General features: G+C 36.9%; 9 protein-coding genes and 1 non-coding gene across 10 annotated transcripts; 6 read left to right on the top strand and 4 right to left on the bottom strand.

Annotated features, from left to right (window-relative positions):
* The first annotated feature begins 10,169 nt into the window (after positions 1-10,169).
* Smp_103330 (hypothetical protein) lies at positions 10,170-10,785 on the top strand. The gene is made up of 3 exons (XM_018789475.1): positions 10,170-10,271; positions 10,307-10,359; positions 10,391-10,785. The coding sequence occupies exon 3, from the start codon at positions 10,399-10,401 to the stop codon at positions 10,753-10,755; it is 357 nt and encodes a 118-aa protein (XP_018646429.1). The 5' UTR covers positions 10,170-10,271; positions 10,307-10,359; positions 10,391-10,398; the 3' UTR covers positions 10,756-10,785.
* Positions 10,786-10,835: 50 nt separating this feature from the next.
* On the top strand, positions 10,836-17,720 carry Smp_103320 (nuclear movement protein nudc, putative). The gene is made up of 5 exons (XM_018789486.1): positions 10,836-11,027; positions 12,491-12,626; positions 13,527-13,768; positions 15,150-15,266; positions 17,325-17,720. The coding sequence occupies exons 1-5, from the start codon at positions 10,860-10,862 to the stop codon at positions 17,637-17,639; spliced, it is 978 nt and encodes a 325-aa protein (XP_018646430.1). The 5' UTR covers positions 10,836-10,859; the 3' UTR covers positions 17,640-17,720.
* Positions 17,721-25,880: 8,160 nt separating this feature from the next.
* On the bottom strand, positions 25,881-26,814 carry Smp_103310 (signal recognition particle 9 kD protein,putative). The gene is made up of 3 exons (XM_018789497.1): positions 26,302-26,814; positions 26,201-26,269; positions 25,881-26,168 (listed from the first exon to the last, which is right to left on the bottom strand). Exons 1-3 carry the CDS (start codon positions 26,497-26,499, stop codon positions 26,073-26,075), a joined length of 363 nt encoding a protein of 120 aa, XP_018646431.1. The 5' UTR covers positions 26,500-26,814; the 3' UTR covers positions 25,881-26,072.
* A 5,000-nt stretch (positions 26,815-31,814) lies between these two features.
* Positions 31,815-35,230, top strand: Smp_164660 (ADP-ribosylation factor-like 2, arl2; the record flags this gene model as incomplete). The annotated part of the gene is made up of 3 exons (XM_018789508.1): positions 31,815-31,924; positions 31,970-32,174; positions 35,057-35,230. Coding segments are annotated over 3 exons (489 nt in total), but the record flags the coding sequence as incomplete, so codon positions are not given.
* A 4,269-nt stretch (positions 35,231-39,499) lies between these two features.
* Positions 39,500-40,525, top strand: Smp_078910 (hypothetical protein; the record flags this gene model as incomplete). Its single annotated transcript, XM_018789519.1, has 1 exon — positions 39,500-40,525. One exon carries the CDS (start codon positions 39,500-39,502, stop codon positions 40,523-40,525), a length of 1,026 nt encoding a protein of 341 aa, XP_018646433.1.
* Positions 40,526-51,613: 11,088 nt separating this feature from the next.
* On the bottom strand, positions 51,614-86,069 carry Smp_078920 (hypothetical protein; the record flags this gene model as incomplete). The annotated part of the gene is made up of 18 exons (XM_018789530.1): positions 51,614-52,038; positions 53,114-53,465; positions 55,923-56,093; positions 58,591-59,076; positions 60,750-60,904; positions 62,865-63,051; positions 64,458-64,565; positions 65,391-65,515; positions 65,588-65,682; positions 68,336-68,499; positions 70,479-70,670; positions 72,148-72,382; positions 74,616-74,843; positions 75,500-75,704; positions 76,700-77,009; positions 79,669-79,818; positions 81,620-81,817; positions 85,953-86,069. 18 exons carry the CDS (start codon positions 86,067-86,069, stop codon positions 51,614-51,616), a joined length of 3,903 nt encoding a protein of 1,300 aa, XP_018646434.1.
* A 6,757-nt stretch (positions 86,070-92,826) lies between these two features.
* Smp_078930 (sodium/chloride dependent neurotransmitter transporter, putative) lies at positions 92,827-115,471 on the bottom strand (the record flags this gene model as incomplete). The annotated part of the gene is made up of 12 exons (XM_018789541.1): positions 92,827-92,879; positions 94,424-94,484; positions 96,525-96,710; positions 98,998-99,098; positions 100,332-100,431; positions 101,472-101,609; positions 103,293-103,530; positions 106,350-106,453; positions 108,244-108,378; positions 112,882-112,966; positions 114,460-114,712; positions 115,342-115,471. Coding segments are annotated over 12 exons (1,584 nt in total), but the record flags the coding sequence as incomplete, so codon positions are not given.
* An 8,836-nt stretch (positions 115,472-124,307) lies between these two features.
* On the top strand, positions 124,308-136,209 carry Smp_164670 (hypothetical protein; the record flags this gene model as incomplete). Its single annotated transcript, XM_018789552.1, has 5 exons — positions 124,308-124,498; positions 124,585-124,681; positions 130,011-130,360; positions 134,568-134,923; positions 136,130-136,209. Exons 2-5 carry the CDS (start codon positions 124,646-124,648, stop codon positions 136,207-136,209), a joined length of 822 nt encoding a protein of 273 aa, XP_018646436.1. The 5' UTR covers positions 124,308-124,498; positions 124,585-124,645.
* Positions 136,210-139,698: 3,489 nt separating this feature from the next.
* Smp_164680 (synaptic ras gtpase activating protein, syngap,putative) lies at positions 139,699-198,132 on the bottom strand (the record flags this gene model as incomplete). Its single annotated transcript, XM_018789565.1, has 16 exons — positions 139,699-140,195; positions 141,124-141,629; positions 144,213-145,451; positions 149,699-150,202; positions 151,036-151,239; positions 152,229-152,714; positions 155,819-156,086; positions 158,031-158,328; positions 160,894-161,430; positions 163,022-163,362; positions 165,946-166,044; positions 167,523-167,624; positions 173,294-173,541; positions 175,659-175,908; positions 186,646-186,722; positions 198,127-198,132. 16 exons carry the CDS (start codon positions 198,130-198,132, stop codon positions 139,793-139,795), a joined length of 5,568 nt encoding a protein of 1,855 aa, XP_018646437.1. The 3' UTR covers positions 139,699-139,792.
* A 31,754-nt stretch (positions 198,133-229,886) lies between these two features.
* Smp_tRNA_01416_Glu_TTC.1.1 lies at positions 229,887-229,956 on the top strand. The gene has a single exon. It is a non-coding gene (tRNA).
* Positions 229,957-269,069: the final 39,113 nt, after the last annotated feature.

Below are 269,069 nucleotides of genomic sequence, written 5' to 3' on the forward strand. Positions count from 1 at the left end.
TTTTGCTCCGGGAACCTACAAAATTGAAGGTTTGTTTTGTAATTGTTATGATTATTGTTGTTAGAACGACTTTGGTCGATTATTTGTGAATTGCGAATAAACTTGGTATCTTATTTGGAGTTTTGGTTCTCTTGCCTACTTGGGTTCGTAATTTGCGAATATCGACGGCCAGTACTTCAATAGTTGGAACGGGCAAAAACTCATAATTGGACGTAACACATATTATTATTCTTTTGATGCCAATTGAGATTGTAACGTTTAATTTCATAATAGTTTTCTCAGTCTTCCTATTGCTTTCATTGAGTTTCTATGTTTCTTCTTGAACTGTATATAATTTGTTTTAACTGATATTATTCTTGCGGCTGCCATATTGAGTGTTCGCCCTCTGATTGGGCTGTTTGATTTTGACTGGGATCGTGCATTTTGGTTGTAAATTGGAGCACTTTATCAGAATTTGAAACACGTGTTATAGAATAGCCGCCCAAACTGAATTTTTCTTGATCTATCCAGAAAGGATAGAATAAGAGTTACTTTTTGGTGAATTTCGGTAAATCTCTTATATTTCTTATCAACTTCCTATTTATTGTAATTTGGATTGATTATTTCGGGATCAATTGTTGGTTGAATAACTGGGTGGTAATGTTTGTTTAGGTAAATTTGTACATTAGTATATATGATGAATTTTAGAACCGTTGTTACCTAAAACACTTTGTTCTGATTTCGATTGGGAAACGCGTTACTAAACTTTTACCCTAGTTATTCAGCCAAAGCCAGACCTATTGGAATTTAGGTTTGGATCTTACAAAGGGAATATGAAACAACTATATGATACAACGAAGAAACTAGCAGGGAGATATAGTAAACCGGAGAGACCAGTCGAGGACAAAGAAGGAAAGGCAATCACAAAGGTTCAAGAACAGAGGAAAAGATGGGCAGGATACTTCGAGGAACTGCTGAATATACCAGCCCCAGTGAATCCACCAGACATCGAAGCAGCACACACTGACCTCCCTATAGATGTCACTCTACCAACGATCGAAGAAGTCAAGATGGCCATCAGGCAAATCAAAAGTGGGAAGGCGGCAGGACCTGACAATATACCAGCTGGGGCATTGAAGTAACTGCAAACATGCTTCACCTTCTATTCAAGAAGATTTGGGAAGAGGAACAAGTGCCAACGGACTGGAAAGAAGGATATCTCATCAAGATACCAAAGAAAGGAGATCTGAGCAAATGTGAGAATTACAGAGGTATCAGTCTGTTATCAGTACCAGGAAAAGTTTTCAACAGTATGCTGCTGAATCGGATGAAAGATGCCGCAGACGCCCAACTTTGAGATCAACAGGCTGGATTTCGTAAGGACAGGTCGTGCATAGACCAGATTGCGACACTACGGATCATCATGGAACAATCCGTTGAGTGGAACTCATCACTCTACATTAAATTCATTGACTATTAGAAGGCGTTTGACGGCGTGGACAGGAGAACTTCATGGAAACTTCTTTGACGCTATGGAGTTCCTGAAAAGATTGTCAACATTATCCAAAACTCATACGATGGACTACAGTGCAAAGTCGTGCATGGAGGACAGCTGACAGATGCATTTCCAGTAAGGACCGGAGTCAGACAAGGCTGTCTACTCTCCTCATTTCTCTTTCTTCTAGTGATTGACTGGATTATGAAGATTTCGACATCTGATGGGAAATATGGAATACAATGGATAGCTCAGAGTCAATTAGATGATTTGGACTTCGCAGATGACCTAGCCCTCCTCTCTCATACACACGAACAAATGCAGATGAAGACTGCAAATGTAGCAGCAGCCTCCGCATCGATAGGCCTCCACATTCACAAAGGAAAAAGCAAGATTCTCAAATGCAACATGGAGAACACCAACCCAATCACACTTGATGGCGAAACTCTGGAAGAGGTGGAAACATTCAAGTACCTGGGGAGTATCGTTGATAAACAAGGAGGATCGGATGCAGATGTAAAGGCGAGGATTGGCAAAGCAAGGGCAGCATTTCTACAATTGAAGAATATATGGAACTCGAAACAACTCTCAACTAATTTCAAGGTCAGAATCTTTAATACGAACATCAAGACAGTTCTACTGTATGGAGCTGAAACGTGGAGAACTACTACGACCATCATCAGGAAGGTACGAGTATTTATAAACAGTTGTCTTCGCAAAATACTCAACATCCATTGGCCGGATACTATCAGCAACAGCGTTCTATGGGAGAGGACAAACCAGCTTCCAGCTGAAGAGGAAATTAGGAAAAGACGTTGGAGGTGGATAGTACATACATTAAGGAAATCACCAATGTGCATTACAAGGCAATCCCTAACTTGGAATGGTGAAGTAAAGCGGAAAAGTGGAAAGCCAAAGAACACATTACGCCGGGAAATAGAAGTAGATATGAAATGGATGAATGTTAACTGAAGAGAAATGGAAAGGAAGGCTCAGGGCAGAGTTGGATGGAGAATGCTGGTGAACGGCCCATGCTCCTCAACGAGGGGTAACAGGCGTAAGTAAGTAAGTAAGCTGTTGTTATCAGCTCATTTGTATGCCGCTCAGTAGGGCCTTTTGGGGCTTAGCAAACGAAGAATACGATTTTTGGTGACTGTAGGTTACTTGTAGCTCTCGAGGACAGTTTGCGGAACAGACTGCTTTGTAGGATATAAGGTCCTGTTCACTGAGAAATCCAAATGAGCATCTACATCAAGCTGTGGGTGAACTTCCCAGTTCACCTGCTGTAGACTGTCCAGTAAATCTGGCACATTCAACTGTTTGGAACTACAACACCTTTTGTTGGTGGGAGGTTATCAACTAAGAATTCGTTATTTGTAATCACCCAGTCTAAGCGCGACGGTATCTGACTATTTCTTCCACGAGTTACCAACTTCACATTTTCAAATAATCCCAGATCCTCAATGAGGTTGAAGAAACGAGGTTCAGTTGAGTTTTCACCTCCAATACATGTATGTTCCACGAAATTGACTTTAGGAAGAATACCATTGTATCCGAGATGAGTAGAGCGGGATAATCTATCCAGCATGTGATTACCAAACTCGATGTCAGCAGTGAGTGTTTTGTAGATGACCCCAACTAGACACCTCGAGGTGTTAGACAATCATACTGAGCACCATACGGATTCATCAAGATTGAGAAACTCTTGGTTGTGCACTTAGTGTACCTCCAGGCGTGATTGTATGCTTGATGCTACTCCACCCCCAATTCCTGTTTTTCTGTCATTGCGAAACAAAGACATCCCAGGTATTGCTAGCTCCTGGTCCGTAAACTGAGAAGATATCCATGTTTCAGATAGTCCTATCAGATGTTTATTATTGGCATTGCTAAGATCATGTGGCTCATCCATTTCATCCGGTAAACTCATGGTGTTCATGTATCAGCAGTTCGTGCCTTCAATTTGAAAGGCGTGAGCTTCTTTCTGTTTGTCTGTATGAGCCTTACGTGAATGATCAGGTAGCCTACCTATATGAGGTTTTCCGAGTTGGTAGTCCTTTACACGTCCACAAGTTGAGTGGTCAGCTCCAACCTACCTTTGTGCTTGATCCTGCCGTAATGTGGCCTATCCGAATGCATATGGATTCCAGTTGGCAACCGACGTCTGTTGACACGAAATGCCTCCAGAGTTGCAGCCTCCATATGGGAGGGTGAGAAAGTTATCTTCATTACACAGAGTCTAGAATCTCAGTTCTTCTTGTCTAGTCTTGTCACATGTTGAGTCAGTATGTTTTTCAGCTTCAAGAATTACCTGATGAACTACTATTCCCTAATATCAGAGCTTGTGTGACCAGGGTCCGTCTTTCCCGATACACCTTGCACAATATTTCTCCTGCGGAAAAATTTCTCGCAAAATTCTTTGGAGATGTTCCGGATGAGATTGCTCTCAGAATACAGTATGTCAGGCAGTATTCCTACATTCCCATCGGGATTCAGTAAGTGACTAGATAGCAGGACGTCCTCTTCGTCGGAAGCATTCTTGAGTGTCTCACGAAGTAGTCTCGGGTAAGTTTGATGCTTAGAGTTCTTTCCACAAGTGAGCTGTGTGACTGTCAAAGACTCCACTCTGAAAGTTCAAGTTTCTTGTTTAACTCTTCTCAGAGCATCCTGTCATTTTTGTCCTGCAAACTGAGAGGAAGATCAGGACTGTCTTTTAGGTTCGTGATTATGAGAGAATCGTCACGAACCGTTATTTTTTTCCAAGGTTTTCCGGTGCGTTCAGGTTGAAGAGCTAGTTGTTTGGAGGTCGAATCACGTTTCCGATTCCAAGTCTCTTTGATGACCGAACGGACATTCTTTGAGGTAGACAGTGAGATCAAATCACCAGTTGATTTCCCTACAATGTTCAGCTTAGACGGTGACACCTGGTCCTTTTTAACTTAGGTAACGTAGGTCCAATCACCTACAGAGTTTTTGGGAACCACCGTTGCATTTAGGGACCCTGTGTTGGGAGACCCAAGTATTCTGAAGGAGTCTATTGCTGTTCATGTTATGATGGTGCTCAGTTTCAGCACGTCATCACTAGTACTATCGTATACTCCATCGACAGTAGACCTGTCAAAATCCCTCTTTTGCTCTCATTGCGAGTCCTTGTTTGTCTACCCGTTTTATGACTGTCTTGAATTTTGCTGACAACTTGTTCCACAGACCTGTCAATAGGACAATGATGTTACTCAGCAAAGCTTCAGCATCCGTGTTGCACATTGTACATACACACATGTGATCCAAATTTCTGAGCCTGTTGTAAACACTTTCTGTGAGGTCTGTGCACGCGTCATGGAACCAGCCTTTGCAGTTGTCGCACTGCATGCCAGATGTAACGGGAAAACGGCATCCAGGTTGTTTGCATGAAGTTTTCATGAATATATTGATGTAAACTGTTTCATAAATGCAAGCAAAAGCCTAAGACTGTAAAAGAATAGTAATCTAAAAACGGACAAAATGGATAAAAACGGGCTACGACAAACTGAAAAAAGTCGAATAGTAAGCTGAGGCAAAACCACAGTTAACTATTAAGTTGTGTGAAACTCAAAAAAGTAATCTACCGGACGTATAGCTCAGAATACTATATTTCGATATAAAGAAAGCCCTTGGTAAAGTATCTCATAATCTTCTAATAAACAGACTCCAGTCAGTTGGAATTATAAACCCCATATTGCAATGGATTAAGTCTTTCCTCACAAACAGATACTGAATAACCAAGATTAACTCTACAACATCTACACCTTTCACCTACTTACACCAACAAGCAGTTGACGATTGAGTGACATTCATTTATGCGATACGAGTCGTATTGTCAAGTACCAGGCCAGCCTTCAGTGATCAGGTTTCTTCGTGTGTTGTAAAATAGTGATGTTGGATTGGTCAGTTTGAATTGCCAAACCTAAGCCTAAATCATAAGAATTAGTTAAATAAAAGTCCATTTCCAGTTCATCCCTACTGAGTTGCTAAATTATCAACAGTGGGGAGGTTTAAAACCATCCTCTCAGGATTCTGTTAATTTATCTTACGAGCCTTGGTGTACCTCCGCAAATATTAATGCCCATGGAGATGTGAGATTTATAATATCATGATTGAAGAGCAGCTGTCTTCATATAAAGAGATTCCACAGCAGATGAGAATGGGTGGTTATGAATCAACCAACAACCTGCAGTTGGAGTCGAAACATTACATCTAGGGGTCAGTGTTCTTTACTTCTTCGTTTTGCGTAGCCTGTAGTGGTATTGGTTCCTAGCCGCAAGATCTCTGAAACCGAACATATAATTACTAGGAAGGTATATATTTAGCATGTAGCACCTAAGGAAGATCCAAGATGGTGAACGCGGGAATACTCAGTCGGTATGGAATGGCTCATTCATACAGGTGTGGTCATCCGTGTACCCAATCCCTATTCGTATTAAAATACGTTGCTTTATCCCCAGCCAAAATGTGTTCTTCCTAAGCGTTAAACATCTTACTGCTGGTTGTTAGGTACGACGAGTCAATATAGACAATGGTGTGACTTCCATGTAATAACTTACAGGTAAGGTAATCAAAGAGGCTTTTCCAACAACAAAAAAACTAGTATTTGAGACATTCTACATATTGCTTAATCCTGCTACCCTCATCAGAAAAGAAGGCCCCACTATTTTTTTATTTAATCTCTGATGAACTAGCCTACATTGAGTCACGAAACGTCGGGGAATTTAAATGTTTGGTTTTTCTACTCACTGGGATGTTACAAACGTTTTTTGTTAGCAAAAATCTACGCAATGCTCATTTTGTCTGAGATTACCGAATGGAAACTTAGTACAGTTACCTATGAACGTCAAGACGGCTCTATTGTACAGAGCTAGAACTTGGAGGACTACCACAAGTATCGTCAGAAATGTATAGGTATTTATAAACAGTTGTCTACACAAGCTACTCAACGTCCATTGTCCAGATACTTTCAGCAATAATCTGCTGTAGGCGAGAAGAGGAGGTAATTAGGAAACGACGCCGGCGATGGTTGTGACATACATTGCGGAAACCGTCAAATTGCACCACACGGCAAGAGCCAACTTGGAATCTAGAAGAGAAAAGACAAAGAGACAGATCAAAAAGCCTATAGTGTTAGGAGATCGGTACAGTCACCGAAAAGATGAATAGCGACAAGAAACAAGTGGAAAGGATAGCATAGGATGGAGTTGGTTGTAGTTCGATTATTGGTGGCCTACTTTCTAACGAGGGTTCACGGGTGTAGATTAGTATTCACGATTGATGCAAATAAATAATAGACGTTGAATATCATTGTGAATACATGTAGAACGTCATAAGAGAAAACGATGTGGTTTTTTATTGTGGTTATAAAAACTATTAAATTTAAGTATCGTTAAGGACAAGTAATAATACTTCAGTCTTCAGTAATAAGGACAATAGGTTGATGAACCTGTGTTAATCCTGACAGATTTCCTTCCAGTGAAGGTCCAGCTTCTTTTTAAAAATGTTCACTGATGGTTCTGATACCACTTGTTCTGGTAATGCGTTCTAGTCATTGACCACTCGATGAGAAAAACGGGACCCCACCATTAGTTTATTAGATCGCGGTTTCAGAACCTTCTTGCTATGACCTCGGAGATTATTAGCGCTGGAGGGAGCAAAAAGATAAGACATATTAACACCCAGATCATAATTAAAGATACGAAATGCCAGTATAAGGTCACCTCGTGTCCTACGATAAGATAAGGGAAAAAGGTTTAGACGTTTCAAACGCTCATCGTAAGGGAGTTTAGAAAGACCCTTCACTCATTTCGTCCTTACACGCTGGACACGCTCAAGCGATTTAGTATCCTTTATCAGACATGGGTCAGCTGCTTGGATACAGTACTCTAAGTGTGGCCTTACATAGGTGGGATATAAAGTTCGAAACATCTCCTCATCAAAGCATTTAAATGCTCGGCGAAGTGACCATAGCGCACGATAACCTTTGGAAGCAGCCGCATTCCAGTGCGTAGTAGTTTTTAGGTCGTGACTTATTATTACTTCTAAATCTTTATGTTCTTGAACGCGTGGAAGAGATGTACCATTAATGGTATAATGGTAACTATTACCGTGTCCGATGTGCATGAGCACGCCCTCCCTGGAATTAACTTCCAAGCCTCAATCATAAGCCCATCTAACTAATTCGTGTAAATCAGCTTAATCCATGGAGGGCAATGTGATAGCTTACGTGCTGACCATGGGGTAAACGGTTGAGTTGCGGATTCGAACGTAGACTTAAACCTATTCCATGCATGTTCGACCGATCCATCAGCATCTCTCGACCAGTCAATCGAGATAGCACAGTCTCTGATTGCAGGAATATTAGCTCTCCAGATATTAGGATGGGGTGGAGCAGATGCAAATTCTATACCATGTATCCGGAACTTAAAGGAAAGTACGACATGGTCACTATTCACCAGTGGGGGAAGGTGTTGAATGTCGACGATATCTTCACAGTGGTGTGTGAGGACAAGGTCTATCAATGACGGATTATGTTCCAAATCAATATGTGTCGGCTTTACGATACATTGTACATTGTACTGTATATTTAAATATTAAAAATAAATTACTACTACTCAGATTTTGGTTTGAAGGAAGGGTTAGGCTGTTATTACTACCTGATGTGCTTTGAAGTTTAAATAATTTGTTTAGAAAACCCAGTATTTGTTTGGCGCTTATTAAACAGACTAAATACATGTGTTGACTGTAGGTGAGGTAGCTTGCCGACATCGCTTCACTTCAAATATAGGATCGCTACACAGGATTTTAAAAGCAAATTACAGCGGAATTACCTTTTTCGTAGTTTTTGCATGCTAATAGTTATACACATTGTAGTGAGTCGATATGGTACGACAGGGACCAATAAGTTTCTTTACGTAGAAGTTCAAACAAACTATAGCAAGTAATAATAAGTGATCGTAGCCTTCTAGGAATAGTAGAAAAGCGAATTGTTGTTACTTTTTCTCTACTCACTGATTTCGATTGCGCATTGTCTAACCAGTTCAAACAACATAGAAGTCCTCATCAGTGTTTCATGGGTGTTACTAGAAACCACATTGGCACTAATCTTTTATTTGATGGTGTTATGCCACAATAGGCCATCTAGCCGCTCAGTTTGCCTGCTGTTCTTTTTGCAACATTTACAATATACATTCAACAGGATGCGTCAGATGCTACCTTCAGGCTTAACGACGTGACTATCGGGTCATCATATTGCCAAGTGTTTATGCCTCACAGCATGCTGAGTCTCGCGTGTTTTATTTCGTCGTCTCCATCGAATTTGGATTGGGAAATCCCGTTAAGGAGATTAAAGTGCACTCAATTTTTCCCATTTTGAATCACTTATACAGTAAAGGTTCCCATATAATCTTTGGCTAATTATGTTACAAAGTGACTCATGGTAATCCCTTACTTCTAGTTCCAGTCCATGTCGGGTAGACACAGTTATCCACTTCAAACAATGGGTGAAGGGTTGCGCAAGATCATGGGTCGGCTGAAGTTAGACATTAGCACCGTTTGATGTCTGCCCAATGATCTGGATGTCAAACGTTCGTGCGAGTGAACGGAAGTCCTGGGTTTGAATCCTGCGTAAGGGATCGAGGATGAGCACTGCTGAGGAATCCCATACTTGGACGAAACAGCCGTCTAGTGCTTCTAGGTTTTCAGTTGTGGTTTAGCTTAGACCGACCAATGAATGCAGTCATTAAAATCTCATATGTCCCTCCCAAATTTTACTCCTTTGGTTTCACTTCAACTGCTAATGGGCTGGTGTCTTGAGACAACCAAGCTATATCGTCACTCAAGGTCTTACTGTGCAAAATCATCTCAAATATAAAGTATGTCCTGAAGCGTGAGTACTATTCCTCTGACTTCCAGGCCTCTAAAGCCGTTGTTATATCGTTTGACTAGCACCCAGAAGTTCAGTCTTGCTAAATACAAAACAGGTTCTACAGGTCGAACCCCGCCACTTCGCATTTAGAATTTTGTGGTAATTTCCAAAAATACATGATTACGTGATTAGCTTTAGACTGTCCCGCGTTGACCTTTGCAGTTCCTCTGCCAAGTCGACTCAACCCCTAATAACCGACTGACACCATGTTAATCACTCTTACAGTCAGCAACACTGGTATACACTGTTTGCCTACCTAAAACAAACCAGTGGTCGAATATTGACCTAAATTACTTTAGCACACCCAAAGTCGTTCATAGTATGTTAATCGTTATTAATGACATTGTTACTTGATGTTTTATACATCTGCGTTACATTTTAATTAGTTTTGTTTCTTCCTGGCTGCCAAATCCGCATATAGACAGGTTGTTGTCTCATATATGACAGTTAAATAAATAATCATGCTCATTCACTAATGAATGCGCAGTTAAACGTATTTGGATTGTCGGTAGCAAGGTACATTATCCAACTTAACATAAGTGAGGCAAGGTTATTCATGTTCATTTAAAAACTATTATATTAGGATCCTTAAGAAGCATTGGAACAAAATTTCACATTACTCGAAAATTTCCACTTCTAGGTCACTAAATTACAATCATTATGTCAGCATCACGAGGATTTTATTTCATATGTTCCTATGTGAATATCTGAATCTATATAACGCAACACTGTTAAATTACTTTTTTAAGGTTCATGTCAACTGCTTCCAAAATCACTCTAGGAGTTTCGTGTCTCTTTGCATTCTCAACATTCGTAGGTGTACATATTTCTCAAGCTCTTGAACGTGAGGTAGTTTGCTCAAATTACTAAACTCAAGTTTGTAGAAGCTTGGTGAAAACGTGCGCCGTGAAATCCAAGAAGCAAAAAACTCCGTATTGTATGTTTCTTTGCATAGCTATATCTTTTAGATCTATCAATGACAAAGAACTCGATGGCTCTAAGTGATACAAAACTATTATCTGATGAACATCAACTTTCTGTTAGCGTTTCATTTGACAATCCAAGCTTCGCAGAAGTTGCTATGCGTTCACTTTCGGTGGATCCTTCTCCTCCAAGATCTACAGTTAAAGAACAATTAGATCAAAAGGGGTCCGACCTCATCTGTACATTTTCCGCCCCTGTCACTGTTAGCAATAGAAACCAACAGTTACGAAAATTGCGTATTGCTGTTAACAGCTGGCTTGATCATGTCATATTGGTTTCGGAAACAATCAGTGCGTTTGGGACAATAGACTCCAGTTTTACATCTGAGCGAGCTATTAATGGCTTTTAATTAGTTTTACACAATATAATCTAGTGATGCATTTCTAGTTTTTGATTTGTACTCATAAGGCATATAATTAAACAATCTCTTTCTTTTCAAGCTTTTTTTCTATCATGGAGTATGATAACGTTTTCCTGAGTGTTGCACAAAGCTGTGACAATGGAGTACAGGGATTGTTGGACGCCTTTTTTGGTTTCCTTTCCAGACGAACAGATTTTTATTATGGAGCTACTGAAAAAGACGCGAAACGTTTAGTTCTTGAGAATTTTACAAAACACCACGTAAGTTTCCATTTTTAGGAATTCAGTTCTCTAGAAAGTTCATATTTTCTTTAATTTCACCTTTGATACCCAGTATTTTTTTCATTACTACGCATACTATTACTAACTTTGTCACTGAGATTTCTCCAAGCAATTTTATTTATGATTAACTAATAAGTTCAGTGCAAAGTGTATATAGACTAAAGTCAAACTAGAAGAATGTTATGATAAATGTACAATAAACAACTGGCTGGAAATGGACATAAACATACTCAAAGGTTGTTAAACACGAATTTGTTTAATTATGTATAAATACTCACAAAGGATGACTTTGCGGAGAAAATATCAACCAGTCGTAATCAGCATAGATCTCACATGAGCCTTCTTTAGTTAGTTGCCATACCATAATACAACGATAAATTCAGCTAGATGAATAGTAGCAAAGGGGTCGAGATAGTTGTAATTTCAGCAACAATTAAAAAGATTGAACCTCGAAAATACGGTTCGGAGAAACACGAATTCATAAAATACCAGGTAATATTGGAATTAATCTGAAAGAAAATTAAATGGACATGTGCTACTAGGCGGATTTGGGGCCACAGCTATTAAGTGATCGGAATTAATGTGTTCATTCTTAGATAAACTTAGTTGTTATGATTTTACAATTTGCGCAAGAGCCCGACTTATTATAGTTAAAACAATTAAAGGTGTTAATCAAGTCATTTATCTAAATAGTTACACTACTCCTTAAGATGTTAGATGACATGGCTTGTAATCATCCTAAGTGGCGTGAATGCATTTACTCTTTGTCTTTCAGATCATAAGCTTCAAAATTACCTAATTATTATCGGGCGAATTCATTTTTTCCACTCTAATTGTCTGTGCCTAATGTTTTATACTACTACTACTACTCACACTGTTACTACCCCTACTACTTTGTGATTTGTGTTGACATTTTCTTCTCGTGTTAATGTGATGTGACAACTTGAACCCATGCACATATATGCCAGGTCCCACGTTGCATGTGACGGACTGTCTTCGATTGTATATTGAGAATTGTTGCCGATAACTACTGACTCATCTGTTTCACCCTACCAGCATTTCATCACGTTACAATAGTTCTTGGTTTACAACATTCATTCAAAAGGGCTACGTATATCGAACTGCTACTTTATGACTCATGCAATATTAAATTGTGAGTGAGTTTGGGCACGGAGTTGACCAATGTAGATAAAAGGCAACTTTAAGTGGGACATTATTATTCGCTTGTCAAGTCCCAGTTATTTTTCGTTGCACAGTTCTATTCAGCTGGCCTATCTTAACAGTCCAATTTCTCTTAACAACTGTGAATCAACAATGTGTGAAGTACCATTTATAGCACCCCTCACTGTACGGAGATTTTAGTCATATGTATTGCTTTGATTGTTAGACTGTTCATCATTGCTATTCAAAGGCATTTGATATTTTTTTCTGGAAATAAATAGGATGCTGCCTTAGCACGTCGTGAAGAAGAGAAGAAAGAATTACATGAGCGAGAGGAACGCGAACGTAAACGAAGAGAAGAAAAAAAGAAAGAAGCCATTATGGCGAATCTTGCCCCTCCAAAGGACTTAAGCAAAAGTTAGTGATATTTTTTTGTCAACTGTGAGCAGTACAATAAATATGAGTAATGCAATTTACTAAATTTGTAAGTACGTGCATTAAAACCCTAAGTCATTTTCACCATTATTTAGAATAACAATACCAATCAGTTTGTCAAAGAAAACCTAATAGGTTGGAGTTTGTATACTTTTTTGTGATACTAATCAGGTGCTCAAACTGAAGCAGGTGATTTTCTTAAGGGGCCACACCCCGAGCCTCCGACCTAAAGGTCTGATCCACAAGGCAGTGGAGCATCGTGAGGCGATGCAGTCCCATGGTAGCCGGTGACCAACAATTGGTTCATACGCCATTCGTTCCTTCAGGATACTGGAGCCCATGTTCACCATTGGTTTGGAATCAGGGTTTGCCAGCTCCCCTAGGTGGACTATCCGTGTCCACCAACCCGGTTAAAGCGCCGGACATTCGCTTTTTGTCCTCTCAATTTCGTAAACAACACCCCCGCCACTTCATGTAATGTTAGGAAACCAGTAAACCATAGTTACAGTTGTGTATACTGGATGTATAATAGAATGATTGGTGCTATTAACCTCCTACTGCTTAGTGTAAACTTCTTGCCAAATTCTTTTAAAAAATAATGGTAGTTGAAGACATTAGGTTGTACTTCTCAAAATCGATCACAATATCACCAAACGTTAAGCATTTTCTGCATTAAATCTAGCATTTAAATAATCCTATTGACACGCATCAGAACACTGAGCAGTGAGACTTTATAATCTAACTATCTAGTAAAATATCTATTATTTTTCCTGTCGCTTTTTTTATAGGAAAATCAAGTGTTATTATTCGTTTTGTGTAATACCTAGCTATCTGTTCATGGGCTCTCTCTGTCTAATTCCTCTTCATTTTCTTTACCAAAAGCTGATAATTTAAATGGCACAAGTGAGGAACTGTCAGATACGTCCACACTACCACAAACAGAAACAAAACCACTTGAGAAAAGTGACCTGCCTAAACCAATCAAAGTTGGTTCTTCTCCTGATGATGAGGAAGAAGAGGAAGACAAGGGAAAATTGAAACCGAATGAAGGAAATGGTGCAGATCTGCCAAATTATAGCTGGACCCAGACACTGAGCGATGTTGATATAAAAATACCGACACGCGTAAGTTTTGTAATAAAATCGATACTTTGTTATATTTTTATTTTTTGCTCACTTGACTTAATCCAAAAAATTATCTTCAAGATAAAACTAGCGAATGCATGTGCAATAAACTATTGTGGTCATTTTAAAGTAAACTGGATCATGGTTCTCCCCAGCCCCCAAATGCCCTGGTGCGGCTGAGAGTGGGGAGGACCCCCCCTCACTCGAGATGCTCTCACATAGCCACGCGTATAAGGCCTCTGTCAGGGAAGTCCTACTCACTGCCTTCTCGTGGCGGGGGTTTGTTCACAAAATTGAGAGAACGGTAAGCGAATGTCCGGAGCTTTAACCGGGTTGGTGGACACGGAAAGTCCATCTAGGGGAGTTGGAAAACCTTGTTTATTTATTTATTTAAACACATAAATATTGGTACAAGGAAGCACCAAATACATATGCGCCTCACAAATCTCATTTGATTTGTGTGAGGGCTGTGATACTGCTGAGGTGCCCAGACTGAAGCAGGTGGTTTTCTTAGGGGGCCACACCCGGAGCCTTTGACATGAAGGTCTAGTCCACAAGGCAATGGAGCATCGTAAGGAGATGCAGTCCCATGGTAGCCGGTGACCAACAATTGGTTCATACGCCATTCGTTCCTTCAGGATCCTGGAGCCCATGTGCACCATTGGTTTGGAATCAGGGTTTGCCAACTCCACTAGGTGGACTATCCGTGTCCACCAACCCGGTTAAAGCGCCGGACATTCGCTTTTCGTCCTCTCAATTTCGTAAACAACACCGGTGCCACGAGAAGGCAATGAGTAGGACTTCCCTGGCAGAGGCTATATATTCGCGTGGCCATATGAGAGCATTTCGAGAGGGAGAGCAGACTCTCCGCACTCTCGGCCGTACCAGGGCATTTGGGGGCCCTTGATTCCAAACCAATGGTGCATATGGACTCCAGAATCAAATGGCGTATAAACCAATCGTTGGTCACCGGCTACCATGGGAATGCATCTCCTTACGATGCTTCACTGCCTTGTGGATCAGAAGTTTAGGTCAAAGGCTCGGGGTGTGGGCTGTTAAGGAAACCAGCTGTTTCGATCTGGACAGTATCATAGCCGTCACACAATTTTGTGGAGCATATGTATCTGGTGCCTCTTTGTACTAATATTTATATGTTCAAATAAATAATTCTCCGCAAGAATTATCTATCCTATGCTTGGAGAAGTAATTTTTTTCACTATCGGCTTATACAATTTTTATTAATTTTACTATTCTGTAACATTTGGATGCAAAGAAGTTGTAAAGATTATTGCAGTTTAGTTTCATAAAATAAGAAGTGCCTTTGGCGAATCGTCTTTTCCAACATAATTAGTTTTACAGTTTATTTCATTTTCATAATTAGTTACCCCATACCATCAAATCCCGCGATGTCTATGTTGAAATTGCCAAAAAGCATATCAAAATTGGCTTAAAGAATCGTGAACCAATTTTATCAGGGAATTTGTATAATGAAGTTAAGGTAAGCAATCATTATTCATTGAACATTTTCTTTAGGATTTTTCTTTTCTTTTAAACTATGAATAGGAACGATTCATTTGGTCTCGAAATCATGTTTAGATTCGTTAAACAGATGAGTTAAGGTTCACTTTTTTTTTATCACTTTCACTTTGATCACACTAAACAGAATGCTATTAATTTTCTAATATTCTAATAGCGAATTAAAGACAAAGACCACTGATCTTCAACCCATCTTTTACATGCATAAGTCGAATAGAATCAGTTCAATCAATGAGACTATAATAATGAGGCTGCATATACTGTTGAAAATTAACTCCGTTAAATGACTTTAGAAAGAAACAGTTCTTGTTAACCCTTTCGTAGCACAATTTGTCTTTTGTTCCCCATGTGTGGTGTAATCATATTACTTTTGCCAATAGCTCTCATACGAGGCATATAATCATAATCTAGATTTGACAAACAGCTAGCATAGCCCGGACTTTATCAACACAAAAAGAAACATAGATTATGCCGCTCATAAAACAAGCCATTTTATCCACTTCGTGGGTCTATTCGATAGTCTACTTAAGTTGTTTATGTTGCTATTTACTGACAAAAGTGAAATGCCACCTTTCTCGGACAACGACAGTCAGCTTGACCTTCTATGTATTTTGGTAGAACAATGGAAAGACGGGGTTGATCTGAAAAATGTGATATGTTTCCGCCATGCATTTTGAACAATATGATCACAAATATCTTTAAAGGTATTTGTATATGAAAACTAATAACAGTCCATTAAAAGGCCGAATAAATATTAAGTAATTACTGGAAATCATGAGAAAAGAAATGACGTAATGATAAGGAAAGAATAGGGATTTGTAACACCAAATTGGGCCGCAGAATGGATTATCAAAAACGCTTCAAAGTTACGAAAAATTGTTTTGTACACATAAAGGCGGTTTGAATTTCTTACTAGCTGAAACTCCTATAAATCTAAAAAATATGTCCTTAATAATTCATACACAACGTTCTAAAAGCTTCATTAAAGTTGGTTTCACGACCCATTTCAAATGTTTTCCTACCAATGAACATAGTTTCTTATTCCCTACGTTTTTGGGAGCATTTGACATTAATCCTGAAGCCAGCCATTTAGGCACATGTTCCATAACCTTTGATTGGATCATTCGACTACTCTTGATGTATGTGAATTGTTAAATACTGTGAGATGTAACGCCATCGCTTGTGCGATGTCTGAACCTGTATAGAATCATGTGCGTAGGTTTTTCCATAACATTCTATTCAGTTTCCTAGTATTTTTTTCTCGATGGTTGATTTTATTCTGTCTCAAAATTATGTTATCTGACCCCAAAATAAAATTAACAAAAGTTTAAATAGTACCATATAGCACTATGCAAACTAGTGTTAATTTAATGTCGGTTATTTATTTACTCTGTAGAAGTGGTTTACATTAAGTCACGAAACAGAAATACAATTTATTAATAAATAGTTGAATTTATTATCCAAAAATCAACTCAGACTGTTGCAGCACTCGCTTACTTACTTCCGCCTGTTACTCCCAATGGAGCATAAGCCGTCAACCAGCATTCCCCAACCCAGCACTTGCTTAGGAGCAGTTTAAATCATATAGTAGGATAGGTGTGTTTGTATAAACCATGAAAGTATCGTTATAAAGATGAAAATTTATTCGGTAAAACATTGAAAGCTTGATGTAATTTAATAATTCAAATTAAAGATTTAAACACTATCAAAATAGAAGGTATCACTATCACTAAAAGACCTCATTTAACATGAATGACAAATCTTTATGTTTCACTGTACAGAAAGTAAATATATTTCAAGGATTCCAATAGTAATCGCTTCTAACTACAATCTTTATTGACTACATGTAATTTGTGGTAAGTAGTACGTATATTATTTCGCCTATGCTTATAGCTACGTAACGAACAAAAGTCGGTCACCTTCCATTCATTGCGTTTAGCATAATTTAATTTTATTTCAATGAGGGTTGTAGACTTTTTTGTTTTAAATGAGAGAAATACATTGGAAATGTTTTTACTAGACTGAAGAATGTGTATGGAGTCTTGTGGATGGTATCACGATACTCGTCCACTTAGAGAAAACCAACAAAATGGAATGGTGGAGTCGTATCTGTGATGGTGAACCGGAAATGAATACACGTAAAGTTCAACCGGAAAATTCCAAACTCTCTGATTTAGACGGTGAAACTCGATCTATGGTTGAAAAAATGATGTATGACCAACGTCAAAAAGAGCTTGGTCTGCCAACATCCGAAGATCAGAAGAAACAAGAAATGTTGAAAAAGTTTATGGCTGCTCATCCAGAAATGGATTTTTCCAAATGTAAATTTTCTTAAGTTTATGTTAATTTGAACTGCTGAAGAAACACAATCTTTTTGGTATTATTATATGATCAAAAAAGAAACTTTCACATCAAATATGGGTATTTTGATGTTCACAATTCTCATTTTATTCGAGGGAAGTAAGGAAAGACAACTTGTTAATAGTTTTGGTATGCTTACTACTCTAATTGATTCGTCGTTAGAATTTTTTGATGCATTAAGTTTGTTTGTGTAGTCTGAATTTTCACTGCATACTGAAAGTTTGAACTTAACGAGAAATTTGTTATGATCAGTTTTCCTGACTCAGCCAACTACAAAATAAGACCAGGTACATATATGCATCACCAAATTCATAGAAGTAGTTACTTCAGTGGTGTTAATATATAAAAGAAATACTGCATAATAGGATCCGGACTGTTGCTGCTACCTTGACGTGGTGGTCAGGCTTGCATATCGTAATGAACCGATCGAGCTATACTGACTGGAACAATCGTCTCTCAAAGTCGTACCAGGCCAGACAGGTCGGTCGAAGAGCGGTAAGACTAAAAGCAGCAAACCCAAGGTCTGAGGGCGAAGTCGTACTACCGACTGTACAGAGGTGTGACAATAGTAAGGCGTTTCCTTCAGACAACCGGCGTAACAACGATGCGGCCTTCCCACAAGGATATGCGCCACATAAATCATTCGATTTGTGGGAGGGCTGGGATACTGCCCGGATGCCCAGGCCTAAACAGGTGATTTTCTTTCAGGGTCACACCCAGAGCCTTTGACCTGAAGGTCCACAAGGCAGTAAAGCGACTTAGGGAGATGTAGTTCCATGGTAGCCAGTAACCAACTATAGGTTTATATGCCATTTGTCTCAGGATCCTGGAGCCCATGTGCACCATTGGTTTGGAATCAGGGTTTTCCAACTCCCCTAGATAAACTTTCCGTGTCCACCGAACCGGTAAAAGCGCCAGTCATCAGCTTTTCGCTCTCTCAATTCCGTCAACAACACCGGTGTCACGAGGAGGCAGTGAGTAGGACTTCCCTGGCAGTGGTTGTATCCATGTGAAACATTTTGAGAGATGACTCTCCCCACTCTTGGCCGTACCAGGGTATTTGAGGGCCTCGGGTGGCCCATAACCCAGATTCCTTTCCAGGTACCTTTAGAAGAATCCTTCCACGGTGTGGACCACCGGGAATTGGTAACTGCCCTCATACCTTTAACAGAACTCAAGACTAATGTATTCATAATCAACTTCTCTCTTCAATTCCTATTATTCCCCTTACCTAAGCTTCCTGGTCAAGTGTCGCCATGACCAATGATTCTAATACGCGAAATACTGTTCCAAGCCTACTAAAACCTCGCTCCAAACTGCACATTGGAGCCTTCAACGTACGCACCCTGTGTCAAGTCAGTCAGCAGGTCACCTCGGTTAAGACCCTAGAATCTCGTTCCATCGATGTATGCTGTGTCTCCGAAGCACGCATGCAGGATTCTAGTGTAGTCATCATTAACTTGACCTCACGTCGCCGAAAAGGGGACACGACGAGATACACCCTCCGTGTATCCGGCGACCTGATAGCTAATACTCAAGGACTGGTGGGTGTAGGTATAGCACTAAATACGAGAGCAGAACAAGCACTTTAAGAATGGATCTCTGTTAACAATCACCTATGTGCTACTTGGCTAAACGACTCTGTAAGAACTCGAAAGGATAGGAACACACGTCGTTTCCTTCTCGTCATTTCTGCCTACGCTCACACTGACTACAGCCTGGATGGAATGAAATATGACTTTTACAGAAAACTTTCCGAACATCTTAAAGCTAAACGCTCAGACATAGTACTCGTAGCAGTGATTTTAATGCCCAAGTAGGTAGCCTAAACCAAACAGAAAGACACTTCAGTGGGTGTTTTAGTACTAATTATTGTTAGCTTTATTCAATATTATATTTTTGGTACAAAATAAAATTCCCGGTTCAGCGAACGGATAATGGTGATCGTCTGCTACAACTGTTCTCAGACAATCGTTTATTTTTAGCAAGCACTAATTTGAGGCATAAGGAAAGGCACCGTCTAACATAGCGACCCCCTGAACCAAGCCAACAACGGATTCAAATAAACCATATGTTAGGATATAACACAGGGAGAAAGAATTAGTTCGTAGGAAGAAATGTATAAAGTAATATTAATCTCACGGTTTAAGGGAAGATAAAGAGTGTATACACCTACGCCATTGTGGTCGATTCTCAGCGATATCACCCAGAGTTTCCGCCAACCACTGGTTACAATAGTCGCAAAGACCCCAACCAAGTAGTCTGCATCTACCAACATGGCTCAGACTAGAAGTTAGTGACTTTGAGGACTCATGTCACATTTTGATTTGGCTGCCCTTGAATTTCTTCCAACAACCTTCAACACTAGTCAGCATTGCGCGTCGTGGTGATCGGTGTTCAGACATACGTAACACGTGGCCCAACGACCTCATCAACTGATTTACCATCATTGTCTGATACCCTGAATCTGATTCCACTGATACATATCCGGTGATCTCAGCAGATACGATCAATATTTTTAAGAAATCTGACCAGTAACTTGTGAGTATCTTCTACTCTTACTGGCCATGTTTCGCAGCCGTAAAGTATGACAGAGAGAACTGCTGCGCAGTATACTCGCCCCTTAGTCGATGGATATCTTGCCTTCACCATAGGTGATGTAAGTTGGCAAAAGCCAAACGAGCTGATCAGACTTCCAAGACAAGTGAAGTTGTCCACGCGTTCGACTACTTCACTCCCTATCCTTAGTTCAGGTGTTGACGCACGCCAGTTCTAGAGTAACAATTTACATTTAGAGGGGGAGAAACGCATTCCAAATATCCTGGCGGTTACTCAGTGCTACCAAAAGACTGCATTTTGTCAGCGTCTTCACCAAACAGGACTATGTCGTCTGCGTATTCTAAGTCGATAAGTGGACCTCCTGGTAGGAGATCAATTCCTGAGAATCCAGTTGAAGAGTGTTATTTCCAGCAATAGGTCTATAATGAATTTAAACAAAAATGGGGATAGTGGACAGCCTTGACGGACACCACTTAAGGTTTTAAAATCAGATGAAAGTTCGTCATAAGCTCTCACTCGACTAGCAGTGTTCGAGTAAAGAGCTTTCACAAGGTTTATGTACTTCTGAGGTACACCTTTCAATGACACCGCCACAGAGCCTCTCGGTCAACAGAGTTAAATGCTGCTCTTAAATCAGCAAAAACTATCATTGTTCTAAAACCTGACGGATAGTGAATATGTGGTCGATGCAGCCACGACCAGGTCTAAAGCCAGCCTGATTTTCTCGTGTTTGCAGCTCACAAGTCTTTGTTAGGCGTCCGATAACTACCGAGGCTAGTATTTTAGATGCTATATTAGTCAACCTAATCTCTCTATGGTTACCACAGGATGATTTTGACCCTCTTTTCCTGACTGTCAAGGGTCATTTCTTCACACCTAAAGAACTCGGTTGTTTCTACCTAAAAGCGTCTGATGGTTTTATAGTAGTTGGGTCACAAATGTTTCCTAACATAATGGTATTACTAAATGAATCTTAAGAACTGCTAAATGATAACTCTTTACAGTATACCGCAAGGTAAGACTTAATTGTTGTTAAATCGTACTACCTTGTAAACTTTCAGTTTGTAGTTGTTCATGAATTCGAGAAACTAGTATACCACTGAATACTGCTATCTGCCTAGCCCAGCCAGTTAAGTCAAGAACACAAATCTCAGCTTCTGCGGTACCAATCATTTATTTTAAATATACTGGGTTTATATACCAATCAAACAGACCATATCGTACCATGAAATAAGAAACAACATCTGTACAGACTTAGCTAAATGTGACTGCGAATAAGGGAGATAGTAATTGATAGACAGGGCATAACTCAAGAATGGTAAATCGTATAATAATAGCTCATAGGTCAAAATAAAACTTATAATAAGAGGGACATGAATATGAATAGTTTAGTTATTTAATAATTATACGATAAAAAATATACACATACTACTGGTCTATAAGTGGATCCCAAAGTTACCATTCATTATTCTTATCGGGACATAACACCAGAGTAGCTATATATACAAGTCAGAATATATATATGCTAAAATCAATCTTTCCGGCTATTTCACCATTGTCTTCGGACGACAGGCTTTTCCAACCATGAGGTGCTCTATTTTCTTCGTATCAATTTTCCTATACTTAGCTGAGCCGGTGGCCTAATGGTTGGGGTGTTCGACTGCTAGTCACCAAGTTCTTGGTTCGAGACCCGCTCCACCTATTAGCCACTTATTATCACTGACCCTCACACTCAGAAGCTGTTGAAGTTCAAAGATAGTCCCCTCCGTACATTTTTCTGACAAAACGTACCTTCCCAATCAGCCATTTGTACTACATTAAATCCTAAGGTTTAGAAAACGAAGCATATCATGTTCTATCGCAAATCTAGTATAATATTCAAATGTGCTACATTGAGAAGTTTCAATGTACGAGAAGCATGTTGATAATCATTACAGGCAACACATTTATCATCAACGTTGTACATTTGATTACTGTTCTCATCACCGTTTATTTTCCATAAATATATCAACCAAGTTTGGACTCGCCGGAGCTACCAAAAGCCACTACATCAATTTGACGACATAGAACCTGGTACGTATGTACATCGGCTAGGGTTGTCATACCCCATTAGCCCAGAGACAAAGTCATCAGACCAAATCCTAGAATAGTAGAGGTAGTAACAGTATCAGTAGTAATTGTGAGTAGGTAAGAAAGAAAATAGTGAAATAAAAAGGGTTTTCAGGAATTTAGAATTTGGGGAAGATAAAGGATGCAATTGCGCCATTGCAAACAACTTCAAGACATGCCATTCAAGCCTCTAACCACTGGTAACAACAATCACACGGATCTCAACCATGTAGTCTATATCTATTAACTCAATCCAATGGTCAGTGACCTCATTGACAGATGCCATGTCCTGGTTTGGCTGTCTCTAGCTTTTAGCCTACTTCTACACTAAACAACGCCATCATACACAAGCAATATGATTCAAAGACGAATACGTAGATTTTTACTTCGAAAATGAGTTGCACAGAAGAGTGCGAATTTCCAATGCCTTTGTCACACATGTTAGTGTTTTTCTTATACATGCACTGAACGGTTAGTGTTAAAGATTGCTGTGTATTTTTCTTGCGTTAAATGAATCTTACCTTACTTTGTCACTGAAAATAAATTCATAAGTAGTCACGATTGTTGCAAACCAACACATGGCATGAGTCCTTGAAGTCAATAACTTCTGATCTGAGTCATTTTAGTAGATGCAGACTACTTGGTTGGGGTCCTCGCGACTATCGTAACCAGTGGTTGGTAGAGACTGTGGATCGATCACCATGGCGTAGGTGTATACACTCATTGTATTCCCTTAAATCGTAAGAATAAAATTACTTTGTACCTTTCTTCTTACAAACCAATTCTTGCTCCCTGTATTATACGCTTATATACAATTTTCTATACATTGCTACCATTGAAGTAACCACTTCTATGAGTTTGGTGTTGATCTTGTTGTGCTAATGAGGTGTGGCAACTTGGACTGATGCATAATATGTACCTGATCTTACGTTGTAGTTGACTGACTAATGATGAATATTTATATGGTCACTAATCAGTTTCACTACATTAACAAGATCTTATTTTTCTTCCTTTTGATTACTGTTGACTGATACACCAACCCTCTAATCCCTGAAATTATTTTCGACATGTAGATACGCGTCAATTTTATCCATGTTTTGACTATATTTTATGTTGTGTCTTATTATGATATTCGTTTCTGTTTCCAACACCTACCTCAAGTTTGCCAACTAAATTGTTAAACCCTTGTTTATAGCTACATTACTCCCAATATTAGGCCGTTTGACAAGAAGCCATAAAACAGAAGGAACTCATTTCATACTACAAATTTTATTGCTGCTCTGGTTACATTTATCATGAGATTAAGTTGTATCAAATATTGAGCACCTAATTAGTTCCCTTTGGTTTTCAAAATTAGTAATGTATAAATGCTCAGTTAAGTGACATCCGGTTGCAGAATCCTTATTTTCAACTAGGGATCATGAAACCGTTTCAAATTATATACGAAAATACCAAAGTCTGGAGATCCTGCCAATTGTTATTTGGGGCCTTTCACATTGGTAGCTGTTAATCTCCGCAGAGGAAGACCGTTTATTGTAGTAAGAAATTCCACAGGGATAATAAGAGAATGACCTTAACACATTCAAACTAGAAAACTACATAGTAAATAAAGTCAATCATAAATTGAACTGTTTCTTAGTGGTCAAAACTTTCAGTTGGTAGGTTTCAGGTTCTAAACTCTCTCCGTCTACTTCGTTTTTGACACTCAATAATTATAGCTAGGTGTTCAATAAAGTGCTGCTCCAACCTGAATAAACAAATCCACATGTGGTATGTAATTTACACTGGAATGAGTCATATTAACGCAACTATTCCAACTAAAGAGTACGCTGAAATCCACCTTTAGTTAACGGGCTATTTTTATTGGGAAGTAATAGAACGCAGCGACAGCTTGTACGTCCATTGCCAGTAGGGCTGTTTGTAGTTGTTTGAACCACAGTAAACGAAAGTGGGTTAATAAAGCCCTTATACCAATAAGCCATAAATTGTCAAATGGTAGCAAATATTTAACATATTTCTGATTCTTAAGGATGATGGTACCACCAAACGATTAGTTTACAGGAGACCCACTTACGATAGTCAAAACTTAAACTTCCAATTTTTATTAGTTGAAATACAAATGAGACTTGTTAGGATACCTTTCCGTTGGGGATGTGAAATCAGCAAAACTACTTATGAAGACAAAAATCAATATCAACTTATGGTGAACGTAAGGTCAACTTTCAACACATTTTTATCAGACTACTTGGTGAACATGGCGCACGAAAGTTTTACTTCAACGGCATTTAACAAATCTGCACTATAGATACAATTAAAGATACCAAACTTATCATTGAAATATCGATAATAAAGGGATATTTATTAATGCTCATAAACCGGTGTGAAAACAGTTAACATCCAAACTCCTTAAATCTGTTACGAAGGAGAGAGCTCACATCATTTTGCCATGTAGAGAACGAAACGCTATGATGCAATTAGGACTAAAAATAGCTATCGTAAAAAAAACATTATTTAAAAGGAGGTAAAGGTAATTGGATTAGATCGTTTACTCGATAAGAATCTAGTGTATAGAATAATTATACAGATGAGAAGTAATGGCGTTTAGAGAAGTCTAATAACACTCAACATTGTGAGTCGTAATTTGACATCAACTACATCAGAAACAGTAGTACTTAGTTATTATCAATAGTACTTAAGTGGTAATTGAGTATACTTAATAGCTGACTGTTTATTCACGCCACAGTAAAGTTACATGTAGTCTTACCATTTATAATAGCACAAGATTAGGTTAATAAATAGATTTTATCCAAACCAACAGAAATTCTTGAAACAAGTTTGATTTGTTGCAACAATATATACCCTATATATCATTATCATCATAGTTCGTGAATTACTCTGTGAGAAATCACTACACGATTAGCGCAATTGTCCCTACAAGTGTGTGGGCAATTGTCACTTGTTAAATGTACATGGTGTAAGGATGTTTTCTATTTAGGAAAATGGAAAACGTGACTGGTATTTCAGGACTTGACAACATCAGAACTCAAAAGACAAATGCTTGAGATCACCTACACAGTATCTGTTCTGAACAATCATTTTTCCGACACTGGATTTTAGATCTCGTCACTACCACCTGGAATTCTTAAGGCATGGTAAAGTTCGCTATTTCCTTTTACGAACTCTCCTGTTTCATAAAGGCACTGTATTTGAAAATGTTGGTTTTCCTCTGGAAACACTTCCTTGAAATTACTAGCCACGATAGACCATTCTATCAGCATACGAATGACCGGCCAATGTATGATATACTTATACACTATAATACCCGATAATCTTAGGTAATAGTGAAACTGCCTGTTTATTTCTGGGCAATATCATGAAAAAACACACCCGAAACAATGTCAGCAAGCATAGAAAGGCGGGAGTGGAAGGATGGACACAATCATACTAACACCATGACTGAACCTCAGTCGGATGATAACTAGTGACGACAAATACTAAGTAACATCTAGTGATCTAAAATAAGACCACTGATACCAAAAGACTAACTACAAGTGAACAGCTTTATGGAAGTGACTTACATGAATAACAAAGTACATTGGATTCAGAAATTTGAGCAAGAGACTTCGTATACCAGGAGAACACCCATGTTGAGTGTTTGTGAAAATTAGAAGGTATGTACAAATTAATAATTAATGAAAGCCACAATGACGGAGGAAAGCACAACTTTGACTTTCTAATTTTACTTTTCCTTTGAAGCCATATGACGCATAAGCAGGGTTGTCAATTTTTCAATCTTTTTGATATCTTGAGCCATATCTGTGACATACTTTAACACCTATGCAAATACTAGACAAAATACCAACTCACTGTGTGATTATCGGTTAATTTAACCACAAGCTTTCGGTCCACGTGTCTATATTTTGTACACATACGACACTAGAAATAAGACAAAATTTTGAACTGATTACTTTTGAAGGGTCTTCTAAATAAAGAACCTCAGCCGCCTTCGCGAACTCCTCCCACGAGTTGAAATTAGTCATGTATTGCAACGTATAGCCCTCGAGAGGTTCGGCTTGGCGTGATGAGACGTTATTGATGAATAGAATAAGGTGTGGTATAGGGAATCTGAGATGAAAAAAAAACTGAGCTGATGCCTCACTGAGCATATAAGATGCAACAAAATCTTACATTGTAGGTGATTGAAAGACTTATTAATGCAAACACTGAACTTGATTATCCTAAATGTAGTTGTACCTTTTAACCTTTGGTAGATATGCGTCTAGCCTGGAAGAAGTATAAGAGGCAGTGTGTGCTAGAACCGGGAGATGAAAGGAAATTTAGTCTATGATTTTGTAACCACGTAAAATTCAGTACGACTTAATAGTGAGAGTAACAGAAAACTGTTAGAAGAACACAAGAGTAATATCACGATAACTGAACGATTGAAACTACCAGTTGACAGCGTTGCACAATAGGATTTCAAATGCGTCACAATGAGTTGAACCTTTAGCAAAGACATAAAAAGAAACGAAGGATTACGTATGATGTCCTCACGAAAATTAGTTTAAAATAGGATTGAGCAGAATAAGAGTAACTCTTGCCGAACAAGTCCATGTTTCTAGCAGCAATGAATCACTGGAATCATAGACTAATCAGTCTTCAGTAATAAGGATAGGAGGTCTAGTGACCTATTTTAATCCTTGCAGTTTGTTACACTGTGGAGGTCCAATCTCGTCTTGAATATATCAACAGAAGGTACTGATATTACGTGTTCTGGTAGAGAATTCCAGTAATTCACTACTCGGTGCGAGAAACGAAACCCCAGACGTAGACGATTTGATCTCGGTTTTTGGACTTTCTTTGAATGTCCTGTCAAATGATCAGCCCTAGACGGGAGGAAAAGATGGGATATGTCAGCACTAAGGTCATCGTTCAGGATACGATATGACAATATTAGATCACCCCGTATTCGCCGGTAAGATAACGGAAATAAGTTGAGGTGTCTCAGTCTGTCTTCATAAGATAGGCCAGATAGGCCTTTTACCATTTTTGTCCCGCGGCGTTGGACTCGTTCCAACATATCCGCCTCATATTTGAAACAAGGACTCGCTGCTTGAATCCCATATTCCAAATGTGGCCGTACGAAAGTTGGGTATAATAATCTAAACATTTCCTCATCCAGATACCGGAAAGATCTACGAATAGACCATAATACCCTATAGCTTTTTGTAGCAGCAGCCTTACAGTGACTGGTTGTGTTGAGATCATTACTTAGTATGACTCCTAAATCTTTATAGTTTCTTACTTTGGGCAACACTAGTCCACATATTGTGTAGTGATACGAATCATCGTAGTTATTTAATTGCATCACAACACTTTTATTAGGGTTTACTTCTAGTGACCACCCATTCATCCATGCCACTAATGAGTTAAGATCTTCCTGTAAAACTATTCTGTCTGACATACTATATATGGGTCTCCAAATCTTAATGTCATCGGCGAATAGTAGGACGGATGACTTAGCTATAACTGGTAATTCATTTACATAAAGTAAAAAGAGAAGAGGACCTAAAATCGTGCCTTGGGGGACGCCACTTTTTACTAGTTCCCACGATGAGAGAGCCCCATTTGCTCTTACCCTTTGTCTCCTTTCATGAAGAAAGTCACTTATCCAGTCTATGACTGCATAATGAATTCCAAAACTTTCCAGTTTTAATTTAAGACCAGAATGGGAAACCTTATCAAAGGCTTTACTTAGATCTATGAAAATGACATCTACAGGAATATTGCGATCTTTTGCCTCAGCCCAATCTTCTCTTGCAATGAGAAGATTTGTCAAACATGATAGACCTTTTCGAAAACCATGTTGTTCCTTTGACAAAAGATCATGTCTTTCCACGTAGTTTATAACAGCCATCCTAATAATTTTTTCCATTAGTTTTACAACTGCACTAGTTAAGCTGACGGGTCGATAGTTACTAACTAAATCCCTACCCCCAGTCTTATACACCGGACTGATTATTGCGTCCTTCCAGTCTCTGGGCAATCTGGACTGCCGTAGGGACATATCGAACAGTATCGCTAAGGGTTCAGCAATAACATCTGAGAGGGCTTTCATAATCCGAGGATGAATATCATCAGGACCACTAGACTTATCAGGTTTGAGATGCTGGAGTAGGCTTAAAACAGTTTCTTTCTTAATAACTACAGGGTCCATCAACAAGTCGCCACAATCACAATGAATAGGTGATCGTTCCTCATTCTTGGTAGAAAAAACTTTACTGAAATATTCCGAAAAAGCGGAAGCTTTTTCGGTATCATTTCTTGCCAAACTTAACGGATTTTCTTGTATCAAAAGTGATGGTATTCCATCACTTCTCTGAGTTCGCCTCTTTATATACGAGAATAACCGTTTTGGACTATGTTTGCAATCTTTAACCAATTGTTTTTCGTATGACCGTCTAGTCCTACTAATTAACGCTTTACAATTATTTCTAATCTTACAATAACTAGATCTGTACTGTTCTAAGCCAGTAGAGATGAACATGTCCCAGTGTTTTTTTCTACGCCTAAGGAGTTTCTTAACTTCTTTATTTATCCACGGTGGACTATTGTTCGGTCTACGTGGCACCAAATATGGTATGAACGGGGACGTGACTGCACTAAACTTGCCTTTAAATACAGACCACGCCTCGTCAACTGATGAGCTAGTATCTACTGACCAATCTATCTTAGTAGCACAATCCTGAATTTCTGGTATGTCAGCTCTCCATATGTTTGGGCGAGGCTTAATCTGATCGTATATCATATCGCTAGCTCTAAACATGAATGATAAAACAGCGTGATCGCTATTTACTAACGGGGGAAGAATATTTAGGTTGGCAATATCCTCAGTCTCATGGGTAATTACTAAGTCCAACAGAGAAGAACCTTGGTTTACACCAAAACGTGTAGGTTTGGATACATGTTGTACTAATGCATGTTCCATTACTGTTTCCAAGAGCCTGCTATCAAATGAGTTTATAGAGCATTTCGTGGTCATCTCAGTCCAACTAATGTCAGGTGCATTAAAGTCTCCTAATATCAAGCATCTGTTATTTGCACTCCATAGCCGAATGTGCTCTAAAATAAAGTCATCAGCTAAGCAGATTGGGCTGCGATAGATGACACCGAGTGCAAATGTACAACATCCGGCAGTGAGTTCACAGCTAATGACTTCACTAGTTCCACTATCATGGGATTCGCAAATGGAGGAGCGGATATTTATACTATTGGCTATGTATAGAAGGACGCCACCTCCTTTCCTGCATCTATGTCTATCACTTCTTAAACAATGATATCCGGATAATTCTGGGGTGATATCGAAGTCATGGACTAACCAAGTTTCCGTCACAGCTACAATGAGTGGCCTTAATTTGTCCACTAATGTTCCTAGCTCGTAGAATTTATGTTTTAGACTACGGGCGTTGGCATATAAAACTCCTAGGGGGAACGACCTATCCACACAGGCCTTGGTAGCATTCGCTTCCAAGACCTGACTATCCGAAAACCCACCAATCGGAGATTTTCTTCACCGTTTTGTCGACGGGTTTCTAGTTCAGCTAGTGCCGTCTTCCTTTTTATTCTATCTTCAAGAGACACATCCGGTCTCATTCGAATGTCAGAGTTGTCGTGACTTCGAGCGTTACTTAACAGAAGATTACGTTGTTTCTCCGACCCTAAGATTACCTTAAGGAGTCTACACGGTCGGGGTAGAACACTGTCATCGGCCCTTTTACCTATTCTAACTAATTTTTTGACCTGAACACCTTTAGCGTTATCTGGTAATATGCTACGGATATATTCTCCGAGCCTCTCTAAGTCATGGGTGTGTCTAACCTTAGGATCTGGATCGTTAGACTCTGGCAATTTACTCACAATAATATTCGATGATATTAAATTCCTCTCAGTCGCACTAGGATGATGATCTGCCGTTCTATCAGAGTGCGATAATGCATTGAGTGACTCAGACTGTGAGTTCCTCAATGGCTTGTCAACCGAGTGTGCTTTATCATTAGCTTTTTTTCCTTTTCTTTTCCTCTTTACTGCGGTCCATTTTTGGTCATTCAGGACAGCTGCATTGGGACTATTGGGGACGGTGACGGTTTTATCCGGGTCCTCAATTTCTACTAAAGATGCATGATTACTCATGTCAATACCATGTGGTGATTTACTCCTCGTTTGTTGTAACGGAAGTTTCACTTTGTCATTAATTAGAGTAGGTTGTTCAGCGCGTTTTGTAACAGCACTTACAACACTGACACAGTCTTCACTGTCAGTGCTTGCGTTACTAGCGCACCCACTATCTTTCTTTTTACAGGCTAGAGCCAATAGGCTCATAGCCTCTTGGATTAATGTCGTCTTGTTAGTACAGCAGAACATACAAAGCCAGTGCGAGTTAGGCTTAGAACATCGTTTGTATGCAGCTGGACTGAGACGGGTACACATCTTGTGGAACCATTTTTTGCATTCATCGCACTGCATCCCTTCATCTACGGGGAATAAACAGTTCGGCTGTCCACATTTGAATGAACTACCAACCATTGTAATCAGATTAGGTTTAAAACACAATATGATCACAATAATAACAAAAACGTCAGAGTATATGCAAAAGAAGGAACCACGAGACAAAGTTTTCAATAAAATTTCAAACCTTAACTGAATTAATTCAAGTTAAAGTAGACCAAGAATGCTTTTGATGCAACAAATACACAAAAGCAACGATAATCACAACAAGTATGAAAGTCACTGCCCTTTTTGAAACGCGCTTCTAATCTCGTACTATCTTACATCTGTATGTTCCGTGTTCACATAATGTGTCGTGGTATTAGTTACGAAGTACTTGATAGTCTTGTTAGAGACGAATATAGTGTCCTACATTTTTCAAAGTGTCACGGGTCTCTGTGTAAGTTTTGCGAACATATGTGTATTTTCCTGAGACATGCGTCTTGTCCCTCCATTGGATACACAGAATTGTCCCATAGACAATTCTGTGTATCCAACGATTGATTCATACGTCATTTGTTCCCTCAGGATACTGGAGTCCATGTGCATCATTGGTTTGGATTGAGGGTTTTCTAACTCCCCTAAATGGACCCTCTGTGTCCACCAACCTGGTTAAGGCGCTGGAGTTTCTCTTTTCGTCCTCCCAATTTCATAAACAACAGTGATGCCACGAGAAGTTAGTGAGTAGGACTTCCCTGTCGGAGGCTGTATACGCGTGGCTCTGTGAGGGCATTTCGAAAGAGAGGGCGGGTCCTCCTCACTCTCGGATGTGCCAGGGCATTTGAGGGCTGACTGACTGAAAAAACAACTAGACCCTTTACACAAGTTTTTTCTTACTTGGAATATTTAGAAAGACCACTCTTATTGTTGGTATGCATTTGGTAACGTTCTTCCATAACTGGTTTACGTATTTTATATTCTGTTATTTTATTATAGAGGACTAGACAATGCTGGCAAAACAACCATCGTAAAGAAATTTAATGGTGAAGACATAAACAGTATATCTCCAACACTAGGTTTTAGTATTCAAACACTAGAACATATGGGGTATTCAATCAAATTATCAACATTATTCTAAGTACATATTTTTAGTTTTAAATTGAATATATGGGATGTCGGTGGACAAAAGTCTTTGCGATCATATTGGCGAAATTATTTTGAAACTACTGACGCATTAATCTGGGTAGTGGACAGCTCAGATCGCCTTCGTCTAGAAGATTGTCGGATAGAATTGTCTAAACTACTAGTTGAAGAGCGATTGGCCGGTGCTACTTTACTTGTGTTCGCTAACAAACAAGTAAGATCAGTAACTGTATTTCCGATTGGTTTAAATGGTTTGAATAATTTTTTTTTTTCCTGGTTAGCGTTTTTTTAGCGAGTTGGTTTTCTTCGGGATGGGGTCGCTAACCCCATGTCCAACCCTCCTCCTTTACCCGGGCTTGGGACCGGCAGTAGCCCCCGGAGGAGCTACAGGCGGAGTTATTTTTAATTGGTTACTTAAACTAATTCTATTTTTCATAAACTTTTCTATTGAGTTAAGAAACGCTTTGCATAATCATTATAGCTAACTAGATATCCTAATAATAAATATATTTTTGTGATATCCCAACAAGTAGAAAATTGTATTTCTGACGTTTCATGACTTAATGTAAGTCACTTCTTCGGAGTAGCTGAATAACGGAAATAAAACTAACACAAGGTTGAATAGTACAAAAGAAACAGTGTATAATATTTTTTTGGTAGTACTAAATATATTCTCCATTAGTTCTATTGTACTATTTAAACTTGTGTTAATTTTATTTCCGTTATTTAGTTACTCTGAAGAAGTGACTTACATTAAGTCATGAAACGTCAGAAATACAATTTTCTACTTGTTGGAATATCACAAAAAGTATATTTATTATTAACCTTCTACCCAACGCTCAGTTTATTTGAAGCCATGAAGTCTAATCTTGGCATTGAAACCTACTAACTAGATATCTATTTCAAATTGTTTACACAAAGTAATAGGACATCCTTGATGAGTTAGGGGCAGCCAAACCAAAACGTGGCATCAGTGCTTGAAGTCACTAACCTCTAGTCTGAGCCATGTTGGTAGATGAATACTACTTGTTTGGGGTCCGCGTGACTATTTTCACCAATCGTTGGAGACTCTAGGTGACACGGCTCAGAATCGATCACAATGGCGTAGTTGTATACACTCCTTATCTTCCCTTAAACCTTAAGATTGAAATTGCTTCATAACTTTCTTCCTTCCTATACTATATCCTTATATACAACCTTTCTTTTATATACTACCACCACTACATTAACTACTATGAATCCGGTGCTCATCTTGTTGTACTGAGGTATGACAACGTACTGTAAACAATAAGGGGAACAACTTTTATTTCTCCATTGACTCATTAACAGTAAATCGTATCTATGAGTTATCACATGTCGGCGAGACTAAACTATATGGACGAGCCAATCAGAAGCTTTCGCGGGTTTTCAGGGTCACGGCGCTAAGTTCGGTACCTGATGCTTATGTACGGTCGGTTTACAACGGATTTTAGAGAAGGCGTGATAATTCAGCGTCTACAAGAGAAGTGATCATAAGATTTTGGCGCGAAATTCAATTATCCATTTGTATAAATAGAGTTTTGGCATTATAGCTGATGTCAGTTCGTGATGAAAACCCTAAGTACAATTCCTAACCTTAACCATGAGCTGTAAATCATAATTTGAATTCTTCACACAGGTTTATAACCCTCATGTAGTCTTAGTAATTATGTTGACACTCTCAGAGTCACTCTAGCGTCGCTCAAAGGTCGTCCATAATTTATAGTCTCATCCTTAACCCTAAACCTTAACTCTAACCCTAAACCATACCAATATAACAACAACATTGAAGCTATGTGGTCGAGGCTAAAAGAATTTTTGAGACCTTATCATGGTTCCAGAGGTTGACTACTATAGAGCTAAATGGATGAGTTCCTGTACCGTATGCACTATGATTTTAGAACTTCTGAACCTATATCTAACCTTGATAAGTTTTTGAGTCATTTAAAAAAACAGTATCCCCTTTAATTTTTGAGTTTCGTATAATCTATTTTTACTGTGTACTAACTGTCTTCTGATTGGCTAATACTTCTCAAGGTCATTTAAAATTCGTTCAGAGGTCGTCCATATAGTTTAGTCTCGCCCACATGTCAAAGAGTAATAACCATCAAATAATCGGAAAGACTAGATTTCTATTGTTATGTCATAAATACAAACATAAATCCATTTATATGTATGTGGCTCTTAAATAAACGCCGTCTCAGAATTGAATTACAAAACACACTGAAGTATAATGTTAAATATTAACTGCAAACAGTCTAGTGCCGAATGCTTCTCAAAGTACTGATTAATGCTGATTTTCTTTTTATTAACCTTATGGTATTTTATAAATACTTGCATACTAGTTCGTATATGAGTTGTATTATGTATCTCATTTAACTTATTTATTTATTTATTTAAACACATAAATATTGGTACAAAGGGGCACCAGATATATATGCACCGCACAAATCTCATTTGATTTGTGTGGGGGCTGTGATACTGCCCAGGTGCCCAAACTGAAGCAGGTGGTTTTCTTAGGGGGCCACCCCCGGAGCCTTTGACATAAAGGTCTGACCCACAAGACAGTGGAGCATCGTGAGGAGATGCAGTCTCATGGTAGTCGGTGACCAACAATTGATTCATACGCCATTTGTTCCTTCAGGATACTGGAGCCCATGTGCACCATTGGTTTGGAATCAGGGTTTCCCAACTCCCCTAGGTGAAGTTTCCGTGTCCACCAACCCGGTTAAAGCGCCGGACATTCGCTTTTCGTCCTCTCAATTTCGTAAACAAAACATGTGGCACGAGAAGTCAGTGAGTAGGACTTCCCTGTTAGAGGCTATATATTCGCGTGATCATGTGGGAGCATTTGGAGAGGGAGAACGGACTCTCCCCACTCTCGGCCGTACCAGGGCATTTGGGGGCATCTCATTTAGTAAGTAAATGAGTGTGCACTCTGCCTTGAGGTGGTACTGCAGGACTACCTATGAGAATCAATGTTCATGCGTTTTCATATCATCCAGATTCTTCAATCCATATATCATTTCAACTTGTCATTATTAATCAAAAACAAATTTTTTTTATTTCATATTTTAGGATTTATCTTCATCATTGAAAGCATCACAAATCCGTGAATTATTACATTTAGATGAGATAACAACACATCATTGGTTAATACTTGGTTGTAGTGCAGTTACTGGAGAGAATTTATTAGATGGTATAAATTGGTTACTTAAAGATGTATCTTGTAGAATATTTTCATCAGATTAGTAAAAAAAAATCATTTTCATTATGAATTTCTTTGTGTTGTTGTTGTTAGAATTTACTCTCTTTTTTTGTACATGAAGTAGTGAAACTTCATCAGTTGAGATGGCTGGGACATGTGTTACGTATGTCAAACCACTGACTGTCCCGACGTGCAATGTTTTAAGGTGTAGGAGTAGGTTCTGAAGAAAGCTATGGGTGGCCAGACCAAAACGTAGCACAAATCCGTGAAGTCACTGACAAGTGGACTGAGTCATGTTGGTAGGTGTAGACTACCTGGTTGGGATTCGCGAGATGATAGCAATCGATGGGTAGAGACCATGAATGACATGGTTCGAAATCGTTTGCAATGGCGAAGGTGCATCCACTCTTTGTGTTCTGCCAAATTCTAATCTTCTGAATTCTTCATGTCTCTATCTTTTTCTCTTTTCAAATTTATTTCACTGGATTATATCCCTTGAATAACTTCTTCAAACCCTAATCTTTCACATTACTGCCTAAACTCTTACTACTTCTACCATTATGGGATTCGAATGAACAACTGGATCTCTGTGCTAGTGTGGTATGGCAACTCGAACTGATGTGCGTACGTACGAAGTTCTATGTTGTAACTGACTGACTGACTCTTTTTTGTACAAAATGAATTTCATGTAATAATTAGATTATGATGAAGTTACTATCATCATTGTTTAATGAAACATGTTTATCGTATTTCCTTAGATGAAAATAACATTGATAATATAATTTTGTGCATAAATAACCATACTATATGCCTGTAAATATTATTAATTATTTCAAAAAACTATTTATGTTCCATTCGTAGTTGTAGTTCATTCGTCGCCAATTGTTATGACTTGTGACCGAGTGGGTGCCCTGTTAATTTATAACGTGGTAAGACCGCCAATTAGAGAGCAGCTAGTTATCGATTGGAACAGTGACACACGGGAACCATACAAGCAGTCCAGAGTACGTATCGGTCCTGCTTTCTGCCTAGCCCAGCCAGTTAAGTCCAGAACAGCCTCTGTGGTATGAATCATTATATTTCAAACATACTGAGTTTACATACCAACCAAACTGACCACATCGTACCTTAAAATAGAAAATAACATGTGTACAAGATTCAGCCAAATGTGGCTGTGAATGTGGGAGGCAGTAATTAATAGACTAAGGATAACTCAAGAACGGTAAATCATATAATAATAGTTTATAATTCAAAATAAAGCTCATGATAAGGGAAACACGAATATGAATACTCTACTTATTTAGCGATTATACGATAAAAAATATATGCATAATATTGGTTCATAAATAGATCCCAAAGTTACCATTCAATATTGTTATCGGGACATAACACCTATAAACTTTTAAGTTATAGAAGTTTCAAATCCTTCTCTATCTTCTCAGGGTATTGTTTACTTTTATCTTTCCATTGTTATTTAGGACTGCAATTGATCAGTCTCTTGTTGGTATATGTATATCCTGTGTGGACTGCCTCGATATTGCCTGAAGTCATAAGCTTTATAAACACAGGATGCACATATGTCAACAAGAGACTGATCAATTGCAGTCTTAAATAACAATGGGAAGATAAAAGTAAACAATACCATGTGAATTTAAATTTCACCCCATTGCACAAGCAGGTGGCTATCAGGACTTAGTAGCTAAGTAGATAATATGATGGCGTTTGAAGTGAACGGTACTGGGTTCGAGTCCCAGAGTGAACGTCAACTCTGAGATGCAGGTACGTCCAGCTGACGAGTCCCAAATAGGACGAAACGCGCGTCCTAGATTCTACTGCTAGCCACTATCCACCTTTGCTTCTCTATCTGTTTCAATCTTTATAGTTGACCCAAAGAGTTAATTGTTTTTGCGGCTTAAGTAATATACAATAGCCTAATACATGTAATCATACGATTAATTATCTCCATCTAAATACGAAATGTTGATTTAGAACTGTTTTACGTCAACGTTTAAATCAATGATAGTGAACGTAGTAGTTAAGCATGTTGACCACTTCACTCATCTTGTAAGTTCCATCAGCCCTGGTGTGTTAGTTTCTGATGGAATCTCAATATGGATTCGGAAATCTCTGTTGGCTTTTACCCAATATTTGTTATTTGTGACATAGGCCAGTTGTCTGTTTGTAAATAAAAGTGTTGGTCTACTGTCTCATTTTATGACTGTGAAACGTGACTTCCAAAAATACTAGGCATTCGTAGGTTACTAGTATTCGATCATAGACGTCTTCGAAAAATATCTCGCATATGTTTGGTCCACCAAGTGAGCAATGTTAAGGTTAGACTTAAGGTACAATGTAAAGATGGGAAATCGGCTGGTGAGGTTGTGAATTTCTATCTACTTAAGTGGATAGATCATTTTCTACGTATGATGACTTGTTATATTTACTGCAATAGAAGTATGTTGGAAAAATGCTAGGCGCGGTCAATTAATGACTAGGAATCGGTTCCCCAAAGTCGCTTATTGTTGAACCGAGCCGTCTAGGTAGGTGCACACTGTTTGGTTTTGGTCCGCGCAATGTGTGTGACTTGAGAATTCAGATATGGTTTAGAATAGGTCACAATGGAATAGATGTATCCACTGCCTTAAAATACTTGTAATTTATGTTGCGCGAATTCATTCTCTCACTAATCATAACATCTATGCCTAGTTTTTCTCACTACTGATGACAGTGCTAGTACTTCTACTTCTCTGACATTCGTGTTGATAATTTTGTCTCTGAGCTGATATGGTGTAGGAATTTGAACCGATGGACTCAGTGGGTTAGAGTGTTGGGAGTGTGTTTAGACTATAATTTATAGACGAGTCAATCAGATTTAAAATGACAGGTATTAGGTTTTGGCGAGAAATTCATCCATTCATTTACTAAGTAGTATTTTGGCATTATAGATGATGTCAGTTCGTGATAAAAACCCTGAATCTAACTCTTAACCCGAATGTACAGCCGTAAATTCTAATCCTGATTCCTCATACTAGTTTATAATCCTCTAAGTGGATATTATGAAGGTTAGTGAAAAGTCGTTTAAAGGTCTTCCATAAATTATCGCGCCCTAACTTTATTCCACCGATCTTCAACACTAGTCAGTATTGTCTGTTCTACTTTACGGCTGTGAAACGTGGCCATTAAGAGTGGAAGATACTCGTAAGTCACTAGTATTTGACCACAGATGCCTTAGAAATATTGCTCACATCTGCTGGGATAACCGGGTAAGTAATAGTGAGGTTCGACGCAGGGTATTAGGTAATGATGGTAAATCAGTTGATGGGGTTGTAAATCTTCATCAACTGAGATGGTTGGGTCACGTGTTACGTATGCCTGAACACCGATTACCACGACGCGCTATGATGACTAGTATTGGGGATGGTTGGAAAAGAGTTAGGAGCGGCCAAACCAAAACATGGCATCAGAGCTTGAATTCACTTACTTCTAGTCTGAGCCATGTTGGTAGATGCAGACTACTTGGTTGGGATCCGTGTGACTATCGCAATCAATGGTTAGAGACTCTAGGTGACACGGCTCATAATCGATCACAATGGCGTAGGTGTATACACTCTTTATCTTCCTTTTAACCTTGAGATTAAAATTGCTTCATAACTTTCTTCCTTCCTATACTATATCCTTATATACAACCACTAAATTAACTACTTCCATGAATCCGGTGTCCATCTTGTTGTGCTAACGAGGTATGGCAACTTGGACCGATGCATAAATGTACCTGGTCCTACGTTGTAGCTGACTGACTGATTGTCTGTCGTGATAATCAGTGTTTAAGTATGAAAACTACTTCTTTCCAATGAATTAACTTCTTATATAAGTCATCAATTAAAGTGATTAGCTATTATATTTAAATAAGATAGTAATATTGATTTCTTTCATTTATTGTTGTTATTCAATAACTTTTTAAACTAACAATGGATGGATTGAATGAATGAATGAGTAACAACAACAAGAAGAAGAACTCTTCATCATTGAAGATCTAAAGAACTATCCATCTAACCATTGTCTCAAACTTCATCTTCGATCTTCTGCCTCCAGGCGTTGTTTCCCTTTCAATTGATGATAATATACCACTTATTATCTGTCAACATCATAAAGGATCTAAGGAAATATCCATCTAACCATTGTCTCAAACTTCATCTTCGATCTTCTGCCTCCAGGCGTTTCTCTTTCAATTGATGTTAATATACTACTTATTATCTGACAACATCATAAAGGATTTAAGAAAGTATCCATCCATCTATCAATCTATCCTAACTATGTCCAACTTATCATTAGACCATATTCATGTTCTATCTATTCATGCATATTATGATACCAAAACTACTACTGAAATTATAGAAATGACAAATTTATTAAAATATAAAAGTCAAAATTTTCATTGTCAAGTTGAATTATCTATTAATGAATGTATAGCTAAAGAATATTGGAGTATTGGTTTAGTACAAGCATGTGATCAATTGTATTTAGAAAATTGTTATGGTAATTATGGTAGTACATTATGGGAATTTCATCCATTAAAAAGTGGACGACATAAAATGGTTAATGACAGTGATGGTATACAATATCCATTTTATAATCTTATAAATAGTAAATATGATCTAGATCAAGGGATTGTGAAAGATCAGATCATCACATTAACATATGATGATCATTTTTATCCAACTGTAGCATGGGAATTACCATATTATGGTGGTATACAATTAACTGATATTATAAGAAAACAAACATTTTGGGTATGGTTAATTGCCATAAAACATGGTAAACATTCAAAGTTCAATTCTTTGAATCATCAACTATTCAATGTTGAACAAGATGAGGTGTACATTTTAAATACTATACGTTGGTATTATACATTACATATAACATTTGATCCATATCAACCAATTGGTAAACGTTTAAAACACATTGATGATATCCAACAAGAACAACCAATCATATTAGAAGATGATAATAAGAAGTTACCATTATCTGCATTAAGTCCACCACATTGTAATGCAGCACAATCATTAATATGGTATCCAAATAATATAAGAGATGAACCAAAATTAATTATTCCACCAAAACAAATTATAGTACCATGGAGTATATGGATAAATGATATGACATTAAATAGAAGTACTACAATGAAAAGACCTAAACAATGTAAATTAGTTAGTGAATGGTTTAATGACAAAGAAATTGGTATTAGAAATGATACAAGTTATAATAAACGACAGGAGAAATTATCAACAGGTCATGGTACTTCAAGATCAGCTCGTACATTGAAACGTTCAAGAGGTTAGAAACGAGAATCATGAGCTGAATTTCTGAAGTACCATGAATAGAACTTTGTCACCTTCGGAAATTCATTTAGTTAGGAATCCCTTTTCGTTGTTTTCTTTAGTTTGTTCTGAAACTTACAAAATGAACTATCATTATTGTTTCTTATTTTCTTTCTTTTTCTTTGATAATCGTATGTCTTGCTAAAGAACATTCATTTCAATGAATAGTCAACAATGACTATTACATTTTATTTCTATGATTATTTGCTTGTTTACTTATTTAAACACATAAATATTGGTACAAAGGGGGCACCAGATATATATGCGTCACACAATTGTGTCAGGGCTGTGATGCTGCCTGGGTGCCCAAACGGAAGCAGGTGGTTTTCATAGGGGGCCACACCCGGAGCCTTTGACCTAAAGATCTGATCCACAAGGCAGTGGAGCATCGTGAGGAGATGCAGTCCCATGGTAGCCGATGACTAACAATAGCTTCATACGCCATTTGTTCCTTCAGGATCCTGGAGTCCATGTGCACCATTGATTTGGAATCAGGGTTTCCCAACTCCCCTAGGTGAACTTTCCGTGTCCACTAACCTGATTAAAACGCCGAGTATTCGCTTTTCATCCTCTCAGTTTCATAAACAACAGTAATGCCACGAGAAGTCAGTGAGTAGGACTTCCCTGACAGAGGCTATATACGCGTGGCCATGTTAGAGAATTTGGAAAGGAAGAGCGTACTCTCCCCACTCTCGGCCGTACCAGGGCATTTGTAAACTACTCGACTTTTCTTACTCATTAGTAGATTGATCAACTTGTGTTATTCTTTTAAAGGAAGCATTTCTATAAAGATATTTGAAAGAGTTTAAAGATTTCAACTAATATGGCCGTTTTAGTCAATAGAAAACGAAGAATCTTAATGTTTAATCAATGCTTTTTTGGACTTTTGTTACGGTATCAGAAACGATTAGTTATAGAGGAAGAAACAATAGATCCATCATTCAAGATGAGAAATGTTAGTACAGGAATAAATCTTATACTACTATAAGCTACAAGAAAACGATCTATGTGCTTTAATCACCCTAGCTGGAAGAGGTAGAAAGCTTCAATTACTAGCTTATTACCTACTCAGCTTGGTTCAATCAGTCGCAGTCTAGAACATGGTACGTATGTACATTAGTCCAAGTTACCTTAACCCATTAGCACAGAGAGATAAAGTTGTCTGGCCAAGTTCCAGAATAGTGGAAGTCGTAACAGTGTCAATGGTAATAGGAAAGACTAATCATAGACCATACGACTCGAATAGAAAGTATAACTCAGCAAAATAAAAACGTAAAAAGATGAGGAATTCAATGGCTCAAAATGTGGAGGGGACTACGAAGAATAGATGCAACTGAGCCATTGCACACAATTTCATTCAAAATCTATAACCATAAGTTACGATAACAACGCGCAACCGGCCGGATAATATACACCTATTAACATGGATAACTCCAATCTTCAGTGTCTTTATGAACTGGTGCCATGTTTTGGTTTGACCGCCCCTAGCTTTCTTGAAGCCTACTCCTATACCACACATCACCCGTCTGCGTAGGTGGAGGTGTGTGTATGTGTATTCTTAACTTTCAGTTCTAATGGGTTTTTCTTCTCGTGGCTTTTCTACATTCAGTAAAGCGCAGTCAAATACGTGCTCGAACTAGAGCATGATTCGAGTCTAAATATGTGCTCCAGAATGAGTGATAGTCTTTTATCGAGCCCCTTTAACGATGCTTGATGGCAGTGTGTTCTGTTTGACTCAGTATCTTTAATAAACCCTGCCTTAAATGAGCTCTCAATGGGATACAAAATCTTGTTTTTCAGGCATTTAGAGGCTAAAGTTGTCGTAGCATACATAAAGCCTCCGGCAACAGCTGCAGTGCATTATGCTCTCATAGTTTGTAACACCTGGATCTCATCAACTGCGTGACAGTGGCGTATTATGTGATTGGTGTGCATAAGTTGAAGTCTCTCAATTCAAACACAAATCTTATGAAATCAAATAAATGTATTTAAACCAGCATGGAATCCAACCCTGTCAACACTACAATGTATTATCCATCATACTTCACATTATCTGTAAAGTAGAATGCCAAGAATCTAAACACATTTGTTAAAGTGACTGAACTATAAATCAACACTTTTGGTCAGCAGTTAGTGGGATGGGAAATCAGTCAGTCTGTACCTAGTACCTCTAACAGCACTGGGATGGGAAATCTCCTACTCTAGATTTTCATTTTTCCTGTTACACAGTCAGAATAATTACTTTGTTTAACCAATCACTAAACCATTATTACTTTAAACTTAAAACGTATATAGAAGAGTGATGTTTTTCCTAGATATGAATTCTTTGCAGCCACAGAGCATGAAATCTCTTTTACTATCCTACGACTCGGTAAGATATAAAGTTATCGGGTTGCTAAACCATCGAACGGCTACCTTCTTTATAACAATACGATCACTAGAGTACACCTCGGGAAAATAAATAGATCATTTGTAGAGTGAGATAAAGATAGTCAACTGTAAGGCCCGAGGAAGAAATTCTGATGAAATCATATTGAGATGTGATGCCAATTAGATGTATTCTCAAATAACCAACATCTGAAGCAATCCTTCACAAAATTCATTGGTTTCCAAATTCCCAGTACAGAAGTTCGGAGTTTTAGAGATTAATGAGGCAACACTATAAAATCGACCGATGCAAAGAACTCCGCTAATGACAGGCCTCAGATAATCTGTACATGAACTCAGTGGTAAGTGAAATCATCGATAGTAGACCCAAGATACCCTTTAATCGTAAATGCAGCAGGTGTCAGTCATACATACGTTTCTGGCGAGACTATATTTTATAGACAAGTCAATCAGATTTAAGATAACAGGTATTAGGTTTTGGCGCGAAATTCATCCATTCATTTACTAAGTAGTATTTTGGCATTATAGATGATGTCAGTTCGTGATAAAAACCCTAAATCTAACTCTTAACCCGAATGTACAGCCGTAAATCCTAATCCTGAGCCATGTTGGTAGATGAAGAGAACTTGGTTGGGGTCCGCGTGACTACCGTAACTAATAGTTGGAGAATCTTGATGACATAACTCAGAACCGATCACCATGGCGTAGGTGTGTACACTCTTTATCTTCCCTTAAACTATGAGATTAAAATTGATTTATATCTTTCTTTTTATGAACTACTTCTTTCTTCCTGTATCATATTCTTATATGCAATCTTTCTATGAATTTGGTATTCATGTTTTTGTGCTAATGACGTATGGCAACTTGAACCGATGCATATATGTGACTTGTCCTACATTGTAGTTGACTGACTGGTGTAGTGGTTAAGAGAATTCATTCTTAACTAGTAAATTGCAAGTTTAAAGTGTATTGTAAAAATGAAATGACATTTTTCCAGTACAACTGTGGTGTGTGCTACTAATATCAACAAATATGAGTAGTATATTATCATCAATCGAAAGTGAAATGCCTGGAGGAAGAAGGTTAAGAAGATTAAAGAAAAGAGAATGATTGGGGAAATAAATTAAATCCCAATCAAATCAAAACACATATAGAATATTTTAATAGTTCAGATCATGAGTCAATTGAAGCTAGACCATCATGGAAAGCACTGGACGGATGTTTCGTCCTATTGTAGGACTCCTCAACAGTGAACATCCACGATCCCACCTCGAGAGATTCGAACCCAGGACCTTCAACTGACTCATGACATTAATTATTAAAATTACTATAATATCCACAAAAACATCTGCCATTTAAAATATTTGAAAGTACATACAGAATAATGGATTATTTAGAAAAATAGACTGTCTATGTAATTTCATTTCTTTGAATAAGAATCAACTCTTAATCAAACTCATTTAGCATTGATCAGATGGGGTTTTGTGGAGAATTTAGTATTTTCACTGTTGAAATCATGAATCAATTGAAGCTAGACCACCATCGAAAACCTGGAAGCACTGGACGGCCGTTTCGTCCTATTATGGGACTCCTCAGCAGTGCGCACTGCTGAGGAGTCTCACTTAGTATTGTTTGTTTGAATCTTCCCATTGATATTTAGGACTGCAACTGGTCAGTCTCTTATTGGCAGGTACATTCAGCTGACGAGTCCCAAATAGGAAGAAACGCACGTCCTGGATTCCACTGCTAGCCACTATCCATCTTTGCTTCTTAATCAAACTGTCTACTATTGAAACTAACGAGAATACTTCTAAAAGATTTTAATGCTTTGTCAATATATTTTACATGAACTAAAATCTATTCATCGATTGATAATGGCAATAAATGCAAACTTAGCTGATTATGATAAACAAATCGCATTTTAGTGACTTATTCCTTCTGTTTACATAAGAACCGTTACTCACTAAGAGGTGACTACATAGTGATTACAACAACTTGATTTATATAATCAGATACTAGTTATACTAACCCTGAATCACGAAGCTGAGCACATATTATGTTGGATGAATCTAAACAACACGTGGTAGTATGCATATCCTGGTCTGGTGCCAAATGGTGAGGGACGTGAAAGGAGGCAAACAATAGAGTTTCTAGTGTTTTCACCTAAGCAACAGGTTGTACTTGAGTGTAAAAAGCGTGTATATGAGGGACACAACATTTTATTTACATATACATTGGGACAAGGGGGCACCAAATACATATGAGCCACACAATAACTATGAGGTTGTGAAGACATAGAGAGTGTAAAATGCGCATAACATAAACGGAACAAAAATGAACAGGAATCAGTGTATACGAGTGAAATAATAATGGGAGAAACAGTTCAGCTAGCAAAATTATAACGAGAAAGAATTCTTTCAGTTAAAGAAGTTAGACTGACTTTTATGAAAAAAGTTACAGTAGGATCACCACTGGCTTCTGTTCTGAGCGACGTGTGATAGCTTCTAAAAACACTGTTGTATGATCACTAGAACCCCAACCAAGGATTCCTGAAGGACCAACAGAAGCCAGTTCTGCTCAGCTTTCTTTCATATCAAGACAGCACTCCATATACTGACCATCTCTCCTCTTTTACCAACTAGTCCCAGAGTCGGCAAATAATGCACGACGTGGAATTCTCTGGGACGACATTCGTAGAACATGTCCAAGCCACCGAAGTTGATGTTTCAAGATAATGACACCAATTGAATTATCGTCACTGTGACTGAACATACGATGCCGAGCCTCTGCATTACTAACATGGTGTTGCCACTGGATGTCAACAATCCTTCGGAGACAACGATGATCAAACACAGAGAGTCGTCTAACATCCTCAACTCGGAGAGGCCAGGTTTCACAAGCATTGAGCAAAACTGCTCTCACCTACGCGTTGTAGATCGGACCTTTTACATTCAAACTAACATCACGAAGGCGCCAAAGATGGCCCAGATTGGCATAAGCCGCTCTGGCTTTCACTATATTTGGATCGATCTCATCGCTCACGCCACCAACAGCATTCCTGCAGCTACCTAGATACACGAACTTCTCGACTACTTCAATCTGCTCACCACCCAGGTTGAGTACAGGATTAGAATCCTGCCGGTCTTGTACGAGTACTTTGCACTTCAAAGCACATACTGTGCCTATGGACACTGATTAAGTGCGGACTGCAAGGCATGGGCATTATCGCGCAGTAAGAAAATATTATTCCCAGTCGAAGTTTTTCTCCAGGTAACATATTCACACCATTATTACCTACATTCTTTAGAGCTGTTTCCAGAACGTTATCGATCGCAAAGTTGAAGAGGAATGATCGGATTCGGTAACCCTACCTAACCCCACTGCTAGAGGTGTTTGTATATAGGGCTTTCAAGATGTTAATGAACTTCTCAAGCATACCCTTCTTCAACAGAAAATCCCAGAGAACAGTCCTGTCCAACGAATCAAAGGTGGCCCTAATGTTGAGAAACAATACGATTGTTGACCTGAGATAAGTACGACGGTGTTCTAACATTTGGCGGAGGGTGAAGATATGATCAATACATCTTCGACCAGAACTAAATCCAGCCTGCTCCTCGCGAGTCAATCTTTCACGGGCTTTGAACAGTCTACGAAGTATGACAGAAGAAAATAGTTTAGACGCTATTGGAAGTAGACATATCCCCCGATAGTTGTTACAGAAACGACGGGAACCCTTTTTAAGATATGAACAACTGTCGACTCGTTCCATAATGTTGAAACACTCTCCAGCTCCCAAACCTTCTAAAAAACATAGTCACTTCTTTAACCAGAAAGTCACCATCATATTTAAAAGGAGCCGGAGGTAGATCGCCTGGACCCGATGATCAAGAGTTAGAGCTCCTTGCAGACTTCCGCCTCATTTGGTGGAGCAGTCGTCACCGTCCATGGAGGGCAGTACAGTCTGATTGATGTTGCTGGAGCAGCAGGCCAGTTGAACTACCCTTCAAAGAACTCTGCTCATCGTCCAAGACGTCGATGGATGTTAGTGATTGGCATCCCGTCATCCTCACAGAATGTTTTGCTCACGCCAGACTTCTTACTGCCAGTGGCTTTGATGAGTTGAAAGAACTTCCGGCAGTTACATCTGCGACCAACAAGTCCCCATCGGCCATCTAAGAGATTCTCTTCTGTGCCTAGACGCCCGAACTGAGCATTTAAGTCTCCGGAGAGTACTACAATATCTGTCGAACGCACTTTCTGTGGAAGGAAAGTTAACTTGTGGAAAAACTAATCCTTGATCATATACGGACTGCAGTTTGTTGGAGCGTAGGTGAAGACATTGTCCCTGATACCGATTTCTTCTTACTTTGATGGAACTTTCTAATCTAACAGAACATAAACAACGGTCAATAGGGATTTAATCAATCAGTGCTGTCTCAGCTCTAGCACGTCGTCCAACACCAATGCCAGCGAAACCAGACAAAGATGCCACAGGGTTCCCGAATAAACGCACGTGAAACAATTCTTTCGAAGAGACAGATAGAGAATGAATTTGTAGTACCGCACATAAACGTGTACTTGACGAGTGAACTACATTAAGTTTTCGCTGATTGGTCACGGTATCCATATTTTACACCAGTTTTACGGCAAAATTATGAGACATTAAAAGGTAATTTCTGTCTGTTATCTAAATAAAATCGTCTACAAAGACAAATGTTTTTGACTGGGAAAAATTTGGTAGCTGAAAAACTTACCACTCACCTTCAATGGCTTTAAATACGATATGATAACGCTATACGAATACTAAAGAAATAGTGCTTCAATTCATCAGAACACGACCTCCATTCACCGGGTCCAACGTTCTGAGTTAGATACCTTTATTTCGCATTTTATCGATTTGCTGATATCCAGAATCGCTACATAAAAAGTATAACCTTAAAGCTGATTGCACATATTAGTAATCAGTTAATCATCTAATACGTTGGCAAAAGCCTCAAAAACATTTTACCATCAAATTGTTTTAGGAAAGATTTCCACAGCAGAGGGTAAATGGAATAGATTTCACACCATTTAAAAATGTTATTCCTCCTTCCAAAGCTTTATGCCCCTGTTAGGATATTCACAAGAATATCCCAAAAATTATCTCGAATGTAAAATGGTATGTTTTCAGACTCTTCACATAATTCGCATGTTATTTCCTATTGGCCATTATTTACAGTGTCCTAACTATGACTTTCATGTGTCGTTTCCCTATTGGTCAATTTTGAGTCGTCCTAATTATAACCTTCACGTGTCCTTCCTTTCCATTGGTTACTGTTAATAGTCATCGTAACTGTATAAATATGCCTTGTCTGTAAACCATTTTTGTTCTGCTGCTGACCCCATAAACAATTCTCATTTAACGGCTGTGTTCTGATTTATTGGAGTTGGGGAACAGTATTGGGGTCGAACTAGGATATCTGAATTTGGTCAATCGGTAGAATTTCGCGTAGTCCTATCGCAATACGCTATATTTCGCATTATAACAATTTGGCGACGGAGATTTTGCAAACAAGTTGCTGACTAGCTATGGATCCAGTTAAATTAGAAGAATTGTTCAAGCAACAGCTGAAGCTGATGGAGATGCTTACTCAGACGCAGATCTCTTCCCGAGTCCCATGTACACCAACAATCCCTCAATCAGTCGACGGTATTACCAGTAGTATTTCAGAGTTTCTTTATGATCCTGATGCCAATATTACATTTGATACCTGGTTCAGACGTTATGAAGATCTTTTTAAAGTCGACCTTGCTGACAGAGATGATTCGTGGAAGGTGCGTCTTCTCCTTCGAAAACTTGGTCCATCAGAGCTTGATAAGTATTGCAACTACATTCTACCGCAGAACCCACGAGACCGTTCCTTCGATGCCACTGTTCAAACTCTCAGTCAACTTTTTGGTGACCATCATTCACTTTTCAATACGCGTTATCGCTGTTTAAAACTGGTCATGAACGAGTCCGATGACTTCTTAACCCATGTTGGCATTGTCAACCGTGAGTGCGAACGGTTCAAGCTCAAATCCCTTACCGACGACCAATTCAAATCCCTCGTATTCATATGTAGTCTTCAGTCACCCAAATTCTCCGACATCAGAACTCGATTGCTGAACCGCCTTGAACAAGACCCTACGCTGACACTTAATGCAATCGCCGACGAGTATCAACGCATTGTCAACCTGCAGCGTGACACCACTTTGGTCCAATCTGGGGGCCAGGGTGGTTGCGAAGTTCACGCTGTCCAACGTCAGAACAAATCTCCGAGATCAACAACCTGTGGTCCTACGAAAGCCAGTGCTCCTTCTTTCTCTAATCACTCCAGACCGGTTCACAAGAAGCCCCCCTCTCCATGTTGGCACTGTGGAGCCTGGCATTATGTGAAAGTTTGTCCATTCAAACAGCAGGTGTGCGATCGCTGTCATAAAGTTGGTCACAAAAGCGGTTTTTGTCAATCCCATCGACCCAATAGTCGTCGAAATGCACAGACGCAACGTCGTCATACTAAAAAGCAGCTTCCCTCATCAGGAAGTTTAGCAGCAGTCTTCCACACCCATGCCGCCACGCGACGCAAATTTCTAACCCTCTCAATCAATGGTCAGCCAGTTCGATTGCAGTTGGACGCTGCATCAGATATCACTATTCTGTCAAAAGAAACTTGGCGAACCTTGGGTCAACCTCCCATCAAACCATCTTCGCAGACAGCCGTTAGTGCATGTGGTGGTCATCTCCGCCTTCATGGTGAACTTAACTGCTGTATTTCGTTCAGAGGTACAACCTTCAATGGTACGTGCTACATCACCAAATCCCCTCTCAATCTTCTGGGTTTAGATTGGTTCGAAGAACTTGGTCTTGCCAATCTACCTATCAGCACTATCTGTAATCAAGTAAAAACTCCTGCTACTACACAACAGCATGCTGCAGACCTCCAAAATCGATTCATCGAACTCCTCCAGCCTGGTTGGGGGCTACGAACAGTCCATAGTGCGATGGCACCCAGGCGAGTAGCCCAACAGAGTCCTCACATGAAGAATACCCGAATTCCTTACGAAGTTGACGCAAAAGTGTATGTGCGGGACTATAGACATGGGTATGATAGATGGATAGAGGGTGAAGTCGCAAAGAGACAGGGGAAGGTCATGTATGAGGTCAGAGTAAACCAAGAAATCTGGACCAGGCATCATAATCAACTACGGCCAAGAGATGCCAAGGAAAAAGTTGGAATTATTAACCGAGTTCCCCTCGACTTACTGCTAGATACTTTTCAACTTCCGCCGATACCTACAACGGAGGCAACTCAGTCATCTAACCAAGCAGAACATTCTTCAGGTTCTTCGTCGTTACCTCGAAGGAGGTCAAAGCGCAAACGAAGAAAACCAAAGAACTGTCAGGTAAACCCACGATTGCGTCGCTATTAATTTTTTCCAAGGGGAGGTGTTAGGATATTCACAAGAATATCCCAAAAATTATCTCGAATGTAAAATGGTATGTTTTCAGACTCTTCACATAATTCGCATGTTATTTCCTATTGGCCATTATTTACAGTGTCCTAACTATGACTTTCATGTGTCGTTTCCCTATTGGTCAATTTTGAGTCGTCCTAATTATAACTTTCACGTGTCCTTCCTTTCCATTGGTTACTGTTAATAGTCATCGTAACTGTATAAATATGCCTTGTCTGTAAACCATTTTTGTTCTGCTGCTGACCCCATAAACAATTCTCATTTAACGGCTGTGTTCTGATTTATTGGAGTTGGGGAACAGTATTGGGGTCGAACTAGGATATCTGAATTTGGTCAATCGGTAGAATTTCGCGTAGTCCTATCGCAATACGCTATATTTCGCATTATAACAGCCCCCAAATGCCCTGGTACGGCCGAGAGTGAGGAGATTCCGTTCTCCCTCTCCAAATGCTCTTATATGACCACGCGTATATAACCTCTGCCACGGAAGTCCTACTCACTGACTTCTCGTGGCATTACTGTTGTTTATGAAACTGAGAGGATGAAAAGCGAATACTCGGCGTTTTAATCAGGTTAGTGGACACGGAAAGTTCACCTAGGGGAGTTGGGAAACCCTGATTCCAAATCAATGGTGCACATGGACTCCAGGATCCTGAAGGAACAAATGGCGTATGAAGCTATTGTTAGTCATCGGCTACCATGGGACTGCATCTCCTCACGATGCTCCACTGCCTTGTGAATCAGATCTTTAGGTCAAAGGCTACAGGTGTAGCCCACTAAGAAAACCACCTGCTTCCGTTTGGGCACCCAGGCAGTATCACAGACCTCACACAAATCAAATGAGATTTGTGTGGCGCATATGTATCTGGTGTCCCAAAGCTTTATGAATATGAGCCTTTTTGATGGTCACCCTTCTGCTCACTTTCTTATCAGTGTGAAACGAATAAACTCAAATTCCTTAATAAAAGTGTCACAGTCGGGGAGAAGATCATATAAACTCGTCATTATTATGAATTAACCAAAGAAAAAAACAACAGGGGACTGTATTTATACCAGTTTCAGGACAATATACAATTAACAAAGAACAGTTATTCATGTACAGTAAGAGCGTTAATAACAATAACAGTTATACAGAAAAAAAGAGGAATATACACAATATTTTACTTAAATTCTTCGATCTGATTTTTGAGCACTTGATAATCTAGTTGATCTTCTAGAACTACTTACTGATGATGTTGGAGATGATGATGATGTGTCAATTTTTTTTTGAGAATGTTTTAATTTTTTAGGATTACGACTACGTGAATTTGTTGTTGAATGACTTTTGACAGAATTGGAATTTTCATTATCGGAACTTTGAAGGACAACTTTACCACGACTTATTTTATGAATTGGGTTTTTTTGTGAATTATTATTGACATTCTTTTGACGAGTAACTACTGTGGCAGTATTCTTTTTCGGTTTGATTTGTTTACTTGAAGGATTAGTACTAGATACTGGTATTGAAGTAGGGGTTAGATCACAATCAACTTTTTCTTCTTCATCATCATCATCGGAGAAATCAAGTAAGTTTTGATGGGATGACTTATCTGTAAAATATTTAGAACAATAACCAGTCAATAGAATAAATTAACTAACAATGTTTTAATTGAATTCATGAACTGATGAATGTTAGACCACCATTGAAAACCTAGAAGCACCGGACGGCCATTTCGTCCTAGTATAGGACTCCTTGACAGTGCACTTCAACGATCCCGCACGCGGGACTCAAACCCAGGACCTTCGGTCTCGCGCGCGTAGCCTTGACCAGTGGAGCTCAACCGCGTGAAATATGAGGCAGTTACTCACCAAAGACAATGGAGGATTGTCGCGGATGCGCACAGCTTAGGAGTCCCATACTAGGACGAAATAGCTGTTCAGTGTTTCCAGGGTTTCAGTGGTGGTTTAGCATTCGTCGGTTCATGATCTCAATCAAAACTCAACAATCCCCACAACCCTATACTGATAACTAACGACGTATATATACAATGCATAAGATACTAAGTCAATTTATAAACCACAACACGAAATATGAATGCTTGATGTAAGATAGGAGCACGTCTTACAGTTGTCAAATTTAGATTAAGTTCCAAACAACAAAATAAAACGCTGCAGTCAATACTATATAAGTACGAGAACACAGAGTAAAGAATGTTTAAAATGACTGTAAAAAATTTCATTTTTGCAAAGATTGACATTCATTGAGTCAGCAATAAAAAGCAGGCAGCATCGGATAATTGTTTCGCCCTAGTTTAGCATTCTTCAGTTAACATGGCCCGAAAAATGGGACCTAGAAATTACAGACAAAACACATGGTGAGAGAGTTACCAATTAAAACTGCTGAGTTGATGGCCAAAAGTTTGGAATCCTTAACCACCAAGGTAGGGTCGCTTCGCGAAATTACGTGGTCATCATTTATTATCACTATTGCTCCTTATCTCACACTTGACAGATTTTGGTTAGACAAGGATAATGTAATACCATTTTCTGTACTTTCTTGTACATTTATAAGTTCAGGACAGAATCGTATTTCTAATTGAAGGCCGATTCATTGAGTCAATTGGCTAAACAATTTAATAACAGAAGCAAAAGTGACAAGAAACTCTTACACACCTAACCACTCACCTAATAAAGGATTACCAACAGCAGTCATAGTTCTATTTGATTGACTAAATATCATTGTAGCATTTCCTTGATTCTTTTCAATGATATGATGTTCAGATGAATTAACCAAATGAAAATTAACTCGAGCAGATCCAAGTAACGTAGGTTGAGATTGTTGAATGCCTTCATTATTCATTATTGTATGGTTGGAGTCATCATCATCATGAAGTGGTGAAGTATTTATCTTGTCATTGCCATTTTCAGATATTATGGATTCATTCAATTTTTTAGAATCAATACCAAGACGTTCCATCTTCTCAATTAGTTGTTTACGAAAACGATGAAGTGTAAGATTTAAAGATCTATCAGCAAACTGTCAAACAAAAAGAAATATGAAGAATGGAATAATATTGATAATGAATTGAATGAAAGATAATATGTTGCAGAACTCCATTGAACTAACTTTTTTTTGTTAAGACATCTTCGTCAATCTTCGAATGAACAGAGAAAATTACTGACTCATTAGCTAGTTTGGTTCAGTCAGTCAGCTACAACATAGGACCAGGCACATTTATGCATCGATACAAGTTGCCATACCTGGACCGATGCATAATAACGAAGCTAGGACATTGCGTTGTGCTAGCTTGGTTATTAAAAATGAGAGTCTGAATCAATCCACAGCTTAATTCATGAACATTGTTAATTGTAATTAAGAAGTCCCTGTTAGATACATTTTTCCAAATAATCTATTAAGTTAAAATGACCGGCACAAAAAGTTCGGGATATACATATATGATGTAGTAAGATTGGTAATACAACTCAATTACTTACACTACATAAAGAGGGTAAGGGGTTTATTTAATACCGTTCCTATTTAAAGTTTTATTCACTTTCAATCGTAACAACAGGTAAGCCGCAACAAAGAAAGAAAATAAATAAAGTACACACAAACAATGTGATAACCACAGTGGATAATAAATCAGTATTACCAGGGTAAGAACAAATTGTTTTTGAACACATAAAGAGGGTTTCAATTTCCGTATAACCAAGGCTTCGATAAACCTTAGTATACGTCCTTGAAGGCTTTTGTACAGCACTACAAATGCTGACTTGGTGTCAACCATATATGACCAGTCTCAACCACATGTTTTGCAATGGAGGAAGATGTCTATCTATCATGTGATCTTATTTGACCATTGGAATTCATTTGTTCCTGCATCCATTTGGGTGTGTTCCGCCACCCTTAATAGCAGATTACGATTACTCCACCCTATGTGCGTGTTTTCGCACATACATGAAAATTGATAGACACAATCGCTTACGTGCTGTTTGAGTTTTTGGTAAAACATGGACCTTGTCTTTACAATAATTACAAGTTGGGCTACATAAAATGTCCTGTTAGTGGCTAATTCAAGTCTCTGTCTCAACATGAGACCATTTGAGTCGCCCCTAAATGGTAAAGTGATGTAAATTCGTTTTTTGGGTGCCAGAAGCGTCATAGGTCTAATTGTATTGCAACCCATCCAGTGGTTTATGAACTTCAATGAATTACCATTATTCATTAATGTATCAGTCACGAGCTTCGTTTGTACCTCAATAGTATCTCTGTTGCAAATGCGATTGATTCTATTGAATAAGCCTTTTATTAATCTACGTTTGTAAGGAATTGAGCGGTGACTATGGGAATTAAGATATTCCCCTGTCCATGTCGGCTTTTTGTTAAATTTTTAATATTCAAATTTTGTAAAGCTACACGTACAATGTTAACGTGGTTTAAAAATGTTTCTATTTTGCAATTTAGACTTTATTTGGTTAGCAGATCCGTTTTATATATCAATAATGTATGGTGTATGCTACTTATGTCTGTCGACATAAGTAGTATGTAACATCAATTGGAAGTGGAAAACTTGGCAGCAGAAGAGAAACTGAGACGGAGAGCGATTGCGAATAGCAAGAATCATACAGAATGTGGAGGACAAATGATAAAAATTTGCAAATGACGTATTCAATGTATGGTTCTCATTCTGTAATTAAATACATGGGTTGTACCCACCTGTGTTCTCGTTCATTACAGTATTACTGAAGATGTTAGTCATTATGAATGACTATGAAAGTTTAATAATCAAACTAAATTTTTAAGCTGAAATTTCATCTTAATTGTCAAAATCGCTAAAGATACTCATATACAATTAGATTTTTATAACCAATACTAACTTGGGATCCGGAAGGGAAGCGGAAAAGAGGAAGGCCAAAGAACACATTACGCCGAGAAATAGAAGCAGATATGAAAATGATGAATAACAACTGGAAAGAATTGGAAAGGAAGGCTCAGGACAAAGTTGGATGGAGAATGCTGGTGAGCGGCCTATGCTCCTCGACGAGGGGTAACAGGCGTAAGTAAGTAACTGTTGAATTGATTGGCGAAGTTGCATCTACTCTTTGTGTTCTGCCAAATTCTAATCTTTTGAATTCATCATATCTCTATCTTTTTTATCTTTTCAAATTTATTTCCTTGGATTATACTCCTTCAATAACATCTTCGAACTCTAATCTTTCCCATTACAGCTTATACTCTTACTATTTCTACCACTATGGGATTTGATGAATCGACAACTGGATCTCTGTGCTAATGTGGTATGCAAACTCTACCTGATGTACGTACGTACGAAGTTCTACGTTGTGACTGACTCTTGAATTGGTTGAGAAATAAACAATAATCTCATAGAACCAAAACTTAAATTGATCGTTGGTTAAATAATTCATGAATGTAACACAAAAAAGGATAGAATTCACCGTTCATTATTCAATTTAATTATATAAATAAACTAACTTTTGACATTGAATCAACTAGAGTTAATAACTCTTTATGAACTTGTATATTTTCAGTAGAAGGTCGTAATTGAAAAATCATACGTAGATATAATTTAGCTTCGGCTGATTGAGGTGCTTTTAAAACTTCAGTAGCCAAAATTGACACCAATCGATCGTGATGTGGATTGATCTTAAGATGATTGTGCATTTGTTTTAGGCAAAAAAAAACAAACAAACGAAAGTGTAGTACATTTCAAAACCTAACATGAGATACATGATCATAATTGATTGATCACTGGGTAGTGATCAATGTTATGCGTGTCAAGTCCTTCTTAGTGCTGATCAAATGCTATCGATCAAGTTGCAATGTGGCCACTAGTCTAGGTGGCTCTATGTTGAGATAAGATGGTGATTTAGGGTGGTCAACAGGAAACCCTGGACCCGGATTCGTGCTACTTGGCACTCGTCAGCAAGGTGTACTGTAATTTAGAGGGAACTGGTGGTCCCTGACGGATTCGATCCCGTGTCACTCAGCTTCACAGTCAGAGAAGTTACCACTGAGCTGCTCGGGCCGCGACCGACCTCCTGTAGGACTGAGATGTAATCACAATTGATTGATAACTGGGTGGAGATCAATGTCATGCGTGTCAAGTCCTTCTTTAGTGCTGATCGAATGCTATCGATCAAGTTGAGATACATGAATTCAAGGTGAGGATGCTGGTGTTATTGTGATCTCTAAGATGAATAAACTTATTGTGAAGTTTCCGTTGTTTTTCTTAACCTTCGGTCATTGTTTTCCTTTAGAATATGAGCCCCCGAAATCTACTTACATCTTTTCTCGTTATCTATACCTTCTCTTTTCTACTATGATACTATAAATTAAATTGGTCATAATTTACCATTCTGCGACTAAAAAGCAAGTTAGAAGAAAGCTAGGGACGACCAAACCACGATGTAGCACCAGTCTACAGAGTCATTACCGATTAGACTAAGCCTTGTTAATAGGTGTAAACTACCTGTTTTGAGTCTGCCTGATAATCGTTACCAATAAATAGAAACTTTGAAGTTCAGGATGGTTCGCCATGGAGGAGTTGCACTCAATATTTGTTTCCTGTAGAACTTGAGTCCGAAATGTACTTACATCATTTCTTGTTCTCTATATCTACTCTTTTCTACTACCCTTCAGACTGTTACCACTTTTCCCATTGTAGGATTTATCTCGAAACGATTTCATCTCACTGTGCTAATGTGGTGTGACAACTTGAACCGATGTACATATATGTCAGGTCCTACGTCCTGAAAAAACAACTCGACCTGCTAGTCAGTTGTGGACAGATCCTAATGACTCACTTTTCTTCGAGTTATGTGCTGATGATGTTGTCCAGAAGGACAGTGAAAGCTTAACAACCAATCCATCCAACTCGGAGGTCACGACTCCAAAAAACAGTATGATAGAGTAATTATTGTTATAGGTTGCGGGAATATAAAACATGATAGTCACTGATGTAATAGAATACAACCTTATATAATAGTGTCAGAGGTATTGGAAAAGAAAGATAGCAGCAATTACAGTGAATAGTTGATTGATTAGAACGATAGTAATTACGAAATAATGTCAGAACTAAAAGTCTCGTAATATGATAAAGAACAAATTAATCTGCGTTTGTCCTTATGATCGATTTGGAGTCACGTCGGGTCTTTCTTTAACCATTGAAGAATTGATATACTAGTATAGGGTAACAAAATCATGGGATGCATACATCAATGATAAAAGTGTGTACTTTGTACACCATTCAATACATGATAGTGTTATGCCCCTTTAACATTAGAGAATGGTAACTTTGGGGTTCATTTATGGACCAATATTATGCATATAATTTTTATCGTATATTTGCTAAATAATTAAACCACTCATATTCATGTTCCTTTCATTGTGAGCTTTATTTTGACCCTTGTACTATTATTGTACGATTTACCATTCCTGAGTTATACCTAGTCTATTGATTACTGCTCCCCCTATTCACAGCCATATTTGGCTAAATCTTGTACAAATGTTATTTTCTATTTTAAGGTACGATGTGGTCAGTCTGTTTGATATATAAACTCAGTATGTTTGAAATACAAGGATTCATACCACAGAGGCTGTTTTTGGTGTTTTGGACTTAACTGGCTGGGCTAGGCAGAAGCAGGACCGATAAGCACTCTAGACTGCTCGTACGAGTTCTCGTGTATCACTGTTTCCAATCGATAATTTGCTGCTCTCTGATTGGCGGTCCTATCACGTCATATATTAATTGGGCATCCACTCGGCCACAAGATATAACAGATAGGTATTTTGTTTGAATTTCACGGAGCAAAAGTAACCATATCACAGTATCTGATATAAGGTTCGTTGTTAAAAGCTGATTGATTAGTAGTATGCACAATTAAAAGAGTAACACAATTACAATTTGGTTTAATTGACAGTTTATCCAGGCACCTTTGATTGATTGTATTGGCTCTATACATAATTTTTCCAAGATTTAACGTTAATACGAAGCATAAACGAACAAAATAACTAGTAAGTGAAAACCGAACATGTATTATTATGAATTACTAATGTGGGATTCGAAGTATAGATTTTGAAATAAAGTTATTCAGAACTAAGAAGAGAGAGTTAGTTGATTGAGTTATGGAAAAAAACTTACAATTTTTTCATCAATTTGTCCAGTTGATGATGATATTGTTTTTGATTTATTTGAATTTGGACGTGAATCTTCATTATCATCATTGACAATATCTTTACCTTCTTGATTAACTGTTACATTTTTACCTTCTGATCGACTTTTCAAATGTGTAGTATCAGTTAGACGAGCTAATAAACTAGCTACATCATTTGGTTCAACTTCAGATAAAGGTGAAGAAGCAGGTGCACGAATTAATGTAGTCAATGTAGGTAAAACAGCATTAGTAAGTGCAGATTGATGTTCAAAGGCATCCATTCCAATACCATTAGCACAAGCATAATCTGCAAAGAAATATGCTAAACCTCGACGAAGTTGAGGACTTTCTTCACTAACTGGATTAAACCATAATAATAATAATAAACTAAGTATATGACTTGAAACAATACGATCATAAATTAATAATTTGGCAAGACCAAGTGCACTAGTTGAACGTAATCCATCATCAGACTGAAGAGTAAGAAAAGAAACGAAAGTACGAAATATATAAGTAATTAGATGTAATTATTGTATTTTCTGATTTCTCATCAGCTGCTTATAACCAATGATTGTTATATAAAGAATTAGAAATACATATCGAGGTAAAATATATTACTAGATCGTAAGGAAATAAACAGCAATTATATATTATTATATATTTCGCCCCCAAATGCCCTGGTACGGCCGAGAGTGGGGAGAGTACGCTCTCCCTCTCGAAATGCTCTCACATGGCCACGCGAATATAGCCTCCACCAGGGAAGTCCTACTCATGCCAAGGGTGTTCTTCACGAGAGTGAGAGGACGAAAATCTCATGTCCGGAGCTTTAAACGGGGTGGTGGACACGGAAAGTCCACATAGGGGAGTTGGAAAACCCTGATTTCAAACCAATGGTGCACATGGGCTCCAGTATCCTCAAGGAACAAATGGAGTATCAATCAATCGTTGGTCACCGTTTACCATGGGACTACATCATCTGAAGATGCTCCACTGCCTTGTGGATCAGATCTTTAGGTCAAAGGCTCCGGGTGTGGCCCACTATGGAAACCACCTGCTTCAGTTTGGGCACCTGGGTAGTATCACAGCCCTCACACAAATCAAATGAGATTTGTGCGGTGCATATATATCTGATGCTTCCTTGTACCAATATTTATGTGTTTAAATAAATAAATAATTATATATTTCAGTTCAAGCACCTAGACATTTATATTTACGTTATTAGTGTGTTCAAGTTCTAATTGGTGACTGTAACTTCTTCTTGATCTACAGTATATCTCGTAATAAGTTAAGTTTTTTGTTTCGACGTTCCTAGTTCTCTACCAATCTATATCTACACCAGCCAACATTGCATTTAGAGGCAGACAGTAGTTGACATACGTAACACATCCTAACCACATTAGTTAATGATGACTTACTAAGTCATTACCGATTTCAATTTATATATAGTAGACTGCATCTAACCTCAGCATTATTCTCACTCAGTGATTCCAACATATGTGGGTAATGTTTCTAAAAAAAATCTTCAGTCGTAATGGACTCATAGTCTAAAGGTTTGAGTGTTTCAATAGAGTCACTCCTAAATTTTATCTCCTGCATTGAGATTTGATCATTTGGACAGTAATTTTCTATTGTTCTTTCCTTAATATTAGCCTACGGGTTCATATAATCTCACCACGTAAACCTAAACTGAAGTTGCAATAATCCATTATTTTCTATTTTGAAAATAACAAACAGAAAATAAGCTGACTAGTTGATTATCTAATATTCCTTCAGCCAGTCAGCTACAACGTAGAACCATGAACATATATGCATCGGTCCAAGTTGCTGGGTGGTGATCAATGTCATGCGTGTCTCAGTCCTACAGGAGGTCGGTCGCGGCCCGAATAGCTTAGCGGTAACGTCTCTGACTGTGAAGCTGAGTGACACGGGATCGAATCCGTCAGGGACCACCAGTTCCCTCAAGATTACAGGTACACCCTGCTGACGAGTGCCAAGTAGCACGAATCCGGGTCCAGGGTTTCCTGTTGACCACCTCCAACCACCATCTTATCTCAATTAACTTATCGGAAATCGACTGTAAGAGAATCCATAGAATTAATTAAGTATTGAAATATACACAAGAAATTATATTTCAATTTGTTTTTACCTCTTTTTCCAAAAGTGAGGTGATTGGTTTTAATAAACGATAAGCTGTTTTGGACATTTCATCACATCGAACTAATATACCCAATGGATTACTATGAGACTGATCAATAGAATCCTGAGATGTTTGTCGTGTTAATACAACATAATCATGCTTAGCTGTATAAAAAAAAAGAAAGTGAATAGAGCAAAATCGGAAAATTCACTTATTTTGTTGATAATTTAACAAACAATCTTTTAAAAGGTCGATATTCAGAGAAACTATATTCTTCAACACAATATTAATTCGTATTCTCATTTGGAAGAACCTGAAGGGTATTTATTGTCTGTCAGTCAGTCACAACGTAGAACTTCGTACGTACGTACATCAGTTCGAGTTGCCATACCACATTAGCACAGAGATGCACTTGTCGATTCATCAAATCCCATAGTGGTAGAAATAGTAAGAGTATAAGCTGTAATGGGAAAGATTAGGGTTTGAAGGAGTACAATCCAGTGAAATAAATTTGGAAAGAGAAAAAAGGTAGAGACATGAAGAATTCAGAAGATTAGAATTTGGCAGAACACAAAGAATGGATGCACCTTCGCCATTGTAAACGATTTGGAGCCATGTCATTCAAGGTCTCTAACCATCGATTGCCATCATCTATTTATTGAGACTTAATGAATGTCCCTAAACAGTATATAATTTGAAAACGAGAGATATTTCTTGTGTATGACCAATCAACATTGCCTCCCACGACATATAGTACTGGCTTTGTAATAGGAGTAGGTTGAAGAAAACAGCTAGAGGAGATCAAACCAAAACATTGCTAATTATTTTATATATTTTATCATTATACACATGTGGTAAGATTGTTTGAACTGATCTACATTTGTTCCAAGCCCAAGCTTTCTTATGAATCATTGATAAAATGTATTGTACAAGTATGACAATGACAACAAACAATTGATTGCCGATTGCAAATTCAGTTTACCAAACAAGTTATCTAATGTAATATTTCAAACTGTTTTCTAAATAACTGATGCTTGTATAACAGTAATGATGATTGGGATAACTGAATTCATTACTTTAACCATATGAACTTCAGAAAAACAGATGTACAGGTTGTTCAACTGACTAAATAAATATCAGGGAATAAACACTTCTATTCCCAGACTTTTATAATTGTTTTTGCTAATAAACGACCCAGCTACTCCTATTGCTTAGTATTCTTATACGATGACACTCGGACAAAACCCCAAAATCAGAACACGTTGAACAGGAACGAAATTGTATTCAAAATAACAAGGGTTGGTGAACAGCAATCAATCGTTAGAAAAACGTTCATATATTTATAGTATATACATAAGAAACTTCTAGATGCTTCTTCAATAATCTGCCGGAGCTGATTGGTTTAGAATTAGCCAATCAGAGTGCGCCGTCATGATCATACACATAATGTGCCTTAATCCGGTTTATTTTCCGCTAACACAGACAAAATATTAAGCTCAGAAATTATGGCTTCTTTTATAGAACAACAAATGAATAGTTAGGAATGAAAATAATGGTTATAAAACAACCAATTATCATCCTCTCCTTCTGATGGCTATCATATTTCCCTCCTTTAGTTTGAAGTTGAGAATATTTGAAGATTTATCACATAACTTAGAATACATAACGTCCAATCTGTGAAATCCTACTAGATTTTACCGACTGCAGAACCACAATACGGTGGTTATGGATCTCTGCATATGACATTTAAATTAATTGAAACGACAAAGTGAATGGAAAATTCTACAGAAATGGACGTATTTTCATTATTTTAGACGCTTGCTATTGTAGTCCCCTTACTCTTATTTTTTGTAAAAGTTTGATCAATGAAAATACAAAATCGCAAAGTGTTCACTCTTTATCAGAAGGGGTTTTTGTGGAGATTTAGTATTTTCATAGTTGAAAGCTGAGGAGCCCCACAATAAGACGAAACAGCCGTCCAGTGCTTCCAGGTTTCCCCTGGTGTTCACTCTTCAACAAACACTCCGCTTATATGTTCATATCTCGACAATACGAAATAATAAGATTTGATGAAGGTACACTAAGTGATACAAGTCTTTATTATTACTAACTAAAGCAACTTACATGCTTTGATATTCTGTTCTTCTTCATCGTCATCATCTTCATCAACGATAATGGTATCGGTTGGCACTAATCGACTATTTGGATTAATATTAGCATCATGAAATGGACGAAACCCGTAAATAAGCAAACAATCAATAATACATCCTAGTGCTGTTTCACTAATCATCAAATGATCCACACGCATAGCCTAGAAAACATACATACAACATGAAAAATAGGATTACTGACTGAGAATGGTTAATCTAACTCTGAAAGGAAAAAAAATCTTCCGTAGCCAGGAATTTATATCATTGTGAATGATGAATTCGTTTCGATTAAAAAAATACAAACACACATCATTTATACCCATATTTCAACTGGTTACAATAAGTGGATAAAAAAACCATCTTAAGAGTAACCTCCAATCCACGTGATGAGACATATCATAATAACTGTTCGATAGATTGTAAATAATCAACTCTGAAATCTAGTCAATCGCATAAAGTTTATCTTCATAGTTGAAATCATGAGTCGATTGAAGCTAGACCACCATGGAAAACCTGGAAGCACTGGACGGTCGTTTCGTCCTATTGTGGGACTCTTCAGCAGTGCGCATCCACGATCCCGCACTCGCGAGATTCGAACCCAGGACCTACTAGTCTCGCGCCAGAGCACTTAACCGATAGACCACTGCGCCGGCATCCAAAGATGTTATTGTCTGAATTGGGAAGCAGTGACCAGTGGAGTTCAACCACGTCTGTTGTGAGATAACAACTCACTGAAGACAATTGGTGAACGGTTGCTCAAACATCGTGGATCAGTTGAAGTTAGACATTAACACCACCGGATGCCGGCTCAGTGGTCTAGTGGTTAAGCGCTCGCGCGCGAGACTGTTAGGTCCTGGGTTCGAATCTCGCAAGTGCGGGATCTTGGATGCGCACTGCTCAAGAGTCCCACAATAGGACGAAACGGCCGTGCAGTGCTTCCAGGTTTTCCATGGTGGTCTAGCTTCAACCATGGGTGGGTCTAGCATTCAACTCAACTCTATGAAATTACTAAAATCTCCACCAAACCCCCTTCTGATAATTAGCATACTATCAGAATGAGGATTTGTGGAGATTGTAGTTATTTAAATAGTTGAATACATGAGTCGATCTAAGCTAGATCATCATTGAAAACTTAGAAGCACTGAATAGCCGTTTCGCACTAGTATGAGACTCCTCAATAATTAGCTTCAAGATGAACTTACTGAGTTTCTAGTGAAAAGCCGTGACCAGTGGAGTGCAATTCATGTCGGCTAGAGACAGATATCTACCTCAGACAATGAATGAATGGTTGCGCAGTCATTCATGGATCGATGGAAGTTAGACATTAACACCGTTGGATACCTGCTCAGTGGCTCAAAGGTTAGGCGTTTGCGCGAGAGAAAAGGTCCTGCGTCCGAATCCCGTATGCGGGACCGTGGATGCGCACTGCTGAGGAGACCCATACCATGACAAAACGGTCGTCCAGTGCTTCCAGGTTTTCAATGGTAGTCTAGCTTAGATCGACTCATGAATTCACTTACTAAAATTAACATAATTTCCAAATAAAGAAACTCACTGAATAAAACACATGAATATATTGTAATGTCAATGGTAAGTCCATTGTACAACAAAGACCCAAAGCTAATATGGCTTGATTACGAACAGCAACATCTGAATGTTGCATACTTGGCAATATCTAGGGAATAAAAGACATTCACAAAAAAAAACTAGAATTCAGAGAATACAATCTCACTAAAGGAAAAAGCAGGAATAAAAAACTATGATAAACAATAAACTCATTGTTCTATAATTCCATCCACTTTATATCAGGTGATTGTAAAAGTCAAGATTCGACCTAGTGACAACAAGTGATTGTAGCTGTTACTTTGATATGATGGTCAGACTTTTTATCGTGACAACACAGCTATATTAATCCAAACATTTATTTTTTAAAGTTCTACTATATGAGGTGGATCATTTGGAGAACGGTAAGACAAAACAGGGAAGTTTAGGGTTCAAGAGAGAAGTTGTACTGAAGAATGTATGGGATGGTGCTATTTTCGGATACTCGACCACCTCAACTATAATTCCTTCCCAGAAAATAAAAAGGGGTTAAAAGTGGGGGCCAGTAACACAACTTTTCTTGCACCACAGATATGCCTGGAAAAGCGCGAAACTACATCGAAAATTGATAATAAAAGGGATATGTGTCTTAAACAGTTGTTTCTCCTTTGCAGTCACGCTCCCAGGTAGTCAAAGAACACAATTTAGTATCCCTTTTTCAGATACCTTAAGGAAAGGAATCCTTCCGAGGTGTTAAAAACCGCGAAGTGACAACCTGATATTGCTAACGCCGCTCAAATCCATCTTGATAGGGACAATAATCAATCACTGATACAGAAAACCTGAATAGTAGTGTAAAAACAAATAAAAGTTAGCTCCTAACATAATAAACACAAAATATTTTAAGGTATAAATACGAATGTGCAGGTATGTACATTTTATGTGACAAAAAACATACTAAACTATCCAATAGTGAACGTAGTGAAGCTGGTAGACTCCATAGAGTAGGAGATTGTTGTATAATTAAAGCAGCCATTTTGTTTGCCTTAAATAATACAGATGATGAACAACGTTTAAAAAGGCCTTGTGTTGCATCTTCAGCTGCATCCACTTCGTCATTATCATCATCTCCATCATTTTTATCATTATTTATACCTCCATCGGGGTTTTCAGTGTTTAGATCTTCTTTAGTTACACTTTTAATCTGTTCATCAGAACCTGATGACGGCGAAACTGGAGGTTTATCTGTTCTGTAAACGAGAGGAAAGGTTAACAAAAATGCAAAATTACAAACTTGATGTCATAAACAGTTATATATATGCTGGATATAAGATATTATATCGTTATTTTAGGCTTTTAATTATCCCGTTGATGATATTTAGTGGATAACGCGTTGGTGTTTGGACTGAAAGATATTGGATTTGAGGTCTAATGAACAACGAAATTGGGTTGAAGGTACATCCAGTTAATGAGTCCCAAATAGGGCAAAACACGCGTTTTGAATCCCACTGTTAGTCACAATCCATTCTATTATATATAAGATACTATATTTCCGGGTTGTTCTTTAAAATGAGCTATTTTAGGGCAGGTTAATGTATCAAAAGATGCTCATCAATAAATGACCTGCTTACATACAACACATATTTTAGCGGCTAAAAGTAAATTTTGTGAGTAACCTTTCATCCATACGTTCTAGAAATATACATCAGAAGAAAATCAAAACTCATATCAGGTAAGAAAAAGATGTACATTAATCTGGACTTAAACGGTAATCTTACACTTGGCTAAGTCATCTAGACGAAAATCCTACGCAACTTCATTGTTTGTCCTATTGCTAGCCGATCCACTAATACATCTCTGAGAAGACAAAATACTTTGACTGAGCAATTTGATGCACGTATATACCTGTTCACCTGCTTTTCTAAAGTTAGGTATATATGTCATTTATCAAAAGACTTTTTACAATGGATTAAAAAGTACGATAATGCTCGTGATGAAAATCAGTTCGCCATAAAAACATGTTTCTGATAACATCAATCAAACCAAGATGTAAATTTTAGTGTTTTCGTATTATGAATAGATACTTGTAAGTTACTAGTATTTGACCACAGATGCCTTAGAAATATTGCTCGCATCTGCTGGGATAACCGGGTAAGTAATAGTGAGGTTAGACGCAGGGTATTAGGGAATGATGGTAAGTCAGTTGATGAGGTCATGAATCTTCATCGACTGAGATGGTTGGGCCACTTGTTACGTATGCCTGAACACCGATTACCACGACGCGCAGTGTTGACCAGTGTAGGGGATGGTTGGAAAAGAGTAAGGGGCGGCCAAACCAAAACATGGCATCAGTGCTTGAAGTCATTAACTTCTAGTCTGAGCCGTGTTGGTAGATGAATACTACTTGTTTGGGGTCCGCGTGACTATTTTCACCAATCGTTGGAGACTCTAGGTGACACGGCTCAGAATCGATCACAATGGCATAGGTGTATACACTCTTTATCTTCCCTTAAACTTTGAGATTAAAATTGCTTTATATCTGTCTTCCTTCCTATACTATATCCTTACATACAACCTTTCTTTATATACTACCACCACTAAATTAATTACTTCTATGAATCTGGTGTTCATCTTGTTGTGCTAACGAGGTATGGCAACTTGGACCGATGCATATATGTGCCTGGTCCTACGTTGCAGCTAACTGACTGAAAAATCACATGGTATGAAAGCGGAGTTACAGCGAAACGTTTACCCTGTTGGGGATGTTAGATCTCCAGAACTCACTTGATAAATGACTTATCTTTGTAATTTTATTCTACAAATTCGAATTTTTTTTCGCGTCAAAAGTGCTCGTTTTCAACCTCATATCGTATTTCCCACTTGGGAAGATCTTAAACACTATTGATTCGTTGCATCTTTTAGTATGCTATTTTGTAACGCTTTCCAAGGACAATTTTATGCTGTATATATACGTTTGATTTGTACCTGTTGTGATTGCTTGCGCTTCTGGCTGCTTGCGGAATACATTTTCCCCACTTCGAACTTGGACTTTTCACTTTAGTTAGCAGGGCTGGGACGCGTCAGAATAGCTAGCTTATTGGTCTTTGGTTACAAGTCTTGTTTCATTCGCAGACTAGGTGAACTCGTAATCGCTTCAAACATAACATACCCCTAAACATATAAAGCAGATTCTATCCGAAACATAATTTATTGGTGAAAATTCACTCCTTCTCACTTTGATCAAAACAAACACACAAACGAATCATATCATTCATAACTGATCCATCGAATTATAGGTACTTTTGTGTTCCTTCAAATGGCTACGACTTTCATTTATATGGTTCTTAAATTGTTATTTAATCGGGCTTTCAGAGAACCAATCTGTACATAAATACTGTGAAAACTACGATGTGTAAGTATTTCTAGAATCATTAACAATATACGGTAATGGACTTGAGTATATAATAATCGCTATTGGATGAATTAGAGTTTGCAGCCACAATAGTCTAATCTAAAGTTAATTAAAATCCGAGTGGAAACCTTGAAAAATTTATAAGCTAAGTATAACCAACATATTTATTTATTATCAGAAGGGGTTTTGTGGAGCTTTCAGTATTTTCATAGTTCAAAGCATGAGTCAATTGAATCTAGACCACCAAGGAAAACCTGGAAGCACTGGACGGTCGTTTCGTCCTATTGTGGGACTCTTCAGCAGTGCGCATCCACGATCACGCCTCGCAAGATTCGAACCCAGGACCTACCAGTCTTTTTTTAACTTTTAATGGACAGATTAACTAATGAAGGGTGTAACATTTAGTTTATCCATGACCTAATGTAGATCTGAGGGTCAACGAATCAGAAAACATCGACAAAAGAATTAATCAAGAAATAGAAATAACTCACAATATTCCAATATTTCCACGTAATTCTTGTAATAATTCTGTACGTTCAATATCTAATTTATTACAAGCATCACGTAGTTCAGTTGCACGTTCAAATTCTTTACGAGATACACAATCATGTAATGCTTCATTAAGTTCATTCATACGAACTTCAAGACTAGCAATCTTAATATTTATTGCAATGAAGAAAAAAAAGGAATACATGAAAGTAATGAATTGATTTTGAATCTCAGTCAGTCAGTTATAACGTAGAACTCTGTACGTACGTACATCAGTTCGAGTTGCCATACCACATTAACACAGAGATGCACTTGTCGATTAATCAAATCCTATAGTGGTAGAAGTAGTAAGAGTATAAGCTGTAATGGGAAAGATTAGGGTTTGAAGATGTTATTCAGGGAGTATAAACCAGTGAAATAAATTTGGAAAGAGAAAAAACGATTTTGAGCCATGTCATTCAAGGTCTCTAACCATCGATTGCTATCATCTCGCGAATCCCGACCAGGTAGTCTACACCTACTAACATGGCTCAGTCCACTTGTCAGTGACTTCATGGATGTGTGCCACGTTTTGATGCGGCCGCCCCTAGCTTTCTTCCAACCTACTCCTACGCCATAACAACTATTCAATTATACATATATATATGGTTAAGAGAATATAAATATGAAAAGTTAATTCTAGTTATTCTTAGTCTTGTCGCCTACGTGACAGGTTAGGCTCAGGTATAGGAAGCATGTACATATGTATTAAAATCAGACAACCTCAGAACGTAACAGTATGCTGTCGCACAATCAGTATGTATCAAAAAAGGGGATATGAAGGTTAGTTGTGTAAGATAAATTGTCAAAACACTGTAATCGCTTGAACAACGTCCTATAAAATTATAGAAATTTATCGCACATAACTATTTATTAAAATTCAAATATTTTATGAATTAGAACTTGGTAATTTGTAATGAAAGACGTCTGGGAAGCTGTCAGATTAAGGGATAAAATGTTGATCGATTGATAAAATACAATGATACGATATGATCCAGTGACAGTTGCTTATAAGATTATATTGTTGACTTAAGAACCCAATTGCAAAGATATTCGAAGACGAGAGAGCTGTCTTTTGGAAAAAATATTTTTGTAATAAACAGCTAGATAATATCTACTTTGTAAGTCCATTACTCTTCAATGAGTAAAACCGATGCTCATCATATTAAAATTAGTAATAATCATGCTAATATTTCATCTAAATAGAGAGCTGAACTCAACAACACTAAAAATATCCACCTGAGCTGTAAATTTTGCAGCATCATTTTAGACAGACGTACTTTGAATGAAAATGTATTTATTTATTTAAACACATAAATATTGGTACAAGGAAGCAGCAGATATATATGCGCCACAAAAATGTCATTTGATTTATGTAAGGGCTATGATACTGCCCGGGTGCCCAGACCAAAACAGATGGTTTTCTTAGAGGGCCACACTCGGAGCCTTTGACCCAAAGATCTGATCTACAAGGTAGTGGAGCAACGTAGAGAGATGCAGTCTCATGGTAGCCGGTGACCAACAATAGGTTCATACTCCATTGATTCATTTAGGATCTTGGATTCCATGTGCACTATTAGCTTAGAATCAGGGTTTTCCAACTCCCCTAGATGGACTTTCCGTGTCCACCGACCCGGTTAAAGCGCCGGACATTTGCTTTTCGTCCTCTCAATTTCGTAAACAACGCCGGTGCAACAAGAAGGCAGTGTGTAGGACTTCCCTGGTAGAGGCTATATACGTGTGGCCATGTGAGAGCATTTCGAGAGGGAGAGCGTACTCTCTCCATTATCGGCCGTGACAGGGCGTGTATTAGAAAAAAAATACTGCTCATTAAATGAACGTAATAGGTTCAAATTTGAGTCACACTTTACGTATGAAGGCTAACAGTACAACCCAACTACTCAAACAAAAAGAGGTAAAACAGGGATTGGAGCCTGTGACAATGATTAAAAACAATTATCACTTAGTTATACCTCTCCAAATGAGATATGAAAATTTCAAAATCAACTAACTGCTTCAACAATACAATGAATCAGTATCTACGAATAAAAAAAGGAAACACCACTTTATTTAATTAAGAATAAAGAATTTACAATAATAACGTACTTTTAGACGAATACTGATCTCTTTCTTTTTTGACAAAGCAGGTTGTTGATTTGTACATTCAGTTTCCTTTGTCAAACAACCATTTTCATTGGATTCTACTGGAACAGACACTGCACTTCCCAATGAGTTTTGTGGTTCTACTGGATCACAAAGTTCACTAATCATTTCAATCACACTGTTTATACGACGTCGCTACAATATAATGAACAAGATGAAGCCAAAAACAAAAATTAAAATGTAAGTAAACATACAATATGGATTATCTCCGACTAATCAATTAAGGAATTATGATATGTCAATGGCATATGTTCAATTTAGTTGAACTTATATCTATATTAAAAATTAGGTAAAATACTTTGAACGACTCACGCTTTCTAACTTAACATTCGAGTAACAATAACGCTTCATAATCGATATGTGTAATATTACCATAGAATATAAACGTGAAACTTGTAAGAGTACAGTAATTTCAGGAAGCTTATTAGCCTTTTAAGCCTTGTCAGTTTCCCGATCTTATCATTGGATAAACATGTCTACATTATTTCATTCATCTGAATGACAATATACTTTCATTAAAGCTTTTCGCTAGATCCTTGTCTCATAGTCATGAACTTTTATGGAAAACTCATTTATGAAACTTATTTATTTATTTATTCAAACACATAAATATGGGTACAAAGGGGGAACCAGATATATATGCGCCACACAAATCTCATTTGATGTGTGAGGGCTGTGATACTGCCCAGGTGCTCAAACTGAAACAGGTGGTTTTCATAGGGGACCACACCCGGAGCCTTTGACCTAAAGATCTGATCCACAAGGCAGTAGAGCATCGTGAGGAGATGCAGTCCCATGGTAGCCGGTGACCAACGATTGATTCATACGCCACTTGTTCCTTCAGGATACTGGAGTCCATGTGCACCATTGGTTTGGAATCAGGGTTTTTTAACTGCCTTAGGTGAACTTTCCGCATCCACCAACCCTGTTAAAGCGCCAGACATTGGCTTTTCGTCCTCTCGATTTCGTAAACAACAGTAATGCCACGAGTAGGCCTTCCCTGGCAGAGGCTATATACGCATGGCAATGTGAGAGTATTTCGAGAGGGAGAGCGTACTCTCTCCACTCTCGTCCATACCAAGGCATTTGGGGGCCATTTATGAAACCGCTGTTAATAGATGGTTTGAAGAGCTAGCTAGATGAATTTACAAGACAATAGTATAGGGAAGACATTCACAGAAACCATGATGCTTAAGCATCTCATCACGACTAATATTGAGTGAACCATTAACGAAGAGATATGTTTGTCAAGTGTACTCTGAAGAAAAACTTGTGCACACAAAAAGAAGTAGGCGTATAATGCAATTCATAGTGTCATTTCCACTCTGTAATGGCGAAAAAAAGAAAGTTTAGCAACAATTTTCAGCATTATAAGCGCCATCTAAAGATATTTTTACTGGAATTTTGATGTGATATGAGACAAAAGTGATTCATTTTGAATTTCGCCCCCCTCCCAAAAAAATCAGCTTCTCAATTCTGGTTGACCAAGTCAATATAGTATAGTTACACTCAAATAGTAACAGTAAAAAAAATAAATGAAGTAACCCTCCAAACACTTACAACACAATACACAACACTAAAACTAAGAATGAAAAATAAATAAACTACTCACCAGATTTGGCTCCAAAATAGCGTGTAATTTTAATAATTGAGGAGCTAAAGTACCTGAAACTTGTTGACTAGTTATCCAATCATGAACTAATGATACTAAACGTCTTCGACCAAATTCATCGCTTAAATCAAGTGATCCTGCCATTGATAAAATTTGTTCAACAACACATTCTTGTTCAATTGCTTTTTCATCAAACTCTTGAGCAAGAACAGTTTGAACAAGTTTATCTACAACACTAAATTATTGAAAGATTATAATAATACCAAATATAAGGTAATCATCGCATAACCATGAATGATAAGAAGTCTATAGTAGTAAAAAAACAGGTAGATATCGACGAAGATTTTCATTTAACCCGAGTACTTAATACACTACAGTACGTATCTGCAACATTACTTTTAAAAGTAGTGGAGGTGTGTTATATCAAACAAACAATACTAAGTGAATTTAAACTTCACCCCATTGCACAAGCAAGTGGCTATCAAGAATCAGTGGCCGAGTGGATGACGCGATGGTGTTTGAAGCGAAAGGTACTGGGTTCGAGTCCCAGAGTGAACATCAACTCTGAGATGCACGCACATCCAGCTGACGAGTCCCAAATAGGACGAAATGCGCGTCAGACTGGATTCCACTGCTAGCCACTATCCATCTTTGCTTACACTGCTTGTGAATTTAGGCTATATCGAGGCAATACGCACAGTATGCATATATGTCAATTAGAGACTGACCAGTTGCAGTCCTAACACATCGATGGGAAGATTCAAACAAACAATACAAAGTGAATGTAGAGGTGTGTTAGTTGAAGATATTTGATAGTAGCTGTTACTAAGACGCATTGCTTACATGTGATGAAACCACCGAATAATATTAATGTAAGAATTATAATGCTGAGAGAGATGAATCAGTTAACCAACGTGAACTGTGATTTGATCAAATCACTAACTTGAGCTGCCTCAATAAAAACAGACATGTATAGAAGGTTACGGATATATGTATTGCCGACCAATTTATTTTCATAACATAGAAGGTAATTGTTATAATTGTATTTGCTAATAAACAACCCAGCTACTCCTATTGCTTAGTATTCTTATACAATGACACTCCACAAGACCCCAAAATCAGAACACATTGAACAGGAACGAAATTGTATTCAAAATAACAAGGGTTGGTGAACAGCAATCAATCGTTAGAAAAACGTTCATATATTTATAGTATATACATAAGAAACTTCTACATGCTTCTTCAATAATCTGCCGGAGCTGATTAGTTTACAGTTAGCCAATCAGCGTGCGCCGTCATGATCATGCACATAACATGCCTTAATCCGGTTTATTTCCCAATAACAGTAATCAAATGCATATTATTCGAAGACTCCAACCCGTAGGGACTTAAGATCAATGATCAGTGACTTATGAATTAATATCATGCTACGTCAAAATCTCTTTTCAAATAACTGCTACCACGTCACTTACGAAATACACTAGAATAAGCGGCAGGCAAAAATAATTCAATGGGAAATGATATTTATTTATGTCATTGAAAATCCATTAGTTTTTGAAATCAGGTTGTGTGAAGTTTTAAATTTAAAAAAATCTAATGCTTTTGGTATAATGTATTTAGGGATTCGGATTTAAGATACGGATTTTCTTCACACTCTTTTAAAACTTATTAGTTGGATATATAGGTATTGTTATTCACACTAAAATGTGATATTCTACACACTACATCAAATGGCGTGTGAATCAGTGGTTAAGAGTGGTTGAAAAATATGCCTTTTAAGTAGTAGTTGGAAGATTCACAGTCAAGTACATCCTGATTATTCAGTTGATTCACTGAACTAAAGTACTGAGGACAATAAGTTTACAATACTTAACGTGGTTCAACTAGCTCATGTTTATTTTGCAATTATTCATAGACTCATTAACAAATTAAAGCCCCCGAATGCCCTGGTACGGTCAAGAGTGGGAAGAGTACGCTCTCCCTCCCCAAATGCTCTCACATGGCCACGCGTATATAGTCTTTGCCAGGGAAGTACTACTCACTGACTTCTCGTGCCACGGGTGTTGTTTACGAAAGTGAGAGGACGAAAAGCCAATGTCCGGAGCTTTAACCGGGTTGGTGGACACAGAAAGTTCACCTAGGGCAGTTAAAAAACCCTGATTCCAAACCAATAGTGCACATGGGCTCCAGTATCCTCAAGGAACAAATGGCGTATGAATCAATCGTTGGTCACCGGCTACCATGGGACTGCATCTCCTCACGATGCTCTACTGCCTTGTGGATCAGACCTTTATGTCAAAGGCTCCGGGTGTGGTCCCCTATGAAAACCACCTGTTTCAGTTTGAGCACCTGGGCAGTATCACAGCCCTCACACATCAAATGAGATTTGTGTGGCGCATATATATCTGGTGCCCTCTTGTACCAATATTTATGTGTTCAAATAAAATAAAAACAGATTAAAAACTTACGTTTTAGCTAAGTCAACGTAAACACTAACAGACGGTTGAACTATATCAGCTAACCGTTGTAAAGGATTGTTTTCTTCATTGTTATCTTCATGCTCAGGGTGTACTGCTGATTTTATTGTTGTTGTTGTTGTGTCATTTGCATTAATTTGTCTTTTATGAATAAATTCCACTAATGCCCTCCAGAAAAATGTTGCTTCCGGTGTAAGGCAATCGGATTTAAGTATTCGACTGAAAAATAAATCAATAATGATCTAAAGAAATATCGTTTTTCTTATTTTCACACGCATTAATCAGTTTAATTTACATTTAATCTATGAAAAGTTTACTATTACTCTCTGACTGAGGACCTATCTTTCCGTATTACGAAAGGAACACACCAATGATTACTTATTCAAATGACAACTCGCATGCAAGAAGGTGCTACTTTATTAATTATTGACCCATTGTTTACAATCTTCTACAACGCACGGTTGTAGTTGGGCGATCTAAACATTTAATTTGCAACAATTAGATCACTAATTCAAAACGACCTCAATCTACAAAAAAGGAAAGGTATGAGTACGTTTATGACTAGACCAAGACATTGCGGAAACCATAAGACCGCATTACGAGACAAACCCTGACTTATGATCCTGAAGGCGAAAGAAAATGAAGAAGACTAAAGAACATAGTGAGTCGGGAATTGGAAGCAGACATCAAAAGAATAAATAGCAATTAGGAACGAATGGAAAGAATAGCCTGGGACAAAGTTGGTTGGAGAATGCCGATGGGCGACCTACGATTCTCCACAAGGAGTATAAATATATATATCCGATGTGTTGAAGTGCAGAGTGATACACTAAACAGTAAATATAAAAGTTCTAGAGAAGTCAATAATAACTTACTCAGAAGTTAAATAATTTGGTGACCATTCTTGCACAACTTTCAACAGATCGTCTGGTGATAACATTTCAAATAGACTATCTAAAGCTTTTTGACTTGTACTAGGATCACCTTCTGGGTCTAAACGTCGTAATAGTAGTACTGGATCTCGGTTAGTTCCATTGAACCATGCTAAAACTAACTCTTTAGTTGCTTTACGAACCTCCTCTATAATTAAATACATTGAAAAATAGAAACATATTATCATCACTGAACTTACCAAAATTTCGTAATATTTTTTAAGAAAATGATTCGAACTCTAGGGAATTTAGAGGAAAACTGGGATATGACATTAGAAATATACAAAACGGTTTAAGTTCGTATAAATCTTAACGGTATAACCCATGACGGACAGAAATGAAGACTGAAAAACTAGAGGAAAAAGCATTAGGTTAATCGTCGTGAAAAAGATCAACAGTGTATGTTCACCACCAATTAATCTGTCAGTCATGTGCATCAACTCAAGTTGCCATGCCACCAATAATGTTTACTAGAAAAAAACACCAACCAGTCTGCGTTTAAACTGTTTACGCTTTCTATTGTTCCCTATAGCCAGTTAGGATGAGTCTTTATGGTTTAGATGACACTAGAAAGATTCACTGACTTGTAGAGATTACAGGTCGAATAGACATTACCGTTTCTGCGGATGTTTTGATGATAGACTGAATACTTAACCTGATTAATCCAGAACAGGAGTAGTTGTGACTTTGAATTAATCTTATTTAACTAATATCTGCCCTGATAGTTTGCTGATGTTTTCACCTTCAAGCTGACGACGCCCAGTTATGCACAGACGACGACAAGAAATAAATAGAGATCATAGTTCAAGTAGTTAATTAAAAAGTCAATATTTTACTGATTCTCCTTAACAGTAGTCACTAACAGTATGACCTATATGTATCTATTATCGTTAATTTAAATTGGTAGTCACCAAGTTAGTCAATATCTGTTTTTGCATTCAAAGTTGATAGTCTCTAGAAAAGATGGTTGCTGGAAAGGATGTATAGTAAAAGTGTGCAGTGATATGGATTTCACCAAGACATTATATATGTATCGAATAAACCTACCAATAAAAACTCAAAGTAGTAACTTCAGTAAATATTATACATATATAACAAGGTAGCCCAATCCCAGCAATCCTAGGATTTTCTAAAACTACCTACCCGATCTATCGGATAATCCGTCTTGTAAGATACGGATACGTTTCGCGATCGATAGTGGTCGTAAAATACCTCGAGATGCTAACAGTTTGTAGGCGGCTCGACGTACATTGTCAGCCAGATCACGACATCTTTCAACTAGACTTGGTAATGTTCGAGTAGTCAGAACCATTGCTGCTAATGCCGCCCGCCGAACCTCTGCAGTAGGATCATGTCGTGTGAGCCAAATAAATGCCTCAACTACAGGACACTCTGCATCAGTAGGATCTTGCATACGAGAAAGTGCTTGAATTGCTTCAACTCGCACCGATACCTATAAGGTATATATATAAACATAGTAAACAATTAAAAAATGCGCTGTTGTCCTATCACATTGCCAGTGCCAATATTGTTAAAATCATTCGTTCAGAAATCAAAACTATTATTAATGACTACTATGACGACCCTATTCAACTAAAGAACACAATTCATTCTGCAATCACGAGATTTTGTTTCATTAAGCGTCATACATTGTGAAATACTCCCATTCAAAAAGTTAACAACAATGAATGTAGGATGGGAACTTGAAAAGCATGCGAACTACATAGCTGGATAGTACGAATTTATTATGAAAATGTAATGATTTATGATTTCTCAGTATAAAAGCTACTTAGTCATGACTTCAGGTATTATGTGTTTTCGGATCAATCAAACTTGACAGGATTAAAATTATGAGCATATATGAACATCTAAAGTTTATGTGATTTGCAATCGATCAGCGTAGGTGAGAATGATAATCAATAAAAGCTAAAATTGGAAGTCAATAATAAATTACTCTAGATTAATGTTTAATGAAATGTTATTTATGGTTGAGGGTTTCGACCATATGAACAGTAACGTGAGAGCTGAAGATGTGACCGACGTAATCAATCTTTATATACTGATATTCAGAGAAATACATGGTTATCTGAGTCACCTTTGGAGGTATCATGGTGTTAATTATAAACCTGTTATATCTAGAGCTTTGATTCTTGTTATACCGCGTACTACTAGACTACTTGAACGATAGAACCCGCAACGTTGCAAGAGAGAAGACTAGTAAGTAGGAATTTTATTCCCCAAAACAGTGTCAAAATATAGTACAGAAATCTCATGTATTTATAGTTTTTGACTGAGAGTAAATCAGCATTCCGGACAACCAATAGGCACGTAGGGGGGTCATTCTTATCCATCCAATAGGGAAGCTACACGTCGACATTCTAGAATATCCCCCTAGCAGTGATTGGATGGAATGTCTTCGGCTCTTTCTGGGCTTCTTGAGGCTTCCTTAAGTTTACCAACGAGCCATCCTTACACCTAAAGTGTAAAACCCTTGCTCTACTATGTACTCGTCAAAATGTAGCTTTCACTATCCACTTCGTAAACAGACCTATCATTTAAAACAAACGAAGTCTCTGCCATTAGTTCCATTGTTTTTAGATCCTACCCATTAAGATTACATTGTTAACTCATTTTTATGCAGAGTATTTTCTGGTGCTTGATTGTATCAAGCTCGTGTGTCAAAGTAAACAAAGTCTGAAAATAGTACGAAATAAGGAAAAGTATTTGTTTTTCACTTTATTGGAATCATACGAATATGTTACATAGTATTACATTATATTGATTTAGTCTTGTATTTTAGGGTGTTTTGTAAGAGAAATGATCATGAGCTATTCAACTAGCCGAGTCATAACAAAAATATCGATATCATGATCGTCATGGCAACAAATTGCATATAACGTTAGAGCCCGTAACAAGAACTGTTAGTCTGTTTTCGGTATTTATTTATTTAAACACATACATATTGGTACAAAGGGGCACCAGATATATATGCGCCACACAAAACAATGAGAATGGGAAGAGAAAGGGGAAGATGCGTATATATAAAGGAATAAAAGGATGAAGAAAGGGGGACTAAAATGTACAATCGGAAGACTCTTTCAGTTAAGAAAGTGAGAACCACTCTTTATGAAGAAAGTAAAAGAAAGTTACAGCAGGATCGCCACTGGCTTCTATTCTGAGCCATATCTGATAACGTCTCTAGCTACTGTGTTGCACCATCTCTCACACCCCAGCCTGGGAGTCGTGAAGGACCAACAGAAGCAAGCCCTTTGCAGCTTTCTTTCATACCACGACACCATGTCATACACTGACCACCTCTCCGCTTTTTCCAACCAGTCCCGGCGTCGGCGAATAATGCACGGCGTGGAATTCTCTGGGACGACATTCGTAGAACATGTCCAAGCCACCGAAGTCGATGTTTCAAGATGGTGACACCGATTGAATTATCTAGGTAGCTACATAAGTGCTGGTGGTGGCGTGAGTGATGAGATTGATGCATGTATAATGAAAGCCAGAGAGGTGATGTTAGTCTGGCTGTAAACGGTCGGATCTACAACGCGTCGGTGAGAGCAGTTTTGCTCTATGTTTGTGAAACCTGGCCTCTCGGAGTTGAGGATGTTGGACGACTCTCTGTGTTCGATCATCGTTGTCTCCGAAGGATTGCTGACATCCAGTGGCAACACCATGTTAGTAGTGCAGAGGTTCGGCATCGTGTGTTCGAGTCTGTTTTCGTTGTTACGGTGTGACCAAATCATACTGTTAAATTCCATTGTAAACCACTAAATATATTGCATTATTCTAAAAACATACTTCTTAGTCAAAAATAATTTTTAACTGACTATAATTTCGATGGTGACTAATAATGGAATTCGGTATACCGATTTCTCTCTATGTATGCCTGCCAACAACTCAATCTTGGATAGAAACGAGAGAAACATACGAACTTTTATAACTATCAATGATTTTTAGTTGGTAAATGTATGCGACTGAATTGGTGAAATCAAGATGATATTGAATGAAACGTTTGTATAATTAACAAATTTATCTCCATATTCTTCACAGGAGACTGTCTTTTGCTCTCTAACACACACACACATAAGAAACCAACTAACCTTTGTATCATAGACACGACGAAGTAGTATACTTTGCAACGACCTGTACAATTCTTCAGGCATTATTCCATTATCTCCAATCCCATCCAATAGTTTATGAATAATCTGCATACATCGAAATCTTACAGCAGGATTTGGACATTCGTTGTACTGATTTGAAGAGTAGATCAATAGACAAGCATAATAGAAAACTATATAAAACTGAGCCGTATGAAAGATAATTAAATCATACTCATTAACTTAGTATAACTAGAACACAAATATCCAGAGTACGAGAAATTACAAGAACATGAATAGCCATGCGATGATTGTCAATTACTTAGAATTGTTACGTCATTTAGTTTTCAGGATCTTAAAATGTGTGAGAAAATCTGTTAAACGGTCAGAAAATAGTACTCCGCTGGACGAAACGTTGTCGATTAAGTTAATTTTAAATCTTTTATTTTGTATTCCTTAACCACGTATCTAGACTATGAATAACAATGGATGAAATGAACAATATGAATGATTACGCAAACCCCTTTGATCATTTCAATAGCTAATTCATGAACAATGATATATTTGTCTCGGGTTGTGGGTTGTTTATACCTACCTGTTTACCATAAAATATTAATAAAAGCATGAAACCATACTTTTTTGAATTTCGCATTAACTAGTGGGAATATTAAGGTAAAAAGGACGTATTATACGTTTTTTATTCAGTCAGTCACAACGTAGAACTTCGTACGTACGTACATCAGTTCGAGTTGCCATACCACATTAGCACAGAGATGCACTTGTCGATTCATCAAATCCCATAGTGGTAGAAATAGTATGAGTATAAGCAGTAATCCGAAAGATTAAGGTTTGAAGATGTTATTCAAGGAGTATAATCCAGTGAAATACATTTGAAAAGAGAAAAGAGATAGAGACATGAAGAATTCAGAAGATTGGAATTTGGGAGAACACAAAGAGTGGATGCAACTTTGCCATTGTAAACTAATTTGAGCCATGTCATTCAAGGTCTCTAACCATCGATTGCTATCATCTCGCGAATCCCAAGCAGGTAGTCTACACCTACCATCATGGTTTGATAGAAATGCTTACAAATGAAATCTAACCAGCAAATAGATTGATTTCGTGAAATATTAGTTTTAATTAATTGCGTACAAACAAGGTAAGTGATGGGTTCACTTGTGGTGCATATCGATACAAACCATACCAATGATCAAATATTAAATTTTAGTAGATTACTAGTTCACAGTTGTATTAACTTTTCAATTTATTTTGGATTGAACGATTTTGATTCAATCATCATTTGAAAACATAGTTTTACTGTAAAACAAGTGATTCCACTACAGTATATGTCAAAATATGCCAACTGATAAGGTTCAGAAAACAACTAAGAGTATGGAATATACCATTTTTAAATGAATTCCCTATTACTTTAAGGAAAATAACGAATTACAAAAAATAGATAATTTACTTCTAGTATAAAACACGACAATAGGCAGGAAGAATGTATACATAGCCTTCAATCGTCCATTTGCATCTTCTGATGTGTTCTGAATTCTGAAATGCTTTCTCAACTGACCTCTAAGTGTTTTGGCAAAGTTGTGTTTCCGGTGTACTGAAACTCGTCACTATCCAACAATTGTTGTCACTTCGACACCATTTAAAAACATCCTTGTAATTCGCGTCCACTAGACTGGTTATAGGTCAAAACTAATGCCTATATATGATAACTGTTTACAACTAATTTAACTTCCCAGTCTTCAAATTTCGTTAACCAACAACACGTTTATAAACTCAGTTTAATTGACTCTATAAACACTAATACATCACAAACCGAGAGCTCATTATAAGCATTAAATAATCTTATATACCCCGAATTCTATTCAGCACACAAAAATTAGTGATCATCAAAACAGATGTAAGATTTTATGGGTAACAGAGGGAAAAGTATACCTACCTTAATACAAAATAAGAAAAGTTTTAACAATAAACGGTTATTCAGTGTATCTTGATTACTATCATCTGATTTTCCACAAAATAGTGCAAACTTTGTGATGAAATCAATTGTTCTTTCACGATACAAGGATCGTTCACTGGATACTAAACTGTAACGGCAAAGCTCAAAGAAATCATCAGCAAAGTGTGTAAACCGTGTCTGTTAAACCAAAAAAAAACAATGGAAATGAGAGTATTAGGATGAAAAAAACCCATCTGCAATAAATAAAACAAAATATAAGGCTCACCAGTCAGTCCTAAGAAACATAGGTTATGGTACGATTATTTCTCAGTTCAAGTTGTCATGCCACATTAGTAGAGTGAGAATAGCCCTTACATGCCCTGGTACGGTCAAGAGTGGGGAGAGTACACTTTCCCTCTCCAAATGCTCTCACATGGCCACGCGAATATATAGCCTCTAACAGGGAAGTCCTACTCACTGCCTTCTCGTGGCACCCATGTTGTTTACCAAATTGAGAGGACGAAAAGCGAACGTCCGGCGCTTTATCCGGGTTGGTGGACACGGAAAGTCCACCTACGGGAGTTGGAAAACCCTCATTCCAAACCAATAGTGCACATGGGCTCCATCCAGTATCCTGAGGTAACAAATAGCGTATGAATCAATCGTTGGTCACCGGCTATCATGGGACTGCATCTTCTCACGATGTTCCACTGCCTTGTGGATCAGACCTTTAGGTCAAAGGCTCCTTGAGCGGCTCCCTAAGAAAACCACCTGCTTCGGTTTGGGCACCTGGGCAGTATCACAGCCCTCACACAAGTCAAATAAGATTTGTGCGGCGCATATGTATCTGGTGCTTCCTTGTACCAATATTTATGTGTTTAAATAATAAATAATAACAAGAGTGAGAATAACAAAGGAGTAATACTAGCATCAATGGTGGTAGGAAATGAAGGATAAACACCGTATGTAGATCAAAAATGAAGTCGAGGAATAGAAAATATGAGTATCAAAATTCAAGATTTAGATGAAGGTAAAAAGAATACACATGGAACACTATGTTGTACTTTGAGCTATATCACCTAATTAGGATTATGTAGCTCGAAGCTACCCTGGATCTATTAACTAGAAAATTTTCCTGAAATCTTGACTCATCGGCAGAGATAAGGAAAGTGTACGGTCACAGTTATTATCTACACATTAAACAGAAGTTATGATCAAACCAATACGAGTGTAGATTGATAAGACAAACTGTATTATTTATTTACTTGAACACAAATATTGGTACAAAGGAGCATCATAATATGTATATGTGCCATACAATAAGAAAATGGGACTAGGAAGACATCGAGAAAGGAAGGTGAGTATAATAAAAAAAAGACAAAGATGAATAGAAATTAGTGTAACAGTTGCATTAGTAGTCGAAAAAAACTAGTCACAGTAAATACGATCCGAGAATACAGCTTTAGTGGGATAAAAGTTTATAAAGAAACTTAGGGACGATGGAGTGAATGCGCAGTTACCATTGTGAACTATTCTGAGCCTTATCAACTAGTCTCTAAACATTGATTGCGACAATCACGCGGACCCTAACCAGGTATTCAGTACATACCTACAAGGCTCAGTCTAAGTCAGTGATTTATCAAGTAAACGTGTAACTGTAATTATTGTTATTTGAACACTTAAATATTGATACAAGGCACCGAAATGTATAAGAGCCACACAGTAAAAATGACTTGAAGAAATAGAGGTGAGGACGATAAAAAAGGAAAAATGAATAAAAGCTAATGGATGAGAGTGAAATAATAATAATAATAATAACAATAATGGCAGCAGTTCGATTCAGGAAAGTACAGCCAGGAGGAATTCTTTCAGTCAAAGAAGTCAGTCTCACTTTTATGAAGATAGTAAACGAAAGTTAGATGGCTGAGATTGGCGTTGACTGCTCTGACTTTCATTACACATGGATCGATTTCATTACACGCCACCACCGCCAGTTACAGTACATGACCACTAACTTAACTAATTTACGTTGGTGTCAATCATTGGGAAAACATCTTATTTGAATCAAACGTACTACAAATGGAAGTCATATGGTTTATTGCTAACATAATCGTCCCACTAAAGAGGCTAACCATAAGTTTTAAAAAATTACTGTCATGTTCAAAACCTTCGTTAACAGCGGTTGCACTAAACCAACCTGCCGGATGACAAGATACCAAACATGAGTATACTGGTCCCAAGCACCAGGGAGGAAATAAAACGGGTTGATACGGGAAGGACAATTTAGAGCAACTTGTAAGCAGAAATGAGATGGAAAAAGTATAGGCTTGGAAAAAATTGGTATTACTCGTAATTTGAATATTCGCATTCTACCAGATTGGTCACTTGAGGATCAAATCAAGTGGGAGAACGCCCCTACTGAGTTAAAAACTCAAAATTATTATTTATTATTATTTACTTGAACACAAATATTGGTACACAGGAGTACCGAATACATATGCGCCGCACAAATCTCATTTGATCTGTGTGAGGGCCGTGATACTGCCCAGGTGCCCAAACTGAAGCAGGTGTAAAAACTCGAAAGCAAAACGGGGAAGAAACCTTAATATTCAGGGTGTTTAAGCAGTCAAGTCTTGGAAGCCAATGCTTAGCATCTCAAACCGGAGAAGTCCAGTGACCCTGATGATATTCATCCTAGGATTATGAAAGCCCTATCAGATGTAATTGCTGAACTTTTAGCGATACTGTTTGATATGTCCCTGTGGCAATCCAGATTTCCCAGAGACTGGAAAGACGCGATAATCAGTCCGGTGTATAAGGCTGGGAGTAGAGATTTAGTAAGTAACTATCGACCCTTCAGCTTAACTAGTGCAGCTGTAAAACTGATGGAAAAAATTATTAGGATGGCTACTATAATCTATGTGGAAGGACATGATCTCTTATCCACGGAATAAAATGATTTTCGGAAAGGCCTATCATGTTTGACAAATTTTCTCATTGCAAGAGAAAATTGGGCTGAGGCGAAAGATCTCAATATTCCTGTAGATGTGATTTTCATAGATCTAAGTAAAGCCTTTGATAAGGTTTCCCATTCTGGTCTTAAATTAAAACTGGAAACTTTTGAAATTCATTATGCAGTCATGGACTGGTGACTTTCTTCATGATAGGAGACAAAGGGTAAGAGTAAATGGTGCTCTCTCATCGTGGGAACCAGTGAAAAGTGGAGTCCCCCAAGGCAAAATTCTTGGTTTTCTTCTCTTTTTACTTTATGTAAATGAATTACCAAATGTAGCTAAGTCATCCATCCTACTCTCCGCCTATGACAAAGATTTGGAGACCCATATACAGCATGTCAGATAGAATAGTATTACAGGCTGATCTCAACTCATTAGTGGCATGGATGGACAGGTGGTCTCTAGAAGTGAATCCTAACAAGAGTGTGGTGATGCAGTTAAATAAGTATGATGATTCGTATTACTACACAATATGTAGATTTGTTACCCAAAGTAAAAAACTACAAAGATTTAAAAGTCATACTAAGCAATGATCTCAAAACGACCAGCCACTGTAAGGCTGCTGCTGCAAAATACTATAGGGTATTATGGTCTATTCGTAGATCTTTCCAGTATTTGGATGGGGAAATGTTTAGATTATTATACCCCACTTTCGTGCGACCACATTTACAATATGGGACTCAAGCAGGGAGTCCTTGTTCCAAATATGAGGCGGATATACCGAGGGACTAAATTGGTAAAAGGTTTATCTGGCCTATCTTACGAAGACAGACTGAGACACCTTAACTTATTTCCGTTATCTTACCGTAGAATACGGGGTGATCTAATATTGGCTTATCGTATCCTGAACGATGACCTTGGTACTAATATTTCTTATCTTTTCGTTCTATCTAGGACTGATTATTTGAGAGGACATACGAAGAAAGTCCAAAAACCGAGATCAAATCGTCTACGTCTAGAGTTTCGTTTCTTGCACCGAGTAATGAATTACTAGAATTCCCTACCAGAACACGTAATATCAGTACCTTCTGTCGATATATTCAAAACGAGATTGAACCTCCACAGTGTAACAAACTGCAAGGATTAATGTAGGTCAATAGACCTCCTATCTTTATTACTGAAGACTGAAGAGGTCCACTAAACTACTACCCTGAAGATTTGAAACTCAACTGGTGTAGCAGCGGGGACAAGTCCGTTTTGCAAACCATTATATGATGATAACTTGGATACAGTAACCACCTTAAACCCATAATTCTGCATCGAATTCGAGGTTTATATAAAGGACAAATTACACAATTACAACATTTGTCTAAACTTACATTGTCATAAATATTTTTCAGTTTTACACATAAACGATCGTGTGACAAATTGTTTAGTTGGCATTCCTCGAAAACTTCGAGGATTTCAGACTCACTATCTTTAGGAATAGTCGGCATCCTAGAAACTCAGCTGTCACTTCCCAAATTCGGAAGGTATGTTCAAAACCTCAAGCTAAGGTTTCTGACGCGAACAAACAAAAGTCATCCATACTGCTCTTTGAGTAAATTCTCTGCTAAGACTGCTTATGAGTACCACTTTGGGCCACTTGCAGTGTTAAACAACCGTGACTAATGATATAGGTCGAAAAATCGATTACAATATTCTGCATGAATACGTTTCCACGATTTGAAGCCAAGAATCACAAGTACGTTTATATACAAGAGCTTATGAGAACAAGGCGAACAATTTTTAAGTTTTGGAATTGTGTTACTGTCAATCTCAGGCCACCAAGAAGTCTAACGAAGAAATGATTTCGTGTTTTCTGCTTGTAAATCAACGTAGCGAATGTCGCTCGACACAGTAGATGTATTTGCTAGGGTAATGATCACTCTATCATTCGAGTACGAACATCCTTCAGAATGCAGCGATACGTCTTCTCCCTTTTTGTAAATCCTGGGACTTCTACGCTTGCACTGAATAATGAGACTCCTTTTCGCTGAACAGTTCCAAATTACTTACGAGTATACTTCACGAGTTTTGTCATAACAACAGGCAATGGTTGAAACGACATAGTCATCATCCTCAGGTGACATCTCAAAATATAGATGGGATAATGGAAAATGGTATACTTTCAGATACTTGATGTTTAACGGTGAAAACATAAACCTCAATTCTAAATCCCAACTCTGGACCACAGTAGTAGATCGATGAATTGACTCGGTTGGTATGTAAAATTAGATTCCTGGTGGTCAATCATGATGTGAAACTTCACACTTACCAGGCATTTGTGCAGTCTCTTTACTGTTCGTGTCACAGTGAAAGCCTTTTTTGTGGTCTGAGAATTTCTTTGTTCAGGCCTTGTTAATCACTTTGACACGAAAATAACAAGTTCCCCACTCTGTTCTAGAAACCCACCTAACCCTGATGAGGATGCAACTGTACCGGAGATTGAAGTTTATATTGGCGAAAGTAGTCTGACGAAAGTCTTGCCGCCTTCTAAGTATATCCCCGTATCGTTATTTTCATACAAACTCTCTACTGGAAATCAAGTTAAAAAGCAGAAAACACGTTTTGTCAAAGCCTGGAACAAAATTGAAGGGCACAATTTTATGATTCAAGTGCTGAGATATTCTATAAGTGATTGGATTGCCCCTAGATGGACGGCGCAAGTGGAATTACCAGCCCTTTTCTAACCTGTTTGTCTGATTCATTTTTCACAGATCTTAAACCCCATGGAATTAGGGTACACTTCAAGATGAGCTCTCTCTTTACTTTTAGGTTTACCATATGAGGTTTCATACCTCCTACGGTCTTCGAGGAATAAGACCAAATCTCTGATAACGTTATCATTAGCGGAATAAGTAGATAAAGAAACTCCAACGTTCAGTAATCTAAGCCGTTTTAGCTCCAAAACAGATGGGTAATACCAGAAAAGGGATACTGACACCCCGACTCCCTTCTTTCCTCGATCGATAAAAATCACCTCCAAAGTGTTCTATTTGATAGCATCGGTTTTCTTTACTGAGATTTTATCCCGTTTTATATGTACTTACCCTTACATAGGACTTACATAGCAATATTTTACGCCTCTCAAGCTTCTTTAATCAAACCCTTATCATTTGACCTTGATTAAGGTTTGTCTTTAATATTTCATTTTGATGTTCAGTGGTATTTTAGAAGCTTCTCACTGCAAAATTTCCGTTGTGGATAGTGACTGGCTGTTGTTCTTTAGCGATAAATAAATCCCCTAATAAACAGTTCTGTAAGTCTTTGACATTTGACACTGGCCTCGTTAATTCTAATGGACACACCTAGCTGAAGGCTCGAGGTCATGCATCTGCACCAGATCACGAGTGGGTACACCGCGCTACGCATCTCTTACGACCGTCAAGCAGCCTAGACCAAACGCTTCTCAAGATATAGATAGTCATCCTAATTTAACTTAGAACCTACTCATTTCTGACTGGACTGGGCTAGTGTACTTCGATTACAAGGGTGTTACGTGTAAAGGGGTTGTCAAACTGCGATTATTTGTGGTATCTTTGGCTCTAATGTGATGTATATTAGGTCCAGTCTAACCAATCTTCAATTTTATCGGATAACACCCGTCGGATCACCTATTACGCAGAATACTGAAGGATCTTTGACTGATAAACATAATTTTTCAGTATTCCTAAAGATCTCATCTAAATTTGTGTTCCTTAGGCTTCATAATGTTTTTGATACCGCAGATTTTTTCTTTCTATAGGAAACATCTGTTGTGAATGTTAAGCCTTGTGATACTTTTATCCCTCCCTTTTGTTTCTTAGCAAACGGACCATTTTGATGTATTTAGGTAAGGCAAGTCACTAAGTGTCTACTGGCACTGACTAACGTTTTAAAAGTATTCGGTAGACAACCCTGTTGCGGACTTATTAACTCATTGATCGTATTTTATTTTTATTCGTATCAAAGATTCTGACTTTTAAATTAGTTGACAGTCATTTTGAGTTCCATATGTTCTTCAATTGTAGGAATGCTGTCCTTGCTTTGCCAATCCTCCCCTTTACATCTGCATCCGATCCTCCTTCTTTATCAATGATGCTTCCCAGGTACATGAATGTTTCTACATCTTCCAGAGTTTCACCATCAAATGTGATTGGGTTGGTGTGTAAGATCCAAACCCAGTTCCAAATAGGTTAGGATTGGTGAACAACTGGTTAGTAAAAGTGAAGAAACTCGCAAACCCTAGTCGAAATCAGAACAAAGCGGTTGGGGTAATGACGGTTCTAAAATTCATCATATATACAAATGTACAAATTTACCTAATTAAATATTACCACCCAGTTATTCAACCAAAAATTGATACCAAAATATTCAATCTAAATTACAATGAATAGCAAAGTGGTAAGAAATATATGAAAATTACCGAAAACACCAAAAGTTAAGTGCTATTCTATCCTTTCTGGATAGATCAAGTAAGATTCCGTTTGAGCGGCTGTTCTATAACACAAAGTGTTTCAATTTCTGGGAAAGTGTTCCAATTTACAACCAAAATACACGATCCCAGTCAAAATCAAACCGCACAATCAAAGAGCGAGCAGTCAATATGGCAGCCGCCATCATAATATCAATTAAAACAAATTATATACAGTTCAAGAAGAATATAGAAACCCAATGAAAGCAACAGAAGAAACTGAGAAAACTATCATGAAATGAAACACCACAATACGAAATGGAATCAAAAGTACTAACAATAATGTACAAACAACGAAAACATTAAGAAGCTATAGATGTATGCATGGAGGGATTTTCACACATGAAACGTTCAAATGGATTCTACAGGTGTTCTCAGTGTGGGAATCTTGCTCTTTCCTTTGTGTATGTTGAGGTCTATTGATGCAGAGGCTTCTGCTACATTTGCTGTCTTCATCTGCATTTGTTCGTGTGTATGAGAGAGGAGGGCTAGGTCATCTGCGAAGTCCGAATCATCTAATTGATTCTGAGAAGTCCATTGTATCCCGTGCTTCCCCTCACATGTCGAAGTCTTGATAATCCAGTCAATTACCAGATGAAAGAGGAAAGCGGTGAGTAGACAGCCTTGTCTGACTCCAATCCCTACTGGAAATGCATCTGTCAGCTGTCCTCCATGCACCACTTTGCACTGTAGTCCATCATATGAGTTTGGGATAATGTTGACAGTCTTTTCAGGAACTCCATAGTGTCGAAGAAGTTTCCATAATGTTCTCTTGTCCACACTGTCATACGCCTTCTCATAGTCAATTAAGTTGATGTAGAGTGATGAGTTCCACTCAATTGATTGTTCGGCGACAATCCGTAGTTTCGCAATTTGGTCTGTGCACGACCTATCCTTACGGAATCCAGCCTGTTGATCCCGAAGTTCGGCGTCTACTGCGTCTTTCATCCGATTCAGCAGCACTCTGTTGAAAACTTTTCCTGGTACTGATAACAAACTGATGCCTCTGTAGTTTTCACATTTGCTCAGATCTCCTTTCCTTGGTATCTTGATGAGATATCCTTCTTTCCAGTCCGTTGGCACTTGTTCCTCTTCCCAAATCTTCTTGAATAGAATGTGAAGCATGTTTGCAGTTATTTCAATGTCTGACTTCAGTGCTTCTGCTGGTATATTGTCAGGTCCTTCCGCCTCCCCACTTTTGATTTGTCTGATGGCTATCTTGACTTCTTCGATCGTTGGTGGAGTGACATCTATAGGAAGGTCAGTGTGTGCTGCTTCGATGTCTGGTGGATTTAATGGAACTGGTCTATTGAGCAGTTCCTCGAAGTATTCAAACCATCTTTCTCTCTGTTCTCGAATCTCCGTGATTGTCTTTCCTTCTTTGTGCTTGACTGGTCTCTCCGGTTTACTATATCTCCCTGCCAATTTCTTCTTTGTATCATATAGTTGTTTCACATTCCGTCCTCTTGCAGCTTTTTCCGCCGTCGTTGCTAGTTCTCCCATGTATTTCTGATTGTCGGCTTTAATGCTTTTCTTCACTTCCTTATTTGCTTCTGTGTAGTCTGCTCGTGCCTTGACTTTCTCTGCTCGTGTTCGACTGTTGTTAATTGCTAGTTTCTTGTTCTTCTTTTCTTGAATCTTGTCCAGCGTTCCCATAGAGATCCATTCCTTATGATGATGCTTTTTCAACCCAGAGCCTCCTGACACGTTGAAGTTAATGTTTCTTTGATCCCTTTACAGTTGTCCTCCATCGTGGATTTTGTTCTTTCTGTAGATCCTGTAGAGTTTGGAACCTGTTGTTGAGAGTTATCTTGAATTCGTAGAGCTTGTCAGTATCTCGGAGGAAGGCTGTATTGAACCTTTGTAATGCTGTTTGTCCAGTTGTCCAGTGTCTCTTTAGCTTCAGTCTCATCTTGGCCACAACTAGGTGGTGATCTGAACCTAGATCATCTCCTCTACTGGTTCTAGCATCTTCCATTGATCTTCGGAATTTTTTGTTGATTTAATATGATCTATCTGCATCTCTGTGGTGTGGTCCAATGAGATCCATGTAGCTTGTGTATGCGATTGTGTGGAAATAATGTGCTGTCTATAACCCATCTGTTTAATGCACATATATTTTCAAATCTCTCTCGATTTTCATTTCTCTTTCCCTTTCAGTGCATATCGTCTCATTATATCTTCATATCCTGTATTGTCCACTACGACTTTAGCATTTACATCTCCTATCAGGATGGTAAGGTCCTTTCTTGGGCACTTAGCTATGACTGATTACAGCCTCGAGTAAAACTGATCTTTATCATCGTCGTTGCTATCATTGGTGGGTGCATAACATTGGATAACGTTCATTGTGATCCCTTGCTTCTTTGTTCTGAATGATGCTTTGATTATCCTGGGTTCATGAGATTCCCATCCCACAAGTGCATTTCGTGCTTCTTTGGACAGAATTAGAGCAACTACCTGAGTGTGTGAAGCATTTTCCCCTTCGTGACCGGTGTACAGCAGCATCTCTCCTGTACCTAGCCTTTGTTGTCCAGTTTGTATCCAATGGGTTTCGCTGATTCCGAGTACTGCCAAGTTGTATCTCCTCATTTCCATTGCTATTTGGTTGGTCTTTCCTATCTCCCACATTGTCCGGACGTTCCATGTACCTATAAACAGTGTTGCTCTGGTTGTTAGGAGTTGCATCGGCCTCGTGACTTCCGAAGGAACTCGGCTTTCATCATGAGGCGTTATAACTCTTTTAAATGAAGACCTTCTGACTCCTACGGCAGAGTTTAAATGGTTTGAATTATTTTTTCTGGTTAGCGTTTTTTAGCGAGGTATTTTTCTACGGGATGGGGTCATTAACCCCATGCCCGACCCCCCTCCTTTGTGTGGGCTAGGGACCGGCAGTAACTCTAGAAAAGCTGTAGGCGGAGTTCTCGTTATATGTATGTTCTGTCAGACTGAATAGATACTATTTCGAGACCAGTTAGTGCATGGTTTTAGAATTGGGTGTCGATCTAACTTTTTGTAATTTCATTTATTATTATTATTAGCCAATTGAAACTAGACCACCGTATGAAAACCTGGAAGCACTGAAAGGCCGTTTCGTCCTATTGTCGGACTATTCAGCAGTACGCATCCACGATCCCGCCTCGCAAGATCCGAACCCAGGACCTATCAGTCTCGTGGGCGAACGTTTAACCTCTAGACCACTGAGCAGGCTGGCATCCAACGGTGTTAATGTCTAACTTCAGCCAATCCACGAAATTGAGCAACCGTTCACCAATGTCTTCAGTGAGTTGATATCTCACAACTGACGTGGTTCGAACTCCACTGGTTACTGCTTCTCACTAGAACTCCAGGAAATATCTCTGGATAAAATTGAAGAAACGTAGTTAAAGTTAATTTTAGTGCGTTATTTGTTCACATGTATACATTTATTGACTAAGAATACTCATGTTTATACTGAAAGTTACAAAACATCACCAAATGACTTTTAAAAAAAAACGAAGTGTGAAACATTAAATTTACAACAGATTCCCAGTTTTGTTACTAGAGTATTCTTTGTATTAAATTTATTGATCTCTTTAAATGATTACATAAGAACTATGATTAAAACAAAATTACTTATATGGGATAATAAAGTGTGAATGAGAATAGAATCTATTCAATTCAATAAATCATTAGATTAACCTTTGAACTGAGATAGAAAAAGTTGACTGGGTTAACGATTAATATAACAAAAGAAGAAGAAAAAAAAAGAGATAATGTCAACTGTTTACAGGATCTACAGCATCCATTGAGTTCCCGATTACGTTGGATTCTATGAACGAAGATTAGAACAACAAAACAAAACACAAAAAATCATTTTTAACATAGTTATAAGGTATTTTGTGTTATCAAGTAGATAGATACATGAAAAGTAGTTATTCACTTGGATACTATAACCGGTAGTTGTTATGGTGGTCTATATCATTATCTAATAAATAAATTAAGACCCAATCATGACCAATAGAAACAAGGGATGTTCAAGTGACACAGTTGTTTTTGGTCAAGTTTTGTTCTCTGAGCTGGATAGTTTGATCGTGGAGCTTTCGTCGTCCTTCTGAACGACAACATCAGCACAAACTTCGGGTATTGGTTAACTAATCATCTTACTATTGACTTGATTGATTTAACCAGTTTACACTTTAAAATTGCAATTGAATAACTATCAGGTTATTTTAGAAAGAGTTAGTTGAAAACCAAAAAAAAATCAACCTTATTAACCATTATAAGTGAAGGTTTAATATTCAAATGAATGAAATATATGTTTTCTGGAAATCTTCATATTTGGAAAACTATATTCCGTTATCATTAACTCAGTTGATTCAGTATACGAAGAATTAAGTTCCTATATTTCATTGATTCTCATTCAACTGCAGTCAACTAAGAGTTAATTACTTGCTTACGCCCTAATGAAAGAGGATAGACCACTCACTCGACAATTGTTTCCACTTGTTTCAAGCTTATGTTCATTTTTTTCATGTTTGCTTCCATTTCTCGTAGCAATTTGTCCATTGGCCATCCTCTTCCCATTTAGCCCTCAGGATTCCAAGTAAGGGCTTGCTTCGAGATACAGCCTGATGATTTCCGAACTGTATGTCCTATGCACCTTTGGCATCTTTTCCTAATTCCCTCTTTAACTGGAATTCGATTTATTCTCTCTCACAGTAGGTTGTTACCGATGGTATCCGGTCAACGAACATTGAGTATCTTGAGTAGACAATTGTTTATAAATACTTGTACTTGTTTGATCATGGTTGTAGCAGTTCTCCACGTTTCAGCTCCGTACAGTAGAACTGTATTGACATTCATATTGAAGATTGTGACATTGATGTTGGCTTGCAAACAGTTGTTTTGAGTTCTGTATGTTGTTCAACTGTAGGAATGTTGGACTTGTTTTGTCAATCCTGGCCTTTACGTCTGCATCAGATCCTCCTTGTTCATCGATGATGCTTTTAGGTACGTGAAACTTTACACCTGTCCCAAAGTTTCTCCATCAGATGTGATTGGGTTGGTTGGAGTTCCTCATGTTATACTTGAAGATATTGTTTTTTTCTTGTGCATGTTGAAGCTTACTGGTGTAGAGACTGCCGCTACACTGTCTGTTTTGACCTAAATTTGTATGTGATAGAAGGACTAGATGATCTTCAAAGTCTAAATCCTCTAGTTGTATTGAAGCTGTTCATCGTATTCTGTACTTCCCCTTAGAAGTGGAGGTCTTTTAAAGCTACCAAAATTCAAAACATTCTACTAAAGTTAGACGTAAAGTGTCATATCCAGATTGAAGTACCAGAAAATCAAAATCAATTGATTGACACTTACCTATAGTCTCTATAGTTTCACCATTATTTTCAATAATAGGGATACATAATTTTTTAATCCTCTTAATTGGGGGAAAAGAGAATAGGAAAGTTAAAATTGAATGATGTCACAGAATGAAAAGACACTTATGAAATGGTACTTTTTCCATTTTAGAAATCATTGAGATTACGTGTCTGTATGTAATGTAGGTTGTGACATGTATACTCAGGGACTTTTGATGACGACCGAAAATAAAGATCACATATGTTTTATCCTTATTTGTCACACTTTATATGTAACCCCACATTTATATTCAATATCTATTGTTTCAATGTATCAATGGTAAATAAACGTGTATAATTGAATTCAAACTTCACCTCATTACACGAGCAAGTGCTAACAGGACTCAGTAGTTGAGTGGATAACGCGATGGCGTTTGAAGCGAAAGGTACTGGGTTCGAGTCCCAAAATGAACATCAACTCTGAGATGCAGATATATCCAGCAGACGAGTTCCAAATAGGATGAAACGTGCTTCCTGGATTCCACTGCTAGCCACTGTTCATCTTTGCTTATAGCCTATATAATTGTTTGATTATATCTAACATACATACACTGCTGTGATTCTTGAATTATAAACGCTATCTTCACTCTCTCTCCTTCTGCTTTATTGACCACGGCCTTTGATTGAAGATTATAATAGTGTTATAACATCCTTTTAGGCCTTCCCACACTACGTTGGAGTTTTGGCACGGATCATTATTAAATAATACTATCGGATTAAATCTACCTCATTAGGTTGTTGGTGCCATTACGTGAAGAGGAACCTCTGTTAATCAAATAAACTCATTCATGGTTATTATCTCAGAGAGCAGCCTACAAGTAACATTCATTTAATAACAACTGTTACCATTTTGTAGTTCAGTATACCGGGTAAAGGAGGAGGGTTGGGCATGGGGTTAGCGACCTCATCCCGTAGAAAATCAACTCGCTAAAAAAACGCTAACCAGAAAAATCATTCATTTGGAGAAAGCTGGTCGGCGGCCTATGCTCCATTGGGTGTAACAGGCGTAAGTAAGTAAGTAAGTATACCGTTTTGTATTGTAAGTACAATTTGTTACCTTTTGTGTTACTCATAGACATACTCTTAGGTTTGTAGTGTTAATTCTTTTTGATATATTATTGGTAACTTTGCGTATTGTTATATATTGAGTAGGCTCTTTTGCTGAGATCCACCACAAGGTCTTTACAAATCTCCTTGACTAATCAGAAATTACAAGAGAAAATTGATTAGTCTAATAATAAAATAAACGAATAAGTTTTTGGTGGAGTTTCGTTTGTTGACCTGGCTGATTTGGTTGCGGAGCTTTCATCGTTATTCTGAACGACATCATCATAAACCCCTTCTGATAATAATCAACATATGCTCACTAGTGATTGACTTCAAGATGAATTTCCTGGAGTTCTAGTGAAAAGCACTGACCAGTGGAGTTCAACCAGGTGTGTTGGGAGATATCAACTCACTGAAGACAATGGTCGATGTGTCACTCAATTTCGTGGATTAGTTGAAGTTAGACATTAACACCGTTGGATGCCCGTTCGCTCAGTGGTCTAGAGGTTAAACGTTCGCGAGCGAGAGTGATAGGTCCTGGGTTCGAATCTCACAAGGCAGGATCATGGATGCGCACTCCCGAGGAGTCTCACAATAGGATGAGACGGCTGTCCAGTGCTTCCAGGTTTTCCATGATGATCCAGCTTCAATTGACTCATGATCTCAACTATGAAAATTAATAAGTTTTTGATGGAGTTTTGTTTTCTGACCTGGATGGTGTGGTTGTGGAGCTTTCATCGCCCTTCTGAATGACATCATCAGCACAAACTTCGAGTAGAAATGAAACTAATCAGACTATGAAACAAACAAAGAGAAGATCCTCGTTGTTGTTGATTGATACTTTCTGTCATCCCTATTTTGTAACCATTGGTGATATGATTCAACTGTTTACAATCAAGTAAAACTATTAAGGTTTGACTTGTGATCAGACTTGTTACTAGGCAATCGTTATCAATCTATGAACTGATGATCATCAATGAGCAACTACTAAAACAAAACGATCAACTAATTACCTGTAAAAATGTTCCAGATGTTTTAAGAATTTTAATAATCATAACTATTGGTATAAGAAATATACTAGAACTAGCCATAAGCCAACCAAATTTTACAGCCCATCCTGGAAAATGATAAGGTTGAGATAATGAAGCACGTTTATATGTTAATTCTTCATAGACAATAACGCTGATAATGAAAAGAGCCTAGAATGGTTGAGAAAATATACAATAAAAGTAGTAGAGATGATTGATGCAAAAATAAAGATGATTAAATAATATTGCTTAGTTGATGGTTCATTCTATTTCAGGGGCTCATGATAAACAAATTGTTATAACGTGTGAGTATGTGCGTGCATGCGTGCCCTGTTTGATATACGGAAATGCTGATTCCCGCCAATGAGAGAAGAGCGAATTATCGATCGGAGCAATGATACACAAACGTTGTGTGAGTAGTCTTGAGTACTTATCAGTCCTTAGAGTTACCATTCATAATTCTCCATGGGATACAACACAAATATAGTTACATTCCGATGATTAACTTGATTCAGATAGAATCTGTTATATACCAGAGGAGACATAAGTACGGGTAACTCCCAGGACCTATGAATGGACTATTATTCTATATATATATATATTCTTATAGTATAACTACTGAGTAATTAGATGGTGTATGTCTATATTCATCTCATTATAAGCTTCATTTTGATCTATGAATTATTACTGTACGATTTACCGTCCCTAAATTATATTCAGTTTATTGATTATTGTTTCCCACATTCACAGCCACATTTGGCTTGATCTTGTACAGACATTATTTTCTATTTTATGGTGTGATGTGGTCTGTCTGTCTGATATATAAACCGAGTATGCTTGAAATAAATGATTCGCATAGCAGAAGCTGTAGTTGGTGTTCTGGGTTCAATCGCAAGGGCTAGGAGGACAAGAGCCCAATAAGGTCGCTAAACTGTTCATACTGGTCGAACGTCATTGATTTGGCACAGTGTTAAGATTGGATAAGTCGTATTTCGATTGGTGGATAATTCACGTGATTAGAAGCCGGACATAAGATCATAACGAATTGGATACGGTCTTCTTATTTTATAGACATAACAAATCGGCATACGGCCTTGTTCTTTTATAAAGTCACAACAGAATCCTATCTCACTGACGTTATATAATTAATAGATTATATGGTATAATGCTGTTTATTTTTATAATTTTGATTCCCATAACCCATAAACTACTGGAAGCTGATTTTGATGGTTAATGAAAACTTCGTGTAGAAGAGACCTTGATCATGTCCATCTACTCTAGTGTAGGTATCCCCCTTTTAAGAAGAGCTCAGAGAATAGAAGCCAAAGATGTACTTTGATTAAGGAATCAAGCTTACTTATTTCACCCAGAATCAATGAACAAATAACTTCATCAGAACAGGAAGACTAGAGGAAAGACCATTATCGCACGTCACATTTTTTATAACTCCCTTTATATTCACAAATCATTTCTGTTCGAAAAGGGTATCATCTAAAGGATAGGACTTGAAGGAAGCTACACAAGATCCTGCGCCGTTTAGGATGAATGACTGAATCTCACCGGGAACATCAGTTACCTCAAGATTATGTATGCACATTACTGGTGGTTGCCGAATGGTACAATACTAAGATATAGGTCAACCAACCGATTAGCTCCATCCACCTATCAGTATTTGTGTTGTGTCTGTAAGTCATCCAGTAAAATATAATAATGGTAGATGAATCTGATTATCAAAGTTTCTTTATCCATCCAATTTCCACTATAGATTGGATAGCTTGAATACGGTCATTCATAGGAAATCTAGAAATTCATCTAAAATTTATTCACTATTGAGGACGTGTTTGTAATTACCAGGTTGCGTTTCTCCCTCATTTAGAATGAATGTTCGATATATGAGCAATGAGAATTACGGAGCAATCAATCTCCACAGACACATTGTGGGACTTATATAAGGATATTACAGTAATTTTAATAGGTTTATTGTGATGTGTTGTTCAATTTCGTGGATTAGTTGAAGCTAGACATTAATACCGTTAGATGCCGGCCCGCTCAGTAGTCCACAGGTTAAGCACTCGCGTGAGAGACTGATAGCTCCTGGGTTCGAATCTCGCGAGGCGAGATCGTGGATGCGCACTGCTGAGGAGTCCCACAATAAGACGAAATGATCATCCAATGCTTTCAGGTTTTTCAATGGTAGTCCAGCTTCAATCGGTTCATGATCTCAACTCTATAAAATTACTATAATATCCACAAAACCCCTTCTGATACTAATCATGATAAGCTTAAACCAGATTGTCAAGTGAAACGTTGGATTTCTTTCGCCTTAACTTTGGTCTTGTTCCATGAATACAACATTATAAAGTTTACAATGACTAACTCAGTCACTAATCCAATAAACATGAAATCCGTTTAGAAAAGCAAAGTAAACACCAACAATATACATTTAAATGTAGCTTACAAGTGAAAACAATGGTGTTGTTATACACCAGAATAAGAAGGCGAACCATTTTAATGAATATCCATACATTCGTTTCATATCTTTTGAAATTCGTTTATAACCTTTAATTTTCAAAAATTAATAATAATAATAATAATAATAATCGATATATGTGTAACCAAAATTTTTTTGATTGAGATTATAAATCAATTGATGCTAGACCACCATGGAAAATCTGGAAGCAGTGTACGATCGTTTCGTCCCAGTTTGAGACTCCTTGGCCCTGGGATTGAATCCCGGGTGGGGGATCGTGGATGCGCATTACTGAGGAGTCCCACAATAGGACGAAACGGTCGTTTAGTGCTTACAGGTTTTTCATAGTGGTCTAGTTTCAATTGACTCATGATCTCAACCATTAAAAATAAATAATAGTGTATACTATGTAACTTCCAACTTCTTCAACTACTGACGGATGAATGTAATTGCTGAAAAATAAGAAACAAACGGATGATGATCAAGTTGAACTGTGAATCGGGTTTCTAAGCAAGCAAATTCTTATGAACACATGAGTTTGGCAGGTTAATTTTGATGTAGAAGTAGGTATTAGGTCGGGTCAGTGTTTTACAAACTACTTATGGATTGTAATACATATGTGGACACTTGAAACTTGGATATGTAGTGAGGTTACCGTTAGTGAAGTTATCATGGCTTTTGTTACATGCCATTGATATGTTTTGACATTTCATGACAATATTATACCAAGGAACAGAATACAGTATTATAAGAGGTTTGGTCCGTTTCTCAGTTGTCCAAGATTTCTTGTTCTCAGAAGTTTTCTCGTATAAAAGAATTGGTTTCAATGGTACAAATGGATTCATTCTCTGTTTTTGTTTAAATCATGAACTAGTTCTTTCTACTCTAATCATATTATCTATGGCTAATCTTTTCTTTTTCTGCCACATATACTCGTATTACTTCGGTGTTGATCTGGATAAATTAAGCTCGTTGTGCTGATGTATCATAATGACTTTGCCTAATGTATAGGTGTGTCAGGTTCTATGTAGTTTATTGTTGGTAGATAACGACATTCATAAGCAGAGATTAATGGTGGCTAGCAGTGGAATCCAGAATGCGCATTTCGTCCTATTTTGAAACTCGTCAGTTGGATGTACTGGCATGCTTATGACTCAAGGCAATATGGAGACAATCCCCACAGGATGCACATATGGTAATAAGAGACTGATCAATTACAGTCTTGAACATCAATGGTAACATTCAGACAACCAATACAAAAATAAATAATAACAATTGTTCGGGAAAATTGATTTCTTTTCATAAACTGTAATTAAACTTACCATAAATGTATCCAATCACTGATGATTCTAATAATCCTACAATTAATATGATACGACTTCCACTGTAATAGTCAAATAGTTGAAACACATACATTCCACCCTGTAGAAAAATGTATAAATGAAGAGAAGTGTTATTGTATACTGATGAAATATAAGACAAGGTAAATGAAGTGAAGATAACTCGGTTGAATGACAGTACGAAGATTACACACCAAACTTCCTTCTTCTTGCCACTTTTAAAGAGATTACGATATCACCTAAAACCCTAAAACGCAACTAAAGTCACCAACACTACAACAGGACAAGCTAAGCTATTCCACTGTGCTCCAGTCCTTCTAACTAAGGTAAGAAGACCAGATTTAACTGCGGAAATATATATATTACACAAGCATCCCGGAAGAACAAACGATGAGCAAACAACTCATACATACATACACAGTACAAAAATGCCCTCGGAAAACGCTAAAAACATAGAGTTCTAAAAGAGGAAACAAACCAATGGCATTTAAGGTCCTTCCAAGTGGGAAATAAAAACTGAAGGCTACAGTGGGCACCTTTAGCGCGAAAATGAGGAGTTCAAATTTCCAAAATAAAATGAAAAAGATGAGACGTTCACAAGTGATTTATGGGGATCTAGATCTATGATCGACTCTGTCGTAGCTGTAAATAATTCCCCAAAATCAGTAGCTCTTTAAGTGTTCGACATTGGATGCTGACCACATTGTTTTAAGTGGACTTGTTTAACTGAAGGCTTTCGGCCATGCATCCGTACCAGATCACGTTACGACTCAGCGTGGGAAACAGCTCCTACGTTCACTAACCAGATTAGAGCAAACGCTTCTCGATATATTGATAACGCATCAAATATATCTCTCCGATCTCTTCGCATCTGACTTCTGATTTTAACCGATTGGGGGACGCTTCGAGTATAGACGTTGTTACTGGTTGCTAGTTGCAAAACTACAATACCGGTCGTATCTTCACTGTTAACTAACACAATTCACAGATCCAACTCTAGTTTAATATTGCCTTAAGTTATCCCTTAATTTACTCCATTTATCTTTGTTAGATAACTAAGTAAATTGAAAACTCATTCAAAATTCCAGTAGAGATCAACAAAGAAAAAGTAAATCAACTTACATTAGTGACCATCGACAATCCAACTAAATATGTTGCAATGCATACACAACCGACAAATATACAATGAATCCGTTTATTCGCCATAGCACGAGGAAAATAATCTCCTGCAGCTGCAATAAAACCTTCAACTCCAGCAAACTAATTAGAAAGCATGTGTGAAACAAAAAAGTTATCAATTTGACTGGTAAAGTATGATGGAAAAACAGTAAAGTGTTAGAAGAGAGGAAGTTCAGGATCTAATAAAAATAGTTGGGTAGTTGTAATTAGTCGTCAGGATACCCTAGACCTAGGTTCCTTGTTACTTAGCTCTCGTCATTTAGGTTCACCTGTAATCTACAGCGAACTGGTACTACTGGTAGATTTGATCCTGTGTCACCCAGCTTCACAGAGTGAGGTATTACTACTTAGCTATTTGGATCTCGTCTAACTTCTTATAGGACTGATATACTTATAACTGATTGACCTCCGAGCAGTGACCAATGTTACGTTTGTTTACTCCTCTTTCTATAAATCGAATTCTGTCGATCAAGTTGCAATGTGGTCACAAGTCTAAGTCACCATATATCCTATGTATTATGTTGAAATGTTTGATGGTCGGAGATATTCGATAGGAAACCTTGAACCTAGGTTTCGTGATGTTTTGGAGTGATTATAGGCTACTAATTTTTGTAACAACTTCATTGTTGATGATCTAAATAATTAGCTAGAATGTGGCCTTGAATAGTAAAATCCAGCATAGTAGAACAGACAACATTGGTTATTTGGAATACATACATCAGCTTAATACGAGATTGACATTAAAGACGACCAATTTTAACGGCGTTTATTGATCACTGAGAGTAAAGTAAAAAACTTCACAATTAAGTTCACCTTAAATAGAAGAGTGTTTCATAAATATTTTTCTAGAACTTCATATTTTTAATCCTCAGTACAGGGTTGTGAAGATTGTTAAGTTTAGATCGACATCATGAATGGGTTGACGTGAGACCACCATTGAAAATATGGAAGCACTGGACGGCCGTCTTGTCCTAGCTTAACTTATAGACCACTGAACCGGCATCCAACGGTGTTAATCTTTAACTTCAATCAATACACGGCAATGCGCGAACATCTACCTCATTTTTCGGTGGGTAACTATCTTATTTATGACACGGTTGAACTCCATCGGTGACGGCTTCTCACTAGAACTCCAGGAAATCTATGTCGAGGTTAGTCACTAGTGAGAACATGATAAATATCAGCATAATGTTGTGGGGATTGTTGAGTTCAGATTGATATCATGGATGGATCAGTGTTAGACCAGTAGAGTTCATCCATGTCAGACATGAGGCAGTTACCCACCGAAAAAAGTGGTAGATGTTCACGCATTGCCGTGTATTGATTGAAGTTAAAGATTAACACCGTTGAATGCCGGTTCAGTGGTTTGTAGGTTAAGCGTTCGCGCGCAAGACTGATAGGTCCTGGGTTTTAGTCCCACATGTTGAATTGTGGATGCGCACTGCTGAGGATTACCGTACTAGGATAAGACGGCCCTCCAATATTTCTAATTACTTAAATGGTTAAACAGGAAATAATGACTGTTATCACCTAAAAGGTGTTATCCGATAATTTCAACTCTAAATATACTTAATTTTTCCAGCAATATTTCTCGGTCTTGAAGATAATTATTCTTTCTAATAAATTTAAAGCATAATGTAACATCCTGGTCGGCGGCCTATGCTCCATTGGGAGTAACAGGCGTAAGTAAGTAAGTAAGTATAATGTAACATCAATGATACTGGATAGATAGATAGATACCAAAGTAATGTTATGCTCACTTACCATACTGTCTATACCTAATAGGATAATCATAATAAAGAAACATATTGACCAGAATGGACTACCAGGCATTGTACCAATTGCTTTAGGATATACAATAAAACCAAGTCCAGGACCAGATTCAGCAATTTGATTCAATGGTATATTTGATATATATGACATATAACCAAGTGTACAAAATATAACACATCCAGATAGTAAACTAGTGAAGGTATTAGCCAGAGCAAATAAACAACAATCTCTAAAATATGATGTATATAATATATATTGTACAGTTATAATATATAAAGAAGAATATCACCATTATTGAGGTTTGTATGACAGTTTAACTCCAGATATACAAATCTTCATTGTAGTCATTCAACTTTGATGGTGATGATGACGATGATGATGAGTTGGATGATGATGATGATTTGGATGATGATGATGATGATTTGGATGATGATGATGATGATGATGATGAATGATTACAGCCGATTAATTATTCAAGTATGGAACTTGTAACTGCTTTTCTCTCATCCTTGTAGAACTATACTGGGACATGTTCTCGTATCCATATTAAGTCTATTGTTATTATTCACATTACATAATCTAGTATTATCATCTTTCTATTACATCATCTTCGTTATTCCTTGTTCACATTTCCTCACGGAACCCATCTAATATTTCTATTCATTTCAGATATCTAGGACAAATTTATGATGTGAATCAATAAAAACTTGATGAAAGAGTTTGGTTAACGTTCTGAATGACCAGCTTTCTTCATACAATTTCTAAGATGAAAAAGATTTGACACTTGAATGGATGCTTCTGATAGTGATGTGTTCTCTAAGCTGGACGACTTAATTGAAGAGCTTTCAATGCTCACAATTGATTGATCATTGGGTGGTGATCAATGTCATGCGTGTCAAGTCCTTCTTAGTGCTGATCGAATGCTATCGATCATTTGATCACCACTCAGTGATCAATTAATTGTGATCACATCTCAGTCCTACAGGAGGTCGGTCGCGGCCCGAATAGCTCAGTGGTAACGTCTCTGACTGTGAAGCTGAGTGACACGTAATCGAATCCGTTAGGGAGCACCACTTCCCTCAATTTTACAGGTACACCTTGCTGACGAGTGCCAAGTAGCACGAAACCCGGGTCCAGGGTTTCCTGTTGACCACCTCCAACCACCATCTTACCTTATCTTTCAATGCTGTCCTGGACAATATCATCAGAGCTTACATCATAGGAACTAATCATATTTTTTTGTACACTTCGATAAAAAGCCACACACTTGATAATTTTACTTATATAGTTGAAACATCGAAAAATGATAATCAGCTACGGGGTATCATTCAACTCATGAATTCTGGAGAGCGTATACTGTTATCAGTGAATGCTTTAAATTATCTTTAAAACAGCGAAATTTCACCAACGATGATGAGACTATAATTTATGGATGACCTCTGAGAAACGTTAAAAGGACCTTGAGAATATCCACCCACTAACTGCGACCATATGAGTGTTATATACCAGTGTGAGGAAATAGAATTATGATTTACAGTTGATGGTTAGGGTTAGAAATTACTTTTTCTGGTAAGCGTTTTTTAGCAAGTTAGTTTTCTACGGGATGGGGTCGCTAACCCCATGCCCAACCCTCCTCCTTTACCCGGGCTTGGGACCGGCAGTAGCCCCCGGAGGAGCGACAGGCGGAATTAGATTTAGGGTTTCCATCACGAACTGACATCAACTATAATGCCAAAATGCTATTTAGCCAAGTAGATGAATGAGTTTCGCGTCAAAATCCAAGACTTTTTATCGTGAATCTGATCCACCAAATACCACACCAATCTACTACAAACACTATACTTATATGTTTTTCAAAATTCAGGTTTCCATAGGTTACAATAGGGTGTGATATTCTAAATATGAACTAGAAGTAATGACTACTCCAAAAATCCATCCTGTTTAATAAAATACATAGAAATACAATGGAAGGCAGTATTCAGTATCCAAAACTTAAATCTTGTAATTATCAGTATTGAAGCTTATTAAAAGTTGTAAATGAACACTCAGTCGTACAACTTAATCACAATTGGATTGGAAGGGATATTTTTTCAAATACTAAATGTTAAACGATAGCTGGTTTCTTATCATTCACTTAAAACGACCCTGTAAGGTACTTGGTTTGTAGCTGGAAAGCCTTTAAGTATAACTCCTGAAACTTTTTTGTCTTCATTTATTTATCTACTAACTATATTTCATATGGAGAAGAGTTAAAAGCATCTAAATGTAAGATAATTGCTAACTCGAAAGGATTGCCTAGAACAGGGTTAGATGGATAATAGTGGTGTGTGGCCTATGCTCCTCCATGAGGTGTAATTTACTTACTTACGCCTGTTACTCCCGATCGAGCATAGGCCGCCCACCTGCATTCTCCAACACACTCTGTCCTGAGCCTTCCTTTCTACTTCTATCCACCTTTTGTTCATTCTTCTCATGTCTATCTGAATTTATCGGTGTATTGTGTTCTTGGGTCTTCCTCTTCTCCTTTGACCTTCAGGATTCCATGTGAGGGCTTGTCTTGTGACGCAGTTGATTGATTTCCTCATTGTGTGTCCTATCCACTTCCAGAGCTTCTTCCTCATTTCCTCCTCCACCGGATGGAATCTGGTTTGTCGTCTCCCATAGTAGAATGTTGCTGATAGTGTCTGGTCAACGGATCTGAAGTATGTTGCTTAGACAACTGTTAATAAACACTTGTATCTTCTGGATGATGGCTTTCGTAGTTTTCCACGTCTCCGCCCTATACAATAGAACTGTGTTGACATTTGTATTGAAAATTGTGACTTTGGTGTTGGTTGACAATTGTTTTGAGTTCCAGATGTTCTTCGGTTGTAAATATGCTGCTCTTGCTTTGCCGATCCACACGAGGGGTAACACGTGTCAGTAAAGGAAGTAACGTAAACCAATGATGAATATTCATGCTCAGTAACCATTGATTTCTAAAAGACAAGTCATACCATAAACAGATAAAATAATCAATATATTCAAGTATTTTAAGCGTTGACTTACCGAAAAGAATTATGTTGAATCTTATTATAACTACCAAATGCTGTTAGAACACCTAAACCAATACTATAGCTGAAAAAGATTTGAGTTCCTGCATCAGACCACACCTATAATCATAATTATTTTAAGAAGAGTAAGTCAATTTAAAGGCATTTTAAAGCTTCTTATAAAAGATTGCTTATCATGAGTATACTTACTTATGCCTGTTATCCCTCATGAAGGAGAATAGACAGACCATAAGCATTCTTCATCAAACTCTGTCCTCGACAATCATTTCCCGTTGTTTCTAGTTCCTATTCATCCTTTTCATATTTGCTCCCAATTCTCGTAGCACTGTGTTATTTGACCTTCCTCTTTTTAGCTTCCATCCAGGATTCCAAGTTAGGACTTGCCTCGTGATACAGTTTAATGGTTTCTGAAGTGTATGTCCTATCCACTTCCAATGTCTTTTCCTAATTTCCTCTTTCACTTAAAAATCGTTTCTTCTCTCCCATAGTAGGTTGTTACTGATGGAATTCGGTCAACGGATATTGAGTATCTTGAGTAGACAATTGTTTATAAATACTTGTACTTGTTTGATCATGGTTGTAGTATTTCTGAACGTTTCAGCTCTGTACAGTAGAACTATGTTGACGTTCGTATTGAAGATTGTGACTTTGATGTTGGCTTACAGACAGTTGTTTTGAGTTCGATATGTTATTCAACTGTAGGAATACTGTCCTTACTTTGACAATCCTCTCCTTTACGCTTGCATCAGATCCTCCTTGGACATTGCGAACCACATCAAACAAACTTATCATGAGTGTAAGTAAAACTAATTATGGAATGTAATATAGTTATCTATTAAACAGAAGTGTTTGTCTTGTTCAAACAAGTGAATTTTCATTAATGAACGTCAGTACTGACAGAAAAACTCACAAGGCAATCTTTTAACTATTCATCACAGTACTTCATGAAAAGATCAACTTATGAACTTCTCTATTGATGGATAAATGGAAAATCAGGATATGCCTGCAGTATAATGTGCGCAATTTTACGTCAATAATGTTCATCTCATCTCGGACTCTATCCTTGGTCGTTTTGTAGATAAATAATGTCACATACTAGGATAAAATCTTTATCCATTGTTCTTTGGTTTTCAATTGAGTCTAACACCAGTCAGTCAGTGATACAAACTGAAATATTCAACAATTTTCACAAGTATTCTGTACTAATAACTTACTTACTTACTTACGCCTGTTACCCCTCGTGGAGGAGCATAGCCCGCACACCAGCATTCTCCATCCAACTCTGTCCTAGGCAGTCCTTTCCAGTTCTTTCCAGTTAACATTCATCCTTTTCATATCTGCTTCTATTTCCCGGCGTAGTGTGTTCTTTGGCCTTCCTCGTTTCCGCTTCCCTTCCGGATTCCAAATTAGGGATTGCCTCGTGATTCAGTTTGGTGATTTCCCTAATGTATGTCCGATCCACTTCCAACGTCTTTTCCTAATTTCCTCTATAGCTGGAAGCTGGTTTATCTTCTCCCCCAGAAGGCTGTTGCTGATAGTATCCGGCCAGTGCTAGTTCAGTATTTTGCGTAGACAACTGTACTAATGACCCTGTTTTTCATTTTAACCCTTAGTTAATTTTCATTCTTCAGTTATAAAAACTAATCGGGTTTACAGTTTAAGGTTTAGGTAATTCAAAGTAAAACTGGAAATGAATGATATCAATGAGGATTCTTGAAAGTTTGTGCATCGCTCTAACTTGAACAATAATTCATTTGACAATGATTCCAGTGGAATTTGAATAGTTACCATGGAAACAACTTCGTTTAAGTATCCATCCCCTATTTTACAACTTTCAGTTAACGTAACATAAGGAGAGAAGAGTACAGGCGATTAATATCAACACTTACTGTCATATCAGTTAATTTCGACCAATCCGGTTTCAAATAGTGAATTAATCCATTTGAAGCACCATCAAGTAAAGCAGTTCGTACTAATAGAATAATTATGAATACGTAAGGCAACAATGCGGTCACATACATAATCTAGAATAAATAAAACAAGAAGAAAGTATAAGTTCACTTCAGTTTCAGCTTCAGTTTGGAAAGGACAGGAGGCTTGATGGCCTGTGTTAGTCCTGCCAATGACGGTCTCTCAGCTGATCCACCTTTCTTTTAAAAGAGTCGACGGATGGAGCCTCAACCACGTGCTGAGATAATGAGTTCCACTCGTTTATGATTCGATGGGAAAGTCGGTAGTCAGCTGACAAGTAATTTGTTCTGGGCTTGTGAACTTTTTTGGTGTTATTTACTTGTCTCTTCCTGTTGCTGTTTAGAACTGCAATCGATCAGTCTTTTGTTGGCCTATGTGTATCCTATGAGGATTACCTCGATATTGTCTTAAGTCAGTAAGTAAATGGACAAGGCAATGGCGTTTGAAGCGAAAGGTACTGGGTTCGAGTCTCAGAGTGAACATCAACAAGTCTGAGATGCAGTACATCCAGCCGATGAGTCCTAAAGAGAACGAAACGCGCATCCTGGATTCCATTGTTTGGCACTATCCATCATTCCTGTAAAGCTTTACTGAACAGATCAGTGATCAGATAGTAATGGAACATGAATGAAGAATAGTAAATAAATCTTATGGATTTCTTTACAATGGAATTAGTTGTGTCATAGGAGTTGAACATTTACAGAGAAAAACATCGAATTTAACCCTAGAGACAACCACATAGGTTTATGATACTTCTGTTGTTGAATTATCAAATTGTACTAAGTACTGGGACTGTAGCTAATATACCATTATTATTGGCTTTATTCGGTATTATGTTTTCGGTACAATATAGAATTCTCAGTACAAACTACTTCAACAAGTTCCCGTTTCTCATTTCTTGATCGGTCCTAGCAATAAATACTGAGTGATCGCCAGTCAGGTGTTAGCAGTTCAGGAATCGATACCTGAATAATGAATACTCTTTATATATCCCGATAAGAATAATGAATGGTAACTTTTGGGATCCATTTATGAACTAGTACTATGAGTATATTTTTATCGCATAATTGCTAAGTAACTAAACTATTCATATCCATGTCCCACTTATGATAAGCTTCATTTTGACCCATAAACTATTACTGTACGATTTACCATTCTTGAGTTATCCCTAGTGAATTAATTACTGTTCCCCCTATTCACAGTCACATTTGGCTAAGTCTTGTCCAAATGTTGTTTCTTATTTTATGGTACGATGTGGTCTGTCTGTTTGATATATAAACCCAGTATGTTTGAGAATAATGATTCATATTGCAGAGGTTGTTACTGGTGTTCTGGACTTAACTGGTTGGGCTAGGCAGAAAGCAGGACCGATAAGTACTCTGTACTGTTCTTACTTGTTTTATGCATCATTGGTCCGGTCGATAATTCACTACTCTCTAATTGGCGGTATTATCATGTTACACATTAACAGGGTATCCAGGCCAGAAGTTATGACACTTTTTTCTGCTTATTGAGGTTGTTAATCAAGACACCAGTACCTCGACTCCAAGCCCACAGCGGCGTCCGCAGAACAGCTCCCCTCCACCTCCTGGTTGGCAGCGATACCAAATAAAGTGAACAAAACGCGACTGGGGACAGACTATCTCACTAAATTCTGATAACCGTACAATGAACAGTTAATTTGCAAAATAACAATCAATTATCTCAATCTTCACTGTCCCTTCTGCAAATATCAGTCTGTCTTCTTTAATTTGATTGTTTATGCATTTCCCTACCAATCGCGCTTCATTTCAGTTCTTTCCTTATCGATCATATGCCAAAATACATTATATGTCTGACCATCACCATATACTACTTATGAAGATATAAGTAGACCACACCACACTGCCAGCAACCAACGATGTCTCTGATTAGACTTTTTTGTAACTTGTACAACGAAAAGTCGTAAACTTTTCACAAACTCACTTGATTAGGTTATGTGACTATTAGGTATAATGATATGTTTAAAAAGAATACAAGGAAATAGATAACTTGTTGAAGTATCTAGATGACAGGAACAGATAGTCCAGATATTCAAGAAGGTCATCTTGGCAGATATCAGCCATCTTGTCGATTTCAGTAAAACAACAACTATATGATTTAACTTGAAGAAGTCAACGAATCTATTCATAAGTCTATTCACTGGCATTCATCGTTCAAAGTGAATTAGCTTATTAAACGTTTCTATTTAGTCAAATTTTGAAATTTTTCTCTTATCATAAGTTATAATGACCTGGGTAGTCTGAAAAAGCTGTTGTACCTTAGTAGTACAGATTACATTTACATTTTAGTTACTATGGGTTGTCTTTTTTTGAAAAAAACGGAACATATGGTCATATTTGGAATGTTAAACCTGAACTAGTATCTATGTACGTTTAGAAAAAAAAGAAACACAATTCAAGTTATGTACAGAATAATCTACTATACAATATAATACAGTCTAATTAGAAATAGTTGATTATCTTAGATCTGTTGAGTTCTATAGTGAGTTATTATTATTATTTATTTAAACACATAATTATTGGTACAAAGGGGCACCAGATATATATGCGCCACACAAATCTCATTTGATTTGTGTGAGGGCTGTAATACTACCCAGGTGCCCAAACTGTAACAGGTGGTTTTCATAGGGGACCATACCCGGAGCCTTTGACCTAATAGTCTGATCCAGAAGGCAGTGTAGCATCATGAGGAGATGCAGTACCATGGTAGCCGGTGATCAACGATTGATTGATACACCATTTGTTCCCTCAGGGTACTGGATGGAGCCCATGTGCACCATTGGTTTGGAATGGGGGTTTTTCAACTCCTCTAGGTGGACTCGCAGTGTCCACCAACCCGGTTAAAGCGCCGGACATTTGCTTTTCGTCCTCTCAATTTCGTGAACAACACCCTTGGCACGAGAAGGCAGTGAGTAGGACTTGTGTGTCAGAGGCTATATATTCGCGTGGCCATGTGAGAGCATTTGGAGAGGGAGAGCAGACTCTTCCCACTCTCGACCGTACCAGGGTATTTGGGGGCTCTATAGTGAATAACTTATTGCTATGAAGCAATTTTTCGAATAGAATAGATCAACAAAATGTATAATATGAATTCATATAGTACATATTAACAACTAGTAAAACTTATATGTATGAAATCAACTAGTGTAATCGATAGAACATTGAAGACGATCAGTATGTCAAATGAATAGATTGTAATCAGTAATTGAGTCCAGATAGTGGACCTTGTTTTATTGAGAATCGTCGATCGGGTATATTTAAACTTTAAAGTTGATGTTCAGGATGGAACTCCCACCTAGTACTTTGATGTTCAAAAGACTAACGCGTTATTCACTTGATCTACTATGTCTGGATAGTCGATAAGATGTTCAACGGATAATGATCTTCATATAACTAAAATAAAGGTTTAAGTTAAACTGTGTTTTTTTAACATTCAAAACTGAATTTTGATCAGATTTTACAGATAAATGTAGATTCTATACGAAATACCGCAATGTAATCACGCTACAATGATCAAAATTCAATTCGGAATATTAACAATGGAACAATTCAAACCTTTACAGATCATGGTATTAAATATCATCTTTATCTACCTAACTTTCATTCCCTTTTTAGGTTACATAGAATTTTGTATATGACTACATAATGGTTGTTTGAATAAATTTTTTTTCTGGTTAGCGTTTTTTAAGCGAGTTAGTTTTCTACGGGATGAGGTCACTAATCCCATGCTCGACCCTCCTTCTTTGTGTGGGCTTGTGACCTGCAGTAGCCCCCGGAGGAGCTACAGGCAGATACAAGTTTTTATTAACAGTCGTCTACGCCTGTTACTCCCAATCGAGCATAGGCCTCCAACCAGCATTCTCTAACCCACTCTGTTCTGGGCCTTCCTTTATAGTTCTTTCCAACTTTTGCTCATTCTTCTCATGTCTGTCTCCGTTTCTCGGCGTAATTTGTTTTTTGGTCTTCTTTTTCTCCTTTGGCCTCGAGGATTCTATGTGAGGGCTTGTATTGTGACGCAGTTGATTGATTTCTTCAATGTGTGTCCTATCCACTTTCAGCCCTTTTTCCTCGTTTCTTACTCCGTCGGATGGAATCTGGTTTGTTGTCTCCCATAGTAGAATGTTGCTGATAGTGTCTGGTCAACGGATCTGAAGTTTCTTACGTAGACAAGTGTTAATAAACACTTGTATCTTCTGGATGATAGCTCTCGTAGTTTTCCACGTCTCCGCTCCATACAATAGAACTGTGTTGACATTTGTATTGAACATTCTGATTTTGGTGTTGGTTGACAATTGTTTTGAGTTCCAGATGTTCTTCAGTTGTAAATATGCTGGTTTCGATTGGTTCTGTAGCCGATTGTCTACTGTAATATTTATATACATTCATTGGAAAACATTCAATCATAAGTTAATCATAAACATAAACTATCATACTAATCAGCAATACTAAAGATCATTAATTACTTAACTTGGCTGATGTTTTAATCCCTTTCCATATGCATAAATATATAATTACCCAAGTGAGAAGAAGACACAAAGCCAAATCCCATTGTATTGTACCAATATCATGTATACCATCTGATAAATGCAGTACACGACGTCTGTTGAAGAAAAAAAGAAAATTTGAAATGTGCAGGTGTACCTCGACTGAAGGATATAACTTGAAATTCACCAATATAGAAATCAAAGTACATTATAAAAACCAAAGATTTATTATCTAATAATATAAGCTTGATTGTTTATTCCACATCACCCCCAAATGCCCTTCTAAGGTCGAGAGTGGGGAGGGTCCGCCCTCTTTCTCGAAATTCTCTCACATGGCCACGCGCATACAACCTCTGCCAGAGAAATTATACTCACTGCCTTCTCGCGGCACCCATGTTGTTTATGAAAATAAGGGGACGAAAAGCGAATGTCCGGTGCTTTAATCGGGCTGGTGGATATGGAGGATCCACCTAGGGGAAAACCTTGATTCCAAACCAATGGTGCACATGGACTCCAGGATTCTGAAGGAATAAATGGCGAATGAACCAGTTATTGATTACCAACTATCATGTGACTGCATCTCCCGACGTTGTTTCACTGCCTTGTGGATTTTATCTCTAGGTCAAAGACTCGGGATATGTCCCCTAAGAAAACTACCTGCCTCATTTAGGGCAACCGGGCAGTATCCCAACGCCCACACAAATCGAATAATTTACGGGGCACATATATATTTGGTGCCTCATAGTACTAATGTTTATGTGTTTAAATAAATGTTAATCGTCAAGTTGATGTTCAGTGTATATACACTTAGGATTTCGATTCATGCTGTTAAATAACCGGAATAGTTCGACTGAGCAATTTATCCTATAATTTCAGGGATCTGTTTTCCAGTTTTCACTTATATATATATATATATATATATATATATATATATCGGATTCGAGGAAATCATCAGACCCTAACTTGGAATCTTAATGGGATAAAGAAAGGCGGAAGATCAAAGAACACACTGCGTTGGGAATTGGAAGTTGATATGAAAAGGATAAATAATAACTGGGAACAACTGGGAAAGATTGTTGAGGACAGAGTTGGATGGATAATGTTGATGGTCAGTCTATGCTCCTCCACCAGGAGTAACAGGCGTAAGTAAGTAAGTATATGCTAGGTAGTAATTTGTCAGATTAACCAGTCTGATATCATATTCTGCCATTGGTGCATCTCAAATAGGTTTAAAGTATTGAGACAATGAGTTGAAATGTGAATACAAAAGTTCCTGACTCATTTATTACATAAATGTCCATTTCGATTTGTCCACTTTTCATCAATCACTTAATGTATTATCAAAGACCTTGATAATTAGTGACTACGGAGACCAGTCAATAAGTTTCACTATCTTAGTCACATAAAATCTTAGTATTATTAGTCTTCACAAAGTCATGCCGTCTTAGAATGTCGAATGATTTATCTTAAACCGATTCAAAGACACTACTGATGTTTTGAACAGTGAAACAACGGCCAGTTACCTAAATCTTACTCCGAAAACTATGTGATTAGCCTACCAATCATTCACAAGTCTGTTCATAGAATCCATTCAATCTCATGTACTTACTCCCAATATTCTGTAGTTGCATCGACTGTTATTAAGCTTCGATTACTATTATGTGTAATATTCTCAATTGTACTTGAATTTATTGGCCGACTTGTGAAAACTCGACATGCTGGTGTATTCCATGATTGATCACATCTTGTCCATGGTAATTGACTTGTAAATGATGAGAAAATATAATGAAATGCCCATGCCATTATTACAGTATAATAACAATTGAGGAAGAAATTAATCACTGTACATGCATAACCAACACCTTGAAAACAACAAAGATGAAAATCAAATGTAGTGCATAAATAACTACTTATTTATAATTATTTAAAGTTATATAGAGTTTAGATCATGAGTCCATTGAAGCTAGACAACCAGGGAAAACCTGGAAGCACTGGATGGCCGTTTCGTCCTATTATGGGACTCCTTAGCAGTGAGCATCCACGATCCCGCACTCGCGAGCTTCAAACCAAGGGCATACCAGTCTCACGCCAGAGCACTTAACCGATAGACCACTAAGTCGGCTGGCATCCAACGGTGTTAATGTCTAACTTCAACCAATCCACGTAATTGAGCAACCATCGACCATTGTCTTCAGTGAGTTACTATCTCACAACAGACTGACAGGTTCTGGGTTCAAATCTCGCAAGGCGGGATCGTGGATGCGCACTGCTGAAGAGTCCTGCAATAGGATGAAACGGACATCCAGTGCTTTCAGGTTTTCTATGGTGGTCTATCTTCAATTCACCGATGATCTGAACTACTGAAATGACTATAATATCCCCCAAAACCCCTTCTTATATTATCAGCAATGATTTTAATCAAGGTTTGAGCTCATTTTAATCTTTCATGAATCAATGTAGATATCATTTCATAAAATTTATCAATTTTTACCTTGAAACAATGGACATATATTCCATGCAGCAATAACTCCACGACGTGTTACTTGTCCAACAGTTACTTCTAATAGAAATAATGGTATACCAGCTAAGAATACACTGATGAAATAAGGAATGAGGAAAGCACCTAATTAAATCAAAGAACAAAACAGAATACAGAAAAAGATTTTATTTTTAACAAAATGGTTTAGATTGTTTGTATTTGATTAAGTACTTTCATTGTTTTAGTTATAATATTTTAGTTTGAGGCGAACGGTGCTGGGTTCGAGTTCAAGAGTGAACATCAACTTTGAGATGCAGGTACATTCTGCTGACGAGTTCTAATTAGGACGAAACGTGCGTCCTGGATTCCGTTACCAGCCACCATTCATCTTTGCTTATAAGTCTCTACCTGTCTATATGTCGTTCAGTAAGAATTTACAAACAAAAATAATACATTTTAGAAATTTCAAATATTGTGTGACCAGACATTGTTTACCATAAAGATACTTCTATCGTACATTTTATGTGAGAAAAAAATTTAAGTCATTCATTTTGATCTGAAGTAGGTTTTGTGGAGATCGTAGTGATTTAATAGTTGAATTCATGTGTCGGTTAAAGCTAGACCACCATCGAAAACCTGGAAGCGCTGTACTGCTGTTTCGTTCTATTCTGCGACTCTTCAGCAGTGCGCATTCGCGATCCCGCCTCGCGAGATCCGAACCTAGGACCTTCAGTTTCGTTTTAATCGACTCACGAATTCAACTATTGAATTCATTCCTTTTTGAAATTTGTATAAAAACTAAAATAAATCGTTTCTGGGATTCTTTTTTCCTCGTTTCCCTCGCATATCTAAACGTAACATTTTGAACATAAGTAATTCATAATGCATTTATCCAATCTGTTTTGACCAGTTGGTTGTTGTTTTAGTACCTACGAATTTATGCCACAAATAAATCTCGTTGTGTTGAGATGATTAAAATAATGGTTTAGTAATTGTTTACTTACTTACTTACGCCTGTTACTCCCAATCGAGCACAAGCCGCCCACCGGCATTCTCCAACACACTCTGTCCTGGGCCTTTCATTCTAGTTCTATCCAAATTTTGTTCATTCTTCTCATGTCTGTCTCCATCTTTCGGCGTAATGTGTTCTTGGGTCTTCCTCTTCTCCTTTGACCTTCAGGATTCCATGTGAGGGCTTGTCTTGTGACACAGTTGGGTGATTTATTCAATGTGTGTCCTATCCACTTCCACCGCTTTTTCCTCATTTCTTCCTCCACTGGATGTAATCTGGTTTGTTTTTTCCCATAGTAGAATGTTGCTGATAGTGTCTGGTCAACGGATCTGAAGTTTCTTACGTAGACAAGTGTTAATAAACACCTGTATCTTCTGGATGAAGTCGTTCGTAGTTCTCCATGTCTCCGCCCCATACAGTAGTACTGTGTTGCATTTGTATTGAAAATTGTGACTTTAGTGTTAGTTGAAAATTGTTTTGAGTTCAAGATGTTATTCAATTGTAAATATGCTGCTCTTGCTTTGCCGATCCTCGCCCTCACATCTGCATCAGATCCACCGTGTTCATCAATGATGCTGCCCAGATATATAAAGGTTTTTACATCATCCAAAGCTTCTCTATCGAGTGCGATTTGGTTGGTGCATGTATTGTCGTATCGGAGAATCTTGCTTTTCATTTTGTGTATGTTGAGACTTACTGCTGCTGAGGCTGCTGCTACACTAGTTGTCTTCTTCTGTATTTGTTGTTGCGTGTGTGATATAAGAGCCATATCATCTGCGAAGTCTAGATCGTCCAGCTGCATCCTAGCTGTCCAACTAATTGTCTAATCAAATGTTTAAGATCATTATTTTATATACATTGAACAACTCTCTAAATCATTCACAGTTGATTAACAACTGGTTGGTGATCAATGTCATGTATGTCAGGTCCTTCTTAGTATAGATTGAATCCTATCGATCAAGTTTCAATGTGGCCACTAATCTAGGTGACTCGACATTGCGTTCACTATGTTAAGATAAGATGGTGGCTGGAGGTAGTTCTGTTGACTAAATCATATATAATTTAATCTTGACATTAAATTCTCAAGATCACAACAGATATCAATGAGCACTTTACCATTGAATCAACTAAATTACTCACTGACACTTTATTATTCTAATAATACACAAAAGGAAAGCATAATGTATAACTCAACTTAGTAATAAAAACAAATTATTTGTTTGTTTTTTATTGATAATTGAAAGTATGACTCAATTGAATCTAGACCACCAAGGAAAACCTGAAGGCACTGGACGGCTGTTTCGTCCTACTGTTGGACTCCTCAACGTCCCAGCGCATCCACAACCTCGCCTCGCGAGATTCGAACAAAATCCACAAAAACCCTTTCTGATAATTTTATTGATAAAACAAAAAAAACTAACTCACCTCGAGAGGTATATCCAGGAGTTCTAGCGAGAAGCAGTGACCAGTGGAGTTCAAACCACATCTGTTGTGAGATATCAACTTACTGAAAACAATCGGTGAATGGTTGCTCAACTTCAGGGATTGGTTGAAGTTAGACATAAACACCATCGGATGGCGACCGGCTCTGTGGTCAATCGCATAAGTACTCTGACGCAAGACTGGTAGGTCCTGGGTTCAAATCTCGCGAGGCGAGGTCGTGGATGCGCACTGTTGAGGAGTCCCACAATAGGATGAAACGGCCGTCCAGTGCTCCCAGGTTTTCCCTAGTTGTCTAGCTTCAATTGACTCACGCTTTCAACTATGAAAATACTAAATCTCCGCAATAGCCCCCTTCTGATATTAATTATAAACAACACAAATGTAACCATATCTGATAACATACTACTTATTTCTCATTATTATTTGATATTTTTTTTTGTTTTCTTTGTTTAACATACAATTAATACTGATGATAATTAGCAGCATATTTCAGTCTGTTTGTGTTCTTTTAAACTATGGACAAATCTATTCGATAAAATATTGTTGTTTTTTTCTAATTTGATGTTATGTGTTCTGATGTTTTAGATGAAGTTTTGTTCTTTGAGCTAGATGGTTGATTTGGTAGTGAAGCTCTCATCGTTCTTCTGAAACGACATTATCGGCACAAACTTTAGGTAGAAGTGAAGCGTTCGAAATTCACCATATATGGCTCACAGCTTATCCTATGGACCTCGATGTTGATTGGTTTGTAGATGGCGTCGAGTCTCGATTGACTATGATCACCATTACAATACGATTACGCGCCAGATAACTACTTGGTTCCTTCTCTAGCTCGTAAATCAGAAGACTGTAACTGGTCCAGATAGAATATATTTATTGGCGATCTCGTGGCATCGAAGGAATATCGAGACGTGCCAACGAGTACAGGCAATAAGGGCACAGTGTAAGAAATTTCGGGCGAACAAGGCGGACGACCGAACGAAAAGTGATTTTGATACAGTTAAACAACAACGAGTACAGTAAAACAATCACTGGTACAATTGGTTATAATAATAATTGTTTCCATTATACTAATCGCGTTCTCGTCGAGAAAAGCAGGTCAATACAGGTTTTTGTTGATCTTTATTCTGTCATTGTTTACTTCTTTATTTTGATTGTATCTCTCACTGGCTCTGATGTTGACAACTAAATAACTTACTTACTTACTTACACCTGTTACTCTCAATCGAGTATAGGTCACCGACCAACATTCTCCAACCCACTTTGTCCTGCCACTTCCTTTCTAGTTCTATCCAAATTTTGTTCATTCTTCTCATGTCTGTCTCCATGTCTCAGTGAAATGTGTTCATTAGTCTTCCTCTTCTCCTTTGGCTCCGAAAGTAATTAACGTTTTTTCTATCAATAATTATCAGTTTCTATAGAATTCAATTTCACCTAATGATTTAGTTAGTCTCACATTAACTATTGTTATAATCCGTAATTCTAATAAGTTAGTAATGTCAACTATAATGGAGAATATTATTGAGGTTAGGATCAACCTTAGTTGGGAAACCATTGAAAATTATGAAAGAATGGACATTTATTCTGTCCTTCTGTGGTGCACATTTAAATCCCCGTAAGGGATCGAACCCAGGACCTTTGGATCACTTGGCGAGCGTCTAGCTTATTGATCAGTGAGCTGAAGTTCATCTGCTACATTTTTAAATTCAACTAAGCCGTGATAGTGCCCAACCATCTCGAATTACCTTCAGAGATAACTCCTTCATAATCAAAACGACTGAAATTCTACTGATAACAGAAAATATTTGTCAACTTAGTAGATGCTTTTTAGTAATGTTGCGTTGATTAATTTATTTAATTAAGATTAAGGGCTTTCATTGTTAGTCTAATCAATATTGACAGAACCAACTTTAAACACAGCTGAGTTGTCTGGCATTTCTCTTCAAGTGTTACATTAGCTTGCCCTGATGAATTCGTTTACGACTGGTCGTCCTTAAGATCCATATCGTTTTCCAACAAATTTTTGGCCAGAGTGGGCTTTATCCATTCGATGCTTGTCATCATATTGCATTGCATACCAGAAGCTGGGGACAGAATTGCACTTTTTTCAAATAGTACTTTACTAGTTTCCAACGAATTTCTTTATTGTATCATACAATTGTCTCATGTTTTCTTCTTTTGCAGCCTTTTCAGCCGTCATTGTTAAATCTTCCACATGTTTACATTTGTCGGTTCTGATGTTCCTCTCCACTTGCTTCTTTACTTCTGCGTACTCTGCTTGGGCCTACACTTTCTCCACTCGTGTTCGACTGTTGTTAATTGCTGTCTTCTTGTTCCTCTTTAGTTGAATCTTGTTCAGGGTTCCCATAGAGATCCATTCCTTGTGATGATGCTACTTGCGACACAGAACACCCTGACACACTGAAGTTAATGCTTCTTTCATCCCGTTCCCATTGTCCTCCGTAGTAGTCTTTTCTTCTTTCAGTGGATCCTGTACAGTTTCGAACCTTTTGTTGTTAGTTATCATGAATTGGTTGATTTTGTTAGTATCCCGAAGAAAAGCCGTATCAAACTTTTGTGATGTTGTCTTCCCCGTTTTCCAGTACTTCTTGAGTTTCAGTTTCATCTTGGTGACCAGCAAGTGATGATCTGATGCCATATCAGCTCCTCTCCTAGTTCCCACATCCTCCATCGTCATCCTGAACTTTGTATTGATGCAAATATGGTCGATTTGATTCTGTGTTGTGTGGTTCGGCGAAGTCCATATGAGTTTTTGTATACATTTGTGTGGGAATATGGTACCGCTTATGACCAGTTTGTTAAAAGCACATAGGTTTGCGAATCTCTCACCATTTTTGTTCCTTTCTCCCAGTCCATGTCGTCCCATGACGTCTTCGTATCCAGTGTTGTCCATTCCAACCTTGGCATTGAAATCTCCCATCAGAATGGTCAGGTCCTTGTTTGAGCACTTCTCGAAGATCGACTGCAGCCTATCGTAGAATTGGTCTTTAGCGTCTTCATCGTAGTCGTTCGTAGGTGCATAACAGTGGATGACGTTCATTGTAATGTCCTCTTTCTTTGTTTTGAAGGAGGCTTTGATGATCCTTGGCTCATGAGATTCCCATCCAATAAGTGCATTTTGTGCTTTTCTGGACAGCATCAATGCCACTCCTTGTGTATGTTGGGTATTTCCTTCTTCATGACCGGAGTATAACAGAAGCTCTCCTGAAGCCAGTCGTTGTTGTCCAACCTGCGTCCAATGTGTTTCACTGATTCCAAGCACCTCCAGGTTATATTTCCCCATTTCTGTAACAATTTCAAAGACTCTTACGGTTCCCCACATTGTCCAGATATTCCATGTGCCTATAAAAATTGTTGCTCTGGTGGTTAGAAGGTGCATCGGCCTCGTGACTTCCGAAGGAACTCGGATTCCATTCTGAGGAGTCATAATTATTCCTTCAACTTGAAAGGCAGAATTTAAATGGTTTGAATAATTTTTTCCGGTTAGCGTTTTTTAGCGGTTTGATTTTCTACAGGGTGGGGTCGCTAATCCCATGCCCAACTTTCCTCCTTTGTGTGGGCTTGGGACCGGCAGTAGCCCCCGGAGGAGCTTTGTACAGTTGAACTGTATTGACATCCGTATTGAAGATTGTGACGTTCATGTTGGCTTACAGGCATTTGTTTTGAGTTCCATATGTTGTTCAATTGTAAGAATGTTTCCCTTGTTGTGCAAATCCTCTCCCTTATGCCTGCATCAAATCCTCCTTGTTCATCGATGCTACTGTTGCCCAGGTATTTAAACGTTTGCACCTGTCTCACAGTTTCTCCATCATGCGTGATTGACTTGGTTGGCGTTCTGTGTGTGTTATTTGAAGATGTTGCTTTTTCCCTTGTGCATCTGTCAGCTGTCCTCTATTCATGACTTTGTAGTTCAGTCTGTAGTATAAGTTCTAATGATGTTGAAGAGCTCGCCTACTCACTCCATATTGTTGAAGAAGGTTCAATAATGTTCTCCTGCCCACACTATTAAATGCTTTCTCGTTGTCAAGGAAGTTGATGTTTAGTGATAAGTTCCATTAAAATGGATTGTTCAACAATGATCTGTAGTGTGGTGATGTGGTCAGTACACGAGCGATCCTTATGGAATGCAACCTGTTGATCTGGAAGCTTGGTGTGTACTGAATCTTTGATATGGTTCAGCAACACTCTGTTGAAAACGTTTCCTGATACTGATAGTAGTGTGATGACTGTGTAGTTCGCACATTCGCTCAGATCTCTTTTCTTTGTTATGTTGAGAAGGTGTTTTTCTTTCCAGTATATATGTGGCACTTGTTCTTCCTCCCAAATCTTCTTGAATAAAAGGTGAATCATGTTTGCAGTTACTTCTATATGTGACTTCAGTGCTTCATCTAGTGTCAGCCATAGGAAGGTCTCTGTATGTTACTTGGATGTCCGGTAGGTCCAGTGGGGTTAGCCTATTCAAAAGTTCTTCAAAGTTTTCTACCAACCTGTTCTGGCACGGCCGGAGTGAGGAGAGTCCGCTCTCCATGTCGAAATGATCTCACATATCCACGTGTATACAGTCACCAACAGGGAAATCCTACTCACTGCCTTGTAGCCGCACCCTTGTTGTTTACGAAAATAAGACGACGAAGGCAGATGTCCAGTGCTTTAGAGGGGTTGGTGGACACGGATGATCCATTCAGGGGGGTTGGAAACCCCTGATCCCAAACTAATGGTGTGCATGGGCTCCTGTATCCACAAGGATAAAACGACGTATGAACCTATCGTTGGTTTCCAACTAACATGAGACTGCATCTCCCAACATTACTCCACTGAGCCTTGTGGATTAGACCCTTAGTCCAAATGCTCGGAGTGTGGCCTCCCAAGAAAAAGATCTATTTCAATTTGGGCACAAATCAAATGGCTTATGTGAAGCCTATCTGTTTGGTGCCTCCCAGTAATAATGTCTATGTCTTTATATAAACGTTTTGTCTCTCTATTTCATTTATTTCTTTTTCAACTGTTACATACACATGTTCAGATTTTATTTATTGATGATATCGTCATTATTTCATTTCGTTTGAGTTTCGTTTAACCAAGAACCTAGCTATGCAAATTATTTATTGAGATGATGTAAATGACTGTATAATAAATGAAATCGCTTTCTTTAAAGTTACTGGTTTCAAAGACTTGATGGTTATAGGAAGTGAAAATCTCAGAAATAAGCATAACCATGAGACGGACACTGACAAAGGTTTTCAGATTTTATGGGTTATTTGTAGGTCACTTCAAAATTCAGAAATTCCTATACAGAACTTATATGAGATCACAATTAAAATATAGAGTTCAGTAAGAGAATCCTAATTTAAAAACCATGCAGTACATGACACTGAAAGAGTTCAACGGGAGAGACTAAAATGGTGTAAGGTCTTTCTTGGTCGAATTGACTAATTCTCACTATCTTGGTATAACTTACGTGATTTAATATTAGCTTAATATTTACTGAATGATAACCTCGGTATTATTGTTACTTAGGTTTTTGTTCTGTCCGTGGTGGACAACTTGACAGGACATTCGTTGAAACCAAGAGCTGGAATTAAATTGTCTTTGTCTGGAGTTTTGTATCTTACGTCTAGTCGTAAATTATCGGACATCTAAATAAATAAGTAGTACTGGCACCTTCTGCTAGTAGATTTAAACTGTCATCGAACTCTAACATCAGTTAAAAATTACAAATATTATCTTTCCATGTTTCTTTGAATATGCGAACTGAAATTGAAAATTGTATCTGCTGATGCGCACATTTTTGGCCTAGTACGCTACAGCTGCGATTTGATTATCGCGACTATTAAATGCTGCCGATTCTACGTGGTGGTCAAAGTATGTTAATTCAACACTTCTGTGTATCTCGATATCATGTATAAGTCGAGTTGTCAGTGTACTACCTTTATATAATTTCTTTAATAACTAGGCAGAGTTAGCGGGCGAGATTATGATCTATGGACAAACCAATGAGATTAAAAATAGCCTTAGATTTTGGCGTAATAGTTGATGTCAGTTTGTGACAAAGACTCAGTGCGATGACTAGACAGTTGGGCTTTTATGAAAGAAGTTTGAAACACGCTAAATTTCTTTCAAGTGCACGTGTAAGTGGACTTGAAAAATTAACGTACTCTATAGGTTCAAATGAGAGCTAGAAATCCGTGTGAGAAATTACAATCAAGACAAAGAGTTCAAAATCAGTCTTACTACACCTAACCAGGGACATGTCGCATGGCTTGGACATGAGTTACTTAGCTAAACCAAGAGAATTGGCCTGAACCTTGACAATAGCTCTTAGTGTAATCTCACATTTATCGAGTCAAAGTGGTCCAAACAGTTGGAAGCTAGCAAAGCACATTTGTTTTCGAAGGTGACTGATACAACGAACCTTCAAGCTACCGGCCAGTACCACCGTTTTAAGTATTCCTAATAGTTATAGTATCCCTAATATACGATGCCCTGGGCGACCTACTACTACTCAACAACCTCATTTTTATATCTCATCAAGTAGTTAATAACTGGGACTTCCTACTCGAACGTGTGGTATCAACCTTGTCAGTGAACAATTTTGGAGAGAAGCTGGATCTCCACTAGAAAACAGGATGAAGGGATTGATTCAAGTCGAACGACCTTTTATTCTTATTACCAAAGAATGATATATTAAAAAAAGTACGTAAACTTCTATTAGATTTCTATATGCTTATGAAACTTCATGCTTCATAACACTTTCGAGAATGTTTTCCTTCTTCATTTAGCTCAGACAGTACACTTATCCATTGTGTGGTAATTCTTCAATATATTTCACTGATATTCGATATGGGTGAGATGGAAAAAGCAGTTTCACTGTTCACGGTAAGTATTATTGTCATTAGATAAATTTTATCTATCATTTACATACTTCTATGATCGCTCGTTTGCTCTGTAGCCATCTTCAGCACTTTTTAACTATATAGCGTTAATTTGTTTCCTTAATAAGTAATCACTGATTTAATCTTTGTTCTCTGGGAACTCCACCAAATACATTCACCATTTTATCTCATGAATAGACCTTACAGAATATTTTCGGAAACCCAAAATTCACTGACCTTAAACACGTAGATTATTCAAGAAATATACTTGAAGATCTCATATTTACCACATCCAATCTTAAAATATCATTTGATATATAGTAAATAAATTCCAAATGTTTATGCTTTATGGTACAATCAACGTCGGCCAGTAGTTCATATGAGTTAATAATTATCAGCTATTGCAATGGTCCACTTATGAGTAGCTGTAAAATCGATTAATCACTGAGTAATGACCAATGTCATATTTGTTTAACCCGTTAGTCTCAACCATCTTCTATTGACCATGTTGTAATATTGACACCAGTAATAAAGGCGCGCTATTTAAAAGGATAGTGGTATTGTTTCTCGTTGAGTTTAGTTCACTGTTTTGATCGTAAATTACGTATCAAAACTACCGTTTACACTTTAATTGAATTTATTTCAGTTAACGTGACATTGTATTTGTGTGTTTTGATCCTGCTTTTGTGTATTTACTACATCAAAGCATTCTTGGTCGACTGCGGCTTGTTTATTTGATTAAGGTTGTGATTTGTCTTACATATCTACCTTGCCTATCATTTTACTTCATTCTAAGATGGTCGGCTCTGTACACAAGTGTGGACAGCCATATTGCTTATTCCCCGTGGAAGAAGGGATGCAATGTGACGAATGTAAGAAGTGGTTTCACAAAATGTGCACCCGCTTAAGCCCTGCTGCCTATAAAAGGTGCTCGAAACCAAATTCTCATTGGCTCTGTATGTTTTGTTGCTCAAGCAAGACATTACTCATTCAGGAAGCCATCAGCCTTCTAGCGTTAGCTAAAAAGGTCGACGTAGGCCGTGCCGGCAACATGGATACTGATAACGAAGATTGTATCAGTGTCGTAAATGCTGCCATGGCAGGTACCAGACACCCAATTTCGCAACATGATGCAAAAATTTCTCCGATACAACCAATGAAAGCCATGCCATTAAGTACTGAGGGACCAGTTGCTTTAGCAGCGACTGAGGACCCGGCTAGAACCACTATCGTCCAGAGTAATTCCAATCTGGATGCTGAGACTGGTGGGAAATGGATTACGCGGAAACGCAAAAGAGACGGAAAAATACCCAAAGAAAGCGCGCGTATAGTCGATAAGTCCTCGTTGGACTCACGTCCTGCGCATCAGGCAACTCCGCTCAAGTCCAAATGTCAGAAAATATTTAATACTGTTGTGAATGGAAACAGTTTAACTTCACCGAATGTTGTTGTGAGTCACTCGCTCGACCCACATGACACTGTTATAAAGAAAGTTAACAGTAAGAAGCCGGTAGCTAACCGGCAGGATCTGACGTCACGGTCAAAGGCCGTGAACACGACTTTTAAGGAAGTTAAACAGGTGCCTAGTGTAATCATCTGGAACTTGGCAGAATCGAAAGACACCGATCCCGCTAAAAGACATGCCCACGACCTGCAGTTAGTGGGATCTCTCATCAGAAATATACTGCCCGATGAGGTCCTAGGGGTACATATCTCGAAAGTCATCAGACTTGGTAAGTATGTTGGAGGCGAAACCCAACAGAGAAGGATCCTTAAATTAGTACTCGGTAATTTTGAGGAAAGGGACGTATTACTAAATAACTCACGCAAAACTCGTGACTCAAACATTCGTATTCGACCTGACTGGCCACTTGAGGATCGGACCAAGTGGAAGAATGCCCTAACAGAGTTAAAAACTCGAAAGCTAAACGGTGAAGCGAACCTTACGATTAAGGGTTTTCGGGTAGTCAGGTCTTGGAAGCCAATGCTTCCGAGACCTGTGTGGGTAGAACGTATGTCTCCAAAAACACCTTAGATGTGTGTTACACGAATGCTCGTAGTCTTCGGAATAAGATGTCTGAGCTAAGTTTGATGGTAGACGACTTAAATCCGGATATAATTGTTATCACCGAAACTTGGCTCACTGTAGATATAGACTATTCTCCAGTCATTTCAGGCTACATCTGTATCAGAAGTGATAGAGTCAGAAGTCGCAAGGGAGGAGGCATAATATTATATGTTAGGGACCACTTCTGCATTAACTCGATCATATCGGAGGCGTATGTAAGTGGTACGTGTGAGGTAGTATGTTGTACAATTAGGTCTAGAAACGGGTTAGTGACGATAGGAGGAATATATCGTAGTCCGTGTTGTCTCGCTGACGACTTTATCCTAAGACACGTCTGTTCTTGGAGTAAAGCAGAATCTTGTCTCATCGTTGGAGACTTCAATGCACCCCATATAAACTGGATAGAGCTCACAGCTCCAGGTGGGGGTTTCGATAGCGTCCTTCTGTCATCAATTATTCAATGTGCACTTGTACAATGTATCGTTAAGCCGACGCATATAGACTTGGAACATAATCCGTCATTGATAGACCTTGTCCTCACACACCACTGTGAAGATATCGTCGACATTCAACACCTTCCCCCACTGGTGAATAGTGACCATGTCGTACTTTCCTTTAAGTTCCGGATACGTGGTATAGAATTTGCATCAGCTCCACCCCGTCCTAATATCTGGAGAGCTAATATTCCGGCAATCAGGGACTATGCTATCTCGATTGACTGGTCGGTCGATGCTGATGGATCGATTGATGATGCATGGAATAGGTTTAAGTCTACGTTCGAATCCGTAACTCAACCGTTTATCCCATGGTCAGCACGTAAGCTATCATATTGCCCTCCATGGATTAATAAGGAAACCCGGAAGCTGTTGAAGCGTAGGAAACACTTCTGAGACTTATTCTTGTCAACAGGTCAGGCATCATTTAAGTGCGAATATAAAAAAATCCGGAATATATGTAAAAAGACCATAGCTAAATCCCGCACGGCTTACGAACGACAGTTGGCATACGATAGCCGTACCTGTCCGAAGCGACTGTTTTCGTATGTTAAAAGGCGGACGAAACGTAGTGATGGTATCCCCTCGTTACTGTTAAGCGAAAATTCAGCTTTATTGGCTGAATCTGATCTAGCGAAAGCGGAGACATTTGCTAACTATTTCAGTGAAGTCTACTCTACGTGTAGTGTTACAACTACTTGTCCCGTTGACAATGAGATACCAGCCATAGGACCTTTACACGTGACAGAGGATATTGTTCTTCCTTTGATAACTAACCTAAAACCTTGTAAGATACCGGGCCCCGATGGGTTACACCCACGTTTACTGTCGTCGCTTGCGGACATTATCTCAAGACCGCTCACGATGCTCTTCAACATGTCCCTTTCACAGGCTCAACTACCTAGAGACTGGAAAGACGCCATAGTTAGTCCTATATTTAAGGATGGTCAGAGACGGATAGTATCTAACTACCGGCCTGTTAGCCTGAACAGTATAGTAGTTAAGTTACTTGAAAAATTAATTCGGGCTAAGCTACTGAGCCACATAGATTCGTACAATCTGTTAACTCCCGAGCAACATGGGTTTCGTAACAAGCATTCATGCTTGACTAACTTACTCATTGCGAGAGAGGATTGGACAGCTGCCCTAGACAACGGCCAGTCTGTCGACGTGATATTCATAGATTTTAGCAAAGCGTTTGATAAGGTTTCACACTTAGGTCTTATGCAAAAGCTCTCGAGCTTTGGTATAACAGGTGCTATACAGGAATGGATAGGAAGCTTCTTATGTGACCGCAGACAGAGAGTGAGAGTCAATGGAACTCTATCCGAATGGAAACCGGTCAAAAGTGGTGTACCCCAAGGCACCATCTTGGGCCCTTTACTTTTCCTTCTGCACATTAATGAACTACCTTTATTACTTAAGTCGTCGACGTTATTGTTTGCGGATGATGTTAAAATCTGGAGAACAATAAGAAATGAGACTGATCGTTGTTATCTGCAAGCAGATTTAGACGAATTAGTTAGGTGGGCTCATGATTGGGGCCTGGAAGTTAATTCCAGGAAGAGCGTGTTCATGCACATCGGGCACGATATTAGTTACCATTATACCATTAATGGTACATCTCTGCCACGCGTTCATGAGCACAAAGACTTAGGAGTAATTATAAGTCATGACTTGAAAACTACTACGCACTGCAATGCGGTTGCTTCCAAAGGCTTTCGCGCGCTATGGTCGCTTCGCAGAGCATTTAAATGCTTTGACGAGGAGATGTTTCGAATTTTATATCCCACCTATGTAAGGCTACACTTAGAATACTGTATCCAAGCAGCTAGCCCTTGTCTGATAAAGGATACTAAATCGCTTGAGCGTGTCCAGCGTGTAGGGACAAAATTAGTAAAGGGTCTTTCTAAACTCCCTTACGATGTGCGTTGAAAACGTCTAAATCTTTTCCCCTTATCTTATCGTAGGACGCGAGGTGACCTTATACTGGCATTTCGTATCTTTAATTATGATCTGGGTGTTAATATGTCTTATCTTTTTGCTCTCTCCAGCACTAATAATCTCCGAGGTCATAGCAAGAAGGTTCTGAAACCGCGATCTAATAAACTAAAGGTGGGGTCCCGTTTTTCTCATCGAGTGGTCAATGATTGGAACGCTTTACCAGAACAAGTGGTATCAGCACCATCAGTGAACATTTTCAAAAAGAAGCTGGACCTTCACTGGAAGGAAATCTGTCAGGATTAACACAGGTTCATCAACCTACTATCCTTATTACTGAAGACTGAAGACTGAACTCAACTTTTCGGGCATTATGAGATGTTGGGCAATATTGTAGGTAGTCATTCACCCCAATGACCACATCACAAATCTTATCGATAGGACTATATCAACATTCAAGAATTAATGGCTCAGAATCTATCACAATGGCATAGGTGTATACACTCTTTATCTTCCCTTAAACTATGAAATTAAAATTGCTTTATATCTGTCTTCCTTCCTATACTATATCCTTATATACAATCTTTCTTTTATATATTACCACCATTAAATTAACTACTTTAATGAATCCGGTGTTCATCTTGTTGTGCTAACGAAGTATGGCAACTTGGACCGATGCATAAATGTGCCTGGTCCTACGTTGTAGTTGACTGACTGACTGAGTACAATTTTAGTTATTACTAGATGAACACATAATGTACGTTTATTTGTATATATCCATCAACGATCTAATCATATTCTCTATTCCTTATTCTTTTTATTTAATATAGAATCCTGATTTCAGTATTAAAGAATTGATCAATTCTCTCTATTTAGATACATTAATGATAAGACAATGTTTTCAAGGAACATTTATCTTATTAAATAATAACTATAACAATGAATCAGATCATACTTCAACGACTTATCCTACAAATTTATTTATTCTTCGAGATAATCACCGAATAAATATTTCATCTTTGCTTACAAGTAACTCTGGTAGTATAACTTCTTGGACATATTCACCATTTCATATAAATAATAATATTGATTGGTTACCTAATTTTATTATTCATCAAACTCCTTTATTAATTAATATTCCAAGGAGTTCCATAAATCCATCAAATATGGCTGTCCGTTGGTTAATTTGTTTTAGATTATCTATGAAGATTGATAAAAGAAATTATTCAACGGATGAATTCATCGCTTCACTTCATCCACATGTCATTCACTCTTTGACTTCATCTACTTCTTGGTTTTCCCCCAAAATTATGATTGATTTACAAAAATTTCCTTCTAATCAACAAATTGATCTAAATTTATTTGCTTATACATCAGATAATCTATTTTTCAATAATGATGATCATATAAATAATAATAATGATAATGATCATATTACTATCCATTTAAGTATCCATATAGTTCATGGTTCGAACTCATATATATTACATTTATTTCATCCATTTATTATATCATTACATCATCTTATATATAATTATTATAATTTACAAAATTATTTCTCGCTCATATCAACAACTTTATCGATCAATTGGTTCCCCCTATGTATATATCGATTTTATAAACAATGGATAATTACTAAGGGATTAGTTACTACACAGCAACAATTATTGATGATTAATCAATTAGAATTAAAATTAAATAAATTATGTATATGGAATATATATAAATTAAATAAATATTTATTATTATATTTAATTACAAATGGTATATTTAAAGGTATATGTATATATGTAAATATGAATTATACTATATCGAATCAATTAATGATTGAAATACGTTCTAGGTAAGTAAAGGGTTTTATTTAGATCTTTGTTTTTTGATCAATTCATATATAACCAAAGTAACTGTGTATGTATTTTATTTACTTACGTACTTACGCCTGTTAACCCTCGTGGAGGAGCATAGGCCGCACACCAGCATTCTCTATCCAACTCTCTCCTGGGCAATTCTTTCCAGTTCTTCGCAGTTGTTATTCATCCTTTTCATATCTGCTTTTATTTCCTGGTGTAATGTGTTCTTTGGCCTTCCTCTTTTCTACTTCCCTTCCGGATTTCAAGTTAGGGATTGCCTTGTAATGCACATTGGTGGTTTCCCTTAATGTATGTCCGATCCACTTCCAACGTCTTTTCCTAATTTCCTCTTCATCTGGAAGCTGATTTGTCCTCTCTCCTAAAACGCTGTTGCTGATAGTATCCGGCCAGTGAATATTGAGTATTTTGCGAAGACAACTGTTTATAAATACTTGTACCTTCTTGGCGATGGATTCAGTAGTTCTCCACGTTTCAGCTCCGTACAATGGGACTGACTGTCTTGACGTTCGTATTGAAGATTCTCACTTTGAAGTTAGTTGACAGTTGTTTTGAGTTCCATATGCCCCCAAATGCCCTGGTACGGCCGAGAGTGGGAAGAGTCCGCTCTCCCTCTCGAAATACTCTCATATGGCCACGCGAATATATAGCCTCTGCCAGGGAAGTCCTACTCACTTCCTTCTCGTGGCGGGGCTGTTGTTTACGAAATTGAGAGGACGAAAAGCGAATGCCCGTCGCTTTAACTGGGTTGGTGGACATGGAGGGTCTACCTAGGGGAGTTGGAAAACCCTGATTCCAAACCAATGGTGCACATGGGCTCCAGTATCCTGAGGGAACAAATGGCGTACGAATCAATCGTTGATCACCGACTACCATGGGACTGCATCTCCTCACGATGTTCCACTGCCTTGTGGATCAGATCTTTCGGTCGAAGGCTCGGGGTGTGGTCCCCTAAGAAAACCACCTGCTTCAGTTCGGGCACCTGAGCGGTATCACAGCCCTCAAGCAAATCGAATGAGATTTGTATGGCGCATATGTATCTGGTGCTTCCTTGTACCAATATTTGTGTTTAAATAAATAAAATAAATAAATGAGTTCCATATGCTCTTCAATTGTAGAAATGCGATCCTTGCTTTGCCAATCCTGTGCATGTATTTTACCCTTATATATATCTATATAAGTGTAATAAGAGACGGACTACATGCATCTTTTTATTTTTACTAGTTTATTTAGGTTTAAGCGGTCAGAGGTTGTGTATACTATTAACAGTTATACAAAAAATTATTTAGTTACGTTGAGTAACGCAATAATTAGAAACCTTGAATAACATGGCTCAATGGCGAAGGTGCATCCACTGTTTGTATTCTGACAAATTCTAATCTTATGGATTCTTCATGTCTCCATCTTTTTTCGCTTTGCAAATTTATTTCACTGGATTATACTCGTTGATTGACATCTTCAAACCCTAATCTTTCCGATTACTGCTTATACTTTTACTACTTCTACCATATAAGGGTAATAAGAGATGGACTATATGCATCTTTTCATTTTTACTAGTTTATTTAAGTTTAAGCGGTCAGAGGTTGTGTATACTATTAACCCCTGACCGTTGCTACTACCTTGACGTGGCGGTCGGGTTTGCCTATCGTGATGAACCAATCGAGCTATACTTGCTGGACCAATCATTCCTCAAGGTCCTACCATGCCAGACAGGTCGTTTGAAGAGCGTTAAGACTAAAAGCAGCAAACTCAAGGTCCGAAGGCGAAGTCTTACTGCTCACTTCTGATTGTACATAGGTGTGACGGTAGTTAGGTGCTTCCTTCAGACAACCAGCACAACAGCGATGCTGCTTTCCCACAAGGAGGGATGGGGTTAGAAAAGGTCGACCCTAAAAATGCACACCTCGCCTTATCCCACGGATATCCGTCTCCGGTGGTAAGGTCCCAACAAGTACGGAGTTAACACAAAACTACCCACAAAAAGGTCGCGTGTGACCGACCTCGAACAGTTGTCCCTTGGGCACTGCGGTCACGCTCTCAGGTCAATAGGACTACTTCTAACCCAATTTCCTTTTTAGGTACCTCTAGAAAAACCCTTCCATGGTGTGGGCAACCAGGAAGTGATAATTGCCCTCATATCTCTAACAGCACTCAAGACCACAAGACATACTATTAACCGTTATATTAAAGTTATAACTCAAAGTTGGATATTCAGAAATGTATTTAGTTACGTTGAGTAACGTGATGGTTAGAGACCTTGGATGGCATGGCTCAATGGCAAAGGTGCATCCACATTTTGTGTTCTACCAAATTCTAATCTTCTGGATTATTCATGTCTCTATCTTTTTTCTATTTCCACATTTGTTTCACTGGAATATACTCCTTGAATAACATCTTCAAACCCTAATCTTTCCAATTACTGCTTATACTCTTACTACTTCTACCACTATGGGATTTGTGCCTTAGAATTCCTATCTATCTGTTTCGGTGATTAATAACGACCACTAATCAAACAGTTATGGATTATTTAACAAGCACTAACGGAACGCGGCTATAATTCATGCAGTAATGCCGTTACATCTAACCCTGGCATCAACAGTGTTTTTATTACGAGTTTTCCTTGAATACCGAGTTATCAAAAACGGAGTTATGACATTATGTCAGTGGTAAAATAATGTTCTCCACTACACGCAAATACAAGTTATTTTGTACGTTTCTTCATATACGCAATAAGATGTTGTAACTCGGGGTTAATCTTGTGATCCTCAATGACGATAAGGCTTTATCAAACAATCTTTATTAAACTGAATAACATTATATCTCAATAAACAGGAAAGATTGAAGCATAGATTTCTTTTGTACCTCTTAATCACTGCGTATCGGCTACTTGGTATTGTACGCAATTCACCTTCTAGCCAATTAGCTAAATTGTAGTTTTATTCTACCTCGATGACACGTTCTTTAATCTCAAAGTAGTCGCCAAATTCTTCATGAATCTTAAATAAATCTATTCTTGACAGATGAGAAGAGCTATTGGTAAGAGTTTCTGATGATTATTTGAAGGTATCAAAGGACATGTAATTTTCTTTAGTATTATCATTATACATTCATTTCAATTATATCTCGAACTTGGATTTCTTCTGTCAGAAGACAGAAGACAAGTAGAAGGATTATTATTCCAAACAGTATCGATTATGATACAAAACTGTTAGGTATTTATAGTTTTTAATAGAAACAAAATCATCATTATTATTATCCAATCCGCATACAGGGAGTTATCAGCATTCGCCCAATAGAGAAGCTATACGTAGTGATTCTAGGATATTCTTTCAAAAGCTGATTGGATAGAATATGTCCGGTTCCTTTTGGGCTTCTTAAAGCTTCTTTAACTTCACCTATGGACTATCCTTACATCAATCATGTAATATTTATACATCTACTTATTATTTGAATGATTACCCTTTATAACAGAGTTTTCATTTACTTAGCAACTAATTTTTTTTTTTTTTTTTTGTTTAGTTCACATACATTACTACATTTATTAGATCAAGTATTGTTTACTCAAAAGTATATCGATGATTTTCATTTTATTCCTTATAATCAATCAATAGAAAATGATACAAAGTTAATCAATAATAAAACATCTAATATACAAAAATCAATAACTGATACCTTAAATTGTTTAATTAATGAAACCGAATATCTTATTCATCAAATAACTCAACTTATTGAATATACAATGAATAAACGTATCCCTGAATTACCTGTCTATTTTAAAGATTTAACAAATAATCTTGACATTGCATATCATTCTACTGAATGGAAATCCATAGTTCATAAAGCAAGTACTATACCAATTGATAATGTATTGCCAAGTATAGAATATTCCCAATTACGTTTAAAAACCGATATTAGTTTTAAAAATCTTTGTTTTGTAAACATATCAGATGAACACTAACAAAAGTAGTTTGTATCTATGTATAAGGTGTAATCCCATAATCAATGACTTCATAGATTGATAGCAGGTTTTGGTTTAGCTACTTCTAGTTTTCTTTAATCCTATTCCTACATCAATAGACATTGTCCATCGATATAGACTGTTGTTGTTAAACATACCCAACCATCACATTTAATGAGCATTCACTATCCCATTATCAATCGATTTGCAAATTCAGATCATCTTTCTATGCAGGTGTATACACTCTTTATCTTCCCTTTAAACCTTAAGATTAAAATTGCTTTATATCTATCTTCCTTCCTATACTATATCCTTATATACAATCTTTCTTTTATATATTACCACCATTAAATTAACTACTTTAATGAATCCGGTGTTCATCTTGTTGTGCTAACGAAGTATGGCAACTTGGACCGATGCATAAATGTGCCTGGTCCTACGTTGTAGCTGACTGACTGACTTCTATGCTTGAATATCACAACTTGCTTAATGAAATGTATAAGTTAGTCTGGTAATTCAACAATTTCTGTTTTTCTATATTTCATTGATTGAGTATCATTTATTCATGTTAAAACACACATTACTATCTATATTTGATGATTGTTTTACTATCAAAAGTGATGATACAAAATGAACGTTTTACAACAGATGATTGGAAACAAGAACTTTTGTCGAATGCAATAGGGTTTCCCTTTTTTGTTTTTGTAAATACTCTATAAGAAGTGGGTTTTGTGGAGATTTCAGTATTTTTCATAGTTGAAATCATGAATCACTTGAAGCTAGATCACCACCAAGGAAAACCTGGAAGCACTGGATGGCTGTTTCGTTCTATTGTGGGACTACTCCTCAGCAGGTCCTGGGTTTGAATCTCGCTCGTGAGGCGAGGTCGTGGATGCGCAATGCTGAATAGTCCCAAAATATGATGAAATGGTTGTCCAGTGCTTTCAGGTTTTCCTTGGTGGTGGTCTAGCTTCAACTGACTCATGGTTTCAATTAGGAAAAATATTCTATTGTAGAAATTCTGTAGAATTATGTACTTACAGTGACAACCTTATTTCATTTGAGATAATAAACAGATTACTTTCTTTCTACAGTTCAATATGGAAATGTTTATTTTTTTTAGATATTAAAACAAGGAAATATTTTGACATTATCAAATGGATAGAAAATCTGTTTAGTTTAAATGGTGAAGATAACAATTGATTCACTTTGGAATTCAATATTGATTAGGCTTCCTGACTTGACCAAGAAGTACTACTGTTACCGAGTTTCTGTTTGAAATGATTAAAAAAGAAATCTACTCCACTGATTCACATAAATAAACTATGCCGGACCGTAGCTGCTACTTTGACGTGGTGGTCGGGCTTGCCTATCGTGATAACCCAACTGAGCTATATTGGCTGGAACATATGTTCCTGTAGGTTCTACCATGCCAGGCAGGTCGATTGGAGAATAGTAACACTAAAAGAAGCAAGGTCTGAGGGCGATGTCGTACTGCTGACTGTCGAGGGGTGTGACAACTGTAAGGTATTTACCTCGGAAAACCAGCATCTGCAGCGACGCTGCCTTCTCACAAGAAAGAAGGGGGTTAGAAAAGGTCGACTCCAAAAAATTTCACGCTTTACCTTACCTCTCAACTTTCCGTCTCCGGAGCTAACACGTCAAAAACCTCCCACAAAAAGGCCGTGCGCGATCGGCCTCAAGCGGTGAAGTAGTTGAACATGTCGACCGCTTCACTTATCTTGGGAGTCTCATCAGCCCTTGTGATCTCGTGTGTGACGAAATCTCAGCACCGATGCAGAAGGCTCGTCTAGCTTTCGCCAACTTGCGTCATTTATGGCGTAGGCGAGATATCCGTCTAGCAACCAAAGGACGGGTTTACTGTGCAGCAGTTCGTTCCGTCCTACTTTATGGCAGTGAAACATGGCCGATAAGAGTAGAGGATATTTGTAGGCTACTAGTATTCGATCATAGGTGTCTTCCAAGCATTACTCGTAAATCCTGGGACCACCGGGTAAGTAATGCAGTTGTTAGGGAATGGATACTAGGTAAGAATGGCAAATCGATTGATGAAATAGTGAAACTTGATCAGTTGAGATGGCTGGGACATGTGTTACGTATGCCCAACCACTGACTGCCACGGCGTGCAATGTTTTATGGTGTACGAGTAGATTGGAAGAAAGCTAGGGGTGGCCAGACCAAAACGTGACACAAATGCATGAAGTCACTGACAATTGGACTGAGCCATGTTGGTCGGTGTAGACTACCTGGTTGGGATTCGCGAGATGATAGCAATCGATGGTTAGAGACCTTGAATGAGATGGCGAAGGTGCATCCACTCTTTGTATTCTGTCGAAGTCTAATCTTCTGGGTACTTAATGTCCCTATCTTTTTTACCTTTACAAATTTGTTTCACCGGGTGTTATAATTGTGGTTTTTTTATATATAAACGACCCAGCTATTCCTATTGCTTAGTATTCTTATACGATGACACTCGACAAGACCCCAAAATCAGAACACGTTGAACAGGAATGAAATTGTATTCAAAATAATAATAATAAGTGAACAGCAATCAGCAATCAATAGTTTAAATATCGTTCATATATTTATAGTATATGCATAAGAAGCTTATAGATTTTTCTGCAATAATATTCCCGGGCTGGTCGGTTTAAAATTAACCAATCAGCGCGCAGCAACACCATCATGCATAAAACATGCTTAATCCAATCTATATCCCACTAACACCGGGATATACTCCTTGAATAAAATCTTCAAACCCTAATCTATCGAATTACTGCTTATGGTCTTACTACCTCTTACACTATGGGATTTGAATCGACAACTGGATCTCTGTGTTAATGTGGTATGGCAGCTCGAACTGATGTACGTAGGTACGAAGTTCTACGTTGTGACTGACTGACTTCATTTCATTAGAGATAATAAACAGATTATTTTTTCTAGAGTTCAATATGGGAATGTTTACTTCTTAGATATTAAAACAAGGAAATATTTTGACATTATCAAATGGATAGAAAATCTGTTTAGTTTAAATGGTGAAGATAACAATTGATTCACTTTGGAATTCAATATTGATTAGGCTTCCTGACTTGACCAAGAAATACTGCTGCTTTTTAATAAAAGCCTTTTGACTAGATGAAACAATTCCAACTTCCTCTTATACTAAGGAACTGAAGTATCTATGTGCTTGAAGTTAATGGAATAAAAATGTGTAGTGTCTTATTTTAACAAGAAACCACAGTTTCTTGTGTCTCTCATTTCAAAAGGTTAAACTCAAACAATTAAAATTTATAAATTCATTTAGTTTTGTTTGTTTGAATCTTCCCATTGATGTTTAGGACTGAAACTGATCAGTCACCAATTAACATATGTGCATAATGTGTGTATTGCCTCGATATAACCTTAATTCACGAGGATTGTAAGCAAAGATGAATAGTGGCTAGCAGTGGAATCCAGGACGCGCGTATCGTCCTATTCGGGACTCGTCAACTGAATGTACCTGCATCTCAGAGTTGATGTTCACTCTGGGCTTCGAACCCAGTACCTTTCGCTTCAAACGCCATCACGTTATTCAATCGGCCGCTAAATCCTGATAGCCAGTTGCTTGTGCAATGGGGTGAAGTTTAAATTCCCTTAGTATTGTTTGTTTGAATCTTCCCATTGATGTTTATGATTATAATCTATGCATATTAACATTAAAAAAATTCATCCACTCATATTTCATAAGATTGAATAGTTTAAGAAAAAGAAGAGGTAATTCCTGGAGTTCTAATGAGAAGTCGTGACCAGTGGAGCTAATCCATGTCAGGTTAAGACAGGTATCTACCTCAGTACAATGGAAGTTTGTTGCGTAATTTCGTGGATTGGTTGAGGTCAGACATCAACACCGTTGGATGCCGTCTCAGTGGTCTATCGGTTAAGTGCTCTGACACGAGACTGGTAGGTCTTGGGTTCTAATCTCCTGAGGCAGGATCGTGGATGCGCACTGCTGTGGAGTCCCACAATAGGACGAAACGGCTTTTCAGTGCTTCTAGGTTTTTCATGATGGTCTAGTTTCAATTGACTCATGATCTCAACTATATGAAATTACTAAAAAATCTCCACAAAGCCCCCTTCTAAAACGAATAAAAGTCAACCAACAAAAAAACTTGGATTAAACTTCATATAAAGAATGTAGACTATTTATTTGAATGAATGATTGTTATTACAAAGTATCATCATCTATCATAATTGTTCGCTTCAAAAAGCATAAAGAAAAGAATATTATTCATTAGAAATAAGTAAATAAATAAATAATCTATACAATAAAAAAAGGAGGAAACATATTTGTTCCGGTTTTGTTATTGTTAGCAGGAGTAGTAGTAAGAGGGGGAGTTGTGGCAGCGGACAGTTTCATATAAATAATAAACAAAATATAAATATATATATATATATATATATAGAAAGTTCGTTTGCATTTTTGATGTAACAAGTAATATACTACTAATTATTTATAAATTATATATATATAGGGAGAGAGTGAGAATGAGTTCTTTTTGTTCTTATTATCGCTATTGTTTATATTTTTGTAGGGCGGGGGGGGAAGGGGCAGAAGGTTTGATATGTGAGCAAAGAACAATAATAATAAATAATTGTTTCCGTGACAAATGAATCAGTAGTCGGTAGTAGTAATAACAGTATTGAAGTTATTGTTATTGATGTCGGTATTTGTGCATATTAGAAAGAAAGGAGGGATGAGATGTCTCATTACATTTATGAATTTTAATCATTATGAATATAAATGTTGATTATTCTCATGTACAATAGCTTGAATTTGTCTAGCGAATTCTTGGTCATTAGTAACAGGGTCAATTGAATTATTTGCTGAATTCAATTCATTGTCTATACCACCAACAGGATCTACAGGAAGAGTACGTGTAAAGTTTGAATTAGATAAACCTGGTGTAGAAGGACTACGTGATATTCGACAGAATTCGTCTAATTCTGTATTAGTTGGTGATGTAATGGTTGTAGTAGTATTGTTGTGTAACTGATAGCCTCGATTGGTTATTATTCTACTTCGTGGTATTGTCGACTGAAGATAATCACTCATTAGTGGTGCCGCCCCGTGATAGTCATGTAAATTTGTGACAACTGCAGACGCTCCCATACGAGGTTGATTAGTATGTGCTCTGTATTTTTAAAAAGAAGAGTAAAACAAAAACAATAGGTATATATGTGGTCAGGTTGTTCGAAATGTATTGTGCTAATATATCGTATAGTTCTGATAATCTTTGTCTTATTACACTATCGAAATTTATCAAAGGGATTAATTGTTTTAAATAGCTATCACATTTGGGAATTATAATTGACTGGTCAGAAAAAAGTCATTCTCAAACGACTCGAATATTAGACGAAATTAGATAAATGTCAACTAGTGAATCTAATTTTTAAAATTATGCTTGAAACTATCAAAGCAAATTATTTGATTATTTATCAATGACATTTCCAACATCATTTCTTACTGTTCACAATAAGAACGCTTTTCCTGATTAGCGTCAACAAGCAGAAATACACGGAAGCTGTAAGAGAAGGAAATCAGTCAGTCAGCTGCAACGTAGGATCAGGCACATATATGCATTGGTCCAAGTTGCCATACCTCAGCGCAACAAAATGAACACCGAACTCACACAAGTACTTACTTTAATGGTAATAATATACAGAAGAAAGGTTGCATATAAAGATAAAATATAGGAAGAAAGGTGTGAGGTAATTTTAATCTCATGGTTTAAGAGAAGACAAAGAGTGTACATCCACTACATTGTGATCGATTCTGAGCCATATCACACAAAGTCTCCATCACTGGCTACAATAGTCGCGCGGACCTCAACCAAGTAGTCTGCATCTACCAACATGGCTCAGACTAGAAGTTAGTGACTTGAAGAACTGATGCCACGTTTTGGTTTGGCCACCCCCTAACTTTCTTCCAAACATCGCTAATACTAATCAGCATAGCGCATCGAGGCAATCGTTGTTCAGGCATACGTAACAGTGGCTCAACCATATATATATACATATAGAGGGAGAGGGTTGTACGAGACAGAAACGGATAACACTTACCTCAATGACTTTAAATATGAACTAGGAGATGATGCATGTAAGCCAAGATTTCGATTAATCCCATTACTCGTATGTAATTGTATATTTGTATCAGTAATATATTGTTTAGTTAGTTCAGTATTATTCATCAATTCACTATCATCATAATCATAGATACTTTCAGAGTAATCTTGTGATCTTAATGCACTTGAATTTAATAAAGGTATTACTGATATTGATCTAGGTCCACTTTCATCAAAATCATTCTCGTCAGGATTACAATGTAAATTATTTTCTGTATTTGTTAGTTGTACATTCGATGAAAATTGAGGAATTGGTGAATTATTACCGACTGCTTTACTTGCATTAATTAACTGGGATTGCTTGATCAGTTCACTTTGCCATGATTTCAATATTTGAATACGTTCAGCTTCATTAGCTAGTAGACGTGCTTGAGCTTCAGCTAAACGTGCTTGTGATGCATCCAACTCACTTCGAAGATCTATTACAGTGGTAGGTGTATTATTCTTCATAATCGTCAAAAGAAACATGAAAATTTTTTAAATGAGATGTTATAATTAAACTAAGTATACAATGTAAATAACAACAACCTAATGTCGGACATAACAAACAAAATTCTAGTTGAAGAGAAAATCAGGAAAAGATGCTGGAGATAGGTAAAACATACATCACAGAAATCATCAAATTGTATCACGAGGCGAGCTATAACATGGAATTGTGATGGAAAAAAGAGGAGGAAGACTCAAGAACATATTGCACAAAGAATCGGAAGTAGATATCATAAATGAAAAGGACTTGGTAAAGACTGGAAAGGAGATCCCGGAAAATAGTTAGAACATCCAGATGGGCGGCCTTCGCTCCTCCACGATGGGTTTCAAGCGTAAGTAATACAATTTAAACATATAACACAACAGACGGTGTGCATTGACCATGAGGAATGAAATAATTGTGTTTATCAGCTGCACTTCCGTGTTATCTGCTACTCGTCTGTAAGGCCTATGTACCTGAAACCTCGACTGGTTTACTGTAGGACTGAAATATTTAAAATTTGTTGATCAGTGATTATTAACCAATGTTGTGTATTTCCAGTCCTCTAGTTCACGAAACCAATGTCCAGGGTCTCCTGCCAACTACCTTCAACCATCTAAAGTATCAACGAAGAGCACGTGACGTAAAGTCACTGAGACTAGTAGTCACATTGCAATTTGATTGACAAGTTTCGATTACCATCAGTGCACTAAAGATGCGATATTAGCGACTAGTTAGTAATCAATCAACTGAGATCCGTTCTAATTAAAGGTAGATTTTTGTCAAAGACTAGAATTAACAGCTGTAGTTCAGTGGTTAGGGTTTTTGCCTTTCAGCCGCTTCGTCCCTGGTCCGAATCTCGCTAAGCCTACTTCGATTTGAGCAACCAAGTATCATCATTAACATTCACGTTTAGAGTATGAGTCTGATGAGTGAATTAGAAGTACTCACAATCGATTGACCAATGGGTGATGATCAATGTCATGCGTGTCAAGTCCTTCTTAGTGCTAATCGAATGCTATCGATCAAGTTGCAATGCCGCCACTAATCTAGGTGGCTCGACACTGCGTGCACTATGTTGAGATGAGGTGGTGGTCAACGGGAAACCCTGGACCCGGGTTTCGTGCTACTTGGCACTCGTCAGCAAGGTGTACCTGTAATCTTGAGGGAACTGGTGCTTCCTGACGGATTCGATCTCGTGTCACTCAGCTTCACAGTCAGAGACGTTACCATTGAGCTATTCGGGTCGCGACCGACCTCCTGTAGGACTGAGATGTAATCACAATCGATTGATCACTGGGTAGTGATCAATGTCATGCGTGTCAAGTCCTTCTTAGAAGTACTTCCAAAAATTCTGATCTTGTAGTAAGGAGGACATCATTTAATCGAAATCCAAAGGTAAACATTTAAAGCTTCCACCATTGTGTCGTATAGCACACTGATGGTTTATTATTATTATTATTATTACCTGTTTCATTTGAAATATAGTTAAGTGGTTTGTAAGGATTGAATTCAAGTGCAGCATAGTTTTTGATTATTTACCTGTTAAACAACAGTGTTTTATGGGAGAGGACAAACCAGCTTCCAACTGAAGAGGAAATTAGGAAAAGACGTTGGTAGTGGATAGGACATACATTGAGGAAATCACCAAATTGAATCACGAGGCAATCCCTAACTTGGAATCCGGAAGGGAAGCGGAAAAGTGGAAGACCAAAGAACATACTACGCCGGGAAATAGAAGCAGATATAAAAAGGATGAATAAGAACTGGAAAGAATTGCCCAGGACAGAGTTGGATGGAGAATGCTGGTGGGCGGCCTATGCTCCTCCATGAGGGTTTATTTATTTATTTGAACACATAAATATTGGTACAAAGAGGCACCAGATATATATGCGCCACACAAATCTCATTTGATTTGTGTGAGGGCTGTGATAATGCGCGGTTGCCTAGACCGAAGCAGGTGGTTTTCTTAGGGGGTCACAACCTGAGCCTTCGACCTAAAGTTATAATCCACAAGGCAATGGAGCATCGTAAAGAGATGCAGTCTCATGGTAGACGGTGGCCAACGATTGGTTCCTTCAGGATACTGGAACCCATGTGCACCACTGGTTTGGAATCAGGGTTTTTCAACTCCCTTAGGTGGACACGCCGTGTCGACCGACCCGGTTAAAGCGCCGGACATTCGCTTTTCGTCCTCTCAATTTCGTAAACAACACCGATGGAGCGAGAAGGCAGTAACTTGGACTTCTCTGGCAGAGGCTATATACGCGTGGTCATGTGATAGCATTTCGAGAGCGAGAGTGGACTCTCCACACTCTCGGCCGTACCAGGGCATTTGGGGGCTAAGTATGGCAACTAACTACTGTAGTGTGGAAGTGCCGGACACTTTTGCGCCGGTAGTGTAGCGGTATCAGGCAAACCTCCCACGAGGGTTAACAGGCGTAAATAAGTAAGTATGTAAACAATATCAGAGTTTGGTATAAATATTCCACAAAATAAAGCGTTCACTAGTTTACCTCAACAAGAGACTAACAAAGAAAACCGAGGCAGTAAAAACTTACTTCTGATGAAAATAATGCAGTTCTTTTATTAGGAATTGCACCAATTGTATAAGAAGTATTCAATGGAATAAATTTAATTCTTTGAATTTCTGTTTGTAGCGTAGAATTTTGACATAATTCTTGTTCAGTGGGTGATGACTTAAATGAATTAGTTAAATTTAAATGTTCTGAACCCGAATAATTAAGAACATTTTGATTTATTGATTCAGTTGGTGTGTTTACATGCTCATATGATGTTGGATATGTCAGAGTGATACGTCTATTTCTTTGTTCATTCGATATATACATAGGTGGTGCCCAATTTCGTTTATCTAATTCTATATTATTGACTTTATGATTAGAATGATTATTTTTTAAGGCATCAATCAGTCGATCTGTTCCATGTACATCATTGGATAAATTCACATATGTATGTCGTCTAACAGAATTTTGTGAAGTTTTCTTCGGTTGAGGACTACACAGACCCAATGAATGATTTGGATCATCAACAATTGTCATTTGTTTTTGAAAATCATTGGAATTGATTGAACTAATTTGCTTCAATGAATGACAAGTATATAAAGGATTATTCATACTACTAATATCAGTAGTACTAGTAGTAGACAAAGATGTTATGATCTCATTATCCGATGTAGAGATAATAATCGGATCAACTATAACTGATTCTTGTTCTATAGATGGATAATTTAAAATATTTCCATGACTTGAAATAGTAAAATAACCAGATGATGAAGAATTCCCTAAATAAATTGGATTAAACTCTGAATGTTCAATTGGTTCTGGATTCATAATATCACTACATATATCAATTGATGCACTATGATTAGATAGGTGTTGATGATCTATTCCTGATGACTTTTGTAATGTATTACTAACATGTATATTATTGTCAGTATCTACAATGTTCTGATGAATAATAATAGGTTCTTGTGTTTTTCTAGCACTTTGAACTCTTCTTCTTCTTCGATTATCACGTTGTGTCATTGTGGAGGAATCATGATTTGATTCAGTGACTTTTTTAGAAACATTCTGATCAATAGGTAAAGAAGCTGCATGAGAATTTGTAGGATTCATTATATCATAGATCTCTTCATTATTTGTATTCATTGAGTTATTATGATTATTTGAATGTGGTATTCTAATAATCTCTATTGAATCACATCGTGGTGTTACACGTTCTTGTATACATGGATTATTATACCTTCCTTTTGATATGACAAATTTGATATTTGAATCAGACTAAAAGCAAAATAATCATAATGATAAAATATTAATTGAATAGTTAGGAGTTAGATTAAGCTATTTGAGCCATGAATTACACAAACATAAAGCAGAGAAAAGACAGTAGAATAACACTCAATAATACTATTGTGAGGATGGTCCACAGGTGAAGTCGAGGAAGCTCTAAGAAGCCCAGAAGGAGCCCGATATATTCCATCCAATCAGCTTTTGGAAGATTATCCTAGAATTGCTACGTGGAGCTTCCCTATTGGACAATGCTGATTACTCCCTGTGTGCGGATTGGACAATTATAATGATGATTTTGTTTCTACTAAAAACTATAAATACCTGACAATTTTGTACCATAATCGACCCTGTTTGGAATAACATTCCTTCTACTTGTCTTCTGTCTTTTGATTTATGACGTGGGAGGGTTCTAGCGTTCGAGTACTCAAGTATCGTGCGATAGACTAAGAAATCTAAGTTCGAGATACAACAACTATCTACCAATTTTTATAGCCAGTTTGTTGATTTGCTTATCAGATAAATGACTAATTTCGTTGTAGAATCATATTTGCTTGATGTGATTCACTCTGAGAACAAATAAAAACTCAGCCTGTAGCTCTCTTCTAGAGTTACTGCCATTCTCAAGCCCACATAATGGAGGAGGATTAGGAACGGGATCAGCAATTCCATCTAGTAGAAAACAACCTAGTTAAATGAATGCTAACCAGAATAAACAAATAATACCATTTAAGCTCTGTACTCCGAGTTGAAGGATCTCCTTTCAGAAGAATTATGACGCCCCATGGTGAAAGCCCAAATTTTTCGGAAATCACGAGGCTGATGCCCTTTCTAACAATCAGAGAAATAATTAATATAGGTACATGGAATGTTCGGACAATGTGGTAGACCAGGAGGACCAATCAAATAGCAACGGAAATAAGGAAATATAACTTGGTGGTGCTGGGAAAGAAGAACCCAAGTTGGACAGAAAAGGTTAGATTCGGGAGAGATGTTGCTGTACTCTGATCACGAAGAAAAAATGCCCCACACACTCAGGGAGTTACCCTGGTGCTGTCCAAAGAGGCACGTAAAACACTTATAGGATGGGAAGCTCATGAATTCAGAATCATCAAAGAATCCTTCAAAAAAAGGAGGAAATCACAATGAATGTTATCTAGTGCTGTGTACCGAGCAATGATAGCAACGACAACAACAAGGATCAGTTTTATGAGAGGCTGCAATCGATCATAGTGAAGTGCTTAGGAAACGACCTGACCATTCTGATGAGAGACCTGAACGTCACAGGCGGAACGGACAACGCCAAGTATGAAGATATCATGGGACGACATGGACTGAAACTAAAGAAACATTGGAAAACTGGGAAACAGCAATTAGAAGGCTCAATACGGCTTTCCTCCGATAGACTAACAAAATCGACGAATTCAAGATAATTATCAACAACAGATTTCAAGCCTTACATGATCTACTGAAAGAACAAGAAACTACAATGGAGGGCAACTGGAAAGGGATCAAAGAAGCACTAACTTCAACGTGTCAGGAGGTTCTGGGTAGCAAGAGGCATCATCATAAGGAATGGATCTTTATGGGAACCCTGGATAAGATTGAAGAAAGGAAGAACAAGACAGCAATTAACAACAGCCGAACAAGAACAGAGGTCAAGGCACAAACTGAATACACAGAAGCAACCATGCGAGTGAAGAAAAGCATTAGAGCCGACAAGCAGAAATACGTGAAAGAGCTAGCACCAACAGCGGAAAAAGCTGTAACAGAAGGAAATATCAAAGAACTATATGATACAACGAAGAAACTAGCAGAGAAATATAGTAAACCAGAGAGACCACTCAAGTACAAACAAGGCAAGATAATCACTGAGACTTAAGAACACATGAACAGGTAGGTAGAAAACTTTAAGGAACTTTTGAGTAGGCTAACCTCACTGAACCTACCGGACATCGAAGCAATATACAAAGACCTTCCTATGGCTATCACTCCGCCAATAATCCAATACATCAAAATCACAATCAGACAAACCAAGAGTGAGAATGCAGCAGTACCTGAAAATATACCAGGCGAAGCACTAGTCACACATAGAAGTAACTGCAAACATGTTCCACTTTCTATTCAAAAAGTTTTGGAGGAAGAAGTGCCACAGATATACTGGGAAAGAAGGACACCTCATCAACATGCCAAAGAAAGGAGATCTGAGCGAATGTGAGAACTACACAGTCATTACATTACTATCAGTATCAGGAAACGTTTTCAACAGTGTTGCCGAACCATATCAAAGATTCAGTAGACGCCAAGATTCCAGATCAACAGGCTGCATTCCATAGGGATCGGTCGTGTACTGACCAAATCACCACACTACGGATCATCGTTGAACAATCCATTTTAATGGAACTTATCACTAAACATCAACTTCCTTGACAACGAGAAAGCATTTAGCAGTATGGACAGGAGAACATTATGAAACCTTCTTCAACAATATGGAGTGAATAGCTGAGAAGATCTTCAACATCATGCAGAACTCATACGACGGACCACACTGCAAAGTCGTGATCGAAGGACAACTGACAGATACAAAAGGGAAAAAACAACATCCTCAAATAAAACACACAGAACACCAACCAACCCAATCACGCTTGATGGAGAAACTTTGGAACAGGGGCTGAATTCGAATCATTATTCGGAACAGTGTAAACATCAATTTTTGTCTGAAACGTAAAAGCCGAAGTTTCACACGTGAACCAAGCTACAACTGAAATGTATATTGTATGAATTATTTATATTCAGTCCTTCTCCTATTCAATGTCCCTATATGAGTTAGGACACGCAACAAGCAAAGATGGTGTGGTTTTTGGTTTCTGAATTTGACATTTCTACATAAGGTCATTTTTTGGAATTAAGAAACATAAGGTCATTTTTTGGAATTAAGAACAACGGATACAGAATTTATGTTACTTATAAAGTGGTTCCGCATTCTGTCATGCCATCATCACAGTTAAGTAAGCATTCCTAGGGTTGAATAATCGGATCGAGTTACTTAGTAGGACGATCCAAACTTAAAGTTTGTGTTTGTTGGATCTCATAAGTTTTGAACAAAAGTGAAACTACCCTGGTGATAAAAACCTTTCATTACTCAGTACCATAGTCAGAAAATTTTCATTGAACCACTCAAGCTTGTCTGACCCATCATATTATCATCATTGTGATATTTTTTGCGATTGTAAAACTACGCGAAAGGATATTTTCGCTGACTACAAAAGTAAATGACATACTCTAATCCTTCTTGGAAGTACTAACAGTAAAAAAAATCTGACCTGTAATACGATCCCAACTAACTATGATATAGTTAGTCTATAACATTGCACGCTTGAAACATTATTGCACATACAATATCTATGGTGGACACTATGTATTATTCACAGAATTTACTGGATGTGAATGGTCATATTGACCCGTATTCGTCACGCAGTAACTTTATAATCATGTCCCGACCGTTGCTGCTACCTTGACGTGGTGGTCGGGCTTGTCTATCGTGATGAACCAATCGAGCTATACTGGCTGGAACAATCGTTCCTCAAGATCCTACCATGCCAGGCAGGTCGGTTGAAGAGCGGTAAGACTAAAAGCAGCAAATCCAAGGTCCGAAGGCGAAGTCGTACTGCTGACTGTACAGAGGTGTGACAGCAGTAAGGTGTTTCCTTCAGACAACCAGCATCTGCAGTGATGCTGCCTTCCCACAAGGAGGGGTGGGGTTAGAAAAGGTCGACCCTAGAAATGCACATCTCGCCTAATCCCACAGATATCCGTCTCCGGCGGTAAGGTCCCAACAAGTATGGAGCTAACACAAAAAGGTCGTGTATGACTGAACTCAAGCAGTTGTCCCTTGGGCACTGCGGTCACTCTCTCAGGTCATTAAGACCACTTCTAACCCAATTTCTTTTCCAGGTACCTCTAGAAGAACCCTTTCATGGTGTAGGCAACCGGGAAGTGATAATTTCCCTCATACCTCTAACAGTACTCAAGACCACTGTATTCATATGACTTATAATCATGTAATCTAATTCCAAGTACCAAGGTTCGACTGTACACCTTATCACCTGTTAGAAGTCAAGTGTTTCAACTATGTTTTGTCTCATATATACTTTTTGTACTGATCAGTAAAAGAGGTATATCGATGATAGAACACAACAGATGTAGCCATAGAAACAAACAAACAAAAACAAGAAACTCACCGTAGTTTTAACTTGTTGTTCTTTATAATCATGATGAGAATCTTTTATATCAGGACAAACAATTTGTTTAGGTGATATAACACTAGTGATTGATGAATTTAATACAGAGATTGTTGTACCACCATCATCGGATAGATTAATACTTTTATGGACTGATGATGATGATGTATTCATGATGAACTTTGATTCATTATTTGTACATTCATAGATAGATGCCTCATTACTCATAGGTTTATTTCGATGAGATTGAAAACAAAGTGATTTTGAATTGGTTTTAGGTTCATTGTTTATATTTTCGCTGATTGTTTTTGCTGTTGTTTTTCTTGTTGGTGTACTATCCTTTATTGATATTGTTGTTATATTACTATTATGATTTGTATTATTATCATTATTATTTATGGTTGTTTTATGCCACCAATTTGGTTGAGGATCTTTTCCAGACACAAGAAATGCATTCACTTCATCTAGGATTGATTTCAATTCTTTAACATCAGGCATTCTTTTCTACAATTTTAGTTGACAATTATTCATAAGTAAAACGTTTAAGAATTCAAGTGATTATAAGTAAACGAACATTTAGACTGGCTCAGTTGTGACGTCTAAAATTGTGAAGATGAGTGATGTAAGTTTAATTGAGACTAGGAGCACCAGCTGCATATATGTATCCCTTGCTAACAAAGTGTCAATTAGCAAGGAACTTAAGTCGAGGATGTCACACCGACTAACTCCAGTCGGAAACATTGTAAATCTGCCTCATTTGTTTTAGACTTCATTTTGTTTTAAATAAGCCATAAGTCAGAAACCAAGGTACTGATTTGTGCTCTCTCATTTGAGACAAATGTATTATCTGAAGTTCGTAAACAATTCTACTCCCCAAATGCATCAAGTTTTTAGCCTCCCTCCTAGTGGCGTTTGGGAAGACAATAAAAATATTTAGTTTTAAAGGACATGACACATCCAAGCATAAGTGAATACGATAGAACATTGTGGATCCCGATCACTTGTCAGTGACTTCATGGATTTGTGCCACGTTTTGGTCTGGCCACCCATAGCTTTCTTCCAGCCTACTCTTACATCATAAAATATCGCTCGTCGGAGCAGTCGGTGGTTGGACATATGTAACACGTGTCCCAACCATCTCAACTGATGAAGTTTCACTACTTCATCAATCGATTTGCCAACTAAGTTACTTTCAACTAATTTAGGTAGTACATATTTACGTGCTTAGACTTGAGCAACACTGCACGAGGGTTGGGGGTGTTATACGGCTAGCTATATTTTAGCAAGCGAAGCAGGATTATAAAACAAAAATTTAAGCATCATCATAATAGACTTACATCTTCAGGAACTTTTTCAATTGCTTCAGATAATTGAAGATGACATAAAGCTAAACATAAAGGTAAATCAACATGATCTCTCAAGCCTAAATGACCATGTTGATTTGTTGGTAGAGGAGGTAAACATATTGAATTACATGTCGATTTTGTAGACTGATACTTCTGAGACATAGAACTCCCATTTACACTTGATTTGATATCATTCTGTTCATAAAATTTAAAAAAAACGAAGAATGGTCAGTGAATTGATTATATTATAGAAAAGTTGATAGAATATTCAAAGGAAATTCCTAAGAATAGTGAAATGCTTTATCAGCTAACCACTTAAATTAGGTTTATAATTGTGCAAATCAAATCTATCTCCTTCATATTCCCAGAAATTAGCAAGGCTATAAACTCCTGTAAGGTTTCAAATGGTGGTCATGAAGTAGACAGGATTTTATTCTTTCTTCATAAATATAGTGGACCAGATATTTTACTTCTTCTTCTTCTAAAGCTATTTACTCTCCCTCTGGAAACAGGGACTTATCCTCACTGTTGGGAAACTGCACATATCATAGCACGTCACATATCTGGAGATAAGACTGGCATAAACAATTATCGGTTCATAAATATTACTCTACTTATCTCTAGGATTATGGAAAAAATTGTTGGTGAAAAACTCGCCAACTATTTACTCACTGCAAAACTTATCACTGATTCCCAACATGGTTGACTTCCTTAAAAATCAATCTTGTATGACCTGCTATTTCAACTTCTTCAATTTAGTCTCTACTCAACAAAACCAACAATATCTAGTCTTAGCGCCATACTTTGACATTTCTAAAGCTTTGACATGGTAAACCACCAGCTTCTTATAAGCGAATTTACATCGTACGAGGTTAAAAACCTCAGTCACCCACACGAAATAGTCGGAACTACCTCCTCCTTGTCGAATCCTGTCCCAGTCAAAATGGCGTGATACAATGTAATGTCTTAGATCCTTTGATCTTTTCCATTTATATCAATGATATTTAAAATTGTTTTTGTGTGGATGAGCCTCTTCTATAGGAAGATGATCTTGATATAGTGTGTTCATTTTCTCCTCATGATCTAAACAATATGCAGAATTGCATTGGAGCTTAACACGATCAAATGATCTTCAAATCTTTTTGCATACAAATTGGATCAAAACCTAAAACTCATTAACTTACTAATTTACTTGTAATCTCTGAACTTGTGAAGACAGGCGACTGCCGAGAATGACTTGAATAATCATCAATATCATTGATAAATCCGCCATGATGTGATTGACTATTATTAATAAAATGATTATTCTCTTTAGAACTAGTTTTCATTTTCACTTTATTCGACATCGTAGATTTCAAACAATTTTCATCAGAACCAATAATATGTAATGAATGTGGCATAGAACCATTATTACTACTGTTACCATGAATAGTACTATTATTATTATTATAAATATTTGATAAAGAATTGATTGGTTTTAATACTGTATCATTATTCAATAATGATTTATATGATGAAGTCGTTTTAGGATTTGGTACTGAAATTGATTGTAGAAATTGTCTCATCGCCGGAAGTTGATCTGTTACAAATTGATTCATAAATTTCATATAAGTTTCTTTAGAACCACTGAATAAACTAAAATTTGCTAAAGTTTGAATGGTTTTAGCAACCTGTAAGATAATTAGAACAGAGAGTATATGAAAATAGATACATCGTATTCACATTAAAACTTATTTATTTAAACACATAAATATTGGTACAAGGAAGCACCAGATACATATGCGCCACACAAATCTCATTTGATTTGTGTGGGGGACGTGATACTGAACAGGTGCCCAAACCGAAACAGGTGGTTTTCTTAAGGGACCACACCCGGAGCCTTTGACCTAAAAGCATAATCCACAAGATAGTGGAGCATCGTGTGGAGAAGCAGTCCCATGATAGCCAGTGACCGACGATTGATTCATACGCCATTTGTTCCCTCACGATACTGGATGGAGCCCATGTGCACCATTGGTTTGGGATCAGGGTTTTTCAACTCCCCTAGGTCGACTCGTAGTGTCCACAAACCTGGTTAAAGTGACGGATATTCGCTTTTCGTCCTCTCAATTTCGTAAACAACAGTGATGCCACGAGAAGGCAGTGAGTAGGACTTCCCTTTATTATTTATTTATTTAAACATATATATTGGTACAAAAAGGGCACCAGATACATATGCGCCACACAAAGTAATGAAAGTAGGAAGAGAAGGGATGAAAAGATAAGGCGGACTGAAATGTACAACCAGAAGACTCTTTCAGTTAAGAAAGTTAGAACCACTCTTTATGTAGAAAGTAAAAGAAGGTTACAGCAGGATCGCCACTGGCTTCTATTCTGAGCCATATCTGATAACGTCTCTAGCCACTGTGTTGCACCATCTCTCGGACCCCAGCCAGGGAGTCGTGAAGGACCAACAGAAGCTAGCCCTTTACAGCTCTCTTTCATGCCACGACACCATGTCATACACTGACCTCCTCTTCACTTTTTCCAACCACTCCCAGAGTCGGCAAATAATGCACGACGTGGAAGTCTCTGGGACGACATTCGTAAAACATGTCCAAGCCACCGAAGTCAGTGTTTCAAGATGGTGACACCAATTGAATTATCGTCTCTGCGCCCGAACACACGATGCCGAACCTGTGCATTACTAACATGGTGTTGCCACTGAATGTCAGCAATCCTTCGGAGACAACGATGATCGAACACAGAGAGACGTCTAACATCCTCAACTCGGAGAGGCCAGGTTTCACAAGCATAGAGCAAAACTGCTCTCACCTACGCGTTGTAAATCCGACCTTTTACAGCCAGACTAACATCACGAAGGCGCCAAAGATGGCCCAGATTGGCATAAGCTGCTCTGGCTTTCATTATACGTGCATCAATCTCATCACTCACGCCACCACCAGCACTTATATAGCTACCTAGATACACGAACTTCTCAACTATTTCAATCTGCTCACCATCCAGGGTGAGTACAGGATGAGAATCCTGCCAGTCTTGTAGGAGTACTTTGCACTTAGAGGGTGCAAAGCACATGCCGTACCTGCGGACACTGATTGCCAACTGATTAAGTGCTGATTGCATGCCTTGGGCATTATCGCACAGTAAGACAATATCATCCGCATACTCGAGGTCGAGAAGTCGTTCTCCAGGCAACATATCCACACCGCCATTACTTACATCCACCAGAGCTGTTCCCAGGATGTCATCGATGGCAAAGTTGAAGAGGAATGGTGAGATCGGGCAACCCTGCCTAACCCCACTGCTGGCAGTGGTTGTATGCACGTGGCCATGTGAGAGCATTTCGAGAGTGAGAGCGTACTCTCTCCACTCTCGGCCGTACCAGGGCACTTGGGGGCTCACATTAAAACGACGAATTTAAAACGGTAAATCAAAAAATCTCTTAACTGCACATACACACACACGCTATAGATGAAATAAAACCTGAAACACAACTCTACTGTTCCATAACCAATGGATATAATTTTCTCTCATTCATGACAGAAGGAATTGAGAAAGCAAACTTGAAATCCAACAGTTTGAAATCGAAGTCATATAGTAATGAACCATAAAATTATTGTAGCACTAAAGGTTTTTGAGTTAATTAAATGTTACACCATTACGAAGAAGTCAATGAATTTTGACGAAGTTTTGTTCTCTGAGCTTGATGGTTTAATTAGTGGAGTTTTCATCGTTCTTCTGAACGACATCATCAGCACAAACCCGAAGTTTGTGCTCAGAGAGCAAAACTCCCCTAAAATCATTCACCTGAACTACAAATCTCAGTTATATGGTATTCAGTTTCTGAATATTTATCAACTGAAAATCAAGGATCAATAAAAATTTTCCCAATTCCCATGAAACTAAACATGCCTTGTCCATAGAATTATCTTGCTTACAAATGGCTTTCTTAATACAAATAAATAGTTTAGTATAGAAGTTGACCTTTAACCTGTCTTTGCACAAAGATCAGATAATTTTTAGAAGCTTGGCACTCATATCAGTTAGCAATCAATACTCATCGAAATCAGCTCAATTTACCAACCAATTAAAAAAAATCATGGAATAAATGAAGGACCAAGAATCAGGTCAAAGGGAGAGACAATCAAAATAAATACACAAATAATGACAGGTTAAAGGTCAACAGGATAAGCTATTAGTCGTATATCGAGGAATTTGAATAACTCGATTTTACCTGAAGTCTGTGCTGATGTTGTTCAGAAGAACAATGAATGTTTCATGGATAAACCACCCAGATCGAGGAACAAGACTTCATCAATATCATCTACCTGAGCTACAAAACTTCCCCACTATCACATTTGGAATAAGTGACACAAATTCAAAGCTTTTTAAAAAAAAAATACCTAAAAGGGGGTTTTCTGTGGAGATTTTAAGTAATTTTTATATACACTAGAAATCATGAGTCAATTGAAGCTAGACCACCATGGAAAATTTGGAAGCACTGGACAGCCGATTCGTCCTATTGTGGGACTCCTCAGCAGTGCGCATCCACGATCTCGCCTCGCGAGCAAGATTCGAACCCAGGACCTACAAGTCTCGCGCCAGAGCACTTAACCGATGCGGACTGGATGCGCACTGCTGATGAGTTTCACAATAGGATGAAACGGCCGTCTAGTGCTTCCACGTTTTCCATGGTGGTCTACCTTCAATGGACTCATGATTTCAACTATGAAAATAGATTATATTTCCTAAAAAAATTGTTTTTCTCACTTACCAAAGTGAATGCACGTAATATACGTGGTTCACTAGGAAATTCATAAATTAAATTAAATAATGAAGGTGATAAAATAGCTGGACATATATAACGTAGAAATAGACAAGCTGATATTACATGTTCACATAATGTACCATCATTCATTGTAGAATTTGAAGAATTTAATCCATCATAATGTTTATTATGAATATTATTCATTGATGAATAATTACTTTTTAAACCATTCTCTAGATAACGTCTAATCTCTACAAATAACGCTCTAAATTGCCTGTAGAAACAAAGAAGACATTCAACATGAAAAACAATCTTTTACACATGGAATAATATATAAAGTAATAAGCTTAAGAACATTCAACAAGTAAATCACTGGTTCGGTTAGTCGCGTAGTGTATATACTAGTCATCAGACAGATAGTAAACTATCAAAGAAGATTGGCTAAGTTTGTATTTGGTAAATGAATTAAAACACAATGCATAGATCACTTTTATACAAAAATAATCTAATTCTATTGATGTGAGGATATAACGTTAGTTCGAGGCAGTAAGAGCAATTAACAAATAATGTAGTTTATAAACGGACCTAGGATAAATCCGCCCCCGAATGCCCTGGTACGGTCGAGAGTGGGGAGAGTCCGCTCTCCCTCTCGAAACGCTCTCACATGGCCATGCATATATAGCCTCTACCAGGGAAGTCCTACTCATTGCCTTCTCGTGGCATTACTGTTGTTTACGAAATTGAGAGGACGAAAAGCGAATGTCCGTCGCTTTAACCGGGTTGGTGAACACGGCGAGTCCACATAGGGGAGTTTGAACACCCTGATTCCAAACCAATGTTCATGGGATTCAGTATCCTGAAGAAACACATGGCGTATGAATCAATCGTCGGCCACCGGCTACCATGGGACTGCATCTCCTCACGATGCTCCACTATCTTGTGGATTAGGCCTTTAGGTCAAAGGCTCGGGGTATGGTTCCCTAAGAAAACCACCTGCTTCAGTTTGGGCACCTGTTCAGTATCACAGCCCTCACATACATCAAATCAGATTTGTGTGGCGCATATGTATCTAGTGCTTCCTTGTATCAATATTTGTGTTTAAATAAATTATTTGATCCAACAGATAATTCAGACATTTTGTTACATGACTATAGATTTTCATTCTGAAATTCATGGTGATTTTCTGAACTGATAACTCTCTATTGAAGATGAGCACTTCAATCCACGCATCCGCTAATTAATAACTGAAAAATGCTTTTCAATGACTTAGTAGTCTTACTAATGACGATTATGATCTCATTATTGGCTTGCCTCAATCGTAATGACTAATATGTGTTAAAAGTTAGTCCATAAAATAAGCACCTCGGTAATGAGATTTGTTATACACCGATCCAATTCCCAGACGAATATATACAATGCAAAAGGTGTTTATTATAAATCTGAAGTTTAACATATGTAAGTCAGTGGTCTTGAGTACTGTTAGAGGTATGAGGGAAATTATCACTTCCCGGTTGCCCACACCATGAAAGGGTTCTTCTAGAGGTACCTGGAAAAGAAATTGGGTTAGAAGTGGTCTTAATGACCTGAGAGAGTGACCGCAGTGCCCAAGGGACAACTGCTTGAGTTCAGTCATACACGACCTTTTTGTGTTAGCTCCATACTTGTTGGGACCTTACCGCCGGAGACGGATATCCGTGGGATAAGGCGAGATGTGCATTTCTAGGGTCGACCTTTTCTAACCCCACCCCTCCTTGTGGGAAGGCAGCATCACTGCAGATGCTGGTTGTCTGAAGGAAACACCTTACTGCTGTCACACCTCTGTACAGTCAGCAGTACGACTTCGCCTTCGGACCTTGGATTTGCTGCTTTTAGTCTTACCGCTCTTCAACCGACCTGCCTGGCATGGTAGGATCTTGAGGAACGATTGTTCCAGCCAGTATAGCTCGATTGGTTCATCACGATAGACAAGCCCGACCACCACGTCAAGGTAGCAGCAATGGTCATATGTAAGATAAACGAGTATTTGATACTCAGTGGAAAGATTGATACTCATCATTAAATAAACAAATAGATAAATCCCAAAAGAAGGAACCATATATATAGAGGCTTATAATAGCTAATCATGCACTGATTCACTGAATGGAATGTATACATAATGAATTAAATAAAAGACATTGTGATTACATCAAATTTAAATGATTTGAAAAAGAATATTTACTCTGGAAATTCAACTTCACTTGATAGAATTCGTTTCCATACAGTTTCAACTAAACCTAATAGATTAACTTGATTTTGTGCTAATTGTGCAGATGTTTGCACTTTAGCTATATCAACTTCATAATCAATTGGATAACGATTAGATGTTTTTAATTGTGGATCAACTGGTCGGCCACTAATAACAATTTGAACAAAATCAGATAAAATATTTGATAAATATGAACCACCAACAAGACGTAGATAAATTTCTGTTGCTTTAGTTGCTATACTATTAGCACGTAAAACCATATTTGGATCACCTTGAATAATGAAAAGATGATAAGATTGAAATAAAAACTGAAAATACACTAAAGTAGTATAATGATAAAGTGATGACACTGTAGAACAACAACTCAGTCATAACTAACATAGAAACTGGTATGGGTGTTTATCAGTTAGATGAATTCAGGTACTGATCCTATGTGGTGATCACACATTTGATAATGTTATTTCACTAGCTGCTAATGACAGTACAAGTGTTTTACACGTTTTGGTAAACCAAGGGTAAAGATTTTAGCGGAACAATAATATTCAACTTACTGCTAGTCATTTCAAGGTATTTTCGAAGTTCTAGTGACGATTCGTGACTGGTGGAATCTAAACAAGTTAGTAGTGAAAGAGTTGGCATCAATGGCATAGGATGACTGTCACATTATGTCATAAAACTGATCGAAGTTAGAAATCCACACAAATGGATCCTAACTTAGTGATCTGAGAGTTGAGTGCTAGACACAAGATTTGAAGGTCTCAGTTTCGATCCCTAGAAGACAAATCACGGGTGAAGCACTACTGAGGATACCCATATTAAGACGAAAAACTTGGCCAGTCATTACTAGACCCAATGGTACCCAAGTGAGATCAATCTACGGCAAATGTAGAATACAAATAATATGAAATCATTTATTCCTAGTTCTATACATACAATTATAAATTACTTCCCTTCCTTTTTGTTTTTATCGACGCTTCACTCATTCGACTTCATTAGTAAGTCCTATTTTAGTTTTTGACATTGCATAACCAATGATACTAACATTTCATTTGTGGAAACTCACTGTATTCATGCATTTTTCACTTCTTTCTTTTATAACATGTATATACTTGATATATGGTCAAGTATACGTTCGTCACAATGATCCCATATTTATAGCCTTGTTTGCACTAATTAACCACGATTTCTTCCCATAATTTGATCAGGACTTTCGTAAATGTGACGCAAAGTATGTGTACACTTGTATTTTTTTAGTCATTGCTATTGATTCGAATTAATCAGAAACTGAGAGTAATCCACGAAATAATTCATCGAGAACAAGTGGTTATTTTAAATACACACAGAAAGCTGAATAATTGTAAAATATTTACTATATAGAAATATTTTAATGCAAAGAGGAAATGTACCAATGCTGTTGGCAGCAAAATCTGACTTAAGGCCTCTTCATCGCTTGCTAACTACCTTGGGCGTTCGATGGAGGTAAGACTAATCCATAACTCCTAATCTGAACATTGATTGCTCGAGGTTCACTCTTCGAGGCCTTAAAATCGTGACGAGTTGCCCGATGTGCATGCTTATGTATATGAATTGCATGAGTCTCGCTTGTTTAATAGTGTATGTAGGTGTGTGCAAATAGGTACGCGCCAGGCTCGCGAAAGAAACGTAAGCTGTAATAGGCCTGGTAAAATCAGCGACCTAAACCATTAGGTCAAAGACATAATAAAAACATATGGTAGCAAATACTACGGGAAAGTAACCACTAACTCTCCCTGAGCGCTTATGCTTATGTGCACGTCATGAAGTACACGGACGAACGTTTTTGTACCAGTGGTATGGATGTGATACACAAGACACTTTGTTGTAGCAAATACTTTCGGAGGAAACGGTGACCATCTACCCTCCAGAGGGATGAACATACCTATATGTATGTTATGGGATACAAGAGTGAAAACTTGTTACCAGTATACCTGTAGACTATACTTGCCCTACTACGGCGCCCGCGCGCCAAGACCCGGAGGTAACAATGACTTCCGCACAAAACCACATTCATGCAGTGGGTTTATGAGCCTCAGGAAGCGGGTTCTAAACTTAAAATTAAACATAGAAACTCAAGTTATATAAACATAAGGTTAGAAAAAGTGGCATGAATAATAGTACAGTGACCGAAATAACTACTTAATAAACTCAAGAGCTACAGAGACGAACAGCAATGAATAAGATCCTTAAAGGGCTGTAATTTCTATGTAGGTTGTAAATATTGTGTCTATTAATAAATGGTAACAAGTGGAAGTTCTTAAAGTCAGTCGTAATGAAAGAATACAATGAGCAACGAAGTCAAGTCAAACAGTTAAATGTAATTTGGTTGAACTTTTAGATCAATAGACTTTAGGGTTCAGTCAGTCAGTCACAACGTAGAACTTCGTACTCATGTACATCAGTTTGAGTTGCCATACCACATTAATTCAAAGATGCAGTTGTCGATTCAAATCCCATAGTGATAGAAGTAGTGAGAGTATAATCAGTCATCCGAAAGATTAGGGTTTGAAGAAGTTATTGAAGGAGTATAATCCATTGAAATAAATTTGAAAAGAGAAAAAATTAAAGGACATGAAGAATTCGGAAGATTAGAATTTGGTAGAACATAAAGAGTGGATGCACTTGCGCCATCGCAAACGATTTTGAGCCATGTCATTTAAGGTCTCTAACCATCGATTGTTATCATCTCGCGGATCCCAACCAGACTTTAGGGTTAACAAAAATATCTACTTAATGAACTGAATTATAAAAACCAGGATATTATAACAAAAACGAAAAAAAACACTAGAGATGAACCTACTTTGTTTTTTGACTTCACATAATATAAGACTGGCTAAGAATCCAGTTACTTGTCCACGAGCCTGTTGTAAAACAACCATAGCGCCGGCTAATTCAGCCTTAGCTTTAACATTTAACCATGGATCTAAGCTGGACAATAATTGGATTAGATCAGGTTTACTAGATGTATTCAATGAAGGATTGGAATCAAATTTGAAACTATTTAACTTATCCGTCCCATTTGTGAGTGTTATCGTTTTAGGTAGTTGAAATTGGCATAGATTGTTTTCTAAACGAGCATAACTTGTTAATGGTAAAACAATTAAAGCACGATAACGAATTTTCACACGAATCTGTATTGAATTCAAATTGATCTCATGACGATTAGATCGTCGTCCTTTGGATTTAGTTTTATTTACATTGGATTCACCGGAGTTTTTATTATCTGATTGTTTCAATTGACCAGATGATTGAGTCATTGAGTCATTTAAATTTGGAGTATACCAACTTTCCACTTCACCACAATTAGAAATATCCGATAAAGAAATATTGACTGTTGCTAAAGTGATAATATTTAAAAAAAAATCATATTTATCACAGCTAAGTTATTCTATTTATGAAGCCAAATCAACACAACATTTCTTGACGTTAAAAAGATATCTTGCCTCCTGTTGCTGTCGTCTCAACAAAAGTTTCCTTATGAACAGAACACAATTCTTTATTATGCTTTTAACCAAATCTAACTGTAAGGATGGCTCGTTGGTAAACTCTAGGTAGCCTTAAGAAGGCCAGAAAGAGACGAAGACATTCCATTCAATCATTGCTAGGGGAATATTCTAGAATGTCGACGTGTAGCTTCCCCATTGGATGGATACGAATGACCCCCTATGTGCCTATTGGTTGTCTGAAATGATGATTTACTATCAGTCAAAAACTATAAATACATGAGATTTCTGTACCGTATTTTGACACTGTTTCGGGGAATAAAGTTCCTACTTACTAATCTTCTGTCTTCTCCTTTGCGACGTTGCGGGTTCGATCGTTCAAGTAGTCTAGTAGTACGCGGCATAGTAAGAATCAAGGCTTAAGATATAACACTAACCCTAATAATCATATTACTCAAAATTCATCCAGCTATAGTCAATACATAAAGCCACCGTGATCAAATCTTCACCATCTAAGATTTCGTAACATTTTAAGCCTACATATATATCTCTACAGACCATTTCCAGTTAATCTATGCGGTGTTTATTTTGAAATTAATTAAAAATTGCACATGGATTTTCATCACATACAATGATCATAAGAAATTCGTGACAGGGAAGTGTAGAGTTGTTAAGTACGCGACGTAAATCCTGATGAGATTGATGATCGACGGTACTTCGATAAAGACTCAAAAGACACTTTGACTTTTGACAGCTAAAGCGATTTCAGTGATATCTTCATAACATTGCTGGTGTGTAGTGAAACCTCTGAAGGATTAATAATATTGGCGTAAATACATGAACCTAGAATAATGGTTTTACTTACCAAAACATGCGGTTCTAAATGATAAAGGGTAGATTAGAAAATGGTCAAGAGTATTTATAGTCTACCAGATAACTAAAATCAACAGATAAAGATTTCAAACAATATTTTAACACAATTAGTCGAAAGGGTCTGGGTCCATTCATTGTTTATTCCTTCCTTGAAATATCAAACATCTCGTGATTCTATATGCTTTAGTTTTAACTTGCATTTATCCTTGTTCTTTCCATTGTCTTGATTACATTGGTTTTACTCTCTCATTACTGTTTTGATCAATGACCCGATGTGGGATATGTAAACATAGACTAGCACATACATTCCATTTTAGACCCTATATGTTTTACCAATTTTATCATCATGTGCTATTTTAAAACTTATAAACTTGAACTAAAGCGTCGTTTTAACAGTTACGTAGTTATATCTAAGCTTAAATGTGTGATCACAAATAGATTCTATCATCAGTCCGGATGACATTCATCCATTATTATACTGATTAGAGGTATATAAATTAATTTCTTGCTTAAACAATACCACATCAAATCGCAAGGGATAAGTGGTTGGTAAATGAAATTCAAAATAATCCACAGTAGGAATAAGCGAAGACTAACAACTGAGAAACTAACCTATGAGAGATGGATTAGCCATTTTTGATGATTTGAATTTACGACGCTTTTGTCTTGAAGTCACTTCATCATTATTTGTATACGTAGTTGATAAATCATCCAGAATGACAGAATTACGCAAGGCTGTAAAGTCAGGTGGTGAAACTGATCCATCATCTGCAGCTTTTGTACAAGTCATCATTACCTTACGCATTGGAGGACTTGTATTTGTCTGTTGACGAAGATTCGATGTTGTTAATCGATGTGGAGAAGCAGTTAGATGACGATGAGATGGAGAACTAGCTTTGGTATCACATACTTTCCATATCTCGATTGTTAGAACTGAGCAATTCGTGAGACCGCTAAAAAAAACCATTTGTCAATATCAAATGAAAATCAGCGAGGTTATAAAAATGACTATTCGGAAGTGATAATAACGATAATCTTTATAATTAGTTCAACAGATCAAGTCTGATGCATGCTTTTTGGTTACATATTTTATCCATGACACGAAATGCAGTAACTAACTCCGATATCTTGGCGTTATCTAATCTAACTTTAAATTAGTTATTGATAAAGCAAACAGAATACTTAGTTTTTCATTTCAGTATGACCAGACAATGATAAAAAAATTCTTTGACTGGGAAAAAAATCAGGACAATTCTTGTCTTAATGGTTGAAGTGACCTGACTATTATTGATTTACAATTGACAGGTTGGAATCCCACTCCACAGAGATCAGTTCGAATAGTCAGTTAATGCCACTAGCTCATATACAAAAAGAAGTAAATACATGTAACTAGTTGAGATAAGATGGTGGTTAGAGGTGGTCAACAGGAAACTCTGGACCCGGGTTTCGTGCTACTTGGCACACGTCAGCTAGGTGTACCTGTAATCTTGAGGGAACTGGTGCTTCCTGACGGATTCGATTCCGTATCACTCAGCTTCACAGTCAGTGACGTTACCACTGAGCTATTCGGACCGCGACCAACCTCATGTAGGACTGAGATGTAATCCCGATTGATTGATCACTGGGTGGTGATCAATGTCATGCGTGTCAAGTCCTTCCTTCAGAATTACATGTAACTAGTATTTGGCTACTATTATTAAAAGGGTCATAATAAACGAATGCACGTATATTAATTAATTATTTCAATCACTCTTTGGTCAACTAGAAACTGATCAGTAATAATAACTGATTAATAATAAAGTCATGATTTTTATGGTGAGCATAATGACTTCAACAGGTTAATTTATTAAAGAGGTTAAATATGTGATGAGAGCATTAACACACATCTCTACATGTTAATATAACAATCACAAAATATAAAACCTTTTCTACTTCAATTCCGGTTGATTCGTTTGGGTTCCACACTAAATTGTCTACCATTAATGAAATCATGAATCTTTTTGTTTTACATACTTAAAATATCTATCAGGACAGTGTCCTTAGTCTGCATTATCATTATACAAAAAACAACAAAATAATTTTAATAGTTGAAATCATGAGTCAATTGAAGCTAGACCATCATGGAAAACTTGGAAGTACTGGACGGCTGTTTCGTCCTATTGTGGGACTACTCCTCAACAGTGCACATCCACGATTCTTGATTGAAAATGTACATATCTATAATGATTTGTCAGTTTATTATTTAAAATTTTGAAATTAATATTTTGTTCAAGCTTCATTGACAACGTTGGCACACAGAAATACAATGCAAGTTATATTCAATCGATTGCTGCCCCGACGTGTGATGTTTTATGATGTAAGAGTAGGTTGGAAGAAAGCTAGGGGCGGCCACACCAAAACGTCGCACAAATCCATGAAGTCACTGACAAATCGACTGAGTCATGCTGGTAGGTGTGGACTACCTGGTTGGGATCCGCGGGATGATAGCAATCGATGGTTAGAGACCTTGAATGACATGGCTCAAAATCGTTTGCGATGACGTAGGTGCATCTACTCTTTGTGTTCTACCAAATTCTAATCTTCTGAATTCTTCATGTCTCTATCTTTTTCTTTTTCCAAATTTATTTCACTGTATTTTAATCCTTGAATAGCATCTTCAACCCCCTAATCTTTCCGATTACTGATTATACTCTCACTACTTCTATTACTATGGGATTTGAATCGACAATTGGATCTGTGTGCTGATGTGGTATGGCAACTCGAACTGACGTACGTACGTACGAAGTTCTACGTTGTGTCTGACTGAAAAATGTAATAGTAATAATAATAAGACTGACTGAACACTGAGAGCATGGTTTAAAAAGACAGAATGAAAAGATATCTATGAAGGGATATTGGAATTCAAAACCGACAGGAGAACAAATGACGAGTACATCTGCATTCTTGTCCAATTCGGAGCCATTTCATTCAACATCTTCAACCATTAATCACGGTTATTGTACTGACCTCGAACAAATAGTCTACATTTACTAACATGGCTCAAATCAACAATCAATAATTTCATGGACTGATACCACTTTACAGTTTGGACGGCCGTAGCCTTCTTCTAACATACTCCTATATCACATAACATTGCGCGATGAGTGTTGTAGTTGATAGTGCTCAAACACCTTCCCCTTTTGACAGAAATTTAGGTAGCACCTGTAAGTTACACGTTTCAGAACGGCTAAGAAAACTGACGGTCATCAGAGATTAAAACTATTTCATCTTGTCGTATAATACGTAAATTTTTATGATTGAATAACTCTCGTACACTAGACCAATATCAGACTAATCAAACTATTCCGACAAATATGAGATTACTTTTTCTACCAAGAGTAACACACAACAATGATCAAGTATAATGCATTAAACCTCAATAGGCCCTAATAGCTCTAACCATTCTAGATTAATGAACATATTTAGAATGAATAAATTTCAAAACTAGAAAAAGTAAAAATTTGTCCTGAATTGAAGACAACAACTATTCAACTCACCTTAAATCAAACTCTTCACCCCAGAACAACATATCTGTCATCTGTTTAATTGTTGTACGTGCACAGATTGTACCATTTACCAAAATTGTACAATAATATCTTAGTGAAGAAAAGATTGAATGATGAAAAAAAAGATAACAAATTAAAATGTTCATGAAACTTCAAAAGTTCTCAGTCAGTCAGCTACAACATAGGATCAGGCACATTTATGCATCGGTCCAAGTTGCCATATCTCGTTAGCACAACAAGAGGAACATCGGATTCATAGAAATAGTTAATTTAGTGGTGGTAGTATATAAAAGATAGGTTGTATATAAGGATATAGTATAGGAAGTTCTACTCTATTAATGATGTGGTGAAATGTTCTTGTCAGATAGTTACTTCTTACTACTGATTGAAATGGTGAATGAGTTTTTTTGGGGCATTAAAGTATCCCGTTTTGTATCTCTAAACTATTCTTTCACCATCTGAGGAGCCATTTTTATTGTTCGTATTAAAAAATTCAAGTGTTTTTGATTGAGTTTTTCTAAACGAATACAAAAATAGAGACGATTATCTCCTCTCTCTATTTAAGACTCATTGATTAATCTCAATTTTGAGTATGATGATAAGTTCACTTTGGTATTTATTTATTTATTTGAACACAAATATTGGTACACGGGGGGCACCAAATAGATATGAGCCACATAACTCATTTCATTTGTATGTGGGCTGTGATACTGCCCAGGTGAACAGATCGAAATAAGTGGTTTTCTTAGCGGGTCACACTCGAAGCCTTTGACCTAAAGCTCTGATCCATAAGGCAGTGGAGCAACATCAGGAGATGCAGTCACATGATAGTCGGTGACCAATAATTGATTCATATGCCATTTGTTTTCTCATGATACTGGAACCAATGTACACCATTGATTTGGAATCAGGGTTTTTCAACTCCCCTAGATGGGTCGATCCTCCATATCCACCACCCGATTAAAGCGCCAGACACTCGCTTTTCATTCTCTCAACTTCATAAACAACACTCATGGCGCGAGAAGGCCGTGAGTAGAACTTCTCTGTTAGTGGCTGCATACGTGTGGCCATGTAAGAGCTAATTCTTCCCACCTTCGGCAGCACCAGGACATTTGGGGGGCGAAGTCGTGCGCCGGCCGGGATTCGAACCCAGGTCAAAACCGTGGGTGTTTATTATACCACTCCAGATAATACACTTGAGATATTCACTAGTGAAATAAATGGTACAATTTAATCCTAGAGCCACTAAGCCTGTAAAACAAATGAATTTTAACTTATGAGTAATTGTTCACGAATGAATGTAAATCAATAATCACTCTTATTTTTACTAATTAAATTCAATGGATAGTTAATAATCCTGTCCAATTCACAAAATCAACGTCCGTAGCATGAGTTCGAACTTTTAACCGACTTGATTGTGAGATCGTGACAAGATCGGTATTGCTGGATTTAAGTTTTACAATATTAGTTCATAAACATCGTGTCTTATATTTTAAAAAACAAACAAACAAAGTGATTGTGTTTTAGTGTTAACTTTATCAGAACTATTAACACAAAGTGTTACTTACCTATTTTTCATATGTAATCCTTTTGCTTCTTGAATCCATATATTCAAACAATTCTCTTTACGACGTTGAGCATCTTGAGATGGGTTGACCAGCCTCTTCAAACTGAAAAATATATGGTGTATATCAATTTATCTGCTTATAATATTTATTTATTAAACTTACAGAAAAGTCATAGAAAGTGTATCCAATAAATATGAAATGGTATTATCTGGAATGAAAGTACCTCAGTTGTATCAAGCCTAGTGGTAGATAATCAATATGAGAAGGGATTTTTGTGGAGATTTAGTATTTTCATAGTTGAAAGCGTGAGTCAATTGAAGCTAGACCACCATGGAAAACCTGGAAGCACTGAACGGCCGTTTCGTCCTATTGTGAGACTCCTCAGCAGTGCGCATCCACGATCCCACCTCACGAGATTCGAACCCATGAACTACTAGTCTCGCGCCAGAGCACTTAGGTTCTAGACCACTGAGCCGGCATCCAACTCATGATTTCAACTATGAAAATATCCAGTGTCATATAGAGGTAAACTTTAAAAAAAAGATCTGTTTTTATGCTTTTTAATCTGACACGTTCATAGAATGTAACTGAGAGATTAAAGATGAGGTGGACAGTCATATATATATGCATAATTCATTGTTCATATGACCCACACTTTAATTGAACATTTTGATTGGGAATTATGTTAGCTAGTATGACATAGAGTAATAATTCTTCTGAGCGGAAACTGAGTATGATTTTGAAGCCAGACAAAGTTATTTACAGGTAGTTAAGTAAGTCTATGTGTAAAATCATCTACTGTGTAACCAAACAACTCATATTGTGTTAACAAGTCCGAGATGTGACTATACCCCCAAATAACCTGGTACGGCCGGGAGTGGGGAGAGTCTGCTCTCCCTCTCCAAATGCTCTCACATGGCCAGCAAATATATAGCCTCTGACAGGGAAGTCCTACTCACTGCCTTCTCGTGGCGGGGGTGTTGGTACGAAATTGAGAGGACGAAAAGCGAATGTCCGGTCTCCCACATTGTCCGGACATTCCATGTACCTATATAAATTGTCCCTCTGGTTGTTAGAAGGTGCATCGGCCTCATGACTTCCTAAGGAACTCGGCTTTCATCATGAGACGTCATAATTATTCCTTCTACTCCCAGGGCAGAGTTTAAATGGTTTGAATAATTTTTTCTGGTTAGCGTTTTTTTAGCGAGTTGGTTTTCTCCGGGATGGGGTCGCTAACTCTATGCCCAACCCTCCTCCCTGTGTGGGCTTGGGACAGGCAGTAGCCCCCGGAGGAGCTTTAACCGGGTTGGTGGACATGGAGGGTCCACCTAGGGGAGTTGAAAAACCCTGATTCCAAACCAATGGTGCACATGGGCTCCAGGATCCTGAGGGAACAAATGGCGTACGAATCAATCGTCGGCCACCGGCTACCATGGGACTGCATCTCCTCACGATGCTCCACTGCCTTGTGGATCAGACTTTTAGGTCAAAGGCTCCAGGTGTGGGCCCCTAAGAAAACCATCTGCTTCAGTTTGGGCACTTGGGCAGTATCATAGCCCTCACACAAATCAAATGAGATTTGTGAGGCGCATATATATCTGGTGCTTCCTTGTACCAATATTTATGTGTTTAAATAAATAAATAAATAAACCACGAAGAGTAAGATGACTAAAGTCATTATTAAGCAAAGATGGATAGTGGCTAGCAGTGGAATCCAGTTTGACGCGCGTTTCGTCTTATTTGGACCTCGTCAGCTGGATGTACCTACATCTCAGAGTTGATGTTCACTCTGGGACCCCAACCCAGTAACTTTCGCTTCAAACGCCATCGCGTCATCCACTCGGTCACTGAATTCTAATAGCCACTTACTTGTGCAATGGAGTGAAGTTTAAATTAACTTAGTATTGTATGTATGAATCTTCCCATTGATGTTTAGAACTGCAACTGGTCAGTTTCTAATTGGCATACGTGCATACTGTGAGTATTACCTCGATATAGCCTAAATTCACAAGCATTGTAAGCAAAGATGGATTCAAACAAACAATACTAAGTGAATTTAAAGTCATTATTATTCAAAGTGGAGACAACTTTAAACTAACATATAGCAATAGATAGTATTTTATACAACATAATCGGAATTAACTTTACATTTAAGATTTTTCAGGTGTAACGAAAATGTACAATATACTATTCCTTGTTTTAAACAACCATTCATGGCTAAATGTAAAGTAGGCGAGACTATAATTTAAGGACGAACCAATCAGGTGTAAGATAATTGGTCTCTGATTTTGGCGCGAAATGAACTCATCCATTTGGATAAATAGAGTTTTGGCATTATAGCAGATGTCAGTTCATGATGAAAACCCCAAGTATAATTCCTAACCTTAACCAGGAACTGTAGATCATAAATCGAACTCCTCACACAGGTTTATAACCTTCATTTGGTCTTAGTTATTATGTGGACACTCTCAAGGTCATTCTAGCGTCTCTCAAAGGTTGTTCATAAACTATAGTCTCACCGTAAAGTATGACAACCAATGCAAGCTTAAAATGTTGGGATTAGTAGTCAAACCATGTAAAGATAATTCTTGCATTATTATTATATTATTTATTTATTTAAACACAAATATTGGTACAAAAAGCACCAGATAAATATGCACCTCACAAATCTTATTTGATTTGTGTGACGGCTGTGATACTGCCCAGATGCCTAAACCGAAACAGGTGGTTTTCTGAGGGGGCCACACCCGGAGCCTTTGACCTAAAGGTCTGATCCACAAGGCAGTGGAGCAACGTCAGGAGATGCAGTCCCATGGTAGCCGATGACCAACAATAGGTTCATACGCCATTCGTTCCCTCAGGATCCTGGAGCCCATGTGCACCATTGGTTTGGAATCAGGGTTTTCCAACTCCCCTAGGTGGACCCTCCATGTCCACCAACCCGGTTAAAGCGCCGGACATGAGGTTTTCGTCCTCTCACTTTCGTAAACAACACCCCCGCCACGAGAAGTCAGTGAGTAGGGCTTCCCTGTCAGAGGCTATATATTCGCGTGGCCATGTGAGAGCATTTCGAGAGGGAGAGCGGACCCTCCCCACTCTCGGCCGTACCAGGGCATTTGGGTGGCTTTAGGAATAACCTAAACATAAAAGTACCGATTAATAAAAACCATTGTAAGAAGTAGATGAAAAGCAACGAAGTAAAGTGAATCCATGTTATTCCGTTACGTTCATTCTTTTGTCTTTAGTCAAAACTATCCGTTTAAAGTAAATTACAAACTCATCCGTTAAATAATTTACCATTTCCTGATGGACAGTTTCTGAATGTCGTATCAATTAACCTTGCTGGATTGTATGTACCAGTATAAGTAATAACAGAATTAAAAATGAATTTATCGTATATTTTGCAAACTCTGGCTATTGACTCGTCCAAATCTTATGAAGGAATTTAACTTGACTTAATACTTCAAACCATTATCTGGAAGAACTACAGAACATATATTGACTAAAGTAATTCATTTCAACCTATCAACCTACAGATTCGAACCCCTATAGTTCATATATATATATATATATATATATATATATATAATTATTATTATTATTATTATCTATGTCCAAAGTTATCACCCATTTATTTACCCACTGTATGGAATTGTTTAATTTTGCTTTAACACGTTTCATCTCATATTGAACTGTCAACAGTGTGTACATGGATTTCTTCCACACAAAATAACAACTCATCTTAGATAAATGTAATTGTCGCTGACAATGAATACACTATAAACAATTTGTAGAAATTGAATCAAACAAAAGCTTGGAAATTTACTCACGAGATTAATGATCTAGTCAATGGTGGTGTAAAACGATAATCTAGAATTGGTCGTTGTATTGTCATAGGATTTAACTGTTTTCCATAATCCTCATCATTATAATTATTTCTTCCAAGTTTTACCAATGAATGAACACGTGGCTTAGAAACCACTGCTGAAGCAGATGATTGATGTAAATCCATTAAAGCTAATTCACTGAGATTTTTTGACGGTGGCATTGAATATTGTACATCATCATATAATCGTTCATCTTTCAATTTAGGAGTGGAAAGGCTTCTAAGTTTACGAAAACATTGATCCATCATAGTATGGATAAGTTGGTTTACAAAAACAAAAGGAGACCAACTATTCCATACAATGAAGTTGATAATATGAATTGTAGCAAGATTTAATCCATATATATTATTCCATTGTATAAATATCAAGTCACATTAACTAAATCACTATCGGTGAACAAATTTTAACGCTACTTATCGGATGTAATAGATTCTACACAAATACAAATACACACTTCGAATGCACCATATACAGTTGTCAATATATACATATACGAGATATGGTTGGGTATATAATAGTCTCAAGAGTCGAGTTTGAACTATAGAGCCATTAAATTTTATCGATCGATTTTTGATGGAATAAATTCTGAGATATGATTGGTTGAGAAGATTTATAATTTGTGTGTATTTGTGTGTGTCTGCCAACTCTATCTGTCTATCAAAATAAATGAGTGCTCTTTGTCTGCTGTCTTCCTTTAATTGCATACAATTAACATGTTAATTTAGCGTGGGCGTAGGCTTATACATCGAATTCTGTGTGATGATTGGTTGAAATATTTAGAAGGACCGCATATAATAATCGAACCAATCATAAGGTTGCTTAATCAATCACATGTTTACTAATTAACATAATTATATTAATTGTGATGGTGTGTGTTGATGAGTTCGACAATAGCCAGTACAAAGAGAAATTTAGTTTGCCAAAACATTCAAATCATGGTTACTATTACTCAGACTATCACCTTAACACAGAAACAGAAGTTAGTAATTTACTGTCCAATTTCCCTCTAACTCTTAGTGTTTCCATATTTTATAAATGCATGAAGGAAAAAGTGACTTATAGTTGAAAGCGTGAGTCAATTGAAGCTAGACCATCATGGTAAACCTGGAAGCAGTGGACGACCGTTTTGTCCTATCATGGAACTCCTCAGCAGTGCGCATCCACGATCCCACACTCGCGAGGTTCCAACCCAGGACCTACAAGTCTCGAGCCAGGGCTTTTAACCGACAGACCACTGAGCCGGCATCTAACGGTGTTAATGTCTAACTTCAACTGATCCACGATTCAACTGACTCACGCTTTCAACTATGAAGATACTAAATCTCCACAAAACCCCTTCTGATAATTAAAAAGTGACTTGTTTATAAACTTTTATCATTTGTAAACAAGCTGATAACACAATATGTATAGATTAACAGTTGAATTCACTGGTCGATATGAGCTAAATCACCATTGAAAACTTGGGAGAAATGGATGGTCGTTTCGTTCCAGTGAATAACTCAGCAGGGCACATCCACGACCCCATTCGTAGGACTCGGACCTTGGACCCTCAGTTTTGAGTGCGAACGCTTAACCTCTAAACTACTGAGCCGGCATTCTACCGTGTTAATGCCTAACTTCAACCATACCACAATATTGCGTGATTATCTTCCAATGTCTTCGGTGGGCAACAACTGCCTCACACCCGACAAAGATTAGCTCCGCTTGTCACAACTTCTAACTAGAACTCCGAGAATTACCTAGAAGCTAGCCATTAGTGAGCACATGATTATAAGTATGAGGATTTGTGGATATGTAGTCCTTAGCTTTGAATCAACGCGACAAATGAAATTACCAAAATCAATGGAAATTTGTCTATTTAAGCTTCAATAAATATATACTCACAATTGTACCCATCGATCTCTTTCCAAAGCTGACTGACATGAATAATTGTGGATTACAAAAGGAATATTGACAGTTTCTCTCACATTACCCTGAGAATGACTGACAGTTCGAAGGAGATTTGGTGTGTTCATAGCTGAGAAATCACCATTGTTCTCTAGACAGGAACATTGGACATCATCAGTTTTCCTTTTTGAACTATTAAGGCAAATAGTTGAAGCCTTGATCATTCTTTGGGATGGAGACATAACCTTTAGAAAGTAGAAAAACAATAAACTAACTTTAAAGCAATTAGTCCCTTAGACAAATTTGAATAATTTAGTGAAGAGATGAAGATTATCAGAACTATATTGTATGTTAGCTCAATACATTTCGAACAATCTGATCATATACATGCTAAGAACATTCCCTTTATACATTCAAAAAGTTCATTCTCACAATAAACTTACCCTGGTAATCTTGATATATCTCCCAACGTGGCATGTTCCACATTATTCTCATTATTATTGTGGCCTCTTATTTTCCACATATCTAGCTGACCTCTTATTTTTCATATATGTGTTCTAAACAAATGTGCATGGTCAGATTGTTCAAAATATATTGCTCAAATATATATCACATTGGTTCTGATAGTCTTCATCTTTTCATTACATAACACAAATTCAAATAACTGTAAAGTAGTTTTAAAAATCAGATTTTAGACATGTATATAGGTTTCATAAACTTCATAATGATAATGAAAAACATATTTGTCAAGCAATCTCTAAGGAAGACCTGTTCGCCTCCGTGAACAATCTACTTTCATATAAAGGTCCTCAGTACACTAAAGTGGTGAATATACTAATCGTCATTCAGGATCATGTACGTGAGCTCGATATCTCTAAAGATATTCCCAAAATAAATGGTGCCCTCGATGGTGGAGTCCTTTCTGCCTAATTGTATTGATACTAGCAAACCAATTGCATGTTCTGTCCCAAACTGAGATAAGTTTAAGGTTCCTTAAAATCATCATAGTAGAAATATTTTTCTCATTGTTTCTAATCTATTGTCTATCGCCCAATATAGGGATGAGGTGGTCGTATTTCATCGTTTGTTAATTGTTTGGTTACATCCAGTACAACCACCTCTGTCCATTGTTCATTCAGAAAGTGAAGTTAAAGCAATGTTGTCCAATTTCATCACTCCTCTTCAACTTTTCCACCGATAACGTTCTAGAAACAGCTCTTATTGGATGAGGTGCTGGTGATGCGAATCTGTTACCTGGAGAACAATTTTTAGATCTCGAGTATGCGAATGATATTGTTTTACTAAGCAGTAATAATTAGGCTATATAAATCCCACCTAATTAGTTGAAAATCAATATCCGCAAGTATAGCATGTATTTTTGCAAGATTGGTAGGAGCACGTGCCTTAAGTGAACTATTAAAAGTGGTCAAGAAGTTAGTGTATCTGGCTAGCTGTGTGAGTGATGTTTGGTTGGGTGTCAGATGAGAATAATCTATGTTTAGAGTACATCAGAGCGGTTTATACCAAACTGGACCATCTTTAGAACTGTTAAGATGATAGTTTGACTATTAAAAGTCAAATTTACAATGCGTCGGTGAAATCAGCTTTGCTCTAGACTTATAAAACCTGAACTGTTTGAGTTAAGGATTTTATGCGAATTTTCTCCGAACGGTTGCTCACATCTGGTGTCAACATCATGTTGATAGTATCAACTTTCAGCAATTTGTTTGCGAACTGTGATAATAGTTCACCGATTGTCACCATCTTGAAATACCGACTTCGGTGACTTGGACATGTCATTCTAGCGACTTCTACATCTTGCATTGGTAAAAAGAAAGGCGAGTGAAGCAGTTTACGACATTGAGCCTCAGTATGAAAAACAACTACATATGACTAGAATCTATCGTTCCACTATAGCTCACTGACGGGGCTCCTATAGATCAAGCAGTCCAGTGTTCTTAGTCATTATCAAAAATCGTTAGGAGTAGAAACAAATGACGATCCTCCTTTAGTGTAGTCATCATAAAAGTAAGATAGCAAAAGTAAACTAGATATTTATGTCCTGAACTGACACATGGCCATACTTTCATTGGAAAATTGGTAACTCAAAATGTCTGTTGATTGATTAATCTAAATGCCCAAACCAACTAAATACAATTTCACCCTAATTGTAGATCGATATACACAATGAACTGGTTTGGAGTTTATTCATCCTTCTTATTCATATACTCAGTCTCATAAGTGCTTGTTCCTCATATGGTATTAGTCTACAAGCATGTATAATTACCATGCATCCATAGGGTAATGATTGTATTAAAATCAATTAAATTAATAAAGTTACATAAGTAAACAATTAACTTACTTGAAAGTAGTAATTACAATTACTTCCAATCAAACTTGGATCAATATTACATATTTGGACTAGATGACTAACATCGTCAGTAGTCTCGAGATTCGTTTTACTAGACTCTGTAGGATTTATTTCAAATACATTGTATAGTTCTGTTGGCAACCGAATTTGTTCTCCAAGAAATACAATTGCTTTGTCAGAACTGATAACTGATGATGATCCTGGAGGATTATGATCAGAATTAGAGGAGGAACCTGAACGACTAATACAATGAAGATAAGTATAAGGTACAGTATGAATTACGAGAAAAAATATTGAGGATTTTATGAAAATATTTGTTACAAATTATTTGGTAATCCACTCTCATTTGTTAGTCAACAACTCATGGCTTCTATAAAAACACTGACTTCAAGATTGTCGAGATAAATGACTGCCATGTTCATGAAAAGGAAGTAAATTGTTGAAAACTGGTGATAAGTTGCATGCTAGAACGAATTTTCTGTCCAGTACTCCCTATTATTTGCATGTTATGAAAAAAACTAAAATTTGACCTAGAAACATCACAATATGAAAACACACTACTATCTAATGATTTCAGTAGTTAAAATCCATCGACAAATTGTTCCTTGCCTCGACTGAAGATATGTAGCAGTCCATATACATAAACTTTGGACATAAATACATGATAATGGTTAGACATGATAACCTACCACCATCTGTGAACAACCAGCTGAAACCAGAGCGCTCAAACAAATATTTCAATTTTACAACTACACATATGATGAAACTTATTTTCATCAATAACCTATTTCTAACTACATTCATTATGAAAGTACAGACAAACCTACAGAATTTTGCTTTCGTCTTATTCAATCAATAGGTTTCAAACACGTCCTTTATATATAGCAGGGTCTACAGGGATTGCGGACAAGAATATTAGCTTTAGTGCCCTAAAGGAGTATGTCATAGAATAAATAAGTGAATAAATTAAGCGATTCATGTTATTCTCATTTGGATGGTCAGGGAAGACATGATTAACAGTCTAAAGAAACTTTTTACCCGTTCTATCTTACGATTTCGGTAGTCTTGTATCAAAACCTATTATTCATCCACTTCTCTCTCTAGTAGAACGTAGTCTTTAATGACAGGTATTTAAGAAATCAGTTTAATTTGGAGACGATGTTTGTAACAGATTAAATCTAATTGGATTGATCTAAAATAAGTATGAGCCATGTTGGCAGACGCAGACTACCTGGTTGGGGTCCGTGTGACTATCGTAACCAATGGTTGGAGGCTCTGGGTGACATGGCTCAGAATCGATCACAATGGCGAAGGTGTATACACTCTTTATCTTCCCTCAAACCCTGAGATTAAAATTGCTTCATAACTTTCTTCCTTCCTATACTATATCCTTATATACAACTTTTCTTTATATACTACCACCACTAAATTAACTATTTCTATGAATCCGGTGTTCATCTTGTTGTGCTAAAGAGGTATGGTAATTTGGACTGATGCATAAATGTGCCTGGTCCTACGTTGTAGCTGACTGACTGAAAATAAGTATGCAATGATCAACTATTTTATCCTAGTATTAGATTTCTAAGCAATGTACATCCAAAACTCAGTAAAGTTCCAAACGCAAAACCTTCAGACCTCACGAAAAGTGCTAAATCACTGAAATGAAATCCAATAATCGTTTCTATTTTCAACGTCACTAGGTTTACGATATAGTATAAATCTATCATCTACTACACACTTTGATAGACGATACATGACAGTTAAAACAATTTTCTGAAAACTCTTCAACTAAAACTATAATGATGTGCTCACTAGTAGACTGAATTTCTAAAGTTGTGATGAGAACTCATGACACATGGAATTTGATCCTGTCGAGAGTATGACATTCGTTGCTATGCAAACGATCAACTCAAAACTCGACGGTCTAGAGTTTAGTCACCATCGGGCTCAGGTCTGTACTCTGTTGATGGGTCCTATAATAAGACATAGCAACTGGTAAATGTCCCCCTTGCTTTCAATTATACCACTGACATCAATACCGGGTGACTGATATTACTCATAGATCATTATGTTAACAATTTTATCAGTTCTCAAGTGTTACCTCACTAAAAAGAAGTTGAAATGTTTATATTCATTATGTTGATTTTGTTGTATTGTCTTTTATCACTTGTCATTACACTATGAAGTTTTACTTCGTCACAATTGATTGATCACTGGGTGATGATCAATGTCATGCGTGTCAAGTCCTTCTTAGTGCTGATCACCTCCACCCACCATCTTATCTCAACATAGTGCATGCAGTGTCGAACCACCTAGGTCAGCACTAAGAAGGACTTAACACGCATGACATTGATAGCTCAGTGGTAACGTCTCTGACTGTGAAGCTGAGTGACACAGGATCGAATCCGTCAGGGGGCACCAGTACCCTCAAGATTACAGGTACACCTTGCTAACGAGTGCCAAGTAGCACGAAACCCAGGTCTAGGGTTTCCTGTTGACAACCTCTAACCACCAGTCTTACTTCGCAATCATCATGAACAATTATGTAATCTGCATTATTTTGTTCGTATTGACTCATAGACTTTTTTTCATATTATGAATTATGTGAATATTAATGTATTTACAAGAGTAAAAAAATCCATAAGATGATGTAATCGAGAACAAATATTGGTAATATCTGGTGATATGTTGTTATGGATCCAATGGACACTTAAAAGTGTACACACGCACACAGGCATGCATATATATACGCACATACACACACACACACGCACAATAGGAATCTTAAATGGTTGTCATCCAAAACATTTTAATGAATTTTTTTTCCTGTAATTCCTTCAAACATATTTCGTTTAGAAATTTCATAGACCTTATTTTCTTCTTTAACTACTGTGATGTGTGCTACTTATATCAACATAAGTAGTTTATTGCGCTAGTTAGGAATAGAATGTTTGGCAGTAGAATGTTGAGAAGATCAAGGAGCAAATAACGGGAACAGAAAGTAATTGGTATACGAATACAGGAACAATGAAATCTGAGACAATTAATGAAAATTTTGTAAATAAAATATTCACTGGATTCCACTGCTAACCACTATCCATCTTTGCTTACAATATTTACTGTATGGCTCTCAGATTTTACTAAGAGATTATGTAATTGTATACTCCAGTATGTGCGATTGTACCCACTTGTATTCTCGTTCACTACACGACAAGTATTCTGTGCTGAAAGTCTATAGTAAAAACCTTTATATGCATACATTATTGATCAGTCAAAGTCAATGTATGTACTAAGGTGAACGTATATTCGACGAAATTGTCGTAGAATATCAACACAACGAAATAAGTAACGAAGTCGATGAAACGGTAGTAATTTCAACAAAACTGTAAAAGACTAAGGTTCGAACAAAAGTTTATATGAAAGAACATTGAAATTTAAGTTCTAGTGCAAGAAAAAGAATTGATAGATTTAAATGACTGATACAGATTCAGTAGCATTGTAGTGAACAAGAACACTAGTTGGGACAGTCGAATTAAATTCTGATAACCATACAATGAACAGTTAATTCGCAAACTATCCATCAACTGCCTCGATCCTAACTGTTCCTTCTGCAAATATCATTCCGTCTTCTCTGATTTCATTGTTCAGGCATTTTCGTACCGATTGCGCTTCATTTCTATTCTTTCCTTATCGATCTTCTGCCAAAATACATTCTGTGTCTGACCATCGCCATATACTACTTAGATGGATATAAGTACACCACACTACAGCATGTCATCAGATATCTCTAGCTACTAATTGAAGTTATCGTGTCAACCCCAAACGAAGTATTTTGCATTTACTAATATGGATCATTTTAACAGTTAATAATTAATGACGAGTCATGGGTTAACTACCTTTTGCTTTATCCAACCTACTTATAAGCTAGCCAAAACTGTGTATATAGAAAGGTAATGGTTAGGGATTTACAAAACATGTCTTAACCACTTCAATTGATAAAGAATTACAACCTTATCAACTGATTTGCAACCTTTACCGAGTATTCTATACCTAACCTTAATGTTGCATACTCAGTCATTCTACCAACTGAGAGCAGTGCTTCTAAGATAACTATAATGAGTTGCTTGCAGCCTACTCATGTCTTCCACTATCAAAAACCATGTTTCACAGCCATAAAGTTGAACAGAAAGAACTACTACTCAGTATGTACGCCCTTTGTTTGGTAGACGGACATCTCGCTTGTGCCGCTAGTGATTCAAGTTAACAAATGCTAAACTAACTATCTTAATCCGTACTGAAATTCATTCACACACCAGCCCATCATTGTTGATAAGACTTTCAAGGTAACTTAAGTGGTTAAAAGATTCAACTACTTCACCAGATATGATCGGTCTTCACAGTAGTGTAAACCAATCACAAAGCGGAATTTCGCACTTAAACGGAGAGAAAAGTATTTCAAGTATGTTTGTGTTGTTGGTTAAAGAGTCTTGGAGGCTCAGCCCTTTGTTGAGGTCTTCACCAAATGAAACTTTGTCATTTTAGTACTCTCAGGTGATAGATGCAACTCTCTGGACTGAAGATCAATATTTTTGAAGTAATCGGAGGAAAGTGTTATTTCTAAGCTGATATATATACGGTAAATAAAAATAGGTATAGTAGGAAACCCTAAAAAACCCTACTTAATATTGATGATTTCGATCATAGTTCCCTACAAGCTCTGACTTGATCAATGGTGCTCCGATACAAAATCTTCGCGAGGTTTACGTATTTATACGGTACACCTTTTAATGATAAATTGCCACAGAACGTGCAAGCCAATGGAACAAAATGGTGCCTTAAGGTCATGAAATACAACTCTCATCTGGCTTCAGTAAGTATACCAATGTCCCATAGCCTGAAGGATAAATATTTGATCGATAAATACACATGTTAGTCTGAAACCAGTCTTATGATCATGGAGAATAATATTTTACGTACTATATTAGTCAGCGTAATTCCTCTCCGGCTATCTCAGGAAGATTTTAGTTCTTTTTCGTAAACAGAAATGATAACCAGTTGAGACTAAGAAGATAGGATTACACCCAGTTCTTAAACTCTAGATAGTAACTCAGTCAACTTAATTGCTGAAACTGGACCACCATGAGTGGGATATCACATTCTTACAATTGGAGAAATTTCTAATGATGTCTAATATAACACATGGATTAAAGTGAAAATAGATCCTACAATGTCTTAGTGCCAGACCACTGGTGCTCAAATAAAATTTCCCAAAGCTACTGAAGAGCTAAGATGTTATACTTGGAACTCAACTTAAGTCAACCCTTCACATTCTGTAGAACTATTCGAGTTAGTAGGTGAACGGTTAAGTAAGTGAGAGAACAAACAAGTGAGTGAGTGATAGAGGGAGTGAGTGAGATTCTAGTTTCATAGTGTCATAATAAAATGATAGTTGGGAAACTGCTAAAATCTATAAGACATTGGATGGTATTATTCATTCTGATTTGGTATTCCTCAGCAGTGAGCATTTAAAAAAACAATATCATAAGCATTTTTCGACGCATTCAGAATTTACGAAAGAGAAAAAAGTCAATATGACTTCACACAACAAAAGTAGACTTAGAGATGGATAGTGGCTAGCAGTGGAATCCAGTTTGGCGCGCGTTTCGTCCCATTTGGGACTCGTCAGCTGGATTCACCTGCATCTCAGAGTTGATGTTCACTCTGGGACTCGAACCCATTACCTTCTCACAAGTACCCCATCGAACAAGCAAGTGTCTATCAAGACTCAGTAGCTGAATGGGTAACGCGATGGCGTTTGAAGCGAAGGTACTGGTTTCGGGTCCCAGAGTGAACATCAACTCTGAGATGCAGGTACATCCAGCTGACGAGTCCCAAATAGGACGAAACGCGCGTCCTGGATTCCACTGCTAGCCACTATCCATCTCTGCTTACAATGCTTGTGAATTCAGGCTATATCAAGGCAATACGCACATTATGCACATATGCAAATTAGAGACTGACCAGTTGCAGTCCTAAAACATCAATGGGAAGATTCAAATAAATAATACTAAATGAATTTAAAAGTAGACTTAGTTTCAATTAACTCATGTCATCACTGGAATATGTAATAAAAATTTGACAGGCTAAATCAAATACAATATGAAGGTCTTTGTAAACATCCAAATCCGTGTTATGAAATACACACAGATTGTATATATATGTTACTAGGTCTGTAAGGTAGAGAAGTGAGGAGCAAAGGTTGGGATACAAGCGTATCAACTAATTTTCGTAATCTGAATAAGATGAAAGCAGTCTTTTTTTTCTATAAACGATTCCATCTACAATTTCAGATATCGGAAATATTGACAATCCTATGAAGTTCAAACGCTCGGTGTGGAAAAAAGGATAGATGCTGTTGATAGGTCTGGAAATGAGAAGCGATGGTACATATGACATTCATATCATAAAAACGCTTTTAACACCACCGCAAAGTCCGGATATGAAAACAAAAAAATGTAATCTGGTTAAATTCTAAATACTTCTGAATAAATTTCATAGATTACTAGCCACTTTCACCTCGCTTTTTCCTGATTGTGCCTAGGATTATTGTTTTTTTTTGCCTCCAAATGCCCTGGTACGGCCGAGAGTGGGGAGAGTCCGCTCTCCCTCTCGAAATGCTCTCACATGGCCAGCGAATATATAGCCTCTGACAGGGAAGTCCCACTCACTGACTTCTCGTGGCGGGGCCGTTGTTTACGAAAGTGAGAGGACGAAAAGCGAATGTCCGGTGCTTTAATCGGGTTGGTGGACACGGAAAGTTCACCTAGGGGAGTTGGAAAACCCTGATTCCAAACCAATGGTGTACATGGGCTCCAGTATCCTGAAGGAACAAATGGCGTATGAACCAATCACTGGTCACCGGCTACCATGCTCCACTGCCTTGTGGACTAGACCTTTAGGTCAAAGGCTCGGGGTGTGGCCCCCTAAGAAAACCACCTGCTTCGGTTTGGGCACCTAGGCAGTACCACAGCCCTCACAAAAATCAAATGAGATTTGTGAGGCGCATATATATCTGGTGCTTCCTTGTACCAATATTTATGTGTTTAAATAAAATAAAATAAATAAGGGTTATTGTTTGTTCGCTTATCATAACATATGAATCATGTTGATTTAGACGATACATCAAGTTCACATCAACCTAATAGATAGTATCAATAGTACAGTAGAGTGGATTGAGAGAGTAATGGTGAGAATCATACAACTAAGGTTCCATTCTGCCATGGTTAACAATTTGTAAACAATAACTGTTCAGGTGACAGAATATAACCACCTGAGATCAATTATATTTAGAATTAAGGTGAAAGTAGAATCTGTACGATATTAGCTATTGAAAATAACAAAAATTATGGAAAATTAGTTAGTTTAGTCAATAGAGTACTTTTATTTGAGTTTGGTCATCCACCCCACCTTCATAATTGTGCCACAACTACCGAGATGACCCGAAATTTACTAAAACATTATCAATATACTTAGTCAGCTGATTGGTGATTCTATCTTCTGAGGATGCAACAGTTAACCAATACTGATATCAGTCTGTGCCAGAAACAATTTCGGCATAACAGATTGGTTGCAAAAAAATAGACTGGGAACTGAACTAACTGTCTGTTCTGCATCAACTACAAATACACATTCACACAAACATGCTCGTATTCATACAAACACAGATATACCATGCACCGGATAATTGATAGTGAGGTTAGACGCAGGGTATTAGGGAATGATGGTAAATCAGTTGATGAAGTCATGAATCTTCATCGACTGAGATGGTTAGGCCACGTGTTACGTATGCCTGAACACCAATTACCACGACGCGCTATGCTGACTAGTGTAGGGGATGGTTGGAAGAGAGTTAGGGGCGGCCAAACCAAAACGTGGCATCAGAGCATGAAGTCACTAACTTCTAGTCTGAGCCATGTTGGTAGATGCAGACTACCTGGTTGGGGTCCGTGTGACTATCGTAACCAATGGTTGGAGACTCTGTGTGACATGGCTCAGAATCGATCACAATGGCGAAGGTGTATACACTCTTTATCTTCCCTCAAACCCTGAGATTAAAATTGCTTCATAACTTTCTTCCTTCCTATACTATATCCTTATATACAACTTTTCTTTTATATACTACCACCACTAAATTAACTATTTCTATGAATCCGGTGTTCATCTTGTTGTGCTAAAGAGGTATGGTAATTTGGACTGATGCATAAATGTGCCTGGTCCTACGTTGTAGCTGACTGACTGACTGATACCATGCATAATAAGCTAAAGCTAAAATGACATGAATATGATTAAACAATTGGAAATGATATGCTTACAATCATTTCTTTTCAGAAAAAAAAATAAATTGGCATTCCATCACTTTATCGATCAATGAAATGATCGAACAAACAAACAAACAAAAAAATAACCATTTAATCGATTTGTTATGATAGTGATTGATTCAATTAACTAGTATCATTATGATTGTACTATAGTCTAATACAACTTGATAAAGACTAATGAAAGTCATTTGAATTTAGGTTGATACTTTAGAATGTGAGATTCACTTTACGGATAACTAAACATACTGAAAGTACAATGATAGATTCGAATTAGGCTAGTAATAATGGCTATAGTAATCGAGTCTTTAAAGTAGTTATTTATGTTATAGAGTTGAGATCATGAGTCAATTGAAGCTAGACCACCATCGAAAACCTGGAAGCACTGGATGGCCGTTTTGTCCTATTATGAGACTCTTGAGCAATGCGCATCCACTATCCTGCACTCGCGGGAATTAAAAATATTCTCTAATGTTTGAAAGAAGAATACATGACCTAGCTGGTATATGACAGAGCTGTAAGGTGAGGAATATAGATATTAATTCTAGGGTCCCATGAAAAGTTTGTATATTGGATGGAGATGTTGTGAAATTTCATCAACTGGTATGTTACTGATACATAGTCACTACTCATGGTTGGTATAGATGTAGGTTGGAGAAATGAAAATAAACAGATGATGACATGGATCAGTCCATAAAGTTACTAGTCATTAAACTGAGCTATGTTAAAAATGAGAACTTCTTACTGGCAGATGTAATAACTTGGACAGATACACTTCTCCCCCTCTCATATCAATTCCAGCACTTCTTTGTATATGGCTAGAAGATCTACATTAGAAAAGATGTTGATTTCTTCAAAGATAATGGTAACCAGTAATGATCATACTCCATGTCCTTACGATAATGAGTTAAGAATACTACCAGTTTATGTGTTATGAGCAAAGATTTTCTGTCCATAATTTCCTGTCTGATTTTTCAGGGATTGATCTTTTACCAGGAGATTTACTTGTTGACTTAGAATACAAAGATGATATAGTTCTGTTTGGTGAGGACACTAGTAAAACACCAAGTCTGCTAACCATCTTAAGCAATAATGCAAGTATGTTTGGGATGTGGTTCCCTTCTACCAAATGTAAAACGTTTCTTCATGATTAGCTTGCGTCGTCGCCTGAGTTGATGATAAGGGATGAAGCAGTTGGACTCCACTTCCCTTGGAAGTCTCATCGGCTTTGTGGTCTGGTGTGTGAAGAAATCTCGGCACGGATTAGGAGGGTTTGATTGGCTTATTCCAACTTGCGTCACTTGTAGAGCATTCTAGTTATCCGTCTTTCGACCAAAGGGCGAGTTTACTGAACTACAGTTAGCTCTTTTCTACTTTATGGATGTGAAACATGGCCATTAAGAATAGAGAATATTCGTGAGTTATGAGTATCCAATCATAGGTTTGGTACCTAATTTTGTCACCGCAATGAGTATTTATGATTACAAATACTCTCAGGCCTAATAACATAGAACTTCTATAATGACTTAATAAGATTCAAGTTCACTATGGATCTCATCAATTGTCAGTAGTTCAATAAACAAAAATCATTTTCTATACGAAATGTGTAAATGGTGTTTATCATGGATTGTCTTCAGCTGGGATAAACTACAAAATAGAGAGTACTTATCACCAGTGTCGCGACATATATTGTCATATATTGGACACATCAAGAATGTACATCAGTGACCATACAAAGAATTAAACCCAAGGTTATCAGATCTCTTAACTATCATTTAATCCAATGGTTTTCAAATGTAAATAATTCGCAATGAAATTTTAAAAATGTCTAATTCTCCATATGGCTAACCTCAGAAGTTCATTACTCCCATCTAGAACCTCAAGAACTCATCCAGAAGTAAATCACTAATGCAAAAATGACTCTATCGTTGTTGAGATGTTTTTTTTCAAAGATTACTTTAAATGATGACTATTACTGAATAGATTAACCAGTTAAAGGGTGATTATTTACTGGGGGAAACAACTGTTCCATTATTTTCATAGTTGAAAGCATGAGTCAATTGAGGCTAGACCACCATGGAAAATTTGGAAGCACTGGACGGCAGTTTCGTCCTATTTTGGGAATTCTCAGCAGTGCGCACCCACGACCTCGCCTCGCGAGATTCGAACCCAGGACCTACCAGTCTCGTGCCAGTGCACTTAATCGATAGACCATTGAGCCGGCATCTGATGGTGTTAATGTCTAACTTCTACCAATCCATGAAATCTGAGCAACCATTCATCAATTGTCTTCAGTGAGTTCCTATCTCACAACAGACGTGATTTAAACTCCACTGGTTACTGCTTCTCATTAGAACTCCAGGAATTATCTCTTGAAGTCAGTCACTAGCGAGCATATGTCCCATTATTATTGCTAAATTTCATTGATCGCATAAGTGAATTCAATTCCAGTAATGAGTATTGTCTACTACTTACTAGTTTCCATGAGAAAAAACCCATCTCAACATCCATAAATTAGAAAATGCCCACAGCAACATACATTTAAACATACACAATAAGTATATAAAATCTACACACAAAAAAAAACAACAGAAGCTACTTACTGTTTCGTAATTTTTCTTCGTTCACTTTTTACCATTGATTTAGGTCTTTTCGATTGAAATCCACGTTGAAGGAAGTTCTATGTAACGAAAAAGAAAGAGATTTACAGTGAGATACTTAAGAAGAATGTCTGTCGGAATATCTGAAGTATTGAACGTTTACACATGATAGTGTATGTATGTACATACATGCTCAGTAGCGAAATTCTTTCCATAATATATGAAATATAAACGGTACTTTCAATGATTTTATCTACAATTAGCAACCAATTAAAAGGTTATATAATGTGTAAGATGCATACTATGTGTCTAACGAAATCAATCCCTGTAATAGTACTGTCTATGGTGTGTATATGTGCAAGTATATATACTACATAAAGTAATGAATAGTAGTACAGACTCGTATGTATGTCAATCTACATCTTCTATTTTCATATTTGTGCATGTTTCTGAAGTTTTTTGGTACTTACGAGCAATTCTGTTAGGTTTATTTTCTATAAACACGTAAACAGTAATGCTATGAGGCCTGTTATGGAATTATGTGTGAATTACACAAAAATGTATCCAATGTAAGTGAACATTGAGGAAATCACCTAACTGTGTCACAAGGCAAGCCCTCACATGGAATCCTAAAGGTCAAAGGAGAAGAGGAAGACCAAAGAACACATTACATCGAGAAATGGAGACAGACATGAGAAGAATAAACGATAATTGGATAGAACTAGAAAGGATGGCCTAGGACAGAGTGGGTTGGCGAATGCTGGTCGGCGTCCTATGCTCCATCGGGAGTAACAGGCGTAAGTAAGAAAATTTTACTGATTTCTTCTGGTTAACTTCATAAAATCAACTGATTAGACTTGATATAAAAATTTACTTCTTATCATGAGATGTTGTTTCATCCTGAATCTGTGTTAGTTTAAACAAAAGTTGACATGTAGTTATCAACCAAGAGAAAGGATTATTAAGTTAAATCTAGATGGATCATTATCTAAGCAGACAGTAGTTTATTAATCTTTGATCTTGTTCATAGTTTATAATAGGGATTCACTTTAGTTAACTAACTATTGAGGACCAAGGAGCACTGGACTTCTCAGAAGTGCACATCCTCAACACATAGGCAGTTGAACCAAGTAACTTAAAAACAAAGATGGATAGTAGATAGCAGTAGAATCCAGTTTGACGCGCGTTTCGTCCTATTCGGGACTCGTCAGCTGGATGTACCTACATTTCAGAGTTGATGTTCACTCTGAGACTCGAAACCAGTAACTTTCACTTCAAACGCTATCGCTATCTACTCAGCTGCTGAGTCCTGATAGCCACTTGCTTGTGCAATGGGGTAAAGTTTGAATTCACTTGATATTGTTTGTTTGAATCTTCCCATTGATGTTTAAGACTACACATATGCCAATAAGAGACTGATCAATCTCAGTCCCAAACAAACAATACCAAATGAATCCAAGTAACTTAAAGTTTCGCGATTGGCGCTTAAATTTGAGATCGCTAAGTCAGCGACATATAGATCTTTACATTTCTAACTTTAATCAGTTTGCGATGTTACACCTCGAATACCAACGCTGTTGGCGGGTAACTTCCTCACATCCAACATGGTTTAACTCCTCCGATTTTTCATCTTATCTGGCCTAAATTAATTAGATTTCCCTTGGTATTGACATAGTTTCATCTAATTTATTTCTCATCTTGTTCATTTTCAAATTACACCCTGTCACAATCAATTCGCCAATGTGAATAGTCGTAAATAAAAACTAATATACACTTATTCAAGGTTTTATATTGACGTATAACTGATTGAAGAAGAAGACTGTCGAATATTGTTAGAGTGAAGATTCAACCAGTATTGTAGTTTGACAACTCTTTACCAGTAACACCTTCTATAATCGAATCGCGCCTACCCAGTTAAAATCAGAAGTTAGAAGCGAGGAGGTTGGAAGATATATTTAACGGGTTATCAATATACCGAGAATTGACGGATCTAATCTGGCTAATGATCGTAAGAGATTATGTGGACAGTCGTCACTTCTCTGTTTTTTCATACTATAGAATTATACGTTCTCTTGAAGTATCTAGTAATCAAGCCTAATACAATACAACATACAAATAAAATCTTGTATACCATATAAATTAAAATTGACCAAGTATTTATTTATAATTAAAGCTACACCACCATGGAAAACCTGGAAGCACTGAAAGGCCGTTTCGTCCTATTATTGGACTCCTCAGCAGTGTGCATCCCGCATGGCGAGATTCGAACCCAGGACCTATCAGTCTCGCGCCAGAGCACTTAACCGATAGACCACTGAGCGGGTCGGCATCCAACGGTGTTAATGTCTAACTTCAACCAATCCACGAAATTGTGCAATCGTTCACCAATTATCTTCAGTGAGTTGATAGGACGAAACGGCCGTCCAATGCTTCCAGGTTTTCCATGGTGTTCTAGCTTCAATTGATTCATGATTTTAACTATGAAAATACTGAAATCTCCAAAAAACCCTTCTGATCTGCTTATAATTTGTCAATCAATCTATTTTCAATCAAATTGGAAAATATTTACGCCTAACAATAATTAAAGGTAACTATGACAACTGATTCTACAAATTTACTTTTGCCAAATAATTTAGTCAGTTAAAGATTGATGAACATGATAAGAAAATCGTTTATTGTTTGATGACTACCCTTCTAAACTTATATTGAGAAATTATCAGAAGGTGGTTTTGTGGAGAGGAACAAATAATCCTTAGTTGAGATCATGAGTCAATTGAAGCTAAAACACTATGGAAAATCTGGAAGCATTGAACGGCCGTTTCGTCCTATTGTGAGACTCCTCGCCAGAGCAGATCCACAATCCCGCCTCGCGAGGTTGGAACCCAATACATATCAGTCTCGCGCGCGAGCGCTTAATCACTAGACCATTGAGCCTGCCGGCATCCAACGGTGTTAATGTCTAACTTCAACCAATCCACGAAATTGAGCAACCATTCACCAGTTGTCTTCAGTGAGTTGATATCTCTCAACAGACCGTCCAGTGCTTCCAGGTTTTCCATGGTGGTCTAGTTTCAATTGACTCATGATCTCAACTATATTATATTGAGAAACTTTGAAAACAATAAGGGAAAGAGGAGTAGTGACGATAATGATGAGCGAAATAAATCAGGTTCAATCTCCTTGTCACTATGATGATACTGATAAGAAAAAAAATCGATTCATATAGCCGTAATTTATGAGTTTAATTGTTCCTGGTCACTTCTTTCTTTTTAATTTTCTATCTGACAATTTTGTTTTCCAGTTTCAGGGAAAATGAATTAGACATAATAGAGAAATACTCAATCTCAACTGAACTATTGATTAGAACGATCCCGTGAATGAAGTGTATTATTAAGTTAGTAGATCGTACGTTAAGTCACAGATGCTCGCCGTTAGGTACTTATTCAAAGAAGGAAAGATATTACAGAAATGAAAATGCATCTACCTACCTACTATGTTGATCATGAGAGTCTGTGGCAGTGTTTGTCACTGAAAGGAGTACCAAAGAATCATATTAACCTTATAAAGGCTCAGTATTCGAACACAACTGGTCGAGTTAGAGCCTATGGCGAACGGTCATCAGAATTGATTACCTCAAGTGGTGTTCGTCAGGGCTGTCCACTCTCTCTATTCTTGTTTAACTTTGTCGTTGACATGCTTTTAGAAATAACACTTTCATCATCTAAATCTCCAGGAGTTGATTTTTTTGCCGGGAGACTCACTTGTTGACTTAGAATATGCTGATAACATAGTTCTATTTGGGGAAGCCGCTGACAAAATGCAGAGTCTTCTGACCACTACAAGTAACTATGCAGGCATGTTCGACATACGATTCTCCTCCTTAGGGTCACTCTAAGGTGCTCTGGCTTTAATATAAATAAAAAGTGGGGCAAAGGCTTAATGACTAGAACTCTCACACTACAGCCAGTGGGTTACCCAATTCCAAGGTCAAATCTTAGTTGACAAGTTATAAGCTACTACCATATCGTGATATCCATAAAACTTGACTGCTAAGTAGTAAAACGTACGTTCGAGAATCCTCATCTACAAAAACAGTGCATGAGCAAACAGAAATCGAACCAAAATATTCACTGTTTCAAAACGACTGGTTAAACCAGTGAACATCACAGATAATTTCAGAAAGTAACAAGACAGTAATGACTAGAGGATCGACTCTGAAATAAACGAAATATGTTCAACATAGTTTTAGATCTAAGGAATTATTGTTTATTTTTGAGATTGTGAAAAAGGAAGTACTATTATGCCTTCTTTTTTAGTGATTACTGCTGACCATGAAAAAAATCATCATCATCGTGAATAGATCAAAAAGTCAGCTGATTGCAGGTGAGAAATCCATGTTGAGAGTATAGCAATACATGGTATTTGGAGAGATAAGCATGTTACCTTTTTTTAATTCATCAAGTGTTTTAATAAACCTATAAACAATAATAATCATGGTCATGTGTATGGATCCCCTCATTACTGTTCATCACTTGACATTGGTACAAGTAACAATGATATATAAAGTGAGAAAATCATTTTCCTACACTTTTGTTGTCAGCTGGATAAATGAATGTAAGTATAGTGAGAGCACGAGATAACTATGATGGATTAGTTCCACAGATCATATATCACAATCTCCATAAAACCCTTTCTGATAATAATCATATGCTCACTAATGACTGGCTTCAAAAGTTATTTCCTGAAGTTCTACCGAGAAGCAATGACCAGTAGAGTTCAATTAGGGTCTGTTGTGAGATAGTAACCCAATGAAGATAATGAGGGATGGTGGCTCAATTTCGTGGATTGGTTGAAGTTAGACATTAACACCATTGGATGCCGGCTCAGTGGTTTAGAGTGTAAGCGTTCGAGCACGAGCTCGATATTTTCTGGGTTCGAATCCCTTCAGCGGGGTAGTGGATGCGATCTGATGAGGAGTCCATTCTGGGACGAGACTACCGTCCAGTGCTTACAAGTTTTCTATGATGTTCTAGCTTAAATCGATAGGAAATTCAACTAAAACTCTGACAAACACTTAACGACAGCATACAATCGATATAAAATCCAAATAAAAAAATGTAAAGGTTAACCTAAACAATTATAAGTGTCATGTGAACTGATGCTATTCATGTAAATACTGTGATTATCTATTTAGATACAACTTTATCCCCTTCATAGTTATTTATAGTTAGACGATTGAACATATGTTTTAATAAATTGATAAATTTAACTACTTTAAAAGTTGAAGTAGATCAAAGTACGATTCCAGACGTTGTATAAAGACGTACACAATCATTGTTTGATATGTTAACCGTAGTCTATAGACTAGAGTTTCGTTTCATGGTTTAACATATCAAAAACGTCAATATCTCTAATATTGAAAAGCGGAGCTCATGCATATCTCTTCCCAAGTGTATTTTTGATAGAAATTAAATGTATTTGCTCAGTTGAGACAGATTTTAAAACTTGTTATATAAAGTCTACTACACTTGGTTACAATAATCTTGAGGATAACAACCATTTGGTCTAAACCTACAAAAACTCAGTCCAATAGCGAATAATGTGATAGATTGATTTAGTCTGTGGAGAACTACCAAAGCCATTATCCAGAAGATACAAGTGTTTATTAACAGCTGTCTACGCAAGATACTTCGGATCCGTTGGCCACACATTATCAGCAATAACCAATTGTGGGAGACAACAAACCAGATTCCAGCGGAGGAAGAAATCAGGAAGAAGTGCTGGAAGTGGATTGGGCACACGTTAAGGAAATCGTATAACTGTATCACAAGACAAGCCCTCACATGGAATCCTGAAGGCCAAAGTAGAAGAGGAAGACCAAAGAACACATTACACCGAGAAATGGAGACAGACATGAAAAGAATGAACTAAAAATTGGATAGAACTAGAAAAGAAGGCTCATGACAGAGTGGGTTGTAGAATGCTGGTCGGCGGCCTATGCTCCATTGAAAGTAACAGACGTAAGTGAAAAAGTAAAAAAAGCCAGCCTCTAGCGTTCTTCTAACCCACTCTTGCACAAGACAATATCGAGCATCAAGGGAAGAGTTAAGATATTGAGTGTTATGTATTGAAGACGGAATTCGAAAATTATCTATTTCATCACAGTATTTATCACTACTTGATAATCCATTGTCACGATACCATCATCAAGGAACTAATCCATGACCTTTACATTCTACAGTTCAGCTTATCTCAAATGTTGGTAAAAGAGGAACTTTCAGGGTTAAACTATTTTCATCAGTCTACTCAATCAAATAATTATAGATTTCTAATTGTTATACAGAAATGTTAGTACAATTTTTTTTAATTATACAAAATGAACAGCTGTTTAAAGGAAATAAACAAACTGGTTAAACTGCCAATTATGATTCGGTCAATAGTACTATATTAAAAACAATACCTTAACACTTTATAATCACCAACTAACAAATGGGGATTCTCATTCACGATACTACTATTACTACTACTACTACTAATAATAATAATAGTAATAATAATAATAGGTAACTATGCATCCTAGAAACCTTTCTCCATCCATCAAATGTATGTGTATATATATATTAAACTAAATACTTCAATCAGACTTTTGTTATTCAAAGTGAACATGGCGTCAGTATGACCTAAAATATTAATGAATATTGATTGATGAACTGTTAAAGTGTATAAATTCACTGGGTATTGTTTGTTTGAATCTTCCCATCGCTGTTTAGGGCTGCAATTGATCAGTCTCTAATTGGCATTTGTGCATACTGTGTGTATTACCTCGATATTACTTTAATTTACAAGCATTATTAGCAAAGATGGATGGTGGCCAGCAGTGGTATCTAGGACGCGCGTTTCATCCTATTTAGGACTCGTCAGCTGAATGTACCTTAAATAAGAGACTGATCAATTGCAGTCCTAAACATCAATGGGAAGATTCAAATAAACAATACTAAATGAATTTAAACTCCACCTCATTGCACAAGCAAGTGGCTATCAAGACTCAGTGGCCGAGTGGATAACACGATGGCGTTTGAAGTGAAAGTTACTGGTTTCGAGTCCCAGAGTGAACATCAACTCTGAAATGTAGGTACATCCAGCTGATGAGTCCCAAATAGGACGAAACGCGCGCCTTGGATTCCACTGCTAGCTACTATCCATCTTTGCTTATAATGTTAAAGTGTTTATTATTTTAACTTTTATTATTCTAATGATAAGTATTGTTAAAGTGATAATCTAGATGATGGATAATAAGTACAAACATTTTGGTTCTTAATTTCAATAGTTGAGATCATGAGTCAATTGAAGCTAGACCATCATGGAAAACCTGGAGGCACTGGATGGGCGTTTCGTCCCGTTGTGGTACTCCTCAGCATTTTTTAATAAAAAAAGTAAAACAACATTAAGTTGATTTGATAAAAAAGAGTTTTATAGAGAGTAGTTTAACAAAACCTCTTCATTAGAACTATAGTCGTATTTATTAGTCATTTATTTTGTGATGAGTTCTAATGAAAATTTGTAAACGGTGGTGTTTAGAAATGTTGAGAGTGAAGTAACGGATACTGGCTGCATCTAATGGTTGTTATGCTATATTATAAATTGAATGAAGTTAAAAATGTTTATCGATGGATACCAACTGAATGAGATAAGATTTGAGTGTGATATATGGAGATCCAAGGATTGAGCTACGGTGGTCGTGGGTCTGTACTACTGAGGAGTCTTAAACAAGGACGAAATAGCTAGCTAGTGCTTCCTTGTTTTCAGTGGTATCCCAACTCAGGCTATTCTATAATGCATACTAATGAATCATTTGATTTCATGAGATAACAAAATTGAAAAAAATACCAGTTGAAGCTCAGAAAATTGTTCATAAAGACTGGTTTGAAAACAGTCGTAAAATAGATAGTTCTACAAAATACATCTATCTACCTTCTGCAGATCAGAATTTCGTGTCTTCTAGCAACTCAACCTCGGATATGACATGATAACTATTCATATGAATCGGGATTTTTCTAAGGAAGTGTAGTATTTTATACCACCTACCAAATATAAGGTTGATTATGTTTCTATTAGAAGAACTACCCAGTAAAGATAATATAATGTGAACTTGGTTAGAAAGCTGGTTCTGGTTGTCTGTTGAGACAACTGCATTTCGCCCCCAAATGCCCTGATACGACCTAGAGTGGAGACATTCAGCTCTCCCTCTCCAAATGCTCTCACATGGCCATGCGTATATAGCCTCTGTCAGGGAATCACTATTGTTTACGAAATTGAGAGGACGAAAAGCGAATGTCCGTCACTTTAACCAGGTTTGTGGACACTGCGAGTCCACCTAGGGGAGTTGAAAAACCCTGATCCCAAACCAATGGTGCACATGGGCTACATCCAGTATCGTGAGGGAACAAATGGCGTATGAATCAATCGTCGGTCACTGGCTACCATGGGACTGCATCTCCTCACGATGCTCCACTGCCTTGTCGATCAGACTTTTAGGTCAAAGGCTCCGGGTGTGGGCCCCTAAGAAAACCATCTGCTTTAGTTTGGGCACCTGTGCAGTATCACAGCCCTCATACAAATTAAATGAGATTTGTGAGACGCATATATATCTTGTGCCTCTTTGTACCAATATTTATGTGTTTAAATAAATAAATAAATAAATATCCAATTTAATACTTTAAAATCCAAGGTCAACATACCATTAAGCAGATGTGACCCCCTCACAGTGAAAGAAACGAATAATGTCGATTGACACAACACAAATGAAAATCATCTCCACCCTAGATACTGTCAATTAACCTCACGTTCTATTATTTAGGATAGAAATAAGTATAGGGGTTCTTGTTGTATGTCACTTCCCACCCCTTATTTTCTTTTAGTACCCTATGAACTAATTTAATATTTTTTTTCAAATAAAATCAATATTTACCTTAGTAATCAATGAGACCACAAAAAAAAGTATCATAAATCATGTATATGTTACAAAAAAGTAAAACACACCCCATAGATTTTGAACATAAAGGGAAATAAAAATGCTGGTAAATTAATTTATAAAATAATTTAATAATTTCTTTTTAAGGGGGGAAGTAAAGAAATATGGTTGAAATCATGAGTCATTTGAAGCTAGACCATCATGGAAAACCTGGAAGCAGTGGATGACCGTTTTGTCCTATTGTGGGACATATCTAGGCAACATCAATGATGAACAAAGTGGATCTGATGCAGATATGAAGACAAAGATCGGCAAAGGAAGAGTAGCATATTTACAATGGAAGAACATATGGAACTCAAAACAATTGTCAACCAACACCAAGATCAGAATTTTCAATACAAATGTCAAAACCGTTATACTGTATGGGACGGAAACTTGGAGAACTACGAAAGCTATCATCCAGAAGATGCAGGTGTTTATTAACAATTGCTCACGCGAAATACTTCTGATTCGTTAGCCAGATACTATCACCAACAACTTACTGTGGGAGAGAACGAACAAGATTCCAGCGGAGTGTGAAATCAGGGAGAAGTTTTGGAATTCGATAGGACACATATTGAAGAACTCATCGAACTGCGTCACATGAAAACCCCTAAATTGAAATCCTCGAGGTCAAAGGAGAGTAGGAAGACCAAAGAACACAGTACGCCGAGAAACGGAGACAGACATGAGAAGGATGAACAAAAATTGGACAGAAGTAGAAAGGAAGGCCTAGGATAGAGTGGATAGGAGAATGCTGGTCAGCAGCCAATGCTCCATTTGGGGGTAATAGGCGTAAGTAAGTAATCACCCTTAAGTTTTTAACGTAAAGTATTTATAACTTCAGTTCATGTGTTTACTGGAAAGATTATGTTAGCAATTTTTTAAAATGAACTATAAAAAACCCTCTTAACTTACTAAAATCTTTTTTCCTCCACTTTCTTTACTTAACGATGATGATTTACTATCCGAACTGAATAAAGTTGGCATATATGGCAATGTAATATCATGATCAATTAAATGTTCAATAGGATAATTCGTAATGTACGGTTGTTGTCTCTGTGGATGTGAGTGTTGACAATGTGAACGATTTATTTTGACTGAACTTCTCTCATCATGACGACGATGATATCGAATTAGGGAAGATGAACGACGTGGTGAATGTTTCAATAATTGATCCGTATTCTGTCCTTTTATTCTTGATAATGTATCTGGTATACTATGAATTGTTTGATTTAATTTAATGGATGAATTCACATCTTTCAATGGATAATCATTACAGTTAGATATTAAAGATGCAAATGAATTTATATTATTATCATTATCATTATTATTATTATGATTGTGATCATGTTCTTGATTGAAGTAGCCTATAATAGAAGAATATAAACATATATATGAAAGGAAATGTGATTAGATTGTATACTTTTCAACCAATAAGATTCTAGATAGAAGCAACTTGTATAAAGTGTTAGTAGAAACATACTACTATTGTAGTGTGATCTACTTATATCCATATAAGTAGTATATGGTGATGGTCAGACATAGAATGTATTTTGGCAGAAAACCGATAAGGAAAGAACTGAAATGAAGCGCAATTGGTAGGAAAATGCATGAATAATGGAATTAGAGAAGATGGATTGATATTTACAGAAGGAACAGTGAAGATTGACACAATTGATGGTTATTTTGCAAATTAACTGTTTACTGTATGGTTATAAGAATTTAGTAAGTTAGTTTGTAATTTGTGCTTAAATACATTCCATTGTCCCCAATCCGTGTTTTGTTCACCATACTAGTACTACTGCTACTACTACTACTACTAATAATAATAATAATAACAACAATAATAATAATAATGACAATAATAATAATAATAGGTTCAATACCATAATTTATTTTATTTATTTATTTAAACATATATATATATTGGTACAAAGGGGCACCAGATATATATGCACCAGACATTTTGTGTGAAAGCTATGATACTGTCCAGGTGCACAGACCGAAGCAGTTGGTTTTCTGAAGGGGCCACACCCGGAGCCTTTGACCTGAAGGTCTGATCGACAAGGCAGTGGAGCATCGTGAGGAGATGTAGTCCCATAGTAGCCGGTGACCAACAATTGGTTCATACGCCATTTGTTCCATCAGGATACTGGGGCTCATGTGCACCATTGGTTTGGAATGAGGGTTTTCCAACTCCTCTAGGTGGACTTTCCATGTCCACCAACCCGGTTAATGCCTCGGACATTCTCTTTTCGTCCTCTCGATTTCGTGAACAATACCCCCGCCACGAGAAGGCGGGGGTAAAGAATCCTCAATACCAACTGTACAATTAATTTAGGATGAACTCGAATAGTAATTAATGTAAAAAAACACATGTTTTCAGTAGTCAGCATCTGTTAGATACCTTCAATCATGTGTATTTTGTTTTATAGACTCAGCTGTTTCAATTATTAGGTTTAACTAATTACTTCCATGGATACAATTAAGAGGAAAATATTGATATAAACTTAATGTTCTCGTTTAAATTCTCTTCAGTATTCAAGATTAAATTAATTTTTTAACTTTTTTATGATCACATGTGAGTACATACACTACTTATAATCATTCATTCTAAATAAATTAAAACTAGGAAGGGTAATTAAGATATTAGTGAAGCTAAAAAAAGTAGATGACCTAAATACTTGAGCTTGCCTCTAAAAAAGAATTTTAGCTTGAACTAAAATTATTGGAAGGGGGTTTTGTGAACATTTCAGTATTTTCATAGTTGAAATCATGAGTCAGTTGAAGCTAGACCATCATGGAAAACATGGAAGCACTGGAAGGCCGTTTCGTCCTATTATTGGACTCCTCAGCAGTACGCATCCATGACCCCGCCTCACGAGATTCGAATCCAGGACCTATCAGTCTCACACGCGAACACTCAACCGATAGACCACTGAACCGGCATCCCACGGTGTTAATATCTAACTTTAACCAATCCACGAAATCTGAGCAACTGTTCACCAATGTTTTCAGTGAGTTGATATCTCCTAACAGACCTGGTTGAACTCTACTGGTCACTGCTTCTCACTAGAACTCCAGGAAGTATCTCTTGAAGTCAGTCACTAGTGAGTATATTTTGATTAATATCAGAAGGGTTTTTGTGGATACAATAGTAATTTCAATAGTTGAGGTCATGAGTCGATTTCTATTTAGCTTGAACATATGGGTGGGTCAGTGAAAATATTACATTGAAATATTTTTTTAAGTGCTCGCGCGTGAGACTGATAGGTCCTGGGTTCTAATCTCACGAGGCGGGATCGTGGATGTGCACTGCTGACGAGTCCCACAGTAGGACGAAACGGCCGTCCAGTGCTTCCAGGTTTTCCATGATGATCTAACTTCAATTCACTAATGATTTCAACCATATACTATTGATTAACTCTGATAATTGATTTGAGATGATTTCTTTGAATACAGTAATTTTAATGTTTATATATAAACAGTTATTTATTGATATATATATATTGAACATTTAACTATTTACATATTGTTGTTGTTTAACTAGGCTTCTCTATTGTTCAAATACTTTTTATTAGTTTTTCACTCGTTTTTCTTTCTCTCTTTTTATTGTAAACAAGATGGATACTAAATACCTACCTACCTACCTACCTACCTACCTACCTACCTACCTACATACATACATACATACATACATACATACATACATATGACATATATACATGAAACACATCATGCTGTTTCATTATTCTTTTTCTTTTTTCTCTTTTTTTTAAAAATTTTATTACCCCCGACTTTTTTTCTTTTTTGTATGATTTATAAATGTTCTGATGAATAGACACATACAATTATTAAGAAGTAGTTTTTGTTTCAGTCAACTTTACGTTATACTTCAGGAACTTGTTGAGTACCTTCAACGCGATGGGTTATTCACAACATCGTTCATCGTTTAAAGATCTTCCATTATATTCAAAGACTAATATTTCGATGATAAACTCTCTTCAGGTTCCAAATTAATAATCCGAAAATATGGTCAAGTGAGAGGCAAAGTACATCGTTTAAAGCATGTAAATTTAGGATTATCAGAAGGAGGTTTTGTGGAGATTTTAGTAATTTTATAGAGTTGAGATCATGAGTTCAACCAGGTCTGTTGGAAGATATCAACTCACTGAAGACAATTGGTGAACGGTTGCTCAAACTTCGTGGATTGGTTGAAGTTAGACATTAACACCGTTGGATGCCGACCCGCTCAGTGGTTTATCGTTTAAGTGCTTTGGAGCGAGACTGATAGGTCCTTGGTTCGAATCTCGTGAGGCGGGATCCTATATACTCACTGCTGAGGAGTCCCACAATAGGACGAAACAGCCTTTCAGTGCTTCGAGGTTTTCCATGGCGGTCTAGCTTCAATTAACTCATGATTTCAACTATATAAAATTTAGGATTGTCAAGTCAAATAGAATAAAATTGTTAATGTTGATATGACTCTCATATAGAATGTTAATATTTGAATCTGTATATATGTTAAGTGAAAATGTTAAGATCTGTGATCACAATGGATCAGATAGGATGAGAGATATAATGTGTACTTTGCCTTTAACCTGGCTATTTTTTTCCGGATTACTATTAATTTGGATATATATCAATTGTAGAACCTGAAGAGAGAATTTATCATCGAAAAGAATATTCTTCGTTCAATATATTAGTCTATCAGGAAGTACTTCATAGTTTACACAATCTTAGACATGAATAAGTTTCAAATTTGAAAGTATTAGTATCATGGTCAAATATTAGCCAGTACAAAGGGGTCTGCTTGAATATCTGGCCTACCTGTTTCTACCATCTTTATTTATTTATTTATTCAAACACAAAAATATTGGTACAAAGGGGCACCAGATATATATGCGCCACACAAATCTCATTTGATTTGTATGAGGGCTGTGATACTGCACAGGTGCCCAAATAGAAGCAGGTGGTTTCCTTAGGGAGCCGCACCCCAAGCCTTTGACATAAAGATCCGATCGACAAGGCAGTGGAGCATCGTAAGGAGATGCAGTCCCATGGTAGTTGGTAACCAACGATTGATTCATACGCCATTTGTTCCATCAGGATACTGGAGCCCATGTGCACCATTGTTTTGGAATCAGGTTTTTCCAACTGCCCTAGGTGGATCCTCCGTGTCCACCAACGCGGTTAAAGCTCCAGTCATTCGCTTTTCGTCCTCTCGATTTCGTAAACAACACCTTTGATGCGAGAAGGCAATGAGTAGGACTTCCCTGACAGAGGCTATATATGCGTGACCATGTGAGAGCATTTAGAGAGGGAGAGCGTACTCTTGCCACTCTCGTCCGTACCAGGGCATTTGGGGGCTTCTACCATCTAGATATTTCAACAAGTTATCTATATTTCGTTTGTTTCAATAGATCATTATATCAATTATTTGCATAATCTATTCAGATGAGTTTGTGAAAAGTTCACGACCTTTTGCTGTACAAATTAAGAAAGAGAACAATCAAAGACATTGTGGTTGCTGACAATATACATTGTAAAGAATGTACGTTATTCAGATGTCGATTTATCGAACTGCTAACATCTAATTGGCGATCAGTCAATATTTATCGTAAGGATCAATCAAGAAATAAGAAAAGGAAACTTGTTGAAATACTTTGGGCTGAGAACTCTCTATTGTACCAATAATATAATATTGAATAAAGCTATTAATCAGTCAGTCAGTCAGACACAACGTAGAACTTCGTACGTACGTACATGAGTTCAACTTGCCATACCACATTAACACACAGATACAGTTGTCGATTCAAATCCCATAGTGGTAGAAGTAGTAAGAGTATAAACAGTAATCCAAAAGATTAGGGTTTGAAGATGTCATTCAAAGAGTATAATCCAGTGAAGTAAATTCGGAAAGAGAAAAAAGATAGGCACTTGAAGAATTCAGAAGATTAGAATTTGGTAGAACACAAAGAGTGGATGTACCTTCACCATTGCAAACGATTTTGAGCCATGTCATCCAAGGTCGCTAACCATCGATTGCTATCATCTCGCGTATCCCAACCAGGTAGTCTACACCTACCAACATGGCTCAGTCCAATTTTCAGTGACTTGATGGATTTGTGATACTTTTTGGTGTGGCCGCCCTTAGCTTTCTTCCAACCTACTCCTACGCCATTAAAGCTAATAATAATAATAAATAATTTTCTGGTTCTTATCAAGTGACAGATTTCTGAAATAACCTTGGGAGAATTTAAATTTGGTGTAATAATGATCCTTAGAAAATTATATTATTCTTTAATAGAGGAAAAAAGAGAATTAACTCATTTATAAGGTACTTGAATATGAGTCACATTGTAGGCATGAAGGTTAACGATACTACCCGGTTGCCCAAATCAAATTAGGTGAAGCAGAGTTCAATCCTGAGACTAGATGATTGAAAGTCAAACACCTTAACTATGAAGTCAATGATCCGCTTTTCATAATTATAAGTATACCTTGTAACAGGGTAATTTTACAGTGAATTTCAGAAGGACTAGATACCATTTATGTTTTTCGACCTGAACAACATAGCACAGTCCTCTGGCACAATCAAACAATTACTAAGGATTTTGATGAACTAAAAGCTCAAAGGTTAGTGTTGTTCACTACTGCAATCCATTTTATAGCTTTTGTTCTTTTGGCTGAAATATAATCTTATAGTTTTACATCACGAAGTTACCATCATTGGATAACCACTGAAAACCAGGAAGAGCTAAAATAATAGCTGTTTCGTCCTAGTGTGGGAATCTTCAGTACTGCATATCTACGATGTTACCAGGCATCAATCACAAGACTTTCAGGCCTTAAACGAAAAAAAATTAACCTTCAGGTCACGTATGGTTGGAGTCTACTGGTCATGGCTTCTTACTAGTGAATGTATGATTTTTTATTCATATGTCTACATAGTGAATTTCGTCCTCTCTCCCAAGAAACAGGGCAAAACCACTGTCATAAATATTCCAACTAATACACTTTATATTCACTTAGTATTGTTTGTTTGAATCTTCTCATTGATATTGAGGACTGCAACTGATCAGTCTCTAATTGGCATATGTGCATACTGTGAGTATTGCCTCGATATAGCCTTAATTCACAAGCATTATAAGCAAAGATGGATAGTGGCTAGCAGTAGAATCCAGTTTGACACGCGTTTCGTCCTATTCGGGACTCGTCAGCTGGATGTACCTGCATCTCAGACTTGTTGATGTTCACTCTGGGATTTGAACCCAGTACCTTTCGCTTCAAACGCCATCGCGTTATCCACTTTATACTTTATATTGATACAAACAATATCACGTAATGTCAGGATAAATTCATGCACACGCACAGATATAGAAAAAGGGGTAAATAACAAGCAATATACAATAATAACTGGAAGTGTTTGTACGTATATATATGCGTGTATAATGCTACCTTTTTACACTTGCTCTCTTAGCTTATTGAGGTGATAATCAGTGGACAGCGGAAAGAGAATGAAGTTGAGTAAATGATTACTGTCACCATGACCTCCACTTTATGATTCTCTTTTCATTGATAAATTAACCAGAAAAGGTTTTAACACTTTTACTGAGTTAACATGGTCACATCCATATGCGTAACGGGTGTGAGTGTGTGTGGAGCTATTGACAATGTAAGTTGGTCAACATATATATATGTAATAGTTAAATGTACAACCTAGATATTAGACATAAATGAACAAAGCAACTCATTGAGGTGAAATAACTGTGACAATGAAGCAAGCGTGAAAACAATAACAGAACAACTCAAAGAGTAGTCGTACGTTTCCGTATCTCCATAGTTTTACATACTTCTGTGTGTGTGTGTGCCAGTTGTAAGTGTTTTAGTCAATCAATCTCAACAGTATAAATTACTTTCGCGTAGAAAACATCACTCGTGGGGGAAAATACAGTAGAATGAAGCAATAAGTTGACAATATATAAAAAATGTGGAAGACAATATTTTATTCGGTCGACTGATTAGCTGAGAGTTGGCTGATTTGAGTCTATCATTGATTTTGCAAACTATCACTATTTTTCAACGAGTAACCATCAAAAAACAAACCACGAAAGACAACCTCCACTTTATAAAGAAATGATTATTCAGTCAAGAGAAAAAAGACATTAACACCGTTGGATGCCGACAGGCTCAGTGGTTTATCGATTAAGTGCTCTGGCTCCAGACTGGTAGGTCCTGGGTTCAGATCTCACAAGGCGAGATCGTGGATGCGCATTGGTGAGGAGTCCCACAATAGGACGAAACGGCCGTTCAGTGCTTCCAGGTTTTCCATGGTTATCTAGCTTCAATTGACTCATGATTTCAACTATATAAAAACGTTTTTAGAAATTTAGAAAAAAATACTTGTCATAATTATCTTGTAACAAGCTATTGAAACAGGAAGTCCTGTCCTCCATATATTGAATTCGTAATCATTAGCTAACTGTTTAGAAGATGGAGACTATTAACAGAAAAAAATGCAATGATAACAACTGACACTAAGGTCAGGATTTTCAATACAAATGTCAAGACAGTTCTACTGTATGTGGGGGAGACGTGGAGAACTACGAAAGCCTTTATCCAGAAGATACAAGTGTTTATCAACAGCTGTCTACACAAGATACTTCGGATCCGCTGGCCAGAAAATATCAGCATTAAACTACTGTGTGAGAGAACAAACCAGATTCCAGTGGAGGAAGAAATCAAGAAGAAGCGCTGGAGGTGGATAGGACACACATTGAGGAAATCACTCAATGGCGTCACAAAACAATCCCTCACATGTAATGCTGAAGGCCAAATGATAAGAGGAAGACCAAAGAACACAGTACACCGAGAAATAGAGACAGACATGAGAAGGATGAACAAAAATTGGACAGAAGTAGAAAGGAAGGCTCAGGAGAGAGTGGGTTGAAGAATGCTAGTCGGCGGTCTATGCTCCATTGGGAGTAACAGGCGTAAGTAAAAAAAAAGTTTCTTCATGTCATCATCCAGAGTTAAGTTACTGTTGAGGTATATGAGCACTAACCGGCAGTTGAAAGTTTTAATTAAAAAATGTAGCAGGTCGTTTATTGAATAATAAACTATATCCCGGCGTTTGTTCTAGTAAACTAGTTCGTGAAACAGCTTCGGACTATGTTTATTCAACACTACGCAGACAAAGCCTCAGTAAGAGGTCGTAGGTATAACTCCCAGGCATTTTACCACCTACCAACAACAAAAGTTCACGGAAAGACACATATAAGTAATATAAGATCTGAAGTACGCATAACTCATATCCCGGTTATTTATCTGTTTACTCTGTAGAAGTGACCTACATCAAGTCACGAAATGTTAGATATGCAATAGTTAGTTTAACAGGACTCAGTAACTAAGTGAATAACGCAATGACATTTGAAGCGAACACTACTGGGTTCGAGTCCTAGAGTGACAATCAACTCTAGGATGTAGGTACATCCAGCTGACGAGTTCCAAATAGGACGAAACGTGCGTCAAACTGGATTCTACTACTAGCAAATATCCATCTTTGCTTATAATGCTTGTGAATTAAGGCTATATCGAGGCAATGCTCACAGTATGCACATATGCCAATAAGAGACTGACCAATTGCATTTGTAAACATCAATGGGAAGATACAGGAAAACAATATAAAATGAAATAATGATATTCTTACTGCTATTATTAACTTTTTATCCAATACTCAGCTTATTTGAAACTATCAATTTCAACCTTAGTATTTATACTTATTATTAATTATAATGTGGTGTGGTCTACTTATATCCATATAAGTAGTATATGGTGATAGTCAAACATAGAATGTATTTTGGCAGAAGACTGACAAGGGACGAACAGAAATGAAGCTCAATCGGCACCAAAAAGCATGAACAATAATAACTAGAAAAGATGGACTGATATTTACAGAAGAAACAGTGAAGATTAAGACAATTGATTGTTATTTTGCAAATTAACTGTTTACTGTACGGTTATCAGATCTCAGTAAGATAGTCTGTAATTTTGTACTTAAATACATTCGACTGTCCCCATCAGTGTTTTGATCACTACAATAATAGTCATAGGATAGGGGATAATAGTCTTTTATCAAAATGTTTTTTTCTATCCTATATATTAGCGATATACATTTCGAATAATGATTAATTATAAATCACTAGCTAATTCAATTATACAAATCAATAAGTATCTATTTATTGTCAGAGGGAGTTTTGTGGAGAACTCAGTATTTTTCATAGGTGAAATCACGAGTCAATTGAAGCTAGATCACCATGGAAAACCTGGAAGCACTGTACGACCGTTTCGTCCTATTATGGGACTCATCAGCAGTGCGCGTCCAACTCATTGAAGAGAATCGGTGAACTGTTGCTCAAACTTCGTGGATTGGTTGAAGTTAGACATTAACACCGTTGGATGCCGACCCGCTCAGTGGTTTATCGTTTAAGTGCTTTGGAGCGAGACTGATAGGTCCTTGGTTCGAATCTCGCGAGGCGGGATCATGGATGCGCATTGCTGAGGAGTCCAATAATAGGACGAAACGGTCGTTCAGTACTTCCTGGTTTTCCATAGCGGTCTAGCTTCAATTGGCTCATGATTTCATCCATTTATTGGTTTTAATAAAATCAATAACCTTAAATACTGATATTATATTGATTTAGTTAATTAAAATAAATGAATTATAATAATTAGTATGAGGTTATAGAGATTGATGGATTTGAAATCGAACAATTTATTCATTACATTATCAGTAATAATAATCAATCTAATTGATTTACTACCCGGGTGCCAAGAACGAAGCACATGATTTCCTTAGGGGACTATACCCAGAGCATTTGACCTAAAGGTCTTATACAAAAGGCAGCAAAACTACATCAGGAGATGTAGTCCTATGGTGGTCGGTGAGCAACAATAGGTTCATAAGCCATTTGTTTCCTAAGGATACTAGAGTTCATGTGCACCATTAGATTAGAATCAGGGTTTTTCAACTCCCTTAGATGTCCATCAACCCGGTCAAAGCACCGGACATTCGCTTTTCGTCCTCTCAATTTCGTAAACAACACCGATGGAGCGAGAAGGCAGTGAGTAGGACTTCCTTATCAGTGGTTGCTTTCACGTGGTCACTTGAGAGCATTTCCAGAGGGAGAGTTTACTCTCCCCACTCTCGGCCTGTACCAGGGCATTTGAGTGCTTTCAATATTATTCGATATATCTCATTTATCTTAATTTCCTCCAATAGCATTAATAGCAATTAAAAAACCAATCCATACTTATTCTAAAGTCTTATGTTAACAATAATGAACGATTCCTTTATGTTAATTTTCCTGTATCATTTTGATCTACATTGTGATTATTTTAATTGATATTGAATTTGTGATAGATTTTTCTTTTTTTTTCTTTTTTGGTTGTACTATTTCTATCCCATTGATTTATGTGATTCTCTATTACCCATGTGTACTTTATCACTGTCTATCATGCATATGAAATCAGATTGTACAAAAAAAAAGGTTTTTCTTATCATTCATTGTCCTTAATCCATAAGAGAATACATGATGACCTTTTATGCATAATTATTTAGAAAAAACTAAATTACATTTACACATGAATAGATAGATAGGTTTTTATTCTTGTTAGCGTTTTTTTTTAGCGAGTTAGTTTTCTACGGGAGAATATGGAAACCTTTACATATCTGGGCAGCATCATTGATGAATACGGTGGATCTGATGCAGATGTCAGGGCGAGGATCGGCAAAGCAAGAGCAGCATACGTACACCTGAAGAGCATCTGGAATTCAAAGAAATTGTCAACCAACACTAAAATCACAATTTTCAATACAAATGTCAAGGCAGTCCTATTGTATGGGAAGGAAGAGTGGAGAACTACAAAAGCAAACATCCAGAAGATACAAGTGTTTATCAGCAATTGTCTACGAAAGATACTTCCCATCCGATGGCCAGACACTATCAGCAACAAGTTACTGTGGGAGACAACAAACCAGATTCCAGCGGAAGAAGAAATCAGGAAGAGGCGCTGAAAGTAGATTGGGCACACTTTGAGGAATTCACCTAATTGCATTACAAGACAAGCCCTCACATGGAATCCTGAGGATCAAAGGAGAAGAGGAAGACCAAAGAACATATTACGCCAACAAATAGAGACAGACATGAGAAGAATGACTAAAAACTGGATAGAACTAGAAAAGAAGTCCCAGGACAGAGTGGGTTGGAGAATTCTGGTCGGCGGCCAATGATCGATTGGGATTAACAGACGTAAGTAAGTAAGTAAGATAGATAGATAAGTGAGTGCATTCTGTGTGTGTACGTGTGTTGAGTTAAAATAAGGAAATAAAGTGAATGAGATACTTTTTCTAACTCCATATCAGGTTTCTAGGTATTGAAGAGTTATATATATATATATATATATATATATATATATATATATTGGAAGCGAAAAGTACTGGGTTCGAGTTCCAGAGTGAACATCAACTATGAGATGCAGGTACATCCAGCTGACGTGTCCCAAATAGGACGAAATACGCGTCAAACTGTATTCTACTGTTAGCCACTATCATTCACCTTTGCTTACAATGCTTGTGAATTTAGGCTATATCGAGGAAATACTCACAGTATGCACATATGCCAATTGGAGACTGACCAGTTACAGTCCTCAATATCAATGAGAAGATTCAAACAAATAATACTAAGTGAATTTATATATTGGATAGTTTATTCATTTATTCTGTTGTAATCAGTATTACAAACTGGGTGCTTAATTCATAGGACCATAGATCGATTATTATTATAATTATTGTCACCGCCAACCTCTGTTTTCTTATGAAATCAGATTCTGAAAATGAGACCTAAACTATATATGAGCGATTAATGAAATGATAGAACAAAGTCTAGTTGATCATGGAGTAATAATAAGACCTTCGAGTAATTGATTTCAAGATTAGATATTAAATAATATGTATAGATGATATTAGTAAATAAATTGCACTGATGTCCCAAAAATTGGAATATGAACAATAAATGTGTTACATACATACATCTATCAAATAACCAGTTAGTTTGGCAAGGGAACCCAACACACCATAGCAACATAGGATCATCATCTGGGTAACCTTATTTATTTATTAGTTTGAATCTTAATTTCAACAAATGACCACTATGTACTTCTACCAGATATCTTTGGTACTTTAGGAAAACAATACTAATGAAATATTTGTAACTGAGATATGATTTTTGTCCTTAAACGATTATGCAACTCACTTATAACACAGAGAGGACACATTTACTGACACCTATAATACAGATGAATAATTATTTAACCAATCATTGCAATCCTAATCAATGATCGATCCGAGAACAGAAACATTTTCTTCCCTAGTTTGGTGTGAAACATAACCCTACAACATATTCAGAAATTTAAAAGATTTGATCTCCGTTTTCACCTAATTAAAATTGTTGCATAATGAAATCTCTAATCTTCAATGAACTATCAACATCATGATTAACAATTAGTGATCAATCAATTCGATCTTGTAATAGCTCAATCAGTAATCAATAGTCATTATTATAATATCTTAGTTGATTCTGCATACATATATCATTGATATTAAGGCTAATGTCGAATATCATTTTTGATCAGATCGATAACGATGAATGGATGTTTGAGACATAAAATCAATTATGTATGAACAATGTCATTTTTTAAAGACTGACCAGTTGCAGTCCAAAAACATCAATGGGAAGATTCAAATAAAATAATACTAAAAGAAATTAAACTTCACCGCACAGCACAAGCAAGTGGCTATCAAGACTCAGTAACTGAGTGGCGTTTGCAGAGAAAGTTATTGTGTTCGAGTCTCAGAGTGAACATCAACAAGTCTGAGATGCAGGTACATCCAGCTGACGAGTCTCAAACAGGACGAAACGCGAGTTAAACTGGATTCCACTGTTAGCCACTATCCATCTTTGCTTACAATGCTTGTGCATTTAGGCTATATTAGGACAATACACACAGTATACACATATGGCCGATTAGAGGCTGACAAGTTGCAGTCCTAAACATTAATGAGAAGATTCAAACAAACAATACTGAGTGAATTAAATGTCATTCTTTGTGGTGTTTAATGTGCCTCATTTTCTCTTTCTTGACATTTTGTAAATGTTTACAATTTTACCTATTGCCTTAACTGATATTTGTTTATCTATCATGCTGTTAATGTAAACCAAAAAAACGGGAGAGAAATCGATATGTTTGAACAAGTGACCGTTATTGTCGTTAGTGATATATGGATATATACATTTGTATATCATGGAAAATACATTAATCATGAATAGGGTTGCATGTAGAACATCAGTAATGTATAGTCTGAAACAAACAAATGAATAATCAACGTGACAAATAGACATGGGTTCGGGAAAAAAAGGGGAATCAGACAATATCATACACATACATAGCAAACTTGTGATAAACAAACTCAGTTTCTAAAAGAATAAGATGAAGAAATTCTGTCTATGGTTATCAGTAATCTCTTCATTGTTCGTCAGCAGTATTGAATCCAGGAATTTCTGTCATTTTTCCATCCATTGAGTTGATGAATGTTACATATTACAGTGTATCTTCATATAGGGTTTTATCACAAGCCCTAATTGTGGTATTTTTGTACTTTCGATATAGTGTATCATTATATTCTATATTGGATATGTTCATAGCAGATAACTGGAGATGCTAAACATGAAATGCACTTCAATATGCAGCATACACTCAGTAGATATAGAAAAAAATGGAGGAAATTCCTGGATAAAACACACTTATCGAACATGAAAAACATGCGAATAAACTCAGCCCATATTTGTATCCCTTCTCATCTTCGAAGAGGTTAACAATGTTTATATGGTTGAAATGTATCATCGACAAATCGTTTAACCATATGCCAAAAATCCAACCAGTTAGCGTTGCGATTAAAAAGATTACCATGAATTCGCACTTTGTTTCATCTGCTAAATTGTGTGATATAGGCTAATATTATTAGGCTTCAAATAATGTCAAATAGTGGCTCACAGTCAGTCAGGTGACACGAATGTCAGTATGTAATTCATTAAACCGTGATCACACAAACGAATTACATATCCCTGTGTAACGTCACATTGTTTGCAAATTTTCAGCACTCAACTATATGTGTAACAAGTAAATATCAATTTGCACCTCGATGTGTCTGTCACTGCCTCATAGACAGATGATTGGTAATGTAAATTGACATGATTGATAATCAGATTTCTGAGTTATTCGAGATATATAGTTCAATGTACTCAATCATATTCGAGGTAGAACCTGACGTATATGAGTGTCGGTTCAACTTGTCTTACTGCATTAACATATTGAGATCAAATAATCAACAGAAACAACAGAGTAACCGATGTAGTAACGGTGTTAGCAATAGTAGAAAAGATTAAGATTACGTGTCATGGATGGTGAAGAAAGAATCTTTTTGTGGAATATTTATATAAGATTAGAACAAATTGCTTATTCATTTGCTCCATTGAACCTTCACATTATCTTATTTCAATATGCTCAATGAAATTCTCATTGATTATCAGTTAGAACAACAACAACAAAAAGGAATCAGTCAACCATATTGTTTCTATGGTTACAATAAAGATTTTGAGCTAAAACAAAAAAAATCAATCATTGATCATATATATACATAGAAAAATACTAAAGTTGTACTCTAATTGAAAGTAATGAGTAGTATATACTTAAATCAAGTAAAGTATCCCTTATAGATGATAATCATAATCAAGAAAATTTGCATTTATTTATTTATTTATTTGCTTATTTTTTTTTATCTAAAATTTTCTCTGAATTATTTTGTTACTATTCTGTATGTGTTTGTGTGTGTGTGGGTGTGTGGGTGAGTGTGTGTGTATCTATATAGATGTTAGTTACTAACAGATATAATCGCTTTCTATTACAGTAAACAAAAAAAATATATGGTAACATTGACAAATGAATCATAAAGTCATTGTATCAAATATGAAACCTTTCATCGTCGTCGTTCTGTTCTTCTTCTTCTACTTATATAGAATGTCAGTGTGTAGAGACTTACTGTTTGTTTGTTTGTTTCTAAGAGTAGGACCGTACTTAACAATCAATAAGAGAACACTTGAACCTTTCAATCACCTTCCGTTAGTTTTCTTTGATAAAAAAGTTACACTTTTCATGAAAAAAAAACACAACAACAAACAAACAAGTTTTATGTTGTCAATGTTGAGTAAAAGTTGAGTAAAAGTCTACGATTAGTAAGGTAGGTAAGTGTTTGAGTATACCTTTGGTGTATAGAAACAAACATACATAAATAATTATATGGTCTACAAATACATATTGAGATATGATAAGTGTGATAGTCAGATTTTTCGCATGGTTTATCAGCGGAAAATTCATATTGTGAACCTGTTTTCGAGTAAATCAACAATTCAATATCTAAATAAGATGAGAATTTTTTTTAATGCAATCTGATCTAGTTAAAGTTTTTAAGACTACTGTTATGGCTCACTCTCTTTGTCATTTCATCAATTAAGTTGAGATATGAACTCACTGAAAACAATTGGTAAACGGTTGCTCAAACATTGTGGGTTAGTTGAAGTTAGACATTAATACCGTTGAATTCCGGCTCAATGGTCTATCGGTTAAGTGCTCTGAACCGAGACTGGTAGGTCGTGGATGTGCACTGCTGAAGAGTCCCATAATAGGACTAAACGGTCATCCATTACTTCCAGGTTTTCCATGATGGTCTAGGTTAATTGACTCACGATCTCAACTATTAAATACATTCGACTGTCTCCAATTAGTGTTTTGTTCACTGCAATATGACTAAGATTCATAACTGGTTTAATTCACATAAGTTGAATGTCAATAGGAGGTAGACCATTTGAAATATAAAGGAATAAGTTTCATAAGTATCGACATTTTAAAAAAAAAGGTTTTCATGTCGGCCTATTCTGAGTACCACATACACAGAGATGAATAACGAATTACAAAACATTCATGCTACCATGAGGTACTGTCAACTAACCAATCAAAACAGACCAAAATGTAATTACAATTTTGGTGAGTTAAAAATGGATTCACACCTAACTCCAATGTATAATTCTATTATTTAATCATTATGGTAAATCAGTTGATGAGGTGATGAATCTTCATCGACTAAGATGGTTGGGCCATGTGTTACGTATGCCTGAACACCAATTACCACGACGCGCTATGATGACTAGCTTTGGCAATGGTTGGAAGAGAGTTAAGGGGAGGCCAAACCAAAATGTGGCATCAGAGCATGAAGTCACTAACTTTTAGTCTGAGCCATGTTGGCAGATACAGACTACTTGGTTGGGGTCCGTGTGACTATCGTAACCAATGGTTGGAGACTCTGTGTGACATGGCTCAGAATCGATCACAATGGCATAGGTGTATACACTCTTTATCTTCACTTAAGCCTTGAGATTAAAATTGCTTCATAACTTTCTTCCTTCCCATACTATATCCCTATATACAACCTATCTTTTATATACTATCATCACCACTAAATTAACTACTACGAATCCGGTGTTCATCTTGTTGTGCTAACAAGGTATGACAACTTGGACTAATGCACATATATGCCTGGTCCTACGTTGTAGCTGACTAAATTAGAATAGTTAGTAGTCAGTCATACACAAATGTATTTCTTCTCGTTTTATAGATTATCATTTGGAGAAGATACTACTGATAAATGAGTGATGATAGTATAAAGTACAAATTAACTGAATTTACAAATGTAGGTCGTGCTATGGGTTTCTATTTAAAATGATGCAAATTCTGTTTATCATCGACTGTTAATAACCTTATAATCAAATGATTTATTGAAAACAATGAACTAATCCTAATACTTTAAAGATGCTACATCAAAGAGATTACTCAATTATACAGGGATTAGAGTTAGTGAGAATGATACAAGTTTATCATCAGTCATCCACTGACCATCTACATTAATGTAGTCAAAAATATTAGAATAGAGAGATGAAATTATCAAGGTAAATATGACAGTCAAAAAAGTGGATACAGTATAAGTGATAGTAAGAAAGATTAGACTTGGAAAGTATTATTTCGACGAATAAATTATATGATCTAATTGAAGAACTTATGATGAGATTGAAAACAAAGATTGAACTAGTTTAGACCACCCAGTTCAATTCTGAATCATATCATTATTCAACTATTCAACCAGTGGCCAAGATAATCGTGCAGATCCCTAATAGATAGTCGCCTGCAAATGCCCTGAAACGGCCGAGAGTCCGCTCTCCCTCTCGAAATGCTCTCATATGGCCACACGTATATAGCCTCTGCCAGGGAAGTCCTACTCACTGCCTTCTCGTGCCACGGGTGTTGTCTACGAAATTGAGAGGACGAAAAGCGAATTTCTCACACTTGAACCAGGTTGGTGGACACGGAAAGCACACCTAGGGGAGTTGGCAAATAAATAAATAATAGGTAGTCTGCATTTACCAACATGGTTCAATCTAACAGTCACTGACTTAGACTGATGTCACATCTTGGTTTGATTATCGATATATGTGATCTGTGGTTTAAGTATTTGAATGACATAGTTCAGAGTCGGTCACAATGGACTAGATCTATCCAATCTTTGTCTTAAAACATTTGCAATTTATATTCCACAAATTCATTCTTTCTTCACCATCTATGACACGTAATCTTAATCTTTTCTACTATTGCTAACACCGTTACTACATCGGTTACTCTGTTGTTTCTGTTGATTATTTGATCTCAATATGTTAATGCAGTAAGACAAGTTGAACCGACACTCATATACGTCAGGTTCTACCTCGAATATGATTGAGTACATTGAACTATATATCTCGAATAACTCAGAAATCTGATTATCAATCATGTCAATTTACATTACCAATCATCTGTCTATGAGGCAGTGACAGACACATCGAGGTGCAAATTGATATTTACTTGTTACACATATAGTTGAGTGCTGAAAATTTGCAAACAATGTGACGTTACACAGGGATATGTAATTCGTTTGTGTGATCACGGTTTAATGAATTACATACTGACATTCGTGTCACCTGACTGACTGTGAGCCACTATTTGACATTATTTGAAGCCTAATAATATTAGCCTATATCACACAATTTAGCAGATGAAACAAAGTGCGAATTCATGGTAATCTTTTTAATCGCAACGCTAACTGGTTGGATTTTTGGCATATGGTTAAACGATTTGTCGATGATACATTTCAACCATATAAACATTGTTAACCTCTTCGAAGATGAGAAGGGATACAAATATGGGCTGAGTTTATTCGCAATGTTTTTCATGTTCGATAAGTGTGTTTTATTCAGGAATTTCCTCCATTTTTTTCTATATCTACTGAGTGTATGCTGCATATTGAAGTGCATTTCATGTTTAGCATCTCCAGTTATCTGCTATGAACATATCCAATATAGAATATAATGATACACTATATCGAAAGTACAAAAATACCACAATTAGGGCTTGTGATAAAACCCTATATGAAGATACACTGTAATATGTAACATTCATCAACTCAATGGATGGAAAAATGACAGAAATTCCTGGATTCAATACTGCTGACGAACAATGAAGAGATTACTGATAACCATAGACAGAATTTCTTCATCTTATTCTTTTAGAAACTGAGTTTGTTTATCACAAGTTTGCTATGTATGTGTATGATATTGTCTGATTCCCCTTTTTTTCCCGAACCCATGTCTATTTGTCACGTTGATTATTCATTTGTTTGTTTCAGACTATACATTACTGATGTTCTACATGCAACCCTATTCATGATTAATGTATTTTCCATGATATACAAATGTATATATCCATATATCACTAACGACAATAACGGTCACTTGTTCAAACATATCGATTTCTCTCCCGTTTTTTTGGTTTACATTAACAGCATGATAGATAAACAAATATCAGTTAAGGCAATAGGTAAAATTGTAAACATTTACAAAATGTCAAGAAAGAGAAAATGAGGCACATTAAACACCACAAAGAATGACATTTAATTCACTCAGTATTGTTTGTTTGAATCTTCTCATTAATGTTTAGGACTGCAACTTGTCAGCCTCTAATCGGCCATATGTGTATACTGTGTGTATTGTCCTAATATAGCCTAAATGCACAAGCATTGTAAGCAAAGATGGATAGTGGCTAACAGTGGAATCCAGTTTAACTCGCGTTTCGTCCTGTTTGAGACTCGTCAGCTGGATGTACCTGCATCTCAGACTTGTTGATGTTCACTCTGAGACTCGAACACAATAACTTTCGCTTCAAACGCCACTCAGTTATCCACTCAGTTACTGAGTCTTGATAGCCACTTGCTTGTGCTGTGCGGTGAAGTTTAATTTCTTTTAGTATTATTTTATTTGAATCTTCCCATTGATGTTTTTGGACTGCAACTGGTCAGACTTTAAAAAATGACATTGTTCATACATAATTGGTTGTATGTATCAAACACCGATTATTTTTATCTATCCGATCTGGTATTAGCCCTAACATTAATGATCTGTGTGCAGAATCAATCAAGATTTTATGATAGAAACTAATCAATGTTGATTGAGCTACTACAAGATCGAATTGAGTGATCACTGATTTTAATTCACGATGTTGATGTTTCGTTCAAGATGAGAGTTTTTTTAGTTCATAATTATGTAACAATTTCAATTAAATATGTTGTCAAAAGGGGGTTTTGTGGAGTTCTTAGTTGAGATAGTTGAGATCATGAGTCGATTGAGGCTAGACCACCATGGAAAGTCTGGAAGCACTAGACGGCACACTGCTGAGGAGTCACTCAATATGACGAAACGGCCGTCCAGTGCTTCTGTATTTTCCATGGTGGTCTAGCTTCTATTGCCTCATGATCTCAACTATATAAATATATTGTAATAAAATGTCAAATTACATATGCACATATTCAAAGGCTTAGGTAATTCACTAGAGGCTTGAAATTTATCTCATTGGATACCCTATTGGGTTACGGGTTCTCGTGACTGAGGAGTATGATATCAAAACGAAACGGCTTTTCGGTGTTTCTTAACGTACAACAGTCATCAAAATAAGGTCATCAGGGGGCTTAAACTATGAATTCAGTTACCTCCCCAATATTACTTGAATTATTTTTCTTCTGAAATGTATTCTATTGGAAGGGAATTTTGTGTCATGATTTAATTTTGCAATTTAATTATCTCAGTTCTATTAAATGGATTGAGTTATCATAACATTTGTAACAAAGATATATGTTTCGTCCTACTAAGAGAATTATCAAAGTCGGATTATGATTATTATCAAAAGATATAGTTACAAACAAAATAGAAAATATACCTTAGTCTTAAATTGCAAAACAATAACACCACTGAATGAAAGTAATCAAATGAATAGGAAATGAGTTAAAACAATAGTGCTATTAGATCAGATGGGGTTTTGTTGAGATTTCAGTATTTTTATAGTTGAAATCATGAGTCGATTGAAGCTAGACAACCATAGAAAATCTGGAAGCACTGGACGGCCGTTTCGTCCTATTATGGGACTCCTCAGCAGTGCGCATCCACGATTCCGTTCGCGAGATTCGAATCCAGGACCTGCCACTCTCGCGCTAGAGCACTTACCCAATAGTCCACTGAGCGTGCCGACATCCAACGGTGTTAATGTCAAACTTGAGTTCTAGTGGGAAGCGGTGACCAGTGGAGTTCAACCAAGTCTGTTGTAGTGATATCAACTCATTGAAGACAATTGGTGAACGGTTGCTCAAATAGTGCTATTAATCATATTGAAAAGGTTACACACATAGGAATCAAATACGACCAATACTTCTGAAATAGTATATTTTAAAGCTAAATAACTAGTTCTGTAATGACAACGCAATGACAGCATTTCTACAATTGAAAAACATATGGAACTCAAAACAACTGTCAACTAATTTCAAAGTGAGAATCTTCAATACGAACATCAAGACAGTCCTATAGTACGGAGCTGGAGCGTGGAAAACTACTAAAACCATCATATAACAAATACAAGTATTTATAAACAGTTGTTTGCGCAAGCTATTCAACATTCCCTGGCCGGATGCTATCAGCAACAGCGTTTTATGGGAGAGGACAAACCAGCTTCCAGATGAAGAGGAAATTAGGAAAAGATGTTGGAAGTGGATAGGACATACATTACGGAAAATCACCAAACTGCATCACGAGGCAGTCGCTAACTTGGAATTCTGAAGGGAAGCGGAAAAGAGGAAGGCCAAAGAACACTTTATGCCAGGAAATAGAAGCAGATATAAAAAGGATGAATGCTAACTGGGAAGAATTGGAATGGATTGCCCAGGACAGTGTTAGATGGAGAATGCTGATGGGTGGCCTATGCTCCTTCATGAAGTGTAACAGGCGTAAGTGAGTAGTTCTGTATAATATGAGGTCTAGATTCAACAAAACATATATCCTGAATAACAAGAACGACTTAAAACAACTCAAACAATGGACACTACTTACTAGTGAGAAAAAAATCGATAAATTAAACCAAATATATAAAACATTTCCATTCCGTTGAAAATCTCAGACACATCTCGTCCAAACAAATACGACAGGATAGATATTATAGATATATTATATTATAATATCTACTGATTAAAACTATCTTTATAATTAAAGTTCATGTCATTTGAGTGCTCACTCAACACAGATTTTTCCAACATGTCCCTAATAACGAAGAAGATCCCAACAGTAAAGGACTGTTGCGTTGTGTAAGTTCATAAGTGCTAATCCTACCTTTCTAAAGGATATTAAGACAATTTCAAATAGAAACTAGCCCATTAGGAATCCTCTTTTATATCATTTTCATGGTTTGAGTGACTCTTTCTACAACGAGAAAACCTTTTACTATCCCAAATATGACGAAAATTCAAATATTCTATGGATGTTTACACGACTCATGCAAAAACCTGGTTTAACTAGACCATAGTATAATGTTCATCATGAATCATTTTTAATGTATTAAACACTTACTTGATCAGCCATCTAAATTAATTATTAAGTCATTCAATATAGTTTCTCGACTGTATTCGTCACAAGTTGACCTCAATTTAGGTGCCATTGACAACTAGGAAGGATTGGATAGTTATTTAGTTTGGTATAGGACTCCCCAGAAGTATTCACTCAAAACCTCGTGAACTGTCAAACCCAGGTTCTTCAATTATTAGTCCCTAAATGCCCTGGTACGGCCGAGAGTGAGGAGAGTTAAGTCTCACTCTCCAAATGCCTTCAAGTGGCCACGTAAAGACAACCACTGCTAGAGAAGTCCTACTCACTGCCTTCTCGCGCAACGGGTGTTGTTTACGAAATCCAGAGAACAAAAAGCAAATGTCCGGTACTTTACCCGGGTAGATGGATATAGAGGATCCACTTAGGAGGGTTGGGAAACCCTGATTCCAAATTGATAGTGCACTGGGCTCCAGTATCTTGAGGGAACAAATAGCGTATGAACCAATCGTTGGTCACCGATCGCCATGTGACTGCATCTCCTCACGTTGTTCCACTGCCTTATGGATTAGACCTTTAGGTCAAAGTCTCCGGGTGTGGCCTCCTAAGCAAACCACTTACTTCGTTCTAAGCACCCGGGCAGTATACCAGCCCTTACACAAGTCGAATGACTTATGTGGTACATATCTATTTGGTGCCTCCGCGTACTAGTTTGCAATGATTATTCAGTATCATTAATGATAATTATCTTACTCTAGACATCTCTGAACTCTATCAATAATAATTTATCAGTAGAACTCTAGGAATCTCATAAAATAAGTTATTAGTCAGTTAAAAATTATAGTTTCATTGAAGGATTTCATGGAGATTGATTCAATAAAAAAAATCAAATTATATAACTAAACATGAAATAGAGTTGAAATCATGAGCCAGTTGAAGCTAGACCGCCATGGAAAACCTGAAAACACTGAACGGCCGTTTCGTCTTATTGTTGGACTCATCAGATGTGCTCACTAGTGACTGACTCCATGAGGTATTTCCTGGAGTTCTAGTGAGAAGCAGCAACCAGTAAAGTTCAACCAGGTCTGTTGGCAGATATGAACTCACTAAAGACAATGGTAAATGTGACATTGAATTTCATGGATCAGTTGAAGTTAGACATTCACACCGTTGGATGCCGGCTGACTCAGTGGTCTAGGAGTTAAGTGCTCTGGCGCGAGACTGGTAGGTCCTGGGTTTGAATCTCGCGAGGTGAGATCGTGGATGCGTACTGCTGAGGAGTCCCATAATAGGATGAAACGACCGTCCAGCTCTTTCAGGTTTTCCACAGTGGTCTAACTTCAATTGACTCATGATCTCAACTTTATAAAATTACTAAAATCTCCACTAAACCCCTTTTGACAAACATGATATATATGAAGAACATTTGTATGGTGATAATCCTTTTATGTACCCAGTCAGTCAGCTACAACGTAGGACCAGGCACATATATGCATCGGTCCAAGTTACCATACCTCGTTAGCACAACAAGATAAACACCGAATTCATAGAAGTAGTTAATTTAGTGGTGTTAATATATAAAAGAAAGGTTGAATATAAGGATATAGTATAAGAAGGAAGAAGGTTATGGATCTTTTAATTAAAATTACAATATCATAGACTTACTAATATACGGAGAGATTGATGTACTTGCCATGGATTCATTCAAATTGTTATAATCTTTATATCACTATATATATCTCTACAATTCATTTAATTCCATAGGAAAGAGTTAAGAATGATTGAATGTTATGATGAACCACATGTAGGGACAGAGAGAGTGAGTGAGGTTAAAACAGAACAGAACAAACAAAAACGAGTCAATGATTGAGTACAATCCATTTCTATGTTCAGAGGTCAAAACCATCGAAATGATTGTCGTTTATGTTTAGGCTTTATATTTGTACATTTGTATATTCTTGCTTTATTGTATTCATCATTGGATTGGATAAAATTAAACCACGATATTTGATTGGTTGATTTAGATTCTTCTTTCTTTTTTTTGTTTGTTGTTTTTCTTTTTTTTCTTTTTTCTTTCTTGTTTTAATACAATGATCATTGAATTGTTACTGTACAGTTTATTATTATTGTTGGTGTGCTCTTTATGGTGAACAGTTAGGAATACCATTGAACCAATGAATAATGGTAGTGAACGAGAATGTAAGTGGGGACAATCGAATGTATTAGAATACAAAATGACAGAATCACTTAGTGTAATCTGAGAACCACACAGTATATACTTGATTTGCAAAATGTCAATCAATCGTTTCAGGCTTCATTGTTCTTTCGTTTCCTCACCCATCATTCTCTGTTCTCATTCTCTTTTCTCCGATCCTCTTAATCGTCTACTGTGAGACATTTAACTTTCGATTGATGAGTACTTACTTACTTACGCCTGTTACTTCCAATGGAGCATAGGCCCCTCACCAGCATTCTCCGACACACTCTGTTCTGGGCCTTCTTTTCTAGTTCTATCCAGTTTTTGTTCATTCCTCTCATCTCTATCTGAATTTCTCGTAGCATATGTTCTTCGGTCTTCCTCTTCTCTTTTGTACTTCAGGATTCCAAGTTAGTGGTTGCCCTGTGACGCAGTTTGGGGATTTCTTCAATCTGTCCTGTCCACATCCAGAGCTTCTTCCTGATTTCTTCGTTCACTGAAATCTGGTTCATTCTTTCCCACAGTAGCTCGTTGCTGGTAGTGAAGTATTTTACGTAGACAACTGTTAATAAATACCTGTATCTTCTGGATGATGGCTTTCGTAGTTCTCCAAGTCTCCGCCCCATACAGTAGAACTGTTTTGACATTTGTATTGAAAATTCTTATCTTGGTGTTGATTGACAGGTGTTTTGAGTTCCATATGTTGTTCAATTGTAAATATGATGCTCTTGCTTTGTCGATCCATGCCTTCACATCTGCATCAGATCCACTGTGTTTATCGATGATGCTGCCCAGATATGTAAAGGTTTCCACATCCTCCAGAGCTTCTCTGTCAAATGTGATTTGGTTGGTGCATGTTCTGTTGTATCGGTGAGTCATGCTTTTCTCCATGTGTATGTTGAGACCTACTGCTAGTTAAGCTGCTGCTACACTGGTCGTTTTCTCCTGTATTTGTTGTTGAGTGTGTGATAAAAAAGATAGATCATATGCGAAGGTTAGATCGTCAAGCTGCACCATGGCTGTTTACTGTATACAGTGCTCCTTTCCAGATGTTGACCTCTTCATAATCCAGTCAATCACCAAGAGAAATACGAAGGATGGGATTAAGCAACTATGCCTGAAACCGGTCTGTACCTCAGATGAGTCAGTGAACTTTCCTTCATGCACGATTTTGTAGTTTAATCCATCATAGGGATTCCGTATGACATTGACTATCTTCTCATGCACACTGTAGTGTCGAAGAAACCTCTATAGTGTTGTCCTGTCTACACTATCAATGAAGTCGATTGATGACACATACTACGTATATCTGTCTACATCATTAGCACACACCATAATACGAGTATTTCCCTCTATTTTCAAAGAATACCTTTAAGAAATCAGGGTGCATTAGTATTCTATTACCAAGGTAAATGGATACCAATAGAACTGTGAAAAGTTTCGTTATTAGATATGTGGTGTATGCTACTTATATTGACAAAGGTAAGTTGTTTGTAACACCACCAATCAGAGGTCGAATGCTTGTCAAAAGAAAATGGAAAAAAATTGAATCGAAAAGAACAGAGAAGAAATGGATTAGAAATGGAATGGGAAGAATCATGAAGGATGTAAAGGACATCCGAAAGGAGATGTGTAAATACTTTATTTAATCTGCGATTTTGCATTTATGATTGTGCATTAAACAATAATTGGTCTTCCATAACTGAGTTCTCGTTCACTACACATATACATCATCTCTACGAGGATCATATACACATCAGTCATGAATCAAATGATCTTTTATAACTCACATCCATATCCTGATATACAACCTTTCTTTTATATATTACCACCACTCAATTAACTAATTCTATGAATCCAGTATTCATCTTGTTGTGCTAACCAGGTATGACAACTTGGACCGATGCATATGTGTGCCCGGTCCCACGTTGTAGCTGATTGACTGACTGACATCCATAAAAACTTTGATATAAGGAATACAATTTCCACTGTGTAGTTCAGCAGTTATGACTTTATTTACAAGAGAAATGTAATCAGTTTGTGTAGTGCAGCAGTTCAGTATTTATTCGTTTTCATGTTATACTAATTTTTTATTGAGAAACACTCTGTCTGACAAACCAAGTGCAACATTCCTATTGTTGAATAACACATGGAACTCAAAACAACTGTCTGTAAGCTAACATCAAAGTCACAATCTTCAATATGAATGTCAACACAGTCTTACTGTTCGGAGGTGAAACATGGAGAACTACTACATAAATCGTCGAGAAGGTACAGGTATTTATAAACAGTTGTTTACGCAAAATACTCAACATCCATTGACCGGATACCATCAGCAACAACCTACTCTGGGAGAGAACAAACCAGATTCCAGGTGAACAGGAAATTAGGAAAAGACGTTGGAAGTGGATAAGACATACATTGAGGAAATCACCAAACTGCATCACGAGGCAATCCCTAACTTGGAATCCTAAAAGGGAAGCTGAAAAGAGGTAGGCCAAATAACACATTACGTCGAGAAATAGAAGCAGATATGAAAAGGACGAATAACAACTGGAAAGCACTGGAATGGATTGCCCGTGACAGGGTTGGATGAGGAGTGCTGATGAGAGGCCTATTCTCCTCCACGAGGAGTGACAGGCGTACGTAACTGGCAAGTGAAGAACTGGGATCAGTTCGTTAAAAATAGCGTCCTTGAACTACAAAAATCTTACATTTTACTTGAATAAATAGTTATCTCATATACTGATTGTTTTTAAAATTGATTTCCAGAAGTCCTAGTGGGGTGATGTAATCTGTGGAGACATCTTTATCAAGGAGTGATGACAATGAAATAGGGATCACTTGATACTCTATACTTCTTGATTTTTAAGATTTAGACTATTACAAACCAACTTGATGATCTCAATGTCCTGTATTCGATATACTGTCAATATTGACGACCATTGTTACCATAAGACAACAGTTTAATCTTCTACCCTCACAGTTTACAACTAACTTATTGATTGAAAATCAAGTATAGTTTTTGTACAATGATTGACTGACTGACAAATAGAATTCCGGTAACGTTTTTTTTTTTTCATTGTCTCTTCCTGAGTCATTTATAGCATGTTTTAAATTCGTCTCTCTATGATTGGGCGTTACATAAAAAACACTTGTTTTATTTAAAAAAACAGTTACCTAGGTAACACCAATCAGGAGTTATGAGTGTATTAGTCACTCACATGACTAAATTGTAACCATGTTCTATATATAATTTAGTTCAATTTGTTAATAGATTGTAATTTCGATTTTCTCTATAAGTTAATTGATAAGCTCTTTTTTTTATCAATAATAGTATCATATTCACTTAGTATTGTTTGTTCGAATCTTTCGATTGATGTTTAGGACTGCAATTGATCAGTCTCTTATTGGCATTTGTGCATACTGTGCCTATCACCTCGATATTGCCTTAATTTGCAAGCATTATAAGCAAAGGTACTGGGTTCGATTCCGAGAGTGACACATCAATTCTGAGATGCAGGTACATCCAACTGAGGAGTCCCAAATAGGATCAAACGCGCGTCCTGGATTCCACCGCTAGCTACTATCCAGAACTCAATTGACCTATAATAATATCATTTACAAGTATAAAATATGAATTCAACTATAAAATTACTAAAATCTCCACAAAACCTCCATTCTGGTAATAATCATCATGGCTCACTAATGATTGGCTTCAAGATAGATTTCCTGGAGTTCTAGTGAGTTACGGTGACCAGTGGAGTTCAACCGGGTCTGTTGTGAGATAGTGACTCACTGAAGACAATGGTGGACAGTTGCTCAAACTTCGTGGATTGGTTGAACTTAGACATTAACACCGTTGGATGCCGGCAGGCTCAGTGGTCTAGTGGTTAAGTGATCCAGCGCAAGACTAGTAGGTCCTGAGTTCGAATCTCGCGGGTGCGGGATTGTGGATGCTCACTGCTGATGAGCCCCACAAAATAGGACGAAACAGCCGTCCAGTGCTTCTAGGTTTTTCATAATGGTCTAGCTTCAATTGATACATGATTTCAACTATGATAATAATAATAATGTTGATAGTTAAATGGTAATGCATATGATGCTTATTATTTCTACATAAAAAAAGGGACATAGACTGATTGTATATTTATGTAAATAGGTTAACATTGATAATGTAAGTTGATGATGTAATAAGGAAGATAGAAAAAATAAAATGTAATTCAAAATGAATCCAATTGATTTATGTTACCATAGTTACAATGATCCTATTCAATAGATGACAATCATATGGTTGTTACATAATAAATCGTTTAACTTTTAAATGATTTAGGCAATTTCAGATGATTGGGATTCTATTTTTTTCTTTTCAATGACGTAATCATCGATTACATTTACGTCAATGATGACTGAAAAAAACTGAACTATTGCATAATCCCATAAGTTTTTACTATAATGAATTTTCGATTTTAGTAAAGATCAGTAGTTAAGATGAATTGGAATATGTACAGTATAGTTGTGCAGTTATATTGTATACGCATATTTTATTCCCACTATCATGTGTATATCATTTTTTTAGTTGACATAAACAACTGGAAAAGTAATTTACATGAATATTTGTCAATAATAGATCTTCAATGCCAAAGGAGAAGAGGAAGATCAAAGAACACATTACGCCGAGAAATGGAGACAGACATGAGAAGAATGAACAAAAATTGGATAGAACTAGAAAGGAAGGCCCAGGAGAGAGTAGGTTGGAGAATGCTGATGAACGCTCTATACTCCATTTGGAGTAACAGGCAGTCAGTCAGTCAGCTACAGCGTACGACCAGGCACATATATGCATTGATCCATCTTGTCATACTTCATTACCACAACAAGATCAACACCGAATTCATAGTAGTTACTTCATTGGTGGTAATATATAAAAGATTGTATATAAGGATATACTATAGGAAGAAAGAAAGATATGAAGCAATTCATATTTCATAGATTAAAGGAAGACAAAGAGTGCATACACGTACGCCATTGTGATCGTTTCTGAACCATATCACACAGAGTTTCCATCAACCAATGGTTACGATAGTCGCAAAAACCCCAACTAAGTAGTCTGAATCTAACAAAATGGCTCAGACCAGACGTTAGTGACTGTCTCCGATACTAGTCAGCATTGTGTACCTTGTTAATCGGTGTTCAGACATACGTAACACGTGGTCCAACTATCTCAGTCGATGATTTCGTCAGACACCAACCCATTAGGGTAACAGGCGTAAGTAAGTAGATAAGTAAGTCGTCAATAATATATCGAATATTTTGACAAAAACTGGATGTCAAGTATAGAGAAGTCATCATCATATGTGAATATTATATTTTAAACAATCTCAGTGATTGACAATTTAAATAATTCCATTATTTCGTCCAGCAAACTTGTCTGGACTTCTTCAGGATAATAATCAAAATCAAAACCATTAAAGAAATATATAACGTTTACCGATCACATTAAATCCATACTGTGCTTATGCAACCATACTTAGATGCTGACTTTAGTAAATAGGATAACATGATTCAGTTAAATGCAAACCATGTTAACCTATTCACTAAAGTCAACATCTGAATATAATTGGATAAACGCAGTATAGATTTGATTTGATTGTTAAACGCTATATGTTTCTTTAATGATTTTGATTTTGATTATTATCTTGAAGAAGCTCAGACAAGTTTGCTGGACGAAATGATGGAATTATTTCAAATTTCAATCTCTGAGATTTTTTCAAATATAATATTCATATATGATGATGACTTCTCTATACTTGGCATCCAGTTTTCGTCAAAATATTCGTTCTACTATTGATGACTTACTTATCTACGCCTGTTACCCTAATGGATTGGTGTCTAACGAAATCTCAGCACGGATTCAAAAAGCTGGTTTGGCGTTCTCCAACTTACGTCACCTATTACGAAGGCGAGATATCCGTTTATCACTTAAGGGACGAGTATACTGCTCAGCAGTTCGTCTGTTCTACTTTACGACTGCTAAACGTAGCCATTAAAAGTAGAAGATACTCGTAAGTTTTGTTCTGTTATCAGGTTAGGGTCACATAGACAATGTTAATCATGATATGACGATTATCTTCGTCAGCATTTTCTGTCAACAAGTGTAACATACAGACCTTCAATCAACTACTCAATGGGATGGAGAATAATTGAGCAAAGTGAAAGAAAAATGATACACCTAATGATTATGACATGACATTGTATACATTATCCACCATATTCTTACTTTTAAAAATACAAAAATTTATTGTCACAATAAAAAGTATTAAAAATGTTACAGCATGCTTTCTGAAAAACGTAAGTCATTTTACCGCTTAAAACTCATTTTATTACTGTTGCTAAGAAATGGTAGCTATCAGCATAACCTGATCAAATTACCAGTAAGTCATTGTATATATACATGTACTTAGGTGTACAGATTTTCTGACATTATTGTAGACTTGTTTATATTTAATATCAGAAGGGGTTTTGTGGATATTGTAGTGATTTTAATAGTTGAAATCATGAGTCAATTGAAGCTAGGCCACCATGGAAAACCTGGAAGCATTGAAAGGTCGTTTCGTCCTATTGTGGGACTTCTCAGCAGTGCACATCCACGATCCCACGAGTGGGATTCAAACCCAGGACCTTCGGTCTAACATCGATCAATTCATGATCTCAATCAAAAACTTAACAATCTCCAAAATTCCATACTAATAATATGGCAGTTTTCAATCAGAATGTAGTGTAAGCCTAGATATTTGCCCAAACCGTTTATTAAATGATCAGCCTATTTTTATGAATCCATCATGTTGTAAATACAAAACATATGTCAACATACCTTCATGTTATAATAGATAATATCAATATAAACTGTACTAAACTTGATGCTTCTTTAATTAGATCCTAATTGATGAAGTATGTCTGTGGAAGAAAACAGTATCTGGTAAATTTTGCTTAGGATTTATCATCACAGCATGATTATTGGTTAATAATTATCATTAATGGGAAATTCACAAATCATTGGGATGTTTTTTTCTTTTTTTTGGTTTTGTTTTGTAAGACACAATTCTATACAAATCTATAATGTCAGTTTAAAAAAAAGAAACTTTGGAAAACAGAAAAGTGATAGTGAACTTGTGGTGTGATCTACTTATATCCATATAAGTAGTATATGGTGATGGTCAGACATAGAATGTATTTTGGCAGAAGAACGATAAAGAAAGAAATGAAATGAAGCTCAGTTGGTAGGAAAATTCATGAACAATAATAGTCAGAGAAGACAAACTGCGGCCTGCTTAAACATCTGGGCTACCTGTTTCCCGTCATCTATATATTTCAACAAGTTATCTAATATTGTTTGTTTTAATACATCATTATGGCTATTAAGCACACAACCTATTCCGGTGCGTTTCTGAAAACTGTACAACCTTTCGCTGTAAAGGTTACAAAAGGCCTAATCAGAGATGTCGTGTTTGCTGGGAACATGCAGCAAAAAAGAAAATACATTATTTATATGTCGATTGACTGAACTGCTGACATCCAACTAGCGATCACTGAATGTTTATCATCAGGAGCAACGAAGAAATAAGAAACGTAAACATGTTGAAATACTTTATGCTGAGAATTCGATTTTGTACCAAATAATATAATATTGAATAAAGATAATAATAATAATAATAGTAATAATAATAATATTTACAGAAGGAACAGTGAAGATTGAGACAATTGATGGTTATTTTGCAAATTGACTGCTTGCCGTATGGTTATCCGATTTTAGTGAGATAGTCTGTGATGTGTGTCTAATTACATTCGATTGTCCCCAATCGTGTTCTTGTCCACAGCAAACTTTATATATCAGTCAATGATTTCTAATGCCAAGAGATGTGTCATAAAACTTGATTCAACTAAATACAACTATAATATATGTCGTCATGGATGCTCATCATGAATCTAAAGACTTTATAATTCTAAATAGACGATAAAGTAACTAATATCTTAAAATGAAATCATATTTAAAGAAAGGTACTAGTAGATGAAGATCATTAGCACCAACGGTGTCATTGTTTATTCATTTATTTATTTATTTAAACACATAAATATTGGTACAAAAGGGCACCGAATACATATGCGCCATACAAGTCACTTGATTTTTGAGAGGGGTGGGATACTGCCTGAACGCTCAATCAAAGTAGGTGTTTTCTTAGGAGCAACACACAGAGCCTTCAAACTAAATGTCTGATCCACATCAGGAGATTGAGTAACATGGTGGTCGATGACCAACAATAGGTTCATACGCTATTTTTTTCCTTCAGGATCCTGGAGCTCATATGCACCATTAGTTCGGAATAAGGATTTCCCTACTCCCGTAGATAGATCCTCTATATTCACCTACCCGGTTAAAATACCGGACATTCGGTTTTCGTCCTCTCAGTTTCGTAAACAACACCCATGGCGCGAGAAAGTAGTGAGTAAGACTTCCCTGTTAGTGTCTGTATACTCGCGGCCATGTGAGAACATTTCGAGAGAGAGAGAGCTGACTCTTCCCACTCTCGGCCGTACCAGGGCATTTGGAGGCAGTTTCATTGACACTACCCAAACTCATCACCAGCCAACATCGTATTTCTGACGATTTCTCTTTCTAGTTTTCCATTGTAATTGGAGATGATGATTTGAGATATGTACTTGATCAATGATCATTAGTTTATTTCATTTCTTGATACATTTTCTACGATTTTTCCCACCATTGTTGCTCGTTACACACATGTCATTATGTTTTCTAATGTTATTTGGAAAGCTCACCATTTGGAAATCTATACACTCGACTTTGAGTACTATTGATCTAGCTATTCTAATTATATACAATAGTTGACAATAATGATTTTTGAGATGTGGCTGAGTGGTCAAGGTTGATGGCTTTCAGCCATTACTTCGCAAGTTCGAATCCTGCTCCAATTACTTCACTTTGAGCAAGTGAATAATATTCTTAGCCCTTGCAAAAGGGTATAGTCTAAAACCAAATACACGAATGTTTTATATCTGTTAGTGAGTTAATAGTCATAATCATATCAATTTTTGGAAAGATTGATTTGTTGAAGATATGGTAACAACAGAATCCAAATCATCTACCACAATCATGATAAGGAAACGGGATGATTATAAATTATAGACGATGGCTATGTAATCTTTCTAATGATTTTCAACAATCTCTTATTTTCCACAAGTAAACTCGTTCATATCGACCAGTGAAATAGTTTTCATTGTTAGATTAGTTTATAAATGGAATTGACTACATATCGTAACGCAAAAGTCTAGAAAGTAGGGAGACGAGTTATTGTTCGAATTGTCTATTAGATTAGTGGAAATCATCAGTCAAGACCACCATGGAAAACCTGTAAGAACTGGACGGCCGCATCTAGGTTTCCCATGGTGATCTAGCTGCCATTGATTCATGATTTCAACTATAAAGAAAGTTAGAAAGTGTTAGTTTACTTTGAATGTCTTCAACTTATTACACCTCACTTAGCTATGTATAATTTCGATTGTCTTTTAGTTACTTCATTCATTATGTACTTCAGTAGTATATTAAAGTACTTATTAAAATCATATGATAAGATGAGGAAGTCTGTTCAAGGAAAAAATAATTATGAATAATAAAACATCTTGTGTTTAGAACGTGTGATTTAAGAATTAAGTTAGATAGGAGCACATAAAGTGTGACAGTGTACTTTTAAATAGAATCCACTTTTTTATACTTAAAAAAATCGACATTACCACCGCTGGATGCCGGCCGGCTCAGTGGTCTATCGGTTAAGTGCTCTGGTGCGAGACTGGTAGGTCCTGGGTTCAAATCCCCCGAGACGGGATCGTGGATGAGCACTGCTGAGGAGTCCTACAAAATAGGACGAAACGGCCGTCCAATTCTTCCAGGTTTTCGATGGTGGTCTAGCTTCAATTGACTGGTGATCTTGACTATATAAAAATGACTAAAATCTCCACAAAACTCCTTTGTGATAAAATCGTCATAATGTTTGTTTCATATATGGAAACTAAAGAACTAACCCTTAAGTAGAATTACTTGTCAACATCTTATATTCAAATACTAACGTTACTTGTGGCATCATTACTACTTACTAAAATCAAGTAGTATATTCATCATGAAGGTTAATAGATGAACTTTAGTTTCACATTGGAATGAGAAGTAGAAGAAATCTAAGAGATATTGAGAAACCCATTTGATTCTATTTTCAGATAGGCCTATGCTTCTCCATGAGGGGTAACAGGCGTAAGTAAGTAAGTCAGACACATAAATAACGGACATTCGTAATCTTAAGTGGTATTGAGCTACGGATCTTCAAAACTTGTTGAAATCATGAAATACTTAAATAAGAGTCGATAGCCAGTGATTCACAAGTTCACTATCAGTCATTTAGTGATACAGCATTAAAATCAAACTATTTAATAAGGTCAAATCCTCCATTCTTATATAGTTAACTCAATCGATCAGGGTCTCTCATTAGAGCGTTAATGAATGTATTGTGAAGCTAGTAGTTATTAATCATCAACATACACTATAAGCAATTTTTACATTTACAATAGCGATAATTCCAATAAAGTGATAATGAAGTGGTGATAAAAAAAACAGGCTCTTCAGTAGGATGTAAGTATTTCCTTTCCCAAATTAATTTCTCAACCACTGGTCTCCGTTTTATTTCGTTGTGCACTATTAGAAAATGTGCAGATTTCGTACAGCTCAAAGAGCTGATAAGTGACCATATGTTCGTTCCAGGTGATTTTAAATATGATGCTTGAATGTGAATCAGTTTTCAGTGATCGAATTCGTCGTATTGAGATCTTGTGAGGATATTGGTTCCTAACCACACTGTCTTCGAAGCTGAACATATCCTAACTGAGGAGGTTTATATTCAACATTCAACACAATAGAGGTCAGAAATGGTAAAGGCAAAGAGTTAATCAGTATGGAATGACTCAGCCATGCAGACAGGGTCACACTATATAACTTATTCTTCTTCGTATTAAATATATTATTCTATCCTCATCTCAAATGTGTTCTTCAAAAGTGCTGACTATTATGATAGGACAAGTTAGTATAGATAATTATGTGAATTCTACGTAATATCTTATAGACTAGGTAGTCACATCATGGCAAATCTACAATTTAGGGATTAGATCTATTATTTTAGTAGTGAAGATAAAGGCACTTAATACCAACTTAGACCATAATTCTACGGTCTTACTTATGATCACCAGATATTTTGGTGGACCTTATTGGTTGTCCAATTGGCATTAGCAGCAACCACCGGGAGAAATTTCCTTTGGTCACTGTTTTATAGTGAAATTAATCTGAAATTAATCTAGGAATTCTAGATTCATGTCAGTCAGATCTCTCAGGTAATAAGCATATCAAGCTGTTTGAAAATTACTTTCCAAGATGATCACTATGATGAGTGATATGGAATCGAGTATTTAAACAACAAAAATTTATATCATTATTACAAGTACGTTTTGTTATTGAAAGGGTAATAGGTATTTCGAACAAATTCGGTCTTTCACTGTCGATTGCCAAAAATAAATTTGAAATTCCATGGACGGAAAAACATCTACGAGCTAGGCATATTCATCAGCACACTGAAATGCGTGATCTATATATAAACGGACATTCGTTGACATTCTTGTTCAATACTAAATTCTTGTTAACAAAGAAAGGGGGAAATTAATTTTCCCTCATAATTGTTTCAACTTTCATAATGTACTTTTTATTACAAATTAATAATCGATCTATCTATGAAAGCACAAATAAACTATATGCCAACATAATGCAAACATAAAAATAGGAGAATTTATGCATTCTTTATGGCTAAAATCGACGATTTTGATTGGGTTACTAAGTGATTCGTAAAATCTAACAGTCCACTACACGACTGGTATATTATACATATATATTGTTGTGGAGAAAGGATGAAATTTAACGAATAGCTACCTACTATACAGAATTGTAATAACAAGGTAGATAATCAGAAGGGATTTTATGGAGATTTAGTAAAAAAATAGTTGAAAGCATGAGTCAATTGAAGCTAGACCACTAAGGAAAACCTGAAAGCACTGGACGGCCGTTTCGTCCTATTTTGTGGAACTTCTTAGCATCGCGAATCCACGATCCCGTATCGCGAGATTCGAACTCAAGTCCTACCAGTCACGCACCAGAACACTTAACCGATAGACCACTTCCAGGTTTTCCTTGGTCGTTTAGCTTCAATGGACTCATGCTTTCAACTATGACAAGGTACATAGTTCAAGTAATCGTTCTTCAGGGATTAAGTTTAGCTTCGGTGTTTATATACTACTAATGAACATATTAAGGGGTTCGATAAAATTGAGTCATGAAAACACGTTTTGATACTATAATAAGTTAAATCATTTAAAAATGAATTGATTAATAAGTTGAGTAGCAATAAATTTTAACCTAGAACCCAACCGAGAAAATAATAATTTACATAGGTAGATAGGAGAAGAAGAGAAGCAAGCCAAGATAACTAATGTAGCAGCAGTCCTCTCATCAGTAGGCCTAACCATACATTAGGGAAAAAGCAAAGTCCTCAAATACAGCACACAGTCAACCACCAGCACTCTCCATCCAACCTTGTTATGGACAATCCTTTCCAGTCTTTTCCAGTTGCTAATCATCCTTTTTGATATCTGATTCTATTCCCCAACAGTAACTGTAGAAGAGCTACAAGAGGAGTTTGAAGACTTCATAGATAGTGCAAATTAGTTTTAAATTACTATAAATACTTCAGATAATCATTATTTACAAATGAGTTTAGTTATTCATTTGTGATTAAATGTAATTACACTTGAGATGGTAATAAAAAATGCTTATTATGCAAATTCGAGATTCTGTTGACACATAAATATAAACAGCACTATCATCTATATAACTATGGTATTGCAGACACTTATATGAAAGGCCTATTCTTATAATCAACCATGATAAGAATAGCGTTTTTAGCATTTTTTTAGCGAGTTAGTTTTTTACGGGATCGGGTCACTAACCCCAATGCCCAACCCTCCTCCTTTACCCGGACTTGAGACCGGTAGTAGTCCCCAGAGGGGCTACAGGGGGAGTTATGATAAGAACAGAGTCTTAAAAAAGTATAATTCTATCTCTATATTTCATAAAGTAGGTTCAGTCAGTTGATCCACTAACATTCAAAATACAATATATCTATTATGTTTATATTTATTAGTCATTGACACCCAAGTTATTGGATAAACCATTCTATTTACTCAATAGACTAATTACAATGGATAGACTACTTTATTTCTTTATTTGAGTAACAAGTCAATGGTTTCCAGGTTTTCATTGATTAACTTATATTTTGTCATGGTGACAAAGTTAAGAGTATGCAAATAAAATCAATCCATAAAATTTATCCATTCAAGCATGACATTATACCAGTATCTTATTATACAACATATAAGTACATTCATTGGTGTGTGTGTGTGTTTGTGTAAAGGAATAGACTAAAAGATGAAAGAGACAAATATCTTCATGATTGTGTTAATAAAACATTAGTCAAGAATATACTGATTCTGATAGAATAATTGGTAGTTATCTGTCACTATGGTATGAGTTCGACTCCATCTAAGAACATTAGTTCCTATAAAATTGTAAACACGGATGGCTGATGGGTGGCAACTAGCACGAAACATAAGTCAATTATGACTTTTTACTAATCACTTTCAACCACCTAATATCTCAACATAGTGCACACGTTGTCAAGTTATTTGGACTACTGACTACATAGCAATTTGACTGATTGATTTTAATCACCACTAAGGACTAGATAAACATGACATTGGTTACTAATCAATGACCAATCAATGTAAGTATCTCAGTTCTACAGGAGATTTGTTGAACCTCGAATGCCTCAGTGGTGGCTTCTCAGACTGTAAAATTTGATGATGTGCAGTTTCAACCCGAAGTTATCATTAGTGCTCCTAGGGTTTCAGGTACGATAATAGAATAATCTTAAATAGAATCAAAAAACGTTTACTTCTATGCAGTCACAGAATAAAACAAAAGCAATCCATAGATTGAAAAGGTATAAGAATATCCATTCGCAGTGGGTGACTGAGGATGAGAAATCAAGTTCAAATGAAACAAATGTCAGAGAAGAGCAAACACAGCGAAATAACAATAACTTCAATATTTAAAGGAAGATAATTGACGAATGTAACGGTGACATTCATTTTGACCAGCATCTTCAACAGGAATTAAAATATAAAGTAAGGATCTCCTAAATTGGATATTTTACATGTTTCATACGTGACCAGTGGAGTTCAAACCACGTCTGTTGTGAGATAGGAAATCACTGAAGACAATGGTGAATGTGTCGCTCAATTTCGTGGATTGGTTAAAGTTAGAGATTAACACCGTTAAAGTCGGCCAGAACTATGGTTTAGAGGTCAAGCACTCACGCGCGAGATTGGTAAGTCCTGGGTTCGAATCTCGTGAGGCGGGATCGTAGATGAACACTGCTGAGGAGTCCCAAAATAGGCCTTTTAATGCTTCTAGGCTTTCCATGATGGTCTAGCTTCAATTGACTCATGATTCCAACCATTGAAATTACTATAATATCGACAAAACTCCTTCTGATGTTTAATTAGAAGCTAGCGTCATTCTAAACTATGTACAATGACTCACTTTTATTCTTATTTCTAAGCTTTTTTATTTTTAGCTATTATTCATCACAGATTGATCTGATTTGGAGTAAACCAGAGAGCAGTGGAAAGTTGTTACATCTTCCCGTAAAACACCTCAATAATATCCATTCATGAATTTGGGACCTTTACATTTCATAGCTATTATGATATTATTAGGTTAGTGAGTCGGTAACATCAGTCAGTATTCCATAACACTTACCCAATGTCATCAGTGATGACTACATTCATGATATTTTAGTTTCATGTAACTATTAGCATCAGGGAATATAAACTCTAAAAGAAATCAGTACAAGTAAGTTATGTTTCAGAAATTTATATGAATTCAAACACTTATAGGTTGATTTTGAGACTGTTGCTCCATCATACTAAGCCATATCTATATTCATATCTATACATCAGTGAATTGAGACCGTAAAACTGAAGTCAAAAGTTTCAACATGTTATATTTGAGTTATCCGCACGATGAAAAATTTCCGCTTGTAGCTCCGCTGGGAGATACTGCCACTCCCAAGCTTGGATAAAGGAAGAGGGTTGGGCATGGGATTAGCGACTTCATTCCGTGGAAAACTAAATCTCTAAAAAAACTCTAACCAGAAGCGACACGATGAAAAACTTCTGTTACTATTACTTCAGTATACTAAAAGTGTTTCATCTAGTTTACGGACTGACTTAGATACCGTAGTTGAATTCGACATTTTTTTTTCAGAAATTAAAATACTTTGTCAAATAGAGTTCCCAAAAATGCAAATGGGGAGACTATAATTTGTGGACGAACCAATCACGTATAAGATAACAAGTTTCAAATTTTGGCGTGAAATTCATTCATTCATTTAGTTAAATAGAGTTCTTGCCATTATAGCTGATGTCAGTGTGTGATACAGAAAACCCTAAATCTCATTCTTAACCCTAACCATCAACTGTAAATCATAACTTTAATTCTTCACACTGGTTTATAACCCACATTTGGTACTAGTTATTAGGTGACACTCTCTAGGTCACTTTAGCGTCGTTCAAAGGTCATCCATAAATTATAGTCTCACCATGTAAACGACAATATCCCTACCATAAAACACTGAGTCGATGATATTTAAACAACATCAGGAATGAAGCACTAACTACGTTAGCAGTTAACGTAGAAAGCCTCGAAACGCTATTAACAATCATAGTTCTAAATGCAGCATCACTTAATATCAATTAGGACTGTCTTATAGTAACTCTCCTACAATCAATTTCGATTATGATCAAATTTCGGTTAAGCTCTTCTATTAACTTAACTATTATGGTCACTATCTTATCTGCATGGATGTGTAGGCTTGATCACATGACAGCCTACGCACATCCTAATTCAGCTGCAATGTAGATAGCTTAAATATCGCTCGATGGATCATTCTCTTCCCCATCCTATTAATAGCATTTGCCCTGCCTAGCTGCGCCTTGTTATGATTTGACCATAAATTGACCTCTATATTTGCTCGCACACATAACATTCCCTTCACTGCTTGAAATTTACTTGATGTAATTGCCGTTTTGTGATCTATGCTATTCGCTCATAAAACTATAGTATTCTCTTCTTATTGTTTTCTGATTTTAGACATCATTGAGATTTATAATAAAAACGGTTATCAAAGTAGAATAATTAAAGAAGCTAAACTACTACAATCTTATATTCTACGAATAATTAAACCATACTAATCAAATCCCAACTGTGTCACATGCCAAGCTCTCACATGGAATCCTGATAGCCAAAGAAGTAGAGTAAGACCCGCGAACACATTACGCCAAGAAATGGAGAAAGATATGAGATGAATGAACAACAACTGGATAGAACTAGAAAAGAAGGCCCAAGACAGAGTGGATTGGAGAATGCTGATCGGTGGCCTACTCTCCACTGGGTGTAACAGGCGTAATTATGTAATCAAATCAGTAGTATATTAGCTACACACACACACACACAATATCACAAGATGATAAGATAAATAACTTACTTTTATATTTTAACTTTTCATTGGATTTAATTTTTAATGAAGTTATACAATGAATAAGTAGGATAGATTTCCATGAAGGCATTATGATTATGATTATTACTACTACTATGACTACTATATTAAGTAGTATAATAATGGAATTGATAATTTCCTATGAATCATTAACAATAGTAAGATGGTTATCCCCTTTTTATAAACTGGATTGGAAACATTGATCATATAAAATAAAACAAAATGGGAGTAAATTTTCGGTGTATATCCCCTTTTCATTATTTATATTTTTTTAACCAATCAGTGAATGAGTTCAAAAATCAAAAAGGTTATTATTATTCATATTAATCAATCAGTCAATCAATAAAAAATCAATAAAATTGGGGGGAGGGGTCATTATTCAATGGAAGTAAATCAATAATTTTATGGAAAATATTATTATGACATTTTATAATAATAAAAATTGATTTTATTATAATTTATATGAGTAATCAATAACTATTCATATAGGGATATGTGAGAATTGTAATGATTTAACGGTTGAATCAATCTTAGCTAGAGCACCATTGAAAACCTAGAAGCACTAAATGGTCGTTTTGACCTAGTATGGGATTCCTCAGTGGTGCTCATTCACGATCCTGTACATGGGACTCGAACCCAGAACCTTCGGTCTTACTAGCGAACATTTACCCTCTAAATCACTAAGCCGGCATTCAACAGAGTTAATGTCTTCCTTTAGTCGATCCATGATGTTGCGCAACTGTTCATCCATTATCTGAAGTGAATAATTGTCCCTATTTAACACGAATTAGACCCCATTTGTCACGGCTTCTGACTAGAACTCCGAGAAATTCATCTTGAAACCATTCACTAATGAGCACTAAGACAAAACAACCATCCAGTACTTTCAGGTTTTTAAATGATTGTCTAGCTAAGATTGACTCGTAAATTCAACTGTTAAAATAAATAATTGCCCTTTAAAACAAAAGACAGAATAAATTCTGTATTCATCTGATTTATTTATTGATATGGATTGAAAATCCATTGAACAATGACCAACAATTTCCTTTAAAATGTAACTCTATTAATGTCAGTAACAATTGTTGACTGGTTCCAACTTGACAGTTGAATGCAACATAGTTAAAACACAATCACAGAGTGTTAGTTGTTTTACGATCTTTAACTTAAGTAGGAAGATACCATGAATGACAATAAAAGTTACTTAATTAAACCATTTAGGTTGTAGTGAACAAGAAAACGAGTGGGGACAATGGAATGTATTCAAACACAAAATTACAGAATCTCTCACTATAATCTGACAATCATACATTAAACAGTTAATTTGCAGACTATCAATCTATTATCTCAATCTTGACCAGTCCTTCTTTAAATATCAGTCCATCATCTACGATTATTATTATTATTCATGCATTTTCATACCATTTGCGTCTCATCCGCGGTCTCTCCTTATCGATCTTCTATTGAAATACATTCTCTGTCAAACCATCATTATATACTATTATATCCATCATGAAGAAGGTACAAGTATTTATAAACAGTTGTTTACGCAAAATACTCAAAATTCACTGGCGGTATACCATCAGCAACAGCGTTTTATGTAAGAGGACAAACTAGCTTCGAGCTGAAGAGGAAATTAGGAAAAAACGTTGGAAGTGGATAGGAGATACATTAAGGAAGTCACCAATGTGCAATACAAGGCAATCTATAACTTGGAATCCGAATGCGAAGCGGAAAATAAAAAGGCCAAAGAACATATTAGGCCGGGAAATAGAAGTAGATATGAAAAGGATGAATGTTTACTGGAATTAACTGGAAAGGATTGCCCAGGACAGGGTTGGACGGAGAATGCTGGTGGTTGGCTTATGCTCCTCTACGAGGGGTAACAGGCGGATGTAAGTAAGTAAGTAAGTAAGTGGATATAAGTAACACACACCAGAAAGTCATTAAATCGACGAATATCAACGAAATACGCAATCTTAGCTAGAAACCTTGTTTTTTAAGGTCTCATAGCAACTACTTTGAAATAATTCACTTCAATACTTAGTAACTAAATATTATAGATAATAATCTTTAATTTCCATCTAAAATCTATCAATCAAAGTACTTTTTCTTTTCATATTTAAAATGGATAGAAAAAAAAATTTATTCTTGGGGAATAAATTTTTTGATAAAAAAGAAAAAAAAATCAATATGCTAATTTATTTTTATTGATTTTTCATGGATTTTAGGTCAGAAGGGGTAGTTTGTGGAGATTTCAGTATTTCAGTATAGTTGAAATCATGAGTCAATTGAAGCTAGACTACCATGGAAAATGTGGAAGCACTGGATAGCTGTTTCGTCTTATTATGGGACTCCTCAGCAATGCGCATCCACAATGCTGCCTCGCGAGCGAGACTAGAACGCAGGACTTACCAGATTCCATTACTTAGTTATCGTCATGTTACATTTTTTTTAAAAAAAAAATGAAAAAAAGGGAAAAAAATTAATCGTTTTCACTGTTTGAGTCTTTCCCCTTACCCCCTTTTTCTGTTTAATTAAATCAAATTGATAAACAATAATGAGGACTAATTACCATTGGGATAATAAAACTAAATTAGATAATGATGTTTTTTCTTATTATGTTATTAAAGTTATTAAAACAAGAGAATTAATAGAATAGTCTATTGATAGTAGCAGTTTGTCGGTATTTATTTCTATATTGTGATGTATACTACTGATGTTTACAATTATAAGTAGTATGTATCATCAATCGAAAGTGAAATATCTGGTGGTAAAAGGTTAAGAAGATCAAATAGAAGAGAATGAGAACAAAGAATGATTGATATGGAAATGAAGGAACAATTAATTGAAATGTTGCGAATGAAGTATTTAGTGTATGAATTCACTTGATATTAGTTACTTAAATTTTACCATTGATGTTTAGGACTGCAATTGATCAGTCTGTTATTGATATATGTGTATACTGTCAGGATTGCCTCGATATTGCCTTAATTAACAAGCATTATAAGCAAAGATGAATGGCTGTTAGCATTTGAATCCGTTTTGACGCGCGTTTCGTCCTATTGGAGACTCGTCAACTGTAGTGAACATCAACTCTGAGATGCAGGTATATCCAGCTGACGAGTCCCGAATAGGACGAAACGCCCTATATCCCACTGCCAGGCACTATCCATCTTTGAGTTGACGTGGTTTTAAATCATTCCAAAGTTACAATAATGAACAGTTATAGTTCTTATATGTTTATATTACGAGGAATCTATAATTTTTAACAGAAAGGGGATTTTTTGGATATTATAGTGAGTCAATTTCGTGAATCGTTTGAAGTTAGAAATGAACAACGCTAGATGCCAGGCGGCTCAGTGGGCATCAGGTTAAGCGTTCATACGCGAGACCGATTGCATCCGGGTTCGAATCCCGCTAGCAGGACCCTAGATGCATACTGATGAGGAGTCCCATAATTGGACGACATGACCATCCAGTGCTTCCAGGTTTTCCATTTTAGTCTAGCTCTAGTTGACTCATGAACTCAATCATTAAATTTATAATTTGTACGAAAGCATTCTTTGTAAGCCTCGAAAAGTCTTAAAAAGATATTCAATCTATCAACTACATGTTTTGGAGAAGTTACCGAAAAATATAGGTTTCAATTACCTAGATTAAAGCAACTGTCTCTACTTTTGAAAATGAAAACGAATGGCTGAAAGTTGAGTTATTTTAACACTATACCACATGTGTACGATATCAGGAACCTTTAGATATTTGTTTATTCTTAATATGAAACTTTTTCAGCAGTGCACATTCACTATCTCGAGGGCACTAATCTACGTCATTACCGTCTTTTGGAGACTGTATTAACTTTATAACACTGATAACTTACTTATTATATACCTACTCTATACTGTCTGATAGTGGGTCTATTAACTTTATACATGTATGTGCATATTAAACAAAAAATCAAGTACCAATTTATACAAAATGATTCAACCATATCCACTTTGTAATTTTGCTAATTTAAAAATCTCGTGGATGCGCACTGCTGAGGAGTCCCATAATAGGACGAAACGGCCGTTCAGTGCTTCCAGGTTTTCCATGGTGGTCTAGCTTCAATTGACTAATGATTTCAACTGTGAAAATTTAAAAATTGTCCCTTCTAATTTAATGGAAAGTTGGACAAAAAGAGATAAAAAATAAAGAGCTCTGATATACTCCGAGATTGCAGATAAACTGTGAGATAGACCCACGAGATTTGTAGAAAAAAGTAGGAATGAAGTAATTTCATAAATTTCATGAAAAGCTCACCATACGATTTTAGCTATTTCAAGTTAACTACTGATTTCATTTTAAGTAGCGTAACGCACATTAAATAAAATTCACGTTTCGTACTGGCAAGACCCAGGGTGATTTATCATAGCATATTTCAACATACCCAAAATTTTATGAATCACTCAATATACCAAATCCTCAGGAATGGTGAATTCATTTATGTTCAATTCGGTTTTGCAGTTTTAATTTTGATGTTAAATTCCGGTAGTAAAATCAAACGACTCACTTTTCGATCTGTTTGGATTTCTACACAACGATTGATGTCCATGAAATCCTCCAGAAGAATTTCCTGATGAGTAAAAATGGAAAACAAATTATTTAACAAACATACAAAACAATAAGATGGATTCAGTTAGGATTGAAATGACTTAAGTCTTATTATTGAAGATGACTTGTGATTCTAATTAGTTTGAGATGAATAAATAAGTAAGCAGAAAGGGTTTTGTGGAGATTTCAGTATTTTTATCAAGTCGTGGATCAGTTTAAATAAGGGACTAACACCGTTGGACGCCGTCAAGCTCAGCAGTTTATTGGTTAAGGGCTCTGGCTCGAGACTGTTAGGTCCTGGGTTCGAATCTCGCGAGTGCGGGATCGTTTATGCGCACTGCTGAGGAGTCCCATAATAGAATGAAACGGCCGTCCAGTGCTTCCAGGTTTTCCTTGATGGTAAAGCTTCAATTGGCTCATGGTTTCGACCTCGAAAAAATAAGTAAACATACAATGAATGACATAATAATTGTTAACAATAATCATTTGAATTCATTGTCAACAAAGGAAACTATCGATCATTAGTATCGGAATCTTAAAAAGCTGTTTCACTTCTGTCTCATGTATAGCTAATGATTCTGTCAAGAAAGATAACGATTAATTCATGTTTACACAATCCAGAACAGAGAATGCAACTTCATTAAGAGTTATTTGGAGTATAAAGGCCCATGACAGATTAACATTGATTAAATTAATGGCAATTAAAGCCTCTTAATACACATGTCATAAGAGAATGATAGTTTACCAATGGCTTGTACAGGATATAAATTTAGTATCTATGCAAAACCTCAGTTGTTATTAATTATTTTTATCAGTTACCTACCACTAATAAATTACATTTTGATTTATTTATAACTCCATGTTAAAATAGTTCGGATCCGTTGGTCAGACACTATTAACAATAACCTACTGTGTGGGAGAGAACGAACCAGATTCCAGCGGAAAAAGAAATCAGGAAGAGGCGCTGAATGTGGATTGGACACACATTGAGGAAATCACCCAATTGTGTCACAAGACAAGCCCTCACATAGAATCCTGAAGGTCAAAGGAGAAGAGGAAGATCAAAGAACACATTGCGCCGAGAAATAGAGACAGACATGAGAAGAATGAACAAAAACTGGATAGAAGTATAAAAGAAGGCCCAGGACAGAGTGGGTTGGAAATTGTTGGTCGGCGGCGTATGCTCCATTGGAGGTGACAGGCGTAAGTGAGTAAGTATGTATGTATGTAAGAATGCCGTATTCGACTACTGTATAGTGGCAAATATAGACATTATATAATTCTGTTTGTTTGTTTGTTAACAAGTATTCTTGTAGGTGTTTATTATTATATTCCCTGACAAGTTGAAAGTTTTTAAAAAGTCACTTTTCACTTGTTCAGTATTGATAATAATAATAATAATAATAATGTGAATTCATCTTTAAACTAGTCATTAGTACCAATACTAATAATGATATTATTGTTTGCTATCTGTAATGTTCGCTACTTGAAGACCTTTGAAGGTTTCGTCATAGTTCTTGGAAGCCTTCTCAACACTATCAGTTTGAAGAAGCTGAAAATCATACTACATTTTATGTAACTAAATCGAAAGTTTTTTATAAATTGCACCTTATATGAAAAGTTATCCAGGACAAAGTTGGATGAAGAATGTTATTCAGTGGCCTATTCTTATTCATGAGAGGTAACAAGCGTAAGTAAATAAGTAAGTAAGTAAGTCAGTAAGTAAGTGAGTAAGTAAGTAAGTAAGTGCGTAAGTAAGTGTGTAAGTGAGTAAGTAAATAGGTGAGTAAGTAAGTGAGTAAATAAGTAAGTAAGTAAGTAAGTGAGTAAGTATAAAGTTGAGTAAGTAAGTAAGTAATTAAGTGAGTAAGTGAGTAAGTGCGTAAGTAAGTGAGTAAGTAAATAGGTGAGTAAGTAAGTAAGTGAGTAAGTAAATCGGTGAGTAAGTAAGTTAGTAAGTGAGTAAGTAGGTAAGTAAGTGAGTAAATAGGAAATTAAATAAGTCAGTAAGTAAAAAGTTAAGTAAGTGAGTAAGTAAGTAAGTAAGTGAGTAAGTAAATAGGTGAGTAAGTAAGTAAGTGAGTAAGTATAAAGGTGAGTAAGTAAGTAAGTAAGTGAGTAAGTAAATAGGTGAGTAAGTAAGTAAGTAAGTGAGTAAATAAGTAACTAAGAAAGTATGTAGGTGAGTAAGTATGTAAGTAAGTGAGTAAATAAGTAATTAAATAAGTAAGTAAGTGAGTAAGTTAATAGGTGAGTAAGTAAGTAAGTAAGTGAGTAAGTGAGTAAATAAGTGAGTAAGGAGGTAAGTAAGTGAGTAAGTATGTAATTAGGTGTGTAAATAAGTAAGTATGTAAGTGAGTAAGTAAATAGGTGAGTAAGTTAATAGGTGAGTAAGTAAGTAAGTAAGTGAGTAAGTGAGTAAATAAGTAAGTAAGAAGGTAAGTAATTGAGTAAGTATGTAAGTAAGTGAGTAAATAAGTAAGTAAGTAGGTGAGTGAGTATAAAGTTGAGTAAGTAATTAAGTAATTAAGTGAGTAAGCGAGTAAGTGAGTAAATAAGTAAGTAATTAAGTAAGTGAGTAAGTATGTAAGTAAGTGTGTAAATAAGTAAGTAAGTAAGTGAGTAAGTAAATAGGTGAGCAAGTAAGTAAGTAAGTGAGTAAGTAAGTGAGTAATTGAGTAAATAAGTAAGTAAGAAGGTAAGTAAGTGAGTGAGTATGTAAGTAAGTGTGTAAATAAGTAAGTAAGTAAGTGAGTAAGTAAATAGGTGAGTAAGTAAGTATGTAAGTAAACGAGTGAATAAGTAAGTAAGTGAGTAAGTAAATATGTGAGTAAGTAAGTAAGTAAGTGAGTAAGTGAGTAAATAAGTGAGTAAGGAGGTAAGTAAGTGAGTAAGTATGTAATTAGGTGTGTAAATAAGTAAGTATGTAAGTGAGTAAGTAAATAGGTGAGTAAGTTAATAGGTGAGTAAGTAAGTAAGTAAGTGAGTAAGTAAATAGGTGAGTAAGTAAGTGAGTAAGTAAGTAAATAGGTGAGTAAGGAAGTAAGTAAGTGAGTAAATAAGTAAGTAAGAAAGTAAGTGCGTAAGTAATTAAGTAAGTGAGTAAGTAAATAGGTGAGTGAGTAAGTAAATGAGTGAGCAAGTAAACAGGTGAGTGAGTAAGTAAGTAAGCGAGTAAGTAAATAGGTGAGTAAGTAAGTAAGTAAGTGAGTAAGTAGGTAAGTAAGTGGGTGAATAAGTAAGTAAGTAAGTGAGTAAGTATAAAGGTGAGTAAGTAATTGAGTAAGTGCGTAAGTAAGTAAGTAAGTGAGTAAGTAAATAGGTGAGTAAGTAAGTAAGTAAGTGAGTAAGTAAATAGGTGAGTAAGGAAGTAAGTGAGTAAGTAAATAGGTGAGTAAATAAGTAGGTAAGTGAGTAAGTAAATAGGTGAGTAAGTAAGTAAGTAGGTACGCGAGTAAGTATAAAGGTGAGTAAGTAAGTAAGCAAGTAAGTGAGCAAGTGCGTAAGTAAGTAAGTGAGTAAGTAAATAGGTGAGTAGGTAAGTGAGTAAGTGAGTAAATAAGTAAGTAAGTAAGTAAGTGATTAATTACAAAGGTGAGTAAGTATGTAAGTAAGTAAGTAATTAAGTAAATAGCTAAGTAAGTAAGTAAGTAAGTGAGTAAGTAAATAGGTGAGTAAGTTAATAGGTGAGTAAGTAAGTAAGTAAATGATTAAGTAAATATGTGAGTAAGTAGGTAAATAAGTGAGTAAGTAAATAGGTGAGTAAGTAAGTAAGTAAGTGAGTAAGTAAGTAGGTGAGTAAGTTAATAGGTGAGTAAGTAAGTTAGTAAATGGTTAAGTAAATATGTGAGTAAGTAAGTAAGTAAGTGAGTAAGTAAATAGGTGAGTAAGGAAGTAAGTAAGTAATTAAATAATTAAGTAAATAATTAAGTGAATTAGTAAATATTTGGGTAAGTAAGTAAGTGAGTGAGTAAGTAAGTAAGTAAGTGAGTAGGTAAATAGGTGAGTAAGTGAGTAAGTAAGTGAGTAAGTGAGTAAATAAGTAAGTAAGAAGGTAAGTAAGTGAGTAAGTAACTAAGTAAGTGAGTAAGTTAATAGGTGAGTAAGTAAGTAAGTAAGTGAGTAAGTAAATAGGTGAGTAAGTAAATAGGTGAGTAAGTAAGTAAGTAAGTGAGTAAGTAAATCGGTGAGTAAGTAAGTTAGTAAGTGAGTAAGTATGTAAGTAAATAAGTAAGTAAGTAAGTAAATAGGTAAGTAGGTAAGTAATTAAGTAAGTGAGTAATTAAATAGGTGATTAAGTAAATAGATGAGTAAGTGAGTAAGTAAGTGAGTAAGTGAGTAAATAAGTAAGTAAGAAGGTATGTGAGTAAGCAAGTAAGCAAGTAATTAATTAATGTGAAAAGTGAGACTGGTAATGATTTGTAATCGATTGTACTAGAGCTCATTGCTCATTAAGTATCCAATGATGATTCTACGAACTCTTCTAATTCAATAGAAATCTATATTCTTTCAGATTAGCAACAACATAACTCATATTGATTTTCTAATGTCTACGTCCTACATTGAAAAAGAGGATATTGTGTGTTCAATACTGAAAGAGAGTGTGTTTGAGTGTGTGTGTGTGTGTGTAAGTCAACTTTATTTAATTCATGATCCATCAAATGTTATCAAATAGATTATTAATGACCTTTCAATAATGTCGAGTTTGCCGATCTCAACTTTTGGCTTATAATTTTAATTAATTACTGATATGCATGTCACTATTATTGATTATGAACTAGATCAAAAATGATCTAGTTCTAGAATATATGGTTCCTTTTTTAGAAGTGGGAGTATAAGTCAAAGTTTATGCTGATGATGTCATTTAGAAGGATGATGAAAGCTCCGCGACCAAACCATCTAGCTTACAGAGAAAAACTTCATCAAAATAGTTCCCTTTATTAGTTATCTTTAAATAGAAGAAAAATGAAGATTAGTGCATTATAGTAAATGCATTCCTTTTGTATATTGTTAGGTTCTTAACAGCTACTTTCAAACTGATCATAATTGAAAATCAATGTCATTAGAGATATTGACATATACTTATAGTGACTACGAAGGTGATTCGAGATGAATATGTGTATTATGATATGGTAAAGATCCCAATAGACTAAATGAGGTTATAGAAACACATTTTGTATCATTGTAAGCAAATATGGATAGGGGCTAGCAGTGGAATCCAGTTTGATGCGCGTTTCGTATTATTTGATACTTGTCAGTTGGATGTACCTGCATCTCACAGTTGATGTTCACTCTAGGATAACGCGATGACGTTTGAAGCGAAAGGTACAGTGTTCGAGTCTCAGAAAGAACATCAACTCTCAGATGCAGGTACATTCAACTGACTAGTCCCAAATAGGACGAAACGCGCGTCATGAATTCCACTGTTAGCCACTATCCATCTTTGCTTACAATGCTTGTGAATTAAGGCTATATCGAAGCAATACGCACAGTATGCACATATGCCAACAAGGGACTGACCAGTTGCAGTCCTAAGCAATAATGGGAATATTCAAACAAACAATACTAAGTGAATTAATATTTTGTTTCAGTCAAGTAAATAGATTGTGAGAGGGATTGTTTCTGAGCATCGAACTAGTGATGAGAAGTCGTGGAGTTAACAAACATTTAATGAGTGTGTAATGAAGCAACTAGAAAATAGATCAATGGCAATAAAGAATGCAGTTATAGTAAGAAGCCGTCACCAGTGGAGTTCAACCAGGACTGTTGTCAGACTATACTGAACGGTCGAGTAATTTCGTGGATTGGTTGAAGTTAGAAATTAACACCATTGGATGCCGACCGGCTTAGTGATCTAGAGGTTGAACGTTCGCGAGCAAGATCGATTGGTCCAGGGTTCGAATTCCACGATCAAGATTGTGGATGTGCACTGCTGAGGAGTCCCATACTAAGACGAAACGGTCTTTCAGTGCTTCCGGATTTCTCACGGTTGTTTATCTATAATTGACTCATCAATTCAACCACTAAATTTCTAAATTCTCCACAAAACCCTCTTCTGATAATAAAGACTGAATTGAAATCAGTCAGTTATGAATTGAAGTAATCTACAACATTCATATCTCTTTAGCTACTCAAGTCCATAATAAGCGCTCAAACAATACACAAAGAAACTACCTGATAATCTCGTAGACCTGGATAGACTTTGAATTAAATCAGAGATAGCAGTTCAAGCCATTTTCAACAACCACCAAATCGATATCACAAATATTAGTAAAAGACTTTCCTAACTACAAGGGAAGGAGATTAACTGAAGCTTTCCATATAATATTTAATCCTACTGCTTTCAATAAAATTAGAAGGCCTTACTATACATCCGACTTGGAATATCTATCCTATCACATTATTATCTTACATACAAATTAAACTCTATCGTTTCTCACCACGAAGTCACACCTCTTTTCATCCCTGAACCTGCACACACATACACACACACAGAGAATAACACACATGTCGCTTACAAATCATCTTGACCGAAATGATACGACATTGACTTGTTCAGACCTGTTTTGTGATTAATGGTACATAATATACTTGTTTTATTCCTTTGTATTATTTAAACTTGGATTAATTTGGAGTTGGTTATTTATTCTCTGAAGAAGTGGCTTAAACTGAGTTACGAAACGACGGGAAATCTAATTTTTCTACTCCTTTGGAAATATATAATTATATCATTCTTATTTATAACAATCTACTCAATACTTAATTTATTTGAAATTTAATAGTTGAATTCATTAGTCAATTAAAGGTAGACCACTATGGAAAACCTGGAAGCACTGGACGACCGTTTCGTCCCGTTGTGGGACTCCTCAGAAGTGCGCATTCATTTCAATGAAGTCAAATAAATTGATGTTTTATAATTTGATAAAAAGAAATAATGTCAACATTAAGTAGTATATTGTCCTGAAAGAAAGATCAACTATTCAATTTGGATTATTGTAATGTTTTTTTTTTGAATGAATGAATTACCTCATCTTCTTGTCAAATTAGACTTTGACAATTGATATGTACAAATGGATACCATTGCAAAAGTACAAAACAATCAGTTTGAATAGTTATATTGTTCAAATCTAGTTGGCCTATTGTCATATGTGATACTATATAAAGTAGTATGCATTTAGTTATATTCTTTAGCATTCATAAAGTGAAGAACTCCAGCTGTAGATCTGCTAGAGTGGCTGTCAATCCCAAGCCCGGGTAAAGGAGGAGGATTGGACATGAGTTAAGTAATCTCATCCCATAGAAAAAAATCTTGCTAAAAATACGTTAACCAGATTTAACAAATTAAACCATTTAAACTCTGCCCTGGAAATTGAAGGAAGAATTATGACGTCTCAGGATGAAAGCCGAGATTCTTCGGAAGTCACGAGGCTAATGCTAAACAAATGTCAACCACTAATAAAGTCACAATCTTCAATATGAACATCAAAATAGTCCTACTGTTTGGAGCTGTAGCTTGAAGGACTACTACAACCATCATCAAACAAGTACAAGTATTTATAAACAATTGTCTACTGAAGATACTCTATATTCGTTGATCGAATACCATCACCAACAACCTACTGTGGAAGTGAGCAAACGAGCTTCTGGTCGAAGAGGAAATTAGGAAAAGACGTTGGAAGTGGATAGGAAATACATTAAGGAAATCATCAAACGGCATCATGATACAAGTCCTAACTTGGAATCCTGAAGAAAAACGGAAAAGATGAAGGTCTAAGAATACACTACGTAGGTAATGGAAAGCAGATATGAAAAGAATGAATAGCAAATGGAAACAACTAGAAGGGATTTTCGAGGATAGAGTTGGATGGAGAGTGTTTGTAGGTGGCCTATGCTCCACTTCGACGGGTAACAGGTGTAAACAGTAAGTAAAGTGAAGATTGTTCTTGTTTGAAAAGTGAGCTGATTGTCAGTTTCTACGACAATCGTCTACTAGGTTGTGTATTTAAGATATTCATTTTCTATACTGTGGCTATCCTTTGAGTTTCATGAAGACAGAATGACAGAATGGACTAGACCTTCAGGTCAAAGGCTCCAGATGTGGCCCCTAAGCAAACCACCTGTTTCAGTTTGGGCACCTGGGCAGTATCACAGCCCTTACACAAATTAAGTGAGATTTGTGAGGCACATGTTTATCTGGTGCTTCCTTGTACCAATATTTATGTGTTTAAATAAATAAATAAAATAAACACAGTTATTGATTAGTGAGCAGTGGTCGATATGTTCTTTGACTAATCCCTAGTCATCATAGAATCCTATCGATCACTTACAATGTATCCAATAGTTTAAGTGACTTGACATCTGTACTATAATTGGATGTTAAGCTGTAGGATGTAGTAGACAGGAAACCTTGTAACTAAGGTGTTGTCTTTTGAAGATAAGAAAGGATATTGACAGAAAAGCAGTGTAAATTTAGAGTTTTTTTTGACGAGTTCCTTATTCGTACGAATTAAAGATCTTTTTTAAGGAGGAAAAGAATCAGGTGATTTGAAACCTTCCTAGAGAAAGCGTTACTGTCAAAGACGTTACCTTTTGATCTATTTGCACCATAAATAACCTTAAATAAACTAAACCTACTCTGGTCAGTCATAAAGAATTCATCCCATTGATCATAATTTCATTGATTTACTCTTAGAATGAATGTTCACCTTCTCAGGGTTTCAGATATTTTGATTACATATTGAAAAGCAGCTCATAGTGTGGTATGGGCTACTTATCTCGACATAAGTAGTATATATTGTGAGTCAGGGATAGAATATCTGGAGGCAGAAGTTTGAGAACATTGAGAAGGGAAAAACAGAAACAGAAAGCAATTGATGTGGAAGTCCAGGAACAATGAAGCCTGAGACAATTAATGAACAATTTGCAAATGAAGTATCAGAGTATGGGGTTTCTATTTCATCAAGCGACTTTGTAAATTGTGCTAGATACATAGTCGGTTGTCTTCATCTGTGTTCCCATTAACTATAATAGGTTACGTTCAGTTTAACTAGAGTTCAGTCACACAACCTCATCATCCAAATTGTGATGTAAACTATCTTCTAATTAAGTAGTCCCCATAAGCAGCCCATGCTATTAATAATCGTTATGTGCTTGCTAATGAATAAATTCTAGAAGGCTTCTCGAGTTTAAACTGATGTACCGTGGCTGTTGGAATTAAAATATTTGAGGATCGAAGCAGGTATCCAGTACAGAGATAGTAGATGGTTGAAAATGGAAACAAGTGAATACTAATCCAGAGATACAAAGAATAGGAACACATCAAGATGCCTCAATTTTTTCAGGTATTATTCTTGAATAAGTTGTGAGGACGTACTACAAAAGATTCCAATACTTCTTGGCGGGTAGTAGCCGCCAATTATCTACGAACTCTTGTTATTCTATCATGATGCAACGTAGATTTCTAGATTCAATCCAGTACCAATGAATATAACACAAGGTTGATGACTAAAGGATACTAAAATTTTATTATTCAAAACAATGGGGTTATGAAAGCTCCTGTAATGTAGATGTAACAACAATAATGTTTCATTATTTTAACTTTTTAAAGCTACGTAAACTTCTGGTAACTTAGATATTTTAGTTTTATTCACTTAACTCCGCCTGTAGCTCCTCCGGGGGATACTGCCGGTCCAAAGCGCGGGTAAAGAAAAAGGGTCGGACATAGGGTTAGCGACCCCATCCCGTAGAAAACCAACTCGCTAAAAAACGCTAACCAGAAAAAAATTATTCAAACTATTTAAACTCTGCCCTGGGATTAGAAGGAATAATTATGTCGTCTCATGATGAAAGCCAAGTTCCTTCGGATGTCATGAGGCCAGCCCATCACTTAACTGAGAATTCTTTGTTTAGAAATGAGAGCCCCATTCTGTTATACCAGTTTTAGATCATGGTACAATGATTTACTTATTATTACTCTTAATAGGTTTAATCATTTCCCATAAGAGTAGATTCTCTGATAATCCATCTATACTTGTAACAAGACATTTATTATGAATGTTACGGATTGACAAGGTAGGGAGGCACTGTTTCTTAACTTCTATTTTATCAGTCTATAATATTATAAAACTTTATATAACATAATAGTTGAACAAACAATACGAAACTACGTTAAACTACTTCCCCCTCCTTCCTCCGCTGAAACATTTAACCCATTTGTTCGAATCATAAGATAGATAAGATACAACTTTTCGAGATATTTCCATGAAATAGATCGGATATTTACCAACGATAAAAGGGATATTAAACAATCAGTTAAATCCCCTAAGGATTCAGTGAGGATTATATTATTAAGCATAAATTGAATCCATTGGAAACTATGATCTATGGTGTTTTTTAAGGGAAAACAATAATGATCTTTAAAATCATTTATATTTAAGGAAAGATTATATTGATACTGATTGCTTTTAAAGATACTTGGGGTGACAGTGAGTCATGATCTTAAGACTATGACCCACTGTCGGGAGGTTGAAGGTAAGGAGTTAAGAAGTCTATAGGCTTTAAGAGAAACATTCACCAAGTTATATAATGCCATGTTTACTACAGTATACACAACCTTAGTGAGAAATAAGCTTGAGAACTGCGTTCAGGCTCCAAGCCTCTGTTCAATAGGTGACTCGTTGAATTCCAGAACTCTAGGTTTTACCATATAAAGAGCGGCTTGAAAAACCAGACCTCTTTACTCTGTTATATCACAGATTAAGAGGTGACCTGATTTTAATGTTTAGAATACTAAGAAATGATTTCGGTCCCGGCTTCAATTACTAGCCACTATCCACCTTTGCTTATAATACTTGTGAATTAAAACAATATTGAGGTAATGCGCACAGTATGGAAATATTCTAATAACAGACTGATCAATTGTAGTGTTAAACGCCATTGAGAAAATACTAAGTGAATTTAAACTTCATCCCATTGCACAAGCAAGTGGCTATCAGGACTCAGTAGCTAAGTTGATAACGTGATAGCGTTTGAAATGGACGGTTTTGTGTTCAAGTCCCAGAGTGAACATCAACTCCGAGATGCAGGTATATTTAGCTGACGAGTCCCAAATAGGACGAAACGCGTAACGTGGATTTCACTGCTAGCCACTATCCATCTTTGTTAATGTAGCCTCATTCGCTATTAATCTTCTTTTGAATATATAGTTAATAAGATAGAAATAAATGCTGATTTTGTAAAGTTTCGTGTTTAAGCCTATTAGTATTATCAAAGTGTACATGAAATGAACTTGAATGGTTTACATTTTCTCATTGGTGATATTTAAAACAGTTAATGAATCTTAAACAGGACCAAATGTGAGTTGTTTACTTCCTTGACAGCTACGTTTAAAATACATTTGAACGTGTAACTAGAAGGCTATATCAAAGCTTCCACTAAAAATCCACGTAAGTCAATGATTTCACCCCTGAATATCCGAAAACAGAAAGATACAAACCACAAAAAATTTAATACTTATTGAACAACCTGATTGTTATCACTAATCAATAACTTGGTAGGTAACGTGTTAGTGTTTGAAGTAATAGATACTATGTTCAACCCTGAATGTAAACATCAGCTCTGGGATGTATATAAATCTGGCTAACAAGTCCTAATTAGGGAGACACCGGCATTCTGCATTCTTCGGTTAAACGTAAGCTACGTTTATTAACTTGTTAATAAAACATTCATTACAGGCGGCTTATTGTATCTTCAGTTAGTTCCTTAGAATATCGAAAAACAATTTTCCTAGATGGATAGTTTATGGGGAAAAATCAATAATATTGTAAAGGATTCTTTAGGTTACTATGGCTACAGATCTAAAAAACATAAAACAAAGACATATATTCGTTCATTTGGATATGGATCATCCATTTTCCCGTAACCTTAAAAAAACGTTGATGATTTTTTAGGGTTTTCTACATTGTTCCTAGTTAAGATTAGGTTTATAGAGTTTCGATAAGAGGTGTGAGAGTTGGGGTTTTCATCATGAGATAACATAAAAGAAAGTAGTTGAAAGCGTGAGTCAATTGAAACTAGGACATCATGGAAAACCTAAAAGCACTAGACGCCGTTTCGTCTTATTGTGGGACTCCTCAGCATTGCACATCCACGATCCCGCGCTCACGAGTTTCGAACGCAGGACCTACCAGTCTCGCGCCAGAGCACTTAACCGATAGACCACTGAGCCGGTCCACCTTTCAATTGGCTCACGCTTTCAACTATGAAAATACTAAATCTCCACTAAACCCCTTCTGATAATAATAATAAAAGAAAATGATAAAATACTTTGTAGCCATTGGTATGGATGAAGGTGTCATAATTTTGTAGGGATCGTTTTATTACTTCGTCCATAAAGTAGTGGCATTAGGTTAAGGTTTATTTTAAGATTTAGTACTTAGGGTTAAGATTTCGGGATATTGTCAATTTATTATCACAGGAGGGTTTTGTGAAGATTTTAGTAATTTAATGGTTCAATTCATAAGTCAATTGAAGCTAGATAACAATGAAAAACCTGGAAGCACCGAAAGGACGTTTCGTTATATTGTGAGACTCCTCGGCAGTGTGCATTCACGATCCCGCCTCAGGAGATTCTAACCAAGAACATATCAGTGTCGCGCAACGGTGTTAATGTTTAACTTCAACCAATCCACGAAATTACGTAACCGTCCATCATTGTGTTCAGTGAGTTACTATCTCATAACAGACCCTATTGCATATAATCTACAAAAATATAATTGAGCCTTTAGTCCGTTTAACACTATCAATTTTACTCTAACACAACATAGAATGTTTCTTTATCATTTCAGACTTTTTGAGAAGACGTTAGACATGACATTTGAATTTACTTAAAAATCCAAAAGTCACGTTCTCGATTTCAATGGGCTTCTTCACCTCCTTACCTTTTTATCAAAGAATCTATAAACTCATTCAATTCATAAGAAATAATTAGCTTACTTTTAACATTGCCAAACCTCTTTACATATATCATACTAGTAAATTCCTGATCTGGTGAAATTGATGACGATGATGATGTTGATGATGGTAGGTGCGATGATGATAATTTCTTACAAAAATATGTTACATTCAAAGGTTGTTTACTCAAAAATGATTTACTATAGATTATATCTGAGTCATAAGATGAATATACATCCGATTCTGAACAGTAATTTGGAAGAAATACCATCTTTTCTGAGGATGAATACGAACTGAGAGAAGATGTACTAGACAAAGGGAATACCGATGCTGATGGTGATGATGATGAAGATAAGGTGGATGAAGAAGAACAAGAGGATAGTAAAGACAATGATTGACAAATAGTTTTCGAATATGCTCGATTCAATGTAGAAGAAGAAGAAGAGACTATATAATATAACGAATCCTTCGGATTCATTTCATCTTTCCAATGAACAAATCGTTTTTTATAATGAGTCCCTTTGATCATATTAGTATTATTATTATACATTGACAAATGGGGTTTTCCATTTGGATTTCAATAATCCTTCATTTGGATAGAGTTTATTAGAATAGTTTGTATTTAAGCTGACTATATTATCACTACCTATGAGGTTCATTTTAGTGTGTATTGGATACATTTTTCAAAATCATCATCTATATTATTATAATAGGATTAGTGAAGATCGTATTTTGATTGGTTAATTCTACAATTATTCTGATTGGCTTAAAAAAATTAATTTTAAAAGAAGTAATACATTTAAATTCACTTTGAATTGTTTGTTTGAATCTTCTCATTGTTGTTTAGCACAAGCAATTGGCTATCAGGAATCAGTAACTAAGTGGATAACGTGATGGCATTTGAAGCGAACAGTACTGTGTTCGAGTCCCAGAGTGAACATCAACTCTGAGATGCAGATACATCTAGCTGACGAGTCCCAAATAGGACGAAACTTGCATCCTGGATTCTACTGCTAGCCACTATCCATCTTTGCTTATAAGTAATAAATTTGTTTCTAACTCTATCATGGGATACTGATCAGTCATAGTTTTCTAATTATTCTTTTTCTTTTCCTTTTTTTACAGTCAAACGTCGATTAAAACAAAAAATATTTTTCATGGTTGAATTCATGAGTCAATTGAAGTTAGATCACCATAGAAAATCTGGAAGCACTGGACGGCCGTTTTGTCTCACTATGGGACTCCTCAGAAGTGCGAACCCCCGATCCCGCACTCACGAGATTCGAACCCAGGACCTACCAGTCTCGCGCCGGAGCACATAACCGGTAAACCACTGAGCCAGATGGCACCGAACGGTGTTAATGTCTAACTTCAACCAATCCACGAAATTGAGAAGCCGTTCAACAATTGTCTTCAATGAGTTGTTATCTCACAACAGACTTGGTTGAAGTCCACTGGTCAATGCTTCTCACTAGAACTCCAGGACATCTTTCTTGAAGTTAGTCACTAGTGACTTACTTACTTACTTACTTACGCCTGTTACTCCCAATCGAGCATAGGCCGCCGACCAGCTTTCTCCAACCCACTCTGTCCTGGGCCTTCTTTTCTAGTTCTTTACAGTTCTTGTTCATTCTTCTCATGTCTGTCTCTATTTCTCGGCGTAATGTGTTCTTTGGTCTTCCTCTTCTCCTTCGACCTTCAGGATTCCATGTGAGGGCTTGTCTTGTGACACAATTGGGTGATTTCCTCAAAGTGTGTCCTATCCACTTCCAGCGCTTCTTCCTGATTTCTTCCTCCGCTGGAATCTGGTTTGTTGTCTCCCACAGTAACTTGTTGCTGATAGTTTCTGGCCATCGGATCCGAAGTATCTTGCGTAGAAAGCTGTTAATAAACACTTGTATCTTCTGGATAATGGCTTTCGTAGTTCTCCACGTCTCTGCCCCATACAGAAGAACTGTTTTGACATTTGTATTGAAAATTCTAACCTTGGTGTTGGTTGACAATTGTTTTGAGCTCCAGATGTTTTTCAGCTGTAGGTATGCTGCTCTTGCTTTGCCGATCCGCGCCCTCACATCTGCATCTGATCCACCATGTTCATCAATGATGCTGCCCAGATATGTAAAGATTTCCACATCCTCCAAAGCTTCTCCGTCAAGTGTAATTCGATTGGTGCATATTATATTGTATCGGAGAGTCTTGCTTTTCCCTTTGTTTATATTGAGACCTACTGCTGCTGAGGCTGCTGCTACACTGGTCGTTTTCTCCTGCATTTGTTGTTGCGTTTGTGATAGAAGAGCCAGATCATCCGCGAAGTCTAAATCGTCAAGCTGCATCCTGCCTGTCCACTGTATCCCGTGCATTCCTCCAGATATTGACGTCTTCATAATCCAGTCGATCACCAGGAGAAAGAGAAAGGGTGAGAGTAGGCAACCTTGCCTAACACCGGTCTTTACCTCGAACGAGTCGGTGAGTTGTCCTCCGTGGACGATTTGGCAGTTTAGTCCATCATAGGAGTTCCGTATGATGTTGACTATCTTCTCAGGCACGCCGTAGTGTCGAAGAAGCTTCCATAGTGTCGTCCTGTCCACGCTATCAAATGCCTTCTCGTAGTCGATGAAGTTGATGTACAGTGATGAATTCCATTCGATTGATTGTTCCACAATGATACGTAGAGTTGCGATTTGATCTGTGCACGATCTATCCTTACGAAATCCAGCTTGTTGGTCTCGAAGTTGAGCGTCCACGGAATCCTTCATCCTGTTTAACAATACTCTGTTGAAGACTTTTCCTGGTATTGAGAGGAGAGTGATGCCCCTGTAGTTGTCGCACTTGCTCAGATCGCCTTTCTTTGATATCTTGGTCAGAAGTCCTTTTTTCCAGCCTGTTGGTACATGTTCTTCGTCCCAAATCTTACTGAAGAGGATGTGGAGTATCTTGGCAGTTGCTGTTACATTTGCCTTCAGTTCCTTGAAGTGTTCTACCCACCTGTTTCGTTGTTCTTCAATATCGTTGATTACCTTGCCTTCCTTGTTTTTCACTGGTCTTTCTGACTTACGGTAATTTCCAGCAAGTTTCTTTGTTGTATCATACAGTTGTCTCATGTTTCCCTCTCTTGCAGCCTTTTCCGCTGTCATCACTAAATCTTCCACATATTTACGTTTGTCGGTCCTGATGCTCCTCTTCACTTGCTTGTTTGCCTCTGTGTATTCGGCTTGTGCCTTGGCTTTTTCTGCTCTTGTTCGGCTGATATTGATTGCTACCTTCTTGTTCCTCCTTGCTTCAATTTTATCCAGTGTACCAACAGTGATCCATTCCTTGTGATGGTGCTTCTTTTGGCCCAGAACCTCCTGACATGTTGAAACGATTGCCTCCTTGATACCTTTCCAGCTGCTCTCTATGGTGGTTCCCTCTCCATTGAGTAGGTCATGAAAGGCCTCGAACCTGTTGCTGAGGGCTATGTTAAATTCGTTGAGTTTGTCAGCATCTCGAAGAAAGGCCGTGTTAAACTTTTGTGATGTTGTCCGCGCCATTGTCCAGTGCTTCTTGAGTTTTAGTTTCATCTTGGCGACCAGCAAATGGTGATCGGATGCTATATCAGCTCCTCTTCTGGTTCTCACATCCTCCATCGTCCTCCTGAACTTTTTGTTGATGCAGACATGGTCGATTTGATTCTGTGTAGTGTGATCCGGTGAAATCCAAGTGGCTTTGTGTATGTTTTTGTGTGGGAATATGGTGCCACCTATGACCAGTTTATTGAAGGCACATAGGTTTGCAAATCTCTCACCATTTTCGTTCCTTCCTCCCCGTCCATGTTGTCCCATGACGTCTTCGTATCCAGTGTTGTCCTTTCCAACCTTGGCATTGAAATCTCCCATCAGAATGGTCAGGTCCTTGTTTTGGCACTTCTCGAAGATCGACTGCAACCTGTCGTAGAATTGGTTTTTAGCGTCTTCATCGTAGTCGTTGGTCGGCGCATAGCATTGGATGATGTTCATTGTAATGCCTTCTCTCTTTGTTTTGAAGGAGGCTTTGATGATCCTTGGTCCATGAGATTTCCATCCTATAAGTGCATTTTGTGCTTTTCTAGACAGCATCAGTGCCACTCCTTGTGTATGTGGGGCATTTTCTTCTTCATGACCGGAGTATAACAGAAGTTCCCCTGAAGACAGTCGTTGTTGTCCAACCTGCGTCCAATGTGTTTCACTGATTCCAAGCACTTCCAGGTTGTATTTCCTCATTTCCGCAGAAATTTGGAAGACTCTGCCGGTCTCCCACATTGTCCGGACATTCCATGTACCTATAAAAATTGTCGCTCTGGTTGTAAGAAGGTGCATCGGCCTCATGACTTCCGAAGGAACTCGGCTTTTATCATGAGACGTCATAATTATTCCTTCTACTCCCAGGGCAAAGTTTGAATGGTTTGAATGATTTTTTCTGGTTAGCGTTTTTTTAGCGAGTTGATTTTCTACGGGATGGGGTCGCTAACCCCATGCCCAACCCTCCTCCTTTACCCGGGCTTGGGACCGGCAGTAGCCCCTGGAGGAGCTACGGGCGGAGTTAGTCACTAGTGAGCATATGATTATAGATCAGAAGGGGTTTCTGTGGAGATTTCAGTATTTTCATAGTTGATTCTCTCCTATTTATGAAATAAACTATATTGATTACATTAAGGTAACATGGTGGTTGGAGGTGGTCAACAGGAAACCCTGGACCTGGGTTTCGTGCTACTTGGCACTCGTCAGCAAGGTGTTCCTGTAATCTTGAGGGAACTGATGCTCCCTGGCGGGTTCGATCCCGTGTCACTCAGCTTCACAGTCAGAGACGTTACCACTGAGCTATTCGGGCCGCGACCGACCTCCTGTAGGACTGAGATCTAATCACAATTGATCGATAGCATTCGATCAGCACTAAGGACTTGACACGCATGAGATTGATCACCACTCAGTGATCAATCAATTGTGATTATATTGATTTAATAAATGACATAATCATTGAAAGTTTTTTAAAGTTGACTATTTCCTTTTTTTGTATAAAGCTTAGTACAAAAAGAGGATTGACATCAAAGATATTTTATGTAGCTCTTCTAGAGTTACTGACGGTCCCAAGTCTGGGTAAATAAGGAGTGTTGAGCATGAGTTTAGTGACCTCATCCCGTAGAAAAACAAACTCGCCTAGAAAAATCGCTAACCAGAAAAAAGATTATTCAAAACATTTAAACTCTGCCCTGGGAGTTGAAGGAGTAAGCAGATTTGAAAAGGATGAATAACAACTGGAAAGAACTGGAAAAGATTGCTCAGGACAGAGTTGGATTGGGAATGCTAGTGGGCGGCCTATGCTCCTCCACAAAGGGTAACAAGCAAAAGTAAGTAAGTAAGTAGATTTCAGAAATAGAAAGGAAGTTATCTGTCATTACATAATTAGTCAATATTTTACTTGGAAAATAACCATTTTTCTGTTTATAAATAACAATAAATTGACTGAAAAATCTGTGGATAAATGAATTCCACTTAATTCTTGTGTAGGAACCAGGACCATATATGCATCTGTCCACGTTGCCATACCTCATTAGCACAATAAGATCAACACCAAATTCATGGAAAGATTGTGTATAAAAATATAGTACAGAAAGAAATATATAAATGAATAATAATATCACAGTTTAAGAGAAGACAAAGAGTGTATACACTGATATTATTGTGATCAATTTTGAACCATGTCACACAGAGTTTTCAACCATTGGTTATGATAGTTACGCGGACTTCAACCAAGTAGTCTGTATATAGCAACATGGCTTAGATTAGAAGTTAGCAACTTTATAAATTGATGCCACATTTTAGTTTGACAGTTCTTAACTTTCTTCTAACCATTCTCCAACAATAGTCAGCATTGAGTGTTGTGATAATCGGTGTTCAGATATGCATAACATCTGGCTCAACCATCTCAGTCGATGAAAACTCACAACCTCATCAACTCATTTACCATTATCCTCTAATGATGAACTTGATGACAAGTATTACAAAATTATATGATGTATTTTGTATTGTATCATGAGTTGATTTAAGCTAAAGCCTCTAAATAATTGAATCATTTAGTTTCCTTCATAAATTTACACATAACAAGAACAAACTTGTTTATCATTTTCAATATTCTAAAACTAGAATAACACATTATTACTTTGTTGCGTCGTGCTCGTTCGGCGAGGCCTCCAATTCTGTAGTGCCGCGATTCGTTGATCGTTTACTTAGATAACCGTTATGATTCTAATCTTAACGGTGCGTAAAATCAGAAGACAAAGGATAGCAGTGACTACAGTTTATTGTCGAATAACTCAGGTCAGAAAGCTAACAACACCTGAGCGAATATCAACGAGCGAGAGAGCGAGTGAACAGGATAACAAGCGAAGGAAACGAACGAGGCGAATAGCAAGCAATTACATAGGCAATTTATAGTCAAATTTAATAAGGGCACAGCAAAGCAAAACAAAGGCTGATATGGGGAGGAATATGAGTCATCGAATGATACTTAAACAGTCAACATTTCGGATAGAGTGTCATGTGCTCTAGTGGTATAGCTGTGCAAAGAATATGCAAATTGTTACTATCCAAATGACGATGTCTGTTAAGTAAGATAATAAAAAGGGCTTAACCAAAATGGACTATAGTCGAAATTGATTATAGGATGGTTGCTATAACTTAATGATTGATACTACATTACAAAATTTCCTTACAATTATTATTATTACTATTACGAACGTTAAGACAGTCCTACTGTATGGAGCTGAAACGTGGAGAACTACTACATCCTTCGTCAAGATGGTACAAGTATTTATAAACAGTTGTTTACATGAAACACTCAACATCCATTGGCCGGATACTATCAGCCACAGCGTTTTAAGGTAGAGGACAAACTAACTTCGAGCTGAAGAGGAAATTAGGAAAAGATGTTGAAAGTGGATAGGATATACTTAAAGGAAAACAACAAAATGAATCAGGAGGCAATCCCAAACTTGGAATGGTGAAGGGAAGTGGAAAAGTAGAAGGCCAATGATAACATTACACAGGGAAATAGAAGTAGATATGAAAAGGATGAATGTTAACTGGAAAGAACTGGAAATGATTGCCCAGGACAGGGTTGAATGGAGAATGCTTGTGAGCGGCCTATGCTCATCGACGAGCGATAACGGGCCTAAGTAAGTAAGTATTATTATTATTATTAGTAGTAGTAGTAGCCTAATGCAATATCATATTTTTAGTACAATATCGAATTCTCAGCACACAATGTATTTCAACAAGTTGCCTTTTCTTATTTCTTGATCGATTCTGTCGATAAATATCGAGTAGTTACCAGTTATATTTTGCCAGTTCAGAAATTAACATCTGAATAATGTAAATTTATTTTTGCTGTATATTGCCTGCCTGCAACCATGATATCTCTGATTTGGCCTTTTATAACTTTTACAATGAAATGTTGTACACTTTTCAGGAACGTGCCTTAATAGATTATGCAATTAATTGGTATAACGATCTATTGAAACAAACAAAATATAGATAACTTGTTGAAATATCTAGATGGTAGGAACAAGTAGCCCAGATATTCAAGGAGGCTGGCTTGTTTCTCTTACATGTAAGATAACTCTTAACTTTATAAAACCAACTACTCACTGAACTGATCATATACTTGATAAAACTTATCATTTATATACCCGTTTAAGTTTGAATAAGAAAAAGATAAAGATAAGATTTAACTTCTTAAAACCACACTAAACGACTGTTTAAATAATTTAATTGTTCCACACTATAAGCTAGTGAACATTATAGGAAAAATAACGAAGCGGATTCGCATGCATATAGCAAACAATTCTCTTTGAACATAGAACACAACAATACCGTCATGCACTATCCCATCGCATTTAGCAGATCAGGCAATGCGAAAGTCACGAGAACACCATCAGGAAATACAATAAGCTAGGTACTCGGGGTACAGGAACTTCTCTTCAATGCATATTAGTACAAGATCGATAAACAGTGATATGGTAACCAAGAATCATAAAGCTTCTAAATTTTACCTTCTATAGATTCATTGATGAACTTTACTGAGGGACCCCAATGTGGTTAAAAACCAGTATTCGTCATTTTATATTTTAGAACTATTATCTAGCCAACGTGAATTCCTATAAAAAGTTACCAAAAATTTTTTTCTGTGTAATGTTCAATTCATCTTGGATTAGAAGGGATTTTGTGGAGATTTAGTATTTTCATATTTGAGATCATGAGTCAATTGGAGCTAGACCATCATGAAAAACCTGGAAGCACTGGACGGCCGTTTCGTCCTATTGTGGGACTCCTTAGCAGTGCTTATCCATGATCCCGCCTTCGCGAGATTTGAACCCAGAACCTACCAGTCCCGCGCCAGAGCACTTAACCGATAGACCACTGGGCTGTCATCCAACGGTGTTGATGTCTAACCTCAACCAATCCACGAAATTGCACAAACAACTTCCATTGTACTGAGGAAGATACCTGTCTCTATCTGACATGGATTAACTCCACTGGTCACAAGTTCTCACTGGAACTCCAGGAATAACCTCAAGGAGCCAGTCACTAGTGAGCCATCCAGTGCTTTCAGGTTTTCTATGGTTGTCTAGCTTCGATTGAATCATGATCTCAACTATTAAAAAAAGTGGCATGTTAACCAGTAATCATAAAAGTTATAAATGGTACCTTCTATAGATTCATTAATGAACTTTACTGAGGGACCCCAAGGTAGTTAAAACAACTATTCGTCATTCTATATTTTAGAATTATTATCTAGCCAACGTGAATTCCTATAAAAAGTTACTAAAAATGTATTTCTACTTAATGTTCAATTCATCTTGGATTATATCTATTACATAGAGATTGGTTATCCAGAGTGTATAATAAACTTAGGGTTAACTAGACAAATAGTTTGTTACATTTCTATTGCTATCAAATGTCATACGACTATTTTGGAACAAAATAATGGAAAATCTATCATTTTGGTGTCTATATTGTAAGATAGAGATATGATTGACTCAACCATAATGTTCATGATAAAACTGATGAACTAAATAAATTATTCACACAAGTCTGGAGATAGCTTTCCTGGAAAAATGATAAACAATGAACTGTAATTACATGTTAAAAACGGGATAGAGTGTAACGGAATGTCGCTTTTGATTTACTAAAGTAATCAGCGAAATATTTATATGTCAGTATATAAAAGAAATCTCGCATTTGATAAAAATATAAACTGATAAACTGAATCTGAAAACAGCTGCACACTTATATTACTCAATGGTTTATTGATGATTCAAATGAACCTAAAAGCATATACATAATTTATACATGATGCATTAACCGACGGCACTAGAAAATGTTGAAAATCTTTTCCACCTACTTATACATTACCAAGTAGTCAAACTCTTTATAAAAAATATTCAAATTTGAGACATGTTGGATTCTTATCAAATAGTCTAAGAAAAGTCTAAGAAAATGTGCAATATACTAAATATGATCTTCCTAGGATGAACCATAGGCTATTTCGTTTATGTCAACCGATCAGGTATCACATGATAGAACATTCTTTGAGGAACATGTGCCAATTAATGTAAGAACCACACTAAATTAGAAATGAGAATAATTGTCCCACTTTCAAAGCATGCAATCATTAATACTAATGCTACTAGTAACAATAATGTTTAGATGAGACAATACATGATCTGATAAAAATATAGGTTGCCACAATTTAATTATTAACGGTAATGAGAGAAGTCATTACGAGAATAATAATGAGACTAAGGTTATGAAATTGGGAGGAACAAGACAAGAAATCGAGTGAAAAGAGTTTTATAAATACTAGATGCTTATAGTTTATTATGTAACTATCAATAAATAGGTTTTCAAATGCTTATTTTAATATAATTTCGTAATGCAAGTTCAGTTTAAGAACTATCTTCATAAATTACACATACCATAAGCTGACTACTGATTGTTTTATCAGTACTTTGTTGTTTCAAATGCTTAAATCTGTGGTTTTCGGTTCACAGGAAAGTGAAACTTTGGTTAACATATTGAGATAATTGGAATATGTTGATTCACTATTTATTTGATAACCATATTTTAATTTTTAAGCAATGATATAGAGTGACTAGCAGTGGAATCCAGTTTGACGAGCGTTTCGTCCTATTTGGAACTCGTCAGCTGGATGTACCTGCATCCATCTTTGCATATAATGCTTGCGATTTAAGACAATTTAGAGGCAATATGCACAAATACCAATTAGAAACTGACCAGCTACAGTCTAAAAAATCAATGGGAAGATTCAAACAAACGATATCAAGTGAATCTTTATTCTAAATATCGTTTTCATAATGAAAACAAACGAAAAAAGTAGATCAACCAAGTTATATTTAGCAAAATGTTCCCGTTATTAGAAATGAATCTTGTTTATGAACAAGAGCATCTTTTTCAAATGAAAGAAAATGTGCACACAGACATAAACAGACAAAATTCGACCGGTGAAAATGTCAAAAAAGGTCTTGATAGACAAAAAATCTTAATATTCCAGAGAATCTCCCAAAATACTACATTTCAATCAATCTATAATCAATACACATAACGAAATAGATCCAATCAGAGAATCAGTCGAGAAAAAGATAGATCAATCATTGTATCATAGGTTGATCTATTAGAATAATAAACGAATAAAGAATTTCATATAGAGATAACAAAACCTATGTCAGAAACTAAGTTAGAATTGTGGATACGCGCTGCTGAGGAGTCCCTCAGTGGGACGAAACGGCTGTCCAATGCTTTCAGGTTTTCCATGGTGGTTTAGCTTCAATTGACTCATGATTTAACTATACTGAAATACTGAAATCTCCACAAAACCCCTTCAGAAACTTAGTTACCAGGATTGCTAGATCCATCATTAATAGAATAATTCTTAATGAATACATGCCGCTTGATGTAAGCGTGATTGTTTTCGCCTACAGCAGTAGTGAAAGCTTCAGAACTAAAATGTAGGCTCCATAGAACGTAGCTCTAACAAAAGACTAAGTTTCTCATAAACAGTATAGATTTAAGGTATAAGTGAATCATTTCTGATCATATGAGGTATGTTCGCTGCATAGAGAATATACTGACTGTACAAACAAGCGCACTAACATGTTTGTATAGTAGTAGGAAAATGTTAAAAAGTGAGTCTACCAGGACTTCTGTTGCTACAATAACCCCTACTACTCGGTACTTTTATCAAATGCAAATGGAGCACACAATTTCTCAAGACCATATTACAACTGAGATGAGATTTAAGTTGAGCGACGGTGAATAGTTTTACCAGTAACCAAATCAAAGCCACCTTTCGTCATCCTTGTTACCGACATGTTATGTTTCCAGGCAATACAATTTTTTTCACAGCTTTTCTTCTCATCATCAGTATACCATATTGCCTAAGGTCTCAAAACATAGATTGTGATTATCTTGCATACTTCGGTAGTTTTTAAAGTGGCTACATATATCGAGTAAACAAAAAAAAGTTCCTACCTCTCCTCAGATTTACAAGGATCACTATTCTTGCAAAGAATATCGTGCCTAGTTTTTTGACCGTTACTAATCTGAAGTGATAGCTCAGTCAAAGAAAATGCGAAACTACAAGTATTGTGAGTTATTGGCATTTGCCGAAAGATCCTCCAGAGAATAGGAAAAACCAGGAGAATCCTATGGAAGTGTTTAAGAAAAATCTAGAAAAAAGATATTTATGCTTTCCTTAATTTGCTTAGACAACTGGTTATCAAGTTAAACATCTATTTCCGAAGCTCCTAAAATCTTAAGGTTCCTTATAATTCTACTAATACCTTTGTTGTCTGTATATAGCCTAACATAAGATAACAGCTTCACTGTTCTACATCCTCTATTTTCCTAATAGGTGTTGATGGGTTAAACATTTGGGAGGCAAAGAGGCTATTTGTTACCTACTGTTCAAAGTTCCAGTTTGTAAGACTCTTCATCAAGGATTACATCGCCTTATACTTATTATATTCACTAATTTTCCTAAATAGCCTCTAATCTTCTTCACTCTCTGAATTTAGTTTGCATACAGTAATGTTTATTTAGTTGGTTACTGTGGTTAGTACAGTTTTCGGACGAGTCCCATTATGTACTTACTTCAAATGTTTCACAATTGAATAATAAAGAATCATTAGATATAGCTGTTTTTGTCTAAGTTCAATGCTGCCAAGGGACTGAATACTGAGTACTTCTACAAGGATAAAATGTAGTCTCATTAAGTATTACGTTTAGCAGCTCATCACTTCTCGGCTCTCTGAACTAAGATCGTGTGTGGTATCGTTAGACCGTTGCTGCTACCTTGACGTGGTGGTCGGGCTTGCCTATCGTGATGATCCAATCGAGCTATGCTGGCTGGAACAATCGTTCCTCAAGGTCCTACCATGCCAGACAGGTCGGTTGAAGAGCGGTGAGACTAAAAGCAGCAATCCCAAGGTCCGAAGGCGAAGTCGTACTGCTGACTGTGCAGAGGTGTGAAAGCAGTAAGGTGTTTCCTTCAGACAACCAGCATGACAGCGATGCTGCCTTCCCACAAGGAGGGGTGGGGTTAGAAAAGGTCGACCCTAAAAATGCACACCTCGCCTTATCCCACGGATTTCCGTCTCCGGCGGTAAGGACTTTTGAAGAACGGAGCTAACACGTCAAAAATCCCCCACAAAAAGGCCGTGCGTGACCGGCCTCAAGCAGATGTCCCTTGGGCACTGCGGTCACGCTCCCAGGTCGTTAAGACCAACACTAATCCAACTTCTTTTTCAGGTCCCTCAAGAAATACCCTTCCACGGTGTGGGCAGCCGGGAAGTGATACTAGCCCTCATACCCTTAACTGCACACAAGACCAAGTTGGTCGCTTTCAAATCCTTCCTACACCTAATAACTCTGTTATCTCCTCGACTAACCCTTCCCACGTCCTTTTATCGCGTCGCACCGCTAGGGCAAACGATTCGAGTACACAGAACGTTATTCCTGGTCTCTTGAAACCACGCTCTAAACTACATATAGGAACTTTTAATGTCCGAACATTGTGCCAAATAGGACAACAGGCTTCCTTAGCTAGAACTCTAGAATCTTACACCATCGATGTGTGCTGCGTCTCCGAAACGCGCATACAAGATCCGAGTAGTGTCATTCATTTGACCGCACCTAATCAAAATAAAGTTTCATCTCGATACACGCTCCGTGTATCTGGAAGCCCTGACGCTGCTTCCCGTGGCCTCGCTGGAGTAGGTATAGCATTAAGTCCTAGGGCAGAACTAGCTCTTTTAGACTGGATCCCAGTAGACAGTCGTCTATGCGCTGTTCGACTAAACGGATCAGTAAGGACTCGGAAAGACAAAAGCTGTATGAACAGTCTTGAGTACTTATCAGTCCTGCTTTCTGCCTAGCCCAGCCAGTTAAGTCCAGAACACCAATAACAGCCTCTGCAATATGAATCATTATTCTCAAACATATCTGGTTTATATACCAAACAAACTGACCACATTGTACCATAAAATAGAAAATAACATTTGTACAAGATTTGGCCAAATGTGGCTGTGAGTAGGGGGAACAGTAATTAATGGACTAGGGATAACTCAAGAATGGTTAATCGTATAATAATAGTCTATAGGTCAAAATAAAGCTCATAATAAGAGGAACACGAATATGAATAGTCTAGTTACTTAAGGATTATAACATAGGAAATATATATATATCATATTG

This window comes from Schistosoma mansoni (assembly GCF_000237925.1).
Source record: "Schistosoma mansoni, WGS project CABG00000000 data, supercontig 0134, strain Puerto Rico, whole genome shotgun sequence".
In the NCBI taxonomy this organism is placed as follows: domain Eukaryota; kingdom Metazoa; phylum Platyhelminthes; class Trematoda; order Strigeidida; family Schistosomatidae; genus Schistosoma; species Schistosoma mansoni.

Coding starts and splice junctions, on each gene's coding strand:
- Smp_103320 (XM_018789486.1), top strand. CDS start 10,860: ATGGAGTATGATAACGTTTTCCTGAGTGTTGCACAAAGCTGTGACAAT. Junction 11,028..12,490: donor AGAATTTTACAAAACACCAC/GTAAGTTTCCAT, acceptor GGAAATAAATAG/GATGCTGCCTTAGCACGTCG. Junction 12,627..13,526: donor TCCAAAGGACTTAAGCAAAA/GTTAGTGATATT, acceptor CTTTACCAAAAG/CTGATAATTTAAATGGCACA.
- Smp_103310 (XM_018789497.1), bottom strand. CDS start 26,499: ATGCTCAGTGAGGCATCAGCTCAGTTTTTTTTTCATCTCAGATTCCCT. Junction 26,270..26,301: donor ATTTAGAAGACCCTTCAAAA/GTAATCAGTTCA, acceptor TCTTATTTCTAG/TGTCGTATGTGTACAAAATA. Junction 26,169..26,200: donor AATTAACCGATAATCACACA/GTGAGTTGGTAT, acceptor GTATTTGCATAG/GTGTTAAAGTATGTCACAGA.
- Smp_103330 (XM_018789475.1), top strand. CDS start 10,399: ATGACAAAGAACTCGATGGCTCTAAGTGATACAAAACTATTATCTGAT.